This window comes from Sinohyriopsis cumingii, chromosome 14, assembly GCF_028554795.1.
Source record: "Sinohyriopsis cumingii isolate HCF-2022 chromosome 14, ASM2855479v2, whole genome shotgun sequence".
Lineage (NCBI taxonomy): Eukaryota > Metazoa > Mollusca > Bivalvia > Unionida > Unionidae > Sinohyriopsis > Sinohyriopsis cumingii.
The window spans coordinates 109,812,925-110,101,282 of record NC_142974.1 but is presented as its reverse complement, the minus strand read 5'-3'; the positions used below and the strand labels follow the sequence as shown (position 1 = coordinate 110,101,282).

At 35.9% G+C, this 288,358-nt stretch overlaps 1 protein-coding gene and 1 pseudogene across 1 annotated transcript; both read left to right on the top strand.

Moving 5' to 3' along the window:
- Positions 1–32,404: 32,404 nt before the first annotated feature.
- Positions 32,405–33,404, top strand: LOC149784592 (U6 snRNA-associated Sm-like protein LSm6 pseudogene; annotated as a pseudogene).
- Positions 33,405–128,923: 95,519 nt separating this feature from the next.
- LOC149784591 (uncharacterized) lies at positions 128,924–223,364 on the top strand. The gene is made up of 10 exons (XM_089932655.1): positions 128,924–129,180; positions 154,378–154,926; positions 156,888–156,994; positions 187,483–187,734; positions 190,430–190,551; positions 194,068–194,267; positions 200,691–200,812; positions 210,209–210,721; positions 215,462–216,078; positions 219,156–223,364. Exons 1-9 carry the CDS (start codon positions 128,943–128,945, stop codon positions 216,041–216,043), a joined length of 2,685 nt encoding a protein of 894 aa, XP_089788781.1. The 5' UTR covers positions 128,924–128,942; the 3' UTR covers positions 216,044–216,078; positions 219,156–223,364.
- The last annotated feature ends 64,994 nt before the right edge of the window (positions 223,365–288,358 follow it).

Below are 288,358 nucleotides of genomic sequence, written 5' to 3'. Positions count from 1 at the left end.
AGGATTTTATATCATAAAGTAATGGCATTTCTATACGTTTTGCCTTTCATCGCAATGTATTATTAAATATATAATAAAATTAGCATGCCTAGTTCACATTTCCTCTTTCTATTTGCATGACATGGGCTCAAAAAATCAAAGTTGAATCTAGTTGGCCTGTAGCTGCTGCCCAAACAGTCACCAGACCACACCACTATTGACACAACTGAATCTTTGGGTAGGACCTCTCAACTTTCGTTGTATTCGCACAAGGACAACATTTCTTGGTAATTATTTATTGCATGGAAGTTCTTTGGACGTGTATCTGCACTTACATTCAGCTGTTTTGGCTATTGGAGAATTTTGCCCTTAAACATAGAGTAGTATTTTACTCTACAGGGTTATTTTAGGTAGAGGTTGGATGCTCAGCATGTCCTTCTCTTTCTAACTATTTTCCTAACATTAATTTAATTGAGTACTGTGTTTGATGGAGAAAGGAAATGTCATAGTAAATTATGTACTTAACCTATAACATTATGGGAGGTAATCTATAAGAGTTAGTTTCCTTTGTCTATACAACGTATATACAGATTGTTCAATCTATGTGAGGGACGGACTCTGACGGTAGCAGCAATAATTCACAAATGTTACTGTGATTGGGTAAGGTTTTTTGAGAGATATTGTGCTATACAGTTTCATATTTATCGGCACCAAAATAATCCTTGATGTATGGTATTTGTGGTGTCAGATTTATATAGTAGACTTATTTATATTTGTATAATCAAAACAGCATCCTTCAGTCATGAAAGACAAAGTAGTTGTGCTCTGAAGTAGTTAGATGTTTAGTTGATGAACATGCTGGCTGTGTTGTGGCTGAAGAGTCCCACTTTGGAGTGACGATCTTGGTTGCATCTTTTGTACTTGAAGCTGGTGTCTTGGGTTTCCATGTCTTGTTTCATCCCATGCTTTCTGTGGGTTCTTTTCTGCTTTACTAATTGCAACTATTGCCTCTCACTTGTCTTAAGTCTTTGGTTGAGCTCATGCCTCCAACTACTTAGGTCCTCGCCAGTGCTTTCCAACTGTTCACATCAATGTCCAAAGCACTGAGGTTTGTTTTGCACACATCTATCAACCACAGGTGTTGGCAACCTGGCTGCCTTTTTCCAGAAGCCAATTCACCGTAGATGATGTATCATAGGTATACACCCATTTTCCCATTCGGTGTACATGTTGAAGCCATTATAGGCAATGCTGTCATAGCAGTGTGACCATGCGTGGATGTGTACATGTTCTAGGGCCTCTATGTTGGATACTCCATGAAATGCTGAGGATGAGTCGGTGGCAGTGTAGTGTGGCTGTTTTGCCTCTTTTCTTGGTGCAAGTATAGTCACCATGACTTGCTGCCATATAAGAGCATGCTAATCATGCAGGCTTGGTACGTGTGGTCAGTTATCTTGTTGAGTGAAGTGTAGACTTCACAAGCTTTTTGTCGAGAAGTAGACTTCGTAATAATAAATTTCAATGCTCTCCTGTTCACTTCAAAGTTTAAGTAATTTTTCCAAAATGGTGAAAATATTGATCAAACGGTTTTCTTTTAAATAGGGGTATTAGTCTAATTTTTATAGTAACATCAAAACTTGAACTTGTGTGTGAAAGGGAAAAATGCTTCCCGCCTGCCAGTTCTATTCCCTTTGAATCTACATTCCATTTCCTTTCTTTTTCCTTTCTCTCTGCATCTGTATTTTTCTCTTTTGTTCTGCTCTTTACATATGTATTTACCCTTTCTTCCTTTCCATTTTGGATTTCCATCATTTCATTCTGAATCTGAAGTGTTCTTAACTCGATTTCCATTTGTCTATCAACCGGAGTTCTTTCAATTTTATATGCGAACCCGACATAAACCTACTGCTATAGAAGAATGTACTTTATTTCAAAATATTATATAGATCTTGTTGCGCTAAAAAAAAAAAACTTCGCTTCAGGAAGATCGAATATCTTGCAAGCTCAAGCAACGCGTCCTTTATTAAATATTCTAATCCTTGCTGGGTAGGATTTAAATAAAAGTCACCACTTCAGATGACATTTTGAAAATGTGTTGGTTTTGCTAAAGATTTCACAAAGTTGTAAAATTAAATACCAGGGACGAAAAACAGTTCCGAAAAAAATGAAGCTAAATATCTAAAGCAATTTTAATTTCTCTTAAATATTGTAATGGAAAGAACGTTTAGTCTGGTAATACTTTATACAAAATTAAATTAAGTTCGTTAATTGCAAATCTCTGGGTGGTAAAGCAGACGTCGTAGACGGACTATGACAAAGAAGCTAGGCACGTGGATTGTTGTCAACATTTACGGTCAATCTTAACCTATTTAGTAGTACCTATAAATATCCTATAACAAACTAAGGCTAGTATATTTTTGTTCGCATGTACAATGATCATACATCTTCCTTTTATCTCTTTATATTTATCACATTTTGCCATGAATCCACGTATAACCCTCTTATGTATCGGCCTCGTTTCTAGTTTAGGCACATTTGGAATACTTCCGTTCTTAACTCGCTTAATGGTCACATTTTAAGCTAAACATTTTTGTGTTAGGTAAATTTTGACCATCTAGACATATTCTTTGTGTGAACTCTTAGCTAGTACGCTTAGGAATCTAAGTTTCAATCTCAGTTATTAAGGTGTAGTTTTGTTGCGTTCGGTAGCAAATAACAGTTTGCCCTTGCATGCGCCCGCTTACAGAATTTTCGATGTGGTTGCTATCCAGACAAGGGCAGAATGTTTTCTGCCAGGCGCACAATCCTGTAGAATTCTGCATGAAGCAAAGGAGGGTTTGTCAGAGCCTGTCCTAGGAAATGATCGGGTTTCCGAGATTCGTGTTAAGAGTTCCGTTGGTTGAGACAGTGCGTGAGAAAATTATTCTATTTTACTACGAACTCCACTCAAAGTCACAGCACAAAATTTCTAACTCATTTGTTTATTATTTTTCCTCGAATCAGCAGTTTACACAATGTCCTGATCAATAATTGCTGGTCAGAACTAACGCTTTTTCTAAGCAAATTTTAGACAGTTCTAAAATTCAGATTTTAAATATCTCTATTATAAGATAAACCTTTATTTAAATTTATTCATTCGTTTGTGTATTTTAAATCAGGAATTTTAGCTCACATGTTTGCTTAATAATTCCAATCATACTCCAACAATAATTTTTTAATGATCTTGTGAGGTTATGTGTTTCTTGGAGATCATATCAAAGTACTTATTTCAGTTGAACATAAATAAGAAATTAGAGATTAATAATAAGAAGAAGAAGGAAAAGAAGAAGAAAAAAAAAAGAACAAGAAGAAAGCGAAGAAGTAGTAGAAAAAGAAGAACAACAGATAATAATAATAATAATAATAATAATAATTTGATATTTTACGCCATTTCTCTGAACATGATAGGCTGTACATGACGATCCGTATAACTGATTGAGGAAAAAGACCAGGGAAAAAAAATCGAAAAAACACAGATCAACTGGAAGCTACTGGCAAGCTTTCTCACATAACCTCGCTTGCCGAGCCCGAGATTCGAACTCAGGCGGACAGAGGTGAATTAGTAAATGTGAGCGCGTCATAACACTCAGCCACTCGGGTCCCCAGTGATGATGATGATGATGATGAGAACGTATGATAATGAAGCCCCTGGGTGTTTCTGAAGGTTCTATTCAGAAGTTATTGGTTATTTTCTGCAGCTATTGTGTGTTTCTCAAGGCTTTGTACATAGGTTGTTGTTTATTATTTTGATAGCTATAGAATTATTATTTTATAGCTACTGAGTATTTCTTAGCCCTGTTGGTTTTTGAAGTTAACCCACATGAATTTAATTTTATGTTAGCAAATGTTTCTAAGTCAATCAATAACCATATTTTTAATATCAAATCTCAACAAAAAACTATGTCATTTGTAAATGTTAACTTATTTCATAATAAACGGTGACTTTTAAACATGTTTGTCCAAATGCACACTACCACTGTAATGCGAAGAAATGCTGTATCATTTAGAAGTAATGCACCTGTTGTTTGTGTCTTGATTATTATCCCGCCATATGAGTTTGTGATTGTTAATAAATTAGATGAAACTTGAATTTGAGTCTGCGTTTCATACCTAGTCCCCATCTTGCAGCACAAATTGCCCACTTCATCAGAAAATCACAGAGACCTCTTGGAGTAATGTTTAAGTTTAACTTGGCCTTTATTCTAAAGAGAGTTTATCGGCCACAAAGATCATAGTGAGCCACTGACGCGTGTGTATGTGTGTGTTTTGGATTTTTAACGTTTTAACAACTGCTCAGTCATATCGCTACCATGTGTGCAGTGTGGCAGTTTATAGTGATGTCTAGCACTGGGGCATCATGTCACAGACATGTAGCATGGTGTCCCACTCAGTCACATTATCCTTACACCAGGCCGACCAGACCTAACAGTAACCTCTTAATGCTGAGCGCCTAGCGAGGCCGCTGTTAGTACAATTTTTATTTTATAAGTCTTTCGTATGATTGATCCGGGGTGCCAACCCACGACCTCCCATATCCGAGGCGGACGCTCTTACCACTAGGTCACCGGAGCGGTCGCCTGATGTGCTAACAGTCTTGACGAATCACAGTGATGTAGTTAAATGAGGGCACAATAATCCGTAAATAGTTATCTAATCGAAAAGTACAAGTGACCATTTTGTAATTCCAATGAATAATGAAAATAAACAAATCCTCTCAATTTTTAGCGACCTAAATTCTCTTAATCGTCGACCTATATCTGACCCGCATTCTCTTACTATATGGCTTGTCTCTGACATTCTCTTAATCTACGACATGTCTCCGACACACATTTTATTAATCAACAGTCTATCTCTGACTCATTCTTCAAATCTACGGCCTTTCTGTAACACGCATTTGCTTAATCTACTCCCTATGTCTGACAGCAAGTGTTTTATGCTACTGCCGGTTTATTATACATTCTTTTAATCCAAAACTTATCTCTGACATTTTCTCTTAATCTAAAGTATTTCTCAGACATACACTTTCTTAATCAATGACCTGGACGCATATACGTTCTCTTAAGAATACGATGTATGTTTTGCTGCCAATTCAAGGGACGGCAGATCTGGGTCTAGGGTGATTGGGGCTCATATTATAAACGGAGAAATATGGTAACCATCTAATATTAACTAAGAGATAATGGAATATGTTATCACACATTTTTATAAACATATATATATATATATATATATATATATATATATATATATATATATATATATATATATATATATATCAAACATTTCAAATGCGAAATATTCATGAAATTATTCCATTAGGTCGTGATACATTAAGCTATGTACCCTATACGTAAACATATATCTTTACCAAAGTTATGCCCTGACTTCAACACACAGCCCCTATTATATCTATAACGTTTTTCATTCTCAGTATTTTCCGTAGATATTGAAACGAACTTAATAAAAACATACCTAATTCTCTCCTGGCAGAATGGTGCAATATTCGGTAATAGTGTTGTATCCATTTGTGAATTATGTTCAATAAAATCGACAAAATTTATCACAGCTTAAAAGATACGCCTGTTCGCTTTGAATGACTCACAGGAAATTAGAATGGTCACCTCGGACGTTGCCTTTAGATACGTCGTGACGATTTATGTTTGTAACGTTAATCATCCCAATCGTAACGTATTGTTTGTTACTGTTGTTGCTAGAACTTGTACTTGGGATCTCATTTGAAATAATTAACTGTATTATTTTAATCTTGATGATCATGTTTAAAGCGACTATTCTTTGTATCACTCGTACTTAACACAGTTATGTGTGGTTTTCTGTCATTCGTACTTAACACAGTTACGTGTGGTATTCTGTCACTCATATTTAACAGAGTTATGTGTGATTTACTGTCACTCATACTTAACACACTTATGTGTGGTTTTCTGTCACTCATACTTAACACAGTTATGTGTGGTATTCTGTCACACTCATATTTAGCACGGTTATGTGTGATTTTCTGTCACTCATACTTAACACAGTTATGTGTGATTTACTGTCACTCATACTTAACACACTTATGTGTGGTTTTCTGTCACTCATGCTTAACACAGTTATGTGTGGTATTCTGTCACTCATATTTAACACGGTTATGTGTGATTTTCTGTCACTCATACTTAACACAATTACGTGTGGTTTACATTCTTAATGAGTATGATATAAAGAAGGACAAATATGTTTTTTTAACCCTGAATAGATATTAATAATACTAATTGAACTCAGATGAAGGATATATATATATATATATATATATATATATATATATATATATATATATCACAATATTGGATCTAATACACGTTATTATGTAGGTGTTGTGCATCTATCTGGGTCACACCTTCACCCATTTATAATATCCTCACACCACCGCCAGTAGGTCGACTTTGTTTGGAAACCCAAGGCGACAATCAGATTAGAAATTGTCAATGGATGAAATGAGCAAGTTTTGTGCATTTTTATATTCTTGATGCTTTTCGTTTTTAAGATCGATCGGAATGGGAAAACAAACTTGAGTGTGTGCAAATACTATTGTACTTTTATCGTCGGAGGTTTGTAATATGTGTACCTTATGCTACTGTACGAACATTGGTATCGTTATCTGATTTGAATGCACTTTCGTGTAGTGTCGTGTCTAGTTTTCTGATTTGTCTGCACCTTCGTCGTATAGTATCGTGCCTAGGTATCTGATTTGAATGCACCTTCGTCGTGTAGTATCGTGCCTAGGTATCTGATTTGAATGCACCTTCGTCGTGTAGTATCGTGTCTAGTTATCTTATATGACTGCACCTTCGTCGTGTAGTATCGTGAATAGTAATTTGATTTGACTGCACCTTCGTCGTGTAGTGTCGTGCATTGTTATCTGATTTGACTGCACCTTCGTCATGTAGTATCGTGCATTTTTAGTACTTTCTATCTTCATTCACAATATACAGTGTATTTTCGTGTGGCAAACTTGTTGCACCTTCACTTGTGTATCTCCTATTTGCACCTTCTTCCACGGTCATCGGCAGTGTTTAGGCAGTGCACCTTTTATATTATTTATGATGCATTTGATAAACTCATATCCCATTCTCCAAATAAAACACTTTTCAATTGAAGTCATAAGAAATATAACGTCGTTTACATTAGCCTTAAAATAGTAAGGTTTAAAGTTCTCCACTTCATAAATCATTCAATTCTTCCTTTGTAATTTTCTTTACAGTTATAGCGTTACTTTGAATTGTGATTAAATATATTTAGTTAGAAAACTGAGTCATATCTGTGCATATTAGCAACTGAGAGCCGCTATAATAAACTTATTTTTGTGTTGACAGTTTATGTTTTCGCTGTCTCTTCTAGTAGGATACCTTTGTAATACGACAACCTCAGACATTACAGTCACTCTGTTAAAATCACATTATGAAATAAGCTATATCATAAGTATGGCATAGTTAGACTTTTGTATGCAATAAGTTGTATCATAAGCATGACATAGTTAGACTTTTGTATGCAATAAGTTGTATCATAAGTATGACATAGTTAGACTTTTGTATGTAACAAGCTGTATCATAAGTATGACATAGTTAGACTTTTGTATGTAATAAGCTGTATCATAAGTATGACATAGTTAGACTTTTGTATGCAATAAGCTGTATCATAAGTATGACATAGTTAGACTTTTGTATGCAATAAGCTGTATCATAAGTATGACATAGTTAGACTTTTGTATCCAATAAGCTGTATCATAAGTATGACATTGTTAGACTTTTGTATGCAATAAGTTGTATCATAAGTATGACATTGTTAGACTTTTGTATGCAATAAGCTGTATCATAAGTATGACATAGTTAGACTTTTGTATGCAATAAGCTGTGTTATAAGTATGACATAGTCAGACTTTTGTATCCAATAAGCTGTATCATGAGTATGACATAGACTTTTGTTTGCAATAAGCTGTATCATAAGTATGACATAGTTAGACTTTTGTATGTAATAAGCTGTATCATAAGTATGACATAGTTAGACTTTTGTATGCAATAAGCTGTGTTATAAGTATGACATTGTTAGACTTTTGTATGCAATAAGCTGTATCATAAGTATGACATAGTTAGACTTTTGTATGCAATAAGCTGTATCATAAGTATGACATAGTTAGACTTTTGTATGTAACAAGCTATATCATAAGTATGACATAGTTAGACTTTTGTATGCAATAAGCTGTATCATAAGTATGACATAGTTAGACTTTTGTATGCAATAAGCTGTATCATAAGTATGACATAGTTATACTTTTGTATCCAATAAGCTGTATCATAAGTATGACATTGTTAGACTTTTGTATGCAATAAGTTGTATCATAAGTATGACATTGTTAGACTTTTGTATGCAATAAGCTGTATCATAAGTATGACATAGTTAGACTTTTGTATGCAATAAGCTGTATCATAAGTATGACATAGTTAGACTGTTGCATGCATACTTTACATAATTAAGATACAAAATTAAAACAAATACAGCCATAAATCGAATAATCAGCAATTATCTAGATTCAAAAGAAAACTTATGGGTGGTGCAGATGTAAACTTAACATCGTATCTGACATTTCGGGTATTTGTCTTGTACGGTCGATTTTTATACTTGACTGCATTCGCCGATGTTAAAAATATCACCAACTGTTGTATATTTGAGACTTCCGTAATACTTTGTTGATCTTTTCTTCCTAGAGTGCATGTTGTTGTTTTGGATTTAACGCCTTTTCTCATCTCATGGGTGGCTATACATGGCTGCCAGTATGATTGGTAGAGGAAGAGTCTTGGGACGATGACGACTTTAGTACTTGAAATTCTTGATGAAAATTAAGATGAGTTACTTGGATTTTAATAAATAAGGGAGACAAACTGTGCTGCTATTATTACCAGCATAGGACAGAATTGTGTCCCTTGAACGGCTTTCTAGGCAATTACTACTTTAAGTCAGTCTGGTCTGGTATGTTGAGAAAAGGCATGTTCGCTTGACGAACACACAGAAGTTCATCAATTTAAGGAAGATTGATATTTGTGGAGAAATATATGCATTCAGTGATGACACATACATTCAACGAATCGAATAGGTGTGTTATAGGTTTGTATCAGTAAAAACGTGGTATGTGAAGTGATAACTAACCCGTTCCATGACCACACACAATTAGTATTAGTAAAATCGTTATATGTGGAGCGAAAAAAAATAGACTCATCCAATGATCACATACACAAATTAATAAGAAAGAGGTGATATGTGGCGCTAAAATGTCAACAATGACGTCACCCGACCCAAACAAAGCTGTATAAATGCAATGTATCCCGACGCCAAGGCGAGCTCATTTACATTTATAGAACTGGGAGTTGCCAACAAATCTTAATAGAGGGCAATAACTAAATGTTGAATATGTAAATATTTCCAACTCACGAAAATGGATCTGTTATGAAATATAAAAGTAAATAAATTACCAACGTTAGAATAATACTACAAAACGATTTCTACATTTAAGTAATGAAGTTAGAGTCCATATTTACTGTATATATCTGAAAACTCGTTAATTAGTGCTATGAATTTATGTTCCAGACGCTCTTTAGTCTCATGGCGGGATTCCAATTCGAACTTTCCCTGGCCTTAAATACCGTATAGTTGGAATTTAACTGGAATATTGGCTAAATTCGGAAGACTGGTAGAAACGTGATTGCTATGGAAAACTTGAAAAATTATTGGAAAACCCTAACTCGTCTTGCCACTAGAAAATGTAACATGTTTATTTACAACTAAGCATATATATTTCTTTACATTGTCACCAGGGGGAATAATTTATTGAAAAGTTGCTTTGAAATTCGTTGCTGAATTGGAATTTGGCAGCTCATATCGACCGCAATTCGGGTGTAAAAATTTCTGGACTTATCCTGTGCATTTTCAGCGAGCCATAAACAGCAATAGCAGCGAACTACAAAGGTCAAACACTGTCATTTATCAAAAGAAATCCATTATTTTGTATTAGAATCGGTGACCTCTATTCAATACCATCTTAGGTAATTAAATGTTCTCTCCGCAATCGTCTCCAATCTATAGAACTTTACCTTATCATGCCAAGCTGGCAAAAGAGTCCTTCCAAAACATTAGTAGGTCACCATATGGTCACCATATCAGCTGATATTTCTGGCAACCTTGACAATTAACATTTCTCTTATTATTCTAAAAATATTCATACAACAAAAAAACATCATTTGTGTAACAGTGTAATTGTAGTATATATATTTATGTGTGTGTGTGTGTGTGTGTGTTAGATTAGTGTTTGACAAACAGACATCATTTGCTGTACAGAATGATCAGAAGGAGAGAAAAAAAGAAAAAAAAGTATTTTACAATAACATGGTCGATCAAACTTTCAAACATTTTCCCAGGACAAGAGGTTTCAGAAAATTCACTTGTCTCACCCATTATTTTCTCTTGTACCAGAATTTAACTTTTATCGCCAATGTTGGACGAGATGTAGACAGTTTCATACAGATACAAACAAAAGAAACAATATATAACATCTGTTTATTCAAAGGGATTAAATGTTATGGCTTTGTTATTGTCAAGGTATCCGATATACGCCATTTCTTGCTTTCTCATAATATTGTTTTGACCTTTTCTTATTGATCTTCTAGTAAGTCATACCACATGCTGGGTTTGCTTTGTACTGTCTTGAGATGAAAATAGGATAGGAATATGCAAGTGATGTTGATGATGACATTTTTGTATAATGAAGTCTAGAAAGGCTGGAGATAATAAAGAGAAGAAAGAAATATATGCTAGTTATGATGTTATAAATAAACGAAGAATACATTTTTATTTCCTTTTTATTGTGTTCTCTCTTCTTTTAATTTTATTTTCATATTCACAACTTAATATATCTACAGTGATACCGATTTGAATTCACTGCCATATTACAAAACTTAAGAATTTCACAATTTCACATGTGCTTAAAAATAACATTATTATAGCTATTTCGAGAGGATTTAAAGATACACAATCTTTAAACAATATATACAGAATTCATATGTTCTAAATTAAATTTAATAAAAAAATAGTATTGCTTGTATTATCACAGCGCAAACGATTATGGGGAGAAATGTTATGCATACTAACATGGACACTCTAAAGTAGTTTTAAGTGCTTCTAAAATCTGGTTTCTTAAGAAACAATAAAATCCTGTCAAAATTTTATAAATGTTTTCAATGAAATAACTTTTATCTACTTTTCAACATTTATCGATATTATTTCTAAGAATTATTTTGCTAAATTAGTATCTATCGAAGTCAAAATATGGACAAATCAAAAATTCTTGACAAAACCCAGATCTGGAATTATGATGTTTATAGTATTATATAAATGTGAAAAAGTTAGAAATAATTGAGCAATACTGTAATACAGTAATATACCTACTACGATTGAATGTAAATTGTCAGACATCCGGCATTAGACAATTTCCTGGCCAAAAACAAATTTACCAATTAGCACGTATTATGTCACTGAAATGGAGTACCACTAGTACTATTTGTATTACCACTACGGATAATAAAACGAATACCACTGAAACTAGATTTATTAAAACCGACAAGTAATAAAACGAGCACCCTTTCTATGATTGCTATTACAAAAACGAATAATAATAATGATCATAATAAAATAAAAATAACGCTATAAATGCTAAGATAAACAACGTTCATAATAAGTATAATAATAATAAGAATGACTATTATTATTACAATTGTTATAACTATTACTAACATTAATTAATTATTAATAACATTAAATAATAATAATACTAATAATAATAATAATAATAATAATAAAATTTGTTATTATTATTATTATTATCCAAAGAATTTCTTTCACACGTTATATGTACCCATTTAAATAAATAATTCTAGATATGTCCACAGATGTATGGACTCGTACACGTAAATGTATCTTTACCAACTGCTCCGTATTGATCTGTGTGTTGACAAAGTTTGATATATAAGCGACTAGTCCGAGTTTCCTTCACCCCTTTTTTGACATTTGGACATTTCTGTTGGCGTGTAGGGCCAGTGTCTACTGTCTGTCAAAAAGTTGCAAGTCGCCGATACCTTTTGGTGTCGTCATAGGGTAGCCGCTTTCTAACCGGCCTAGAAAATTTGAACGATCTTTCATCGCGATATAGCTGGATGAAATCGATAGGAATATGATTTATTTTCACAGAATCCAGGTCATATGTCAGTAACAATGTACTTCTGTCTCGTCTGTCAGTCGTGTCATCAGATTAAAGACATGCGGAATGTTATGCTCAAGAGTTTAGAGACAATAAATCATATTCTTATCAATTTCATGCAGGTACGTGTCGATGAAAATTCGTTCAAGTTTGCTAGACCGGCTAGAAAGTGGCTACCCTATGTCGACACCAAATAGTGTCGGCGAATTCCAACATTTCAATAGGAAATGGGGTCTGACCATACACCCAAGCATACACAGCCGTATATCAAAAATGGGGCGTCAAGGGTCAGAGGGAAGTCGGAATAGTAAGAGAAGAGATTACCTCAGAAACAAACCATTAGAACAACAATCTTACTCAAAACTTCTCAATCATAAACATTTCACATTCATATGCTCTTTAAGAATAAAAATTCTTTTAACACACTTCACAGATTCAAGCTGGATGGGAATCAAAATATTTTACCACACTTCATAACAATATACGCACATCAAAAATTTCACGATCATAAACGCAGATGGAATTAACTCCTTGGCCACACTGTTGAATCATAAAGCACTTATCACATGAAATATCGTTGGCCACACATCACACCCATAGCGAATCTTGAATAGCAAAACTTGGCCACAATTTTGAATGACGAACGACGGCCAGTGAAGCTTGACAACATTTAGCCACAAATCCTAATCCTAGAAGCACTTCACAAATTTCACTTTCCATTAGAGCTAGAATATCAAAGGCCAGACTGAATCATAAAGCACTGCTGGAACTACTATGGCAGGCACCGCTTTCAAATTACCTGTACATATTAAATAAGTCTTGGACGCACTTCCCAATCATCAGGAACAGGAGAAATAACACTATTTGACGATGCTTCACATCACAGGAGCACCTGTAATCAAAATTTTCTCGACCAGACTTCACATTGGTAAAACATCACGCAAACAAAAAACATCTGGAATAACAATCGCTGAGCATACATCACATTTAGAATCGTTGACCGCATTTCCGAATCACAAAGCACAGCTGGAATTATTCTTTTACACTTCACTTCACAATGAGATAGATGTAGAACACATGGTTATTCTCAATGATGATCCTTGAATGATTGGTGAAAGTCCAAGCAACACGAATCCAAGAATATTCCTTGAATGACACTCACTGAAACACATGATTCAGAATGAAAACTGGTGTGGAAAAGAACATTGATCACACTTGTCTGCAGAAAGACAATTTTCCATTTACACCAAAAACTGAAAAATGGGAAGCGGATTAGTGATTTAGCAATACTGTAATACAGTAATATACCTATTACGATTAAATGTACATTGTTAGAAATTCGCGATTAGACAATTTCCTGGCAAAAAAGAAATTTACCAATTAGCACGTATTATGTCATTGAAAAGGAGTACCACTAGTACTATTTGTATTACCACTACGGGTAATAAAACAAATACCACTGATACTAGTTTTCTTAATAACTACAAGTAATAAAACGAGTACCCTTAATACTATTATTATTACAAACACAAATAATAATAATGACAATATTATTATAATAATAACGTTATTAATGCTAAGAGCAATGTAACGAACCGAAGGCAGAATTTTGTAGAATCAGAGCATGTTGGCCGGACGTCTTACTAGGAGTTACATAATTTTGGATCTCTAAATTGGCTTCAAAGGTATTTAATCCTTGTGCAAGAGGGGCTTCTGTCGAAGAGCATATTCGGGCCCGATACCCCGTAGCGTGCCAAGATGGTGTGAATAAACCTGGACCCAGGCGGAAAGAATATCAAACGGTAGGCGTGTCGACTAATTGGGGATGAGAGAAGTGAGATCTTCCGCTGGGAGGGGCTAATACTTTGGGCGGGAATATGCTTCCGTCTTAGTCATACACGCGCAGAGACCCGTCAGTGAGCTGCAAATTCTCGGGGAAGAGAGACGTATTGTCTAGTAAAGCAGGAAGCTTTCTTATACTCCTTCTTGAGAAGTACAGTCCGTTGTTTTATCGTCCGAGAATGGCAAGGACAAAGCAAATGGATTGTATATAGCAGAGAGAGGTAGAAAGGGTTTTTGATACTAATATCTTTGTAATTTTTCATTTAGTAATTGTAACACTTTAACTTATTCCGTCCTGCCGCATAAGATTAATCCCGGCTGGGATTAAGGTACATCAGAACAGAGTGAGCTGTACTTAACATATATATAGATAGTAGCAAACGTTGTTTTTGCCTGTTTATACTTTTGTATCACAGTAAATTAGGATATTCTATAAAACCATTATATATTTTGAGAGCATTGTTCGGCTCCAAAGCCTTAAAAACCAAATTTAAGATTAGGTATAGTAGCATTAGTAGTGTGCGACCCACTTTCGGTTGTACAAATTCAAAACAGAATGGAAATGGATCGGGAGGAGGGACAAGCGAGCCCAGGTGGATCCAAGATCAAACAGTACTTCCGGACCACCATAGAAGAATCCAGAATGATTGTGAACCACCCGGCCGTGTGTCAGACAATAGATTTTGAAGGGGCAACGAATATACCAAGACAAAGTGAGGTACTGATGGCTCTGCACACCGCGGGTGTTGACATTGGGAAGATCGAATCATTGCAGAACGGGGGCCTAAACAAATATGTATTATATCCTAAAGGAAATGAAGCGTTGCTAGAAGGGGAGGAAATAACCATAAAAGGGATGGTGGCGAAAGTATCCAGAACCGCGCCATTAATCAGAAATGTAGAACCACGAGCAACGGAGGTTCATGTGATGGGCCTGCCACTGGAAGTCAGCAGCCAAGATCTGATTGCAAAGCTACAGACAAAATGGGGGTAAAAATCATCACACACAAAATGGCAACCATATGGGGATTTGCCCCAATCAAGTCTGGAAACCGACTTATTTATGTTAGCAGAGAGGACGCTAGGAAAATACTCATATTTTTCTACGTCCTAGGGTTCAGACTAAAAACCTGGTACAGAGGGAGCGAAGAGGAAAGACTGTGCCACCAGACCGGTCACGGACCCAGGGACTGCCCAAGGAGAAATGAACCAATAAGACCACAAGCTGCAACCTATGCAAGTAAAACAGCGGGCCATGCAACCCCGCAAGGGACACAGCAACAACAACAACAACAACAAAAACTTGCTGAGGAGATATTGAACCTCATCAAACAGGTTAAGGAGGGGAAAGAAGAAGAAGCAACACAGACCCTCCCAGAACTTGATATCACGAAGATCGAGGGTCATAGGACCCTGGAATGGGAGGGGTACTTAAGCCCCAACAAAACCGGCAGAGCAGAGACACAAACAGAAGAAGGCATACCCATGAGAAATCGCTTTGAAATTTTAGAGTAGGAGGAAAAGGAAAACGGAAGCAATTTCACTCCAGGAGAGATCGACATCAAGAAGAAAGCAGAACAAAGAGAGAACAAATATGGAAATAGAGTCTCGTGAAGAAGGAACAGACCCAGGCAGCCAAAGTGAGGATGAAGAAAAGGGGCCAATGGATTCAGAGAATGGACAAGAAACGGAATATGACACTGGAACGGAGGATGAAACAGAGACAAATAAAGAGACAACAGAATCTATCCCGTCATGTATTACGGAATCCAACAGCACAATACAAACAACAGTAACAAGCACAGCTGAAAGTGAAAACACAATAATTTCATCTGATGGGGGTGGGGAAACAAGTGCCCCCCCCCCCCCGACAACTCATTACTTAGTATATAAGTATAAAATTATCTAATAACAATCTGTAAAGTAAATATAAACAAAAAAAAGCAACATCCTGGTAAGAGACAGGAATGGAGGGAAAAAACTTGCAGCTCCTGTCTATAAATGTAAATGGGATAAATAGGGAAAAACATTTTAAATTTCCAAAGGACCTAATATATGACGTTATCTTTATACAAGAAACACATAATGGTTTTAAAAATGGTATGAAAGCCACTTTTGAAAGTTACTTAGACGGAATTTTATTAATAAGTAATTATGAACGTACAGATATAAAGGGGGGTGGGTAGCAACACTAATTAGAAATAAACGGGGATTAATGTGGGAAAGAGTAGAAGAAGACTCCTTCTTTAAAGGTAGGATGTTACACATTATAATCGAAGAAATACATCTAATCAACATATATATGCCAGCAAATAGAGAACAAAAGAAAGATTTTTTAGAACATTTAACTAAATACATGGAAAAATATGCTACAGAGAATGTAATTATAGGGGATGATTTTAATTGGGTGGGAGAAAATATAGATAGGGAGGGAAATTTGGCACCAAATGATATTAGAATAAAACCTGAAATGGATTTTGTTATTAAAAAGTACAAACTAACAGATATATATAGAGTACAAAATTTGCTAAGAAAACAGCATACCTATGACTATAAAATAAATAAAGGAAGTCGCCTGGATAAAATTTATTGTACCAATTATAATGCAAATATGCACAAGGAAACAAACATAACTGATTTTAAAATACCTGACCATAAGCTTATAAATATGACTGTAAAAATTAAATGCAGGATTAAATGGGGGCAAGGAAGATGGATGCTGAATAATTCTATTTTAAAAGATGTAAATTTTATACAGGGTGTTAAATAGGAGATAGAAAATTTTAAAAGTAGTGAAAATATAGATGTAATGATGGAATGGGAAAAAACTAAAAGTTAAATTTAAAGAAATAGCTATAAAACACTAACTTAAAAAGTAAGAAACTAATAATGGAAAGGGAAGCAATTAGACACCAACTTCAAAAACCAAATACTAATGATCTAGAAACCAAATTAAAAAACAGATTGGAGGAGATACATAAAACAGAAAGTAGGGGAAGGGAAATTAGGGCAGGAAAATTCACGGGGATATATAACAAGCAGAGGGGTTGTATAAAAGAGAGGAGAGAAGGATGGGGGGGGGAGATAAAACTTTAGACAAACTAAAAATAGCGGACACAATATTAACAGAAAAAGGGAAATTATGGAACACATTAAAGATTACTATGTACAACTCTATAAATCTCAAAATATAGCAGGGAATAAAATACATGAGTACCTAGATAAAATTCCCTGTGATAAAATTAACAATGATTTTAAAAAACTTTGCGATGATTTTATAACACAGGACGAAATTTTAGAAAGTATACAGAATATGAATAAAGGAAAATCACTGGGAGGAGATGGACTCTCTGCCCATCTATTTAAAGATACCGTTAAAGCACTAGGAGCATGCTTTGGGAAAAACGAAGAGAAAGATAACTGTAAAAAAAATGGAAAGCGAAATAAAACGGAATGTTGATATCTGGGCACTTAATCCGTTATGTCTAATGGAACGAGCCCAAGTGGCTAAAACATACATGTACGTAAACCTTAATTATATAATGAAATCTATAAATATAAGTAATATAACACTCAATAATATAGACAAATTAATAATTAAATATATATGGGACTTTAAACTACACTATGTTACAAAGGAAACACTATACAAATCAAAACAAATGGGGGGGGATAGGGATACCGAGTCCCATAATTTAAAAAATAAAGAATATTTTAAAAAGATTTAAACGGCTAAATGACGACCCTAAATTACCGTAGGAAGGGATATATATATATATATATATATATATATATATTGGTTTGGTTTCGTTCTACGAAACAGGGTGGGGATTTATAAAAATAACAAACTTATGAAATTATTAGAAACGCCAAAGAAATTTAAAAGTATTAAGGACTTATTATTTAAGTATAGGGATAAAAAAGAATTTTGGGACATGGACGAGAAACTATCGTATAAATGGATTCGGAATGATATTACCAAAAATATACAATATAAAGTAGAAGAGGAAAATTTATATGTCAAATGGAAAAGAGCATGGGGGCACTGGTCCCAATTAGGTTCTCTCAAAATACAAAGCCTCGCCTTCAAATACATGCAGGATGCGTGGTTGACAGGAGAGGCAGCAGCGAGACGGCAAATGGTCAGAGTACCGCCAAAATGTCCGCTTTGTAAAATAGCCCCATACACAAAAAAGCATGTTATTTTAAATTGTAGGGAAACTTTTGATATTAGAAAAATTTTAATGGATGAAATAAATCTAAGCGACAATTTTAAACCTCAATGTCTTTTATACCTGGATGGTAACTTTAACAAGCAAACGTTGTATAAAATATCAAACTATATAGTGAATACGATAAAAATATGTGGGCCTATTAATTATGACAAATAACAGCCCTCAAGAGGGAAAGTACGGATAATGACGTCATGGGACTATGTCACATGGCGCTACGCGAAGTGAACAGGCCCATGGAAGAGTCTGGAAAAGAAACCTCTTGAGACAGTATAAAATTTAAAATATATATTGAATGTCTATTCTCTTATACTAACAATTTTTACAACAAAAAAAATTGAATTTAAAGATTTTTTGAAAATTTTTAATTTTTTAATTGTTTCCAAAACAAATCATTTTTCAACCATCACTAACGTGATGACTTTTGAATCATTTATAATTAAAAGATAGACCTGCTCCATGGGGAGACATACAAAATTTTTTTTTTAAAAAAGTGTGAACCCCTCCTGAAGCTCAGTCTCATCTTATAAATAGAGAGGTGATTTTTAATACACAACAAAAGAACCATTAAGGTTCTAAAAATTAAAGGGAATATCACCAATCTTCGAAATTCAAAATTGATATAAATTCCGTTGTAATATAAACACGGAATTAGATAGGAAAACTGATACACGACAAGAATTTGATAGGAAATGCTGTCCCAACAAGTACACAATTATAGCAAACATAACATATAGCACAAACATATAGCAAACACGGGAGTTAGGGGACCCTAGCAAGGTCACCAAAATACTAGGGGAAGTAACCCGAGAGGAAAATTAAAATCACTCTCGGAGATACACCTCTATAGATACACTAGGGATGATACAAATACCCAAATCCTATTTTCGTTACAAAAAAAAACTATTCAATAATACAATACAACGCATCTGGGGGAAAACAAATACACATAAAATAATTTATTAAAAAATTAGGAGGGGGGGTATCTGTTTGGTGCCCCCCCCCCCCCAAAAAAAAGAAGCTTATGTTGAAACAAGAAGTCTCTTTGATAATACTAACCTCATTCACGGTACAGCTCCCGGACTGTACAGTATATCCCCTTAGTGGGAAATTAAACAATTTTGGAAATTCATTTGGCAATAATACAATAAATAAATATAGGCAGCCAAACTCGAGCAGGGAGAAGTACATTAAACAAAGAAAGTATGGACCCCACTCGAACACAGCTGACCTAATCTAACAACTATGCTTGCGAAGAACGACACGTAAAATAGCAAGCACTAAACATTAGGAAACTTTTTTCTTAAAAAATCATTATCGCACCGTTGCTTCGCCAAAATTCAAAAATAATAAAATATATATCTAATCAAAATAAATTAAATTTGAATCAAATCAAATTAAAGTAAATTTGATCCAAATAATATGGATCATAATACAACTGAGAATGAATTTGATATAGACGGCTATCCCCACATGAATGCAATATATAGCACTCACAACATATAGCATACACATAAATATCACACATGGGATATAGGCGACCTCAAGCCAAGGTCAAAGGAGAAAGAAAAAGAAAAGAACTCCGAGTTAGGTGATAAAAACCTACATGGATGAACAATCCTATATATAACACTAGGGACTTTAAATACCCCTCAAACATTCAAATGAAAATTTTTAATCGAAATTCTGTTTGTCAAGTTTCAAACAAATAACATATCTGGGTGACAATAATACACAAAAACACTTTAATTTTTTTGGTTAAGTGGGGGAACTGGTTGCCCCCCCACCGAAGCTTATGTTGAGGAGGGAATTTTAGCTAAAAGCCACTCTTGAGACTTAACTCGTAAAAAGAAGGGAATTGAAGTGGGTAAACAATCTTCTCAAAGGAAGCTCCCAGGGTGCCGTGATCGTCCTAGCTGAGATATTCCAGGGTATACGAAGTGACGACACCGAGGAAATAAGATGGAAGCCCTGGAGACTTCCATTGTGTACAAGAGGCACATTGTATAGAAGGAGGAAGATGAAGGAAGGAGGAAAGAAGAGAAATTAGATGAGTAATTTGGAAGACTCACTGAACAGAGACTCTCTCACAATAGGACAGTAATTTCTATCTGACGAAGTAAAGAGGAAAGGGCATTTGGTCAACCCGGCCATTATTGTATTATGATATATTGAGCTGAAGATTTATGTCCATGAAATTCTTACATTCGTATATTTGATAAAATTGATTTGTTATATGTATTTAGAGAGTCGGAACTGCTGACTGGGGGGCTCGTGAGTCATTAAATTTTAATGTACACCTTATGCAGTATTAGTTATAATACCGTGGATCAGTATTACTTATGATACAGTAGCGGGGTTGTGACAAACAACAACGCTAAAAATAACTACAATTAAAATGAAAATAATAATGATAACACTACTACTACTAATAGCAATAATAATAATAATAAAATAGTATTATTACTATTAATATTGTTATTAATAACACTAATTATTAATAACATTAAATAGTAATAATAATAAATATTGTAATTATTTATCATTGTTGTTATCAAATTTATTATTAGTATTATTATCATTATTATTATTATCTAAAAATTTCTTTAACAAATTGTATGCACTTCGTTAAAAAAATAATCATATCTATGTAGACAGATGTATGGACTCTATATAGGTACGTTTATCTTTACCAACTGCTCCGTATTGCTTCTGTGTTGACAAAGTTTGCTATATAAGCGACAAGTCCGAAATTCCACTGACCCTTGCCAACCCATATTTTTGACATTTTTGTTGGCGTGTAGGGTCAGAGTCTACTGCCTGTCAAATAAATGCAATTCGCCGGAACCATCTGGTGTCGGCATAGGGTAGCCGCTTTCTAGCCGACCTAGATCACTTGAACGATCTTTCATCGCAATATACCCGGATAAAATCAATAATAATATGATTTATTTTCCGCGATATATCTGGATGAAATCGATAGGAATATGATTTATTTTTTTACAGAATCCAGGTCATATGTCAGCAGTGATGTACTTCCATCTCGTCTGTCAGCCGTGAGAACGGATTAAAGACATGTTTAATGCTATGCTATGCTCGCGAGTTTTGAGATAATAAATACAAATTCTTATCGATTTCATGTAGCTACGTCTCGATAAAGATTCGTCTAAGTTTGCTAGACCGGCTAGGAAGTGGATACCCTATGTCGACACCAAATAGTGTTGGCGAATTCCAACCTTTCGATAGGAAATGGGTTCTGACCCTACGCCCAAAATAAATATCCGAACAGCACAAATGGGGTCCCAGGGGTCAGAAGTTAGTCGGAATAGTAAGGGACGAAATTACGTCAGAAATAATTGTTGACTCTACTATTCTACGATTAAAATAACGATCTTGCTCAAAATTTCTCAGTCATGCACACTTCACATGCTCTTCAAGAATAAAAATTATTTTAACACACTTCACAAATATACGCTGGATGGGAATCAAAATATTTTACCACGCTTATATATTCAAACATTTCACGATCAGAAGCGCAGATGGAATTAACTTCTTGGCCACGCTATTGAATCATAAAGCACTTTTCACATGAAATATCGTTAGCCACACATCACATCCATAGCGAATCTTGACCACAATTCTGAATGACGAACGACGGCCAGAGAAGCTTGACAAAATTAGGCCGCACATCCTAATCCTAGAAGCACTTCATAAGCTTCACTTTACAGTAGAGTTGGAATATCAAAGGCGACAATGAATCATAAAGCACTGCTGGAATTACTATGGTAGGCAGCGCTTCCCACTTATCTGTACATATTAAATACAAATCTTGGACGCACTTACCAACCATAAAGAACTGATGTAATAACACTATGCGACGATGCTTCACATCAGAGGATCACTTGGAATCAAACTTTTCTCGACCACATTTCACACTGGAAAAAGATCTCCCAAATATAAAACATCTGGAATAACAATCGCTGAGTACAGCTTAAATTTATCAAGCACTGCAGGAATACGAATCGTTGTTCACACTTCTGAATCACAAAGCACTGATGGAATTATACTTTTGCACTTCACTTCACAATGAGTGTGAAGTTCTATGTGACCCACTGTTATGCGTTGGGGTGGGATGCTCCCAATATTTATTTGAATTACTGTGAAATTCCCACCCTGGCTCGTTTATGCAGGAAGTGAAATTAGTGATAGAGACAGGTAAAGCTCCGAGCCCCCACTCAGCAATAAAGACAATTAAATTATTAAGAACACAAAGGTGAAATTCAAAAGAATAACAATTTAATACAAATTAAGCGATATTAATTTCTCAACCAATCTTCATCCTCTCGACCATGTAACAACCTGATTATAGTGTGAGATGGCTTTCCCCTGTACTTGGTTTCTACTCATCTGTGTTTACTCCGCCAATTCCTTTCCTCCTTCCGGCGTTCTCCGTGCTACATTTTTCCTGTACGCTTCACCTTCTTGTTCCCCTCTCTCTCTCTCTCTCTCTCTCTCTCTCTAGCAACTAGGCTTGTTCTCTGCCTACTGCCTTGCTCTATCCTGTCTCCCTCTCTGAGAATCGGGACTTAGTTCTGTCCCCAAAAGCTTCCTGCGAAAAACACAAGGACGTTAGCATTTGTGTTAGCCATCTTGCCTCACACTACATGAACAATCAATCATCAGATAAAGGCTATCTATATCTTCGGTCACGCATTCGTGCACATCGAAAAACCCACACGTTCTTATAGAAACAACGTTGCAATAAAGAGCGGTATCCTACTTATCATACAGAAATCACAAAATTGCGTCACATCAATATATATATCAAATACAAAGAATATATATATTCTTAATCTCATTATTCTCAACTTTATCACAATAATTAGACGCATTTCTGTACATTACACTCCCACAAGTGTACACAAATATTCAAATATCCATATTATTTAATTTTACACACTGCAACCATTTCTAAAGTTAGAATTCAATTCAACAGTTGCAAAATCAAGAATATCACATGAATAAATACACTAGTTAACCACAAAGTAACTAAATAGCGAATTACAATATTAATTCTGACGAGCGAGCAATCTACATAATCATAGCTCATTTCTCAAGTACGCATGTAAAGTAAACAATACAAAGGTAATTCTACGTACTAACGATTCTAGTAAGTAAATATACATACTGCACATAATTACATTTAGAATGCCGTAACATTCTACAACAATCGAGCAAATAACTCACTGACCTTTACGAAGGTTTCTGTCCTTTATATTTTTTTTTTTTATTTAATTACTGTTGATATGGGTAAGTTAGAGTCTATTACTGCTGTGTTTGTATCGTATCCTTGGTGATTTCTTAATTTGAATGCTCTATTTATTGGGGTTCCACCTTCCTTGATTTGAGCTGTTATTTGCTCGTTATTGAGTTTTTGTAGATTTCTGGTTAATTTTAAGACTGCTTTAAAGATTGTTTGTTGTGGTTCTGATTTTTTCTGTGTTGGACTGTTTGTTTTATCTGAATTTTTTGTGTTTGTTTCTTGTCTGCTATTTAATATTTGTGCGTTAATTTGAGTGGGTTTTGAGGTTTTGTGGTGTTTCTCTATCTGGACTGGTATCGTTTTGATATTATTGATTTCCAGTTATTTAGCCATTTGCCTTTGAGTGCTGCAGTGCAGTATTATGTATCCTGTGTTCGGTCTTATTATTTTGAAATGCCCTGAGTGGTTCCTTTGAAGGGCTACTACAATGCTATTTGTTGTCATGTTGATAAATCTGGGGTTCCTACTTTTAATGTAAATTGTTAGTTCAATTGGGTGATATTCCATTTTTGGTGTTTGTTTTTCCTGATTTGTTTGTTTTCTGCAGTTAATTGGGGGTTAGGTGGTTTTTCTAGTTTGCTAGGTTCTTTTATTTGGGGTTTTTGGGTTGCTAACGGCTTGCTCGTATTAATTTTGTTTGTCTGATTCGAGTTCTGTTTTAATTTACTTTTTTGGGGGGAGGCACCAGACAGATGCCCCTCCACCCCTACTTAATCAAAGAGAAAGTAGTTTTATGTGTTTATGTAACCCCCAATGATTTATTGTATCTGTTGTTTTTATTAAAAGAATTTTACAAAGCAAGTTTTATTTAGAATTTTGTCGGGGTATTCCAAATGACCCTAGTGTGTCTAAAGGGTTGTTTTCCGAAATAGATCTCCATCACCTAATTTCGGTTTTGCTTCCCTTTGTTCTTTTGGTGACCTTGCTAGTGGTCTCTTACGTCCCGTGTGTGTTATATGTTGGTACTATTTGTTGTGTTTGCTATATATTGTTTCTCTGTAGGGACTTCAGCCGTGTTCAAATCTCAGCCCAGTTGTCCTATCACCTCTCTCGGAGGCTATATAATTTTGATTTTGGACGAGATAGCGTTGCGTTGTTGTGAAATTAAAACCCTAGTGGTTTACATGTTTGCTATATGGTGTCGCTCTCGTATTTTTCAATTAAGACAACTGTGCTCGAGGTGGGTTCCGTATTTTATTTATTTATTGCACTTCTCCCCTCTTGAGCAGGTTGTCTTCTAGTTATTTATTTCCAAAATTTCTAAAGTTTATTTTTGTTCTAAATTTTGTATAGAAATAGAAGAGTGAGAATAGTAGGCAAGGAAAAAAAAAGTAAGACTAAATGTTAAGAGTCAGTTTTTGTGTTATGTTGTATTTATTGTAGTTACCTTTATGGGCTTTTTCCATTCTCTTCCACAGACCTGCTCACTTCGCGTGGCGCCTTGTGATATAGCCCTGTGGTTCATTGATAGTACTTTCTCCATAAAGGGCCTGTCCCTCCCCTACTTCCCCTAAATGGGAGGTTTGCGATTTGCAGAGGGTTGTTCGTCAGTCTCTTCCAATTTTTATAATTTGTCCACATTTCATCATGGTGTCTACTATGTAATTTGTCACTGTGTACAAGGTTTTCTTGTCAAAATTACCGTCGAGATATAGTAGATTCTTCGTCTTGTATGTAGTCTTCTCTTTAATTTCATCAATTATCTTATGTCTTAGAGTCTGTCTTGTTTCACATTGTATTATAGTATGTATTTTATTAAAATTGTATTTTTTGCACAGTGGGCATTTCGGCGATACTCTGATCTGTCCTTTAGAATGTATTAAGTGTATTCCCGCCAAATCACGAGTGGCTCCTGGAGTGAGTATATTTCTGCTTGACCAGTACGATGGCTTACAATCACTAATTCGTTCTCAGCCCAAATTACTGTTAAATTCTGGTTCGAATTGATTGCCCCACCCTTTCTCAGTTCTGATTGGATATCAATTCTACCCCAGTCGGTCCAACTTAAGAGACGAGCCTCAGGCCATCTGTCAACGAGGAAATATTTACAACAGCAACAAGGGTCCTTTGTTCTAGCACAAAGCTTCCAACGTCTACATGCGAGTTTTGACACCTAACGGAGCGGCTCTTGTACAAACACGAATCGCCACGACAGTGCAGGGTCGACATACTCATGGCGCGAACCCATTCCTTTGTTCCTGACTTACGTAATCGCAGGCAGGCAAACGTGACAATGAGATAGATGTAGAACATATGGTTATTCTCAGTGATGATCCTTGAATGATTGGTGAAAGTCCAAGCTACAAATATCTAAGAATATTCATTGAATGACACTCACTGAAACACATGATTCAGAATGAAAACTGATGTGGCTAAGAACATTGATCAAACTTGTCTGAGGAAAGACAATTTTCCATTTACACAAAAAATCAAATCTGGGAAGCGGATAGGTGATTTAGCAATAATGTAATACAGTAATATACCTACTACGATTAAAAACTGCAAGTAATAAAGCTAGTACCCTTAATACCATTATTATTACAAACATAACGAATAATAAAAAAGGCAATAATATTATAATAATAACGTTATTAATGCTATGAAAAACAACGCTAATAATAACTACACTTAAAATGAAAATAATTATGAAACTATTTATAGCAATAATAATAATAGTAAAAATAATGATAATAATTACCATTATTAGTACATTTTTATTGCCATTAATACCATCAATTAATTATTAATAACATTGATTATTAATAATAATATTAACTAAATAGTAATAGTAATGACAATAAATATTTCAATTATTGTTATTATTATTATCATTATTATTATTAATATCATTATTGCTATTTATAACATTAATTAATTATTAATAACTAATTAATGATTAATAAAATTAATTAAGTAGTAATAAAAATATTATAATTATTTATTATTGTTGTTATTAGATTTAATACTATTATTGTTATTATTATTATTTGTATTATTATCTAAAGAATTTCTTTAACAAACTTTATGCACCCCATTACATAAATAATCATAAATATGTCGACAGATGTATGGACGTTTATCATTACCAACTTCTCCGTATTGCTTGTGTATTGATATAACTGGATGAATTCGATAGGAATATGATTTATTTTCACTTCAATCCAGGGCATATGTCAGCAGCGATGTGCTTCCTTCTCGTCTGCCAGCCGTGCCAGCGGATTAAAGACATGCTGAATGCTATGCTCAAGAGTTTTGAGACAATAAATCATATTCTTATCGATTTCATGCAGGTACGTCTTGATGAAAAGTCGTTCAAGATTGCCGGCTAGAAAGTGGATACACTATGCAGACACCAAATATTGTCGGCGAATTCCAACTCTTCAATACGACTTATAGTGTGACCCTACACCCAAACATAGATATCCATATATGAAAATTGGGGTGTTAGAGGGAAGTCGGAATAGTAAGGGACGAGATTACATTAGAAATAATTGTTGACTCTACGATTAGAATAACGATCTTACTCATCACTTCTCAACTGTAAACACTTCACATTCATATACTCTTTAAGAATAAAAATTATTTTAACACACTTCATTCATAACCATATACGCACCTCAAAAGTTTCACGATCATAAGCGCAGATTCAATTAACTCCTTTGCCACACTGTTGAATCATAAAGCAATTATCACATGAAATATTGTTGGCCACACATCACATTCATAGCGAATCTTGAATAGCATAAACTGACCACACTACTGAATGACGTACGACGGTCCGAGAAGCTTGACCAAATGTAGCCGCACATCCTAATGCTAAAAGCACTTCACAAATTTCACTTTCCATGAAAGCTGGAATATCAAAAGCCTCACTGAATCATAAAGCACTGCTGGAACTTCTATGGCAGGCACCACTTCCCACTTATCTGTACATATTAAATAACAATCTTGGACGTACTTCCCAATCATAAAGAACTGATGAAGTAACACTAGTTGATGATGATTCACATCACAGGAGCACATGAAATCAAACTTTTCTCGACCACACTTCACATTGTTAAACATCTCCCAAATATAAAACATCTGGAATTACAATCGCTGAGCACACTTCACATTTATCAAGCACTGTAGTAATACGAATCGTTGACCACACTTGCGAATCACAAAGCACAGCTGGAATTATACTTTTTGCACTTCACTTCACAATGAGATAGATGTACAACATATGGTTGTCCTCAATGATGATCCTTGAATGATTGTTGAAAGTCCAAGCGACACGAGTCCAATAATATTCCTTGAATGAAACTCACTGAAACACATGATTCAGAATGAAAACTGATGTGGAAAAGAACATTGATCACACTTGTTTGCGGAAAGAAATTTTCCATTTACACAAAAAACAAATCTGGGAAGCGGATAGGTGATTTAGCAATACAGTAATACAGTAATATACCTACTACGGTTCAATATACATTGTGAGACATCCGGCGTTTTTGGTATTTCTATTACCACTACGGATAATAAAATGAATACCACTGATACTAGTTTTATTAACAACTACAAGTAATGAAACGAGTACCCTTAATACTATTATTATCACAAACACAAAAAATAATAAAAATGCCAATATTATTATAATAATAACGTTATTAATGCTATGAAAAACAACGCTAATGTTAACTACAATTAAAATGAAAATAATTATGAAACTACTTATAGCAATAATAATAATAATAATAGTAAAATTAATGGTAATAATTGCCATTATTAGTACATTATTGCCATTATTAACATCAATTAATTTTAATAACATTAATTATTAATAATAACATTAACTAAATATTAATAGTAATCATAAATATTGCAATTATTTATTATTGTCATTATTATGTTTATTATTATTATTATTATTATTATTATCTAAAGAATTGCTTTAACAAATTGCATGCCCCTTATTAAATAAATAAGCATAACTATGTCGACAGATATATGGACTCATATAGGTACGTTTATCTTTACCAGCTGCTCCGTATTGATTGTGTGTTGACATAGTTTGCAATGTAAGCGAGAAGTCCGAGTTTCCTCTAACCCTTGTCACGCCATTTTTTACATTTAGACATATCTGTTGGCTTGTAGTGTCAGAGCATACTGTCTGTCAAAAAGTTGCAATTCGCCGATACCATTTGGTGTCGGCATAAGGTAGCCACTTTCTAGCCGGCCTAGAAAACTTGAACGTGTTTTTATCGCGATATGCCTGCATGATATCGATAGGAATATGAATTATTTTATCAGAAATTGCGAGCATAGCTATCTTGATAAATGTATGTTGCGAGATTTGTATAGTCATGTGTCTCGGGATGCAAATGGTGAGATCCAGGTCAAATTTCAGCAGGGATGTCCTTCTGTCTCGTCTTTCAGCAGTGTTATCGGAGTAAAGATATTCTGAATGCTATGCGCACAAGTTTTGAGACAACAAATCATATTCTTATTGATTTCATACTGGTAAATCTTGATGAAAATGCGATCAAGTTTGCTAGACCTGCTAGAATATGGCCACCCTATGCCGACGTTGGCGTGTAGGGTCAGAGTCCACTGCCTGTCAAAAAAGTTTGAATTCGCCGATACCATTTGGTGTCGGCATAGGTTAGCTTCTTTCTAGCCGCCGTATGTGGCTAAGGACATCGATCACTCTTGTTTGAGGAAAGACTGCTGGAATGATACTTTCACACTTCACTTCACAACGAGATAGATGTAGAACACAGGATTATTCTCAAAGACGACCTTTGAATGATTGGTGAAAGTCCAAGCTACCCGAATCCAAGAATATTTCTTGAATGACACTCACTGAAACACATGCTTCAGAATGAAAACTGGCTAAGAACATTGATCACACTTGCCTGAGGATAGTCCACTTTGCATTTACACCAAAAACTGGAAAATGGTAAGCGGATAGGTGATTTAGCATTACTGTAATACAGTAACATACCTACTACGATTAAATGTATATTGTTAGACATATGGATTTGATAGGATTATCGCCTGGTAAAATATTAAAGATAAAGATAATGAATGCAGTCATTAAGACCATATGATTCAATCACTATCAAATGGAATGAGAACTAAAGAAGCAGCAATATATACTGTATTATTTTTCAATGGGGCCTGTTGAAGCCAAAGTGGATACAAATGTATTATTTATTTAGGAAAGCTGAACTGAGGTGGTGACGAGATAGTGTATAGCTAGGCAGTTTTCAATTGGGTCAATTTGTTGAGTAGAAACTGTTTCTGCTCTAACAATCAGTCATATTAAACAAAATGGGTTGATTGAATTCCATATTCAAGAAATACGAAGTTTTTTTTTTTTGGTAGGTACCTCGATTGGATAGGATTATCGCCTGATAAAATATTAATTAGAGATAATGAATACAGCAATTAAGACCATTTTCTTTTCAACTTTGCCAGGCGCAGATCAAAGAATTCCGTGTGTTGGTGTTATTATTTTCTACCAAAATGTTAAAAATACGATCGGTTTTATTCTCCGGGTGGTATCATGTTTAGAAGGATGTCATGTTTACCCCGACCCAGAGTAGCCCAGTTGAAACATATATAATCAAGGTAATTCGGACAGGCCATTATTTGATGTCAAACATTGCCGAAGGCTAGCACTAATCCGTTACGTTAGATTGCCGTAGCTAGACGGGGAAAGCCAGTCATCGGAGTTGCGAAGTCACGATAGCCAATTATCACCTAGGTGTCGAAATGTTTTCCAAGATCAAAAGAAGTTGCCTGAAGAAGTGGGAGTGTCTTAACTTCTTTCCCTGCAAACAGACAGACAGGTTGAACTGGCCGCTAAGACGATTGGACAGGGGCACAGCGCCACCCAATCAGAATCGAGATAGGGGGAGACCTTGATTTGGGTAGAATGATATCCCCGCGTTTTCCGGCAAAAGTTAGTTCGCTGAGAGAAATTACCCAGAGAAGAGGTTAGCGTAACTCCGTATAGCCATTCGTTATTGGCGGGAAAAATCTTAGAGCAGGAAATTCTAAGTAGAAAGCTTCAAATAAGGAAGCTTTGAGGGACAGACCAGTTAAAGTTTGGTCCCTTAGTCTCGGATAGAGAGACGGAGGAAAGGAGAAGAAAGGAGAAGAAGGTGAAGTTGAAGTCTGGGAGTGAAATTGGAGGAGATAATAGAGAGGGAAAGGAGAAGAAAGGAGAAGTTGAAGTCTGGGAGCGAAGTTGAAGGAGGAGATAGTAGAGAGGGAAACAGAGACAAAGGAGGAGTTAGAGGAACGGAAAGAAGGAAGAATCAGCGGGAAGAAATAGATGAGTAGATGCAAGGACAGGGGGAAAATCGAACTCACACTGTAAATCACGGGATGAATTAGGCTGTCACTTGGTCGAGGGAAAGACGAGTGATTGGAAGTTATCATTTTAAATTATCACATTTATTAAATTCTTATTGATTTAATTTCATCTTCGTGTTATCTATAATTTAACCGTCGGCATTGCTGACTGGGGGCTCACAGCTGTAAATCTATCTCGTCACTAATTTAACTTTCTAACCTAACGAGCCAGGGTGGAACTTTCATCATAATTTAATTAAATTATATTGGAAGAACCCCACCCCAATACGTGCAAACGTCACAAAGGAGAATGATATAGTATCTCGTGCTGCAAGAAGGAATCTTTAATTAAAATGTATGTCAACGTGGATATCTATGTGTATTTGCACAGTTTAAATTAAATATTAATTGTTCTTCTAACTGTTCTGTAAGAAAACGCCTTGAAAGTTGTGTAATCAAATTGTAAAAATTTACCCGATTTGCGAACTAATCGGTACTGACAATCTAAATGACCTGTACAGAATAACTAAATGACATGTACTACTTGTCCTTTAACTAAATAATAAAATACAAACATACCAAGATTTAAAAAAAAATATTAATTATTATGCCTGCAAAACGTACCTAATGGAAATATAAATTTCAAGAGTTAGCACTGAGTTTCCTGTTGAATCTGCCATAGCCATAGCTGGGATACAGGTCCATAAATAAAGCAGTATAATTGCTGGAATCAAGTGTTCAGTCAACCAGATGAAATGATCAGTTTAGTTGGGAGCCTACGTTTATATACCAAATATTTTTGGAAAATATGCTAATTTTAGCTAACCAATGCTTGCAAATGTTACGGTTCATTGACTTTGGCGTCTGCGGTTGGCATTTCTTGAGTATGTTAAGTAAGCTACCTTCATCTGATTGCTGCTATTATTGTGACACGTCACTAATTGGAGATCTGAATTCTTAAAAAAAAAAATGATATTTTCCTAATTGAATAGCTTCAGCTCTTTGTTCGATGTTTTGATTTAAGTTTCAAAACTGTATCTGAGATAAGCTCTAAATGTTTTTAATCCTTTGTTCCAAACAGGAAATACAATAATGGAACGTAATTATAGCCCAAAGCAATGTGCTATTGCCGTTTGTGCATTTACGCCAAATATAAATTCACAGATTATTTGTGTTTGCATGTCAAAGTGGTCACTACACATGTGAACCGATTTAAGAACCCATAGGTCACGTCGGTATGTTAAGATGAACAAAATAGTTCCAAACACTTAGCTTCATATTTGTTGATTGTTATTTAAGCTTATTTCATTTCTTCGTAAACAAAAGAAATGTGTTACCGTGTCCTTTTATATAACATAAAATTGACTGTTTGTTAGAACATTTGTTTTGTCACGTTTTCAATTTCTGTAGAACACAGTTTTGCACGTTGCTCATCTTCAATTTTGGAGTTAATTATATTTTGCATATAGTTCTCAATCCCATGATGCCTAAAGAGAAGTGATCGGGTTTCGAAGAACACCGGAACGTAAAGAGGAAATAACAAAATAGACCCAAGTGACCATGAGCAGAAAACAGACTCCCAGTGAGTTCTTGAAGCAGATCATTGGCAGACCTGTGGTGGTAAAACTCAACTCTGGTGTACTTGCCACTTTGGATAACTACATGAACATAGCACTGGAACAGACTGAGGAGTATGTAAATGGACAATTGAAGAACAAATATGGAGATGCATTTATTAGAGGAAATAATGTATTATATATCAGCACACAGAAGAGGAGACTATGATACAGTTAAAAATAAACCTTGTTGGAGAAGACCAAGCATAATATCAGTAAGTCAGTATGCAGTCCGAAAGTCAGTTCCTACCGTATGAAGCATGAGTGACCAAAATGATCTATCACTTGGGAAATGAGAAATTACAGGACAAATACAACATCTTTGAGAATGGGTTGCTTTTACGTGCCATTCCTTCGTTTTCCATATATAAATATGGAGTTGAAACATGTTTCTGTATATATTTTAGATATCAGAGGGAGAATTTTCCATTTGGACTGTAAATTGTGATACTCAGTATTGTGTAAAACATTTGTACAAAGTTTTTAACATTTTCTCTTACCAGCTTTCATGTAAACGATACTTTTCAACAACAGAAGATAGGCTATTGTGAATACATACCACCATTAACACCTTTTGTGACTGAAGGGACAGATGTACATCAATATAATATGTTTTAGTTTTGTAAATTATAATTTGCATATTATTCTTTCAGTAAAATTATGCATATATAAAATTACAACACAATGTTTGTGGTGATTCACCAATTAAATAAGTGAATAAAAAATTGTTCAAAAAAAAAAAAAAAGATTTGATAATATACATAAGATTATTACAGTAGAATATTACGTGTATGAAAACGTTCATATGTAGGATAAATTCTTTTTATATTAATCTTATTCTACGTCGATTTCTAGTGGTACCGCAATTCACTTTTATCAATGTGCGACTTCGTATCTAAAGAATACGAAGGTATCTTTCCAGTATAGAAGTGCAATTTCCATAGACTAAGAGATCTATTGAGCAATTATTCCACACACACACACACACACACACACACACACACACACATTTAGTGTATGAATGAACATAACAAATTTCACGATTATGTTGCACGCACGACTGGATCTTTGGTAAATAGAGAACTCATTTGTTGTGTTTGATGCAATAAAAGTTTTGATATGAAGTTGTCTTTTCATAAGCTAAATCTAATTCACAAATAATATTTACAAAGTCCTCTGTCTGTCTGTCTGTCTGTCTCTCTAGTACGTTATATGCCGATACTTGTAGGCCGGGTTCCTTATGGACTGACTATGTGATGGGTCGAGTAGTCCTGGAATCCTTCAGCATACTTAGTAGTTTATAAGCATTTATACGCACATAACAATACAACTCTAATGCCAGTGTGTAATGACATGATTACTGATAAACAGAAAAGGATGTATTATATATTATGACGCACACAAATACAAAAAGTTATTAAATAGCGAAATCAGTTAAGCTGATTCAATAGCAGATTTAAAATTGATTACGGACCTACTCGGCCCATAGCAGAGTTGGCCCATTAACGAACTCGGCCTAATCAAATCAGGCCATTATATGCTTGGTTAGCCTATTGGTCCAAAATTTATATAATACTAATGTGTATGTAATGTTCTTTTTGTTCAATGGCTATTTCATATTTCGCATTCCTTGTATCTTTCTTTCAACGGTCGTTTATGGTGCAACAGAAATACAGTGGAGAAAAAATCATAATCCCAGATTAATTAAATTCGATACTGCATAATCAACATTTTGAAACTGTCCTTGTCCTGCCGCTGTTAATTATTAATTGAATTTTACGATAGCAATGATCTCGTCTACTATATGTATTAGTAAACATGTGTTGACATGTGTGAATCTAATTACTTCCCATGAATATACCGTAAATTTTGTACCAACAGTAAATATTTTCCATCATACTAAGTTTGTCCTTCTAAGGCCGTAATGTTAAATGACTTAAATATATATTATTTTTAAAAAAAGATAACCATACAGATAAAGCTATCATGTAAAATTCATATACAATTATTTTTCTAGTATGAACTTTTGTAGCTGCCAGTCTTTGCCCTGTCGTATTCCTTATCGCGACATGAACAGTAATTAAATGTAGTGTTTATATTTATTTATGATCAGCAGTGAATATTCGATGTCATCTTGTCTTGACACATTTGAGTACCCAAAAAGTCCATAGGATGCATCATTTTCCTCTGGACTTTTTTGATGTCATTTAAGGTGCCGAACATATAACAATCAGGATTAGATTGATTTGATTAAGAATATTAATATTTATATGTAAAACAACAAGTTAATATTTAATTTAATCTGAGCATATCAGCCTGCATGACTACAATGATGTATACTTTAAGGTCCGTACGCATAAATCGGTTGACTATTTACAAAAGAATGTATCTCCTCACGGTTAATCAATCCTCAAAGCTTGCATACTAGCAATGCTTGCATTAATTTTAACTAATTAGTTAGCAAATAATAAATAACATGTTTTGATTGCATATTTCTTATCTGATAGCAGCAGGTGTGACAAACCTTACAAGATCTCCAGAAAGATAAACTTTGGTCCAAAACTAACGGTATTGTCTATTGTTCAATAACAACATGTTTTATGAAGCTATACAAGGTCAAGGGTCAGGCTGACTTTGTTGTGTGCCGACTCTATAATGGACCGAGTATGTTATGGGGACATTTCTTAATTAACTTTGCATGGGCCGAATCTGTAATGGACCGACTTTGTTCTGGGAAGACTCCGTTATAGCCCGACATCGTTATGGGTCGAGATCTCCTGCGATCGTTTAAACTATATTTCAGTTGCAAACTACATTGCCACATGATCAGTATAACGCTGATAGGTACAGATTAGTATTAACAAATATTAATAACTAAGTATGAAGTACTTTTATTGGTCTGAGTGCAAAACAGATTGTTGGTATGTACGGGGAGACTTATCGTTTTAATATGGTATACGTTTATCTCTCTAACTCATGCTTCTATCTCATATTATCGTGCCAATAAGTATTTCACGAGATGTAGAAGATTTTAGGATTAAATCACTATCAATATATAAGCTGCACAATCTTTATGGGGAAAGCAGACTTCAAGTGGGGGCGAGTTTAAGCCAAAGCGGGGGCAAGTTAGCAAAAATGCATTATTTGTATGAGGCAAGCTGAATGGAAGTGGGGACGAGTTAACAAGAAAGTGGGGAAGAGTTGGTGTAAAGTGGTGAAAGCTGGTGGGGGGCGAGTTGACTAGAAACAGTTGCAGGTATATAAATGCAAGTAAGAATGTATTATGCGTGATAAAAATATTACAAAGCAATTAAATTATGTAAATTGGACTTACCAATGCCACGATTCGGAATTTATTTATATCAATAAGTGACACAAATATTATAAAGCCATTACCGCATGCAAATTGGACTTACCAATGCCACGAATCTGACTTTGTCTATATCAATGCGCATCGCTAATAATTGTAAAAAATCATCCCTGAATGACTTCACAATGTTCAGATACACAAATCTAAGAAACCTTTTCAATTCAGTATGGCTAGAACATTTATACACAACAAACTTAGTTAAATATTGAAGTCTAACTTCATAACGCATATAACTATTCTCCATGACGATCCTTGAATTGTTTGCAAATTTTCAACTGCATACATCCAAGAATGACTACTGAATGATAAACGTTTGAATATAGAACTGAAAAGTGAAGTGCCTTTTAAAGAACTTTTAAGTCACCCTTGCACTTCCTTTCAAACAAAAGTTACCAATGGGGAGCGAGTGCATTCCAAATACTAATGATCACTCAATATTGTCCAAGGTGTATCTCGTAATAATCCCACTACATTGTTAGACATCCGGCAAAACCTGGCAGACTCCAAATTGGTCAAATAACATGTGCAAAATTATAAAACCATTAAAAATTAAAACTAGCACAATTACTACTATTACAACTACTACTGCTAATACTACTACCACTAATAATGTATGTATCTATGCATGTATGTATGTCTGTTTGTATGTATGTATGCATGCATGCATGCATGTATGTATGTATGTATGTATGCATGTATGCATGTATGTATGTATGTATGCATGTATGTATGTATGTATGTGTATGTATATGTGTATGTGTATGCATGTGTGTATGTATGTGTATGCATGTGTGTAGGTGTCTGTATGTATGAGTATGTGTCTGTATATATGTATGTGTGAGTATGTGTCTGTATGTATGCGTGTGAGTATGTGTCTGTATGTATGCATGTGTGTGTGCATCTGTATGTGTGCATGTATGTATGCGTCTGTATGTATATAAATATGTATGTATGTATGTATGCATGTGCGTGCGTGGGTGCGTGCGTGTATGTATGATGCGCATTAGAATCCAAGGTGCAATTGGACCATATTAATTTCTACTCACCACCATAAAGAAACGCAAACTAAGATAGCATGGTCACTTCTCACGCTCAGCTGGTCTGTCAAAGACAATCATACAGGGCGCAGTGAGAGGAAAGAGAAAACGAGGCAAACATAAGAAGAGATGTGAATTAAACATCAAAGAGTGGACAGGCAAGGACTTGGCAATGTCCCAAAAGAGTAGTGTAGACCAGGGCAAAATGGATGGAGGTTGTCGAAAAGTCTTACGACCAGTCAGGTTACAGGAGAAATGAAAAACAAAAAGAAAAAATGAATGTATTACTGCGTGTGTTTGTATGTATGTATGTATGTATGTATGTATGTATGTATGTATGTGTATGTATGTGTGTATGTGTATGCATGTGTGTATGTAAGTGTATGCATGTGTGTAGGTGTCTGTATGTATGAGTATGTGTCTGTATATATGTATGTGTGAGTATGTGTCTGTATGTATGCGTGTGAGTATGTGTCTGTATGTATGCATGTTTGTATGCGTCTGTATGTGTGCATGTATGTATGCGTCTATATGAGCAGCAGAGAGGGCGATCAGACCACTTATGGGGTTGGTCACCCTTGTGTTTGGACCAAAAAAAAATAGTGACCCTTCATAGAGGTCAATACCACGTCTACGATTATTGTTTGTCCTAAACAGAATTGTAGACGCCCCCTCTCTCCTGCTATTCACGTTGTAAAAGAAAATTTTACCACCATATCAAGTTTGATGAATATTTTTCTTTTCATCTGAATCATGGGAATCTTCGGAATCTTCATCTGAATCATGGGAATTTGTTCTATGTTTCATGTAATATTCAAGTACTGATGGTGGTTTTTCTATTTTTGGATTTATGTTCTTTCTGTGTTTATAATATATCATCAAACTTCTGTATCGATCTCCACCGCAATTTTTGCAAATCTGATATAATCCTCTAACGCCGTTGTTACATCTAACACAACTTCGTGGACCAGCATAAGGATTTTTCTTTATAAGATAATTATGTTTTTTACAATATTCTCCACGGCATTTTTTATCACATTTGTTAGTGGTTCCTTGACGCAGCCACGCACAGTTGTTCATTATATGAATGATATCTTTTTAATTAAATTTACACCCCTTCTGCTGATATTAATTAAATCATTATGTTATAATAAAATGGTACATTCGGAATCTGATACTGCAAGAATAGCTCGAGAACGATTAGAAGCAATTAAAAAATTTCTTCCTGTCAGAGACTCATTCAGAAAAAAATCTGCAAGCGCAGCAAGAAGCACAAGTTGAGTATGAAGAAGAAACTAAAAAACTGTTTAAGCCCGTCACTGCAGCTACTGAGAAAGTTACAACTGTCATCAAAGAAGATCTTCTTCCGGTATCAAAACAAACTGCGGCACAAACTAAAAAAATAGCAAGAAGAACTAGACAGACAAGGAAGATTTTACAAGATCTTCCAACTGATATAGCTGCAGCTCAACCTCCACCTGTTGGTGAGGAAATACTTGAAGAAATTGGAAAACTTTGTACTGATCTCGCCGACGTTCAAAAAGAACATGTATCTAAACCCAAACCAGCAGGAGAAAACTTAGAATTAATTGCAAGATTTAACGAAGGAGTTGTTGATGTTATTAGAAATACTGAAAGAGAAAAATTACCTGAGATGATATTAAATAATATATTTGATAAATCTAGTATTTTAAAACCCCGTCATGAGAAAATAAATGATGATAATTTCATTAAAGGGATATATCGCGTATATTACAACAAAAAACAAGCTAGAGGTCTAGAATACGAAAGTCTTGATAGAGAAGTAAAAAGACTTTATAGAGAGAGAGATTGAGACAACTAGAACAAGAAGAATCCTTCCAGTATCAGCTTCCTCCACCTCTGCAACAAATAGAACAACAGGAATCTTCTTCGCCGCAGCAAAGGTTGAAGTCGGAACTTAAAAGGTCTGAAGAGCTACTTAAAAAATCAGCAGAAAAAAGACCACCCTTAAGACTATTTAAGAAAACAACAGAAAAAGAGAACAGATGTTGGCAGAAAGGGATGATGATGATGATCCTCCGAGCGCTGTTGGAAGTGGTTTTCTGACTACATCGGAAGAAAACAATTTTGTTTGTCCTGATAATATTATCAATGACGTGTCACGGTTAGAAGTTCTCATATGAGGAAAACGTGCCGGAAATAATTCACCAGAAATAATTAATGAAGCAGCTGATATTTGCCAGCGATTATTTCGCGGCGGCATCATGGATATCGGAGTTTACCGAGAACTTATCGATGAACTTGTTGATGACTAGTTGTTAGATAAATGGTAAATAAAAATAAGATGATAATACATAATAATCATCGCAAACCTGTACAGGTCAGAGCGGTAAACTCACGATTACCAATCTATAGAGCTACTTACGGAGATGGACTTGGTGATGTTATTCAGGGATTATTTACAAGGATAGCTCCAAAAGTAGCACCTGTTGCAAAACAATTATCGATGAAGGCCATTGATATTGTTCGTGATAAAGCTCCTGGTGCAATTGTCAATGTTGCTGGTAAGGCGTTCTCGGCGATCAAAGAAAGACTAGCACGATTATTGCGACGAAAACGACAACCACCAGTAAAATTACCAAGTACTGAGGTGATGCCTGCAGATGTCAGTAAAATAATAAATCAAGCTGCAAATCAAAAACTAGCAGCGTTAGCAGACCAAGGACTCGGTGAATCTGGAAATAATATCTCAAGTTTGATATCCGGAAGTGGAATTTCCCGAACGCGGTAATCAACGTGTTAGACGAAAATAATTATAATAAAATGTTCAAGCGCGTATCCGACACAGCATTTGACATGGAAGCACCCGTCCTTAAGGATGAATCGGTACGTGATTATCAGTTTTATTCTTATGACGCACGAGAACCAGATCGACGTGGAAGAATTGATTACAAGTTCATGACACAAGTAGATACTTTTTACCCGCTGATGCTTTTCTTGAGGTAGAAGGTACAATTGTAAAAACGGATGATACTAATTACTTAAATCCAGTAAAAATTGGTTTTGTCAACAACGGGATCATGGCATTATTTAGTAGCCTCCACATATATGATCGATGGAAAAAATATCGAATCGATTGAGAAAGATGTAGACGTTGCTACAACAATAATAGGGTTGGCAAGATATTCTGATGATTATACAAGATCAGCAGGTCCCACAATGATGTTTGTGAAAGATAACTCCAATCACCCTGAAAGCGATCTGTATAATATAAGACGACCAAGAAACGATTCCGATACCGCTGATGCTGCTGTGTGGCCGGTGGTTCATGGTTCTAATGAAAATTTCAACTTGGGATTTGCAGCGCGTAGAAATATGTTGCTAGAAGGCAATAGAGGTTTTTCATGTACAATTCCACTATCGCATATTTTTGGATTTTGCAGGAATGTTAAAAAGGTTATTTTTGGAGCTAGACACACGGTTGTTCTTGTAAGAAAGAATGATGATAATGATGCTCTGTGGAGACCCGCTGGTGATGCTGGTAAAGTAATATTATCGAAACTTTCACTGTGGATGCCGGTAATGACTCCAACGATCGCAGAAGAACAAAAATTTGATTTCTTTCATGGATGCAGGTGGTAAATCATTGTTGTCATGGTTAACAACAAGCACGGATAGCATGCAAACTAACGTTAACGGTCAGTTTACATGGCATATAGCATCACAACAGGGTGTTTCTGCACCACGACATATTTTTATTGCTTTTCAGGAAACTAATCGTTTAAACTCACAAACTCACTCTGATATGATATTTGACCAACTAGGTCTCACAAATATTTCCTTACGGATAAACGGACAACAGGAACCAACAGAGAATATACAACTAAATTATGCACAAAACCATATAGGACGTGCATATCATCGTTTAATGTCATTTATGGGACGTGATCAAAATGTTGATACTGGGTTGCAAATATTACAATATGATTTCAAAAAATTATATCCGATTTATTATTTTTCATTAGAACATCTTGATCTATCAAAACAATCTGTCGTTGATATACATCTCAAAGCAACATTAAATCAGGTGGTGTTGATTACAGAGCAATCGCGGTCATACTTAGCGATAAAGCCATGTTACTTGAAGGTGGTAGTGGTCGAATGAGAATCGTTGATGCACCAGTGGAAAATCTTTAATTATTCAGAAAAAATATTATTTACATAAAAATGTCGTATAGTCATGTTAATGTTACTCTGACTCCTGGTCAGGTAAAAACCGCCAACAAATGCGGAACTAAAATATCACTAAAACGAGATCAGATTAGTGGTGGTCCAAACAAATTATCGTTGACAAATAATCAGATTAAACATTTCAATAAAGCCCTGGAATCAAAAACTGGAGTTCAATTTCATCTTTCTCCGAGCGCCATCAAAGACATGGTTAAAATAGGTGGTATATTTCCACTTCTTGCGGCTATTCCAGCGTTAATAGCTGCTGCTGCTCCAGCCGTAGCAAAAGCAGCCGCGTTAGGTGCTGTTGGAACAGCTGCTGGAATGGCACTAAAGAAAGCAACAGGAAATGGATACAAAAAAGGGACGCGGCTTAAGATTACCGGGATCTCGTTGGGGGATAGGCCTAAGGCTTCCACGTTAGACGTTCCAGCATCAAATTTTGATTTACTTGATGCTGCTAAAAAATTAAAAATAAAAGCCTTTAGAGGTGTTTTTATGCGAGATCAATTACCGAAACAACCAAACAAACTCGAAATAGGTATTATTAATCTCGACGAACGTTCCGGACCCGGTACTCATTGGGTATCATACGCGGTTGATCCACGTGGAATCGTTTATTTTGATTCGTACGGGTTAGCTCCACCCGTTGAATTTATCAAGTATGTCGCACCACTTCACGCAAGAACCAGAGTTTGGTATTCAACGCTACCCACACAAACAATGACAGATCCGCCAATATGTGGCCGTGAAGTAATTAATGTACTCGACGCTATATCAAAATCATCCAAACCACCACATAAAGTTGTGCATGATTACACAAGTAACCGATTCGTTGCGCGTAAAGCGTTTTAAAAAACAGGTCTTATTATAATGGTTGATATTTACGGAAGATCTTCTACCAGTAAGAAAATAAAATCCGACGTTGATCTGTCGAAGTATGCGACTAAAGATGACCTCGCTGATATCATGAACTTGGCTGGAGTTGACCCAGATGAAGTTGTTATTTTTCAAGATCGATATGGTAAACTAAAAACGAGCAATATCAAATGGAATGATATAGTTCGACGAGTACTCGGTGCGGTCACGGATAATATTCCCGTGTTTACTGACAGCGGCAAAATCAGAGATTCAAGTATATCATTTGCAACAATTAGAAATGAAATTGCAAGAAGCGTTGCTAATCGCGTGAGAAACACCGGCAACATAATGACGGGTGAACTCAGCATGAACGGAAATAAAATAGTAGTTTTAAGAGATCCAACATCTGACGAAGACGCAGCAACAAAAAAATACATCGACAACGTGGATGGAAAACTATCCACGCTGCGGGCCGAGTATGATGTTCACGTGGGCGCTTTTGCAAGATTTCGAAGAAATTTTCAAAAAACTGCAGAAGAATTCTTCGGCACTCCGCACACCATTGATATAAAACTCGTTGATATCAAAAGTAACCTAGACACGATCAAACAAACACAGCAAAACATCGTAGCGGGAATTCCTGAGATTGTCAATAAAACCAATTTGATTAAAATTCCAGCTGGAATAACTCCCGGACATATCACAAACATCGTATACACGGTATCATCGGGTTTTGCCACATGGTCACAGCAAAATAAAACTATCAAATATACCGCAACAGTCACTGGCGTGTACAGGCTGTCTGTGTTCAGTGCTGCAAAATTTGAAATATTTACAAGGTTTCCATGGCGTCATTCCACCGACAGGTTTTCCGGGGTTGTATCTGTTATATTAAATAGCGGAACCGAAGAAATATTTATTCTGGAAGCAGCTGATGAGAAATTAACCGCAACATCTTACTGGTGGTGTTTGGAATTTGTGGCTGAAACACCTCAATTGGTTACTGCATAAAAATATATGGACGGTGCACAATACAGGTACAATCAAGCGCGTGAATGGCAGGCGGCGCTAAAAGATCAAGTCGATCAATATACAGTAAAAGTAAAAAAAATATCGACGACGATTAGTTATCGTTGACGTGATTGTTTATTCAGTATCCACTGTTGTTGCTGGAACCGGTGTCATATTATCAGCGTTGACAATGATGGCACCAGCAGCTCTAACTATTTGTATTTCAGCAGCAACAACTATTGCAGGTGTGCTTAATATCATCGCAAAAAAAATATGTACTTGCACGAACGAAAAATTATCCGATTACATAATAAAATTACACACAGCGACGGTAGCATACTCGAAATTATCCTCGTTGTTATCAGCGAGTCTTAGTGATGGAATTATATCTGATTTCGAGTTTTCAATGATGACTAAAATATACGACGAGGGTATCGGTATTAAAGATACAAGTATTAATAATGACAGAACTACTCCAGCAGATCGTGACCAACACAACTCCGCCAAAGATAACGATGATCTCGGTAAGTTCGTCTAATCCTGAATTTAGTGTCAACTTTCCTACTGCAATTCCAGTAAAAGAAATAGCACTAGCGCAATTACGGGTATATTACAGCTGGCCAAATATCAGATCAAAATAATTTCATGGTACACCAGCAAATAATTCGCTTGTATTTGCTAGTAAAAATAAACCCGATGGAACACCTGACTGGGTTGTTGTTGGAATACCAACTGGCAGTTATGACATCGAACAAATCAATGAGGAATTTCAGCGTAGAATAAAATCAATAACCGGAAAAGAAGCAAAATTATCAATTAATGTTCATGAACCGACCCTGTCCTCGACGGTTGAAATACATTCTCCCGATTACGTCATTGATATTTATCAATCTTCAATCAGATACGTACTAGGTTGGCCTGAAATTCCCCCGGTGTATGAAGGACCACCAGAACCAACGAGGGGTGATTTTACGTCAAAGAACAGTCTTCGTCATGATATTAAAATGAATTCAGATTGGTTAGATTACATAGAAGAAAAACCAGATTGGTTAGATTACATAGAAAAAAAAAAAACAGAATGGAGGGGGAGGATACCTGTATATGATCCTAGAGCTCCTTTTTATAATCTTAATAAACGTATTATTGCTTTGAATATTGATTCTATATTTGCTTCAATAAACTCAGACCATGAAATACAGGTAAATAATTTACGTGATAGTTTTCAAGAGTATTTATCTGATTTGACATCTGCGCGCGATAATATTATTAGGTACATAGAAGTTTTAAATTGTATAGTTAATTCTTCTGAAGTTATCTATAATAGAATTAGAGATACGGTTCTTAAGTCATCAAGCGATTATAAAAAATCCTTCGCAGCCAAATACAAAATACCCGAAGCTGACATTGCAACGTTAAAGTTTCCTGATTATAATCCAGATAAATTAAGAAAATCTGTCAATGATGTCATTGATGAGTTTTTTCCTAAAATACTCGATGCGTGGAAAAAACTAGCACCACCTCCAACTGTTCTTAGATATGATAATCATCCACATGGCGGCGGAAGACACGTATCTCCGGGAATCGTTAATATAACGTCGACGGTCGCGGTTAATCTAGTTTGTGACGTAATCGATGGCAGCTATCAAATAGATCTCGGAAGATCAAATCAGGCTCAACAAGGATACATCCTATACACATTTACACCACAAGTTCCCCCCCTGAAGTTTAATCGTGCAAGAACCAACTAATCCTGTGTATCTACGGTGTCACAATAATATGTTAACACGAATAAATTTTAAGCTCACAGACCACCTTAATCGCTTAATTGACATACGTGGAGAAGAACTTGTGATAAATCTGCATGTGAAATCTTAAATATTATGTAATGGAGTGTTTTTATACACTAAACACGGACACGAGGATTTCTTAACAGTTAGAAGAACATTTGTAACAGAGATCAGACTTACTGCTGTATTAAATTCGATCAACTTAAAAAAAAATAATATTTCAAAATAAATAAAAATATTTTTTTTATTACTGATATGGTGATTGGTACAAATTAATCAGATTGTGTGTTTCATACAAATTAATCAGCCTTGCAAAAAAAAATATTCAGAAATATGTTTTTATTTATTTTTTCTGCAAATTTGATCATTTTACATAATTCTAGCCCATCAAAGATCTGCACGTGGTTAGCGTTGACAAGGACCCCAGTTACCAAAACTTTCATTTTCATTATTACTTTGGATCGTTTCACCAGTAACGTGGTTACTTTGGATCGTTTCACGATCTGACATAATTTTTCTTAATTGTCTTATACGAGTACTAATCGTTTTCTTTGCCTCGTACTTCTGGGATAACAGCGATCTAATTCTTTCTACGGCGGCAGAGAGAGGAACGAATTCCTTCACCTGATTATCTTCTATGGTAGCTAGCGACTGAAACATTGCCGCCTGAATCCGTTTCATGAGCTTGTATTCAGATGATAGTGTGTGTGTTCCCTGGTTTTTACGTTCTTGTAAAATCTAAAAATCAGAAACTATTATTTCAGGATTTAGTTCATCGGATATATTAATTCCATCTTTTTTCAATTTTTTAATAGCAACAATTACATCATTGATATTTTCATGGTTCATTAAGTAATATATAAATCTTTAAAATAAAAAAAAATTATCCCTATAGAACCCCTATCGAGTCTTTAGCGAGTTCGTCGGGATGTTTCAAGGACAGCACAACATATACAATGAATGAAGAGCCCCTATCGAGTGTATTAGCGAGCTCAGATTATGCATTGGACGGCACAAACATATAACTTAATTAAGGAAATGTATATATACAATGAAATGGATATATACAATGAATATATGCAAGGACAGTACAAACATACACGCTCAGCAAAATCCCACCCACAATAATTAATCCCGTGGGTGATACGAAAATATGTATCAACCACCGGTCAATATGATGGTTGAATTTTGCTGAGCGGGGGGTTTTGCGGTTCCCCCATTATTATAAAAATCGCAATTATGCGCACCACCGACAAATTGTCAGCCATGGGGATTCGATCCTGGACCGCGAGCGTCACAGTCCAATACCATACTGATTGAGCCATCGAACCTTGTTACAAACATATGTTTCGGAAGTTAATATATAGCTAAGGAACCAATACTTACACTAAAACAGCGGTTTCTGAATAATAACTACTTCTGCATTAAAATAACGGTTTCTGTATTATAACAACAGTTTCTGAATATATAAACAGCGTTTTTCCTAAGCAGACTGCAAATACAACCTGCGAATCAATAACAGCGGTCCTAAGCGGCATGAATACACCTGCAGATCGATTTATACCATAACAACGGTTTCTGTTCTGTGCCTATATTACAGCTTCCTTGCGGATCAATAATAACGGTTGTACATTGTCCTGATTTCTCGTAATGTTGTATGATGGGAAAATATTTAAAAACCATAAATATACTTCTACGAGTAATTAATTACGACGTAATTAGTTAAACTGACTAATTACGATCATGAAAAATAAAAAATCTACGAAGAAAACTATATATTACAAAGTAATCTCCCTTTTATATAATCAAAAATTCAGTAGTATACGATCAGACAGTACTGGGTCCCCTCAAATAATAAATGGTTTTGATAGTTTATCTCGTTAACAATATTGAAAGGTGATTTTCTGTTTATATTTTTTCGAGAAAGCGGTTTTATATATATTTTTTGCCACTTTTTGTACTGAAGACGGGTGAATATCAAAATATTTAGCAGCAGAATATATCGAACGAAATATTATTTCTTCACCAGTTTCTATATTTGTAGCCTTGATCACCCTTCTAGAAACTGTCTTACATCTTCCTGTATTACCACATGGAGAGTTCACGCTTTGCGTGACAACACGAAGGTTGGATAAATTATTGTTTTGAGGATTCCCATCAATATGATCAATAACAAGACCGTCATTGATCATCCCATTATGACATTCATACGTGAATCTATGACACAAATAATGTTTTCTTCCCCAACAGTAAACATTAGATAACCAGCATTAGTAATATAACCAACTGTTTTTTTTTTAACCTGCAGTGTCTGATGATACCATTAATATTTGATTCATAGTTTGTTATGGCAGGATGTGGGACAAATTTATTTTGCTCTATTATAATAATATTATTTGTTTAAATCATTGTTTGTCTGAAATGTTGATATATAATCCTCCACGGATTTTATAGCGTTTTCACCATTATTATTTTTTTTGTCATAATATCTTTTAAGTTCTCTGAACCGTTTTCCACCGCACTTTCCACATAATCCTGTTTTTCCTCGCACTCCAATACCACACCGCAGACATGGTATTGGTCCTAGACTTCCTCGTCGTATGTTTTGTGAGTGCATCCAACAAAATTCCTTTCTGCAGGATTTGTTGCATCGATTTACTGAGCCGATCATCAACCATTTGCATTGAGACATTGTATATATATAATTTTCTTTATTTAAATATTTGTTTTAATTATATGAATGAGTTTGAGAGATTATCCCAAACTAGGCCTGTTAAATATAAATTCAACCTCGACAGATTATGTCCAGACTTGCCAGTGCAAGATTTGGTTGATCCGAAAAATAAAAGTCTGATCTCGAAAATTCACGACGCCAAGAAAGAATTTTACACGGATGGTGCATCTCATGCATTGTCAACGTTCAAGATTATACGCCTTGACTCCGTCAAGGAAGCTGTCACGGACGCTACAATGAATGACAAGCGAGCGGCAACTATCATTAACTACATCGCTGAATACGAGGGCAATCAAAAATATTTCTTCAGAGTAAAATTTATTGTATTAACAGAAACAAGTAGTTGGATTATCCGTGACAAATATGATCCTGTCCTTGGTAATAATAAAACTGTCATATTAAGTAAAAATTCCAGACCGGGTCTACTGACGGGTATTGACAAACCGTATTATGAGCGAGCGTCTCCTGTAACAGCGGTTATTTATGGAATCTATGAGATAAATAAAAAACCCAACGTTGATAAACTAGCGCCGATGAAATTTTCAAGGTTAAATTGTGTAGCCGAACGAGTAATAGAACACTTTACAAACGCGATGCGTGGAAATGGATTAACTGATTTAAGGCGTGAAAAAATAAACTCGTGAGCTGATTCAGTTAAGGATACCGGTGCTACAATAAAAGATGTTGCTGAACTAGGAAAACTATTAAAATTTCCAATAACCGTAGCGACAATAACGGGAGAGGTACTGTACGAATCGAAATATAAATCGAAAGGAGCTCCAATAAATATTATTGACCATAACGCGCACGCATGGACTAGCGAGGTAACAATATTTCCACGTGATCGAACTGTTAGATTTTACCCCCCAGATAATTCTGGGGCAGATATGAGTATGTCTGACTTTATTAACGAAATAAGTAAAAACGATCCTGTATCGGTATGGTTATTTGAAAGTAATGAGGAAGGTGAATTTGATCAGTTTGTCAGACCAAATGGTGAAATATATCGAACAGAATCCCTCCATGACGAGATGAAAAATCTCGCGGAGAAGTTTTTAGAGTGCAAGCACGCGGAAAATACTGACAAATTACTAACTAATTTTTTTACCGTTCCATCTGTTGCGGCTCATTTCGCGAGAGAAAAAAATTCATGGAAACCAACACGATTTGATTTACTCGAGGACGTACGCGCAAGTTGCGTCGAATACGGACACGGCGGATTATGGAATACCAAATACAATTACAATGATGTTATTTCGGTTGATATGGTTGCATGTTATCCGGGAAGTTTTCTAGGATACGGAGATTGTTCTGTATACTTTAAAAGATTTGGTCACCCTACAAACGAGATGACGCGAGTGGCAATTAATGGACCATTACCTGATTTTGATCTGACTGGATTCGCCTGTATTGAATCATTCGAGTTTAACGAAAATCTTCACAAGATTTGTTATGTTTGGTTTGGTAGACATTTTTGTGAAAAACGTTGGGCACCTATAGTTTTATTACGATATATGCTAGATTGTGCGATACTGACATCGTTGGTGGTCAGTGAGGCGATTATATCATATCATGCACAGACGAAAGTTTGGTTGCCCATGTCAGATTCTGAAGTTATTAGCGAGTGTAAGAAAAAATATCCTGATGTTTCCGAAGATGATATTCCTAAAATTCTCGAGAATAAACTCAAAACCGCAAAAGATCTCGGTAGAAAAATTATAGGTAAATTTACTCAAGGTGGTGCATATGATCATAAAAGACATCACGCACGATTAATTTTAGATGATGCCGAGTACGATTTTATAATCGCTGATACAACAGCGAGAAATATATTTGTAAATCGAGAAAGTGTTTATTTATCCGACGGAACAAAATTGGGTACGATCGTTAGTTACATAAATGACGTCTCCCCACAGTATGCTCATCTAAGATCTTCCATGTTGGCTTATGTTTCTATAAGTTTATTATCGATGATTAATAGATTTCCTGAGACCGCAGTCAGAGTCGCAACAGATTCGTTTTATATTTCAAGTAAATATTTAGAATCTGTTATGAAATTTACAAGTAATAATGAACGATGGGGTTCGTGGAGAATAAAAAAGGAACAATTACACAATTATACAGAATCAGCAGATGTTCCAATGAGAGATTTTTATCGTAAGGGTAATAAAATATCAGAAATGTCGAAAGCGCCATCATTGAGTGATCCAATAACTAGATATAAGACAGTATATCTCAATGGACCTGGTGGATGCGGCAAAACGACTCGAGCGATTAATGTTTTTAGAAATTCAGATATGATCGTGCTGACACCCACACATAGACTTGCACGCGAGATAAAACAGCGGCAAGTACAATAGTGCACGTATCATAGTTTCTTTCGATGGCGCGGGGATACATGGACTCCTGAACGAATGGGAGAAAAATATATACCTAGAATAATTATTTGGGACGAGATATGTACGGTGTCATTGGATACATTAAAAACGTTTCTTGATTGGTTGTTGACGAAAAATACCGCTATAACAATGTGTGGCGATCATGGTCAACCGCTGCCTTTTGTTGGACCATCTCCACATGATTGGTTAAAAAATTTCGTTGATTATTACGAGGAAATAGATGATGATCATAGAGCTCTCGATGCAAATTTAAAGGAGTTTAAAAAATTAATCAGATTACAATCAAACAAAATTCAGTGTGAAATAATACGTGGAGTGATCTCAGAGACCTCAATGAGTGATTTTTTAAATTTATGGAGACCCACCGATTTGATCGTAGCAAGCAGAAAAATAATCAGAGACGATTTACAACAGCAGTTATTTCAACTACATAAAGAAAAATACTCAGAATTACCCATACCATTGTGTTATAGACCATCAGATACACGAAAACAGAATATTAATGTTGATATTCCAGGACAGACTGAAAAACAGAATCTCGTATTAAATGATATTGTCGCCGTTGATATCAGTGTGGTCGAAGATGCATTACGCGCTGACAAATCTCCATGGGTGTTGGGATACGCTATGACGATCCACTCGTCTCAGGGATTAACTATTTCTGACACACGAGTCTGGATTGAAGACGATCGCATCGAGTGGTCAAATTTAGTTTATTTAGCGGTATCGAGGGTCAGAAAAATATCTCAATTACGTAGAATTATAATTCCTGAAATCGTTGATAAATTTAACATCATCGATGATGATATAATAAGAAAAAAATTAATCGGATACAAACAATCTGATAAAAAAAATAAACGTGACTTTGATCTTGATGTTGAATTTATTATTGAGTTAAAACATCAGCAGAATAATCATTGCACAAGTTGTAATTGTATAATGCTGTGGAAGTATTCGAGTAATGATTCAAGACAATTTACCGTAGATAGAAAAGATAATAGTCGCGGTCATACACAAGAAAATACCATGTTGACCTGTCTTGAGTGTAATCGACGTCGCGGCGCTAGTGCTAGTTAAGTGATCGCGGTGGTAGTTGTGTATCCGCGGAGATTATTTGTAGTTATTCACGTGTAAATCCACGTTGAGGAGCAGCCGAATCTAATCTGTAGATTGCAGGTCTACCTGAGGATCTTGTCACTGTGGATATTTTGTGTGTGGTAACATTCCAAATAGGATCAGTCGCTCTCGCTTTACCATCTTCAAGTTCACCAGGCTCATATAAATATCTAACTGTAACATCACCCAATATTTTTTGTTTTTCAACATCTTTTCGTTGTGTTGGTATATTTTTTTTTGTAATTGCATTAATGGGTTTCATGTTGGTTGTTCGTGTAATCTCATTATTTAATGCAGCTATCACGCTTGGTAATCTTGCAACCCACTCGCGAGATCTTTTATCCTGAATAAATTACCTGGCGTATTGATATCCAAATAACCGCTCAGCGAGTGTTCGATTAAATCGCTCAACAATTGCCTGATCACGGTGAATTGCAGTATGACCTCGTCGTATTTTGGTATTATGTTGTTTCATCAACGATGATACTGGACCAAGAAATTCATTACCAGGATCAACCTGTAGTAGCTGTGGCCATCGTAATGGTCCTCGTTGATAAATTCGTTCAAACGCATCGGCTACTTCAGATGATGTTTTCGCTGATAGCGGCTCTGCTTCTTTATATCTACTTGCAACATCAACTACGGTTAACGCGTATTTGTACGTTTTTCTACGCACAGTATCATGCGGTAAAAACAGAATATCAGCTTGATGAACTTCATTAAGAACACTGACATCGAAATACGCGTACTGAATTCGTTTCGGTGGTGGTAGATAAATTTCCATATTGCTTGTTTGGATAACCACGTTTTAGCAGTAGAATGTTTAACCGCTGCTGCATCAGCAAGTTTACCAATTGCTGCTTTGCCCCTCCAGTATCCTCTTGGTGAATAATAAATCGATTCCATTATTAATTACCAGCCCCAAGCGCTAATTTACCTTTCATCAAGGATCTTACTAACCAATTAGCTAATGATTCTCTAATATTTTTATTTTTTATAGAATTTAATGCATGAATTAATTTCACATCTGCAATATGTCTATCTTGTAGATTTTTACTTTTATAAGCTACATCATGAGCGTAACAAGCTCGATCAATAGCGTTTATTGGTTCCTCGCCTAGTTTTGGTTGATCTTGATTATCGAGCCTGATATCAAGTCTGGTACCAGGACCGCAATAATTATATCCTGGTAGATGTTTTTCTCCGCTGTATTTAGCCCATGGAGCACCTGGAAACTTTGACATCAAATTAGCAACATCACCATCCCGCTTATTAGGTAAAAACGAAAATTTCTTTCTACCGCATACAGAACATGTTCCACCATACGCTATTTTTTTATTTTTGTTGTAACCGTAGCTAAATCAGTAGTTGGAGTTTTAACTCTACAACGTAAGCAATATAAATTCATGACATAATATATATATGGATATAATTGATTTCTCAGCAACAAGAAAACGAGAGCCAGTTAAACACCACCCTGCGTTACCAAATTCCATCAGAATGATTATCATAGGACCATCTGGATCGGGTAATACGCAGTTATTACTTAATCTGATAATGAGATGGTTGAAATGGGATAAATTGTATTTAGTAGCACCATCCGCTGATGATCAACGATGTTATGATGTACTTAAAGATTTCAATGAAAACGCGCGATTACTGGATGAGGGTAATGATGTTATAGAGTTTATAACCGATATTGATGAAGCACCATCCGTAGATTCCATAGACGGATTTATTAATAATTTAGTTGTATGCGACGATGTGATGCTAGATAAACAATCAAATCCAGCCAGAATATTTTCCCGAGGTAGACATAAAAATACAGACGTGATCTATGTTACTCAACGATATACACAAATTCCGAAGGTGATTAGAGACAACTGCAACATTTTAGTTGTGTTTAATGGCGTAGACACACACACACTTAGAAATATTCATCAAACTTGGTGTGGTGGTGACATGGATATAATTAAATTAAAAAATTTCTTCTCACGAGCGCAAGCTACTCCACATGGATTTATAACAATAAATTTGCATGATCCAAGAACAAGATATCGTGTGGGTCTTGATAAAATATTTGGATAATAAAATTAAATTTAATTAAAAAGATATCATTCATATAATGAACAATTGTGCGTGGCTGCGTCAAGGAACCACTAACAAATGTGATAAAAAATGCCGTGGAGAATATTGTAAAAAACATAATTATCTTATAGAGAAAAATCCTCATGCTGGTCCACGAAGTTGTGTTGGATGTAACAACGGCGTTAGAGGATTATATCAGATTTGCAAAAATTGCGGTGGAGATCGATACAGAAGTTTAATGATATATTATAAACACAGAAAGAACATAAATCCAAAAATAGAAAAACCACCATCAGAACTTGAATATTACATGAAACATAGAACAAATTCCCATGATTCAGATGAAGATTCCGAAGATTCCCATGATTCAGATGAAAAGAAAAATATTCATCAGACTTGATATGGTGGTAAAATTTTCTTTTACAACATGAATAGCAGCAGAGAGGGGGCGTCTACAATTCTGTTTAGGACAAACAATAATCGTAGACGTGGTATTGACCTCTATGAAGGGTCACTACTTTTTTTTGGTCCAAACACAAGGGTGACCACTCCCTTAAGTGGTCTGATCGGCCTCTCTGCTGCTGTATGTATATAAATATGTATGTATGTATGCATGTATGTATGTATGTATGTATGTATGTATGTATGTATGTATGTATGTATGTATGTATGCATGTATGTATGCATGTGCGTGCGTGGGTGCGTGCGTGTATGTATGATGCGCATTAGAATCCAAGGTGCAATTGGACCATATTAAGTTCTACTCACCACCATAAAGAAACGCAAACTAAGATAGCATGGTCACTTCTCACGCTCAGCTGGTCTGTCAAAGACAATCATACAGGGCGCAGTAAGAGGAAAGAGAAAACGAGGCAAACATAAGAAGAGATGTGAATTAAACATCAAAGAGTGGACAGGCAAGGACTTGGCAATGTCCCAAAAGAGTAGTGTAGACCAGGGCAAAATGGATGGAGGTTGTCGAAAAGTCTTACGACCAGCCAGGTTACAGGAGAAATGAAAAACAAAAAGAAAAAATGAATGTATTTCTGCGTGTGTTTGTGTATGTATGTATGTATGTATGTATGTATGTATGTATGTGTGTGTGTATGTGTGTGTGTGTGTGTGTGCGTGCGTGCGTGCGTGCGTGCGTATGTATGTCGCTTATACGAGTACATCTCATCTCATCACAACCATACTTTTGTAACTTCAAAGTCAGGGTTGTACGTTCAAAGCAGAAAGAAAATCGTAGAGTCTCTCACCTCTCGAGTCAGTAATTTGTCAAAAAAACCAAGAACAAGACGGAATGATACAACGGCATTGTATACAACACCTTGTCCCCAGTGAAGGTTAATATGAGCAGAACAAGACAGTGGTCTTTTTGTTTGAATCCATTTGGCTCATCATACTTTTGTTGACCCAACACATATACATAAATAAATACATCATGCATTTGGAACGATCACAAAAACTAACAGACCGCTAACAATTACTATTATGTACTAGATGCGAGTGGTAATGCAGTCTCTACCACACTTGAAGATTACAGATCATTAAGGTCTGAAAACGCTGACACATCGAAGTACATTCTAATCAACAACTATGATGATTTAAATAATACTACATCAGATCTGAACCAAATTATATACAATTATATGAAGCGATCATGACATCCCAATACAAAATATGTTTGCTAAGATGCAGATGAAGATGTCTCCACTCTTTTGATTGGTAGTGGTCGAGAACAGATCAAGCTATCCACTCTATTTATATGATATTGCTGAAACATAGCCGAGGATATCTCCAGAATGAGTATAGGTTAGTGCTTGAGAACAGGTGGAACTATCTTCACACTGGTGATAATTCGGTCCTGGTGAATATAAGGTGAATATATTATCATGTTAGGATAGTATTGGTTACTATATGGATTTCCACTCTGATAATGGTTTAGCATTCCAGAATAGGTGAAAATATTTACGTTTTGATATGTTAATGCTGAATAGGCACTGTTTCTTAGTTCTGATGGTAAATCAGTGCAGGAGAATAGGTCAAGGCATACCCACTCCGATGGTAAATCAGCGCAGGAGAATAGATGAAGGCATAGCCACTCTCATGGTACATAAATGCAGGAGAATATGTGAAGGTATACCCATTCTGATGGTAAGTCAGTGCAGGAGAATAGCACCATGTATACCCACTCTGATGGTAAATCAATGCAGGAGAATAGATGAAGGCATACCCACTCTGGTGGTAAGTCAGTGCAGGAGAACAGGACCATGTATACCCACTCTGATGGTAAATCAGTGAAGGATAATATATTTAGGCATACCCACCCTGATGGTAAATCAGTGAAGGAGAATATATGAAGGGTATACCCACTCGGATGGTAAATCAGTACAGGAGAATAGGTGAAGGCATACCCAGTCTGATGGTAAGTCAGTGCAGGAGAAATGGACCATGTATACCCACTCTCATGGTAAATCAGTGAAGGAGAATATATATAGGCATACCCACTCTGATGGTAAATCAGTGCAGGAGAATAGTGAAGGCATACCCAATCTGATAGCTGGTCAGTGCATCAGAATATTACCATGTATACACACTCTGATGGTAAATCAGTGCAGGAGAATAGGTGATTGCATACCCACTCTGATGGTAAAACAGTACAGGAGAATAGATGAAGGCATACCCACTCTGATGGTAAGTCAGTGCAGGAGAAAAGGACTATTTATACTCACTCTGATGGTAAATCAGTGAAGGAGAATATATTTAAGTATACCCACTCTGATCGTAAAACAGTGCAGGAGAATATATGAAGGTATACCCACTCTGATGGTAAGTCAGTGCAGGAGAATAGGACCATGTATACCCACTCTGATGGTAAGTCTGTGCAGGAGAATAGGCTAAGTTATCCTCAGGAAAGCTTTGGTTAGCATTGAATAATATGTCAAGCTATCTCCAGTCTGATGATAAGCAGGTGCTTGTTTGATAGATGAAGCTACCTCCACTCTAATGACAGTTGGTGCTGAAGAATAGGTCAAGCTATCTCCTCTCTGTTGATTGGTTAGTGCAGGAGAATATAAGGTGAAAATAGTTCCACTCCGATGTTAGGTATGTACGGAAGAATAAGTGAACATCCACATCTTTCAGATATGGGAAGTATTAGTCCCAAACCCTTCTAACCTGTTATATTGTACTATATTTAGAGACAGGATATACTTTAGTTCCAGACTCGACGTCTTATACTTTGCTATATTTAATTGTACTGTATTTAGAGATAGGATTTACTTCAGTTCCAGACTCGACGTGTCATATTGTACAACATTTAATTGTACTGTATTTAGAGATAGGATTTACTTTAGTTCCAGACTCAACGTGTCATATTGTACTATATTTAACTGTACTATATTTAAAGATAGGATTAACTTTAGTTCAGTTCCAGACTAGACGTGTATTATTGTACTATATTTAATTGTACTATATCTAGAGATTTACTTTAGTTCAGTTCCAGATTCGACGTGTCATATTGTATTATATTTAACTGTACTATATTTAGAGATAATATTTCCTTTAGCTCAGTTCCAGACTGTCATGTTTACCCCGACCCAGAGTAGCCCAGTTTGAAACATGTATAATCAAGGTAATTCTGACGGGTCATTGTTTGATGTCGAACATTGCCGAAGGCTAGCACTAATCCGTTACGTAAGATTGTTGTGGCTAGAATCGAAGGACCGGACATCGGAGTTGCGAAGTCACAGACAGCCAATTATCACCTAGGTGTCGAAATGTTCCCACATCAAAAGAAATTGCATGAAGAAGTGGGAGTGTCCAAACTTCTTTCCCCTGCAAACAGACAGACAGGTTGAACTGGCCGCTAAGACGATTGGACAGGGGCACAGCGCCACCCAATCAGAATCGAGATGGGGGGAGGGGAGACATTGATTTGGGTAGAATGATATCCCCGCGTTTTCCGGCAAAAGTTAGTTCGCTGAGAGAAATTACCCAGAGAAGAGGTTAGCGTAACTCCGAATAGCCATTCGTTATTGGCGGGAAAATCTTAGAGCGGGAAATTCTAAGTACAGAAAGCTTCAAAAGGTCAGTAGATATTTGTTCGGTCTTTGTGGAATGCGACTGCATTTTAATTGTAGGTCGTATGTATACTTTATTAGTACTAGAATCGTAGTACGAATAATTACTTTGTTTTGTTAATATGTTTGCATATTTTGAAGAAATGAGTTGATATTTGTAAAGAATTATATAGCTTGCCAGCCGTCGTAAGAGTTAATATTGTAATTTACTATGTGGGTATTTTATAGTAGACTAACACATATGTTCATATGATTATAGATTTTGCCATTGTTGAATATTTGTAATGTACAGACATGCGTCTGATTTTGTCAGATTGTAGTACGATGAGATTAAATATATATGTGTATATACTGACGTGACGCAATGGATTGATGTCTGTATAACAATTCGCTGATACTGTGTTATTACGCCATTGTTTACCCTGCAAGAAGTGTGTGGGAATTTCGATGTGTATGCATGCGTGGCCGAAACAGTGACAGCTATCTGATGGTTAATTGTCGTTATAGTGTGAGGTGAGGTTCGATAAAACATTTGTTAACGCCTTGTGGTTTTTCACAGGAAGCTTTGAGGGACAGACCAGTTAAAGTTTGGTCCCGTTGTCTCGGATAGAGAGACGGAGGAAAGGAGGGAAGGAGAAGAAGGTGGAGTGAAGTCTGGGAGCGGAATTGGAGGAGATAATAGAGAGGGAAAGGAGAAGAAAGAAGTTGAAGTCTGGAGCGAAGTTGGAGGAGGAGATAGTAGAGAGAGAAACAGAGACAAAGAAGGAGTTAGAGGAACGGAAAGAAGGAAGAATCAGCGGGAAGAAATAGATGAGTAGATGCAAGGACAGGGGGAAAATCGAACTCACACTGTAAATCACGGGATGAATTAGGCTGTCACTTGGTCGAGGGAAAGACGAGTAATTGGAAGTTATCGTTTTAAATTATCACATTTATTAAATTGTTATTGATTGAATTTCATCTTCGTGTTCTCTATAATTTAACCGTCGGCATTGCTGACTGGGGGCTCAGAGCTGTAAATCTACATCATCACTAATTTAACTTTCTAACCTAACGAGCCAGGGTGGAACTTTCAATTTAATTTAATTAAATTATATTGGGAGAACCCCACCCCAATACGACAGAACGTCACACAGACTCGACGTGTCATATTGTACCATATTTAATTGTACTATATTTAGAGATAGGATTTACTTTAGTTCAGTTCCAGATTCGACGTGTCATATTGTACGATATTTAAATGCACTATATGTAGAGATATGATTTACTTTAGTTCAGTTCCAGACACGACGTGTCATATTGTACTATATTTAATTGTACTATATTTAGAGATAGGATTAACTTTAGTTCAGTACCAGGCTCGACGTGTCATATTGTACTATATTTAATTGTACTATATTTAGAGATAGGATTAACTTTAGTTCAGTTCCAGATTCGACGTGTCATATTGTGCATATTTAGAGATAGAGTTTACTTCAGCTCAGTTCCAGACTTGACGTGTCATATTGTGCTATACTTAGAGACAGGGTATACTTCAGTTCAGTTCCCGACTCAACGGGTCATATTGTGCTATATTTAGAGATAGGATATACTTCATTCCAGTTCCAGACTCAACGTGTCATATTGTGCTATATTTAGAGATAGGATTTACTTTAGTTCAGTTTCAGACTTGACGTGTCATATTGTACTATATTTAATTGTACCATATTTAGAGATAGGATTTACTTTACTTCAGTTCCAGACTCGACGTGTCATATAGTATTATATTTAATTGTACTATATTTAGAGATAGGGTATACTTTAGTTTAGTTCCAGACTCGACGTATCATATTGTGCTATATTTATAGATAGGGTATACTTCAGTTCAGTTCCAGACTCGTGGTGTGATATTGTGCTATATTTAGCGATAGGGCGTACTTCAGTTCATTTCCAGACTCAACGTGCCATATTGTGCTTAGAGATAGGATATACGTCAGTTCTTTTCCAGACTCAAACTGTCATATTGTACTATATTTAGAGAAAGGATTTACTTTAGTTTAGTTCCAGACTCGACGTGTCATATTGTACTATATATAATTGTACTATATTTAGAGATAGGATTTACTTTAGTTCAGTTCCTGACTCGACGTGTCATATTGTACTATATTTAATTGTACTATATTTAGAGATAAGATTTACTTTAGTTCAGTACCAGTATCGACGTGTCATATTGTACTATATTTAATCGTACTATATTTAGAGAAAAAATTTACTTTAGTTCATTTCCAGACTGGACGTACCATATTGTACTATATTTAATTGTACTATATTTAGAGATAGGGTATACTTTAGTTCAGTTCCAGTCTCGACTTGTCATATTGTACTATATTTAAGTGTACTATATTTAGAGATAGGGTATAGTTTAGTTCAGTTCCAGACTCGACGTGTCATATTGTGCTACATTTAGAGATAGGATATACTTCAGTTCAGTTCCAGACTCAACGTGTCGTTTTGTACTACATTTAGTTAAAGGATATACTTCAGTTCAGTTTCATACTCACCGTATCATATTGTGCTACATTTAGAGATAGGATATACTTCGGTTCAGTTCCAGACTCAACGTGTCATACTGTACTACATTTAGAGATAGGATATACTTCAGTTCAGTTCCAGACTCAACGTTTCATATTGTACTACATTTAGAGATAGGATATACTTCAGTTCAGTTCCAGACTCAATGTGTCATACTGTACTACATTTAAAGATAGGATATACTTCAGTTCAGTTCCAGACTCAACGTGTCATATTGTGCTACATTTAGATATAGGATATACTTCAGTTCAGATCCAGACTCAACGTGTCATATTGTACTACATTTAGAGATAGGATATACTTCAGTTCAGTTCCAGACTCAACGTGTCATACTGTACTACATTTAGAAATATCATATTATACCTTAGTTCAGTTGCAGACTCAACGTGTCATATTTTACTATAATCAGATATAGGATATACTCGAGTCTCAGACTCCTGTAACATGGCATATTGTACTATAATTTTGTTTTTTTTCGTTGCTGGTGCAAATGCAGATTTGCATTAAGTACATACAAAAATCAGATAACAACCTATTGTGCAGTTTTCAGACTTTCGTACAAAATATTCATTAAAATGCAAGGAAAGAGATAATTATAAACTTCTTTTATATTTAATGGATAAAGGTTTCTAGAGCCTCTATCTAAATTTGAAATATTTGAAACTTATTATTTTTTCTTGCTCAAGTTATTTTATCTTGATATTTGCTATCATCGTCAATGTTTCCTGCTTAAAATAATCGTCTTCCTATTTAAAAGATGTTCCTTAAAGAGGCCTAGGGATTGGGGGTACTGTGAGCGTGTGTACAGCTGCGGAGAGAATAATCCTCAACATTAAGAACAATTTGATTAGATTTTTATTAAAGTGTCCTTACGATTTTAAAGGTACGATTTTCGTCTGTCACGGGTTTGTGCGTGCGCGCATGTGTTTGCCGACTATTTTCGAACATAAATGGGCATTTCAAGTTCTTCTAGTCAGAGTCTAATTCAGTTATTCTTACAAACTCTGGAGCTGATATAAATCTTCAATTTTTGGCTTAAAAAACGTGCCAGAGATATTGAGCAAGAGGATCGTGAGCGGGATACAGAAAAATGCTAAACGTTGTTTTGGAAAAACAATGGAGTCCAAGACAGAGTACAGACTTTGGGTTTGGCCATCATCGCCTGTGTAAAATATGTGCCTGTCGTAGGATTCGTTATTCTTTGCTAACCTTCCGGCATTAAAATACGCTTAAAAAAAACCGTCAATGATGCACAAAACTATTTACTGTTTCCGTTTTTGTTCATCTGTACAATGGCACTTAACGTCTAAGCGTAAGCAGACTTGGTTCCAGGCTTTGGTCCTACGTCTCGATCACTTAATTCGTTCCCTCCAGCGGACGCCTGACATACGGATATCTTTCTTGCTTTTTGTGATTTGTTTATGTCGTACTTGCGGAACTGGAGCGGACATTGGATTTTAGAGTTGATCTTGCCTTCGACGGATCTTTGGATGGGGCGTGCATGATAGAGGTTGAAGTCAGAGGGTACAACGGTACTGAAACTTCCTACCGAAGTGACTTTCTCAGACTCTACTTCATCAAACACCAGTGACTGCAGATTTGCATATCAGTACCCCATCACAATTTTAAGGTTGTATGAACCCCAGTTAACGGCTGTATTTGCTATAATTCATACAGGTGGGAAACAGTTCAGGCCGCTTTGAAGTCCAAAATAACACTTCATGAATTCCATTATATCTGTCCAAGGAAAATGCCCCATGTTAAACAATGAGTGATAATTAATTGAACATTCCTTATTCTAGTTTAAATTGCGACACATTGGTTTCTCCCCCTCTAACAACATGCCCGAACATTCGGTACATAAACACCATCACAGTTTGCGCAGGTGAAAGATCTAAACAACAGCATGCTGTCGCGCAACCTTTCCACGATGATTTCATCCTTCTGTAAAAAAGAGCTGACCATAAATCCAAGAAAGTTTGAGAACCTAAGTGCTCGACAAAACGTCCTAGATGCGTGCTTCTAATCGTCCGTCTCTAGTACGCCTATATCTTCTGTCGCTTATTTTAGGAATGGTCATTTAAAATATGCACATCCATGCAGCACATTAGCCATGTTATGCACGTGCTTATCCGTGTTTCGTTTAGAACTATGTGCTAGTGTTACGAGTCTATGCTCTTAAAAATAGCAGAAAAGAGTGAAGACAACAAGCTTTATAAAATTTAACGAAATTTTTATTTCCCTGACTACACAGAAACAAAGATAAGAAAAAAGAACTTACAGTATTTTGAATTAAATCCAAATTGTAATCCAAGAATTAAAACGCAAGTCCTATCAATGAAAATTGAATCACACTACAAATCCTGAAGAAAATCCAAAATGGAGGGCGATGACGTATGCAATAGTCAGCGTTGTTCTTACGTGTCAACAGTCTCCTGTTGAATCACAAAAAATATTATTCCAGTTTTTATATTCCGTATAAATTCCGGTAAATATCTTTGTCCAATAATTAATTTAGAGCACTTTTGTATTTCCAGGGAAAACAGTTACTTGAAGCATTTGAATTTCAATAATTTGAAGAAAATAAAAATTCAGCCCCAAACTGGATACAACATAAAACAAAATGATTTCTCAAGCAATAAGGCACGACTTATAGAATTCTTATCATAACATCAGCTATAAGACTAACTAAAACGCAAAACTGATTCAATTTTCTGGAAATAAAAGAAGCTTTTTTTTTACGAATTAAGACGCGCCTCAGGTCACGTGGTCCAGATGTAACCTTGAATCAACTTACTGATTCTTGCCCCGAGACAGATACAAACAAACAAAAAGAGTTGTTTACCACAACTGTCACTGATTGTGAATGTCAGCAACTAGATACAATGTTTCTATTATTATGTATTTACATCAACGAAATAAATTTAAAAAAAAATAAATCAAGTCAGACAGAACTGAACATCATTTTGACAAAAATCCATAAACAATATTACATTACAATAACATGTAAGTGAATATTTTTTTTAAAAAAATCTAACAAACAAACAATTGAATTAAATAAACATAACACTATATCTAGTGGTTTACCTATAATACACATTTTAAAACTCCTAGTGTTGACAACCTCCAAGTGTGGACAACCTCCAACGCGCGAAAATACGGATATGAAATCCTCGTATTCGATGACCCACTGACTAAACCCTTTTTGCGATAAAACCTCCAATTTTAGTAAGAAAAACCTCCCTAACCCCCCCCCCCCCAAAAAAAAGAAACCATAAGTAGTAGCCAGATTTAATCCGCCTCTATTAATATTGTAATGAGACAAACCACGGACAGTAATTTTATTTTTGTATAAGGTAATTTTCCTTTCGTTAAAGTTTATGTTTGATTTTAAATGTTAGCAAGCTTTGTAGCACGGTCTAGGGTCTTAGTTTTTGGGTCATGTGATTCCACCTGGGTATATATACGTGCCAAGAGTGGTTGCAATGGTGGTGTGTTAGGATGTCCCCTTGCAAGCAGTATAACCACCCGCCGGAGCAATCACATTTGGGCGTAGTTCGCCAGACAGGAAAGGGCCAGGCCGGGGAATTTAGAAAGTGAAGGGACAAGGCCTTTCGTCAATAAGGATATAGGCGCTACAAGGCTCGTCCAAGAAACGCGGAAATCACATTTTAATTCTGAAGATATTTCTTCTCTCATCATATCGCACTGTTGGTCTCTGCCTGTGTCTGTCTGTCTGTCTCTCGATAGGGATGCGCGACCAGAACCTTGTCGGCGACACAGTCGACAACTCTGCGACCCAGTCGGCGACTATGGCCAAGTGTACGACCCAGTCGGCGACTCTGCGACACCGTCAGCAATATAGTCGACGAATCTGCGACACCTTCAGCGACACAGTCGGCGATTCTGCGACCAATTCTAAGACCCAGTCGGGGACTCTATGACCAAGTCAGCGACACAGTCGACGATTTTGGGACCCACTCGGCGACTGCGTCTCAGTCGGCGTCTTTGCGACCAAGTCGGCGACTCAGCGACCCAGTCGGCGACCCGCCAACCCTGACGACGATCATGTCAATGACCCAGCAACACAGTCGACGAAACAGTCGGCGACCACAGGACACCCAGTCGTCGACTAAACGATCCAGCGACTAAGTCGGCGACAAGAAGCCTCGAATAAGACGGTATCTCGCTGGGGTAGAAATCTGTCGCACTCTGGAGCGCCAGTCCTCAGACAGATTCAGCGGGATATCATTCCAGCTACAAAAGACCTATCAAAGAGCCCGAGTTAGCGAGACTCGGGATAGTTTAGCCAATTTAGTTTTCGCTACAATATATACCTATTTTTATTTTTACTTATTCTTACTTATTCTTATTTTTAGAACTTTACCACAAAAATACCAAGCCTAATTTGTATAGAGACTGTTCCTCAAAGAAACCCTTTTCCGGGAACATCTGTGCGGAATATAAGTTTGTCTGTACAGAGAGAATGTTCTATATATGTAATCGCTATATTTTCCCCGTGTGATATTTAACTTCTCTCTATATATCTACTAAATATACCCCTCCTTTTCTAATACTGTTACAACTCTATGGTCTTAAAATATATAACCGAAAGGAGCCAAAACAAACAAGTTGTGAAATTCAACGAATGATTTATTTCCCTACAGTACAAAGAGAAAATTTAAAAACTTACATTATTGTGAATTAAATCGCAAATAGTCCTAAACGTTCTATCACGAGTCTAAGTGTATTAAATTCTAATTGAATCACTGTTGTATTCCAAATAAATTCTAATACTGGATGTGCTAATGTGATGTAGTATCACATGTCTTCGTGTGCAAATGGCCTGGAATGTGGAGCAAGGTCAATTTCAAAAGTATAAAACCCACACAAAGGTAAGATATAATCATGGATAAAAGACAAACAATACAAATTAAATATACGAAATATAAATATTACTATCTTACAAACTCCCCGAATAAACCCCTTTCCTGTGAAAATCTTGCATTTTAGTGGACTGATGTTCGTTCTAACAGAAGGTTCTATATAGGTAATCGCTCCCAATTTATTCCTCCTCTGAATATGGCTGCCACTTTCTTCCAGGCTTAATGTTAGGACCTTCATCACACAAGATAACAACCTTCATATTTTATCTGGACTGTCCCCCAAAGAAATCCATTCCCCGGGGAAAAACCTTCCCTTTGTGTGCGCTTTGAAATCAGTATATGCAAAACGAACGTTCTATATAAGTGGTCGCTAATTTTCCCTAAGGTGAGATATTTAGCGACTACCCATATAAACGTCAAAATTAGCCCGCCTTTTTCAATACCCTTATTGCTTTCTTCCAATCTCTTACTTTTAGAACCTCACGTCCACTTTCTTGTTCAACCATTAGGATTAATCCGTTTGTATTTACGAGAAATGTATGATATTTTATTAACTTGACAGTATGACCTTTAAATCATTATTATGTACTTTAATGTAAAATAAAAATATTTAAAAAATAGTAAAAAGAAATTTACTAATTATAACCTATGCTTATTTACTTCGTATTTATCAAAGTTATTATGAAATATAAATAAATTTCAATTTGATGGAATAAACCTCGTTGGCATAATCATATAACTTATTCCGTAAATAGTAAATAAAACCACTGGGTTCTTTCAAAAAAAACCCACATGTATGAAATGGAAATCCCATCTTGGAAGGAATAACGTACACTATTATCCAGGATGGGCATATACTATTTGAGCTTTATTCCGTATAAGAAGACATGTTTTGATTAATCGCAATAATTTCCATGGATATTTGTACAAATTCTACTGACTATACAAGAATGTTCTTAAAATAATGAGACGTATTCCGTATAAGTAAAGCTTTCTTATACATCGCAATGTTGTCTATTTTAATATTTATACTACTCGTATGTATTCGGTCTTAGAAAAACTACAGTGATTCCTTGCAATCATTTCCACTTGTAAATTACGGTGGAGGGGATAAACGTAATTATTATGGAGAAAATCATGAGGTGTATTATGTTAAGGAAAACTACTTTTCCGTTGCATACATATGGAGATACATTTATTTTATTGCGTTCGACGTAAATACTTTATACCGCCTTCAGAGTGATTTATTTTCAGAACGTGTATGTGACTCGAAATCATGACGGACCTTTCCGGTATCCTAGTGGTTACTGCGTCCGAGTCATACCGAAGACTTACAAAAATGGTACTAACAGCTGCCTCGCATGGCGCTCAGCATTAAGAGGTTAATGTTAGGACTGGCCGGCCTGGTGTCAGGATAATGTGACTGGGTGGGACATCATGCTACATATCTGCGGCATGATGCCCCAGTGTTGGACATCACTATAAACTGCCACACTGCAGACATAGTAGCGATATGACTGAAAAATTGTTAAAGCTACGTTAAAATCCTAATCACAAACACACACACGAATCATGACGGAGATAATTTAAATAAGGGGACGGGTGTCGTAAATGAATGATCTTTTCTTTCAAGAACTGTTTTATGACAACTTTAATGCTTCATTCACCGGCTTAGTGTAAAAATATCATGAAAAATAAAATACACAGGTGAGGTCATAAAAGTCCATATTTTTAATAGCTGTATTAAAACAAAGCATAAAATAGTATGTACTTGGCCAGAGACGTAAATGTCAGTTCATAGCAAAATAAGTTTATACACCCCACCCAAACATTTATACTGGCAATTTTCACGTCCGAAGGTCACTTTTGCACCATGTGATGCTCACAGTGCAAACACAAGGCATTATCCTAGGTGATAATTCTACAAAACAGTGTACTGATGTAAGTAAAAATAGCTGCCATCCAAGCCATTTTGAGATATTCTACTTGCCCCGAACCCACGTGTTTACTGCTATTGGGGGGAGGGGGCTAGCTTTTCTTCATAGCTGGCTATTGGTATTTCACTATCTACATACTGCAGAGTAACTATGGGAGGTGTACATGCGTCACATCAATTTCAAGAATAACACAAGCCCGAAACACCTTATTCACAAGTATATCCATATCTTTAAATAGTAAACAATAATAGCTGCAAAAGTCACAGCATAGTCTCAAATTAAGAAATTTCACAGGGGTCAACCTGCCACCTCAATGTGTGCGACCATTTGGCCATATACATGTACTAGCTGAGTCGGAATGTGGCCACCACTCAGCATGATTTTACCCATATTGTAGGAGTATTAAAAAGATCGGGGATTCGCCGTGTCTTGTGTTTTTGGTCCTCGTATTTATACACAGATATAAGTGTAAATTGCTTGATTTTGATTGGTCAATAATTCTGTCTTGCCCGATGAACGCAGGCACAAAATTCCGACTTTCTAAAAATAGATTAAAAGGCGGTAAGAGTTCAGGACAGCAGTCGCTCTCTAGTCTTTCGTTGTTCCGAAATGGTTCAAGGGGCGTTCAACACTTAATAGTACTTTTGAGAGAGTGACGTATGTAAGGTGAAGTAGTTCGCATTTAAAACATGCACAGTGGAGAGAATGTTGGCATACCTCTATGCTACATTAATGTAATGTGGATGATATTTCTTTGGATATTGTCCTTTTGGAAATTTTACATGATTTAAGCACACTGCTAACTAAAATGACTGCTCTCTTGTGTTAAAAAATCAGCCTGAATTAGTCTAAAGTACACTATACATAGCAGCTATTAAAATAGGGAAAATGAATTTTGCCAGACTAGACAATACCAGCTACTGAACGTGCAATGAATGAGTTACCTAATATATAAAATGTAAAAAAAAGTTATCGGCTCTTTTTTATACAATTAACCTCTGAAGTTCAGGAAGTGAAAATGACCAAGTGGAGCTAGCACTTTTTTGAAAGGAGCACATCTGGAGTAAGGCCAAGCTGTATATTATTTAACCCATCAATCATACACCAAAATAAAATGAATTCAAGGTTCTTTGCATTATACCTAAGATATACAAGGTCTTGTTTAAATAGCCAGTATAACCAGTGAGGAAAGCCGGGGAAATACGTTTTCTTTAAAATCCTAACCCTTATGCAAAATACGTAACTGTAGAGCGCCACATTAAAGCAGTTTCACGAACAATTTATACAAACTGAAACGATGATCTGTCTGGTCACATGATTAAGGTTCCAATAATAGAAATCCTCACTACCAAATGATGCATATGTATGTCTGTATGTATGTATAGGTAGGTACGTACGTACGCATGCACGCACGCACGTATGTACTGTCTGTTGTGTATGTATGTATGTATGCATGTATGTATGTATGTATGTATGTATGCATGTTACTGATATTGTTTACAATACCTACTTAATCGTTCTCCCCTCCTTCCAGCATTCCCATAACCCTACTTATTCATCAGCACATGCGTGCATAATTACCCCTGTGTGTGTATTTTTATAAATGTGTGTGTGGGGTGGGGTGGTGGTGGGTGGGGGTGGTGGTGTGTGCTTAAATGCTTCTAACTACATGCTCACACAAATATACGAAGATGGGTTGACGGGACAACATAATTCCGCATAATACATGATGTAACTCCTTTCAAATCCTTCAGCAAAAAGACGAATTTTTAACACATACTTTTATTGTGTTTTATCAATGCGACAGGTAAAAACCCATACCCTTTCAAAAGGTCTGTCTGTCTGTTGTTTTGGTGGAATAACAATACCTGCTGTTTACCCATATTAAATAAAAGTCTGTGAATAATACATACTCCTGCATACTATGAACTCAGTGTGTGTGTGTGTGTGTGTGTGTGTGTGTGTGTGTGTGTGTGTGATTTGGATTTTTAATGTAGCTCTAACAATGTTTCAGTCATATATCTCTACGATGTCTGCAATGTGCCAGTTTATAGTGGTGTCTAGCGCAGGGGCATCATGCCGCAGACATGTAGCATGATGTCCCACCCATTCACATTATCCTCACGCTAGGCCGACCAGTCCTAAAACTAACTTCTTAATGATGAGCGCCAAGCGAGGCAGCTGTTAGTACCATATTTATGGTACTTTGGAATGACTCGACCTGGGTTTGAATCCACCACCACACGCATCCGAGGCGGACGCTCTAACCACTAGGCCACCGGATGTAGTATGTGTATATAGGTAATTATAATTCACGTAAACCAAACGTCATCATAACATTATATTATAACACAGCCCACCAAGTGATGTGTATGTATTGTCATGGATACCTAGTGGTCTAAGACCCAGGGTGCCTGAGTGGATAACAACGGGTGCCTTAGTGGTCTAAGGCCCAGGGTGGCCGAGTGGTCTAAGGCCCAGGGTGGCCGAGTAGTCTAAGGTCCAGGGTGCCTGAGTGGTTAATAACGGGTGCCTTAGTGGTCTACGGCCCAGGGTGGCCGATTGGTCTACGTACCAGGGTGAAAGAGTGGTCTAAGGCCCAGGGTGCCCAAGTAGTCTAATGCCCCAAGTGGCAGAGCGGTTAAACAACGGGTGCCTTGGTGGTCTAAGGCCCAGGGTGCCTTAGTGGTTTAACTTCTATTGGTATTATGAATTGATCTAACGGGTGGGTGTATATGGTATGGTCAAATAGCACGTACAGTACGTAACGTGTTCAAGGTTATGTATTATTAACTTAAAAAGTGTTCTTTAGATGTTCATGAGCAATATGTTTTTATAGGAAAAGTATTTATATGAGCTAAACTAGACAATTTAACATTGTTTTTACGCTGAATAAATCACGGCATTGAGATAGTATTGGGCTATTACATTGTAAAGATCTTATTGCATCAAGACAAAACAATCGTTTTACATGTATATCGGGTCTTACATAAAATGCACGTGGGGAACATCACGATGCCAGGTAATGGGGGATGCCATATTGGTCTTCTTCCAGTCAACCCGGTCTGACGTAGAGTCATATTATACCCATGCCTGTAACCCGAAGGCTGTCAAATTTTTCAATATGAAAGTATAGTTGTGGTCGGTACTAAAACAGCACAGAGAATTACAAAACATTCATGAAATACATACTATAAAATGACTTATTTACTTGTTTAGATTTTACTTCTTTTCATCTCAACTTTCACCTCATGTACCGCCAAAGTCTATAACTTGGGGTATCATAAGTCGTTCGTTCTTAAAACACGTATACAAATGATGATAAGGACTTGTCGTTAGCTACTTATACAAAATATACGTTACATGAATGCATACAAAAATATACCAAAGTCGCATACTTTACAAGATGGTACCTCGTACATGTAGATGTCACGATTGTCACTAATCCATATATGTGCTACGATTAATGATTTCCAGGCGTCTCCTTAGAAGGTTTCAATTTCTGCATGTTACTTTTGACAAAACACCGTGATTAAAGAGAGAGAGAGAGAGAGAGAGAGAGAGAGAGAGAGAGCTTGCTGTTATTGTGTGTTTAACGCTCATTTTAAACACAAGATAGCCTGTACATCGTGGCCAGTATAGCGGGTGAAGGAAGAACCTGGGAAAACCCGGAAAGAATCACAAGCTTTTTTACCAACCCACATAGGCCGAGCCCAAGACTCGAACCCAAGCTGACAGAAGTCACACTAGAGATGAAGAGAGATTGCATGTTTTGTGTAATGATTTATGTTAGCTTCGTAACCTGATAAATGGCTCACCGTTCACTAAGATAGATAGATAGATAGATAGATAGATAGATAGATAGATAGATAGATGTGTAATGATTTATATTTCATAGTGTCGAGAGAGAGAGAGAGAGAGAGAGAGAGAGAGAGTTGTTGTTATTGGTATAACGCAATTTGTTTTATTGTTTCGTGTTTAACGTCATTTTTTAGCACACAACAGGCTATACATGGCCGCACGTATAAATGGTGGTGGAAGAACCCGGAAACCTCCAGTATAAACCGCCAACCCATGGGAATCTACAGGCAAGCTATCTCACATGCAAACGTAGGCCGAGTTCGAGACTCGAATACGCGCGGACAGAGGTGAGATCAGAAAAGGATAGATAGTATGTTCTGTGTAATAATTTATGCTAACTCCATAACTTGATAAACGGCTTCCCGTTGACTGAGAGATACACAAAGAGCGAAATAAATAGCTAGTAGTGCTGTGTAATGATTTACTCTTACTTCATAACTCAGTAAATAGTATACTACTGTTAGCTGTTTTTAACGAGAGACAAAGAGGAATATTACATGTTATAATGTGTAATGATTAATGATTTATGCTGACACTGCATAACTTGAGAAAGGGCTCATCGTCATAACTTAATAAATGGCTTACTACTGACTAGGAGATATTCCTTTGTCCTCTGGTCATTGTAGCCATTTATTCACTTTAGGATCAGGATGTCATTAAGTGGTCAGATTATATCTGCATACTTCATTACTTTGTCTAAACTTTTAACGTTACACATTGACTATATTTATTGTAAATAGATTCTAAAATGGACACAACATTGTTGAATTTTTAAGTTTATTTATTTATTTATCTTGCACTTAAAATTAACTTTTTAATCCTTTTTTTTGGAGGGAACTAAGTTTCTTTCCTATTTTCCCAACTTTCTGTCAGACTCGATTTCATTTAAAATAACTCGGATTTCAGCTATTGCCTCACTTTTTGTCCGAATTGTTTCAGAACATGTACAAGTATTTGTGATGCCCTAAAGCGGAATATTCCTTAGATGCACATGTCTTGTTCTTTTTATTATTATTATTATTATTATTATCTCAGTCGAATCATAACCACATAAAATAAGTTTATTTTATTAAGTTAGAAATTGTTTCAAAGATAGTGAACGTTAACATAATTATAACAAACAGTTTTATCACAGTTACTCCCTTCGTACACCACACATGAATCGTGCAAGTGTTTTCTGTGCGCGCATGTGTGTCCCTGGATTTGTAACGTAACTCAGGTTGAGTCATATTGCTACGATATATGCAGTGTGGCAGTTTATAGCAATATCTAGCACTGGCTCATCATACCTCAAACAAGTGGCATCATTTCCCACCTAGTCACATTATCCGGACGGCGGAACCTCTAACGACATGATGTATGCACAGGCAGTCGACCATGCACTTTGCATCTTGCTGGCATAACTAATAAATATATCAATATAATGAGGAAGAGTTATTATTATTATTATTATTATTACTATAGGAATTAAAATGAATTATATTCTGCAAGCAGCACATGCATCTGAGAAGTGTACAATGTACGACTCTGTACATATAACCACACTTCGATTTTAATGTTGTACATTCAAACACCAGAATTATGTCATGAAATGCACAATTTCCCTTAAAGAAATCGTTAGCAAAACTAGTGTTCTTTATATATCTCACTCCATGTCTATAACTTTATTTCAATTTTGCAAGTGCTTTATCTATCTATCTATCTATCTATCTATCTATCTATCTATTGATTTATATATCGATAAATATGTCCGTGGAACACTATATGCCTGTATGTATATCTGTACACATATCTCTCTGGTATATATCATAATAGGTACATCGTCAGTTAACGTTCGAGATGTATTCATAAACAGGATGCTTGTATCACTACAATATAGGGAAAGCAAGCCTAACGTTCCACGAAATCGTGAATCCCAAATTGTACAATGTTTTAATTTTTGGAAATTCTTGGCTGAATACCGAACATCTGCTTGTAAGATTTTTACATTGCGAACTGCTCGTGGTGAACAGTATTTCGCTTTAGTTCGTTCATAACAGGGTGAGATCAATTATATTTGTATGTACTTATAACTGTTGCATAAAATTTTTTCGACGCGAAACTGTTAGCTGTTTGGATTTGCCTAATATTCTCAGCATAAATGCAGATGTACACAAACACACACACACACACACACACACACACACACACAGATACATACATACATACATACATACATACATACATACATTTTTCAAGACGAGTAAAGGTTTTCAAAAAATTGCCTATGTTCTCTAATGTCCAACACTTTTCCGACAGTAAACCAACGTTCAACGGTTTTTCAGCTAGACGTTCAACGGTTTTTCAGCTAAATTCTAACTATACGGTATTTTAGGAAAGGAAAAGCTGTAACCGGAATCCAACAAGCCGGACCACAAGAAAGAGACAACAGAGCGTCTTTAACCAAGATTCTTTGGGTATGTAAAACATCATGTAACAAGTAAGGTTTAACATCATCTAGAATTCCTTTTCATGAGTTTGAAATACTTATTTATTCGACATTAGCTCCTGTCATCTGAGAAGATTTGTCTGCAATTCTCAGTTGTATAAATGTAAATGAGTTGGCCTAGACGTCAGGATACACTGTAGTTAAACAATTTCGTTTGGGGTGGGTGACCATTGCTGACGAATTCTCACTACATATCGCATCTTTCTTATTAATTTGTGTTTGTGATCATTGAATGAGTTTATTTTCTCTTCTCGTACCATGATTTTACTAATAATTGTGTGTGGTCATTGGATGAGAATAATTCTCTCCTTATGTCATACCTATTCCATTTTATAAAGTATGTGTAATCATTTGCCTTCAAATAAAACACGTACTTAGACTCGAACTCTCAGTCTGATGAATTGGGCGAACATAATTTTCTTCCTGATTCCACACCAAACTTCAAGTAATAATGATTCAGGACGCCGTTCAAGGGAGACAACTCTTTTCCGGATTGAAAACAATCACGGTTTTTCTTCCCTGATAAATGTTAACCCTAGCTACAGTTACTGTTATCTGCTATAATTTTAACTGATAAAGTAGTTTGCTGCCCTATATTGCCCAATACCGTCAATTATAGGAATACAGAGAATCTTATCAATAGTATCACCCCTATCCAAGTATTCAGAGAAGAATGATAAATTGAGTATTACCCAAGTCGCACAGATACGGAAAGATGGTGATATTTTCCACTGAACATCAGTGATTGCAAACAAATATAAAAATAGACCGTACAAGAAAATATTCTATTGTCCGACCCGAAGTCATAGTTCACATCTTTTGTTGCTGTATATGTTATTTTAAGTTTACATCCTGAACAAATGTACATAGTAGGAATAAACTGAATGTGCATAGTATGCATACATAGAATGTACATAGTATGCATACATAGAATGTACATAGTATGCATACATATAATGTGCATAGTATGCACACATAGAATGTGCGTAATATACATACATAGAATGTACATAGTATGCATACATACAATGTACATAGTATGCATACATATAATGTGCACAGTATGCATACATATAATGTGCGTAGTCTGCATATATTGAATGTGCGTAGTATGCATACATAGAATGTGCATAGTATGCAAACTTAGAATGTGCGTAGTGTTCATACATAGAATGTGCGTAGTATGTATACATAGGTCGGACTCGCATACTTTTGATCCAGTCCATTGCATAAGGTATCTTTAACAAAGAAAGTGGCAGTAGTGCTTTGCTCTGTTGTATTAAAAGGTGTGAAATAAATAAAGTACCATATTGAACAAAGAAAAACGATCAACCTAGCTATAAAATAGTTGAATTTAATGGATCGACTTAAGGGATAGTGGAAATTCTTCAATGACAAAATAGTTGATTTAAAATGGAAGAATAGTATCACCTCACAAAGTTTCAAAGGTCGGAAAATTAATATAGGCTTAAAAGAGAATAACCGCATTTTATGAACTTTAAATGTGAAAGAGGTGAAAAATCTTTAATTTTGATTGATTACATGGACATTTATTACAGCAAAAACTTTTTGATACGATTTTATTCGCCTCCTCTCTTGCTACTTTTGCAAGGTACCAATGCTATTCTTGTAACGGTATGGCGGCTTTCTGGATTCATGTGACCTCTATTATCACGTCATGACGTCACGTCGTCATTGCCTCACTCTGCTGGCGTGTTTTCATGCAGTGTTTTCTCAGCTACTCCATGTTACTCGCGTAAAGTTGTTTTCTTCACAAATATGGCTAGTAACTCTTGATCTGGAATCAGAGACGAATAAGTCAAGGGAACAAATGTTCTGCTAATATCAGAACTTCTTTTTTCTCAGGGAATGAGGTTAATTATACCATACGTTCAAATCAAAATTCGTTCCACACATCATCGGGGATTTTATTGCATCTGTAACTAAGTAAATTTTCCTGTCAGCGTCATTAAATTATTCTTGTAAAATGAATTAGCAACTATACGTTATATTTAATGACACTGACCAAAAAAGTGTCTGAGTTGAATATAAGATAACATTCACCATGTTATGTGGTACGAGCTATAGTCAGTATCTAAATATGAGATCGCTATGTTTTTATTTATAATGTCCATTTTACGAACATATCTACATATCAAGATTAATATGACAGACTGAAATCTGAGTTTGACTTCAGATAAATCAAACTTTTAAAAAAAGTCCATACCTACATTTTAAGAACATCAGTGCAATTATGGTCTCTGGGTTGCTCATTTCTGGATAAAAACAGAAACTCCATACGTTTACATATTTTAACGTGAAAAAAGTGAAAAATTACAGGAATAGAAAACACAGTAACATACGACTTAACTCGCGTCCTTTCTTGGTACTTGTCCATAGTACCAATGCTATTCTTATAACAATACGAGTTCAGAATCTGGATGTGTATTTAAATATGACTTGAATCAGACCAGTTGAATGCCTTAAGCCTAGTCTTAACCACGAAGACGAACGTCCAATTGGATGTAGTAAGCCCAATCATAACTGTGCGATATTGGCACTAATTATAGACTTGACACAGTTTGGGAAATATAAAGATAGGACACAGTTTGAAAAGGTCACTGTTTGCTGAACAAAGCGTTGAATACGAAGGTGATTTCCTTTAGTTGTACTCTCCCGTTTTATCTGAATTTCAATACCTCCAGCGCATGACGTCTTTTTTTCAGCTTCAGATTTGCTGTGAAATCTTCAAAATATTGGGTGCTGAGTGTTTAACCATTCACGGTACAGTAACAAAAGTAGATTATTTAGTACACAGACAATTGGAGTAAAGAGGCCTGGCCCAAGGATACACCACGGTAGCTGAAACGACCTGTTTCAATTGTGTCATTCGAACATTCTTCCCTTAAGTAGCGAGTTTGTCACACTAACCAATGAAGTACCATGATTCCTGCCTCTATGAATCGCGTCTTACGACATGCATTTGCCGTCTACAGGACTATTCTACATCTAAAAACTCGGAAGGATTTGCAAAAAAAGTTAAAATATTCTTGCCCCATGTTGCAAAATTCAATTATTAATTATTTTTTAATATTTCTGAATTCCGAAAATTTGTTTAACCAAAGGTTCTACCTGAAGATTGCATTCCATCGTTTACATTTTCACTTTATGGGACAAGTACAACTACATTTACTGAATCAGTAGTTAGGCTATCGCTACCAAATTACCCATGTAACATATTTCTATGACAACGGTGTTCCTGTTTCCACCTCCTTGTAGTATCATTGATATTATTAAAGTCACTTACGTTTTGCAATTGCATAAGGACCATACAATTGCATAAGGACCATACAATTTAGCCCGAAGATAACTTTGGGGTAGGGACAGGAGAGCCAGACAGAAAACTTGTTTGTATCTGTCATACCTTTATTTCAGTTTTGACTAAGTAAAATGAAGACAAGTTCCTGATACTGTACAAGCTCTTGACAACTTATATCTGAAATCGGAGACATAGTCAAGAAAACTAATCTTGAAATTTTCATTGATATAAATTTCTTTTCTTTTAATAACTTCAAATGGCTACGTTGTAGTTCCAAATGTCTACAACTCACATTATCTTGAACTGAATAAGTAACAGCAAACATCAGCTAATGAACACCTTCGTCCCCATCATTTCATGTACCAAAGCAATATGATCAAATCATATTATTCAAAGTTTGACAAAATCTTACCAAAGCCTTTTGACTTTCAGGGCGATATACAGATTTAAACTGCTAGATCCATAACATGCTGGAAAATTCCAGATATAAAATTTGATCCTTGCTCAGAGTGGGTAGTTTTGGGAACGCCAAAATGTTATATAAAAAGTAAACCTTTTTCTATGGTTTTAGTTTTAATATTCGTCATGGAAGTTACTTTTGGAAATATTGTGGACTCATACAGGATGATTAAAACGTACTGGTTGCCTTGTATGGTCTTGTGTAAGAGACTGACACAGGCTACCATTATCCTGTTAAATGGTTCATCAAATGTAGGAATAGGTTACCGATGAGCCTTAGGTATCTTTTAATTAGGTTTTCCTACCATTTGACAAGTGTGACAAGACTTACGGTATTTAGAATCATCAATTTGAATTTTGGTTCAAACAAAATTGATTCAAAATCTTGTGACCTATCCTACTGACTCTTAAATAACAAGCCAAAGGAGTTCCATCGACTAGACTAAGAATTTGCTGTTGATATGAATTCGAAACAACAATTTCATGCTTTTGTTCCAGTAGTTGTGGCTAACTCATGTGGCCTCCATTTACTCATAAGGACGACATTTTGCACAAAATAACAAAGTGGAATTTCTGTTGCTTCAACTAATAACTCTTGGAAACAAACAAGAGATCTCAAGATCTTGTTTCTTGTCTTCAATGAGTGATTGTCTTTTTTTCACCACGATTAGAATAGAGAGTATAATCGTGAAAAACTCAATAACAGATGCGTCACCTAAAGGAATAATTTCCAGATCAACTTCATTCTCAGCATCTCTTTTTGCCATGGTTGTGGTAACTGCACTAGCAGGATATAAATCATGGATTACATTCTCAATATGATCAACTTTCTAATCCGAACATTAGTTACAAGCTGATTAACCACAACCTTATGTCCAGCTAGGTAATTGCCTAGTAATAAATGAATAACCACAATAGGTAAAGAATTCACTGTTCTATAGTCATGGGTCCTGAGACCAAGTCTGACGCCAGATTGACACATTGGAGAGGATCATTAACAGAGTCGCACTCTACTTCCTGAATAAGAACACTTTCTCTAGAAGAAGACTTCTCAGACAAAGGCAAAACACCTGATAATTAAAGACTAGGAGAGGTTCATGTGTCCCTTAATATATTAATAGGGATAGAATTGGCAGAATCACCAACAAGTAACATGGAAACTTTCGACATAAATAGTTGAGTTTTCTCCATAACAAAATTAGACCGGATTACTTTTGACGCAATGAATGTATTGTTTTCATTACAAAACCGCGATCTTGACATGTTAGAAATAAGACCATTTGGAATAGCTATGTATGACTCCTCTTGCTGATTTTTCAATCTATTGCAACCATAAGTAACGTGCCCTTTCATTTTACAATAAGTGCACGTAGGAAGAGATAAGGATTTTCGGATCAGTCTTATCACAGTCTGAGATCTAAATGTTGTGCCAGATTGAGTTTTGGAACAACTCGTATGAGACTGAGATGATTTTTTCTCACCCAAACCTGCTTATAGGAAGACATACCTATAAGTGAAACGTTGTGAGTCATGGAATAATCATCATCTGTTTGAGAAGTATTTGCCAAAGTTTCTACCTCTGGCTCATAACTATTCAACTCCTGTACTAATATAAGCTGTCAGAGATTATCGTTGTTTCCATCAGTAGTCTTAAGCTGAACACAGTTCAAACACTGTTTCTTTATTCCATAGCAAATTCGACATGGGTTTGTCAGGTTTCTTTTCTACAACTCATAGACGTTTATCGATATGCCTCAGGTAACAACTCATAGCTCTTCTAGATATATTCTGTAACAAAATACTATTCAGCGCTTTGTTGTGTCGACAGTGTGAAACGTCGATATCTGGAAATTTCCCAATAAGTACACTTTGTAACAAAAAAGTCCAGTGCTCTCTTGGTCATTTCAAGGTTTCAGTAATTTTCTCAAAGTCAAGAAAAAATTCAGTAACATTCTTCTTCTTGAAAAGGAGGTACTAACTTGACATTCTGATACTATGTAAACTTGAACTTGTGTGTAGGTGGTGGAGAGTGTGCTCCATTTGAGAGTTCGAATAAATTTAATCTATATTGTTCTCTCTCTCTCTCTCTCTGCAATTGTAATGTCATCTCCTGCTGTTCTCTCTGGCTCTCTCATTCCTCTCTCTGTGTTTACATTTATTTCTCTTCTCTCTGCATATGCCTCTATAATCTCTGAGTTTGTATTTCTCTTTCTCTCTCTCCTCTCTCTCTCTCTCTCTCTCTCTCTCTCTCTCTCTCTCTCTCTCTCTCGCTCTCTCTCTCACTCACTTTGCATTTTCATTTATTTTGCTTTCTTAAGTCTTCTGCGTTTGCATTTCCATCTTATCTGAAGGTTTCTTAATTCCAATTCTGTCTGGGTCTTTAAACTGCAATTCTTTTAATTTTCAATGAAAACAAGATACATACTTTCTAAATGAACCCTAAACACCTTAATTCAAATGATTGTTTTCTACCAAATGCTGAACGAAACTATTGTCCCCGTGTTTGTTTTTAATAAAAGATCCTTGGCTTCCGATAATAATAAATCCTGGCAAGCTCAATCAACAAGTCCTTTGTCAAAGTCTCTAACCTTTAGGATTTAAACAATGTTCTCCACTTTTGATGACATTGTGAACGCTTGTTGCTTTCACTAAATATTTCAGAAATATGTTAAATTAGAACCTTTCCAGGGTCAAAGAGATTTCTGAAGCGATGTCGAATTATATTTAAACAAAAAATTTTAACTTAACTTCAATTTTTATTAGAAAATACCCCAGATGACCCTCTTTTTCTGCTACTACTCTGCAGTTTTGAACTAAGTAACAGAAATAATAAAAACCAACAAGCTTAGTAAAATCAAGGAACAAAACTAAATCTCTAAGTTATAAAGCGAAACGTTTTGTTAATTAAATATCAAAATAATCATAAAAGTTCTGACACAAGTCAAAAAGTAATGTTCCGAATGAACTCCAATATTGAATGATTTGATTGTCAATAGCCTTGACTGAGCTGATGTGCCAACAGTCTTGATGTATCACGCTCATCCCGAATCAGATATTTTGTTCCAAATGTTAGTGAGCACTTTGTAATTCCAAGGAATATGTTTTTAAACAATCAGATATATCACACTCATCCCAAATCAGAGATTTTGTTCACAATGTTAGTGAGCACTTTGTAATTCCAAGAAATATGTTTTTAAACAATGATTCCTCTCATATCTTATTTGACACAATCCTATATGAATCCAGAAACCGAACGTAAAGAAGGAATGAAATAATCATGTGTATTAGAACATTATTAAACAATCTAAGATGCAATAAAATGACTAGGATGTTGGTCACATGTTCGCTTCCAAAACGATAAATTTCTAAAAACAAAGATTAGAATTTGAACTCAAACATGAATACACCTCCTATTTGTAACTTTGAAACAAGAGAAAATAAAACAAGTACAAAATAGTAATGGACATATGTCGAGCACAAAAAACAAATTTATAACAGGAGATTGTCCCAACTTATGACTAAATAGTTTGCGACTTACTCAACACTGGAAACGAAAACAAATTTTGTAAGATAACACAAGAACAACAATAAACAAAATAATTAATTCTTCTTAAACTGTGCCTGACAAATTTTGACAGAAAGCATCGTAGCATAAATATCTAAGGATTTCATGCAAACGTTGCCGACCCATCATAAATATGGAACTTATTACAAAATTGGAAAGTCCTTATTGCTAAAAAATGAAAGAAACAATCTTTTCATAGGACAAATATGTCCGGGTTTTCTCTAAACATATCACTTTTATTTTGGAATTATGGGATTGCGGACTACATGCAAGATTTTGTTACATTCAAAATTTAAGCGCTTGATTTGCCAAAACTGAAGATTTGGCAGCGGAGGTGTTTTGGCAAACATATCTTAACACATTTCTCAAATTGAAAAACATATAAATGCCTTTTTCTCAAAACCGTTCAACAGAGTTTGACAAAACATGACAGGAGCATTATGGCAATAAGGGAATTTTTTTATACGCAACTCTTGCTCACCGGTCATGACTTTATTATTTACTCGATCTCAACTCCGTAATAATTGGTATTTATGTTACCTTTTATTATCACTTTTTAACATTACTGAATTTAAATGAAAATGCACAAAGGAAAGGTGGGATTGCATCTTCTAAATGATATTGAAATTTGTTTGCTTAGAAACTTTCCCAACCCACTATATTTTAAGGATTTTATTATATGGACCTGTATTGTTTATTTGATATACCCTTTAAATAATTTTGATCTTTTTAACTATTTGCTTCTTATCTTGTTTACATGTTCACATTGTTTACGGGTTTCCATTTACATGGAAGTGTGGTTTTCCAAAATGTATATAACTATTCTTTATCTATGCCTCTTTAACATAAACATTAATCTTTATATATGCCCCTTTAACAGAAACATTATCCGTTACTATATACCCAGCACTGTGATGGCGTATGAACCCTCAACAAAGTTGCAAACCCTTAACAACGCTATATCTTGTACATTCTACCGTTCCTCCATTATAGTAAGCTAGTTTAATATGATAATTTGTCTTTCTTTGTAATTCTGAAAATTGCTTACAAAAGAAATTGAAACAAGAGTCAAAATCTTATACAATTATCTCCCAGCAGCGTGGTGTAATATTAGGTAACAAAACTGTATCCATTTATGAAGTATGTTCAATTAGGTCTGCAAAATTTATCAGAGCTAAAGATGCACATTTGATTGCTGGGAATGATATAGGAAATGATAACAGTAAGAATCCGACCTCACTTAAAAATATATTTCCACTAGCAGTTGGGCACTCTTGACATGTCCTGGGGGATCTGAGTACTCAGCAAGGGTATCCCTCTAGCTTTAAAATAACAACCTGTAAAACATAAATAACCCACCCAAATACTCTCAAAACCAGATTAATATACATAGACAGACGCGCGCTTTTGATACGCCCTAGGGACTTGAATACTCGGCAAAGGTTTCTGGTCTTCTTAAGTCCCAAATATATCCTTAAAAAGCAACAAAAAATATTTTCAAAAATCTTCATCTCTGGTCTCCTTCTAGCCCTACCATGAAATACAGCAAAGGTAATACTGCGGCCTACTTCTGTGACACAGACCATACTGACACTAAAGCAGCAGAGTTTTCCATCCAATGCAACCTAGCTCATCTTTAGAAAAGTTTCAGACACAAGAACCGAAACTCAAAATTCGTGAAGTACATCCATTTAGACCAGTACCCTGGAATGAGCAGACTCCTGCCTGCAGATGGTCGCCTGCCTTCCTGGTCACTACCTCCCTTGCCTCAGTCGGACACACATAAGCGTGAAAACCGAGCATGAAACACCTAACATACATGAAAGCAAATATAAATGAATAGTGAGTGGCACTATGGTGTCATAATCCTTACACAATTCTATCTAGACGCCTACAAGAACTACCCAGTCCAGCAGCTAGTAGAAGCAGTTAACTACATATTTACGCTATCACCTGAGATGAAAATAGACTGCGGAGAAATGTAAAGAATCAGAAGAAAAACGGGAAACTTCTGCTTAAAAAGACCTTCTAAGGGCTACCAATATTGCCTCTTATCCAGAGAACCGTTTTGGCTTGGTATCCCATTTAGATAAAAATAGTATGTACACTAACTTGATCCTTCAATCCACCGGTTCAAAATTCAAACCTCTGATGACCTAACAGTGACCAAACGTTTTATATGTCGCTCAGACATTTTAGTTTTATTAACATTTGTGGGCATCTACAACGTACACTATCTACTAAAATTGTTAAGATTGTTAGGACGTAGGAAAATTTTACTTGTTTTTTATTTGACCTAATTGCACAGGTGGCTAAGACATTATTGGCATTTTTTATTGTCCATTATTACAACTAGACTAAATTTGACTAAGTACGGGCTGGCGTTCTTGGTAGTGCACGACATCCATGGCTGGCTTGCCGAGTTCCTTGCCCTCGTGCCTCTCTGGGACATCGTGTAACGGAGGAGATGTGGAGCAATTTTCACCAACCTAAAGCTACGTGTCCAGATGTGACGTCATCGTTGCGACCAGTTGCAATGGGCGTTACATGCTGCTTGGGTCTACACTAGTACGGTCAATAACGGACTGAAATCAACTCTTTGTTAACATGAGTATGTGTTGGGCCCATTCCCACTCATGAAAACCCTTCATTCAGGTCGTTAGAGACAAATAGTCCTACGACCTGACAGCTAAATTAGCAGTGCTCCTTCAGCACATAAACGCCTGGGGGATGTGGCACTAATTCTTTCCCTCCAGGAACATTTAGCATCCCCCTGTACGGAAATATACCCGTCGCACATGCCCTTCTGGGCGCACGCGACGTAAATCCAAGTAATCAATCAATCAAAAACTAGAGACGCCATTCTCATCAACGTCATTACGTCTGATGTTTATGACGTTGATCATTCTCATGGTAATGTAAAGAGTTAATGTTCCTTATATCAAGGCATTCAACACAGTTACCCCTTGTCTCAATTCTTAATGATGAGTATTTACAAAGGAAGAGACCAAACAGGAAATTATATGCATATGGATTCCTCGGCAGCATTTACAACAAAATATATGCAGCAACGGCAAAACAAAACGAAGATAAGATTCTGCTCCAGATATTATCACCACTACTAATATGATTGGCATCACTACACATATAATTATCAACAACAGCTCTACCATTATCATCAATATTATACAACAACAAAAACCAATAATAATAATAATAATAATAATAATAATCTATGATTATGTGGATAATATCTAAGACTATCCTTGTTTTCGAGTAATGGCAAAATAAAGTTATCAATCATAATTATGGGCGTTCGCCACGACACAAACTCATTTAAACTCGAATGTTTGTAGTTAGCTTCTCTACTTGAGCCCCCACTCCCCCAAATAAAAAAAAAAATAAGAAAAAGATCAAACATAAAATGAAAGTAAAATCTGTGTACGATGGCGAAGAGAAGATCCAGAGAACAATTTTAGTTGCATATCTGAATTCGTCTTTTCCTAATTAGCAAGAATCTATAATGTTGATGGATGCGTATTCAACTGTTCGTGTGCTATATTCAGGCCCTGAGAGGGTCTAGGGTATATCTACGTTGTGACTCTTGGACTACAGCTGTGCCAAAGGGCATTACTTAGGGTTATTAATCGATCCACTATCCCCACCACTATGTGACATATATTGAAACGAGCGTCGTTAGTCACATTTACCAACTCGTAGACATGTAAGATCATACACCTAAAACAAGCAAGAAATCGAACCTTCTTGACTTTATCAAGAATGAAATTGTTGCGGAAGGGATAAACAGTTTTCATCTTCGTTAGATACAAGATTTTTCACTTCTGTATGATTATTATTTACAAGTGTCTTGATGCAGGTTTCGTATTCAAAATTCAAGTTACGCTGATCTTGCCATCAAACAGAATAAATGTCCAAATAATAAAATCCCTAAAATATGGGAGGTTGGTAAAGTTTCTAATCATACAAATTTCATTATCATTTAGAAGACGCAATCCCACCACTCCTTTGTGCATTTTCATTTAAATTATGTAACGTTCAAAGGAGAAGATGTTAAAACAATCCTCCAAAGTCGTTGAAAAAATGTGTTTATATTTCAAAGAAAGCATACTAGGACGAGGTACAATCAAGATTTTGTAAAATAAGCTAGTTTGCCTTCAAATACAACTGTGATTGCTAAAAATGGTGAAACACTGAAACAAAGTCTTCTCAACAACAACGACTGCTCCGGTGGCCTAGTGGTTAGATCATCTGCTCGGATGCGGGAGGTCGCAGGTTCTAACCCCGGCTGAGTCATACCGGACTGATACAAACTGGTACGAACAGCTACCTCGCTAGGCGCTCAGCGTTAAGAAGTTTAGTGTTAGGACAGGTTGGCCTGGTGTCGGGATAATATGAATAGGTGGACATGATGCCACATGTCTGCAGCATGATGCCCCAGTGCTAGACATCACTATAAACTGCCACACTGCAGACATCGTAGTGATATGACTGACAAATTGTTAAAGTTACGTTAAAAAATACAAATAACGCGGACAAAAACATGTTCAACAACAGCTGAATAGAATTTGATACAACATTACAGAAAACATATCGTTAAGTCTTTTTAGAACGTATGCAAAAGCTATGTATTCCTATTTTAAGTTTTAGTCTATGGAACCATTTACTGTTGTGTTCAGATATAATTTTATAGGAAGTTGTGTTCACATACATATAAATCTAGTGGAATCGATTATTTACATTAGTCGCTGAAAATCTAAACTGCTCGTTGACGGTTTGGACTGAAATACTAGTTTGAGTTTATTGTGAATTCATTCAAAGATATTCTAGATTATATCATTGTGATACATCAAAACTATTGGTACATTTGCATTATCAATACTATTGGTACAACAGCACATTTAATATTGGAATTAGTTCGGAACATTCTAAAAGTTTGGGGTTGTAAAAGAACATTTCGGATGATTTGGGATTTAATTCATAATGCTCTCATTTCCTCATAAAGTTTCTCTTTGTGCTTTAGAGAAATACATTTTTGTTAATTTTAATAACTTGTTCGTTAAGCTTTTTAAAGGTTAGAATAGATAACAATTTCTTAATCAATTTATATTCATCAAGAATTTGCGTGGTATCACTGAAAAACTGAACACAAACGGTGTGAGACTAAAATCATACAAATAATCATTGATGTTGGACTTCGACTGTTAAAGTCTCCCATTCATAATACCTATTTTTTCAAAGTCTACTTGCTAGTAATATCGGTGGGGAACATGTCAATTTCATCTTTATTTAAAAAAATTGAATCTGATGGAGCAGCATAAAGGACCCAAAATAAACGTTGTCATCAGTTTGAAAACGAGTTATAAACGTTGTCATCAGTTTGAAAACGAGTTATAAAGGTTGTCATCAGTTTGAAAACGAGTTATAAAAGTTTTCATCAGTTTGAAAACGAGTTATAAACGTTGTTATCAGTTTGAAAACGAGTTATAAACGTTGTCATCAGTTTGAAAACGAGTTATAAACGTTGTCATCAGTTTGGAAACGAGTTACAAACGTTGTCATCAGTTTGAAAACGAGTTATAAACGTTGTCATCATTTTGAAAACGAGTTAGAAACGTTGTCATCGGCTTGAAAACGAATTATAAACGTTGTCATCAGTTTGAAAACGAGTTATAAACGTTGTCATCAGTTTGAAAACGAGTTATAAACGTTGTCATCAGTTTGACAATGAGTTATAAACGTTGTCGTCAGTTTGAAAACGAATTATCTCAACTTTAAACTAAAGTAGGTAATCTGAATCAGATTGTATGTTGCTTATAAAAGGAAAAATGCAATTCTTTACAAAAACTCCCAACCCGCTGATATTGCGGTAACATCTCTGCTTTCGATCTTTAGACCAATAAGTATATCGACGTAATTCAGTTGCATCAAAATGTATACTCTTAAAGAGAGTTTAGTAATTCAATTGCATCAAAATGTATACCCAAAGACAGCGATTCATACTCTTAGAGTGATTTTAGTAATTCAATTGTATCAAAATGTATAATCTTAAAGAGAGATATTAGCAATTCAATTGCATCAAAATGTATACCCAAAGACAGCGATTCATACTCTTAGAGTGATTTTAATAATTCAATTGTATCATAATGTATACTCTTAAAGAGAGATATTAGTAATTATATTGTATCAAAATGTATACTCATGCAGAGATATTTTAGTAATTCTATTGTATCAAAACGTATACTCATACAGAGATATTTTAGCAATTCTATTGTATCAAAATGTATACTCTTAAGGAATGACTTTAGCAATTCGGGCAAAATAGTTAACTTTAACCCATGCACTGACTGCTTCAGTTTGCTATGATATTAAAAGTAGAAAATATAAAAAAAACAACAGAAGAAAATGAAAACGAGAAGACTAATTGTTGAATGAAAAATGAATACACAAAATAATATTCGAGAGGACAGGATTATTTTCCTTCACATGTTTTATCAACACGTCAATCGAACTACACTTCCCTCCGTCAATCAGTGAAGGAATTTTGATTTGTTCAAGCCGATACGTACTTCGTTACTTTGGTAAGTCTGTTTGTCTGTCCGTCTCAAGAAGATTTTTGCAGCAGTGAGCAAGAACGTGTAACGTATACAAATACATCTTTTCTATCATTTTATTATGCATAAGTATATGACCTGAGTTGATTTGCAGGTCAGATTAATATAGCGTTCACAACCATAAGAGCGATATATCATCCTTATTATTGCAGTTAAAATAGTCTTAATGATTAAAAGAACGAGTTATCGCCCTTATTAATGTAGTTAGATTAGTGTTAAGGTGGCAGGATCCAGTTTCGTAAATTGGTCTCTGCAAATTTTCTTTACTTAAGACTATGGCGTGACTTCATCAGCTATTATTGTTTACTATTTAAAGATATGGATATATTTGTGAACTATGTGTTCTGGGCTTGTGTTGTTCTTAAAATTGATCTCAGGCATGTACACCTTCCATAGCTGCTCTGCAGTATGTTGATAGTGAATTACCAATTGTCGGCTAGGAAGAAGAGCTAGCTTCCCATAGCAGAAACACATGCGTTTGTGGCAAGTAGAACATCTCGAAAACGGCACGGATGACAACTATTTTCAATTGCATCAGCCTGTTTAGTACACACTGTTTTGCAGAATTGTCATCAAGGAAAAGAGCTTGTGTTTGCATTGTGAGCACCACATTGTGTCAAAAATGACATTCGGACGTGAAAATTGAACGTATAATTTGGTTTTCAGGTGCATAAACTTCTCTTATGAACGGCCATTTACTTCTATGGTGAAGTAGATAATATTCTTATGCTTTAATTTAATATAGGTATTTAAAAATATGGACCTTTTTGACTCACTTGTATATTTGATTTTTCATGATATTTTAAACTAGGTCACTGTATTGTTGCCTCTTAGTCAGAGGGGTGGTTAATAGAATTTGGCTGGCGTTATCTAAACGACGACCTCCCTCGATATTATAGCCCGGCAGGAGTGAAAGAATAATGGAATTTCACAGAGAACTGAGCGAGAATACTCGAGAGAAATAAAACAATACGAGCCTCCTTTTAACAATAAAATTACACATTTAATCAGAACAAATTCATAACGACAATTATAATTTAAGTTAGACTATATCAACATAATTTAACAGGTGTGTCTAATTCGGCTTTATTTCATCATCATAAGGAGAGGTGAAAAGAGCGCAATGTACACGACTGATTGCATTACCTTCCCTCCCTCTGATCGTATATCAACATCTCCCAGTTCATCCTTCCTAAACTTTATGCTTTTCCCCATCATGGACTTCCTGGTCCTTTTTTCTAACCTCGTCCTTCTTTCTTTCCCCGGACTTCTGTCTTCAGACTGTCTCGTTTTCTCTCAGAAAGCTGTTCCTTAAAGGACACAATTACCTCATAATTATGTATACCCCACTCTCTAGAGGTACATACAATTCACTTACGTTATTCAGAGTATGTTGCTATCTACATCCGCGTAAATTCTGACTTAGCACGGTAGAACATTGACCTTGCTTCCAACGGCAAGTCTTAAATTACCACGTGAACGTCTACCAAATATTACCGTATTATTTTACATATGCTACTACATGTTCGATTACAACTGCATGAAATTCACAAAATGTAACTCACGTCAATCAGTACCATACAAGATAATCCAAGCATTACAAAATCAGTTACAATTAGGTAATTATCGTTAACTCATGATGATCCGTATCGTCCTAACAAACAAAGGAAGCTATTTCATATAACCATATCAAATCTTACACATATGAACATCTGGATCGCATACAATTAATTCTACCAATGAACTAGTAACTGTATAATTAAAAGGGTAAATTGCATAACAGTTCTGGCATCAACACTTTCCATGAAATTGAATAAATTGCATAATAACTCTAGCAAACACATTTACCTAAAACAAACAAACGAATAATAGAATATTACGTGAAACTAAACTTGCGTACCTTATTGCTGTTATCTTTCAGAACATGTCCGTCCTAGCACTAAAACTTGTCTTTCTCTTTACACGACGACCAGCTGGTCCCTTTCTTGTTTCCCGAGGAAGGCACTAATTTCTTTATACTTTCAACGGAGAAGAGACTAAGTTTCCTCTTCCAGGAAATTTTCAGACTAAATGATTTCGACTAATGTTGTCACTTTAAAGCCTGATTGCTTACGCGCCAATTTATTCTGCCCAATCATAGGCAGCGGTCCCGAATTTTTTCCAACTAAATAATTCCTTTCATCATGCTTATACAGCTCACAATCTGTAAACGACAGTGCGTGACAATTTCCCTTTGAAAAATGATAAGTGGACACTTGTTACTGCCAAGCGGTTAAGGTTGGTATCTCAAATGTTTACTTTTTTAGGACCGTTTTAAGATACCCCGGTCAATTTCACTCAGTCGGAATTCTGTCCCTTTTGAAGTTTACACTGACATGGGGGATATGAATGAAAAAAGGTCGAAGCGGCCTTTCACAAAAACGTTTCTGGCTTAAATGTGATAAACGTTTAATGCTCAATGCATCCAACTTTAAAGTTCGACACTTCACAGTCGCTGATTGAGGCTTTAAATTTGTACATAAAAACTGGGCCCTGGCCCCGTAATTATAATAAGAGAAAGTTATCCCCTTATTAATGCAGTTAGATTAGTGTTAATGACTATACGAGTGATTTATATTCCTCACTAATGCCGTTGAATTAGTTTTCATAATTAAAAGAGTGATTTATAATTTTTACTAATGCAATCAAAATAGTGTTCATGATTGTTTCCAGCGATTTATAATCCTTATTACTGCAGTTATAATAGTGTTCATGAATGTTAGAGCGATTGTAGTCCTTACTAATGCCGTTAAAACAATGTTCATGATAAAGCTAACGATTGAGAATGATTGACACTACATTGGAGGTATATATTAAAGGGAATTAATAGCTGCGGTAATATATCTAACTTAATTTACTATTTCAAAATATACATACACAGCTTAAGCTACGACAAGACATCTGATTATTTTACTATTTCACAATATTCTTTTTTTGGGAAGACAGATATCTTTCAGTTAAGTGAATTGAAGCATACAAAAAAGCTTAAGAGAAATATATAGAAAGTAAAATTTAAAACATTATTGCATTTTTATTATTTTGCATATGTTATACCATATACGGTTTGTCGTTCATCTACATCCCAACTCTGAATAAATTCCTATTACATTATCTTTATCGTCCCGGGGTTTGCATTCCAGCTACCGCGACAGAAAAAGCTGACAAAGCAATGATAACCCAGATAGTAGTTATACCAGGTTCATTTATATCACAACTTAACCTACACGATATGGACTTCCACCTATACATTGTATGTTACCTTGATGCGAGTACCTGTAATGGGGCTCCACGTGTACATTTTATGTTCTTATGATGCGAGTACAAGATCGTACGTTTCTGATCCTGCGTATTTTTTGTTTATATTTGCTTTAACAAAATATTTTACAAGGAACCCCAAACTGAGAAAAGTATAACTGATTTATGAGCGTTCTATATACATATTTATTAATGGTACAATTGTCTACCAACATATGCTTGGAAGTTGGGTTCCATTGCGATGGTTACACTTGTGTAACTTTTTCCATATTTTCTTTAACGTTTGACTATGCTGGAGAAAGGAAGGTTTACCAAAGTGGCATACTTTTCAACTTTCTGACGGCACTTCTCAAGTAAGTGACGACCTGACCTTCCACTAGGGATCCATCGTAGCTCAGTTGATAGAGCGTTGGACTTGTAATCCAAGAGTCGTATGTCTGGTGCTCCCCCAGCCCAGCCTATGTGGATGTTTCGGCGTGTTCTGAACAATGCATTTAACTCTCCTTTCCTTGGCACGATATAGACACGCATCACATTCTAAAACACCGTTGAAACCAACAAACAGTCTGTTGTGTGAAGTAGAGGGAGTAGAATTGCGGATTGCATGTGAAAACTCTGTTGAAAATGTGGGCGTGAACATCGAAACGCACTTCTTTTGAGAGTGGCGTTAATTTTACGTGATACAGAATTAGAAACACTGGTATTTTATCTAGCAACAGTCACTAGCACAATTAAATATCAAACCAATAATCACTAGTAGTCCTCGAGAGCCAGTACACCAAGGGTTGTTAAATACATACAAAGTCACGTTATAACTCGAGTATCTGCTCCATCAGATCACGTCCTACAATTCCACCTCTATACACGACCTATCCATTTAAACTATGATAAATTATATCTCTATAAACACGACCTATCCATTTGAACTATGATAAATGATTTAGCAAGAACTTGAAATAACGTTTATCAGTTTACATGTCTGCATTAGTCTGTATCGACTGTGTAAATAGACGTAGGACAGCTAATATATCCATCACTTTGTGTGAACTTTGTAGATAGTGTTACGACTCCATAGTTTTAAACTAAGTAACAGAAAAAAGCAAAGCCAACAGGTTTAGTACAATTCAACAAATAATGTGTTTCCTTTGAATTCAATGTGATAATATAGAAGAAAGTTGCAGTGTTTTGAATTAAATCCCAAATAATTCTGGAAGTTCTATCACAACTCCAAACGTATAGAGTGTGTTCAGAATGAATTACAGTATGGAATGTGCTGATGTGTCAATAGTCTTGGCTGAGTTAAGGTACCAACAGTTTTGATTTATCACAATGATATAAGCCAGAATATCGTAGACTGAATTCACAATAATGGGAAAATAGTGATATAGTTAAACATGTCAATGAGCACTTTGTAATTGCTATGAATAATCTCTAAACAAAGTATAGATGAACACAACTAACAATAATTTTAGAGGCTGAACTTAAATTATGAATGAACAATTGTTTTCATTGTTTTCCTTAGACTATCAACTAACTTATGACACAAAATGTACTGGACATGGGTCACTTCCAATGGAAATTTTCATCAAAGTCGTAATCAAGGTGAGGCCTGTTTTCTTACATTTTAGCAAAACACCTGACAGCACTCGGTTAGATCATGTTTTTGTTCTAAGGGGAAAACCAGTTTCCTGGAATCAAGTCCAAGTAAACATGTTATATACAAAAAATTCATTATCTTAAAGTATAATTTACAGTCATGGATAAATGATAGCTATGTAAAATATTGTTTACAAATAACCCTTACAAAATACAATCCAATGTTTAATACAAATGTACATATTTAAAGTAATATATAACAACGTTATATAAAAATTACATTTATAAAGTAATACATGCTAATTTTATATACAAATGTACATATATAAAGTAAAACATACCAATGCTATATACAAATGTACATATGTAATTTAATACAAACCAATGTTATACACAAATGTACATATGTAATACATACCAATGTAATACACGAATGTACATATGCAATGTAATGCATACCAATGTTATATACAAATGTACATATGTAATGGAATACAAACCAATGTTATACACAAATATACATTTGTAATGGAATACAAACCAATGTTATATACAAATATACATATGTAATACATACCAGTGTAATACACGAATGTACATATTTAATGCAATACATACCAATGTTATGTACAAATGTACATATGTAATACATACCAATGTAATACACGAATGTACATATTTAATGCAATACATACCAATGTTATGTACAAATGTACATATGTAATGTAATAAATACCAATGTTATATAACAATGTGCATATATAATGTAACACAAACTAAAGTGTATATAGAAAGTAAATGCATACGAATGTATGTCTAAAAAATAAATACATATCAATGTTTTGTACACGCATGCTAATTGTATTTAACTAAATATGATAATTCTATAGAAATCTAGAATTTCCATTCATATTCCAATATACATCTTCATATTGCGATCCTAAAGAGGTGGAGTAAGAAAAAAATAAATGTAGACTACTGTCAAAATGATGCCAAAATGTTATTTTTATTATTTCATTTGATGTGAGACAGTTCTATGCTGGGTTGACATTGATATGACTACAAAACCATATTTAGGACAGAATAATTATTTATAAGCATAGCGCGAGAAAGAAATACTGGGTATGCTCCTTCATCGATATTTGGACTCGCAAAATTATTTATATTCGCGCAAGCGTTTTATACCCCCGTAGGATACTTTTTTATTTTCATTATTGGAATTAGTAGCATTATGTGCGATATTTATTATTCGACGTATTCAACAACTTTCTGAAATTTGTTTTAAATGCAGAATCTATTCAGGTCTTTATCTTTATCTGACGCATGTTTGACTACAAATTAACTAGCGCATCGGTGAATTAAACGTGACTCAGGATTGACTACAAATTAACTAGCGGATCGGTGGGTTAAACGTGACGCAGGTTTGACTACAAATTAACTAGCGAATCGGTGAGTTAAACGTGAGGAGACATGGACATATTTTATTTATTACACTTCTACTATGGACAATATTTTTAGGAGAACTACTTCGCTGTATAGTTATCATACGAAATCAAAACGACCTCGCAAATAGACAGCAAGTGGTTGCTGACCTACGCCTTTATCTGCATATAGATAGCCCATTTGGTTACAGTAGATTTAAATCAACACACGTGACGCTCTCACCATTCGTCTCGCCTGTTTATGAAGCTAAGAACACTTTGATACATTGCAGTCAGCAATTTACGTCATTCTCTTCCATTGCTGATCAGTTTGTAAGGTAAGATCTTAAATGTTGACGATAACCTTTCCTTTAATCATGCAACAAGTTTGTATCTTTTGTGTTTTGTAAAGCATTATTCCAGATATACGAAATACGAAAACAATATCGTGGAGTTGTGTCGGGTAAGTGCTACTACTACATCATCGTAACGTATGCGTTTAATTTTATAAATAGTAATGTATGGCACACTACGTTAAATTTTAGAGACAGTATTGCATGGCAGACCACGAGAAGTCTTACAGACTGTAATGTATGGCAGATAGTGCCAGATTAGGCCTAAGCTAAACAAACTTCAGCTTAGGGCCTCACAGTCTGAACTCACAGTCTGAACTTACAGTCTGAAGGGGCCTCTCAAATTTATTTCATATCAAATAGGGCTTCTATAGCTTCCTATAGCTTATGGCCTCACTATATCTAAATACGGCTCTGACTGTAATGTATGGCAGACCACGAGAAGACTTAGAGACAGTAATATATGGTAGACTGTGCGTAGTCATAGAGTATTGAATGGCAGAATACGCGAGGTCTTAGAGACAGTAATGTATGGCAGACAATGCGTAGTGTTAGGGCGATATTGTTTGGCAGACTACCTGTAGTCTTAGAGATAGTAATGTATGTCAGACTACGCGTAGTCTTAGAGACGAAATTGTATGACAGACTATGTGTACCGGTAGTCATACAGACAGTAATGTATAGCATACTGTGCATAGTCATTGAGATATTAATGTATTGCAGACTACGCATAGTCTTAGAGATAGTAATGTATCGCAGACCACGAGTAGTCTTCGAGACAGTAATGTATGGCAGACTACACGTAGTCATAGAGACGGTAATGCATGGTAAACCAAGAGAAGTCTTAGAGACAGTAATGTATGGCAGACTGCATGTAGTCATAGAGACAGCATTGCATGGCAAAATACGCGTAGTCTTAAAGACAGTAATGTATGGCAGACTATGTGCAGTCTTAGAGACGATAATTGTATAACAGACTAAGTGTAGTGTCATAGAGAGAGTAATGTATAGCATACTATGCGTAGTCTTTGAGACGATAGTGTATAGCAGACTACGAGTAGTCTTAGAGACACTGTTGTATGGCAGTCTTAGAGACGACAATTGTATAACAGACTACGTGTAGTCATAGAGAGAGTAATGTATAGCATACTATGCGTAGTCTTTGAGACGATAGTGTATAGCAGACTACGAGTAGTCTTAGAGACACTATTGTATGGCAGACTACGCGTAGTCTTAGATATACTGTTGTATGGCATATTACGCGTAGTCTTAGAGACACTGTTGTATGGCAGACTACGCGTAGTCTTAGAGACACTATTGTATGGCAGATTACGCGTAGTCCTAGAGACAGTATTGCATGGCAATATACGCGTAGTCTTAGAGACAGTATTGTATGGCAGTCTACATGTAGTCGTAGAGATAGTCTTATCTGGTGGCTGTACTTGTATTTCGTCTTATCCACTTTCCGTGCATCCCCTCAAAGTAACCCCCATACTCAATAAGGCACATTCTCAGTCCAATTATCTAGTTACTATATATTCTATTTTGTGTCCACGTCTGATATTTTGTGAACACACCAGGAAACTGGAATTATACCACATGAACGTATAAAGAACTGATAAGGAACTTTGTCTTACAGCGCTATAATATGTATGTATGTAGTTATGTATGTAGTTATGTATGTATGTATGTATGGATGGATGGATGGATGGATGGATGTAAATATGTATGTATGCATGTACGCATGTACATACGTATGTATGTATGTATGTATGTATGTATGAAGATACATCTGGCTATTGTCATTGCTTTCTTTAGTTCCCAAACACTACTTGCACACTTATTAATATTTATTCTTTTATTTATTTATCTTTTATTCATGAATTTATTTATTGTATCTTGTACTATATTAAATGAAGGGTCACTGGCATTAGAAGATTGTCCAAATTCAACAACGACAACAGCAGGAAAAAAAAAATCAAATTTACGAATGAACATTGAAAGAACTTTTTATTAAAGCCCTTTACTGCACATGTATTTTGGAGTCTAAATATGATGCCATCTAATTACTCCCACACCCATCCCATCTATAGGTCTATATTGAGTACTCCTTTAATCTTTAGTAATGTCCCAGTTGAATTGATACACTTAAACAATCTCGTGTGTGGGTGTGTGTGTGTGTGTGTACAAAATCGAAAAGAAGACATGTACAATAATAGCAAGCATACATTACACTAGGAACTAATTATCCAAGCTGCGCACATATCTGCATTGACTTTCTACATGTATATACGATAATGGGAATATGCGATGAATGACGTTATACAACTGCAATCTTTTCCTGATACTAGAGCTAGAAATAAACGTATTTTGTTCATACTGTGTATTTAAACAAATTCCATGTCAGCATAGTAGACAGCATATTGCTGATAAAATAGCTGTGATGGGGCGGATCCAGAATACAGCTTAGGGAGAGCTGTAGACGCGTAGGCGGTTGGTCAGAGGAACGGAACAACCAATGAGAGCTCTGCGGAGAAAGACCCCATAACGCTCCTGCGTTTTTATTGTTTTCAGAATATAATTATATTTATGTAACTGCAAACAAAAATTTACATTACAAAATGTTGCTTGTTTCGCGTCTGTTTTAATGGTGTGGTGTGTTCGTTGGATCTTTCGTCGCTGTACTATGATAAACGCAGCATAAGTTTAAAAGAAGAAAGAAAGAAAGGAAAGAAAACAAATCAACGCCAACATCAAACTTGTTTTTTATCATTTTTTATCCTCAGCCTTTGAGATTAAATGAACACCTTCATGTAGTTTTTGTTCATGGCTTTAGAAAACTATCTTGGTTCTTACTCAGAAATACGGTACACAAATCCTATAAATTTATAAACGTTTTATATCTAGCAAGACCTTTGCTTTAAAAATTAAATGTAAGAAATCATTACAGATCTGTTAACTAAGTGTCATGGGCAGTCTGTTTCTGTCCAAATTGTTTCCCAGCAACAAGGACTTCAATAAAATGATAAATACTATTTTGTTTAAAAATAGGCACTTGAATAAAGAATGTGAGGTGATCAGTGCCGACTGTCGAAAATTACTTTTAATAGATACCTTTGAAATGAGCCTCGTCCTAATAAATGACTATGGCAGAACATGTACGAATATCAATGCCAAACTTTCAAAGGACAAAGACCTCATTCATGGAAATTGGTGATGTATAAAGTATAAAGTGGACAGGTTTTGAGTGTTGGGTTATACTTTCATGTAGATTTTAAAATATTACTCGGCATTAGATTAACGCTCTATATATACAAAATGGTAGAAAATGCGGAGTAGTAGTACCTTTATTAATGCAGTTGTCGTCATAATCATCTCCATTATCATCACCATAACACATTACCACTACTACCATCGTTTGGAAAGGTACAAGTCTACAACGCTGTTATGGTACGTTAACAAAGGCACAGTTGCATAAGTAGTGGTGATTATACTGTTTGATAATATGCTGAGAGGTGATTTGATTATAGCAGCAGCAGGAGTGGTATCAGTAGCAGTTGTTTCTATGCTATGGTGTTGAACAAGAAATGTCAGAAAGAGGACCTCAACTCAAAATAGATGTATCTGCTGAAATGGCCAAATAGAGAGCAAGCAAAGACAGATGCAAGTTCTGGGCTTACTGATCTGAAATAGATGACTGAACGGCATGTATGCAAACTTAAGAGTTTTGCGGTGATAATTGGACCTTTATTAATTCTTTCCAGTTTTTCTCTTTCCTGTACATTATATACCTGCAAATGTTTGAACAAAACACATGAAAGAAGTAAAGAGGTGTGCATATTGCAATTTAAAAATACATTAGTCGGGTAAGGAAATATGTTCATGACCTAGCTTGCTTCTGTATACTTATGACATTGTCTGCAGTGTTTGGTTGGTTTATAACAATGAGATTTTGCACAGAAGTATAAACGAAACACATGGTGTAAACTCACGAAGCTTAGAATTTGAAGGATTTATGTAAATTTTGTAAGCATCTGTCTTCTTCATATGATTAAAAAATTGCACAAAGACACATTTATATTACCTGTGTTGACCAAGGGGGACTACTATCTAGTCAATGTTTTTTTGCTGTTATCAGTCTAACGAAACACATTCACATTCACATCACCTGTGTTCACATTTGCGGGAATTCATATCTAGTCAGTTTATGAAATCCTATGGAATTACATTATTGTCGAAGGCATTTATTTTCCGGTAATGATACAGATGGATAGCATGGTCAAGTTCAGGTAATGATAGGGATGCATGGCATGGTGAAGTTCCGTTAATGATACAGATGCATAGCATGATTAACTTCCGGTAATTATATAGATGCATAGCATGGTTGAGGTCCGGTAATGATACAGATGCATGGCATGGTTGAGTTCTGGTAATGATACAGATGCATGGCATGGTTGAGGTCCGGTAATGATACAGATGCATGGCATGGTTGAGGTCCGGTAATGATACAGATGCATGGCATGATTGAATTCCGGCAATGATACAGATGCATGGCATGGTTGAGGTCCGGTAATGATACAGATGCATGGCATGGTTGAGTTCTGGTAATGATACAGATGTATGAAATGATTGAGTTCCGGTAATGATACAGATGAATGGCATGGTTGAGTTCCGGTAATGATACAGATGAATGGCATGGTTGAGTTCCGGTAATGATACAGATGAATGGCATGGTTGAGTTCCGATAATGATACAGATGCATGGCATGATTGAATTCCGGCAATGATACAGATGCATGGCATGGTTGAGGTCCGGTAATGATACAGATGCATGGCATGGTTGAGTTCTGGTAATGATACAGATGTATGAAATGATTGAGTTCCGGTAATGATACAGATGAATGGCATGGGTGAGTTCCGGTAATGATTCAGATGCATAGCATGGTTGAGGTCCGGTATTATACAGATGCATGGCATGGTTGAGTCCTGGTAATGATACAGGTGCATGAGATGGTTGAGTTCCGGTAATGATACAGATAAATGGCATGGTGGAGTTCCGGTAATGATACAGATGCATGACATGGTTGAGTTCCGGTACTAATACAAATGCATAGCATGGTTGAGTTCCGGTAATACTCTTTTCTATTTTATATGCAAAGCAATACTACTATGTGTTTTTATTCGTACGTGTACTATGCATATATTGTAGACTTAGTTTGGATGTTGTTGGCTTGAGGTTTAATGCTATTACTCAGGGCTAGATAGGCTACCCACGGCGGCCAGTACATCGGGTGGTCGAATAGTCAGACTAGTGGCGGAAAAACTCCGGAAAACCCCGTTAAGACCTGCCGACCTATTGGCAACTTTCTCACATACCCAAATTGGATAGATAAAGGCTGGATACAACGCGGACATAGGTGAGAGGGTGGTCATCTGTAAAGACTATTGCTTTTGACCATCGGCCACTCGGGCCTAAAACAATTGTAGTATTTTATATAAGTATATATTTATTTGACATTGTTCTTTTGCACACAAGTGATATTCCTTGAATAATTGCGAAATTCAAAAGTAGTTAAATACATAGATTTCGGCTGGACATTTGCTCTCTACCTTTTGCAGCCCAGGCCTAACACGCCAATGTATGAGTTTGACAACCCACTTTGTCTTAGAGTCAACACCTTTGTATCCACAATTCATTGAAAAGACACGATGGCCACTGCAAGTTCACAAGAGGCTATTTGCAGAATAGTCAAAGATGGGACTCTGATATTAAAACCGGAAGGTATGTAATAGATAAGTCATATATAACAACCATGATGGGTTGCTTTTATTCTTCTAACACATCGATACGTATGCATGGTGTTTCGTAATGTCCTAAACACTATTAGTGGAAATTATATACAGTCGTGAACATTTCAATGAGTCTAAATCTAGATGACATATTTATATTTGCTTTGTTACTGAAGATCTAATATACTTAATGAAATCTTACAGAAAATTTCCACAAGGCCCACATCATAGCATTACCAATATAAACTCAAAGAGTGCGTGGGAGATCAACAGCCGTTCACAACAGTGGTCCGACTGTGTGAATGGATGTAAAGTGATACATATGTTCAGCATAACGACAGTATATATCTAATTATTGTTTTAGCTGTTTTATATTAAATGTCATTATTGAAAATTGCTACGCAAATTGTAATACCATTTGCCAATGAAAAATAATAAAAACACTGCCCTTTACTATGTCGGATTTTCATCATTAGTATTATTGTCAGTTTTTCCCTCTTATGATCATAACGTTACGGTATTGGTATGTTCTTTTAATGTACTGCATTAGTTATATAAAAATAAGATGCATTTTCAGTGATTATACTTTTGTTAAGGAATACATTATGACAATTTCTACATTGTCGATGAAGTCAATGGCAGAGTTCCATTTGCATAAGCAAACTCGGAAAGAAAAAGACTATATTTGTGTCGGAATTTTGCTTTCATCCGGTTAGCATCACCAGAAAGTTAAAACCGGACGGATATTTGCTTTATTTCAGCTCTCAAAAACCGAATACAGTGTCCTAGTCCCATCATGTCCTTGTCTGTTCAATCACGCAACGTGTCAATGGGGTTTGTTTGCTTGACATGATATGCCAATGTTCTATTGGCCGCTGATGCATGTTTTCATGGAAAACGTGTGTACCCTTGTAAAAATTCAGTCATTTTGCATAGCTGTTATGGGATAAGATGACAGTTAAAGTGGACGATATATCCACAGTGGAAATTACATTACAGAACCCCTGGAACGATATAGCCTCAAGATTTATAGCCTCACGTAGACTTCTATGTTGAAAAAGGTCTCGGCACTATAACCTCAAGGGAAATTGTACACGGGGAATATTGGGTCGGTTTACGGACAAAGTAAAGTGGAGTCTGTATAGCGTCTGACGTCTCGGTATGGGAGATTGGTAACAATGTTGCAACCATGTGAGGTGACGTCACAGTACTGAGCAAAGAGCGAGTGCACATTTGTGCACCGGACTGACCTCCATCGGGAAGAAAGACGGGAATTTAAATTTATATAACATATACAATAGACAACATACAACAGACAAACACTTATACAAATGACTATAAACCAAATTGAGGCAGGGAAACAAATCTTTTTGAGGCATATGAGTGGCCCTAAAAAGGGCCTTTTGGGTTTATGTTAACATTATTACGTTAACAGAGAGGGCATCGCATAGGTTTCCTTCTCTTCCTCAAATTTCTTCTCACTTCTGGTCCGTAGATAAGAACCTTTTTCAAACAACATTGTCTCTCCACATAAATTCTTCTTTTCCAAACGCTTGTATCATGATCCTGATAATTGTCCATGATGATTTCACATACAAGTCTGTACGGAACAGCATTGTCGATACGAGGGTAGATTATTCTACGTTGGTCCACATCTTGTGACGAGAACACGTGAAGGGAATGAACTGTACAGGTTATTTATAGGGGAAAGGAGGATCGAAACGGATTGAGTTAATTCACCAATCCAAACACGCGTTACAGAATTTTGTCGATTTTCTTTCTTCTTCGCAAGAATTTGTTCCGGTACCAGTACCTTCGCCACCTTCTCCTTCTTTACCACACGTGGATAATTTTAAACAGAGACAGAAAGAAGAATTGGAGAAACTTTTACAGCAGCAAAAGGAAGCAGAACAAGCTTTTCTTCGTCAACAACAGTGAGAAGAAGAAAAGGCAAGCAGGAAACGACATGAAAAAGAAGCAGAGAAGAAACAAGGTCTAAGAGAGAAGGACAGTGAAACTCAAACGGTCACGGTACTCTATGACATTTTAACAGAGTTAAGGAGTCTGAAACAAATGTATCAGACTTCTTTATTACGACCGAAGAGAAAAAGACCTTCCCGAGCTAAACAACCCAACCCTGTTACTACGCCTGCCATACCACCCCTAGTGATTTCTACCAAAGCATCATTGACATGAGGCAGTCCAGGAGTAGCCTTGGCCGTGGCCAAGGCTTAAGGCAGTTAAAGATGATTACGTCCCGTTCCTGAGTTTGTTTTTTAAAAAAAAATAACCAAAGGTCCTATTCAGGGCCACTCACTTCTCTCGAAGAGAGATAGTATTTCAATTGCCAAAATCAATTAAAACTCAAACAGCACTTTTTACCCATATTGTAGTTGTGTGAGTGCGTGAGTGTAGGTTCTTATTCTAACCATCAATACCAAGAGACACTTACGTGTTAAGCCTGGTCTATTCTGGTACAAATTTTACAATCCAATTCACAACACAACATAACACTTTAAAAGGTTAACATTCTTCTTCTGTGTCTTCTATGTCTGTGTTCACTCTCTCTGTTTCTTAAATTTCGTCACTTTCACAGGTGTTTCTTCCACTTCTTCCTCACTTTCTCCTCGTCTTCTTTTCTTCTCATGTTTGTCTTTTTGAACGTGTCTGGGTTCTTCCTTTGGGGTGAGTACCTCTTCTCCTTCCTTTTCTGAACCCCTTTCTTCTTCTTGCTCACGTTGTTTTTTAGGGCAATTTGAAGACCAATGTCCTTTTTCTTGACAATGATGCCAAGTATCTTGACTTTTGTCTCTTCTATCATCTGTTTTGCTTTTTTGACGGTCTGAACACTCTGAACACCAATGCCCTTTCTTCTTACAGATATAGCAAGTATCTTGACTTTTACCTCTAAAGAGTCCGTCGGCTTGTCTGAAGAAAATTTTCTTATGACACTTCGCAAAGCTCTTATCAAAAGTTCGATCTCTGTGGGCTCTTCCATCGTTCTGCTTGGTTTGAGAGTGAAATTAATATTGGAAGGGAAGTCACACACCCTTTGTATATACTGGTCTGACATGGATATAAAGTGACCAATGTTGTTTAAAATGTAGTCATTTTACTTTTTGCAGTCAAGATGAAACGATAGCATAAATTAGTGAAGAAAGGAGAAGAATGTAAGAGGCAGAAACGTGATTTATCGGCTCGTACAGTAGCTGAAGTCTTGGCACAAATTCAAGTCAGTGATTTTGAAGATGAGACGAGTGAACCCGAATCCAGACTCAGAGAATCTACACACAGTCAAAGTTCACCACCCATAGTAAACCCTGAACATTACTATCACATTCGAGGGACGGAAAAGCGCTCCTTTAGAAAATTTAGAACTGCGGCTTACACCTACACGGTGAAGTTTAAAGATTTCAAGTCCAACGTACCACTGGCGAAAGCAGAGGGCTTAATCACCGAGGTCTGGGATTCTTTGTTAACCACTCTGAAACGCCAATGTCAAGCCAAAGACGACGATCGCTTGAGACTTTCCATTCATCGCGACAGTCTGAAATCCCCCGTTTGGATTGAGATTAGCAGCCCAGCAGAATTGACACCTTCCAAAGTCATCGACAAGATACAACATGTGCAACAATCCAAGGACACATTTCACATCACCGATGAAAAAAACCACACTGTTCATGACCCACGTCTCTCTCCCCAAGGGGACTGGACAAAGAAGAAAGGTGTTATTGGTGGAAGACCTTCGTAGCATCAAGCGTAGCCTCATCCAAATTAGCAATCCTCAAGACCAGATGTGTTTAGCCAGGGCTATCGTAGTGGGACGAAAGTATGCCAACAAGAACGACACGGTATAATGGAAAAGAGCCTGGACAATCGGACCAAGCCAAACAACGAAGTTAAGCAGACCTCCTGTTACAGCAAGCAGGGCTGTCCAAAGACACACACTGTGGGATTCCTGAAATGCAAAAACTACAAGATAGTCTAGCTCCACGCTAAGCGTTGAAAGTGCACCCTCAAGAAGTGCGTAGACCTCTGTTGTTTCGAGGCAAAGATTTCCAAGACGGAAAGTACATTCATGTCTATCATCACAATAAGCATTTCGATGCCATTACCAGTACCACCGCATCCTTGGGATACGGTTATTACTGCGAGAAATGTGACTATGGCTATAACAATCGAGAGAAACACAAGCAGTGTGGATCGAAATGCTCAGGATGTTTAGCCTGTCTACCCTGTCTGGACGAAGGACAAGAAGGAGTGCATTTCCCTGCTTGTCAGCGCACTTTTGTCAGTCCAACCTGTTACCAACAACATCTAAAGGCAAAGGGTTCAGAACAGAAAAGTGCTTGTCAACTGCTGCGATTGTGTCCTACGTGTGGACAAGGCATACGTACCAATAGTGCCAAGTTACACGTATGTTCAGGAAAGAAATGACGTCACATTTGTCAACAAATCATGGACTACATTCAAAAATACAAACCACAACAAGAGGAAGATAACCAGAAGAAAGAGAATTTCATCTTTTTCAATTTCTAATGTATGCAAGAGACTGGCATTGACATTGCTAATTTATGTGTGGCTTATCGAGCATGCAACAAATGCATCCAAATACCTATTTTTAGTCATTGCCTTCACTGCAGCAAGATTTTTGGAGGACGCTGGCCCATTTCGCCCAATGGATCTTAGATCCCATCGAGGAGACGTGAAGCCAAGATGACATCGAACGTTACGGAGTTTGTCATCGCCATGCCACAGTGACGGTTCACAATTTCTCTGGATACGATGGACAGTTTCTTTTGTGATAATATACGGAACAAGGCACCGAACGTCCTAAAATCACTTTGAACGGGGCCAAAATCATTTCCATGCAAGTGGAGTACAGCTTAAAGATTCAATTATTTACTTCTACATGCCTTTGAGCCGAATGGCTAAAACATTTGGAATGACAGAAATGGCCAAATGTTATTGTCCGCACTTTTTCAATACCAAAGTCAATCAACACGCCGTTCTACCCCATTCGCCTGAGGCTCACGATTACAACCCAGACAACATGCGTACAGAACAACGAGAAGCTTTCTACGCTTGGTACCAGGTACATGCCTCCCACCTCTTCGACTTTCAGGAAGAAATGTTAAAATATTGTCGTTCCGACATGGACATTTTACGGCGTTGCTGTGGAAAATTTCGAGAACAGTTCATGGAACACGGAGGGGTCGATGCTTCGAAAGAAGCCTAGACCATTGACAAAGCATGTTCCTTTGTGTATCGTGAAAGATTCATGCCCGAAAACACCCTTGCTGTTATCAGTCTTCAAATGACCAACTGTGTCAAACGTCAATACTCGGTTAAAGCCCTACTCTGGTTACATTACTTGTGCGACAAGGAAGACAAACGGATTCTGCACGACCGCAACGGAGGAGGCGAAAATACCATCGGAACGTATTCAGTGGATGGCTGGGACTTAGAAAACCCCAAGATTGTGTACAAGTTTAACGGTTGCTTATTCCACGGATGTCCCCTCTGCTACCCTGAACGTAACACTAAAAATCAGTTTTTGCAACGAACCATGGAATAGGCCACTTGTCAGAGGCGCTTGAAGTTATAACAGCAAGGATACCAAGTGGTGGAATGTGACAACACGGGTACGATCACCGAGTGAAAACCCATCCTGAGTTTACACACATCGTGAAAAGTTAAAAGTTGATGGACGCAATGAACCTGATGGACAGTTTGTACAGAGGAAGGACAAATGCCACTTCCTTGTTGTACCAAGATGACGAGGAGAAAGGATAAGAAAGCAAATACTTGGACGTGTGTTTACTGTATCCCTACGTGTGCAAATATTGTCACTTTCGTGTAGGGCACCCACAACTGTTGACGGAACACATCAATCTGGACAACATTTGACAATACAAAAGATTGATCAAGTGCAAAGTTGCGCATCACACAGACTTGTACCATCTCGTGTTACCTCACCATTGCCAATTAAAACTAATGTTTCCTTTGTGTCGTTCTTGTGCCGAAACGTGTAACCAAGACCAACCTTGTCAGCACACCCAGGAAGAACGTGCATTGATGGGAACGTGGGTCAGCGTGGAATTGTTCAAAGCTATGGACATGGGATACGAAATGTTACAAGTGTACGAAATTTACCACTTTCCCAAGACACAAAAATACCACAAGGCGACGAGACTCAGAAAATCATTTTCGCAGACTACGTTGATGCCTTTCTGAAACTAAAACAAGAAGCTAGGGGCTATCCTTCCTGGTGCCAGACTCCCGAAGACCAAAACAAATTCAAAGACAAATAATGAGAGCAGGAAGGCATCACTTTAGACCACATCGAGAAAAACAAAGGCTGGCGATCGGTTGCCAAAGTGATGTTAAATTGTTTGTGGGGCAAAATGGTACAACGACCGAGTTTCGCCAAGACGGAGTATTTGACAGAACCTTCCCGCTACTTTCAGATAATTCACGACAAAACCAAATACATGAAACACGTGGACGTCGTTCGTGATGATTTGACCTTAGTCAATTACGAAGAAGATCTGGACTTTGTACAAACCGACTAATTTGGAAATGTCATAATTGTGGCTTACTTGGTAACCCATGCTCGCTTAAAATTTACAAAGCTTTAGAACTGTTATGCGATCGCGTCCTGTACTGTGACACGGACAGTTGTATGTACATCGATCGCCCGGGTCAGCAACATTCTGACATTGAAGAAGACCGTTTAAGAGCCTGGACGGACGAACACCCCAAAGAGAAGATTCTAAGTTTTGCTTGTGGCGGTCCTTAACATTACGGCTACGAATACCGGGACAAACAAGGAGAAATGCACATCGAGTGTAAAGAAAAAGGATTGACTCTCAATTATCGCACCGGTCGAGTAGTAAACTTTGGGGTATTGAAAGAAGTCTTGTAGTCTGGAGAGGATGAAAGTTTTAAGGTGACCACCTACGAACAGCACAAGATTGTACGTTTACCCACTCACCAAATCTTCAGTCGACCCTTGGAAAAGCTGTATCAAATCGTGTACCAGAAGCGATTGCGGTTTCCCAACCACTTCATTTGCCGTACGGTCACGTCAATATTGGTCAGCATATAGAAAGGGATAATATGAAAGATTGATAGTTCATTATGACTACCAAGACCAAGCGAGAAAGATGAATCCGTTTAAACAGACATCATTCAAGTTCGGTGATTCGCAAGTGGAGTGCGATGCTGTGCCTTGCGATGAGAGCTATGCCGTAAAGCATCATGGGAACTATGTTACCACTACTATTACCACTACACCTACCATATAAAGTGATTTGTGCGTGTCACCCCTGATGGATGCGAAAGCAGTCCCACTCGTTATCGTTGACTTTTACTGGTTTGCATTGTCAATGTCAACTTTCATGTAAGGCCATGCGTCTACCACCTACGGATGTCATCCAACACTGAGCAAACTCCTGTTGATGTCACCCTGCCTTCATGAACTCGAACCTGTGAAATACGAATATTCGTTCCCTGTGCGTTTGCCTGAATACTGTGACTCTGAAAATTGTCTTCAAACCTTCCAAGCAAAATGGCCTAAATGTCTGGGTGGACCGACCCCCGAAGAAGTAGCCAGAGCCGGATACTTCTACTTGGGCGAAGGAGATAAAGTCAAGAGCTTAAGTTGTGGTGTGTCACTTCACTAGTGGGAACAAGAAGATTCGGCAAATCTGGAACATGCTCGATGGTCCCCAAATTGTCACTACCTACCCTTAGTGGAACCGAGATATTCGAGTGACATACCATGTCCTTTAAGAAACCAGACTGGCTAGGAGTCAAACGTTGGACACCACAGAGACCAGTATTTAAACACTATTTAAAAGATAATATTCAAGCATTACCAAGCGAACTACAAGAGAAGATCCACAAGGAAGTTTGGCAGGGACTTGCCAGAGCAAAATCTTAATGGGTAACTGTAGAACTTTTGTGTCGAGAAATTCACAAGTGGAAAGTGAAAGAAATCAACAAACGGATTAGATTTTTCTGGATCAAGTGTGCGTTCACCCTATAATTCTGCTTTAGGCCTTTAACATTATAATATTGTATTCTTGACCGTTACTCAGAATAGCAGTAGTCAGAAATTACTCACTATGTTCATTACCTTCGCTCTAGGAGAGGATTTTAAATAAACTAGTACTGCATGACATGATCATGGATACTTTACAAGATAACCTTTGGGGCTTGCTTGTGGAGTTGAGAGAACGCATTTACCAAGAACTGGTCAAAATTCAAGTGAAATGCAAAGAACAATTGCATCCGTTACGTCACCGATGTTTAAACCACTGGTACCTGAATGCTATAAAAGGACTGATTCAGATGAAAGTATTCCAGTGGTCAGAGCTTGTTAAACAGTTCAAGAACGAGAAGGATCGGTATGTTAATCATTTTTTAATACGAATTACACATACTAAAACGAACTCCAGAAGAAGAGTTGGAGGATTACCGAAAACTTGTACACATCATGAACTTAGTTGAAGAGGAAGCTTCTGGACGAAGTGTGATATGTATGTAAGTGACTAAACCATTTAGAGTCAATATTGGAGTACGATTATCTCTGTACAGAAAGCATACGATTATCTCTGTACAGAAAGCACATTTATTGCTTCCGAGAAAAAGAGGGTATAAAAAGGCTACCATGCCACAACCTTTATCAGAAGCGATACTACAGATTCCGTGGAAGGAAATCAATGACACTATTCAAACAGTAGAAGGATACCAACACTTATAACGATAAATGTATTCATTCAATTGGGGACGATGTGTAACGTGTCTAAGTGACTTGTTTTCTGGGATTTCGTTAACCAGCCGATTCCTTGTGGACTCTTTACGAAAAGCAATTGCCACGCAATAAAACATGAAAGTGGTTCCTTTAACTGTCCAAGAGAGACTCATTTTGCTCAGAGCCTTGCATTTTCATCTGGATACTTCTCGACCTCAACGGGAAAAACAAGATTCGACAACATTAGTTCCCGCATATGTGTATGACGATGTGTGTGTAGCATGTGACTTACACCCTCATAGGACAGATGTACATGGCTGGAAAAATTAGGGTTTGGAGGCTTGCACCCACGAAGTGGCCCATTATGCTCGAGAGTTGTGATCCTCCATTCAAACGTCCTAGGAAAAAAGTTTTTTGACAACCACTTCCTTCAGGACAGGACTGTCATGGACATTCCCGAAAGACCATTCCGGGAGGACACTTGTGTGACATTACCCCATGTAGAGTCTGTAAGAACATTACACACTGTCCCTAGGACATCTTGTCTACCAAAAACATGTTGTACAGAGACTTGTTTCTATTCTACTTCGATCGTTTTGATGCGTATTGTATCGTTGTAGTTAACCTTTTGGCTTTTATGTCTTTTTGTCTTTCGTGTTTTTTTATATAAAAAATTCAGTAAACGTGTCCTGAAAAAATTATAAAAACTCTTGTCTTGTCTGACTTCGTGTCAGAAGTGACATTCCTTGCACTATGGCACCTCTGCTGTCTCTGCTCCCTCTTCCTATATTTTCAAAATCATCGACAATCACTTAAATCATGTCAGTTGGGAGGCCTTGTATTGCTGGGCCTAATGGTTCAGGCAAATCCGAATTTATCAAACGATTGATCGAACATAAACATCATTTGATCGTTCGTCCACCTCAACGAATCGTGTAGTGTTACAAAGATTGGCAATCGGCATACATTCTCTTGCGAGAAAGTCAAGGCGTTTCCATCGTGTTTATGGAAGGTATTCCTAACGAAGACGACGGAATCGTATCTGACGCCAGTCAAACCCATCAGGTCATTGTCAACGACTTGTTAGGAGAAGAAGAAAAAGTAATTAATCTGCGGTTTACGCGCAAAGGGCATCATTGTAATGCCAGTGTCATTTACATTACTCAAAATTTGTTTCAACAAAGTAAAGCCCATCGCACCATCCGTCTGAGTGATCATTACGTGGTCTTATTTAAAAGCCCTAGAGATAAATCGCATGTGCAAGTCTTAGCCAAACAGTTGGGAATACCTTGACTGACTCATGCGTACGACGATGCCACTCAAGCCCCACACGCCTATCTACTCGTAAATTTGAAAAGCTTATTTGTTTACCACTGGTATCAAGACGGAAGGCCTCTCCTTTACATGTCTCCGTCGTCGAATTAAACAAAAATCTATAAACACCACGGACACTTTTCGTCTCACACATCGTCAACATGACGTCCCTTCAGTCTCGTCTTCCTGTCAAACTGATTCGTGCCTTGTATGGCATCAGTCGCGAAAAAAATCCACAAAAACGTGCTTGTTTCATAGAAGCCAGTCTCATCAAAGAAGTCTTACGATGGTTTACGGTAAAATCACGTCAATTACTGCAAGGCATCATTTATATTCCTCATTAAATCTACGCTTTTTGACAGAAACAAAGTAGCCATTGACGCAACTGGCCGATCCCCGTATCGACACTCAAACCAAAAAGCAACTCATTTTGAAACCTGGAGGGAGCGGTTCTTTACGAGGTGTCTTCATTCGTTCCCTCTTAAAATTGGATCATGATGCTCCCAAAGATCTACCCAAGAAAAAAGCCACTTCCAAAAACGCCAAAGGAAGCCCAAAAAGGAGAAACGGTGTCAAGACTAGGTCACTACCCTAGCAAAAGAAAAGCCCCAGAAAAAAAGAAAAAAGTCCTCAGAAAAAGAAAAGCCCACAGAAAACAGCTTCTACCCGCAAGAGAGACACATCGGCCAGGATGCAACCTTACATTCGCAAACCACGACCTGCAATAACAGTATTCGCGTCTCCGGTAGCCTCAGGTTCTTCCACTTCTCCGTTGCAGGTGATGCTTGCCCAACAAAATTCGACACCCCTTCTTCCTCAGTTGATGAAACCATGGAAACCCGCGTCTCCAAAAACTTATCCTTCAGCGGTGACACCCTCCTCCTCTTTAGCTACACTGGCAGCTGCTCACAAAGTACCTGCTCCCAAATCAAAGTTCCAAGAGATCGGATACGCAAAAGAGTTTACTGGATTTGTCCAAGCAAGAACTGTCTCGATTTAGTCCGTTGTGAACCCTTCCCCAACGCGTGATGCCTGTCATCAAGTTGATACGACGAAAAGACAATCACTGGCAACGCGTTGCAGTATGAAAAAGGCCTGAGACAAAGCATAGCTATCGGTGCTTTTGTTCTCCTGAAGACCGAAAGATGTCACCCCCAGAAAACGAGGAGGCAGTCCTTTCCTTTTCTTTCCTTTGGGTATAAAAATTAGTTAAAATTCCAGTTACCGAATTTAATTTACATAATAGATTATGTTATACACATAAAAAACACCAAACTATCTAAAATGCTAGAGGATCGAATTACTGTGCTAAAATTCACAGTTTATATTTTTAGCAATAGACTGACACGGAAATTTATGCAGACTTGTAACTGAATTTCGTAACCGTGGATTAGGGTATATATAAGTACAGTAAGGGTTTGTAATCAAATATTTATGTTCGATGCAAATACACGAAAACTAATACACATTCAAAGAAACCTTGAAGACACCTTTTTTTACATGACCGATCATTCTCACCATTAATTCAAATGCTAGACAATCTGACATATAACCTATTTATTTTTTATTTGAATTTCCTGATACCATACATAGTATTGATTTTATTGTTACAGTGTATTATATCTCAAATCCAATTTCATGATATCACAAAGAGTTTTGAATTTATATCATACATCAATTCAAGTGAAAATATAGCAATCGGATGACAGACATGGCCGCACTAGATGCCATTTTAAAATTATTGATATCAGTATTCCGCCGAATGGATGGCAATATTAACAAGGGGTTTTCACTAGAAGACTTCTAATGTCTAGTCGGTCCTAAATAAAGATGATACTGGTTTGATGTTCAACATGTCTTTTGATTGCCACTTGATCTCTGTTAAGAAAACTTTGTACTGTCTTGCTGGTCCTGAACGCAAACGGTTTCGGTTGCACACAGAATGGCCATCACAGTAGCCATCTTAATAATATTGATATTGCTAGTCCTTCTTAACATGGCCCATGGTGGCCGATTGGTAGCATTAAACTGTAGATGAAATAGCATCGTACACTCTAGCATTCATTTTAAATGCAATCGCCTGGTACACTGCATTATTCAACTCAGATGCAATAGCCCGGTACACTGCAGTATTCAACTCAGATACCATAACATCGTACACAGCAGCATTAAACTCAGATGCAATAGCATCGTACGCTTTAGCATTAAACTCAGACGCAATAGAATGGTACACTGTAACATTTATCGCAGACGCATTAACATCGTACACTGCAGTATTCAACTCAATTGTAATAGCATCGTACACTGAAGCATCAAACTTATACGTAATATCATCGCACATTACAGCAATCAACTGAGATGCAATAGCACTGTATACTGTATCATTCAAATGAGATGCCTTAGCATGAGACACTGTAGCATTCAGCTGATATGCAATAGTACGGTACACAGCATCATTCAACTGAGATGCATTAGCATGACACTTTAGCATTCAACTGAGACGCAATAGCATGGCACGCAATAGCATTTAACTGAGAACAGTTAACAATCTTGTTATCAGGGTTGACACTGCTTATTTAATGCAATCCCGCTATTAGGGATGGCGCTGCTTATTTCAATGCAATATCGTAATCAGGGTTGACGATGCTTATTTCAATTTTAGCAATCTTTATTCAGGGTTTATTCTGCTTATTTCAATATTAACAATCGTGCTATCAGGGTTTATACTGTTCTTTTCAATATTAGCAATCTTACTATCAGGGTTGACGTCGCTTATTTCAATATTAGCTATCTGATGCTGCTTATTTCAATGCAATCTCACTGTAATAGTTGCAGCTGCTTATTTGATTGCCAAAATCATGCTATCAGGGTTGATGCTTATTTCAATGTTAGCAATCATTTTTCAGCTTGACTCTGCTAATTTCAATACTAACAATCGTGCTATAAGTGTTAACATTTTTTTCAATATTTGCAATCTCACTTTCAGGGTTGACGCTGCTTATTTCAATGTTAGCAATCTTGCTACTAGGTAGGTTTACGCTGCTTATTTCAATGTTAACAATTTTGCTATCAAGATTGACACTGCTTATTACAGTGTTAACAATCTTGCTATCAGGACTGCGATTGCTTATTTCAGTGTTAACAAACTTTCTATCCGGGTTTGACGCTATTATTTTCAATATCAGCAATCTTGGTATGGGGCTGACGCAGCTGATTTCAATGTTACCAATCTTACTATTGGGCTTGACGCAGCTTATTTCAACGTTACAAATCTTGCTATCAGGGTTGACGCAGATTATTTCAACGTTAACGATCTTGCTATTAGGGTTGACGCAGCTTATTTCAATGTTAACAATCTTGCTATTAGGGTTGACGCAGCTTATTTCAACATTAACAATCTTGTTATCGGGGTTGACGCAGCTTCTTTCAACGTTAACGATCTTGCTATTAGGGTTGACGCAGCTTATTTTAACGTTAACAATCTTGCTATTAGGGTTGACGCAGCATATTTCAATGTTAACAATCTTGCTATTAGGGTTGACGCAGCTTATTTCAACATTAACAATCTTTTTATCGGGGTTGACGCAGCTTATTTTAACGTTAACGATCTTGCTATTAGGGTTGACGCAGCTTATTTTAACGTTAACAATCTTGCTATTAGGGTTGAAGCAGATTTTTTTAACGTTAACAATCTTGCTATTAGGGTTGACGCAGCTTATTTCAATGTTAACAATCTTGCTATTAGGGTTGATGCAGCTTATTTCAATGTTAACAATCTGGCTATTAGGGTTGACGCAGGGTATTTCAATGTTAACAATCTTGCTATTAGGGTTGACGCAACTTATTTCAACGTTAACAATCTTGCTATTAGGGTTGACGCAGCTTATTTTAACGTTAACAATCTTGCTATCAGGGTTGAAGCAGATTGTTTCAACGTTAACAATCTTGCTATTGGGTTGACGCAGCTTATTTCAATGTTAACAATCTTGCTATCAGGGTTGACGCAACTTATTTCAATGTTAACAATCTTGCTACTCTGGTTGACGCAGCTTATTTCAACGTTAACAATCTTGCTAGCGGGATTGACGCAGCTTATTTTAACTTAACGATCGTGCTATTAGGGTTGACGCAGCTTATTTTAACGTTAACAATCTTGCTATCGGGGTTGACGCAGCTAATTTCCACGTTAGCAATCTTGTTATTAGGGTTGACGCAGCTTATTTCAGTGTTAACAATTTTACTATTAGGGTTGACACAGCTTATTTCAACATTAAAACAATCTTACTATCGGGGTTGACGCAGCTTATTTCAACGTTAAAATCTTGCTTTAGGCGTTTACGCAGATTGTTTCAACGTTAACAATCTTGACATTAGGGTTGACGCAGCTTATCTCAATGTTAACAATCTTGCTATCATAATTGATGCTGTTCATTTTATTATTAGAAATTTTGCTATCAGGGCAGATCCCTCAAATAAGGGAGATAAGTCTTGCAGGTGTTCCTCAATCAATCCCATCCAATCTTGTTAACACAAGTAGCCTTGACCAAACTCATATCCCATCAATCTTATAACACAACTAGCCTTGACCAAACTTTTATCCCATCCAAACTCTTGTAACACAGGTAGCTCTGACCAAACTCTCATCCCATCCAAACTCTCGTAACATATGTAACTTTGACCAAACTCTTATCCCATCCAAACTCTTGTAACACCGGTAGCTTTGACCAAACTCTTATCCCATCCAAACTCTCGTAACACAGGTAGCTTTGACCAAACTCTTATCCCATCAAAACTCTTGTAACACAGGTAGCTCTGACCAAACTCTTATCCCATCCAAACTCTCGTAACATATGTAGCTTTGACCAAACTCTTATCCCATCCAAACTCTTGTAACACCGGTAGCTTTGACCAAACTCTTATCCCATCCAAACTCTCGTAACACAGGTAGCTTTGACCAAACTCTTATCCCATTCAAACTTGCAAGCAAATACGCAGTATCACTTTCTAAATTTGAATATATGACAATATAGTTTGCAGTAATTATTATAATGCGCGTGATATTTCACGCTGTTTATTACATAAGCAAAATGATTGCTATTTTTGGCGTCTAGGAACTATAGTGTCTTGTTGTAAAAAGGAATTATCGCTATGGTCACGTGACATAGTATGGATATATGGTTTCGTTTTTGTCTTGTTTTTGAAAATTATGTGATTCAGAAATTACCCTGATACTGAAGGGAGTTCCACAACTTTTAAAAATGTTAAGTTCTCTAGAAAATCGTGTCTTTTCTTTCACAAAGGAGTGCTCCAGGGTTCGAGCCTATTTTGAGTAGAGGATTTCTAGACACTACATCAACGCATTTGAAATTTACCTATGGATTAAATCTCGCGTCAAGAGACAAACACAACAAGCAAAAAAGAAAGCCCGCATTATTTATTATTCTAAAATCTTAAACGGACAATCAATTTGCACATATTACATTCTACTCCATGCTTAATATCCGGCGGAACTCTGGATGACGACAAAGATTTAGATGAATATATTTTGGGAACTGAGGTTCCACGTTCCATCCATTCAATATCCAAACAAATATTAGGTAGTTTAGCACCTTTAAATCCAAGGAACAGGTCAATATGTTCTTCATGTCAAAACAACTATGGTTACACATGTTAGCAATTTAATCGGCGTACCTATAATTTCTAGGTTAGGTGTAACTATCAAATGTCATTATTAGTAAAAAATATTTTATATCAAATAATGCTGAATGTAAGAAAAATAAAAATTCCAATGTGTGGAATCATTAATAGTTTTCAATTTGTGATAATAAAAATTAAAATTTACATGCATATGTGATGACTGGTAAATGAAAGTAAATGGCAGATAAACTGTAACTAGCACAACGAAATGACAAAAAACGTTTCCATTATTTGTAACGTCACCATATATTTTATTAATTAAGGAGAAGATTATAATATCTTGTTTTTAAGTTAAGATAGAAGGAAAAAAGAAACATTACATTCTGTTGGAAAGAAACAAAATGAGAAAAAGTGTACTCGGCAGAAATATCGTCAATTATGGAATGTTAAGAACGTGTATGGCGTATCAGTTGTACGATATGATGTAATGAGTTCTGAAGCCACATACATTAGGCAAGTTTACGCAAAAAATGTTGGCAAGTTTAAAGCTTAAGAAAACCTTTCGCGTTCCAAAAACATATCTTTTAAAATTTCGTACGTTTGAGAAAAAGAATTTGCGTAAGCTACTCTATCGTCTGGAGACTATGGAAATAAGTATACGCACGGAACAGTTTTATTTTTCTTTTCTTTCTTCTGTACCTCAGATTATCCCACCACATTCAATTACAATATATCTGATAGTTCCTGGGAAAGACACGCTGCTCAAGGTGTCTGAGGATTAAATAACCACAATCGGTAGGTGTATTTGGACTTTACATTACATACCCGCACTCCCACCCCCATCCTCTCTTGCCTATTTCATGAATTTAGGTTACAATAACAAGCGACTGACGTAGAGACGAAGATCAATCACAATACATCCGATGGTTTCTTTATTTATAACTGCAGGGCCGTATAGCTATATAACACAAAATAAACCTAAACCATGTATTTAGCAAAATGTACAGACGGTTTTGTAAACAGAAAGAGTACTGACATTTAATTCGCTACATAATGTCATTTTCTAGAGACAAACAAATATGCTTAATATAATAAAGAAGAATGAGAGGAACATTGCTTTTCACACACATTTTTATATTAAAAACAATGGAAATCACGAATCATGCCCTCTGCTCACAAGACATACCTGAAAACACTTTCCAGCTGCATAATAAATACAGTCTCAGTCAATAGAAAAAGCCCTCTCCCTTCCCGAAAGTAAAAAGGAAAGACAGGAAGGATACGACTAACCGTAACAACAACAAAAACATCTGCAAGAAACAACAACTGGAACTATCGTTCACATCATCACAACAGCAACATTACGAAAATAACAGAACTAATGATCATCGTACATGACTGAGATAACAACGACGACGACGATGTTGATAATCAGTCGGTGTTAATGACCATATGTCGTGCCGTTTATTACGATTATGCTGATGAATATCTTGATGATGATGAAAACGACGATGATGCTGCCATTTATTTAAAAGGATCCTCCACTATTATTTCGATACCCACACGTAAATCTAAAATTCCAATTACTTGTTCTTGTTGGAATGTACAACCCATCCCATAAATAAACAGTCACTCTAAGTTACACCTGACCTTGGCCTTCGATCGTACAAAGAATAACACAGTAAAGCAGTAATATGCCACTAGACAAAATCACACATTTGATAAATGCAACAAACTTAATTTAGAACTTTAGAGTGCGTTTGGTTCATACCGTGGCGTATTTTGCATAAACGGAAGATTTTACACCATATGCTACTTGAAAAAAAAACACGAATTATTTTCTTGCGGCATTGGAACACGGGCCTTTAGATGTTATAAGGTTGAACGCTCACACGTCACTATATACCGATGACGTCACAATGCAGCCAAACCATAGAATGGTCCCCTGTCGTACATCTACAAACGCAACGAAAATGTGACCTTTCCTAATTCAAGCGGTCACATATACTGTAACTAATGTAAACAAAATGGCCGATGAGCGCAATTCTATCGCATTTTCTATGTACATACTGATTTAAATAAAAATAAAAAAGTTATTGTAAAAATAATAGAGAGACTTTAAATGTAATATTGCACACTTCAATGTTTTAACTGTTTTCCTTAGGGAATGTGTTTTAAAAGGCATGTAGCTTTGGAACACTAAAGAAATGACGTTTGGGTTGGAAATAAATGGTTAGGTGATAATTATCTAATGACAATAGTTTGTTAACACATTGGAAGTGCCACGTTTATACTGTTATGTACTGTAGCAGACAAAATGTTTTACCTAATAACTTCCTTTTGTTTCATCCAACTACCCACCCCAAATCTGCAAGAAACGAACATGTGCAATGACTGTTACGAAGAGACACGTATAAATTTCAAAAAGCGCCTGGAGTCACAAGATCAAGGGAAAAAGAATGGGTACTTTACACATTTTGATGCTGTTGTGTATAGTAGATAATATTCCAAAATTGCTCTGACACAGTTTTCATTTACAAAATGAAATTTAAGTGTAAAATTCCATATTGCCTTTGCTATGTTTAGCTATGCAAACAGACATTGCTAATAATTTGTATGAATTATTCTGAGATAGATTTCAAGATGAAGGCTTAATCACTTTATTTATTAAATCATTTGCAAAATTTGACTAATAAATAAATGCAAGCTTTAAATAATCACAAATTATGAAAAGTAGCTCCAAGTGTTTAACTTGTTTTTATTGACCGTAAGCAGACATCGGACCAACTTAATGAGATACAGCTAGCACCAAAAGATAGACAAACATGGCACATGGTTATATTACCTGTGAAGGGGAAAGCATACCACATTATAAAAGTGCTCTGTTTAAACATAGGTGTATTCTCTTTGGAGGGGTTGGGGTGGGTTGCATACTACAGTGTAACAGGTCTCTATTCAAACACAATTATATTCACACTGAATGGGGGAGGGCAAACTACAGTCTAACATTGCTCTATTCAAACTGTCACATTTATGTTACCTGTGAAGGCGGTTGGAGTACATACTACAGTGTAACAGGACTCTATTCAAACAAAATCACAGAGTTATATTCCCTGTCCAGGGGAAAATATACTACAGTGGAACAGCACTCTGTTCAAACACAGTCACATCGTTATTTTCCTGTCAAGGGGAAAATATACTACAGTGGAACAGCACTCTGTTCAAACACAGTCACTGAGGCATGAGAAGTCAATCCATGTTTCATTTTAAGAAACATAGACCATAGTGATGGTACAATTGTATTCCCTGGGAAGGTGGAGCACATTACAATAAATCAACACTCTATACAAATTTTGGAAAATCACTTGGGCATTAAAATTCAATGTAAGGTAAAATTAATATAAACAGGGTTTTGGTCAAAATATTCAAGTTATATTTTGAAAAATGGAACACATTGCTATAATGGCCTTTAATTCTAACCTGATCCTCTATATATTACAAATAAGTCTACTAAATTTAAATTGTCTACTTCCAGTGAGTTTAGCTTAATCTTCATTACTAGGTTTATGTCAAACAATTCCAGATACCAAATGTTTACAAATATGATAACGAAAACTTACCAACAGGACATGAAAGTCTAACCAGGTTATTTTAAATATAATAATAATATGCCTATCAAATTCCATTTGCCAGTCTGAAGTGATTTTCTTCATGTTGCTTGCAAGGTTTTAGGAAGAATGAGACAAAATAGTAAAAACTCATGTACAAATAAGTCAAAAATAAGGTCAGTTACCTGAAGCAAATATAACCTTTGAAATTATGTGTTCATTTTAAGGGAAGAATAAAAGCAAACAACTAGCATTGTTAAAAAAGTATATATATTCCTCAATGTCAATGTATCAAAATAGGAACACAAGTTATCCCCCTTAAATTATAATTATTTTTAACAAGCAAGTTACATATTTCCTGGAATGGGAAGGTGATGATTGTAGTTATAGTATGTTAAACAAATTTCTTTGTTTTTGACAAAGTGGGAAAAACATTTTATTGACTAGTCTAAGAATAAAATAAGAAAAATTCATTTATGAAAGGTGTATGTTTTTATATTTAGATTAAAGCTGGCCATGAAAATATATTGAACATGTGATATCTGGAACTCTATGATACTTTTAAAACAGTATGGACATGGGGTGGGGGTCTTCAGAATGTGCCCTTCTTTGATAAAATATGTGGAAATTTAGTCCAATATGGTAAACAAAACAGCGGACACATCCATAAATTCCTTCATTGAAATGTTGATGTGGATTTAACAACAGGAATATTAAAATACTGTAAGTGCTTTCATTCTAACAAGACTGGATAATTCCTCTGGAACACAATCTAACAAATTCACAGTATAATATTGGCAACGGTTGTAAAAAGACAACATTTAACACAGGGGCTCATACAATTATCAGAAAATAGCACATGGCTTGAAGATATTGCCACAGTTGTGCTCATCCTAGTCACTATATTGCTAAAGGCATTTAATACATGCAAAAATGTCCAATGGTTATATAAATCTAAGCCCATCTATGCAGTAAACAAATGTAAAATTACTGACAAATGAAACAATGTTATCACATATGATGCTGCCCACTTTACACTGATCTGCTGATATAAGCATTCTAAATGTATACTTCTATGCATATTATTTTGTCATTTTTTGACTATTTCCATCTCAAGAAACATGAGAAGAAATATTTTTTTCTAGATGGTGCATTTTCAAGATTCAAGAGTTATATTTTTGTTCAAAAAGAAATTCCACAAAACAAAAAAAAACAATGTTTGAAAATCATTCTTAAATTTACTCTTTATTATGTAAAGCTATGTTCAGAATATCCCTTAATTTTTCTTCTGCCATGGAGAAGTGTCTTTTCCTGCATCTAAGATAAGGGATACTCCATTTTCCCCCCAATTCTTTTTTTCAGCCTTGGCCCAATGGATGGATTTCTTAATATATGACTCCACTGTCAAACAGTTGCTAGATTTGTATAACCAGAGGTAAATCTGTAAATATTCAAGTTATATTTTGAAAAATGGAACACATTGCTATAATGGCCTGAATTATAATCTGATCCTCTAATTTCAATTGTCTACTTCAAGTGATTTTAGCTTAATCTTCATTACTAGGTTTATGTAAAACAATTCCAGATCCCAAATGTTTAGAAATGTGAAAACAATGAAAACTTCCCAAAAGGACATGAAAGTCTAACCAGGTTATTTCAATATAATAATAATATGCCTATCAAATTCCATTTGTAAGTTTGAAGTGATTTTCTTCATCTTACTTGCAAGGTTTTAGCAAAAATGAGACAAAATAGTAAAGTTCATATACAAATAAGTCAAAAATAAGGTCAGTCACCTGAACCAAATATAATCTTTGAAATTAAGTGTTCCTTTTATGGGAAGAATAAAAGCAGACAGCTAGCATTGTTAAAAAGTATATAAGTTCCTCAATGTCAATGTATCAAAATAGGAACACAAGTTATCCCCCTTCAATTATAATTATTTTTAACAAGGATGTTATATATTTCCTGGAATGGGAAGGTGATGATTGTAATTACAGTATCTTAAACAAATTTCTTTGTTTTGGACAAAGGGAAGTGGGAAAAACATTTTAATGACTAGTCTAAGAATAAAATAAGAAAAATTCATTTATGAAATGAGCATGTTCCTATATTTAGATTAAAGCTGGCAATGAAACTGTATTAAACGTGTGTTATCTGAACTGTATGATACTTTTAAAACAATATGGACATTGGGTGGGAGTCTTTAGAATGTGCCTTTTTTTACTAAAATATATAAAATGCCTTGATTGAAATGTTCCTCTGGAACACAATCTAACACATTCACAGTATAATATTGGCAAGGGTTGTAAAAAGGCACCATTTAACATGGGACTTGCACAATAATCATAACATAGCACATGGCTTAAAGATATTGCCACAGTTGTGCTCATCCTAGTCACTGAATTGCTAAAGCATTTTTTGTCATTTTTCGACTATTTCCATATGAATAACATGAGAAGAAAGTTTTTTTCTAGATGGTGCAGTTTCAAGATTCAAGAGTCATATTTTTGTTCAAAGACATTCCACAAAATAAATAAAACAATGTTTGAAAATCATTTTTAAATATACTCTTTCTTATATATAGCTATGTTCAGAATATCCCCATAATGTTTCTTCTGCCATGGAGAAGTGGTGTCTTTTCTTGCATCTAAATAAGGAATACTCCATTCCCTCCAACCTCCCCATCCCGATTCTTTTTTTTCAACCTTGGCCCATTGGATGGGTTTCTTAATATATGACTCCACTGTCAGACAGTTGCTAGAATTTTATTACCAGAGGTAAATCTGTAACCACTCAATGCCTTTCACCAAATTGTTGGCCATGCTCAACACTACTTCCTTGTCCTCAAAATATGCAAATTTCACTATTATTGGCTTTGGTCCTTGTTTCTAGCAGGGTATTCTATCAGCAAGTACAAAACACGTATTTTCAATGTATTCATACTCTAAATAGATTGATTCCAAAGAGACAAACTGAAAAACTTTGTAAATAAATATATTCTCAGAGCCCCAGGGAGTTCCTTCATAAAACAAAATATTCACCTTTTTGCTTTCTTAATTTCAGTAGCCTCTCTTAAGTTTTTGTTTCGTCTGAGACTTGCATTTCTTCTACTTGATTTATTATTTGCTCTCCATGTGAATCTAAAACAGATACATACTTTCTAGCTGGTATGGTATGTGAATCTAAAACAGATATATACTTTCTAGCTGGTGTATGGTTTCACAATGAAACTACATGATATACCTCATTAATTCCACTTTTTCATGCCATCAATACTGGAAGTTACTTTGACATCCTGGCCGAGTGGTCTAAAGCGTTATCCGTTACGGATCACTGCCATCTCACCTCTGTCTGCGTGGGTTCGAGTCCAGGATTCGGCAAATGTGGATATGTGAGAAAGCATGCCAGTAGCTTCTCATGGGTCGGTGGTTCTTCCCGGGGTTTTGCCGGGTTCTTCCTCCACCATTAATACTGGCTGCCATGCATAGCCTATCGTGTGCTGAAAAATGGCGTTAAACTCCACAACAACAACAACAACAACTTTGACATCCTCTAGTTCATCTTTTACGTCAGCAATCAGATTCAGGAATTTTTTGGTCTATCCTATCTAACTTCCCATTCAGTGATACTTTAAAATGTTGATTTTTTTTTATTTGATTTGGGGGTGGGGTCAATGTCAACAAGCATTTTTTTTTTCTTCTCTTATGTCAAGATTGATTTCTTATTCCCCATTGGTGACCTCCGAAGTCTCGCTATCGGTTGACCCACTTACCGTGGAAGGATCTGTATTATTATGACCACTTTCACTAAGGCGTGTACGCGAGTCGTACACAACTGGCCATTATTCTATTGCCTCTGCTAGACAGTACTAATCACCCATCGGTCAGCTGATCAGCACAGAGCGAAAGGGCCAGAACATTTTCACTAGCCAACAGTAAAATGGTATCACACTATATCCGTATGAATAGTTATCTTGTAATCTGCTAGATTTGGCATGTCTACCCTTTTCAACTGCATTTATTATCACTTTCAAACCGAAGACACTGGATGTATAATAACGTTTTGCTATCCCAATAGAGCACCTTCGGACAAAACGGAAGTAAAATAGTCTGGTTCTTGGTTATTGATCTTATTGAACAGAAGGTCTCAAGGTTACAATTGAATGTGGGTGTGTGTATTAATGCGCCAACACTCTCTAGTGTATTCCGAATGAGTCTGAATAACTTGTAACCGGCGTTTCATTCAGTAGCAGACGACAAAAACTGGAGAGTGCAGAAGTTTACATGGAGACAGGACTTTCATTGAAATCATCAGGGTAGTGCGTACGTGTGATTTTGAATATCAGATGCAAACTATTGAATGATGATATATCTCTTTATCGTTTATTTTTTTTATATATTTATTTTTAAATGTCAAAGGTACAGAAAGCATGCTTGTTTCCGTTAGTGAAATGAAAAACTTGGCAACATCCACTGCACTTCTAATTTTTACAGAGTACAAATTCTGTATTAATTTTAGAAGGAGAGGGGATGTTTTCAATAATCGTCATTTTACTGAGAGAACTGAGTGCTGGTACCGAATACTGATTGTGTAGACTTTATTTTCTATCGTTTTCTCCATCCATGTTTGTGTCACCAATGTAATGTAACTTAATCATTAATATTTTCAAAAGTAAACGTTCACGATTTTTTTTATTCAAAGAATTAGAAAACGAATTTACATTTAATGTCTTACCATGTGTATCATCTGATTTTATTATTTTTACTTGAATTATGTGTCTGATTATTTTTGCTTCATTTATGTGTATGTAAAACATCTATCTCCGTGTCTTCTTGTTTTGACTGAACACTGGAATTTGAGCCTAATTTGGGTAGGTACCGGTCCTGTCTATAAGGACTGTCTTAGAGGCAAAAATCAGCTGTCATATGTTCATTTATCTTTTTTATTGTCACCTAGCAATTATGTCAGAAGTACGTAGTTAAAGGGAACGGAAATCGATCGTTTTCAATGAATGACTCACGAGCTTGATCCATTTGGGTTAAAATTGAACCCCAGAGCCTATTTCGACTGCATATATAAATTTGTCTTTTCATGCACAGTAGGCATTTATGTGGTTATATGGCTGGGATCTCAATGATTTCCGAGTTAGTAAGCAGGGTCCAAAAAGTTCATTGGAGTTGGGGTGGTTTCTTTGGTGATAATAAGCTGCATACATTAATTAATTTGTCTTTTCGGGCCAACAATTGTTATATGGTTATTGAGTGTTAATCTCAAAAGTTTCAGAATTGTGATACAGGGGTAGGGATTGAATACCTTGCAAGTGTCACTTGTATATGTAAATTCGTCTTTGCATGTCGAAAAGGTATGTTGTATGGTTGTTAGTTGGTGATCTCAATAATTTCTATAATATGACCCAGGGGATAAGTATTTTGAGGGTAGGGATATACATCGGTGTATTACCTCACGTGGTTTGTATTACTATTTGGTCCACATATGACATTTCTCGTGAGTTACTTGAAATTTATGTAAAATCACCACTGCCCCATTAGCCCTACTTTACTCTGAGCAATTTAGTTTTATTAAATTTTGTATACGTATTAGTTGGCAGTAACAGTAATAGTTGCAAAAGAGTAAAAAGTAGCATTTACACCATACAAGAAAATATTATTATTTTAATACTATTTTATATTATTTTTCTTTGTAGTAGTTACAAAATATTATGAAATAGCAACTGTACTAAGAGTAATAATAATAAAAATAATTACGACCATGCTGTCGGTGGCTACATTTTGACAGTGGACTATTGTTTTTGGTCAGAAAGTGATGCATAGAAGTTTTGAATTGTTTAGTAGAAGTATATATGTCTGTATTTTGTTTATTCGTATCCTGATGTGTATCAATTTTTTATCCACAGCTGGCCGTAAACCCGACTACAATGGCGTTGTGGTCATCGAAGACATGTTGCTGGTCATACACAGGAATGCGAGGAATCTCCAGCTTTTCAGTCGCCATGATGGCAAAATTCTGTCTAAACACGAACTGGAGTCCGAACCCAGTGATGTCTGTCTTATTAGCAAGACGGAAGTAGCTGTGTGTCTGGAGTACAGTAAGATTGTAATCCTGTCATTGAAATCTGTAGATGACGTAAAACTGATCAAAACATTAAATGTAAGGACAGGATTTAAACGGTGTCATTCAGTGGCAAAATGGAATTCAGACAAACTCGTTGTCAGCGGTAGGAAATACGACATGTTGTGTTGGGGCGTTGTATCGATTACAGATGGACGTCTGGACTCAACTCACAACATCTGTAAAGGGTATGATACACACATGGCCATTATAGACAACACAGTCTACATCTCGTGTTTGACTTTAGACTCCACTACTGAAGGTGTGTATGCATATGATATTTTTAATCCACACAAACACAAGTTTCTGTATCAACACCAGGAATTAAGACCGTGGTCGATAATGGCTGACAGGGATTATGTGTACGTGTGTGACTCTAACAGAATTCATCAGCTGACAGACAGCGGTCAACTAGTGACCATACACACAGTGTCATCAAGTCTGGATAAAATATTCTATGATGACCAGCATGGAGTTCTTTACACCACAGAGAGTGGAAGTAATGTGATTACTGTCTACAGACTGGAGTATTCACATCAATCAGGTAATTCCATTTTATTTTACACTTTGACATCACACGACAAAATAAAACTACATACTTCATTTATTTACATTTCCTAATTCACGTTTATGCTCCAAAATATGATTTATGAATATTACAGTCATAACTTTATTGTATACATGTATAATAGATGTAAAATAAAATAAAAGTGGAATCAATATATTTTTTATTATCCTGAGTGTACGTAAATGTCGTCATTGTCATCGTGCATGGACATATTTATTAATTTTAACTTTAAATAAAATAGTTTTGGTGTTTCAAAATTCAATACAAATATTCCTGTAACTATTTCTATTCATTACTGATTGATAAATCATCTGTACGTTGATTGTCACTACACAATTTTCATATAAAAATGTTAAATCTCTATGGACTATCACAATGGCGGCAGGCTACAAAATTCGCATCATTACCAGTTCAGGGAAATACACATATTTTCCAGAAGGTGGCGCTTTCATTGATAAATCTTTGCACACGACAAGGCACTCACGCGACTTGCACGCGACCGGATCTCATTGGGCTAGCAGCGTCTAAAATTCCCACGGTGTTTGTATACATCCCATTCACGTTTATGGAGCGGTTCTTTGTTGTTATTGCAGTGTGGATTTATCAACGAACAAAAAAACTAATCAGATAACAAGATATTAACGGTAATTAGCTTGACAAATAAGATTGGTATTTTTTAAATACCATATTGGATATTCTACGATATGTTGTTATTCAATGCGCGCCATATTTACTGCGGTCAGTTTACGTTTCCATTGAAGCAAAGGAGTTTGACGTTTTATCGATAAAGTAGGATGAAGTCTCTGACAACACGAAATCATCATATCGGTATTATAATGGTGATTTTGTGTTGTCAGATATTTCTTTGTACTTTATTGATAAAACGCTAGACTCCTGTGATTGAAGGATGAAATGTCCTTATATGGCCAATTGAAAAGACGAGATTGTAAATGGAGATAGATTTTGTATGAACGAATTCGGCGGAAGATTATAGAAATAATATTGTGAAGTAATATTGTAAAATAAGGCAAATATTGTTAATATAATTTTAAAATTAAGAAGTTAGATGTTGAAATAATAGCAGTTACTGATATTCTTTGTCACACATTTCCATGTATACATGGCAATTATTTACATTGATTTGAAATACATTAATAATGACTACATTACATATTCATTGTTAAATTGCTGGCATGAAATAGGTCATGGAAATATGAGTTCATGAGTTTTGTTATTTTTGTGGTGAAGACACGTCTGTACTTGATATAAAGAAACAGTTCAGAACCCTGCTCACAAAGCAGGGGCACTGCCATAAGGGTTCATCTAGTTGCTTAAAATTTGTCCATAAATTATAGATGTACTGTATAATGATATTACAGCATAATAGTAATATATATTTTGTGATTTATAGGTAAATTGTAATCAACAATATGAACCCCTGTGGTATCTGGATAGAACTAATTTCATAAATTTTTCATTGAGATTTAATTGTATATCAGTTTGGGACACAGAGTTAGAATAATTGGAGAGTATCCATACTCTTAAGCTTTATGTAACAATTGATTTCTCCAAACTATAATTTTTTCTAGGACATGATATACTCAGACCTAATTTGACAGTCTTGATATCTCTGTACTTTAGCTGGGATATTGCTGTTGCAGTCAATAGTCTGCATGTCTGTCCATCCTTCTGTGACAAATCTAGTCATTATTTATCATACACAAAACTTGAAGAATTTAAATGAATCATTTTATATGTGAAGGGTAGATATGTGCTTCTTGTTGATCTGAGGCTACGTTTAACATGGGGACTGACTCCAGGATAATTTAATTTTATGAGGAGGGCCTACAAATTAATCCTACCCCCAATAAATGATCAACTTTTATTTCCTTTTGACCTTTTGGGAGGAAATGTATGGAAAATAAAATGAAGATAAGATGTATCACATTTTTTTTAATTGATCTGCAGAGGACATTATTAGATTTCATGTTTCAGATGTGAAACAGTGATTTTGTAGGTTTGCATGCCAAATTTTGTTTAGCCTATTATGAACAGCATGTTACAGGTATAGGGATATGCATGCATGTGACTGTATTTGAAAGAAATATTTTATATATTATACATTTTTATATATCGTTGATTTGTTTCACATACTTAAGAAAGAAATTTAAAGGTTTTGTAATCTCTGCAAACTGAGTAAAATTGTACTTGGTTACTTTAGCTCATTGTTGCATCTATAGTTTTATGCATCTGACAGACATTGATATGAGGCCATGTTCTGTTTCATTTTTAATTAACAAATCAGCACTTTCAAAACTATGGGACAGAAAAAGTTAATTTGGAATTGTAACATAAATTTATGTTATATAGAATGCATTGCTTATTCTGATAGTTTACTATGAACTGTTGGGAGAGACCTGTATATCCTAAATGTTGGCAGGCCAGGAACATTTATTGGTGCCTGTCTGGTCTATAGGTTACTAAAACCACAATGGACCAAGAATTCCAAAACTTGGGCAGAAACAGGAATATTCAGGTTTGACTCTTCAGTTTTGTAATGTGTATAGAGTTTGATTGTTAAAGAAAATGGTACCCTAGCTATTACAAAAGACATTGTATATTGTAGGAATTATTTAGTTCAACTTTAAATTATTTAAATAAATTTTAATTTCCTTTATTTTGATCTGTGAGTCATGGGTATAATTTGTGATGGACAAGATACAGATTGGCTGTGCTTGCTCTGCTTTATCATGTTCACTTCCTAGACAGCAAAGGTAATTTGGAAATTAATTTAAAGAAAACATGAATTTCTTTTTAAAAAAAAAAAAATATATATATATATATATATATATATATATATATATATATATATATATATATATATATATCCCTATTTTAAAACTAGTCAAGTAAAATGCACTTTGGTCTGCTGTTGCCTGAATTTCAGTATTACCATGTGTAAATAAAATATAGCCACAGGAAAGTAGCATAAAGGTATGCCAACATTTCTCACCATTATGCATGTTGCAGATGCAAATAATTTCACTTTAATACCTGCCCCTTTTTCAGAAGCACATCGTAACTGTAGAGTAGAAATCTTATTAGTGCCTGTTGAGTCTACTACAGTGTACATATCAGCAGGTCTCTATTTTATTGAGATTGTAGATTTAACATTTGTGTTTTATTTTCTGGGTTTTTTTGTGCACAATTGAACACGAATAAATTGCATATGGTGAGTTTTATTTGCAAAGTTTTTTAAATGTATTGAGTCCATATTTTTAAATCTACTTTATTGTTGACTTATATATATATATATATATATATATATATATATATATATATATATATATATATATAGGTGTTCCAATAGAAATTCTGAAAATGGATGACAGATCCATCCAACTTTTTGAAGAGGCTCTAAAGGATGGAAAGGAAACTGTACACAGCATACGTATCATGGTTGTCGGACATATGGGTGTAGGCAAAACAACCCTGGTCAAGCGTCTTCTAGGAGAGGAGGTAAACATTTCCCAGAGACGTAGTACGGAAGGCATAGATGTCTATGTCAATTGCTGTGATGTTTCTTTGTCAACCCATGAATGGACAAAGCGAACAAAAGGTATGTGGGCATAAATAACAATAATCATACAAGATTTACCTCTCGTTATTTATACAAATGCCATAAAATGAAAAGTATCATGTTATACTGTTATCTGTTTGTCCATCTCTATTTCACTTCTTCACAACGACAAAGGATACCACACTTTCTAAATATTGTGCATTTGGGGTAAGGAACAGACCTATATGTATCAGTTTCTGGCTTAAAAGGTCTAGCATCAGGTTCAAGGTCACTGTGGCTAATGGAGGAAAACTTCACACACAATTAGCAATAACAGATTTTCAAAATATTGTGTACTTGAAGTAACTGTTCTTTTTCATCAACTGCTTTTAGATATACACAGACAAGGGGGAGTGTTTAAGTCATGATATTTACCTTTTTACTACAGGTATTTAGTACTGAATGTTAGTACATTGCCTCTATTGTGTGTATAATTATTATACTGTTAAAATTTGCATTTTCCTTCTACATTATTTGTGTGAATGTATATGCTGCTGTATATGCACCTTTTGGCTTTTAGTCACCCTCTGTTGCATGCTAACCTGCTTTGTAACATAGCTACACGGTGAGTGATATCTGTACTAACACCATATAAGCCATTAACCAGGCAGTCTTGGTAGAAGTGCCTGGGGGTTCAGGTTAGAAGAATGACTATTCCACAGCATAGAAATGCAACAATTTGACCATAAAAATGTGTGTGTGTGTGTGTGTGTGTGTGTGTGTGCCAGTGATGGATTGATGATTAGCACACATAATATTTTGAATAGCATCAAGGAACGTGTGAATTTTTAAGCAGCACTCACACCCATATAGAAAATTGGTAATCAAGCTTACTGCATTTTAATTTTGCTTATGTATATATGTTTATTCTGGTTATGCAAGGAATCACACACTCTATATAATATTGTAAGAATCACAGAGGCTTGTATCATTGCTTAAAATTGAATTATCTGTTATACAGGTAGATATAATAATATTTATTATAATAGTACAAGTATGACATGTATACTGTAAGCAACAATATGAGCCCCTGTGTATGAATACAATTTAGTATTACAAAATGGCAATGGTCAGCATGCCATCACAGGGGCTCATATCGTTGTTTACAATTTAACTATCAATCATACATATGTTATAAAATAATGCAAAGGAGGATGCTTGTCTCCTTTTTTGTATGACCTGTTTAAGAATCAATGCTGGTATTTCAAGCTTCATTTTGCATAGCGTAATTTGGTACTGATGTTTAGCTCAGACATTTGACTCCAAGTTTTGGCCCAATTTCATATCTTTAAGAAATGCCAGACCATTTCTGCATGCTATTGCTTGACATGGCCATGATTGTGCCCGCTTAATATGCAAGTGATATGCTGTTAAATAGAATAATGTCATCTTATTGGTTAAAAGAAAATTATATCCTGCATTTATTTATAACTTATTTTCGATTGGTCAATGAGAAGACACATAACAGGCATTTGATAGTTCTGCAAGTTCATTGTAAAGTGAAAGTTTATGGATATGAGATGTTGTTTTCTTTTTAAATACTTGGAGAAATCTTGTGTTTCGGCATTTTGATATGAATAAAGGCATTTATCAAATACCCTTAATTATTACTCTATAAGCAATACAATGTGAGCAATGTAATAACAATTGAACAATAGAAAAATTTAAAGGTCAACCTATTTTTATTAAAAGACTTGAAAGCCATTATTGACTGCCACGGATCCCTCTATTACTTATAACACCTCATAAAACATCCCACATTTGGCCTTAAAATGTCCAGGTTACAACACCAAGGTAATCAATTGGCAACTTGCTGCATATAATTGTCTGCATTTGTACCCCTATTACCACTTATCATGGCACTGGTATTATATTTCCTGTCTCTTTTGGACTGGTTTCAATTGGTTACTTTAAGCTTGTCATAATGCTCACAGATATACAATTGTTTTTGTCTTTAAAAACAAAAACAACAAAAAGCTCTTTTTATTTTTCAAAAGCCATAGATTCCAACCATAAAATCATGTTTGTAGTAGAATACCTTTTAATTGTAATTTTATCCTACCATGGAATCGAAGAAACTCCAATATTTGATTTAAAAATTGATCCACTCAAGGCATAATTCATTCCCTCTTTCTCTGTCTTAAAGGAGACCAGAAACCAATGTAAATATTGGATAATAATAAAGGTACTATAGCAGTAAACCTTATTCTGAAGTATCATCTGCGACCGAAATGCCAATATTAAAATATTGGCCTATCTTCTAGGAGCTGAATTTCCGTGACCTCGTATGCAAAATTTCCGCGCCTATTCGGTTACTTTCGGGATGTGACGTCATAGTAGCGACTCCAGCAGCCCAAGTGGGAGTTGCCAGAGTAAAAGACAATACCGTTTTGCGTTGCTTACGGGTGTAATAAAACATTAAGAAAAGCCAGTGGACAACATTTTTTTTTTCTTTTCCGAAAGATAAAGGCATACTGAAAGAATGGATACATTATTACAGACGAGTCGATTTCAAAGCAACACCATACAGCCCTATGTGCTCGTTACATTTCTCAAAGAACTGTTACGACAGGGATTCTGAAAAAATGGCAGCTCAAGGATACGCAAATGCTAGGCTTAGACAAAAGGTTGGCTCTGTTCCAGACATAACGTTGAATATTTTAAATTCTGGGAAAAGTGTTGAACGTGCGAGTTACGAAAATAGGCAGAAGGCCGAGTAAGTGACCACAAAATGCAACAATCAATTCACAGATCTTTTATCTACACCAGCAGTGCAAAAAATAAATCGGATAGCCCGACACCCTGGGTCCCTCTGGTTTTAGTTCCGGCCCATCCTGTATTCAAAATGAGGTGCTCGTCAGGCTTGTCGAAACAAAAATTGTTTGCCTGAGGAAACTTTGATCGCGCTGGTGAAATTAGTAAATGTATTTTCAAGATGTTGACATGCATGCCTTAACACGGCACAATCTAAATCAAATCAATACTGTCCAAGGTGAAATTTAGATTTGATTTTAATCAAATGGAGGCTTTGCCAAAAATAATATTCTAAACCTGTCGTGTTTCGAGAAAACACAATTTTCAGTAATCTTATAAAAATTACAAATTTAAAAAAAAAATCATTGTATACATGTAGTATGTATAAACGGTAATCTGTAATGATTGGAACTGATATAAAATTATTCCTTGGGCAGTTTAAATAACAGCGATTAAAAGAAAAGAGGTCAAAGTTTCACATTAAATGGCTGACAATAGAAACTGGGGGGGGGGGACTATTGGCACAACCCCTTGCCCCAATGTGCGAGCGCCCATGGGACGTACCTTTTCTCCATGTGATACGCCTTATTATTCTCCCAGGACAAGCCCATTTTGCATATTCTGGTCAGCTCTGGCTAAATTGCAAAATAGCTAAAGTTTTGATTTAAGTACGCAAACAATAAAGCCGATGTGACCGTTCCGGTGGCCTAGTGGTTAGAGCGTCCGCCTCGGATGCGGGAGGTCGTGGGTTCGATCCCCGGCCGAGTCATACGAAAGACTTTTAAAATGGTACTAACAGCTGCCTCGCTTGGCGTTCAGCATTAAGAGGTTAGTGTTAGGACTGGTCGGCCTGGTGTCAGGATAATGTGACTGGGTGGGACATCATGCTACATGTCTGCGGCATGATGCCCCAGTGCTAGACATCACTATAAACTGCCACATTGCAGACATCGTAGCGATATGACTGAAAAATTGTTAAAGCTACGTTAAAAATCAAAATCACATCACATCACAATAAAGCCGATGTGACTGATGAACATATTCCATCCTTGCATTGATCTTGTGAAAAGGACTGCCCTTCGGACATACTTCAAAGAAACCCTGTTCGACAGTGTGTGTGCGTGTGTGTAAGCACCAGCAATTGATTGCCAAAATAAACGATGCCTATTTTGTTGTTACTTACGATGCCATGGACTTCAGATTTAAGTCTTAATGCATGTAACACTGTTTGCTGAACAAAATATTTATTCAGAATTAGTTCTTTAGGGCCACATATACTGCATGGTATATTTTGTTTATTCCTTTTAATTTAATTATGGTAATTAAACTTTACATATACGGTCGAGGAATGTCAGGTGTTAACTGGCCGAGTTTCTTTGGCGGAAATGGAGATGCGATTTTTGTTTGCAGAGAAAATTTCACAGTGATCATTCATTTAAGCTAATTGGTGACAATTGTATTCTTTTAATTTTGTTATACTATAGTACTGTTGTAGTTGTTTAAAAACATCTGAAATTTACTTGAATAATGTTTAATTTTCACGTTCTATTTACTGAAGAAGAAAAAAAAGGAAAAAAAATGTTGTGTGATATTAATTATTTCGTCCAGTGCCGGATTTAGACGTGTGTGCGTGTGATTTGAATTTTTAACGTAGCTTTAACAATTTTTCAGTCATATCACTACGATGTCTGCAGTGTGGCAGCTTAGACTGTGGATTGCATACGTTATATCTATTTATAAACGGTTTGGGGTTGGTTTTTTCTTCATCCGACAAATGAAAATTGACAGACATAATGTAATCATCGGGACTTCGCTGCGAAAAATTTAGAGATATTACGAGATCGAGATGTAGATGAGGAAATACCCCCAAAATCAGGAGGTTTTTCTCCCGGCTTGAGAGTTGACAGGTATGAACTGTCCGGGCTTGTGGAATTTCAGTCAGGGCTTGAGTTTATTTAAGTCACCTGCCCGGGGCCTGTGCCTAAAAAAATTCTTTTAACACTGACCAGTACAGTACATAAACTATTATATCAGACTGCAGATTCAAGTTTTGAATGTGCAACCCAAATGTGGTCTCCTTCCGTCTGCCTCGCTCGCCAATGTTTATGTTTGTATTCGAGGACTGGCTAGTATTGCGTCACGGTACCACGTGATCTGTCGTCTCATTAAAACTCGGAAAAACTCGGCAATTTACGGAATCGTGGTATCTTCCATGCAATAAAATCACTACCCACTTACGATATTTAATTTATAAACATGTCAGTCGAATTAAAATCTGTAGAGAATTACATACGTAGAAGGAAAATTTTGATTTCTAGTCTCCTTTAAACACCAAAAATAATCTCAAAACCTGATGGATGTTGCAGATAGTAGAAAGCCCACATAGATCTGGTAAAGTCATGGATTTGAGTCCTTGTATAAAAAAACCCATGTATACTCTATCATCCTTGGGTAGCATGTGTATATGTGACTGTTAACATTGTGGATGTATGTAGTTTACCTGTGATTGTATTGTAAACAAATGAATGTATGTATGCATATTTATCTTAAAATTAACTGAATAACCAAACTCTGAGTTTACATTCCTCAGTTTATTGCAAGAATAATTTCATCAAACTCAACAATAACATGTAAATATTTAGCTAAAGAATAAACATAAGAATTAAAATAATTTAAGCTATCATAGTATTTAATGATACTGACACAGTCGTTAACATCACAATAAAATACACAAAATAAAACTTGGGTTGATGACTAAAATCTCATTGACAACAGTTAAAATGAATATTGGAATAGAATTATAATGACAATTTCTGATCACCAATCCTTATAAAAATTAAACAGTATGCTTATAATGTTAAAGAAATAATTTATGTGCAATCATTTTACTTATTATTTCTCCCTCCCTTATCTGAAATAGACCATAATCAAATCAGCTTTATTTAAGTACAAGTTGAAATATTAATTTATTTAATATATGTACCTATAATGTTGATTTCTGACCTAAAATGAAATGGATCCTTAAGATAAACTTTTGACCATTCCTCCCGATTCCGACAGGCTTCTGTTTTTTTTTTTTTTTTTTTTTTATTTTTTTTTTATTTTTTTTTTTATACCCTGCGAAATCCGGTAAGACGTACTGAATTCTATGGAAAACCACTGCAGAAAATCTTACTCCCACTACGGAATATATTCAAGAAAATTAGAATATTCAATGAAAAATAACTAATTTTTACAGTATCTTGATAAACATTCAATTAAATAATAAATATCTCAAACAGAACACAATTACTTTGTGAAGAAATATAAAATCAAAATTTTCGACAAAACTTCTGAAATTTTTCAAGCGCGAATCAAAACTAGTGATGACCCGGAAGTGAGCCCTAACAAGGTCACTGCAATGAGGTCAAACACCGTGTTAGACTGAGAAGTAACAGCAACGAAAACAATTGAAAACCGCAGGCTTAAAACAATAAACGGGAAGAAAATTATATAAGAGATACAGGTATTTATAACATAAGAGTTGGTTGCATTCACTGCCAACCATTTTCATTGCTGATTGTTCTTAAAAACATGCTTATCAGACATTGACGTGACGCACCGCCCCCCCCCCCCCCATATACACTACTGTAAACAAGCTAAATCTCACATTACCCTCTGCTTAATGTGAAGTATCTTCACAAACGTGAAAGAATTACAATATGAGATATTTGGCCTGATTAGAAAAATGAACCTTTTTAACAAATATATAATTGATTCCTGCATATTCAATAAAAAATAACAACAAAAACAACATATTGTCAGTCTGCAATAAATAAAACATACTATAAAATATCCCCAGTAACAGTTAAGCATATTGAATGTGTCTTGAGAACTCAAATCATGCATAAAATATAACCGTAGTGTAGCCGTGTAAAAATGTACAGAACACTTTATACAACTACCATGTAAATATTTAAGAGTTTAACGTTATTTTTTCTGAGTTCATCGTGGTATAAACTGTCAGTTGCCGACTCACACGGCAAATAACGCCCGAAGGGCGTTATGTAAGCTGTGTGAGTCGGCAACTGACAGTTTATACCACGATGAACTCAGAAAAAACAACGTTAAACTCTTATAATTGAAATTTTAATTATTTTTTATGTTATTTTGTTTGCATCATTAAAAAATATAAATCTTAATTGAGCGTAGTAATACATGTTTGGGGTTTTTCTGTTACGTAGCTATTTATAGCAGTTAGGCTTGTCCTGCTTGATCGTAACAAGGTCATCATAATACCAGTCCTTCAACCAACGATAGCCCATGTAAGGAATTATAACAATGCTGCCATGATTTTTATATTTTGCCTTAATGGACACGTTTATTCAAAGTGAGAGCTCAATATTTAAAGTCACGATGTCATGGCTGTAAGAATGTATGCATTCGTAGACTGACTGAATGTGATTTGGCAGATTCATCACTGTTCTGGCACATGAGTGATCTAATTTCGCTATTCAAAACCTATTTTCGTGTTTATGAACAAGATAGACTAATACATTCATGTGTATGATGTTAGGTTATATAAAGTCTGTGATCAGTTTTGTTAGTTCAGACATACACACACACACATATCTAATATAACTGAGTATTTATTTTATCCCTTAAGTTATTATTATGATTTGATTAGTGACAATGGTTTATAACCTGATCCCTCTCATCAAATGTGTGACATCATTGTTGAAAATAGACACACAAAAGGACAGATGCAAACTGAGGCAAATGCTGATATAGAATGCTCCTTGTGGAAGAAGCTATGACTTTTTAACTCAGGGGTTCAAAACAGCAAGACAATTTAATTTGTTGAATTTTGTGTTTATTGTTTACACACTTTTCTAAGTATAGTGTAACAATAATTGCAATACAGCAATATCACTATAAAAATGAAAAATTGTATGACACATTCATGTATTTACTACTTTGATATTTGTACTTGTATCTAACTATTTGTTATGCATTTTCTTAATTTGTCTATAATTATTCATTGAAAATTGCCATATAATAAAAACCAGGAGTTGTACATGATGTTTTGTAAATTATTATTCTAGCCTTGATAGTTGAGATGGGGCACTTAACTTGAAAATGATGTATTTCCTTAACTTGTTTGCACTTACTCGTTTTAGTTGGAACTAAACTGGAATGTGCAGTTATTGAAATGACAGGTTGATTGTGTAATGAAACCTGTCATAGAGTTCATTGTACTATGTGACAGTGCTTGTAGGTGATTTTGAGCAGATTCAGTGCTAACATTTACTTGATTTGTACTGCTAGAGTTTGTAGTGGTCATTTTAACATTTGCTTGCTTAGTACCGCTTGAGTTTGTAGGGGTCATTTGAACATTTACATTTGCATGAGATAGCATTGCTGAAGAGTCTTGAGCAGACAATGCTACATTTGAACATACATTGGAAAGAATGTTGCTCATTTGTTGTTTATGTTGAGTGCTGGGCCTTGTGTATGGTTTCAATGATAGTTCATTGGAGTGGTCAGACAAAGACATAATGTGCCTAGCTGGAAGGTTGGCATCTGTCATTGCATTCAAAGCTGTGGCACGAAGAGAGTGAGCAGTATATCTTGCAGATATATGGGCATTTTTGCATATGTCAGGCATAAAACAGCTAAATTGTCTCTTTCCAACACATCTTGTTGTGTACCATATTTGACACAATTTGGGATTTTCAAAAGCATTTTTATCAGTGTGACAAAATAATGATTCAGCTTTTGGATTAATGCATGTGAGGTAGTATTTTACTGACCTGACTGGGCAGTTTTGACCACCAGTTGCATACATTCTCTTGTCAGAATTTTCCTCCTTAGCATTTAAGTCTCCCTGATGATTTTTTTGTATAGTTTGATGGGTCAGAATGACATATTCAGCCCCTGTTTCATCACACCTGATTTCAAGACTGTTGGGTGTTAATTGACTGTGAAAGTCTAATCCACGAGTAACATAGTGGATGGACAGATATAACCAAATCCTGTATCTGAGTGTGATAGGGTTATCTTGCATCAGGTACTTATTGATTGCATACCTGTCTGATGGAGGAATAATGGGTTTGTGTTGAGTTGATCTTGATAAACCATTCTTTGTGTTAAACTTTAATTTTCCATTTAACATGTCATTTGCTTTTCTAAACTCAGGGTCTGTAACAATATTGATTTGACGACCACATTCAACCTGCATGTAGCGATTAATAGCAGCACGGACATTTTTTAATGTGTTTTTATGGTATTCCTCAGCTTGGGCTTCAGGGAGCATCCTCTTTCTTGTTTCGGTGACCTTGGGGGCTGCTTCGGCATAAAATATGGCTAACATTTGGGCCAAATGTGAAGACTCAGCTGACTTCCGATCAATCCCAATATTCTTTTCTTTGCACCATTCTGAAATTCATGTTTTTCAGCTTGGTAGTATCTAATTTTTTAACATTTAAAATAATTGCAATGCCAGTAGCTGGTACAGGAAAGTAACATTTCCATTGGTCAGATTCTTACCACGTGATCAAAATGAATTGCGTTCATTTCTGTATGAACTGTAAGGAGAACTACTTTTCTAAGAATACCCACTTCTATAAATAGAGTCACGTGTATAGCATAATATAAATACTGCTAGTGAAGGCAGACACGAAGTAAGCAATAAAGGAAAAGAACATTCTTACAATTTAAACAAAAAGAATTAAATCTTAAAGACTAAAGCAACCGATATTTCTCATCTTTTATGAATAAAATCATTCTTTCTTTGGGGAAATTTGTTAAAAATATGGATAAAAATGTTTGAAAGTGCGCTAGGTCAAGGTCACCAGTATACGGTATTTATAGCTATCCAACGCTGAAACTGATATGTCAGAATTTGGAGATTTTTCGCTAACTTTGCCTTATCAGATAGATTATATGCAGGAAGATATTGAAAATTTTGACCCATCCATATTTGACGAGCCTTTTGAAGTGGAAGAATCACAAACTGAGTTACCATTTAGTTTGAATGAACCAACACCAGTCACGTTCCCATTTGATAACAAGGATGACCACAAACCAAAACGCTTCAAATCACTTAAAGAGGAAGATCTCTTAAACATATCTGAACAGCGGTACTCAAAGTCTACGAAGAAAAATACTCAATGGGGCTACAACACTTTCGCAGGTAGATTTATTCATTCATTTAATAATCATAATAAATTAACAACAACAACAATAATAATAATAATAATAATAATTAGTAGTATAATGGACTGTTCATCAATGTAAGCTTAAAGTAACGTTGCTTGATACTTAATTTGCTCTTATTTATTATTTTCTTAAATTATGTTATGAAAAGGCATTATTTTGTTAATTTTTATGCAAAAAGAAACAACAAAAAATAATTATAAATCATTCATGCCATTTTTTTTTATAAAAATGAGACTTAACTTTCTCTGCAGTGAATAAGGTGTACTTTATCTTTAAAGTAATACTTGTGACAGCCTAAAAATGTAACCAATCTTTTATATAATAGTAACTAATAATAAAAAAATGAAGAGAAGATATGCATGAATGATTCTTCCCAAAGATCTAAATATTTTAAATGTTAAAAAATTAGATACTACCAAGCTGAAAAACATGAATTTCAGAATGGTGCAAAGAAAAGAATATTGGGATTGATCGGAAGTCAGCTGAGTCTTCACATTTGGCCCAAATGTTAGCCATATTTTATGCCGAAGCAGCCCCCAAGGTCACCGAAACAAGAAAGAGGATGCTCCCTGAAGCCCAAGCTGAGGAATACCATAAAAACACATTAAAAAATGTCCGTGCTGCTATTAATCGCTACATGCAGGTTGAATGTGGTCGTCAAATCAATATTGTTACAGACCCTGAGTTTAGAAAAGCAAATGACATGTTAAATGGAAAATTAAAGTTTAACACAAAGAATGGTTTATCAAGATCAACTCAACACAAACCCATTATTCCTCCATCAGACAGGTATGCAATCAATAAGTACCTGATGCAAGATAACCCTATCACACTCAGATACAGGATTTGGTTATATCTGTCCATCCACTATGTTACTCGTGGATTAGACTTTCACAGTCAATTAACACCCAACAGTCTTGAAATCAGGTGTGATGAAACAGGGGCTGAATATGTCATTCTGACCCATCAAACTATACAAAAAAATCATCAGGGAGACTTAAATGCTAAGGAGGAAAATTCTGACAAGAGAATGTATGCAACTGGTGGTCAAAACTGCCCAGTCAGGTCAGTAAAATACTACCTCACATGCATTAATCCAAAAGCTGAATCATTATTTTGTCACACTGATAAAAATGCTTTTGAAAATCCCAAATTGTGTCAAATATGGTACACAACAAGATGTGTTGGAAAGAGACAATTTAGCTGTTTTATGCCTGACATATGCAAAAATGCCCATATATCTGCAAGATATACTGCTCACTCTCTTCGTGCCACAGCTTTGAATGCAATGACAGATGCCAACCTTCCAGCTAGGCACATTATGTCTTTGTCTGACCACTCCAATGAACTATCATTGAAACCATACACAAGGCCCAGCACTCAACATAAACAACAAATGAGCAACATTCTTTCCAATGTATGTTCAAATGTAGCATTGTCTGCTCAAGACTCTTCAGCAATGCTATCTCATGCAAATGTAAATGTTCAAATGACCCCTACAAACTCAAGCGGTACTAAGCAAGCAAATGTTAAAATGACCACTACAAACTCTAGCAGTACAAATCAAGTAAATGTTAGCACTGAATCTGCTCAAAATCACCTACAAGCACTGTCACATAGTACAATGAACTCTATGACAGGTTTCATTACACAATCAACCTGTCATTTCAATAACTGCACATTCCAGTTTAGTTCCAACTAAAACGAGTAAGTGCAAACAAGTTAAGGAAATACATCATTTTCAAGTTAAGTGCCCCATCTCAACTATCAAGGCTAGAATAATAATTTACAAAACATCATGTACAACTCCTGGTTTTTATTATATGGCAATTTTCAATGAATAATTATAGACAAATTAAGAAAATGCATAACAAATAGTTAGATACAAGTACAAATATCAAAGTAGTAAATACATGAATGTGTCATACAATTTTTCATTTTTATAGTGATATTGCTGTATTGTAATTATTGTTACACTATACTTAGAAAAGTGTGTAAACAATAAACACAAAATTCAACAAATTAAATTGTCATGCTGTTTTGAACCCCTGAGTTAAAAAGTCATAGCTTCTTCCACAAGGAGCATTCTATATCAGCATTTGCCTCAGTTTGCATCTGTCCTTTTGTGTGTCTATTTTCAACAATGATGTCACACATTTGATGAGAGGGATCAGGTTATAAACCATTGTCACTAATCAAATCATAATAATAACTTAAGGGATAAAATAAATACTCAGTTATATTAGATATGTGTGTGTGTGTATGTCTGAACTAACAAAACTGATCACAGACTTTATATAACCTAACATCATACACATGAATGTATTAGTCTATCTTGTTTATAAACACGAAAATAGGTTTTGAATAGCGAAATTAGATCACTCATGTGCCAGAACAGTGATGAATCTGCCAAATCACATTCAGTCAGTCTACGAATGCATACATTCTTACAGCCATGACATCGTGACTTTAAATATTGAGCTCTCACTTTGAATAAACGTGTCCATTAAGGCAAAATATAAAAATCATGGCAGCATTGTTATAATTCCTTACATGGGCTATCGTTGGTTGAAGGACTGGTATTATGATGACCTTGTTACGATCAAGCAGGACAAGCCTAACTGCTATAAATAGCTTCGTAACAGAAAAACCCCAAACATGTATTACTACGCTCAATTAAGATTTATATTTTTTAATGATGCAAACAAAATAACATAAAAAATAATTAAAATTTCAATTATAAGAGTTTAACGTTGTTTTTTCTGAGTTCATCGTGGTATAAACTGTCAGTTGCCGACTCACACAGCTTACATAACGCCCTTCGGGCGTTATTTGCCGTGTGAGTCGGCAACTGACAGTTTATACCACGATGAACTCAGAAAAAACAACGTTAAACTCTTAAATATTTAGATCTTTGGGAAGAATCATTCATGCATATCTTCTCTTCATTTTTTTATTATTAGTTACTATTATATAAAAGATTGGTTACATTTTTAGGCTGTCACAAGTATTACTTTAAAGATAAAGTACACCTTATTCACTGCAGAGAAAGTTAAGTCTCATTTTTACAAAAAAAAATGGCATGAATGATTTATAATTATTTTTTGTTGTTTCTTTTTGCATAAAAATTAACAAAATAATGCCTTTTCATAACATAATTTAAGAAAATAATAAATAAGAGCAAATTAAGTATCAAGCAACGTTACTTTAAGCTTACATTGATGAACAGTCCATTATACTACTAATTATTATTATTATTATTATTATTGTTGTTGTTGTTGTTGTTAATTTATTATGATTATTAAATGAATGAATAAATCTACCTGCGAAAGTGTTGTAGCCCCATTGAGTATTTTTCTTCGTAGACTTTGAGTACCGCTGTTCAGATATGTTTAAGAGATCTTCCTCTTTAAGTGATTTGAAGCGTTTTGGTTTGTGGTCATCCTTGTTATCAAATGGGAACGTGACTGGTGTTGGTTCATTCAAACTAAATGGTAACTCAGTTTGTGATTCTTCCACTTCAAAAGGCTCGTCAAATATGGATGGGTCAAAATTTTCAATATCTTCCTGCATATAATCTATCTGATAAGGCAAAGTTAGCGAAAAATCTCCAAATTCTGACATATCAGTTTCAGCGTTGGATAGCTATAAATACCGTATACTGGTGACCTTGACCTAGCGCACTTTCAAACATTTTTATCCATATTTTTAACAAATTTCCCCAAAGAAAGAATGATTTTATTCATAAAAGATGAGAAATATCGGTTGCTTTAGTCTTTAAGATTTAATTCTTTTTGTTTAAATTGTAAGAATGTTCTTTTCCTTTATTGCTTACTTCGTGTCTGCCTTCACTAGCAGTGTTTATATTATGCTGTACACGTGACTCTATTTATAGAAGTGGGTATTCTTAGAAAAGTAGTTCTCCTTACAGTTCATACAGAAATGAACGCAATTCATTTTGATCACGTGGTAAGAATCTGACCAATGGAAATGTTACTTTCCAGTACCAGCTACTGGCATTGCAATTATACCATAATAACAACAACACAAACTGTCAATTTGCTAACATAGCAGATAAATGAAACAGTCAGTATAAATCATCTACACATAAGATGAAATGACTGTAGATGAAAGTAAGAGTGACTTTGTAACTCATATATGACATACATATAATTTAAATGTTATAAATAGAAACTGAACATATAACTCATAACACTTATTACATAAACTGGACCTGTGTACAACATGAACACCATAACTATTCCATAAATCAATTAAATTTGAACTTGACATTGAATATCGTCATCCAAAATGCATAGATAATTAAAATATTACTTTTTTCTGGAAAAACTTTTGCACATTAATTAAAACATTTTAAGCAAAGTATTTTTAAAAAATTCATTGTCATGGAATATATTGCTTGAGAATAAATACTTAATTCAGTTAGACAGCAAAGGCACTAAATTCAAATTCTTTAAAGTTTATTTATATACAAATTTCTATATCTCCAAGATAAAATCATTGATATTGTTATTTTTAATATGGACCAAATTAATAAGTCAAATACTTAAAATGTAACTGAATTTTATCTTAAGATCAAGCTAATAGAACAAAAACAAATTGCTCTTCCTCAGTTTATATGTAGCAATATTGCTATGTTGCTTTAATATTTATGATGTCGCCTTTCATTTATCCTCTTTGAATCTCTCTCATCTTCTCTTTCTCCTCTCCTCTCCTCTCTTCCTTGCTTCTTGATCTCTTCCCCACCAGGTACTTCCTGTCTACCAGTCCATCACTCTCACATGGTTTCCACTTGATGATTTGTAACACCGCTTGTATGGCTTGCCTTCAATTTATTGAACATTTTTGTTTTCTCCCTTTGAACTTTTCCCACTTACAATGTCCTGGCTGAATTTTGTAGCTCATCTCTTAATGCATATAAACTATATGCAAACTATAACTGATTTGCTTGTCAGACCTACATCAAGCACCCTATGTGCCAGCCTTATCTCAGATCTCTAAGATGCTGATTCAGCAGTGGGAAAGTCCATATTACCATACAGCACTGCTTTTAGAACACTAAATCTAGGTCCTTCCATGTGTAACAGTCCTAGGAGGGTGTCTTCATTAGGCTTTTCTAACAGTCAGGTTGCATACATGGCCTCATCCAGCACATCATCTGGAAAATTGATTTTAATGGGTCTTGCCTTTGAGTGTTCACTCTTCCTTGCCCATGAATAGAATAAACTCTGTCTCTCCACTTTTTTCATCCTCTTCATATCTCTGGCTATTATCACATATGGGTGTGGGTTTTGGAGTAGGATGGCCATTTACAATCTCACCCAAGCTTCTAATTCCCGTATCTTTGCTTGATGCTTTGGATAGTGCTGAACATGATGTTCCAGGTCACTTTGTTTTGAACAGGTAAACATAAAAATATTAAGAAATAAAATGGTACTGAATCCAGAGCAAATATATTTACTATAAATGTGTTCAATAATTCTGATGCTTTCTCCTATTTGATTTTGACATCTCAGACACTGGTAGTCCCTTCCCTACCTCAGTCTATTTGGCAGCCATGCTATAACTGTATTAAAAGAAAAATTTAAAGCATTTTGTAATAAATGGATATTTTGCTTTACTCTTACACCACTGTACCAGTCAATAGGACTTTTGACAGCTACAATGGAGAGAGAGAGAACTGTTTACTGAAAATCTAACACATCTTTGACCCATTCAAGAGGGTAGTTTCCTCTATATGGTTTCATTTTGTCATGAGGAATGACCTCTTTGCCATGAACATCAAACTGGATCAGGTAATCTTCATCACTCATTTTCTTATTGACCAAAAATGGTCCATCATATGATTTCTGTAACTTTGGACAAACTGCTTCACTTCTTGTTGTGGAGATACCACACCAAATCACCATGCTGGTAAACTTGGAGTGCTTGTTTCACAACATAATTGTCTTTCTGTCGCTTGTCTGCAACCTGAAGGTGTTCATGAGCTAGGCTGTGACCTCTCTGCATCTTCTCCTTCAGCAGTTCCATATAGACTACATAGGAAGATAGAGTTTCATTGAAACGGTTGCGCAACTCTCAAATACGATTTCTGCAGGTAATCTTACTTCACGGTTCAACATAAAAAAATTAGGAGTCATTCTAGTACTCCCTTGTGGGGATGCTGTATATGCACCAGAAATGCAACCTAGGTTAAAATCCCATTCATTTTGCTCTTTGGATAGATATGCCCTTATCATCTGGACTAGCATCTTGTTAAATTGCTCCACTTGACCATTGCCATGGGGATTTCTTGGTGTTGTCTTGGTCTTCTGAAAGTTAACAAAGTTTTGCAAAAGACTTACTTTACTAATTTGGACCCTGGTCACTGAGCAGATCAGCAGGACAGCCATAACGACATATAACTTCGTTCAGGATAACTTGGGTTGTAGTCCCAGCTGTTTGATCAGGCACAGGAAATATCTCCACCCATTTGAATAAAATGGTCTGTGACAACTAATATGAATTTGTTTCGTCTTGGTGTTCTCGGAAATGGTCCAATAATTTTCATCATCATATTATAGGGCTAAATTTAGTTATTTCAGGTGGTATGGTATTTATATAAGTTTTGGAAGAGAAGATATATTTGTGTATAAATGTTCTAAATTTTCTCCATAAATTTAATAACAGTATGTCTATGATAGAGGAGTAACTCTACAGTCTGCTGTTGGATTTAGAGGCAGAGATTTGGGGTCAATGCTATGGTGTCAAGTTACAGTCTTGAGATATTGAAACAATGGACAGTTGGATTATGTGTTTGTAAAACTAATTAAAATCAATTATAGCAAGTTTGCCTTAATACGTAAACATTAAAATTAGTGACCATTTGAAGGGAAATTTGAATCTCTTTTATTAGGTATAAAGTGCTTAAAATAGTATTGGGTAGTTATAGTTTAATTTTGAATTAATTTGCTCAAAGAGGATAAAGTTGCAAGTAATTTCCTACTCAAAAATATATTTTTGGAAATTCTAACATACAGTATGAGTGGGAAAAACGTGTGTATGGAGAGTACATATATGGCTTTATTTTGGATTCTGTGCATTTTGATATGTAGATTAGAGTTAGCTAAAGGGTCTGCACCTAACACAATCAGACTAGAAGTTTAGTTTTAGAATAGGTCTTAAGGGAATGTTCTCTCTGAAGTCTGCTAGGATTGTTTAAAAAGCCGGGTCAAACATAGTGCAGGGAGTCAGCATGAAGAACTAGAGGTAACAGAATTCCATTAAATGTAAAAAAGAAGAAACCATCTTGCTTGTGACTAATTCCCCATAGCGCAGTTACATCAGAAAGGTGCTACTACAATCAGCCTATCCATAGGTACACCTACCATCATTAACCCTAATGGTGCTCTTGGACTAATGGTTGGAGGTTTATTTGCTCCACAAGCCTTGCACTGTGAAACCCAATTGTCTACATCTTCTCTCACTCCATACCAATATTACCTCTGTAGATTCTTCTCTTTAGTTTTCCTTCTCCAAAAATGCCCAATGTGTAACCCATTATGCATCTGGTACTTCACTTCTCTCTGCAAAGAGCTAGGACTGAGTAATTCAGGATATGAAACTGAGCCATCCCTTTTATCAAACTTTATGATTCAGACAATACCTTGTTTCAAAATAAGGTCATTCCACTGGAGTACGTAATGGCATATAGCTGGACTTGATGTGGCAAGCTCTTGTGCACATTGTCTTTTGTCCTCTTGAAGCAATTTTAAAACTGGAACCATGTGTGAGTCTTCTTGCTGTAATTGCTTCATATGAAATGCAGTGAACATTTTTGACCATGGAACATAAGATCCAATTAAGCTAGTATCACTGTGAGTAGCTACTCTACTACATCCATGTATGATCCACATACAGTTAAACCTAAAGCAACAAAGGACATGCTTGTTATTTTCTTGTATTTTCTCTTCAGCTTTTGAAGCCCATCTTCAGTCACAGCAGATTAGACAACTTCATAACTCTGACGGCCGGAATGTCCTGTAGTTTTGATCTAAACATATGAATCTTTTGCCTTGTTTCACAGGAATTACACTTTGACGTTTGTTGCGGTTGATTGACTTGTAGGTCTTTTCTCATCTGGCCAGCCTGTAACCCTGGTCTCAACTGACCAGCTCTTAACTTCAGCTGTATCTGGCTGACCTTTAACCCTGGTCTCTCCTGACCAGCTCTTAACCTCAGCTGTATCTGGCTGACCTTTAACCCTGGTCTCACCTGACCAGTCCATATTCCTAACCTAACTTGGCTGCCTTTTAAACTTGGTCTCACCTGACCAGTATGCCTCAGATGATAATTGTGATATGATTCCTGTCTGACCCTGACATGGAAAACATCGAAGATTTTCCAAGTTGAGAACTGTCATGATCAGTACTAGAACTTGACTGAAGAGTTGACAAAAATGTTGTATTCTGATAGGTACTTTATCCACAACTCTGTTCCATATTTGATCATTCAGGTCAATTATTTCACTCTACAAGTGCTTGCTGCAGATGATAATGGGCCACTCTGCATATCTTTTACCCTCACCCGACATTTCTTACATGGTCCACATTTCATATATTCTTTTGTGTCTGCATCAGAGCAACTGCTTTCCCTTTGATTACAGTAGTGGGATAAGTCATCTGTATTCCCATTTCTGGAACTTGGTTTATATTGTAATTCTGTGTCAAGGATGAAGGTTCAATCAACTCTTGGAAAATCCATTACTTCCATACCAGATAGAGCCCCTTTGAAAGTTGCTTGCCACTCTTTTGTCCATTCCAATGTGCTGTCCTACTTGGTTAAGTCAAACAATGGCTTGGCTATCTTTGAAAGGTCTCAAATAAAGCATATTTAGTAACGGGTATAATCCAGGAATTGACGGAGTTCAGTCACATTTTCTGGATCCTTCCATTGGAGTATTTCTGCAACAATATTTGGATCAGGGATAACTCCATTCTCTGAGACTCTATAGCCTAGGAAGCCAACTTCATCCTTTAAAAGTTCGCACATGCCTAGTCTCAGCTTCAAATTGGCCATCTGTATACATTGCATCATAACTTTGAGTCCTTGCATATATTCACAGAATGTAGTTTCACACACTATGATATCATCTGTATAGATGCTACAGGAAAAATAATGCAATCCTTCAATGCAAGTTCATCCACTCATTGAAAAAGTGTGGGATTGTTGGTAAACCCTGTGGCATTACTGTAAACTCAAATATATCATGCTTAGTCATAAATGCAGACTTTGAGATGTCTACATTCCTAACTGGGACTTGAATGTATCCTGATGTAAGTTATCATGTACAGAAAACTTTTGCATCTGCAACTGTATCAAGGTATTCATTGACTCTTGGTTATAGGAAAAACATCCACTTTTGCAAAGTATTCAATTTTCTATAATTTATATGTGGACTGTCAGTACCATATTTCTTTCTGGCCAACACAGTTGGAGATGCCCATCATCAGGAGAGTTGGGTTCTCTAATTACACTTTGTGCTTTCAGTTTATGTATACTTCTTTTTTCTTAATTAGCAAAATGCCATCAGTACTCTTCTGAAGAGCTGCTTTTTGGGTTTTGTATTCCCTGTGTCAGTCATGTGTTCTGCAAGATTCATAAGTCCTTAATCATTCTCATCTTGAGAGAAAATATCTTGGAAATCAGTGAGTAGTTTGGCTAATTCTTTCTGTTGCTGAAACTTCTTCTTATTTGATGATTCTCTAAAAAGGGCTTTTAAATGTTCAGGTATATCTAGGTTTTTCTTTTGTGTACTTCCTTGAGCTTGCTTTGCTTTCCTGGTTAGAAATTTCCCTTCTTGACAAGTATTTTTTATATAGTCTGGAAGCTTGCTTGGAGTGGGATTTGTTGTTTCTCTCCATTATCTTGATACATCTGGTGGCAGTGTCATTCCCTTTCTCACTTCCATCGTCCTATAGAATTTACATCTTTATGACTGATCCAGGTGTAACTTTCTCAGCAGTACCTATTACAGCTCCTTGTTTCAGTGAGACTGATGATAGGAAAGGATTCATGACCCTCACCTTTATTGTTGTGATAGCATTAATATCAGCAAGACTGGAAGCCATAACAACGGGATAACTTTCTTTATATTGCAGTGTTGGGTAAATCAAAACATCATATGCACCTTCCTGAACATCATTATTATGGTGACCATCAAACACATCTACAGTCTGTTCACTCAAACCAGACATGTGTAATTATAACTAAACAAACTCTTCTGGTTTGATTGTTAACAACTTATCTCTTTGCCATCATGGATGATTTTATTCTTAATGAAAATAATGTATACTAGCTTCCCATCAAATCCTTTCAATGCAATGGTACCAAGCAAAACTTCATCTTCGATTTCAGCAACAATGACTTCTTCATGCATCTTGACAGTGCATAGTTCTAAACTGACTTGACATTTCCCATAATCCAGAAGTGGTTCTCCTCCTGCATGCACAAAACATACTCTGATCCTTAATTCTGGTTTTTCAGACTCCTCTACTTTCTTGTATACATGTTCAGCTAGAACATTTTTATCAGCACCAGTATCTACTACAAAGGTAACCAGGACTCCCTATACAGAACCCTTAAAATACATGCACTTTTACTTTGGTATACCTCTTTGAACAGGTATATTAACGATAGTTTGTTCATTGGACAATTGCTGAATTTCATCACTAATGAGACCATTTTCCTTTAAAACCTGGATTGACTCACATGGCGAATGAAGTCAGTCCCCATTAGTTTAAACATTTTTCTGTGCTGGATGCCCTTAATTCGGAGCTGTTTTCTAAGGTTTTCTCTGTTGTGGGCTTTCTATCATATCTGCTCTGGTTTCTTGAACATTCACATTTGAAATGAGAAGGATCACCACAAATAGAACAGGCCTTATTGAATGACTGGTAACTCTGCCTTTCACCATGTGACCCATCTTGGTAACTTAGTTTACCTTTGTGGACATTATCAAACCTGCTCTAAGTTGGTTTCCATGAGTTTGGTTGAGAACACGGTGTTCAATTAGTGGTCTGTTTCTTTATCTCTTCTTGTATAACCTCTCTCAGCTGATCCAAATCAATTGAATCTGTCTTTGAATCTTTCTTCTACAGTTGCTTTTGTCAACTCTTGCAGATTCCTGCACTTGTTTATGAAAGATTTTACTCTTATTCTTTCCTGGTGCTGCCCTTGCTATCTTTTCTCATTAGACTGATTTTCATGTTCAGTCACTAGGCCATCATCTTCATCAGTGTCTGAACAAATATATTTTTTGACTGCTTGTGTTTCACTCTTCTTCTTTATTCTTACATGTTTCTTGGAAGTTCACTACTTGAAAGACAGCATCGTATATTTCTTTCAGTTCTTTAACACTCAACCTGAAAGTGAGCTTTAATATGTTCTTGTCTTGTCTCTTCATCACACTAGTATACACCTTGTAATATAACCTCTTTAATTCAGATGTATACTCTTCAAGTCTCACCATATTTTTGGTCTTTGTGACTAAACTGAGTGCCTTATGTTTTTGCAGTTTCAATAATCCTAAATCAACTGGCCAATTCATAATTTGCATGTACTCTATGAGACAATTGTCCATACACAAATTTACCTGCAGCACCTTGTAACCTCTAATCTGATTTCTCATCCAATGTCCACCCTGACGATTGGTAACTTCTTCAAGTCTATTGAACCACATCTTCCAGCTCTCTTTTCCAATAAAGGGTGGTAACGTGGGGATTGCTGCTTTGATAAATTGCACTGGGTGTACAGACTGATTCACTATCGTTCTCTGATGACAGACTTCCCATTTGCATATTTCTTTGGACAGATCCTGACATTTTAGTCCTTTTCTGTGAGGATTGAATTGCATCCCTTGTTTCAGGGAGATTGCTGTCATCACCTTTTCCAATATTCTCAACAGTTCTGTTATCATTTGTAGTGTTCTGATCTCCTTGAACTTTACTTCCATCAGCATTAATTTTCTGCAAGCTGCTTGCAGTTTATCTGCAATGCCCATAAGTGTTTTCTAATTTATGTATCTTTTCCATTGCTTTCATAGTTTTGGATAGGTCCACATCCTGTGTAGATTGGTTCCACATATTATCAGTAATGGCCTTAGCAAATGTGTGACCCGATTTGGATCATTTAGTATGGCCCTCTGGATGTATGCATGGTGCCCTCTGTGAGCACAGCATTTGTAAATAAGCTTTTAAACAAGCTTTATATGATATTGAACTTAACATTTTCTTTCCATTGCTTTAAAATTACTTTCTCTCTATAGATATATATTTTTTAAATTTCTGATGCACAGGGCCCCTTATTTCCTTATTTAAAACCTATTGTTATGAGTCTATGCTCTTAAATTAAGTAACATAAAAGAGTGAAAGACAACTAGCTTTGTAAAATTTTACAAATATATTTATTTCCCTAGAATACAAAGTGAAAATGAGAAAACAACAACTTATGGTAATGCGAATTAAATCCCAAAATAATCCAAGAATTACTGGCACAAGTTCTAGTAATTTAAAGTCCTGAATAAAATTCAGTAAAAGTCCAGAAAAAGGAGCCTAAAACTAAAGTTGATGACATGTCTGTGATAGCTATTGAAGTGTTGATAAGTCAACAGTATTTTGTCGAATCACAGAAATATAATTCCAGGTTTGAATATACTTTAAATTCCAATGAATGTTGCTATCCAACAATTGTATAAAATCAATTTTATATTTCCAGAGAAAATAATCACTTGAATTCAATAATTTAAACAAAACAGATTCCATCCCAAAACAAATAAAAATACTGCTCACAACATATAATACAACTTTAAAGTGTAGTATGTTAAAGCATGAATGACCAAGTCCTCACAATCACAAGTTATATAGTTCTCTACTTGACCTCAGGTCACAATTAGCATTTGCAAAAAAAAAAAACAACAAAACATTACCTAATGGAAAATAATTTCTTAAATGATTCTGATGTATAGAAAATAAAAACTGTAACCTGTAAAATTCACATAGGAAATTCCAAAACCCTGATCCAAATAAACATATTTACTTCTTCTATTAATAATGATCCTGATAGTAAGCCCATAAACATAGAGAATAAATTAGCATTGTATTCATTGTTTACATAAAATATTAAATTTAAACAAAAGTTAATCAGGTCAAGCAGAAATGAACTCAATTGAGGACAAGGTCAGGTCCTGCATACATTACAATAGCATGTGTTGAAAAAACCTAACTGACAATTAAGTTAAATATACAGTGTACATAACACTTTATATGTGTTAACCTATCCTACCATAGACCCAGTTTTATTCTAATGCTAAACCTTGGAGACATAAATAATATCATTGGTTTTGAATCAAAGTGACAAATCCTGCAGGTGCCACACAAACAATGTCACATCCTGCAGTAGTGTGTGTATAAGTGACTGTCAACATTGTGGATGCTTGTAGTTATCTGTAATTGTACTGCAAACAAATTACTTGCATGTGTGCATTTGTATCTTAAATTTAATGAAAAACCAAACTCTGAGTTTAGGTTCCTCAGTTTATTGCAAAAATAATTTCATCAAACTCAACAAGAACGTAAATATTTAGCTAAAGAATAAACTTAAGAATTAAAATAATTTAAAGCTATCATCTTATTTCATGATACTGGCACAGTGGTGAATATCACAGTCAAAATACACAAAATAAAACATGGGTTGATGGCTAAAATCTCGATTACAACAGTTAAAATGAATAATGAAATGGAATTATAATGAAAATTTCAGATCACTAAACCTCATAAAAATTAAAGCTTTATGCTTATAATGTCAAAGAAATAATTTATGTGTAATGATTTTACTTATTACTCCTCCCCTCTTTTATCTGAAATAGACCCTAATCGAATCAGCTTTATTTAGTACAAGTTGACATGCTAGTAAATTTAATATATGTATCTATAATTGCTATTTCTGGCCTAAAATGGGATGGTTCCCTAAGATAAACGTTTGACCATTTCTTCCGATTCCGTCTGGCTTCTGGATTTTATACCCTACGAAATCTCGGCATATGGAATTCAGCGGAAAACCACCGCAGAAAATCTTAAACACAATACAAAATATATTCAAGAAAATAAGACCAGTCAATGAAAAACAACATACTTTTACAGGAACTTGATAAATATTCATTAAATAATCATTACCTTACACGGAACACAATTTCTTAGCGGACAAATATGATAAGAAAGTTTTCTACAAAACTTCTGAACTGTTCCAAGCGCGTTATCAAAGCTAGCAATGACCCGGAAGTGAACCCTGGCGAGGTCACCGCTGTAAGGTCAAACACTGGATTTGACTGAGAAGTAACAGGGACGAAAACAATTGAGAGCCGCCGGCTCAAAACAATAAACAGTAAGAAAATTATGTAACAGATACAGTTATTTATAACATTAGAGTTGGTTGCATTAACTGCCAATCAATTTCATGGCTGATTGTTCTTAAAAACATGCTTATCACACATCGATGAGATGACCCCCCCCCCCATGTAAAACTGCTGTTTTCATATAAAATCCACCATACAAAATTTCCAGAGCTGGAATGGCACCCGTGTCCTGCATTTCTATCAAAACCCATATGGAAATCTACATGTACCTTCTTGAGAGTGTTTCCTTGATTTTTTCTATCACTTTATGTTTACTTTTATTCTCTTTTTGGGACTTTTGATACAGGATCACCTATTTTCCATTTGCCTACCAAACTTCACCCTGGCTAAATCCAAAGAAAAGTCTTACCTGATTAGTATAATTTTGTTAAAGTCTGTGTAACACTTCAGAATGAGGTGTTGGTGAGTCATTATATCTATGAGACAGTAAAGCTTACTGCAATGGCCAATAAGAAATACATGTGGTTTCAGTAACCCATTCTACCCAATTTGGATTGTACTGACCCTATAAACGCTTTCTATCTATACACAAAATAATCAGCACTGGTCATGACCTGTGTTTCACATACAGACGGGTAACTTTATACTGGAAACTGTGATGTGAAATATAATCTGGATAAATGAGTAATAAAGACCTTACTGTACTCTAGTTTTCACACCATTACCATAACCATATAGTTTTGTAATTTAGCCTAATTTAAATTTTCAGTGAAATTTTGATTGGTGAATGCAAATCAGGACTAATTTGTATGTCCTGCTTTATGTGTTTGCAGATTCAGGACAGGATTATCGACTGCAGCGCATTGCCAATGTCTTGAAGGAGCAACAATCTGTGAAGGGCAAGGTTGCTGATAAACAGGTCTTAATCCCACCTGAAGGAGACATAACTGAGAGTCTAGAAGAGAATAATGTTGCTGTTGAAGACCAGGATGCAGAAGTACTGTACCACCATTCTTCAGGACAAGACATTGGCCAAGATCTTTCATCTACCACTAGTCAGCAAGAAGAATCCCCTGCTCATCAGAAAGAAGAATATCATTCACCTTTAGCTCAGAGGAACCCAACTCAGTCTGAAACAAACACGATAGCCATGTTAAAATTGTTGACAGAAAATGTTAATAAATTAGATGGTACTGGCGAAAACTCGCTTCTGACAATATGGGACTTTGCAGGCCAGTATGCATACTACACGACACATCAGACATTCCTGACAAGACGAGCCATATATCTGTTGGTTTCTGATGTTAGTGGACAGGTTACTGATCTTGTGGCTGATGAGTGTTATTTTGATAGTGAAGGAATAATGAAGTGCAATGTTCATGGTAAGTTTTGATATACTACTTCACTGCCAAAATGAAATAAATGAACTCATTGTTCATGGTTACTTTATACAGTAATACACAGTCAGAGCACAGAATTTATTCCACACTGGAAGAAAGAGATAATAAAAATAAAAAGAACACTTAGAAACACTTGATCATGTCCATACTGACTGAACCTTGACAGAAAAATTGCATTGAGCGTGGCATCCAGATGGATGCATGAATGCCCTTCCAGATCTGAGATTAACCTATAGTCAGTTTTCTTTTTTTACATTTTTAATTCAGTATCATTTTTTGAATGTGGAATGTGGCTTCATTTTGCATCTATCTTTATGTACATAAATAAATGACCTCATTATCAAAACTGAGATGTGCAGGTCATGGTCAAGAAAGAAATATGTCATTATTTTATCTTTTATGTAGGCCATGATCTTCTCCATGCTGGAAGAAAGAAATATTTCTTTATTGTCTCCTTGTTGCAAGAAAAAAGTATTATTTTTGTATCTTGGATGCAGGTTTGACGTAATGGCCATGGCCAAGACAGAAATGTATCAGGCTTGAATTCTTGATATGTAATGATTTACAAAGATTTTCTAAATGCACAATAGCCAAGAAATATCCGTAATTATTGTGTCTCTGAGACAGGCTTGATATGTAGGCCAAAGGCAAGAAAGAAATGTCAGTATTGCATTTCTGAGGCAGCTTGCCATATAGGCCATAGTCAGGAGAGAAATCTTATCATTAATACATCTCAGATGCAGGCATGTCATACAAGCCATGGCCAGCTTCTTGTTATTAGAAGAAATATATGTTGTATAAGTATGAACATAAATAAGATACCTGCAGTGATTTCTAAAGAATAGGATGTAGATGAGCTATACTGTCTTTTTGTATCATTACTTTTTACATTATCATGTTTAAAATTACTGAAATATCGTATTGAAACATTTCAAAGTCATATGTTGTGTTGAAATAGCAGTCACCTATTTGGCATTATGGAAATGTTAAAACATCAAATAACCCAAACATTTACATCCCAACCTTAAACCATAAGGTGGAGTCTATTTCATTATCATGCTATCCATCTTTCTGACAATCTTTCTGCGAACAGTTTGGTTTCCACACATTAACTCTAGTTCTTGATCATTTTGTTTTTACCTAGCTTTGCAGATGGCTTGCATTTTGGGTAAGGAAGAAATATGTTGATTTGTGGCTTGCCAGTCAGTGTCACTAGGACTGAAAAAATAAATATGATTTCCATACAGTAACTTGAGTTTCCAGAATCTACTGTTACCAGACTTTGGGGATACCTTACAAGCGGGATAGGAAATAAAGCTATTGATTTTGAGGCCAAGGTCAATGTGATTGAAAGAACAAAGAACGTGTACTCATGATAACTTGCATTCTTCATCATATGTGGTTAGTAATACCCAGACTTGCTGATGGCTTGTACTTGATGCAAGGAAGAACTGTCCTGATTTTAAACTCAAGAGGTTAAAGGTCAAGGTAAGTAGCTGAAAGTGATTTAAAGTCAAAAGGTCAAAGCTACTGTGATTGGTGGAATAAAAATGGTTTCTGAACAATGACATCAATTCATGTTTACATTCCTCAAACTTTGTGCACAGCTTATATTTACGATAAGGAAGTCCCCTGTTGATTTTGAAGTCAAAAGGTCAAAGGTTGCAGTCATTGTCACAAAGAAGAAAATGGTTTCCAAATAGCAGCATTCATTCTATAAAACAGACTTAGACTAAACTTTGTGGATGGTTTCCAATTAAGATAAGGAAAAAGTCTTAACACTATTAGGGTTACAAAAAAACAATCAAAGGTAAAGGTGGCTGTTACTGAAAGAAATAAAAATGTTTTTGAACATATATGTCATTTACTTTAACATAAAGTTATTAATTAAGAGGCAGGCATATAATGTGCCATTCACACTACTCTTGTATGATTTATTTCAGAGCTAACTGAAGTTTGGTTAAACTCGATACATTCATGTGCACCATCTCCTGAAGCCGGCAGCCCCCCTGTGATTTTAGTGGGAACACACTTGGATAAAGTTTCACAGGTACAAATTAAGGCCAATAATGGCAGTGTTACAATTTATTTCTTTTAGGCCTCTTTAGCTCTGCTGGTTGTAGACCAGAATGGCTTTAATGGGATGGCCTGACACTAGTCCATATTCTATCTGGCAATTGGCATGAGTTTGTTATCGTTATTGTTCCTGAACTAATTGTAGGTTTGCTATGAAAAATTACACATATATTCATCTCATGGACTAGTTGCTCCTGAATGAAAGTAGCACTGCTCAGACACCCACTATGGCGGCCACATTGGCCATCTTGAAAATCTTGTTATTGCTATATCTCCTGATTTGGATTCTCATATCAACATAGTGTTGCAACTAAAAGATTTGATTTCCAATATGGCTGCTATGATAGCCATATCTTAAATTCTGTTATCTGTACCCCTTCTGAATGGAAAGTGATATCAATATGGAGTTTCCACCATAATTCTTTTCAAGATGGCTAGTTGGTCCTAATTGAAATAGTACTGCTCTGATATACAATATGGCTTCTATGGCATCCATCTTGAAAATGTTATTTCTACTCCTCCTCAACAGTCCTGTTATTGTTATTCTTCATAAATGGAAGGCCGTTATTGACTTAGGGTTTTTACTAGAAGACATGGGGTGTAGTTGGACCTAAACAAAAATGATGATGATCTGACATCCAATATGACCATGATGATAGGCATGTTGAAAAAGTGAACCTGGGTAATTGTGCCCACATATAAGCCTTAAATATTTTTTTAGGAAACATGCATATTCTTTATGAATTTTCATGCCACTAGAATTAAATCATATTACTTGGTGTATTAATCTTTCCAGAGTGTAATGCAAGCCCACAGGACCAATAATCTCAAAAAGATACTGGTCCTATCCATTGTCAAGGAATTGTGTATGAGTTATATCAATATGTATATGTTGTCAAAAATGTGCTCGGGTTTCGTTGCCGTTTACAGCGTCACCCGAGGGTGGTATATTTTTTCGGCTCTAGTCAATACTGTCCAACATTACTTCAAATTCACATGCTGCTTTGCAAATGAACAAAGAAACGCTACCAACTTCTGTTCATTTTAACAATGTCTCAGTTATATGGATCATCCACATTACTTTATGTATTAATCTTTCCAGAGTATAATGAAAGCCCACAGGACCAAAAATCTCAAAAAGATACTGATCCTATCCATAAACAGCTGTTCCTACATTTCCTGACACAATAATACAAAAGTTAGTCAGAGACTTTATGGTGAATGCAGGTAGACATGAACATCAAACCATAATAAAGTTATCTATGTTATGAATTAGGCTCCCCCCCAAAAAAAAAAAAAAGTTTTTTATCACAGTGTTATGGCATTAGTTTGCATCCTATTTGACGTATATTCAGTCTTCATTTGCTTTATTTGACAACGTCAGGCTCACACATGGTACTACTGGCTTATAGAAACATGACTAGACATTTTAAACATCATGCATCCAAGGAGGGATCATAGTTGGTTATCTTCCCAATAAGTGGAGTTACAGAAAGACAATGTCCTCTTTGGTCACTCCTGATGTTATCATTCACCAGAATAAATTATAGATCTTCCCTAAGAATGCATAATTTATAATAGATAAGTTAATGAAAACAGATATTGTTTTGTTTTATTTTGAGGGGAATCAAAATATATACTACTGTAGCAGTGGAAGATGCTAAATGGCCATTTGACTTCCTTTTTTGAACAGTATCTCTTAACAAATTTTGACTTTGTTCAAAGCATTACAGTAGAACCTGTCTTGAAAGACCACCTTTTTTGACAAAAAAGTATGGTCTCTCAAGACAGGTGGTCTCTCATAACAGGTCACAGTGCTATATAATCAGTAAATTTGTGCATTGAGAATGTGGTTTCTCAAAACAGGTGGTCTCACATAGCAGTGGTCTTTCAAGACAGGTTTTACTGTAGTACCTGTCTAGTATATATCAAGTTGTGCCTCATGTCTCATGTAACAATATAAACTTCAAAAACAGGTAAAGAGATTTATGGACCAAGTATACCTCTTTTGTTTGCTTTAAAGTCCTGATGAAATTGCTCATTCTTATCTAAAATTAATTGTATATTGATTAATATAATATTTACACAATCACGACTTCATTTGAATATTTAGTAAATAGCAATGTGAAGTTCTATATGACTCCCTGTTAGTCGTTGGGGTGGGATGCTCCCAATATTTATTTGAATTACTGAGGAATTCCCACCCTGGCTCGTTTTTGTAGGAAGTGAAATTAGTGATAGAGAGAGGTAAAGCTCCAAGCCCCCCAGTCAGCAATACCGACAATTAAATTATTAAGAACACAAGGGTGAAATCCAGAAGAATAACAATTTAATACATAATACAAATTAAACAATATTAATTCTCAACCAATCTGCTTCCTCTCGACCATGTGACAACCTATTTCGTCACGCGATTTTAGTGTGAGATGGCTTTCCCCTGTACATGGTTTCTACTCATCTGAGTTTACTACGCCAATTGCTTTCCTCCTTCCAGCGTCCTCCCATTCTTCCTGTCCTCCTCCCCTTTTGTCTTCCTTTCTCCTCCTCCTTTTCTTTCTCTCTTTCCTTCAACGAGGCTTGTTCCCCGCCTAATTCTATTCTCTATTTCTCCTTCCGGCGTTCTCCGCCTATTTCTATCCTGTCTCTCTGAGACTCGGGACTTAACTACTCTGTCCCCAAAAGCTTCCTTTATGAAGCTTTCTGTCCTTAGAATGTACTAAGAGTTTTCCCGCCAAATCACGAGTGGCTCCCTCGGAGTGAGTATATTCTGCTTTACCAGTATGACAGCTTACAAATCACTAATTCATTATCAGTTCAAATGACTGTTAAGTTCTGATTCGAATTGATGGCCCCACCCTTCCTCAGTTCTAATTGGATATCAATACTACCCCCAGTCGGTCCAGATTAACAGACGTGCCTCAGGCCATGTGTCAAAGTGGGTAGATTTACAATAGCGTTGAGGGTCCTTTGTTCTTAGAACAAAGCTTTTAACATCCATATGCTAGTGTTAACACCTAACGAAGGGTTCTTGTACAAACAAAATCGCCATAACAGTGCAGGGTCGACATACTCATTGCGCTAACCCATTCCTTTGTTCCTGACTTATGTAATCGCAGGCAGGCAAACATGACAAGCAAATGGTCACTTTTATCAGTGTTTGTATACAACTGTGCTTGATGCATTAGAACTAAAGAAACCTATGAAAATAAGAATGACATTTAAAATGAACAAGCTCCTGAAAAGTATGGCAGGTTTATCTGAAGAATTCTTCAAACCAAATAATTGAATGGCATGTAGATATATAATCTTTTGAAAATGCAGCTGTTAAAAGAAGTAATTATAGAAAAGAATCACAAAGGTAGTTAATGGAAAATAACACATTCTTTTTTATGTAGATGCGTGAATGTGAGATCTCCGTTTTTGAGAATGATTACGTTTAATATTCTCTTACTGATTGATTAAATCCTTCTTTTGCCCAGATAACATATTCACCAGATCTTTTTTAAAAGAATACCTCTCTGATTGATGATAATGTGTATGATCCATGTAACTGAGACATTGTTAAAATGAACAGAAGTTGGTAGCGTTTCTTTGTTCATTTGCAAAGCAGCATGTAAACTTGAAGTAATGTTGGACAGTATCGTTTCAGTTGTTATTTTTATCATTTGGTTGGTTTGGTGCTTTGCAGCACAGTAACACAAGTAGGTTATTTAGTGCCAATGCAGATAGAGTAAAGTACCTTTACCAAGGACACAACACAGTTCCTGGCCCAGACTGGTTCGATAGTAGGATTTGAACCTGCACCATTTTGGTTGTGAGTCCAGTAAGCTGAGCACTTAGCCATCTCGGCTGCTGCATTATTCCATGTTGCGACCTATCAAATACAAGAAACACAGCTGGGACATGTCCTGGTCGATCTAGCAACAGATCTGCCCATGAAGATTCCAGCCATGTTGATCTGCTTGGCTCTTCTTCAGACGGTCTTGTGAGAGAATGAATTTAAATGTTTGATTGTGGAAAATGTTTTTGTAAGCAAGAAGTCCCTCCAGTTAGAGGGCTTCTGAAAGAAAGTGGTGGGTTTTCAGGGACTACTGCCAATCACCCCATTGAGTGCCTAAGTGCCTCAACTGGGAAACTCTTTTCTGTGAATCTATGAGGATAAACTGTAGGCTGCAATTACCATCAAAGGCTACTGCTCCATGATATCTGACACATCCATCATGTTAGATGGGATATCACTAGTAATGTCAGAATACATGGTTTATCCCTTTTTGGTTCCTGATACTCATTACAGCCTCTATCCCGCAAGATCTGGCAATCAAGCTATATACTATGTGCAACCCATGGATGCTGTTGTGTATATTTAATTTCCATTGTTTGTTAGTTTATTTTAATTTTTTATATTTCATTATGTGCTACTGATAATGTAACATTGTGTGTTGGACTTGACCTTGTCCAAAATCAAGTTCATCTTTTAATTTTTACAACCAAAAACGTGAGTTTTATTTCACGATGAACTTGGATATCTTAGTGATGTTATCTCAGATATGTTGCTCTGCATTAGTTATTTATTCTTGTATGTAACATTGATGGTCTATCAGAGTCCTTCTGTTAATAATACAATCACACAGGTGGCAGTACTATTCCATGACAGGCAGACCCTGCCAAGGCTTATCATATCCAGGTGCAATGCGCTCATGCACCTTTAGCCAGTTGAGCTTTTTCACTGGTACAATTGTCATACAATTATAAAACAAATCTCTCTCTCCAGAATATTTAAATAGCTGGTGATTGTGAGTTTTGGTGGTCTGGCACCCTTTTCATTTGAAAACACACTAATTAGGTGTGCACCTTTTTGCATCTAACAATCATCTTTGCCCATTAACTGTTACCCAAACAAGTGCATTTTTGTTGAATAATAAAGGATATATTTCTTTACTCAACTGAGTCAATGGTGGTGTGAAATATTTGTCAGTGAATGTAGGCTTGGTGGACCCAATAGTTACTTCACCATTTTAAGAAAACAATTTGCTCTAGGTGTTATGGTCAATGCTTGAGAGTTTCACATGCTAATGCTATAACACCTAGCTGACCTCGAGTTGGTATTGGCACGTTAGGGTGGTTCCATCTATCTATTTGGTGCATAACAAGATTATGTTTGGGTGTATACAAGGGTCTGGTACACACTATGATACAGATATTCATCAACAAGTGGGACAAAATCATCATCAGTTTTAGCATCCGTTGTCAGCTGGTCTAACATTTCGTCAGTAAATTCCACAAATTTCACTGTGGTCAGAATCCATCACATATATACAATGATAAATCTAATCTTAAACAGAAATGCCAAAGGCGGTTAAGTAGCTGGCTGGATAAATATTCATTGCTTTGAACTGAATTCCATCTTTAGCTAACAACCACATTGCTGTTGTATATATGAAAGATTTAGTACCATTTATATGTTTGTTTCATATTTCTCATTCCCCTGGCTTATTGTTGAGTAATGCCGTTATTTGACTCCATCCTCTATAATACCCAGATATAATAAATAAATAATATTCAAACTTGTGAGTCATTAGGATACAAGATTTAGGTATATGAAAACCATTCACATTATCAAAAACAATTCGACCACTTCCTATTTTAAATTTCAATTGTTTCCTCATGTTTGCTGGTCAGCAGTTTTATGTCTATTGTAAATGAACCTACTACACGTGGTTTTTGCAGTCACATCTGCGATCTGTTCATCCATGTATTGTTTCATCCCACCATTGGTTGCATCAACATAGTCTTTGATAAATGTAACCAACACACCGCTGTCTCTGATTCCACTATTTTCTGTGATATCAGCCAGATTCTTCAAGACAATGCCTCTGGGCTTGATAACAATGTCTTGAATCTCATCATTAGATATTTTAAATTTCCCATTTTGATTTTCAAACCTCGCAAGCTCACATGGGTCAGTACCAACAACAAAACTAGTAAACTCAGTGAAATCTGCTTTGGTGGCAAATTCATAGTACCTTGTCATTGGGATGAGTAATGACCATAAATGTTAATAGACATTTGTTTAAAATTAAATTTGCTTAACGTGAAATCAATAAATGGTTGCGTTGTTGGTGAATGCTTAAATATTGGTGGTGCTCAAGTCACTAGTCATTGTTGTTGACCTCAAAATGATCAAATCACTCACTGGTGATCCCATGTTCTTTAATCATTTCACAGCAGCACTTCTGATACTATCCGTGACTCAATTTGCAACTTGTTTAGCAATTGGTGCAGCAGTTGAGGTCAGAGCCCCAAGAACCTTTGGTACACCCATGAATAATTCACCAACGTCACCGAGGTCAGTTCCATAATATGTAACTTAAATGGTTTTCTCGCGTTAACAACGTGCATGGGGTTCACATGTCCACGCATGACCATCGATATTATATTTAAATGTCAGGTTGATTGCTATTGTACAGTTGTATTGTCAATGTTTTACCATGCAGATCTAAAATGTGCTTGTCTTGATCTGTAATAAAAAAAGAAATGTGTCAACTGAAGACAGACAGGTGATGTAGGTGTAATCGATATCAAATCACCTGTTTCCATGGTTGGTGAGAACCCAGACAGTAACATGTTATTTCATAACGTCCACTTATAGCATCACAGGTTAAACTGATCTTGATCGTTGAGGTGATTGTTGATCTCGGTCGTTAAAGGTAATCCTCACAATATCGGGTGTAATATGATATCCCATATGTAAAAATTCTTTATCATCTGAGATGTTGTTATGCCAACCAAAACCCGATCTTATTGATAACCATGCAATGTCATCCACATATGTTTGAGATTCTGTTGCAGTGGCGGAACTGACTGTGGGCTCATGAAAATTTGAGAGTCTCTGGTGGTTAATAATTTGATTTTTCTTTCAATTGTATCATTGATCGTCTCTCTTGTCATCTGCACCTGCAGGGAGCTCTGTATTATATTCCAGATGGTGCCATGATCTACTAAAGATATAGATATGTTGTTCATAGGCAGACCACTGATCTGTTGTGATTGGACATTAGGCCAACTGTAATAAACTTGCAATGGCACAAGTGTTATCTCAATTGTGCATGATTCACCAGTGGTACCGTGCAGAAAAAGCCACACAGTGAATTGTGGTTTCATTGATGAGAGGTAATGCTCTGGGTTGTGTTTACACCAACTTGTTGCATCACAGTGTGGATATCACTTAAAACATGAAGTGTTTCCCTGTACAGCATCTCAGTCGCTTCAGTGCTCTTCATCATTGTTGTACAAATGAAGTTTGTTGTATACATCATGGGTGTGTTGAACAAGTTCATGCATCAGTGCATATGTATTTTTGTTCATTATGTCATTATGGAAGAAGAACTGACATATCGATATGACTCCTGGTGCGTTATTGCCTGCACAAACTGATCCCATGAGTTTCAAATCAATCAGTAAGATAGTTAGGGTCACACAGTACACCAGGGTTGCTTCCTTTCTTTTCTTCTTCCTTGTTGGACATATATTTTGGTAACTGTTGCTTTGCCAGCCTTTTGACTTGTTTGTCTGTCCATTCTGATTCCAATGTACAAGATTCAGATGCAGGCCATTTCTATTTCTTTCTGTGTGGATGTATATGTTGATGTTACTGGTTTGCTTGATCTGAGTATTATTCTGCCACAATTTCAAGAGTAAATACTGGTCAGTATTAGCTACATGATCTGTCTGTTTTGAGGGTTGCTTGATATTATCCTGTCAAATGCAGGAGTCTCATAAAATTATTAATCTCTTTCATTGCTTCATTACCTTTTCAACTTTAGCCAAAGCAAGTACTTTATTTTAAGACTCAAACACCTTCCCAGAATCTTTTTTCATATCCTGTGAATGTCCCCAGTCAGCAATGCCAAGGGTCTTGGTATAAAAATAGCTCAAAGTGAAAAGTATAACATTTTAATAAAGTATAACAAATGTATTCAGTAATGTTATTGACAAATTTCTCAATCGCAATTTCTTTTCAGCTGATACAATTAATGACCTATTAACAGTTTCCAATTATTATTTCATCACATGAACCTTTAGGTCATAGTGAGAGTGTTTCCTTTAGTGTTGTTTATGTTACTCATCTGTCAGTCACTGTATTCCTTCTTGTTTGTCTTTGGTACTTCCAGTACTCTTGACAGCGTGCTCTCCTGGCACTTCCGGATCCATTCCTCCGACACTTCTGGTGCTTCATGTCACACGTTCCTTCCGGCACAGCACCCACACACAGAGTGCTGACATCACTATGAGCGACTACCACATGCTCTTTGCATCTCTTTCCTCTTCTCTGATCTTTTTGTGTCGAACCTCTAACACCCACACAGAAAGTTTCCTCAAGAAGCCATTATTCACATATCCAACCTAGAATTCCAACTAGAACTTACTTCCCTCCTTTAATGAGTGCTCAACTTTATGTTACCCAGAATTCAGTATAATGGCTCTTAAATTCCTTATGATCCATCGTCGGCAAGGTTCACACATGTACTGATTAAAAAGTTTGTACATAAGCGGCTTGCTTGTTTAGAATCTACCCTAAATTTGAATCTCTCAGTTTTGATGGGATTCAGTCTGGTCTCTTTGAAAACTGCCTTGATTAATTTAACTCTTATGTGTGACTCTCTACTTCTCATTTTCCCAAAGCCTGAAATTGCTTTCATGTTGTGACATCTATGATGGATGACGAAACAAGCATTTTAGTCTCTGCTTTGTTGTCCTTGGTTATAGAATGCCCTTGGCACTTATACCAACGGGCGATTGTCTAATGGTTAAACAAGTCAGGCAGTTTCTTTTTTTTACCAGAATCAGGTATATAGTTACAATTTGACATAATACCTATTGACATTATCCGAGCTGCATGCATTTGTTGTTGTAGGATTTAACACCATTTTTCAGCACAAGATAGGCTATACATAGCATCCAGTGTAAATGGTGGAGGAACCCAGAAAGAAACTCTGACCCACGAGAAGCTTTTGGCAAGCTTTCTCGCATACCCACATTGGCGGAATCTGGGACTCGAACCCATGCAGACAGAGGTAAAATGGCAGTGATCCATAATGGTGAGCGCTTTCAGACACTTGTGGCTCCTGTGCATGTGTTTTTAACTACAATATGACAGAGACTTGGACAAATTAATTATAAGAATATATATATATATATATATATATATATATATATATATATATATATATATATATATATATACATACATGAGGCACCTGCAAATTTTCCCACAACAGATGAGAAATGTTTGAATAAATCTGTCCTGGATTTTTAATCTTTCTGTATTGTTGTTTTATCTCTATTGCTAAAGTCAGATGAACCCTTGTAGCTTCAAGGTCTGAAAACAAAGGCTAAAATCCTGAGTAATTGTCCAGACCCATGAGGTTACAATATATATATATATATATATATATATATATATATATATATATATATATAGATACATACATACATACATACATACATACATGAGGCACCTGCAAATTTTCCCACAACGAGACAACGGGATACAAAATTGTTTTTATGTTGATTACAAATTTAGATGGAAATACCAAAATCAATTTTTAAAAAATAGTATATTTGTGTTTATACATGCTTAATCTACTTCTATGCGTGCAGCTAATATTCAGTCATTGCTAATGTCGAAATTTGTATGCATTCCTAATTCAATTTAAACACTGTATACGAACAGTTTTACATCATGGCTAGCGGAAAGTAGACATCACTAACACAGACTTGTCGAAGAATTTTCATGTTTTTAGTTGATTGAAAGAACTCTAAAGTAGCTTGTTAACTGTTGCAACAAGAGAGAGGCATAGCTTTCTCTTCAGTGACATACATTTGCCCAATTGTTACAAAAGTTCACATTGATATTTTTTACAGTTCTCATAATGTCAAAACTGCCTGCACCCACTTGTTTTGCCTCAACTTTATTTGTTCTCTAGTGTTAGTCATTTCCCTGCCAATCGCTCCTTCTATGTTATTCTGCAGGACTATCTTTAGCAACTGCTCACAACATACAATCCCTCTCTCTATGTTGTGACATAAACTTAAGGGCTTGCTCTAATTATATGGATACATGTATAACTTAGAACATTTTTGCCAACAGTGGGACATTAGTATTGACGCGTCTGCTTCAGATAAACAAGCTTTTGAAGAGTGCCTTTTTTTACCAAGACATGCTTGTGAAAAGAAGCACACTTTTACCAAGAAATGCTTGGGAAGAGAACCATTATTACCAAGACATGCTTTCAAAGTGAACCACATTTTTAACAAGACATCCTTATAAAGAGAACCACATTTTTACCAAGACATCCTTATAAAGAGAACCACATTTACATTTAAGCTTAAATGTATCAGTATCTACAAATACAATAAATTGTTTATTTACTTGCCAAACATCTTATTTTCCTAGTATGGTTTGATCAGAGGTGTGGACAAAGCAATATGTAATATTCAAGGTCATTTAAAAAGTAAATGTAACAGCTCCAAAAACCAGAAAACAAATGAAATTATTGGTTGTTTACTTCATGGTTAAGACTGTATTTTGATGTTTCAAAACTGATGTGTCCTCTGAATGTCCTAGTATCATATAGCAGGGCATACAGTAGAGACAATATCACCAGCCCTCTTCTTTACATAATTTTTACCAACTTTGTATTTTTTGTCTTCTTCAAGTAGTTAACATACTGTCACATATCATTGGTTAGCCTTTGCCCCTTTTTCTTATCTCAGTATTGATGGTGAAATATGTAATCCAAGTTGATACAAGTCACTGGGTTTCTGTAAATTGTTGTTGCATTCTGTAATGCTATCCATTTTTACAACCATGTCACTGTGTAACAAGAAGGTGCCGTCACCATAGGCTGCATAAACCAATTTCGCTTTTGAATTTATTAATTATCAATGGTTTAACCTCAAAATACCATTACATGTAAAGCCATTCATTCGTGTTAAAATTTCTCTTTCATAGTTTAACATTTAATTTTGAAATATCAAACTCATTTTCTATGAATATTTCAGTCTGCTAGAAAATACTTTCAGGAACCATTTTTACTTTATCAGCAGAAATTTGGATTCTTCATTGTTTGATATTTTCCCTTATCTCCAGTCACTATGTGGTGGAAATCAAACACTGTTGCAGATTGTTTCATATTAATGCTATAAGTATTTGAATTAAATATATATTCGTTAGGTAAATGTAGCTTCCATTCTGATCTGGAATAAGCATAAAATTTGACTGGTTCTGGTATGTGATGTGTATGAAATGCATTAGCAGATCCTACAACTAACTATTGCTTCTTCTGTGTATGTTGTATGACATGTGCTAAAGAAATCCTACAATGAACTGTTGCCATCTAATATTTATTGTATATGATATGTATTAAGGAAATCCTACAACGAGATGTTGCCATCCAGTATGCTTTGTGTACTGAATGCATTAAGGAAATCTTACAAGTAGATGTTGCCATCTGATATGTACAGTATCATGTATGAAACGTATTATGGAAATCCTACAACTAGATGTTGCTATCCATACTGCCCAGTTTAGTTGCACATATATTTTCATAGTTTTATCACTGTCAAGTTGTTAAGTGTACTGCACATGTCAAAAGACTTTAACTGGTTCTGTGTGGAAATTGTGTTTCTGTGTTGTAAATTTTAATCACGTCTTAACCAGTGTATTACTTTAAAATAAGTATTGAGACAATGTTATGTAGTGGTTAGCTGTTTCAAGCTTAATATTATAGCTTGAAACAGCTAACCACTACATAACATTGTCTCCTGGCTTCTTTCTTTTGACGAATCGTTCAATTTGATTGGAGGAGTCCATCAGCTTTGGCAATCAAAATGTTCATTACACTAATTCACTCTACGTAGAAAGTGCGCGAAAGTATTACGCTCGAGGATTCAAAATTTGTTCAGTCGATTTACATCTTCAGTGTTTAAAAATGCCAGGTCTTTGCTCTTTCAACGATATCTGGCTTGAACAAGATTCTTACACTCCTTGTTGAGAAGTACAGTCAGCGATAGCAATGGCGCGAACAAAGCAAGCGGATTGTATATAGCAGAGACAGGTAGAAAGTTTTTTTTAATACTAATATCTTTGTAATTGTAATTTTTCATTTAGTGATTGTAACACTTTAACTTATTCCTTCCTGCTGCATAAGATTAATCCCGGCTGGGATTAAGGTGCAGCAGAACAGAGTGAGCTGTACTTAACATATATATAGACAGTAGCAAACATTGTTTTTGCCTGTTTATACTTTTGTATCACAGTTAATTAGGATATTCTATAAAACTAATATATATTTTGAGAGCATTGTCCGGCTCCTAAGCCTTAAAAACCAAATTTAAGATTAGGTATAGTAGCATTAGTAGTGTGCGACCCACTTTCGGTTGTACACATACAAAACAGAATGGAAATGAATCGGGAGGAGGGACAAGCTGGCCCACGTGGATCTAAGATCAAACAGTACTTCCGGACCACCATGGAAGAAACCAGAATGATAGTGAACCACCCGGCCGGGTGTCAGACCATAGATTTTGAGGGGGCAGCAAATATACCAAGGCAAAGTGAAGTGCTGATGGCTCTGCATACCGCTGGTGTTGACATTGGGAAGATCGAAGCATTGCAGAATGGGGGACTAAACAAATATGTGCTATACCCTAAAGGAAATTAAGCGTTGCTAGAAGGGGATGAAATAACCATAAAAGTGATGGTGGCAAAAGTATACAGAACCGCGCCTTTCATCAGAAACATAGAACCACGAGCAACGGAGGTTCATGTGATGGGCCTGCCACTGGAGGTCAGCAGCCAAGAGTTGATTGAAAAGCTACGGAAAAAAATGGGGGTAGCAACCATCACACACAAAATGGCAACCGTATGGGGATTTGCCCCAATCAAGTCTGGCAACCGACTTATTTATGTGAGCAGAGAGGACGCTAGGAAAATACCCGTATTTTTCTACGTCCTAGGGTTCAGACTAAAAACCTGGTACAGGGGGAGCGAGCAGGACAGATTATACCCCCTGTACCACCAGACTGGCCACGGACCCAGGGACTGCCCAGGGGGAAATGAACCAATAAGACCACAAGCCCCTACCTATGCGAGATATAAAGGAAAAGGGGATAGAGAGAATTTTAAAAAACTGGAGGCCCATCTCCCTCCTTAATATAGATTATAAAATATTGAGTAGAATTTTAAGTAATAGGTTAAAAAAGGGAATATGGAATATAATTAACATAAATCAAACTTCTGGGCCAAAAAATAGGGATATACAAAGTAATATACTAAACATAAGTACAATAATAAATTATCTACAGAACAAAGGACAAAAAGCTGCTATGGTACTTTTTGATCAGGAAAAAGCCTTTGATAGAAATGAACACAACTATATACAGAAAGTCCTAGAGAAACTTGGATTCGGAGAAACTTTCCGAAAATGGACCAAAATACTATATACTAATATAACATCTAGAGTACAAAATAACGGAGCAATGACAGAAAAATTTGATATAAAAAGATCAGTGCAGCAAGGGTGTCCACTATCTACGCTATTATACGTATGAGCAATCGAAATGCTAAGCATTTTTTTTTTCTTCTTTCCAAAATAAATCATTATTGAATTATAACTATCTCTATCATGATGAACTTTTGAATCATTTATAATTAAAAGGTAGACATGCTCCATGGTGGAGACGCATCGGGGGGAAAACAAATACACATAAAATAATTTATTAAAATTAGGAGGGGGGGGGGGCATCTGTCTGGTGCCCCAAAAAAAGAGAACAAGAGAAATACAAGGAATGACTGCAAAAGGATAAATTATGTAAACGAAAGGCGTTTTGTACATTGTGTTAAAAGATGATCAACTTGGCTTCAATGGGAGAAGGAGCCCTTACAAGTTATGCCAAAGGTAAGTTGCAAATTAGTAACTATATTGTGACGTTCTGTCGTGTTGGGGTGGGGTTCTCCCAATATAATTTAATTAAATTAAATTAAAAGCTCCACCCTGGCTCGTTAGGTTAGAAAGTTAAATTAGTGATGATGTAGATTTACAGCTCTGAGCCCCCAGTCAGCAATGCCGACGGTTAAATTATAGAGAACACAAAGATGAAATTCAATCAATAACAATTTAATAAATGTGATAATTTAAAAACGATAACTTCCAATCACTCGTCTTTCCCTCGACCAAGTGACAGCCTAATTCATCCCGTGATTTACAGTGAGTTCGATTTTCCCCCTGTCCTTGCATCTACTCATCTATTTCTTCCCGCTGATTCCTTCCTTCTTTCCGTTCCTCTAACTCCTTCTTTGTCTCTGTTCCCTCTCTACTATCTCCTCCAGCTTCGCTCCAGACTTCAACTTCTCCTTTCCCTCTCTATTATCTCCTCCTCCAATTCCGCTCCCAGACTTCAACTTCTCCTTCTTCTTCCCTCCTTTCCTCCGTCTCTCTATCCGAGACAACGGGACCAAACTTTAACTGATCTGTCCCTCAAAGCTTCCTTTTGAAGCTTTCTGTACTTAGACCTTCCCGCTCTAAGAATTTCCCGCCAATAACGAATGGCTATTCGGAGTTACGCTAACCTCTTCTCTGGGTAATTTCTCTCAGCGAACTAACTTTTGCCGGAAAACGCAGGGATATCATTCTACCCAAATCAAGGTCTCTCCCCCTATCTCGATTCTGATTGGGTGGCGCTGTGCCCCTGTCCAATCGTCTTAGCGGCCAGTTCAACCTGTCTGTCTGTTTGCAGGGGAAAGAAGTTAGGACACTCCCACTTCTTCAGGCAATTTCTTTTGATCTTGGAAACATTTCGACACCTAGGTGATAATTGGCTGTCTGTGACTTCGCAACTCCAATGTCCGGTCCCTCGATTCTAGCCACAACAATCTTACGTAACGGATTAGTGCTAGCCTTCGGCAGTGTTCGACATCAAACAATGACCCGTCAGAATTGCCTTGATTATACATGTTTCAAACTGGGCTACTCTGGGTCGGGGTAAACATGACACCCCCCCACGCTTGAGAATAACATCGGGATTTTATTCCCTCAAAATTACTTCAAATGCAATGGCATTAATATACGAAATAAAGAACAAAATTATCGCGACACTACAAACTGAGTATGAACATGAATATATACATATATATATATATATATATATATATATATATATATATATATATATATATATATATATATATATATATATATATGTACAGCGATCTATACCATTCCAGCGCTCCTGCTCATGAAATCGGCGCCTACGTTCTCAGTTCCTTTCACGTATCTGATCTGCATCTGGTATTGTTGTAAGAACAGCGACCATCGCATCAATCGTCCATTCGACAATTTCGCCTGCGCGAGATACGCGAGTGGTTGGTGGTCGGTCTCCAAGATGAACTTCCGCCCGTATAAGTACCGCTCGAACCGTGATATACCGAACACAATTCCGAGGCATTCTCTCTCCGATACGGAGTAGCTCTTCTCGGCAGCTGACAACTTCCGACTGCCGTACGCGACAGGAAAAAGCGTCCCATCGTATTCCTGTAGTAGTACTGCTCCCAGTCCCGTGTCACATGCGTCGGTGCGAAGAACGAAGTCTTTTACCAGATCCGGTAGACGGACAACTGCGTCGGATGTAAGTCTATCCTTCAGCGTTTGGAAAGCATGCTCACACGCATCTGTCCAAATAACCTTAGTCGGGGCACGTTTCTTGGTTAGGTCAGACAACGGTCCTGCAATTGCGCTGAAATTGGCCACATACCTCCGGTAATACGCGGCCAATCCCAGCAATGACCTCACCTCAGTTTTCGTGGTGGGCCGTGCGGCGTTTCTCAGCTGCTCCACCTTCGACTTCTCTGGGGATAGCGTACCTTGGCTCAGAGTATGTCCCCAATAGTCCAATGTCCGGAACCCTAGGTGACATTTGGAAGGGCGAGCTGTCAATCCCGCCTGACGCAGCCGCTCCAAAACGTCAGCTAACAGAGTGAGGTGTTCACCCCACGTCGCTGTGGCTAACAAGAGGTCATCCATGAAGTTGTGGACACCCCTATCGTGCAAGGGTTCCAACAACTTCCGCATCATCCTAGTAAAGACGCTGGGCGCGTTCTGTACCCCGAACGGCATGACCAACCATTGGTAGGTCCCGTCGGGAGTAGCAAAAGCTAGCTTTGCCCTATCCTCCTCCCTTACCGGAATTTGCCAATAGCCCTTGGACGAGTCCAGCTTGGAGAAATATTTCGCTTTCGAGACAGAAGCGAAAATATGTTCCGGGTCAGGTAGCATTTCGACTTGAAATTCTGTCAAATGATTTAGCTTTCGGTAGTCAACACAAAACCGATGGGTGCCGTCCTTCTTCTGCACTAGGACTACCGGAGAGCTGTACGGAGAGTCGGCGGGTTCGATCACTCCCAGAGCAATCATCTGCTCGATCTCCTCCCTTACGACTTGTCGTTTTGCGTGGGGCAAGGGGTAGGGTTTCCGCTGGACTGGCCGGTTATCCACCAGCTTTAACCCGAACTCGACAAGCGACGTTCTCCCGGGTATTTCCGTAAGCACATCGGAATACCCGGCCAGCAACGTATCAATGTCTTCCCGCTGTATCGCAGTCAACATGGGGTCGCACTCCACGTCCGAGGGTGTATCAGCCCTCGTTAACGGACAGCTCGGAACAGTGTTGGCACCTTGCGTATCGCCTTCGGCGTCCTCGGTGACTATCGTGGCGATAACAAAATCGCTGACGGTCTCTCTTTCCCGGTATCTCTTAAGGAGATTGGCATGGTACAATTTCTCCTTCGTTGGTAGCCGTATCCGATATGTTTGACCTCCGACCTTCTCGGTGACAACGTATGGACCCCTCCAGGAAACTTGCAACTTGTTGTGTTCTTTGGGCAGCAGTAACAACACCTTGTCCCATACTTCAAACTGGCGTGGTTTTGCGCGCTTGTTGTAATTCTTCGCCTGACGCGCCTTCGCTCGCTTGAGGTTCTCCTGTGCGAGGGAACAAACTTCCTCCAGTTTGTTGCGCAAGTCCGCAACGTATTGGTAGGTGGTGCGTACCTCTTCCACAGCGTGATCGTCCGTCCACAATTGTCTCAGTATGGCGATTGGGCCGCGTACGGTCCTCCCGTACAGGAGTTCAAAGGGAGAGAACCCTAAACTCGCTTGAGGTACTTCCCGGTAGGCGAAAAGCATGGCAGGAATATAACGATCCCAATCCTTGGGGCGGCCTTCGCACAGGTTCTTGAGCGTGTTCTTTAGGGTCCCGTTAAACCGTTCGACCAGTCCGTTACATTGAGGGTGATACGGTGTAGTCGTGAGGTGCTTAATTGACATCAGTCGGTTTACCTCTACCATCACACGACTCATGAATTGTGTCCCTTGGTCGGTCAGGATCTCGTCGGGCACTCCAACTCTTGACCAAATCTCAAACAGCGCTTCCGCGACGATTTCCGAATCAATATTACGCAGCGCAACGGCCTCCGGATAGCGTGTAGCGTAATCTACGACCGTTAAGATATACCGATTTCCGTGCGACGACGCGGGTTTTATCGGTTCGATCAAGTCCATCGCGACGCGTCTAAACGTTTCATCGATAAGGGGTGTACTCCCCAAGGGGACGGGTCGATGATCCGTTTTCGGTGCCATTCTCTGACACTTGTCACAGGAGAGACAGAACCGTTTGACGTCTCCCTGGACCCCTGGCCAGTAGAATCCTTTGACAAGACGGTCACGCGTCTTGGCAATTCCCTTGTGTCCACCCATGAGACTCTCGTGCGCGAGTTTCAACACTTCCCCTCGCTTCTCTTCTGGTACGACGACTTGCTTAAAGTGTTCGTTACCATTCCTGGCTTTGCGATACAAGATCCCCTTCTTGTATGCGAACTTCACCCCGCCATTCGGAATTTCTCTCTCCGTCCCTGCTGCAGCGTGTTGGTGCAACTGCGCCAGAGTTGCGTCTTCCTGTTGCAGCTTCCTCAGCTCGGCCGGAAGGACGTTACCCACCGGTGTCGATGTAACTTCCATCGGCTTCGCTTTCGTCTGTCGACTCTTGGACCTGGTTTCCATAGCACTCACTGGCATCGGTGTGCAGGTTTCGGGGTTCGGTTGTGGCAACACATAACGACATCCCAGTATGACGTCATGTGATAAGCCATCCAAGCATGCAGCTTCAATTTTCCCCTTCACGTACGGTGAATCGAGGTCAATGACAGCCACTGGCAATGAGTCACGCGCGCTGTTCGCGTACTGAACTTCGATTACCTCCCCTGTGTAATCCTCGGGCTTAACGTACTTCTTGTCGACAAGGGCTGGGACGCTACACCCAGTGTCATACAAGATGGTGGCACCTTCTCCGTTGACAGTAGCAGACGCGAGGTTGGCTGGGTTACAGCTTGCCTCCGGCTCGCGCTCCTTCCTAGCGACGGCATTCACCTGGGTCTGCCTGCCCTTGGGACAGTCCCTGGTAATATGCCCCGGGCGCTTGCAGTTGTAACACGTCGGCGGCCCTCGCCGACCTGCAAGTCCCGCTTTCTTGGGTGAGGCCTGTCCAGGTCTATGGTTGGCATCCTTACCTATAGATCCCCCTCCGACCCTCCCGTCGCCCTGACGATTACGGACAGCCGGCTCTACCTCAACCACCCGGCGTGACTCAGTGGGTCGGGGTCGGTCCGCACCCCCGGAACCTCCACTTTTCGAGTATGCCTGTTTGTATCGCTCCGCCATGCTAGCGATCTCTTCGAGCGTCCGGTGCTCTCTCTCTGCTAGAAAGACTGTCAACTCGCGACGGTAAGTACTCAGGACATGTTCCTTGAGTATAACCTCGGGTAGTCCATCGTACGATCGTTCGACTTCGGCCATCTTCATCCACTTCTCAAATAACCCTCGAACACGGGTGTGGAATTGAGAGTGGGTCTCCGTTGCCTTTTTCGCCGAGTCCCGAAAAAGTTTACGATATGTTTCGGCGGTCAGCCGATAATGGCAGAGAAGGGCCTTTTTGAGCGCATTGTAGTCGTCAGCATCATCTGCAGCTAAGCCGTGGTAGACTTCACGAGCTGCACCTTGCAAAAAAGCTGAGACATTAATCGCCCAATGTTGTTCAGGAATTTTATGAGCGTGAGCGAGTTTCTCAAACTGAACAAGAAAATCGTCGATAGATTCCTCCTTATCGCTGAACCGCGGCATACTTATCTGGACCATTCGGTGGTCGATGAAAGGTCGTCCAGTCCCTATAGAACTTGTGCTAGCGTCGTCCCGATCTATGTCCCTAGCCGCTAACCTGACCTTTTCCATTTCGACAGTGTGAGCCAGTCTGCCCAGCTCTAGCTCTCTGTCCGCTGCTATCTTAGCCAGCTCTTGCTCTCGGTCCGCTGCTATCTTGGCCAGCTCTTGTTCCCGGTCCGCTGCTATCTTGGCCAACGCCTTCTCCGCTGCTTTTTCTGCCTTCCATTCCTTGATTCTTTCTTCAATAAATGCTGCCAGGCGATCTCCCTCGTAGCCGAGATCTTCCGAACCCATTGCACGGTACTCCATTATCATTTGCCTTTCTGTAGCCATATTGTTATACTAATAGGAAGTGATACCTTGTCTCGACCTTACTAACAATGGATAGATATTACAAGTTCCCAGCCAAATACTTACCTGTCTACAGCAACTAATTTCGTTCAGGTAAGATATTTGTTCGATATTTGCTTCACAATTACTGCCAGTAATTAAAGATCTACCAAACATGCAAATATCAAATATAACAAACACAAGATGAGAAAATCATAAAAATTCAAAATACACAGGATGGAAAATATCTCACACTGTTCACTAATACTTCCTAACAAATAAACTTTTAGATCGTAAAATAATATTCATGTCTAATTCAAATCCCGGACAGAGCGCCCACTGTGACGTTCTGTCGTATTGGGGTGGGGTTCTCCCAATATAATTTAATTAAATTAAATTGAAAGCTCCACCCTGGCTCGTTAGGTTAGAAAGTTAAATTAGTGATGATGTAGATTTACAGCTCTGAGCCCCCAGTCAGCAATGCCGACGGTTAAATTATAGAGAACACGAAGATGAAATTCAATCAATAACAATTTAATAAATGTGATAATTTAAAAACGATAACTTCCAATCACTCGTCTTTCCCTCGACCAAGTGACAGCCTAATTCATCCCGTGATTTACAGTGAGTTCGATTTTCCCCCTGTCCTTGCATCTACTCATCTATTTCTTCCCGCTGATTCCTTCCTTCTTTCCGTTCCTCTAACTCCTTCTTTGTCTCTGTTCCCTCTCTACTATCTCCTCCAGCTTCGCTCCAGACTTCAACTTCTCCTTTCCCTCTCTATTATCTCCTCCTCCAATTCCGCTCCCAGACTTCAACTTCTCCTTCTTCTTCCCTCCTTTCCTCCGTCTCTCTATCCGAGACAACGGGACCAAACTTTAACTGATCTGTCCCTCAAAGCTTCCTTTTGAAGCTTTCTGTACTTAGACCTTCGCGCTCTAAGAATTTCCCGCCAATAACGAATGGCTATTCGGAGTTACGCTAACCTCTTCTCTGGGTAATTTCTCTCAGCGAACTAACTTTTGCCGGAAAACGCAGGGATATCATTCTACCCAAATCAAGGTCTCTCCCCCATCTCGATTCTGATTGGGTGGCGCTGTGCCCCTGTCCAATTATCTTAGCGGCCAGTTCAACCTGTCTGTCTGTTTGCAGGGGAAAGAAGTTAGGACACTCCCACTTCTTCAGGCAATTTCTTTTGATCTTGGAAACATTTCGACACCTAGGTGATAATTGGCTGTCTGTGACTTCGCAACTCCAATGTCCGGTCCCTCGATTCTAGCCACAACAATCTTACGTAACGGATTAGTGCTAGCCTTCGGCAGTGTTCGACATCAAACAATGACCCGTCAGAATTGCCTTGATTATACATGTTTCAAACTGGGCTACTCTGGGTCGGGGTAAACATGACATACATACCGTTCATTTAGTGGAACAAAGATGCAGAAGTATAAGCTATTGGTAGTTTTGGGTAAAATAATGGTAACTCATTACTTTTCGGGTATAAAATAAGATATTGTTTAGTTTGATGATTTGGCAGATATGGCAAAAGAGGGCCCATTTAAATTTACTTATACTGTCGGTTTATTTAACACGTTTGGCGGACAAAAATCATTTTCGAAAATTTTATTCTACATAATAATGTTCCTTGGTTTAATATAGAAACATCCATTGTAATAAATTCAATTCACGGATAAACAGTTTCAAAGTGCGCATGCGTACACTATAGTAGAGTTAAGCAAGAGTTGTTGTTCTTGAATTGCGAGCAAAAAAAAATAATGGCGTTAACATGTGCTGTGAAGCGTTAACTGTAGGAAGTCAAGTCATTTGATAGGCAAATAAAAAAAAATGAAAAAATGTGTTTCTAGTTGACGGAATGTCCCCGTTTCTCATTGCCGACCCTCGACCTTTTTCCCCAGCGGTATAATTTTTTTTTTGTTTTAAAAATTACATTGCCGAAATTGATTTGTGTATCTATAGTCTGACTATACATTCCCATTTTTTGTACCCCTATATTTTATTTCACTTTTTCAGAGGCCATTTTTTAAATGGTAATTTGTGTCTAAATAGCGTTTCTTACTAGTATGTAAAACCAAATTAAAAATTACTTTCATACATAAGTACCATGCCTATCTGGATAAGAAGAAAGCAGAGGAGAAGGATGAGAAGAAAAACCAAAAAGGAAAGAAATGGGAGTTAGCCTTGGATGAAGTGGAAGAACTTAAAGCCAAAAAGCTGCGTCTTGAAGCTGACATTGCCAGCCTACATGCTTCCTCTGTACAGAAAGCAGAAGAGGCAGAGTTAAAAGGACTCGTTGTGCTTGTCACAGAGTCAAATGCACTTAGGAGAAGAGCAGAGGAAAAGATGACAGTGGTGGCATCTCTTTCCAAAATGATTGAAGAGAAAGCAAAGCAAATATAATAATGCATTTAAAGCAGTGCTAATGTCAGTTAAGAGAAAAATTTATTTTGTATTAAATCTGACACGTATGTTACATATTTCTGAAAAAATAACAAATGTTAACCTATCTTCCAGATCATTATAATGCTATTTTAGGAAATTAATTATAGTTTGACTTTAATCAGTAAACAATATTGTAGTATTTGGCATTCGTTGTTTTCTCATATAACCTGTATACACAATGTTAGCAAAAATAGGTCTTGGAAATCTCTGTTTGTGATCTTTGAAAGTTTGGGAGAAGTCTTTGAATTTACCTTGTTATTCATGCTCCATCTAATGGAAGGTCATATCAACATAAAGTTTTCACTAAAAGACTTCTGATATCAAATTGGTGGTAAATGAAAATGATAGCAATCTTACATCCAAAATATTATCACTCCTCCTTCTGCATGGATGGTCATATCAGCATGGGGTTTTCAATAAAATACATCTTAAGATGTCTTCCTGCTCCCAATAAACATAGTGCTGATCGGACAAGTATGAACACCATGGCAGCCAGCTTGACAACCTTGTTATCACTAATACTCATTCATGGATGGACATATCATCATGGGGTTTTCAATAAAATATATCTTTAGATGATTTCCTGCTTCCAGATAAAAATAGTGCCGATCTGACAATCAGTATGGACCCAGGGCAGCCAGGTTGAAAACCTTGTTATCCCATATCCACCTGAACTGAAAGTTGTTTTGAAATGGGGTATTCACCGAAAGACTTATTTTGATGTCCAGTTGAATGTAAATCAAACTTTTACCAATCTGATCCCCAATATGGCAGCCAGACAGCAGCCATCTTCACACTCTTGTAATTCCTCCTCCTGAATGGATATTCATATCAACATGAGACCACTCCAGTGGCCTAGTGATTAGACCATCCACCTTGGATGTGGGAGGTTGCAGGTTTAAATCCCGGCAGAGTCATACCAAACACTTATAAAAATGGTTCTAACAGTTGCCTGGCTAGACTCTCAGCATTAAGAGGTTAGTGTCAGGACTGGTCAGACTGGTGTCAGGATAATGTGACTAGGTGGGACATCATGCTACATGTATGTGGCATGATGCCCCAGTGCTAGACATCACTACAGATTGCCACACTGTAGACATCATAGTGATATGACTGAAAAATGATTAAAGTTATATTAAAAATCAAAATCACAAACACATACCAACGTGCGGTTTTCACTAAAATACTGTTTGCATTGTCAAGTTGGTCCTAAATATTAAACTGTGCTGATATGGTCTCTAACATGGCTGGCATAGTGACCACCTTGAAATTGTGTTATCACTGCTACTGAATCAAAGATTATATCAGCATGGGGTTTTCACTAAATGATGTTTGATCATGTTTCATTGATTATAAATTAAAATGGTAGTGATCTGGTGTCAAATATGTGGATATCTGGAAAATCTTGTTTTTGCTGCTGTCAAATTGAAAGTCATTTGAAATAGAGATTTCATCCGAAAAAATTCTTCTGGTGTCTTGTTGGCCCTTATTGAAAATGACTAACACTCAATATAGTCACCGTTGTGAACTTAATACAAATATGGTTATTTATTAAAAGGGATGAATATATCAAGGTAAGGGCTTCTCCAGTAGACTGTGTATGATACTTTCATAGTTTTAAAAGAAAATGGTGCCATCCATACAATCAATATGGTTGCCATGATGAATATCTCACCAATCTTGTCTCTATCACCCCTCTGCATGGATGACCATTGTGACACATTGTTTTCACCAAAAGACTTCTATTGATATATGCTTTGTCCTGAATAGAGATGGCGCCAAGCTGAAATCGAATATGTTCACCAAAGTAGATAATTTGAAAATCTTGTTGTTGTTGTTGCTGTTGTAGGGTTCAACGCCATTTTTCAGCACACGAAAGGCTATACATGGCGGCCAGTATTAATGGTGGAGGAAGAACCCGGGAAAACCCCAGAAAGAACCACCGACCCATGAGAAGCTACTGGCAAGCTTTCTCACATACTGAAAATCTTGTTATCACTGAAGAAGAATAGAGATGGTTTCAACACTCAATGGTTAAAAGGAAAAAATGGTCGTATCTTGAATTCCTGGTAATTATATTCACCCAGTACAGTATCATCAGTCCAAATGAGGGGCTCTTGTCTCTGTTACATTTGTAACACTTCACATCTTTTACACTGTTAAGTTTATCACATTGTAGCCTTTGTGCATTCATTTATGTTGTGTAATATGTTTCAAATTAGTTTTGCATGTTTTCAAACTTTAAGCCTAATTGACTGGTCCTCCAGGCACTCGAGTGAGTTTAATTTTCACTCATTAGTATGAAAAGCAATTACCGATTATATTGTTTTGTTTTCTTGCACATTTTAATAGCACTGTATCATTACAAAAACAATGATCCAGGATATTTGAGTTTCTCAGAGGGAGATAAGCTCAGTTTGATTGCAAAATCATATCCAGGGTGGTGGCATGCCAGAAACAGTATGGGTGAAGTGGGATTAGTTCCCTATAATTACATGCAGATGCAGGTGAGTTTGAAAATGTTAGGAACTGTTATTCCAGCCCACATTCTGAAACCACACATGGTTTATCCCATATGTCAAATTTAATTATTATATGTTATGGTTTGTGTGCGAAACATTTATCTTTCAGTGTACTCAGGTTTGATCTCATTAAATGCACTTTTATGTTGACTTTGTGAAGATAAGTTAACTGGCATCATGATTGTTAACTGTTTAAATCTTTAATACATTTCTTTATGATAAAGTTCTAGCTTTACTTATGTTTAACAAGATCTATGGAGGGCTTTTGTCTGTCAGTTTTTATAAGGGCCAGCATCCATTGCAATGTGATGGCTATTGCTCTGTCTAGATAGGGCTTGTTTTCATATGGGACAGCATCCATAGCAGTGTGTTTTGATATTGATATGTCTCAATACACCTCTTGTCTGTCAGTTTTCATAAAGGCCAGCATCCATATCAGTGGATTTTATATACTATGTTTACATCAGGCTTTTTGTCAGTTTTCATAAGGCCAGCATCTATAGCAGTGTTTGCTATTGCTATCTTTAAATAAATATTAATTGTTGATTTAACATATTCATTTTGCCACATTTACTCATCTTTTATTAAATATTAATTATTGATTTAACATGGTGATGTTGGCACATTTACTCATCTTTAATATTGATTGTTGATTTAACATGATCATGTTGGCACATTTACTCATCCTTAATTAAATATCAATTGTTGATTTAACACAGTCATGTTGGCACATTTACTCATCTTTAATTAAATATTTGTTGATTTAACATGGTCTTGTTGGCACATTTGCTCGTTTTAATTAGATATTAATTGTTGTTCTGCACTGTAAAATCATCATTTTGGCACAGTTCTACATCTTTAATTAAATATTAATTGTTGCTCTGGTCAATTCAATCTTGATTTTTGAACGATTGTTGAATGCTTTGCATCTTAACTGTCATCAAAATTTCCAGATGTAAATTTTGATCATTGTACGCTTTTAGTGGTGGCCAATAATGAAACTAGGTCAAGAAAAGAAGATGTCGGTTCTAATTATAAAACATAAGAAGGTGGTATGAATATTTTTGATTCTCACTGTGACATCACAGCATATGACATTCAATCCAGTCTGTACTGGATCACACCTTTGGTTGAATATCCCAAGATATCCACAGCCTTTAACATTGACTTTGATGTATTTCTTTAGGATTTTATGTAAGTACCTTCCAAGAAATGTTGACACTTTAGGATTGAAAATAGTGAATAATTAGCATTCAGAGATATATGTATGAAATTCAAAAACGTGACACTCATTTCTGGGATTGTTGGTACTAAACGCCTACATGATCTGTATAACCAGTGTTTAAATTTTAATTTAAATGAAAAGTATGCCGCTTGGGTTGTTTAATGTGACCAATAACATAGCCTCCATGGCCTCAATGCAGTCAGGTGTTATTTTGACTGATTTCAAAATACCTCCATTTGATAATAATAATAATGATACTAATAATAATAATAATAATAATTCTTTATTTTAGGATGGTGCCTCATTTAGTATTTAATTAATCTTTCTTGAGGCCCACAAAACATAAACACAATCTACAGGAAACATGTAACATCAAAGATCAAATACAACATATAAACATTAAAGATCAAATACAAAATATAATTAGTATTCCCCACACTTTTTTGATGAATAAATGGCTTGAAGAAACTAGTGTTAATTTAGTATGGTATTATTAGGTGCATACAAAATGGCATGAAGAAACTAGTGTCAATTTAGCATGGTATTAATAGATGCAAACAAATGGCACATGATTAAATGAGGAGCTGTTGGAAGAAGTTACAGTCATTCATATGGTTGTATTATTATCATGAAAATTGCTTCTTACATTACATAACGATATGCAGCTATTTTGTTTTTGAAGTTCACTTTATCTCTAGATTTATAGAAAATGTAGTCCTGTCAATTACAAACTTGTATAAATTGGGATAGATTTTTAGTATTATATCTGACAATGATTTATTTCATGATAATACCCCACTATCCATGGACAATACCGGACAGAGCAAGAATGATTTGCATTCGGAGTATCCCTCACTTTCCCTCCACAACAGTGGATACAGTGAGAAGAGGCTCTTAGTAGATCATATCCAGTATAATGCAAGGTGCCTGCATGCTGGCAAATAAATATTAACATACAAATAAATAAAAACCAACCAATCGGCATAAGATGAATGGCTTTGCAGGGTATGAGCAAGACCCAACCAAATGGACACAAACCAAGTGGCTATAATGGGTATGAGTGAGACCAAACCAAATGGACACAAACCAAGTGGCTGTACTGGGTATGAGTGAGGCCCAACCAAATCGACACAAACCTATAACATAGTCTGTACTGGGTATGAGATAGATCCAGCCAAATGGCTTTACATGGTATGAGTTAGACCCAACAAAATGGACACAAACCAAGTGGCTATACTGGGTATGAGTGAGACCCAACCAAATGGACAAAAACCTGTACTGTAGTCTATACTGGGTATGGGTAAGATCCAGCCAAATGGCTTTACAGGGTATGAGTTAGACCCAAAAGAATGGACACAAACCAAGCGTCTATACTGGGTATGGGTAAGATCCAGCCAAATAGATTTACAGGGTATGAGTTAGACCCAACAACATGGACACAAACCAAGTGTCTATACTGGGTGGCAAGTAAGACCAAGCCAAATGGCTTTACAAGGTATGAGTTAGACCCAACAACATGGACACAAACCATGTGTCTATACTGGTTGGCGAGTAAGACTCAGCCAAATGGCTTTACAAGGTATGAGTTAGACCCAACAAAATAGACACAAACCAAGTGTCTATACTGGGTGGCGAGTAAGACTCAGCCAAATGGCTTTAGAAGGTATGAGTAAGACCCAACCAAATGGATTTACAGGGCATGAGTAAGACCCAACAAAATGGACACAAACCAAGTGGCTATACTGGGTATGAGACAGAACCAAATGGACACAAACCAAGTGGCTATACTGGATATGAGTGAGACTCAGCCAAATGGACACAAACCAAGTGGCTATACTGGGTATGAGTGAGACCCAACCAAATGGCTTTACATGGTCTGAGTTTGACCCAACCAAGTGACACAAGCCAAGTGGTTATACTGGGTATGAGTGAGACTCAACTAAATGGACAAAGTCCAAGTGGCTATACTGGGTACGAGTTAGACCCAACCAAATGACACAAACCAAGTTTCAATACTGGGTATGAGTAAGACACAGCCAAATGGACACAGACCAAGTGGCTATACTGGGTATGAGTGAGACCCAACCAAATAGATACAGACCAAGTGGATATACTGGGTATGAGTGAGACACAACCAAATGGATACAGACCAAGTGGCCATACTGGGCAAGAGTAAGACCCAACCAAATGGCTTTACAGGGTCTGAGTTAGACCCAACCAAATGACACAAGCCAAATAGCAGTAATGTACCACTTTCTTTAAGATCACATATAGTTAATAGTAACTTCTTTTGACATTTGATTTGATTCTGAAACTGCATTTCCTGAATTGAAATATATTTCTAAATATATGTAGCTTTTGCTGACTAAACATTTAGTCTTCTGCTACATTACTATTATATATAATAATAAATTCCTATATTTTATATTTAATAATATATTTTTATATTTTATATCTAACAATAAATGCCTATATTTTATCTATAATGAATGTTATAGTTTGGTAATTGAAAACGTTTATTTATTCTCATTCTCCTACCTTGTATTATGTCACCAGCTCTAAACCTAGTATTTATAATGCCAATCATGTACCCCCAGTAACTTAACTGTGTGAAAGAACTAAAGCATTCTTTATAATACCAAGCATGTTCCCACACTAATTCAACTGTGTTACATAACTAGATCAGTCATTATAATACCAATCATGTGCCCAAGTAACCCAACAGTGTGACAGGACTATATTCATTCATTATAATACCCAATCATGCATCCCCAGTAATTCAAGTTTGTGACAGGACTATATCAGTCATTATAATACCAAGCATGTGCCCCAAGTAACCCAACTGTGACAGGACTTGATTCAGTCATCATAATACCCAATCATGTGTCACCAGTAACTCATCTGTGTGACAGGACTATATCACTCATTATAATACCCAATCATGTATCCCCAGTAACTCAACATGTGTCTCCAGTAACTCAACTGTGTGAAAAGACTTGATTCAGTTATTATAATAACACTCACGTGACCTCTTTAACTCAGCTGTGTGGCAGGACTAGGTTCAGATATAAAACTAATCAGCATCCATCCCCAATAACTAAAATGTGTGATGCAACTAGACTCAGTCATTATAACACAAATCATATGCCACCAGTAACTCAACTGTGTGACAGGACTAGATTCAGTCAGACTAAAGCAGTTTTGAATTTTCAGTTCCATACGCTTGCAAAGGAGAAGTTATACTAATACATTTGCAACTTGATTATGCACAAGAATGTTTGTGAGAGAATACAGATTTGAGATGATTGCACACAGGACATTTAAATTAGACTTATTTTAATAAAATAGAGATCCAAGTGAGTATTATAATTTTATTTGAATATTGATACAGAAAACCATTGAGGAAAGGGAAGCTTCTCTTGTCTGTATAGGTTTTACTTATTAGTTCATTTGTCAGATTAGCTTATGGCATGACTTTCCATGTATCATCAATCAATAAAGTCATATTAGCTTAGGGTATGGCTGTCCATTGGTCATCCAGTAATAAGGTAAGGCTATATATGATATGGCTCTCCATTGGTCATCCATTGGTCTGTCAGCAGTTGCTAGTGACTGTTCTTGGGGCCATACTTCAAATCTGATTACGTTAAAACTTGGAGTATGGACTTATATCAATGTGCTCTTAGACAGGTTTGATAACTAGTAACAAGCATGCAAATTAATATATTTATCTTGCATCAGAATAATGGAATTTGTTAAACTCTGAAGGACATGCACAAATATGATTCACCATAGCAAATGGAATTGTAACATCAGGCTGTCACAAGAGTCTGATAATGAATAGGATCAATGAGTATTAATGAGGTGATATTACATCTGTCTGGTTCATCTTGTACAATACAAATGAAACCAAACCGGATGGAATGGTTTTACTGCATTCAATTCGCTGAATGTTTCAGCAACTTAAAGTTGATCTAATTAACTGTTAGCACTTTGTACATCAATATAAATGACTTTTTTGTGTATATTTATTATGTGTCTGCGCACTGAGATGTATACAAAATGATTGATTACAATTTTTTTAAAATCCGCACAAAGAGATGAAAACTTCAAGGTATTGATTGCAATTTAAAGCAAAATAGAATAAACCCCTAAAGAGAAATTTTATTTTTGAAAGAGAATAATAACAATAGCATTTTATTTTGTTGTATAGGTATGTATATTTGATTGTCATTATAATAGCCATCATATAACCAAAACATTTAGGTAGTTGGCATGTAGATAGGATATTATTATTAAAATGTCCTTCAAAACATATAGCTAGTTGGCATGAAAACAAATATACAGAGAAATCAGTCAAATGAGTTGTATTGTTAAAATATTTAAGCTAGAATGTTTTAACATTTGATCAGATTACATTTAAGATGCTCAAAATGAATTTAATAAAATTTACAAAAATATAAATTTTAAAGAGATAGTTTGCAAAATCCTGTTTCCTGCCTGACACATAAACCAAAGACAGTTAAAATTGTCATGCTGAAATCACAAAACATCTGATGAATAAACATGTAAAAATTATATAAATACTTCAGACTGTGATAAAACAGGCACATTTGCCAATATGCACCATTTGGCAATCTACTTTTCATTTTAGGGCAATCATCATGAGATCTGTAAGAGATACTTTAGACAGGTCCGCTCTTATCTAAAAGACAAACCTACCAGGTTTCACTTGATAGGTGAGGACTTTGCCATTGACAACACTATTGTTGACAGTAAATTGGAGGATTTGAAGAGGAAAATTGTAGAGGTGGCATCACAGCAGCCATACTGGGGTGAGGTGATGCCTGCACGGTGGCTCCTCCTCGAACAGGAGCTGATGAGGCGTAAGGCTGCTGGAGTGAAGGTACACATTGCCCACACACAATTTAAAACATCTATGACTTGGATTTGAATAAATATTATCACAACTGGTACCCAGTAAGTAAAGTGGATTCGCAATTAAAGTTTAGTATGATGCATTTAAAAACATTTATTCCTATATATATTTTGCAGGGTCTAAATACAAGTTATGCCAGATTAATAAATTTTTTTAGTTCAGGCGTTGACATTGGCTTTATATGTACTACTTTATATGTAGACTTTTGAACTCAACCATGGTTATTGTTTACCTAATCTTGCTTGTAATCTTGCATACCATTATGACCAAAGGGATTGTTGTTCAAGAAAGAGGTTAATGATGTGAAAGACTGAATTTTCAAGAATTAACAGAATTCATAATTACCATTGTCAGGTTACAAATTAGGAGCAAGTGGGGAGAAGTAAATCAGAAAACATTCAGTATCGACATCATCAGGGACAGTTGAAAGATAAATTTGTGAGATTCAGGAAATCAATGCAGAATCTGGGTAACTGGGTCATATGCTTCTAATATATTGTTTCAGCATAATTTAGTTATGGTAGGACTGTGGAGTTTGTCCTTCATTTAATAAGGTTTAGCCAAAATTATTTTGTATGTAAGGAAGGTGTGATTTGATATATGTTCCGAATTTTCTCTATCCATGTTGTTAAATTACCAAATGGATAGCAGTGTGAGAAGTTAAGGATGTGTAAGGTTGAATAGGCAGAAAATAACAGAAGTAACAATTACCAATTTCGGTTTCAAATTAGCAACATATAGGGAGAAGGAATTTGGATGAGATATCAACATCAGGGCTAGTTTAAAAGGTAGGTTTGTAGGATTCCGTTGCCTAAGTGGTAAGAGCATCTGCCTCAGATGTGGGAGCTTACAGGTTCGAACCCTGGCCAAGTCATATCAAAGAGTTGTATAAATGGTAGTATCAGCTGAGCTATAAACTGCCACACTAGACACACAACGATACGACTCAGATTGTTTAAAGCTATCTTACAAATCCCAAAACACAAAAAAATACTGTTGTGACCTCATACCAGCTCAAGATTTAGTCCTATTTTCTTGCAATTCCTTCCTTATAAGAGACAAACCACTCAACAGATAATTCCTTCACTAGGTTTTCTCAATGCAGCAGTGGATGTCTTAGTTCTAGGGCACAAAATTGAAAATTTGTTGCTTTCAAAGCCGCTCCGTGACATATGGGCTATATTCTCCAGTCAGGTTATCAAAAAGCTGTCTCGTGTACTTTATGGGACCAGAGAAGGTCTCTCCAGTGCAAGGGGATGTATCTCCTTCCACCTCTTACTTTTTCTCCAAAGATAGTAGGAACATTTCAGCCGTGGAACCCTGGATTTCGTAAATAAAAATTGTACCATTATGACATCAAAAAGGACATGAGCTTATTCAAAATTTTGTTATCGTTGAGGAATGTAAGTGCTGGATTCAAAACTATCATTTGAATGTAAATAAAACAAGAAAGAGCAGGACTGTCTTTAAAGGCAAATATTGTCATTATTAAGGACTTTACACTTATCAGGCTCACTTATGGTCACTGTAATATTGTCCAGTATAGCAACTTTATATTTTCATGAGTGTAGCCTGTTAAGTACATGTTAAGTTGTTGGTAGATGCAGTATTTAAATGTGACTGAGGTTGTGGAGCCAAGCCATAAGCTTTCATGGATATTGGCAAGGTTAACACCTTGTCCTGTAATATACACATCCAGTTGTTGACAGATGCAGGATGTATGACATTAATGTGGTCTTTAAACAAAGCTTTAAAATCATGTGAATATGAACAGTGCTGTACCTTATACATCCATTTTGTTGATAGATCATGCATGGCATATCCTGTATATTATACATCCAGTTTGTTGATGCATCATGCATGGCATATCCTGTACCTTATACATCCAGTTTGTTGATAGATCATGCATGGCATATCCAGTATGTTATACATCCAGTTTGTTGATGCATCATGCATGGCATATCCTGTACCTTATACATCCAAGTTGTTGATAGATACATCATGCATGGCATATCCAGTACCTTATACATCCAGTTTGTTGATAGATCATGCATGGCATTTCCTGTACCTTATACATCCAGTTTGATGATAGATCAGGCATGGCATATCCTGTACCTTATACATCCAATTTGTTGATAGATACATCATGCATGGCATATCCTTTACCTTATACATCCAGTTTGATGATAGATCATGCATGGCATATCCTGTACCTTATACATCCAGTTTTTTGCTAGATACATCATGCATGGCATATCCTGTACCTTATACATCCAGTTTGTTGATAGATCATGCATGGCATATCCTGTACCTGATCGATACATGATGCATGGCATATCCTGTACATTATACATCCAGTTTGTTGACAGATAATGCATGGCATATCCTGTACCTTATACATCCAATTTGTTGCTAGATACATCATGCATGGCACATCAATTAATGTGGTCTAAATATTAATATAACGAGATTTTGTGCATATGTGCATGTTGATATATATATATATATATATATATATATATATATATATATATATATATATATATATATATATATATATATATAATGGTGAAATTAAAAAGACAGTTTGAAGCACATAAATATTATTTTACAATTTCAGCAAATCACTCCAACTAAATTCTTTGTCAACTTTCAATTGCAGGTAATTTCTCGTGAAGATGTGGAAGAAATAAACAAGCAAGGAACTGTCAAAATAGAAAGCAGCGAAGAACTGGATCTGTTTCTTCGATATTTGCATGAAACAGGCACAATCATCTACTTCAAGTAAGAGTATATGATGCATGTTATCACTGTTTCCAGTTCGATCCCCGGCTGAGTCATACCAAAGACTTGCAAAAATGGTGCTAACAGCTGCCTCGCTTGGCGCTCAGCATTAAGAGGTTAGTGTTAGGACTGGTCGGCCCAGTGTCAGGATAATGTGACTGGGTGGGACATCATGCTACATGTCTGCGGCATGATGCCCCAGTGCTAGACATCACTATAAACTGCTACATTGCAGACATCGTAGCGATATGACTGAAAAATTCTTAAAGCTATGTTAAAAATCAAAATCACATCACATCACTCTTTCCAAGAGTACTGGTTTCTTGTAGCTTTGCTCCTATGTGATGGTGTCTTTATATGCCTGGTGATATCGTATCTTCCTCTATATATTGTATTAAAATCCACTTTGTATGAAAGACACAATACAAATGCAGAACATTTATTACTTGACGGTACACAATTAAACTCTAATATCCAAGCATTGTTGAATTTGTTGTAACACTTTTTAGCCAGTGTCTTCTCTGCATCGGGAGATAGAGGATATTTCGGTATTTTGACATTAACAGAAAGTGTACAAGCTTATCTGCCTTCGAATATTAACACCATTGATTAAAATAAGTTAAACCACCTATAAATCAGCCACCTATAAATTATGCTGTCATGTTTTCTTAAAGAATTGTGCCAGATTTGATAGAAAGTGTCACGGAATGAAGATCATTGCAACATTCACACAAACGATGTTAAATATGGTTGCTCTTACCTAAAATAAAAAATAAAATTATTTGACTTTTGAAAAATTATAGAACAACATTTGATCATATATGACATAACACATCATGAGATAAATACTTTTAAATTGCTAATTATCAATCAGATATGAACACCATTATAAAAGATGATATGACTACCTTTGAAATTAAATGTTTTAAATGCTGATAATCCATCAGAGATGGCCATGATTGCAACAGGTATAAAATCGTTTATAAAACATGTCGTCAAAGCTGTTGAATTGCATTTGACCAAACATTATAAAAAGCATATGGTATTTTCCAGTTTTCCTGTCAAAGAAATTTTCAATAAAGCAAGTAGATTAGCAATATAATGCATCTTAGGAATTCATTCCAATAATCTCTGATTTAAAGTTGAAGAAAAATACAAGGCAACATAAAATATAGCAACATATTACAACATGACTAACACTTATCAGATAAAATAAATTTTTGATAGATTTAGTTTGGAAAGCAATTAGCTTGTGCAGTCTTTTAAATTTAACTTAGGAACTGAATTCCCATTGTGGTGCTGTGATGTACACAAATACTTTTATTGCCCAACACAAATTGACCAAGGTCACTGAACACCTTATAATAATGTTAACATATGCCTGAATCATAATTTGTTGTTATTTGTGATGGGGCTGGGGTTATTACAAGTGTATGCATACTGTGGCATTTCATATATGCCAGTGGCCACTATCATGATTAATTCATATTCAATATTTATAGCTTTTAGAAAACCATACATAAAGTTACTGGCATGAAACAAGTGAGTGACTTCCAGACTTTCTGAATGTTTTAACCAGATCGCTTTTGATCTCATACATATTAGAACAGTAAATAATATCACTGTCATTAAGATGCTTACCCTTTGTTATGATAGTATAAGCACCTAATAGACAGACCAGTAAGGCAAGATTTAGTGTTTGCTAATTGTAGTCAGTTCAAATTTACATTATTATTTAGCATTCAACTGCACATTTTTTATGTAATTATATGGAAGCTGTGTAAAATATCATGACCAAGAACACATGCTGTATAAATTAATGTTATACAAAGAGAGTGATTATCTTTATATGTAGTCATGGATGGGAGATTAATATCATTACAGTAATACAGAGAACATTGCAACAAGGTGCTGTAAGATTTCATTTTACCTGTACAGTTTTAATACATTAGATAATTTAAATTGCCCAGATAAGTGATAACAGATGCGCATGGGTTCCTGCTGGGTTTATTAAGACAGTACTTGGAAAGAATGCACATAAACATGTCCATTTCACCAAAGTCTTAAAGTGTACTCATATTGTCTGATGTTAAGGTGATACTACATGACGTTACAGTAATTCTAAAACAATTAGATCATGATACAAATTTTGATTTCAAGATCTTACAAACAGCCTTTCATGGATAAAAGCTGATGCTGTCATTTGCAATTTATTTACATGATACTTCGATTGCATTTAAAGTATGTTTTATTCCACTGACAGTTTAAGTTTTATAATTTATGGCCCTTGCATTGGCTTATTTGCGTATGGGCATTTATCTAATAAATAAATAAAAGCAATAAACATTTTAGTGTGACACCAATATTGATTGTTATTTTGCTTCCACACAAAAAACTAAATTGCTCATCATTCTTCAGTTTCCAAACGTATTGGATTGTATGCACTTGGGACAATAAATAAGTTGCAACTTTTTCAAAATTGCAAAGGTGAAGGTCACTGGGTGAAAGAACATACATGGTTTCCATGTAGTTGTCAGAGATGATGCGAATGGATTTTACATGGGAAAAGATAGATGCTTCTCATTTGTGACATCAGTGATTAAATGATCATTAACTAAAGGAAGAAAATTGGGTTTTGCAGAATAAATTGAATTCTTAACTTATACAAGTACCAAACTTGTGGATGTCTTGTTGCACTTGGGGTGAGAAAGAAGCCTATCAATTTTGGCTTGAAAAGATCAAATGTCAAGGCCACTGTCAATGAAAGAAAATGCATAGTTATTACATAGCAACTACATCTCTCCATCATCTGGAGTTACCAAAGTTCGCACTTACTTTAAGGAAGAAGACTATTGCTTTTGAGGTCAAAAGGTTAGTGTGGTTAAAGGAATAGAAATGGTGTCTGAACAATAAAAGTTTCTCACCTGAACCAAATTTAATGGATGGCTTGCACTTTGTATAAAGGACAAGTATGTCAATTTGGGGCCAAAGTTCAAGGTTAATGACACTGAGTAGAACTCTCTTTAGCACATAAATATCAGTTATGTATATAAAAGACTTTTAAACATGGGGCAGGTGCATGATGTTCTATTCATTGTGCTATTAATTTTGTATCGACTGAAATTCAGTACTATGTGGAATGAAACGTTTGGACGCATCTGTCAATTGAAATTCTTTTCTCAGATTATAATTTTGTAAAATCCCATGAACTATTGATTATTTTATTCATATTTTTCAAAAACACTATGAAGTTAACAGATTTATTTAATGCTCCAGAATTAATATAGAGAGAGGATGACAGCTGTGAAGTTTAGCCTAAGTATGTATGTATACAGTATGCATAATATATGAATGTATATAGCGATCGTTTGCTTCTGATATGTCTGAACGATGCATAGTAAAAACAAAAGGTCAAAAATAAAACCAGCTCGGGTGACATAAGCATGAATCTTTGATCATGCAACATCAAGCAGTCATTACTTATTTAAAATCCATTGAAATACTGCTACTTTTCAGCATTGAAGTATTGAGAGAGAACATAGTGTTGGATCCAACATGGTTGATTGATGCCCTGAAGTCCCTGATCAATGCTCAGCCTGGACAGCCAAAAATCTCTGCTGACAATGGTGCTCAGTTAAGCAGCCCTCCTGAGAGTGTTGTCACACAGAAATGGTCTGACTTCAGGGGGAAAGGAATCCTTAGTTCAGAACTTATTGGTTTGTACATTTTTAATTTGTGTTGCCTGTTTTCAAAGTATGATTTTGTCCCTCACCAACAAAGTTTGGAGGGATATAGCTTTTTGATAGTACATTTCTTTCTTTTTTCTTAATATATCATCAATAACTTCAGCTTATGTTACCTACATTAAAGAAAATTTGTATCGGGATGCATCTTAATAAAAGTAACTTAACCAAAATAAAACATTATATTTGTGGCCATAATTTACATACTTGAGTGAATTGTGTTTTCAGTTTCACTTCTTATACCCTAAATATCTCGAACGATGTTACACCAACACAACTGACAAATTGATGGTGCTCAGTAAGTCAGCCCTGCTGACAGCAGCAACAAACTGACTTCAATGAGAAAGGAATCCTTACTATTAAACTTTGTCGGTTTATTTCTTTATTTTTGATGCCAGTTTTCAAGATGTGTGTCTCCTCATCATCCCATCACCAACAAAGTGTGGACGGGATATTGCATTTTTTTCCCATTGATTTCTTTGTTCATTTGTTATTACGCATTCAGTACCTTGGCTCTTATTTCACTTACGACTTCCAAATATTAGTATGTGAGTGGAATCTCAGTCAAATAATATAATTAGGCCACTGTGGCCTAATTGCACTCTTGAGTGATGTTTGCATGTTCTGTTGTTCATTTTAACCTAAATGTATATGGCCCTATTTCACTGACACTCAGAAAAATTTGTAATTTGAAAAGTAACTCAGATATTTTAGGTTTCTATGGTCAAGGTAAAATTTTAGGTTTTTTCAAGGTTTCTGAGGCACACTTCTAACCCTGTACAAATGCAGAAAGAGAAAAGGATGAATTAAATAAAAGGTTGTGAAATAAAATTCATACCAAAAGGTGATCATTGCAACCTAATTTGCATACTTGAGTAACATATTTTAAACCGTTTGTTTGCTATACCCTCAATATGTCACTGACACAATTCAAATTGGTACACAGATACATCTGTAGAAAAGTAAATCAGAAACGCCAGGACAATATGCAACCAAGGTTTTATGAATGAGTGTCTAATATATTTTCTCTTGCTCATTCAACCCTTGATATATAGGACTCTACTTCGTCTAAACAAATGAATGTTGGTATGTGGATAGATCTTGATGAAAACAACTCAGCCATACTAGAACTAGGTCACTGTTAAGTTATTAGCATAATTGGGTGACTTGCATATTTTTGACTATATGACTGTTACACCCGCAATATCATTTATGCTATTTCATCAAGATTGATGAAAATTGGTAAGTGGATGCATTTCATCAGTGTAAACTCAACTATACCAATACCAGATCAATGTGACCCAGGTTTCATGATTGAGGCTCTTTCATTAGCGATATGTTCCTTACTTCCTGTATATCTAAGACTTAATTTTTGCGAATAATGTATAAAGTAAACAGGATCAAAGTGTATATGTGTATCTGCGTATATGTGTATTTCACAGAAAGCAATTTGATCATACTAAAACTGGGTCAGTGTGACCTATGTTCCATGCATGAATGCCAGGAGTCCATATTTGGTCCATGTACTCAACAGGGCAGTTCTTTTCTTACTCTCCAATGCCAATGAACTACCATAAGGTCATCTTCAGATTGCACCCCTATCTCGTAACCTTTCACAGACTGAATGACCCAACCTTGATTCACAAATACTGCAAGAGAAGTATGAAGGATTTCTCATTACAGATGGTGTACTCCTGAGTCCTCCTTCAAAAGCTTTCTCTTCCACGAGGGCCCAGTTCTCAGAGCGTGTGATGACAATACATGAGGAGAGATGTTCTGGTTGAGGTCCCTTTTCTCTCCTGAACAACCTATATTCAAATAATAACACCATATTCATACTGCCCTTTCGTGACATCTAGTAGAAGGAGAGGCTTCACCTTTAACTGGTAGAGTCATACCTGACAGTCTTATGTCTTGCAAAATTGTCCCAGAGAATCTTCCTATCACATCCCTCAAACCCCTCCCACAACACTGGTCTACAGCCAAAATGCCTCCAAAATAAATGTAGTTAAACATTAATAATTCTGGGTCACTGAGAATGAAAATGATGCTTAAAATTGTTGATTGTCTCTAGATTTAAAGATATGATACTGGGTCAATATATATGGCTTAGGAATGGCGGAGAATAAACGAATTATAAAAGAAAGGGATCTCAGTTTAAACCAGAAATGACTAAAATGCATCTTTGACTGGATCTATAAATAAATCTATGACTGGGTTTGGGCAATATTTGCTTTTTAGGAAAAACAATGAACCTTGCAATCTGAAGCATCATACATGGTATGAATGCATCATGTTATTCCTACAAGTCATGGAGGATGCAATCAGAACTATGCTTACATCACTCTGCTGAACAAATAGCCCTATATTAGCTCTAGAAATCATACAGCGTTGTGTACTGTTATTTGTCAGTCTTTGAGTTTGCAAAGGGACAGATATCTGTTTAACCAAAGAGAGCAGTACTTGTGTGAACAATGCAGATAACTTCTGCTATGTTTGTGGTAAAGTGACCTTTGTATCACAAAAGCGCAGTATAAACAATATGGTCAAAAAAACATATCACCTTTATTTTGGCTGCAAAATTGGAGATCATGACAAGAGGTGGGTTCCACGCATATGCTGCAACACTTAGTGCAACAAATCATCAGCACTGTTTGAACAGGGAAAGGAAATGTATGCATTTTACAGTGCCAATGATTTGGGTATAGTCAACAGATCATATCGGCCATTGTTACTTCTGCATGGAACCTACATTAGTGATAGGGGTGTCAAAGAAAAAAAGTGGACTGTGTATTATCCAAACATTCCATCAGCTATACGCCCAGTACCCCACAGAGAAGGATTGCTAGTTCCTGATGCACCAGAGTTATTCTCACTTGAGTGAGATGAGGAGGATGAAACTTCTAGACTTGAACCATCAATGTCAAATGACCTATATTTTCTCCCATCTTCCTCCTTTGAAGCACAAGGTAAACTGAATGATATTGTCAGGGATTTCGATCTATCCAACAGCAAGGCAGAGCTGTTGGGCTTCAAACTACATCAGTGGAATCTCCTGGCAGGTGACATTAGAGTTTCTATGTTCTGTGACCTTCAAAAGGATCTTGTCCCGTTTTTCTTCATGGTAGGTGATCTTGAACCCTGCAATGCCATCGATGGTACGATGGCAGCCCTCAGCATTGTTCATGATCCGGATGAGTGGAGACTGTTAATTGATTTGAAGATGAGTCTTAAATCTGTGTTGCTGCATAATGGCAATGATTTGCTATCAGTTCTAGTTGGTCACGCAGTCCATATGAAGGAAACCTATGAAAACATGAAACAACTTTTGAGGTGCATAAACTATGACCTACATCAGTGGCAGCCTTGTGGTGATTTGGAGGTTCTTGCTCTCTTGCTTTGTTTGCAGACTGGTTACACAAAGTACTGCTGTTTTCTCTGCGAATGGGATAGTTGTGCGAGAGAATCGCACTACATCAAAAGAGATTGGCTACTCCAAGAGTCACTGGAGCCAGAGAGGAAAAATATTCAGCATCCATCATTTGTTGAATCAAGGAAGATGTTGTTACCACCCTTGCACGTCAAGCTTGGTCTGGTGAAGACCTTTGTCAAGGCCATGGACAAAAGCTGCTTTCTAGTATCTTTGTGGAATTTTTCAAGGTTAGGTGAAGCTAAGATAAAGGAAGGTGTTTTTGTTGATCCTCAGATTCATGAACTTCTTTGAGATGATGCATTTGACCGTGCACTGTGTGGCAAGGAAAATACTGCATGGAAAGCCCCCCAGTTAGTAGCAAAATATTTTCTTGGAAAGAACAAGGCAAAAAAATTACAGGGAACTGATGGAAAACATACTCAAGGCATACAAAAGCCTTGGTTGCAACATGTCACTAAATATACATTTTTGCACTCTCATATAGATTTATTCCCACCAAACTGCTGAGCAGTGAGCGATGAGCATGGCGAGTGATTTCACCAGGACATTGCAACAATGGAGAAACACTATTAGGGCAAACTGAGCCCATCGTTGCTTGCAGACTATTGCTGGACATTAACAAGAGATGATACATTTATAGAATACAAGAGATGAGCCAAGAAGCGCCAATTAGACACTGAATAAGGACGAAACTGTGTACTTATATAGGCATAATAGTTTTCTGCCTTTTGTTTCATGATGAATTTTATTTATATAACCCTTTTTCTTTTTTTTAAAGTGTTTTTAAAGTGTCACATAAACATGACAGGTAAAATATTATCATGTAAAGCAAACATAAACACATTAAAAGATCGTATTATTAAAACTTTACTATCTACACAATATACATATATATATATATATATATATATATATATATATATATATATATATATATATATATATATATATATATATATATATATATATAAACTTAAATATATTGGAAACAGTAGCCAGTGAATTGTTTTAATTGTTATATTTGAATTCATTACGTCAAAATCCATAACAAATATCACATTTTATCTCTGAAGCAAACTACTTCTAAACAAATGTAGACCAGTGACAAGAGGTTCCCATTTTTACAGATGTTGCTAAAGACCCATAAAAGAAACACACCTAGTTCAGAGTTCAGTTCTGAACACCCTTCAGGAAGGAGATTTTGTTTTGCAAAATTAACTTCCAGAAAGCTATCATTATATTTCTATTCATTTAATATTCCCATAAATTATTCAGGTTATCTCCATTGATAGGTCTTCTCATAAATTAATGAGGTTATCTCCATTCATTGGTCTTTCGATGAATTAATAAGGTTATTTCCATTAACAGGTCTTCTTATAAATATATAAGGTTCAGTGTTTGAACCTCAGTCCCAAGGATTCAGTTTGAATTGTATATAGAGTCATATCTCACTTCAACTTAAACTGTATACAGTCATATCTCAGTTCAGCTTGAATTGTATATAGTTTTAGCTCTACCTTTAATTGTATACAGTCATATCTCACTTCAACTTGCATTGTCTGCAGAATCATATCTCGCTTCAACTTAAGTTGCAGACACAGACATATCTCACTTCAGCTTGAATTGCAGACAGTCTTTTTTCAACTTTAGGTATAGATAGTCATATCTCGCATCAAATTCAATTGTATATAGCATTTCTCTCGTCAACTTGAATTGGAAACATAGTTATATCTTGCATGAACTTGAATTGTGTAAATTTCTCACTTCAACTTGAATTGTGGACAGAGTCGTATTTCACTTTACAACCCAAATTCTTGACATTGAACTACGCAGACAGATGTTCAGAATTGCAAGGTAAGTTGTTTATTGTACCAAGATATACAATCACTTGTTTAGCTCTAATTTTGCCTCAGATTTGTTGTCAACAAAGATAAATCCAGTCCTATCCAATCATAGTACTTGATTCATGGGAGCATAGAGACCAAAGTCTCTTTTAATCAAGTTTGTCTCCTTCAGAAACATTCCTTTGGAATCATATTGATGGTGTATTACATCCAGTGGAAGAGACACGTTTAACCTTGGAATATTTCATCTATCATATCTTGTATTCTTTTCTGGATAGATTGTTTGTAAGACCACTACAGATGGCCATTTTATCTCACTGGCAGCCACAATGTTTCCTAATAGACCAAATAAGCAACGTTCATGACTATATCTGGACCCATATCAGCGAACTGGATGACCTTTCTTGGGTTATGCCTAGCATCCCTTAGCAGGAACAATCACAGATTATAACATTATGTGTAGGTGCTAGAATGTATTGCTTAGATGCCCTTCTCCAGTGCTCATTTCATTAAATGATCATAGTTTTTTCACTTCAGGAGTGCTCATGCGCATCAATCTTCCCAAAATTATAGCCATTGCAGTTTCCTTTCAAACAAGGCAGGAGACAGAACATGGAAACAGCATCCTGATACTTTCCTTGAACTCAATTGTATTTGGTTACCTCAAAAAGCAAAAGGGAACCAATCACTCATTTGTCTTCCTTCTCATTTAGGATTTTCTCAAGTGGTGTCCTCATGAATAAATCTGCATTGAAGTTTGCTACATCCTGTTGTGCAAGCTGAATCAGCTCCACCACATAATGGTAGATTCTTCGCTCAATGTTGAGTCAAATCTGAAATTGCTGTGGTCAGTTTCATGGGGACCTATTTACAATGAGGTGGAAGGCCAAGCTTCCAGCTTTCATCTTGTCAGTTTCAGATTGTAAAGTCTGAGCAGCTTTTCGTGCCATTTCTATTAGGTTAAATGGTCCTGATGCGTACACCTTTGCTCCAACTCCACTGATTCTCTTGGTCTTGAGATACATTCTTTGCCTGATTGAGTGAGGAATGGTGTGGGACAATGATCTAGGATGTAGCAAACATCAATGTAGATTAAAATAAGTTCCTTTTCTTTAACAGATGCAGTCTGGACAAAGGAGACGTATCCAGAACTACATTCCCACAAAGATCACATGTTGCTGATAATGGAGCAGCTAAACATCATTGCCAAGCCGAGGGCGTTCAGTGAGATTGGGGAGAAGGTCAGTTGTTATGAATATTGCAGTTATCTTCTTTTATTTTATTTTCAAAATTTGTATTTTCTCAGAAACTTAAATGTTAAATAACGAAAGACACATGTGCATGTAAAAAGACAGATTTTAATATAAACAGACATATTTGAATGTAAAAGTCATACTTGAATGCAAATATACATTTGAATGTAGAAAGACATAATTATCTGAATCTATAAACCCACATTTGAATGTAAAAATCCACATTTGAATGTAATAAGACACATTTGAACGTATAAGCCCACATTTGAGTGTAATAAGACACATTTGAACGTATAAACCCACATTTGAGTGTAATAAGACACATTTGAATGTATAAGCCCACATTTGAGTGTAATAAGACACATTTGAACGTATAAACCCACATTTGAGTGTAATAAGACACATTTGAACGTATAAACCCACATTTGAGTGTAATAAGACACATTTGAACGTATAAGCCCACATCTGAGTTTAATAAGACACATTTGAATGTATAAACCCACATTTGAGTGTAATAAGACACATTTGAACGTATAAACCCACATTTGAGTGTAATAAGACACATTCGAACGTATAAGCCCACATTTGAATGTAAAACGACAGATTTGAATTTAGAAGGTCTAGAGGCATATTGGAATGTAAACAAACAAGAAAACACAAAGAAACGTCAATGTAAAAAGACATGTGAATATAACAGTCTCATGTGAATGTATAAAGACATGTGAATATAACAGACTCATGTGAATGTATAAAGACATGTGAATATAACAGACTCATGTGAATGTATAAAGACACATTTGAATGTGAAAAGTGACATTTTTAATGTTTAAAGGCAGATTTAAGTATGGAAAAGCACATTTGAACTTAAAATGACACATTTTAATGTAAAATAGACACATTTGAATGTAAACATTCCTAAATATGTTTTTAAAACTTAACTCAAAATCGATAAGCATCAGAATGAACCCTTAAATGAATTACTTGAAAAATATATTTTTACAATATATACAGAGCATATGCATGCACTCATATGTCTACATGTCTTGGAAAATGCACCATTTTTCAAGGCCCCAGATGACCAAGTGGTATCAAGCTCTCACCTTTACCAATCACTGCCATCACACCTCTTTCTGCACGAGTTCAAGTTTCTGACTCAGCTAGTGTGGGTATGTGAGAAAACTTTTTAGTAGCTTCCTCTGAGTCAGGGGTTCTTACCAGGTTTTTCTTCTAACTCTTCCACTACTTATACTGGCAGCCACATATAGCTTATTATGTCAGACTGCCAACCTTTATGATTTTGCCATAAGTCTTATGGAAATTACCTTTAAAATACGGGCTTACAGCAGCAAAACACAGGTTTCTGAAAAATGATCATTGCCAAGGAATTCGGATAATTTATTCATCTGTACTTGATTTGGATCCGGGTTTCATATTAGAATTAGTGAAATTAGTCAGGGAACAAGACTAATTTTACAGCAACACCTCAGATGCTTTAAACTGCACCTATTTGTGTTCATGCAAAGTGTTTGCATGATCAAACTTTTTAATTATATGATTTGTTTTTAAATGGTGTCAAGCAAGCGATGCATGTTTAAGACAAAAAGGAAATAAACCTCTTTAAATCAATACAGAAGAATAAAACGGAATATTCAAATTCTTGTGAATAAAAGCTGGAAGGACACAATTACATTTATTGGACATCGCGCACCAGTTTAAGTATATCTCCTGGTGGGAGATATGACTGACGTCATCATGTGAAATGGAAAAAGAATTTCCAAGAATTACATAGAGTTGAGAGATAGCACAAATCCATTGAGCTGCATAGGGTTTGGAACTGAAGTTCGTGCAGCTGTACTAGTGGTAAATACAGTCTACTTGTACTTTATAAACTTTTCAGTTGAACTTAGTGTTTATCGTCGCTGCATGTTTCGAATACCGAACTTCTAATTACGTTTTCCAGCTTTACAATAGCAGTATATATTTTGTTACGCCTTACTGAAAGCTGGTCAAACTTAGGAAAAAATCAACTGCCTTACTGAGACTGGTTCATCAGGGTTGGCAGATATGTAATGTGCTAGCAGTGGTGTTCAACGCATAACAGCAACAACATGTTCCGATTTATTTCTGTTTTTTATTATGGGAATTTAGTGTCTCAGGGTGTTGGTCATGGTAGCTATTGTCTGTTTGAGAATAGTTTGGATTTCTAGGAGTAAGACCTTTATTTAGCTCCTGTCCATTTTATCTTGAATCATCAGTCAAGATATCTAAAGGGACATAACTCACATTCAGATTCAGTGAGTGCATTATTAGAGCAACACCTCCATTTATATGATTTGTAGCACTTTGACCATACTGAATCATTTCAGCAGAAGATGCTCATTAAAAGTTATTGGTTAAATATTTTCTCAAAATATTTTATGCATTTTGAAGTTCATGATTTAGAAAGGGACCTTACTATCAATATCATCCATGTTATTTTCATCACTTTGATCCTGTTTATTTTATACATACAACATTACCATCCAGACAAACTGTATTTTCAATATTTGTAATTGGTAAAGTAATTAAGTTTGGTAGAATTTTTTTATATTTATGAAAAATACATGTTTATGGGTGTATTCTATTATTTCTTCCATTCAGTATTATAGTACTGATATTTTAGTAAAGAAAAGAATACACCTCCATCAAATGTGTCTGTCAAAAAGTGACAAACACCTGTTAACAGCCACTTAAGTATTTGAACTGAAAATACCTTGGCAAAAGGGTCTTTCATCCAGGCAGATTAACAACGTAATACGGTTATCATAGAGTCGTCTTAAAAAAGCACATCACAGAATGTCCTCAAATTCAACAGAACCCTGTCATAACGGACATTTTACGAAAGATATGCCAATCTGACATTAGATATGACTCACCATTTATAATTGTATTTTGAAAATCTTTAAACATCTCAACAATTGCTTCATAGACTTTACCACATTTGATAAATAGAATGCCAACAGGATTTTTATTATTTAGTTTACCATGCCATAAGGCCATACAAATTTGTGTTATGGCCCAACAACCATTGTCAGTGGTGTGTAATCTGTCAACAGTTGCTCTCCAAAATGTCTTATCAAAAACCATATATTACTTATCGCCATCCAATATAGTTGCCATTCTGATAGAGAGAGCTTTCAGTTTTGTACAAAGGATGCCAACTCGTCAAAGGTATTCATTGTCGCTAAAACTAGAGAAGCAGTTGAACAGTTTCTACTGAAAACCAGAATTTTCCACACTTTGTAGAGACATCATGATATAGAATGCTCTTAGATGGTATTAATCATGCCAATTCACCATCAAACTTTGTAGAGACATCATGATATAGAATGCTCTCAGATGATATTAATCATGGCAATTCACCATCAAACTTTGTAGAGACATCGTTATATAGAATGCTCTCAGATAGTATTAATCATGACAATTTGCCATCAAACATTGGCTGCCATTACTTCAAATAAAATACTATACTATATAGCATGGGGGAAAATATTGTTGTGTCCTGCTGACCGAGATGAGCAATCTCGGGTCCACTTGGGACTATTTGTTACAAAGTATGCCTTTCTTGTATCAACTCTAGCTGGTTGTAATAGATAAATCTTAGAAACATTCAACAAACCAAAAAAGAAGGAATTTGATAAAACATTCAGGCAGGAAGGGTTTTCAAATTTATATATTATAATACTGATCTTTCATCAAATATGGATGCTGTATGAAAAAGATTTAAACAAACCCTTTTCAGAAATCACAGATTTGGACTAAATGGAAATCATGCATAAAGGGCTTTCAAAATGTATACAGCTGATGTAAGTATGCCATCAAATATGGCTACTATTGCTAAAATATAAAAACAGCTTCACTGTCAATTTATCTTTAAAATCCACTTAGAAAAATGTAAGCAGATTTCAGAAAAAGCATCCTAGTTTAAAAGTCACCTTAGTAATGGACAAGTCTGCAGATGTATCATTATATACTATCATGATACAAAATAGAGGAACCTTGAAACTACTGATTTCATAAATCAAAACAGTACTGAAATAAATGTTTATGTAACACATCCTACTGACCCAGATAACTTGCTCAACTCCTTTTTCATTTCTTAATTATGATGATGTCATGGAACTATGAAATTTTCGGACTTCTTGAACATGCCATGTAACTAAGCAATTTTCAAGACTCCTTTATCAATGTCATTTAACTTTGCAATTTCCAAACTCTTGGGCCTGGTTTTTATATTGTTTCAGATTGTTTTTGCATGAAAATGACTATAATATTTACCAAGACACTTAAATTTGTACAGCTGACACTCCTGTGTTAAATTCATTTTCAGCTAAGCACACACACACACTCTTAGAAATCTGAACATAGTTGTAATTGATCAAATATTGCAGCATCCCATATGCAGATAATTTGCACTTAGCTTAAAGGCACCTTATATCCATCATTGATAAGTGACATAAATTAAGATGTCTGATTTTATATGCAAATGAGGTACTTCACTTATAAACAGCATTACACCTAGAATCCCAATGTCAGAGGACACTGTCTCTCACTCTCCATTATCCCAAGTGGAAGGGACACTGCCCCTTACTCTCCAGTATTCCAATGACAGGGAACACTGTCCCCAACTCTACAACTCTGTTGGATACAACATTATAATGGGACAGAGGAAAATGTAGTAAATAATGCACTAATATTGCAACAGAAATCAGATAATGTTACTTGCATATGACAGGTAAGCCACCATGAATGTGTTATTGGCACTGTACAGTTATATTCATTTTGTATTGGACAGTTGCATTATTGGAATAAACGTTTGATCTCTTGCTCAGGTAACTCATGAAAACGTTGACATGTTTGAATATATTGTGTACCTGAAATGAGCTGCACCATCTAATCAATGCATTCCAATTTCAAGCATACGTCAAGGCAGAATCCATCATCATCATGTAGGCCCCAACAAGTGAATTTAAAAGCAGGTTTCAGCACACCAGCGAATGTGTACTCTTGCCATTTTTCAAAATCCAATGGCCAATCAGTGATGGCTGACAAATGAATCCTGCCTGATTTCAATCATGGATATATCGCATTATGCTGAAAAGCATACCCCCCCCCCCAAAAAAAAAAAAAAAAAAAAAACTGCCATGGGTAACAATTTGGTGTAACATAATTCTCTAGATATTGACTGCCATAGTTTATACATGCGAAATGTAGAGAAAGTGTGGCCATGTCTGAGTTATGATAGTGCTACCCCTGGAATCTTTCGTGTCCTATATTGAACCATTCAAACATCTTCCCATAGTGAAATCATTTTCCGTAAGTGAAAGTACAGAATACAATTTAGTGCTTGATACTTAACAAGCCTTTGTTGTAAAATGAAGCTGTAGATGTGTATATCCATGATTGATAATGAACAAGTCTTTGTTATAAGATATAACCATAGACGTGTATACCCTTGCTTGATACTGAACAAGCCTTTGTTTTAAGATGTAACCATTGATGTGTATACCCATGCTTGACACTGAACAAGTCTTTGTTGTAAGATGTAACCATTGATGTGTATACCCATGCTTGACACTGAACAAGTCTTTGTTATAAGATGTAACCATTGATGTGTATACCCATGCTTGACACTGAACAAGTCTTTGTTGTAAGATGTAACCATTGATGTGTATACCCATGCTTGACACTGAATAAGTCTTTGTTGTAAGATGTAACCATTGATGTGTATACCCATGCTTGACACTGAACAAGTCTTTGTTGTAAGATGTAACCATTGATGTGTATACCCATGCTTGACACTGAACAAGTCTTTGTTATAAGATGTAACCATTGATGTGTATACCCATGCTTGACACTGAACAAGTCTTTGTTATAAGATGTAACCGTAGATGTGTATACCCATGCTGTGTATACCCATGCTTGACACTGAACAAGTCTTTGTTACAAGATGTAATTATATATGTGTATACCCGTGCTTGATGCTGAACAAGTCTTTGTTTTAAGATGCAACCATAGACGTGTATACTGATGTATATGCTCATTTTGCCATGCTTGATACTGAACAAGTCTTTGTTGTAAGATGTAATCGTATGTGTGTATACTTGTTTATGTACTCATTTTGCCATGCTTGATACAGAACGAGTCTTTGTTGTAAGATGCAACCATAGATGTGTATACCCATGTTTGATACTGAACAAGTTTTTGTTGTAAGATGTAATCGTATATGTGTATACTCGTTTATGTACTCATTTTGCCATGCTTGATACGGAACAGGTCTTTGTTAAAAGATGTAACCGTAGATGTGTATGATCATTCTTGATACTGAAAAAGTCTTTATGGTAAGATGTAACCTAGATGTGTATACTCATGTATGTACTCATTTTGCCATGCTTGATACTGAAAAAGTATTTGTTTTAAGATGTAACCGTAGATTTGTGTACCATGCACACATTTTGCTTTATTCCAGTGTTTACACTTAAAGATATATCAAAGCTGGAAATGTTGTGTAAAAGTGTTTTCTTTTCTTTTGTTCATTGGGGTGGGGTATTACATCTTTAATCATGCTCAATAAAACATGATGAAATAATTTATATGCGAATGTCAGTCTTGCTGATAAATTGACAAGAAGTTGTTAATATTTGCAATATGAAATTCATGGTACATTTGTGTGGACTTGGATTGTATTTTGCAGTAGACCTTGGACTTCAAATTGTTAATTAAACATGATCGTGATATTACAAGACTTAAAATCAACTGATAAAGAACTATACTGTCTATAAATGACTTGTATCATTTGTAAGTGACATGTATGTTTAGCATGGAATAATATTGTTTTAACTTACTCTCTGCTTTTTTAATTTTGCAATACTTGAATAGATTAATATTTAACTTGTTTTTCATTATGCATGGTATAAGTAATTTCAAAGGGACTTACAAGTCACATATAAGTCAGAATAATTATCTTCTCTAAGGGATATGCTATCATAATGTGGCAACTGGTTGAGAAGCTTAGGTTGTTTTAATTCTACTGGTACAAGCAAGTGGAGGTGACATGATTCTTATTGATTCCAAAAACATGCATCTAACATTATAAGGTAACACTAAAGCATCACCATATAAGTGTTTTATGTGCAGTCAAAAATATAATGTAGTTTACTTAAAACAATTCTGGACTGGAATTGAATACACTGCTGATCAGTATGATCTTCATTTGTACAAAGATTATCTGGATGGCAAAGAAAATAATTGTTTGGTGTTGGAAGAACTGCATCAGTAATGGAGGGGGCAGGTGACTAAAAAAGTTTGAAATCCTATTACTTGAACTAGAGGAAGTTAACTTCAGGAGGTAACATAAGCATGAAACTTACCAAGGAATCATTACTACTTATTACATGGCAATAACAAATACTGATTTATAACTTGGTAATTTAGATAAGTTGATGACTCCAACACTTAGGTATTATGTTTCTTGAGAGACCGCTCCGGTGGCCTAGTGGTTAGAGCGTCCGCCTCGGATGCGGGAGGTCGTGGGTTAGATCCCCGGCCGAGTCATACCAAAGACATACAAAAACGGCACTAACAACTGCCTCGCTTGGCGCTCAGCATTAAGAGGTTAGTGTTAGGACTGGTTGGCCCGGTGTCAGGATAATGTGACTGGGTGGGACATCATGCTACATGTCTGCGGCAGGATGCCCCAGTGCCAGACATCGCTATGAACTGCCACATTGGAGACATCGTAGCGATATGACTGAAAATTTTTTAAAAAGCTACATTAAAGATACAAATCACATGTTTCTTGAGTTTTTTTCATCACACATGTAACTTAAGCTCTAAGATAGATCATTAATACTTTGGTTGGCTAAATTATCTAATATTTTTTCCATTGTATGTTACTTTCATCCTTTAAAGATTTGAGCTGTGTTTAGAAGAGAAAATTCTGAGAACATCACAATTATGGAAAATTAATTACATGTAATTTTAAGGAAATGGCTGGTAGGTTTTTTTCAGGTAGTGCAAAATCCATCTGGGTCCAGGTGGCTCATGCATTGCTATATTGGAAATGGATGGCTAAGAGAATTTTGCCATATATGGGTACCCAGCAATGCTGGATATTTCCGGATATTGCAAAACCAAGCTGGGTCTAGGTGGCCGGGCCAAGTGCCTGTCCTTACTTAATAATTGCTATTCATAATGTAATACATTGTATTGACCCATGTCATTAATTTGGATATTTGGATACTCTTAGGTTGAGTATTGTTTTCTGCTTGATATCCTGAAATATGTGGCTTCCCATCACCATATTTATATATTTTTTAATTTATGATAAAATAATATGATGGCGCATTGGCAGTATCAGATGATAAATCTATAAAAGGTGCTTTCCATACTAATTTTCATCTGATTCCTGTTTCATCATAACTAAGTAATCGGTAAAATAAAATAAAGTAAAAAGCAAATTAAATAACAGCTGATCATGAAGAATCAATTATTGTTTAATAACAGTTATTAATGTTAAATTATGGCATGTAAAGTTAAGTACAATTTACTTATAGGTGGGTTTCCCAACATTATCACATTAGCACATACTGATATTATTTAAGAAAAAACCTTGTATAGGTCATACATGAAATAAAAATGCAAGCCATGGTTGTAAGCAATATACACATGTATAACATATATGCACAGAAAATGAACAAGTAATAAAATTATATATATATATATATATATATATATATATATATATATATATATATATATATATATATATATATAATAGAATACTTAATGGCTTGATAACAGTTATTAATTTTAAATTATGGCAGTAAAGTCAAGTAAAATCTACTTACAGGTGGGTTTCACAATATTAGCATATACTGATATTAAAAAGACCTCTTGTACAGGGGCTCCGAGTGGCCGAGTGGTCTAAAGCACTCTCCCTTACGGATCACTGCCATCTCACCTCTGTCTGCGTGGGTTCGAGTCTCCAATTCAGCCAGTGTGGGTATGTGAGAAGGCTTGCCAGTAGCTTCTCATGGGTCGGTGGTTCTTTCCGGGGGTTTTCAAGGGTTCTTCCTCCACCATTAATACAGGCCGCTATGTATAGCCTATCATGTGCTGAAAAATGGCATTAAACCCTACAACAACAACAACAACAATAACAACCTCTTGTGTAAGTCATACATGATATAAAAATGCAAGCCATCGTTACAGGCAATATACGCACATATGGTATAACGCATGCACAGAAAATTGACAAGTACAGTATTGAGATGATGTATATATATATATATATATATATATATATATATATATATATATATATATATATATTTCTTTTTACAGGTTGAGAACTATTTTCTTACTCCTTGTATGCTTCGTCAAGAATCTCCCAGAGACGCTTTATCTGCTGAGAAAGATTCCGGGACTGAGAGCACATCAGTACTGTGCTTTGTCTTTAGAGGGAAGTTTCTTCCCCCTCCCATATTCCACAGGCTGATTGCTGCCTGTGTAGCTCGCTGGCCAGTCGCCAAGAAGAAGGATACATCAGAAAATCTTATTTTCTGTGGCTGTTGCATTTTTGACCTAGACCTTTTTCACAGATTGACCTTGCACTGTAGAAACCATATTGTATCTGCAAGAATAGCTAGGATGGTGATTGATGAAGTCAATACCCTGGATGCAAAGTTGTGTACCAGAGTTAGAAAGTTCATAAATCTGAACCTCTCCAAGATTACCTCTTACCTTGGCCAGAACTTACGATACGAGTTGCGTATACAGACCGCACCAACTCAGAGTGTCTCAGAAGATGGCATGGTTGGTTTGTCACCACCATTTGAGATGTGGTTTGCAGATGAGGTGAGTTGTTGTCCAACTTTACTTTAAGGAAGGGAAATACAATAATATTAATGACTTCCCTGAAGTACTGTTCTACTGTGATGTTGTCTGGTTTTGTAAACAGGTGTCCAAGTCATATATGAGGTTACCACACCAGATAACACTGTAGGAGAAGCAGTTCACATTGCTGTTGTCTGGTTGTGTATTCAGGTATCAGTGTCATACATGATATGACCACACCAGATAACAGTGTAGGAGAAGGAAATAGTAGATTTAATGCATCATGTAGTCTTATCTGCCATAATGTGATGTTGGCAGAAACAGGTGTAATGACTGTTTCTGGATATCGATCCCATAGTCAGGGGAAGTATGTAATGTCATGAAATACATTATTGCTGTTCCATAATCTGAACATTAAAAATGATAATTTGATCTCTTTAACGTACCCAGTCCTAACCTATTTTCCAGTAGCAAGGCCACCTGAAATCTAGACTTTATCAAATGGCCCACTGAATGACTGTATTTACTTAAAATAAATGTATGTAATTAGGCCATATTATCTTTACTTTGTATTGACTTTATCATGTTCCACTTCATGACTGTATTGACCTAAACTAAATTCCTGTTTTTTAATATTTTATATGTATATTCATTTAAAATAAATTCCTATAGTTTTGCTGAACATGGAATGTATCATGCAATAATTCGAGACAATTCAATCACCACAATTTTAACATGATTTGCAGTAAAGCTGTTATATATTACATAATTTTATAGGACCAGATATGAAAAATATAATTTTATTTTTATTTTTGTTAACAGTAAAATGAACATTTGAATAAACTATTGGTATATATATCCATTCACACACTGTATTCATTCAAGATACAGGTGACATTTACACTATGTTCCCATTTAAATAATAAACTTTGAATGAAATAAACCATTTTTCATTTAACCATAGCTAGCTTATGACAAAATGATCGGTGTTTCTCTACAATTTTTCTTCAAAGACTGAAGTACATATACTTTCATTAATTTTTCTATCTCTAAGTTCATTAATAATTTTGCCCTACTAGGATTTGTGACATTGATTTTTCATTAATCCGAAAAAGGTAAAAGGTCCACAATATAGCGTTTCTGGTTATATTAACTTCTTAAGACTGAATAACACAATTTAGAATCATGACGTAGCACCCTTCTTCCTTGGGCTGTGACATCTTCCAGTTTATGATAGAATCAAATGGGTGTTATTAGAAAGAAAAGTATGCACCATTACACTGACTCGAGTGTTGTAGACATTCTATAGACATTTAAAAAAAAGTAAATAGGCAGCTTTGAGACCAGATTTTCTTTATTACAACAATTGGCAGTTCAAAGATCAAAGGTTTTTTATGATTTGGGGACTTCCTCTTCTTATATCTAAAGCACACCTGACCAGATTTGACATGGATGGATAAACCTTCACACAAATTGTGAGATTTGGGTTTGGGGTAAAAAAGAACAAGCAGGCAAAATCCATGGATCCAATAAGAAGAAGAAAAGCATATAATTTTCGTTCATTTATACATGTGTGAAATTGCCAAAGCAAAACTACATTTCATCAAAGCACCTATCAATACAAAATTCCTTCTGAATCAGATATGTTTGAATTCCATTGGAAATAACAAAAACACGTTCTCGTCTGATGCCATCGTAAGTGAAAATGAAAATAAGCTCCTGGCCTTAATGAATTAGAAAGCATACATTTTACTAAATATTATTCATTTATTTTATTTGAATATAATAAATAAGCAACCTTAATTTATGACCTCATTTGTTCTCAAACATAAAATAATATGTAAATGTCTGCAGTTAATTGTGCATTCCTGTTTTTTATATCAAACATGGTGTCGTTAATTTTTATGTGATATGTAGATTGTTTACCTGCCTTGCTTGTCTGTCATAACACCAAGAAACCTTATGCTATGACTGTGATTCTGTCATTGGTGCATCTATCAGTGACTGCTCGCAACTTTGATAGGGCCATATTTCTGATTATTTTTATTAGCCTTTGAATAACAAGATTATCCACGCATTTGATAATAAGTTAATATATTAATATGATTAATTAGCAACTGATTCATGGTTTTTTTTTGTTTTCTTTTTGTTACAGCTGTTGACTTCTTCAGTTTAAAATATGAAGCACAATTATTGTCTCTTTGTTCAAATTGTTTCCTCTTTTCCTCCTCATCTGTTTAGTGGATTCCAGTGATATTTTAGCAACTATTTAATCCCAAAATCTAGCTGGTAGTAAATGAAAATGGTACTGGTTGTACAGTCACTATGGATTGCATGCATACATCTTGAACATCTTGCTATAAAAGCTGAACAGTCGGTAGAGATGATATCTTGGAAATCATGTTATGACAGCTCCAGACTGTATACATATAATGATATGGAGACAGACTGAATAAATAGAATGATATGGAGACAGACCGAATAAATAGAATGATATGGAGACAGACTGAACAAATATAATGATATGGAGACAGACTGAATATATATAAAGATATGGAGGCCGAATACATATCATGATATGGAAACAGACTGAATAAATATAATGATATAGAGACTGAATAACTATCACGATATGGAGACTGAATAAATATCATGATATGCAGACAGGCTCAGTAAATATGATATGGAGACAGACTGAATAAATATCATGGTATGGAGACAGTCTGAATAAATATAATGATATGAAGTCAGACTGAATAAATATAATGAGATGGAGACAGACTGAATAAATATAATGATATGAAGTCAGACTAAATAAATATAATGATATGGAAACAGACTGAATAAATATAATGACATTAAGACAGACTGAATAAACATAAAAATATGGAGATAGACTGAATAAATATCATGATATGGAGAAAAACTGAATGAATACAATGCTATGAAGGCAGACTGAACAAAGATAATGATATGGAGACAGACTGAATACATAGAATGATACGGTGACAAACTGAATAAATAGAATGATTAGGAGACAGACTGAATAAATATAATGATATTGAGACATACTGAATAAATATATTGATATGGAGACAGAATGAACAAATATAATGATATGGAGACTGAATAAATATCATAATATGGAGACAGACTGAATAAATATAATGATATGGAGACAGACCGAATAAATATTATATGGAGACAGACTGAATACATATCATGATATGGAGACACTGAACAAATATAATGATATGGAGACAGACTGAATAAATATAATGATATGGAGAGAGACTGAATAAATATTACGATATGGAGATAGACCAAAATAAATAGAATGATGTGGAGTCAGACAGAAAAAATCAAATGATGTGGAGACAGACCCAATAAATAGAATGATATGGAGATAGAATGAATTAATATAACAATGTGGAGACAGGCTGAATATATATCACGATATGGAGTTTAACTACAATACTTGTGATGCATGGTTGGTCGAAAATAAATAGTATGCTGATGTAACATCAAATGGCAACCATATTATCACAACTTCTCCTGAATGAAAATGATACCAATCTAACCTTTTAGAACTTGAAAAATCACTTAACAGCTACTTCTCTTTGAATTGATCAAAACAACATACATAATTTGTTTTGTAATACCTAGTTATTCCCGTGTGAGAATGATGTTGATACAACCTTTTGAATAGCCTTAATATTTTGCTTCATGATTTAAGATTTTTAATATATTTTACTTATAACCATTTAAATATAAATCGGTGTTCTCCCGCTATTGCTGAATGTAAATGACATAATCATTAAATAAATTAGATATATGTGTTATCTCTCTCATGTTGATTGTATATGACATAATCATTAAATCCTTTAAATATATGTTGGTGTTATCTACTCTTGAATGTCAATAACATGAACACCAGATTTAATTTTGTTGACTGTTTCTGGAAATATTGACATAACACTTATTTTATGACATTGAATTATGTTCCATTTATTTGGCAAAATATGTTGAATGGAAACTCCACAAAGTCATCATTTTAGAGTGGCATCTACAATATAAAAAGTTTTTGTTGCAATGTTTTTCTTCTTTAAATTTTTTTTAACTTAGCTTTTAATTGGTACTTCATAGTCAGAAATGTCATGACTTTTTTGGAATGGATAGTTGCACTGACATGTGATTTTTGCTAAAACATATCTTGTTAAATGCCTAGCCAAGATTGAAAACAGTACAAATAGTCTTCTTCGTGATTTTTAAACTATATTAGGTGTTCAGGTACTAGTCTTTCAGCTAAATTGGGTACAGTTATGCTACGTGTGTGTTTGTGTGGGTGTGTATTTACTAAGACACTGTATTGGTACCACTGGCTGGAACCTATTAATAAAAATAAAACTAATGGAGCAGATTATCTTCTGGAATATGTCATTTCTGTCAAAGTAATGCCTGGTATTTTTCATTTTGCCTAGACAGCATTTTCTTTAGATTTTAGCACTGAGAGTCCAAATGCTACTGACTCAGCACTGCTGAATAATATTGAATTTCAGCCTGTTATGCACACATTTCTTTGACTCAGATGCACTTGTATTTTTTGTTCTCCAGTGTCAATAAAATTGAAGAATATAGCCCCTTTTGCACTTGTTTACATTTGTATATTGATATCTGAATTATAATTTTATCCTTGCCCTTTATGTTATGTTACGATGCTAAAAGGACGTCATAGTAATTTTAATATTCTTCTTTCTTTAGGGACAGGACTCTGAGTCCTCCATAACTCAAGATCACATGAACTATGCTCGCCTTTGCATTGCTCTTACAACTGTCTGTGGAAATGCCATGAGGGACATCCTCCTCACCAATGTTCCTAAAAATTACAGAAACATTTATGAGGCAATCTTGGACAATGAACCCGACTTGATCAGTAGGAGACGAGGCAGACCAACTCTTAACCAGGAACAAATTAATGTGGTTTTCCCAGATCCCCTGTGTCGGTATGTGGGAACGGTGGACCAGTTTGACATTTCCTTATTGTATATTCTGATCAGAAGTGTCAGCACTGTTCCTGCTCCAGCATTAGGCTGGGGTATTGATCCAGTAGCTCAACCAAATGACAGATCTCTAGGAGCTAGTGTGGAGCGAATCCGTTCATATAGGAATCTTATCAGTGGACATTCCAAAGATGGAAAGATTAACCAGCAAGATTTTGAGGATTACTGGAATAAGATTAGAGCTGTCCTTGTTGACATTGAAGCTGTAATTAATGGACAGGAATATAGCTTAGAGTTAGACAAGCAAAGGAGACGAGTGATATCAATCTATGAAGCCTGTTAGCTAATACCAAATAAATCATGAAGCATGAACAGAAGGTACAATGGAAATGAATACCATGTGGATATAATATGATAGAACTTATCATGACACGAATGGCTGTATACAAAATAAATAAATACCAGATGTACACAGTATGATAAAATTTATCATGACAAAGACTTGTGGAGGTTGTTTAAGCCTTAATTTGTCCTTGCAGCATCAGAATCTTGGTTTGGTCATGTGCGTCCATACATCCATCCATTCTGAGAAACTTGTTAGCAACATTGTGCAGAAAACAGTCAACATTAATGAATGAAATTTTGCTAGCATGTTTATATTCATATGTAGACAACTTGACTAGATTTTCAGGCCATGACAACTTTTTTGGTCAAATGGCCTGAATGACGACTTAGCTTATGCTGTGGAGGTAGGGCATTGTCCGACTGTCAACAATTGATTGTTTCCGCTGTGTAATCCGTCTTTTGAATCTGTTTGAATTAGACTTTGAAATATGGGCTTATATCATCAACTTTCATACAGGTTTAATAATGATAACGATCCATGCATTCTAATACGGTCATTTTGCATCTGATTGGCTAAGTTTGTTACCACTCTTTGGAGACAGTGATTAATGTAAAGTTCTTTTTTGTATCGGTAGATCAACATCTCTTCTATTGACCTTAAGCAAAGCCAAAATGTTGGCCACTAAGGTTTTTCAGTTGATGTTCATGTTCTTAGTGTCTGCATTACCTTGATATCTGGGAAGTGAACATTTTATTAAATGTTACTGTGACATCTTTATGTGAATTTTTAATATATTTACTTTGGTGGGAGATTTTGGATTTGAGTACTTAAATGATATACATTATATTATAGTTTAAGCTGCTTTGTTGTAAATGTAACCCCTCTCTCACTCCCATTCAACCTTTAGATACAAGATCTGAAGTATCAATTATCATATAAATTTGTATTCTGTAACATATGATAAATCCCAGACGAGCTTGCTAAAGATACAGTAAAATCTGTTTTGAAAGACCACCACTTCTGCCTAAAAATAATGTTCTCTCAAGACAGGTGGTCTCTCATAAACAGGTCATATCAGTATATAATCAATAAATCTGTGCATGGATATTCTGGTCTGTTAAAACGGGTGGTCTCGTAGCAGTATAGTCTCCAAACAAGTTTGTCTGTACACTGAAGGTTGTGTACTATTTTTCACATGCCCATCTTGATGGAATATTGTTGTCAAGCCAATCTTCAGTTGGTGGCAACTCCTTGTCAAACCATCCTTGGTTGATGCTAGTTGTCAAGTCCACCTTCATGGATGTCTGTTGGTCGATGTTTGTTGCATACCTGCCAGACAGTGTTGGAGGGTTTGAAGACTCAAAAAGTGTTTCGAGTTCCCAAGAGAGATCTCGATTCATGGCCCAAAACTTCATGTTGTCCAGTTGAGAATAAGTTATCTTTTCATATCAACTTTTTTATAGAAAATTACTGGAAATTAAAATCTGATAAAAAGGAACATAATTGTTTTCTTTGAAGAATTCAATTAGCTTACAAACAAAACATAGTTGGTAGATTTTGTATGGTCCAATACCGTCACCATATATATTCACACACATGGCAATACTCGCACAATCACTACCATTCAGATTTTAAATAAATATATGCCAAGTTTCTCTCTTTAAAATCCATTGGACTGTAGAATATTGTCTTAATAAGACCATTTTTGCCATTTTAATAGTTAAGTGGGATTGTGATTATCTTGTTGAATATTTCTTTGCAAGTTAAACATTTTTTCTGTATTTGCATTGCTGAAAGGTGGTATTCAATATGCTGTGTCAACAGATGTTGTACACTCTAAAATAAATGATGTCACCATAGAGTTTTGCTCGCTTTGCAGATGGCTCATCATTTATTGGATCACATCTACATTTCACATTTACCTTCAGAAATGAATCAAACTTGTAAATAATTTTGACTATTTAAATAATCGTGCTTTGCATCGTATATGCGGAGCAAAATCAGTTCAAAAGAAACATTGCCACTAAAATAGAACTTGAGATTATTATTTAGTGATGATGGCTTTAATATTCTCATTCAGGATAATACTGTCTAATAACATTTGATCTTCAACACATCTCTTTGATTTACACTGAACTTCAGATGGATTTGATTTTTCCACTTTAACTATGCAAGTCAGCCTAATGGGCCTTCCCACAGCAGTATTAGTATAATTCGATATCACTTCATCCTCGCTATTCTCATCTTATTACATAACTGTGAAATGGAGGCTTCTTGTGTGTGAATACCTTACCTTGTAATTGCTTCCATGATAATCTACTGTATAAACTGCTCATATGATAGTTTTACATCCTCTATATGCATGACTGTTTACATTAAATGCTAGGGAAATATATAGAGGTGGTCCAAAAATATATCTCTGTCTCTCTGGGGTTTTATTTTTTCTTTCTAATACTACCAATAATCACATTTTGTTGCAAAACGACCAGAAGGGAGCAGTAAATTAACAAATTCATATTTTTTGCACGATACATTATGTTATGGTAGGTATATTATCAAGCACACCTTTATGAATGTTTATTGTCAAGCCCACTATAGTGGATATTTGTTAAACCGACCTAGGTAGATGCTTGTTCTCATGCTCACCTTGGTGTGTGTTTGTTGTTGAGCCCACTTGAGTGGAAATGTATCAAGCCCACCTGGTGTAAACCTGCTTTCAAGCCCCTTTAGGTGGATGTTTGTCGTCAAACAAACATGATTGATAGTTATTGCCAGATCCACCTTGGTTGAACCTCAACACAAGTAATGACTTTAGTATATTTGTGTACATTCACCTCTGCTCATCCACACCCTATATCAAGGTCAATGCTAATGTCTTTTGATTAAGCTCAGTTTAATGGGTTCTATTTTCTAGCTAATAAAAGCTGTGGCCAATGGAATGTGAACATCTTGTTTAAAATAATACAAATTTTTAGATGAGATCATAAATAAATTCATTGTTTATATGTCTTTTTAGCAGATAACTTAATATTAAACAATCTAGTTGGAAGTTACATATAAGAAGTGTATATATCTTAATTCTACAAAAAATAACATTTCTTTTTCACAGATCATGCACAGAACTTCTTTGATGGTGGATCCCAGGTCTCATGATGTCTTATTCTTCATTACTCATACCTGATGTCTCAGTCTCGACACGCAAACTCCAGAAACACCAGTAATATTGGAATTGTCAGTGAAAGAAAATGACAAACCAATATTAAATGGACACCAGTAATATTGAAATTGTTTGTGAAAGAAATAACAGATTAGTATTTGATGGATATTTCGATATCACCAAAGGAAGAACAGTCGAGGAATTTGACATAAATACAGTGAGAATTATGACATCATTAAATATGAAGACAATAGCATGATTAAATGTGAAGACTATAGCATCATTAAATGTGAAGACGATGTCATCATTAAAGATGAAAACGATGGCATAATTGAATGTGAGGATTATAATATCATTAAATGTGAAGGCTGACATCATTCAACATGAAGTCTATGGCATCATTAATTGTGAATACTGGCATCATTAAAAGATGATTTCATCATTAAATGTGAAGACTATGACATCATTAAATGTGTCTCTCAGAACTGTTCATTAAATATGTCTCTCAGAACTGTTTTTTGGTATGAAACATTATTGATGTCTACCAGAAAGTTGAGGACTATGACATCATTAAATTTGAAGACTATGGCATAATTAAATGTCAAGACTAAGTAAGGCATCATTAAATATCAAGACTATGGCATAATTAAATGTCAAGACTAAGTAAGGCATCATTAAATATCAAGACTATGGCATAATTAAATGTGAAGACTAAGTAAGGCATCATTAAATGTCAAGACTATGGCATCATCAAAATATCAAGACTGACATCATTACACGTCAAGACTATGGCATCATTAAAATGTCACGACTATGGTATCATTAAATATCAATACAGTAGCATCAATATATGTCAAGAATACGGCATCATTATAGTCAAACTGGTATCATTATAGTCAAGACTGGCATCATTTAATGTCAAGACTGGCATCATTAAAATGCCACGACTATGGTATCAAAAAATGTCAAGACAATGGCATCACTAAAATGTCAAGACTATGGCACCATTAAATGGCCAGACTATAGCATCATTAAAATGTTACGGTTATGGTATCATTAAATGTCAAGACAATGGCATCATTAAATGTCAAGACTATGGCACCTTTAACATGTCAAGACTATGGTCTCAATACATTTCAAAACATTGGCATCGTTATATGTCAAGACTATGGCATCATTAAAATGTCAAGACTATGGCATCATTAAATGTCAAGACTATGTCATCATTAAAATGTCAAGACTATGGTATCATTAAATCTCAGGACTATGGCATCATTAAATTTCAAGATGATGTCATCACTGAAGATGAAAATTATGACATAATTGAATATGAGGATTATAACATTAAATGTGATTACTGTGGCAACATTAAATGTGAAGACCCATCATTAAATGTGAAGACTATGGCATCATTACTTTTGAAGACTGATATCATTAAATTTTAAAATAATGTCATCATTAAAGATGAAGATTATGGCATCATTAAATGTAAAGATGATGCCAACTTTAAATGTGAAGACTATGACATCATTACATGTGAAGACTATGGCATAATTAATTGTGAAGAACATGACATCATTCAACGTGTCTCTCAGAACTGTTTGTTCATATGAAACAGTATTGAAGCCTACCAGAAAGTTGACTGGACAGTGTTTGTGTATGAACAATACAAATATAATTATTTCAGACACTCTGGCTTCCAAAATATTTAAACACAATCAGTTCCATGTCAGTTCATATTTGCATACTGTTCTGAGAAAATGAAATGGAATATGAAGTATTTCAGATGATCAATGCATTGGGTGTCTTAAGAGCAAACCATACACAAATTACTCCCGAGATTTGTTTTCAAGTAGTAGTACGCAGTTGATACAACATTGAAAATTCATAAAACATAGAGACAGAAGTGGAGACAAGTGAAGTACAAGAATGATAGATTATGTTGTCAAAATTCAAATATGTGAACCAACAATCATGAAACAGGACAAATGTGCTTGCCTGACACCGGTACAATCTCAAATTCAGCTTAGCAAAAATCAGGTCCAAACAATTCAGAGAGAGAGAGAGTCTGATGTATGTTTTCTGAACCCAGTACACTGTAATATATTAGCAGCTGTCTCTAGGATTTATATGTGCCACAGACTACTGCTACAAAAATGTCCCAAGTTCAATTCTTTATTTGATGATATGCTGTGAGGAGTATATTTAGGATGCATGATGGGAATTTCTGATATGAATCATGGACCACTTTATTTCCAGAATGTGACAGTTGCCCATTTAGCACCAGTATTGTTGCTGTTTTGTAGTAAATACATCATGAATAAAGCAACTGGACTGTGAGCTGTGTAATAATGTTAATATGTGCTGCTACCTATATGTGATGAATGGGAATGATTGAAGTAGACAATATTAATAGTAATTCCAGAGTGTCATGCATGATGTTCATCTGTATGCTAACTGACTATTCCATTTAAACTTTCTAATAACAAGCATTTACTGGATGTGTTATTAAAGATTTAAAAAATTTTTTTGTACTTTCATGTGACAATAAAATTCAGACATTCATTGCTGTTTCAAAACTCAAAGAGGTTTGTATGAGTGATCTGTTGTTTCCTTTATACAGGAAAGTGTAATGGAACTGCAAACATGTTCAAAATATGAGATGAAACAAGAAAATATGGATTTTTTGCTTCATAAATAACTTGGACTTGGGCGTTTATAAATATTGCAAGAATTACATTTGCAGGAGAATTTTGATTTGGGTCCATATTATAAATATTACAAATGTTACATTTACAAGGAGACTTAGATTTTGGTGCATATGATTAATATTATAAATATTACATTTACAAGAAGACTTGGACATGGGCACTTATAAATACTACAAATATTACATTTACAAGAAGATAGATTTGGGTGCATATGATTAATATTATAAATATTACATTTACAAAAGGACTTGGACTTGGGCAAGAATTATAAATACTACAAATATTACATTTACAAGGTGACTTAGACTTGGGTGCATATGATTAATATTCTAAATATTACGTTTACAAGAGAACTTGGATTTGGGTCCATATTATAAATATTACAAATATTATATTTACAAGGGACTTAGATTTGGGTGCATATGATTAATATTATAAATATTACAAATATTACATTTACAAGGTGACTTAGACTTGGGTGCATATGATTAATATTATAAATATTACATTTACAAGAGAACTTGGATTTGGGTCCATATTATAAATATTACAAATATTATATTTAAAAGGGGACTTAGATTTGGGTGCATATGATTAACATTATAAATATTACAAATATTATATTTACAAGAGAACTTGGATTTGGGTCTATATTACAAATATTACATTTACAAGGAGATTTAGATAGGGTGCATATGATTAATGTTATAAATATTACAATTACAAGAGGACTTGGACTAGAGCACTATTATGATTATTACAGATATTATATTTACAAGCAGGCTTGGACTTGGGCACTTTTATAAATATTACAAATATTACATTTACAAGAGAACTTGGATTTGGGTCCATATTACAAATATTACATTTACAAGGAGATTTAGATTGGGTGCATATTTTAATATTATAAGTATTACATTTACAAGAGGACTTGGACTTGAGCAGTATTATGATTATTACAAATATTACATTTACAAGCGGACTTGGACGTGGGCACTTTTATAAATATTACAAATATTACATTTACAAGGGGACTTAGACTTGGTTGCTTCCCAAAGTAATGATAAATTCAGCCATGCAAAAAATGATTGTATTGTACAATTGCTGGTACTTGAATGTAATTTTTCAGTGGAGAGGGATTAGAACTAATTAATATAATTGCTTAATTTATTTTCCACACAGTATGTTCGGAAATTATTTTTACAGTGATATAGTATCATATTAAGTTTGATTAAATATGAAAGAATGTCCAATAGTAATGGAGACTGAATGGAAACTATTTGATGAAATATGTATAGCACATATCAAAGACATTTATCATGGTTATTTTTTCACAATATGAAAGACTTCTTCGATGGCTCATCACAAATTCATGTTTTCATATCTTGCCTTTGTATTTTCTGATTTGTGTAGGAAAATGGAAGATATTAAATTGGGAATTTTCATCCTATTTCGTCTCTTTTCCTGATAATCTAAAAGTGGTGAAGGGGAGCACTATGGCGTGTTTATTGTGAATGTTCAGCAGGTTGTGCTGTATCTCTGTGTGGGGTGCCCAAGTGGCCGAGTGGTGTAAAGCGCTGTCCGTTACGGATCACTGCCATCTCACCTCTGTCTGCGTGGGTTCGAGTCTCAGATTCGGCCAATGTGGGTATGTGAGAAAGCCTGCCAGTAGCTTCTCGTGGGTCAGTGGTTCTTTCCGGGGGTTTCCCAGATTCTTCCTCCACCATTAATACTGGCCGCCATGTATAGCCTATCATGTACTGAAAAATGGCGTTAAACCCCACAACAACAACAACAACAAATCTCTGTGTGAAGTTATCTGCACACCACCCGCTCTGTACTGCATGTTTATATTGTATATGGTAGAGGAAAGAGATGGGCTAAGATTTGGAAAATTTGGGTGGGGTTCTTCGGAGGTGGGTGTGAGTCTAATTACTATGAGCCTTATGGGAAGTTGATGTTATGGGTATCACTATGGTGTGCATTGAATTTAATATTGCAGACTCCAGTAGTACAGAGATAGAGAGTTCTAGATCAACGCCTTAAATAATGACTAACTTATTAAAATTTCAAATGTGGCCTAGTAAAAGCAGGGCGTTTACAAAACTTTGAAAGATATTTGAGCAGATTTCATGCTTTGCATGAATATGACAAGCTGACAAAACAATTAATGAAGATATAGGGAGTAATTTACAACCTGACATGTTTATCGTAGAAACTTTCTCATTTCGGATATTGTGTGTGGCTAGTAACGCTATTGTACACCCACACATGTTCACATTCCAGATAGGTGTGGCATAATGAGTTTCAAGTATTGCTACCATCGTTACTTATATTCCAGATACAGTTGGTGGCCAGTCATTGTCTAAGTACTCCTGTGCGATTTATCTACATTGCATGTTTCTTTGTATGGTGATCAAGTCTTGAAATCCAAACATTCTTTAGCATCATCTTGCATAACACTTTGAAATATGTATGAATTGCTGCGTGATATAGTCGTTGATATATGTTGACGTGACTTCAATTTCAAATCTTCATATGCATTTTTCATAATGGTTTTTCACAGCTCATCAGTTTGTTTTCTATTACTTTTGTCTCTAAATTCATGACATCATCTTATATAGCTCTTCTTCTAACTTATTATCATGTATCCCATCTGAAGTAACCAACTCAATCACGTTTCTAACTTTTTGCCAAAAAAAATGTTTATATCTAATCAAAAAAACCTTTGAAGGTCATAAATGATTCATCTCAATCTATATCTCAACAGAACTAAAAATGATTTTATAGATCAACTTAAACCATGAATTCAGATTTTTATTTGCTTCAAAACCTTATATAAAAAGACATAGTAAGATGACCAGGATGTGAGTAATTTTCTGATCAAACTTGTAAATACCTTCTTGACAAGAACAATATAATACTAGGCCTTGAACTTAAATATCAGTAAACAACTCGTTTTTAATTTATAAAGCAAGCAGAAAACAGGAACGCATGCTGGAACTGTCTGAGGTCAAAGACCACGTCAACATCTTTACATTATCTTGAAGTATGATTGAAAATCATGGCCAAACATTGCCTACTTAATATGGTGTTTTGCAAATGAAACTTGCAATCTAAAATCATTGGTAAAACTGTACTGCTGATACAAATCCTGAAAATTCATCCAGTGAAATTTTAAAAATATCAATATGTAAAATGATACGAGTTAAAATGTCATGATGTCGTCTAAAAGCATTGTTTTGAAATGTTAGATGATTTATTTAAATATTTATTTGATTAGAGAGATAAACTCAAGGATGAATTGGAAGATAGGACACAGCAATTGAAACACCTTATGAATTATGTTCCAATCATTGTTCAGCAAGAAAGGAAAACTTTTGAACCACCTAAAAGACAGCCAAAAAAGATCTTATGATACAACAAGCAGTATGTTGCAGCAAAAGAGATATGTATAATTTATGTTGGGGTTTTGGCCGAGACACGGAAATCTTAGTCGCAGGGTTATATTTTATGTCTCCACATGAGGCAAGCCTCCTGGGGAGACATAAAATGTAACCCCGCGACTGATATTTCCTTGTCTCAGTCTAAACCCAAACATCGATTATTTTTCTCACCCAATATTTTCCATTAAAAGTAAAAATAACTCTTCACTAGTGTAATATTGTGTGTGTGTGTGTGTGTGTGTGTGTGTGTGATTAGGCTTTATCCGTTTGTAATTGCCTTAAATGAAGGTCATTTCATTAATGCGAAACTATAAATGAGTTTCACGTGTTCAGTATATATGTACTTAAATGTAATATTTAAAAATAGTAACAAAAATGTAAAACAAATTACAAATATATTTATGTCGTATCTTTCAAAGATTTTGATGAAATAGAAATACATTTGGAAGGTAGAAACATCATTAGCATTATTAATGGTGTAATTTATTCCTTAAATAAGCTACAGGAAAATTAAAAAATTGGACTTTATTGAAACAACATGCGTGAAATGGAAATCCAATCTCTTTAATATCCAGGACTGTGTATATAAAAATTAGCTTTATTCCGTGTGGGAAGAACTGTTTTGATTAATTGCAATGATTTCCAATGAGGTTTCAACGACATCTCAATAATCTGCAGGAATGTGCTGAGATTTCTTCCATATAAGTAAAGTTTTCTATATGTAATATAGGTGTCTGTTTTAATGCTTATTCATCAGGTGTTATGAAAACTATTGTGAGTAATTGCAATCATTTTCACTAATATAATATGTTATAAACTCGAATGGAGTAATGGCCTGATAATCGGGGGGGGGGGGGTCTCTATATGTTAGAAAAGTGTTTTATTCTCTGCATACATTTGATGGTATATTTTTTTATTGTGTTAGACATTAACACTTTCTATTATTTTTTCTTTTCTTATTTCCAGGATCGCTCCGGTGGCCTAGTGGCTAAAGTGTCCGCCTCGGATGCAAGAGGTCGCAGATTTGAACCCCTTCCGAGTCATACCAAAGACTTACAAAAATGGTATTAACAGCTGCCTCACTCATCATAAAGGGGTTAGTGTTAGAACTGGTCAGTCTGGTGTCAGGATAATGTGACCGGGTGGGACACAATGTTGCATGTCTGCAGCATGATGCCCTATAAACTATCAAACTGCAGACATCATAGTGATAGACTGGAAAATTGTTAAACCTACATTAAAATTCCAAGTCACAGACATGTACACACTCTTATTTCCAGTACGGATTTCAGCGTACCATATAATCCAAGCGTTTATGAGATCGATATAATGACCGTATGTATGTATGTATGGATAGATGTATGTATGTATGTATGTATGTATGTATGTATGTATTATTAGCGTAAACATACCAATATCATTTGCCTTATATATGCTCAAGAACTTTGTCATTAGCCAAGTTTCCTTAAAACGTGTCTATTTAGGACGTAGATTTTAACTCGGGTCATCTATTTGTCTTTGACAATACTTTTATTTGCTCCACTGCAAGGTATATGATCATTTCGTAGCATGTCAAGGCTTTGACATCGTAGCTAGTGGTGCATTGCTAGAGTGCATTGAGCGCGGTTGCTAAAAGAGACGTATTGTAAACCGAGTGCACAGTTGCATCATTCGACTGGTCTACTTACGTCTTAAGTGTATGATGTCTTGTATATTTAACATTTTATTCGTAGTCATTCTTCTGAAAATCTGTAAGATTAATTCTATAGAGTATGTCGTGTATTTTATCCTCGTATTTAGATACTGTCGTCAGTCTCAGCTAGAAAGTTTATTAGTTGATTTTGATTAGACAATAGTTCTTTTTAATAACTCTTTTTCCCCATGATAACGGGCGCTAAATTTTGATTGGATAAAAACAATAGTACAAAAGGAGTTCAACGCTTACGTCCTTTGTTCCTTTGTACATGGCTAACTGGCTGCACACGACATCAATCCAAATCATCATCATCATCACGACTTTTGTCACTCTCTAATCTTTGTCAAAGGCTCATAATTCGAATTCTGAAACTCATTCTTGAGAAGTAAGGTCTATCAAATATTGATCAGCCGTGGCACGAACGAAACAAGCTTCACGTAAGTCCACAGGATTGTGAATACTGGAGTATGACTACAATTTTGGAAACGTTTGAGCAGCCATGCGGTGAATAATTGAAGGAAAAAATACATGTAACTATAACTAATACATAAACAAAATAATGTAAAGAAGTGAAATGTGCTCACGAGCAACACGAAGAGAAAGGAAGCAAAAGTGGCGGCTGCGCAAAAAGAAATTACAGAGTTAGAGAATATTCAAGACTAAGAGAATAGAAACAGATAAAGGGTCCTTTCTTGAATGTGTCTACAAGGAAGGCACACAAGAAACAAACATGTCAGAACTACCACTGGAAAGAAGACTGGGAATGACTACAGTTTTGACATCGCTACAGGTAAAGAATACAGAGTTTGTAAGCCTGAATAAATCTCTCAGCAGAAAAGGATATCAAGGCTACATAGTAAGACATAAAGGGAATCAGCCAATATTGTCACTAGGAGAATTAATCGTTGGAGGGGAAAAAGTTAACATTAAGGAACCGGCACCAATATTGAGAAAATTCAAAAATCAGACAGGAGAACTACACTTAGTAGATATACCACTACAAGCAACAATTTAAAGATTTGAAAGAAAACTTAACATAAAAGTAACCAAAACAATAATTAGCACCCGTCCATTAAGCTCAGTTCTAAATAGAATAAGAATACTAGAGATTGAGAAGACAAAACTCCGGTAAATGAAGCCAGCCTTTTATATATACAGATTCTTAACAAAATTCTGGTACAAAGACTGTATCCATCACATGAAATGCAACAGATTTGGAAATACTGGGCACCCTCCACACAAATGGCCAAGGAACCAAAAATAGACACAAGAAGAGATTTAAGAATAGACCAATAGGAGACTCAAGAAGAAAATTAACAACAGTCAGAGATGACAATCTTCCAAAAAAGGCAAAGAGAAAACCAGGAAAAAGAGAACAACAATAACAACAAATAGTGCAGAAGACCAAACCAGGAGAAAAGCAACAAGAACAACAAGATAAACAGAAGCAGAAACAACAGCAAAATACTCAACAGGGACAAAAACAACAAGAACAAAGACAACACAGACACCAAAAGAAACAGAAGCAACAGAAAATGAATACCCAACAGAAAACAACGGAATCAAGGCAAAGTACCAAACCAATAGAGCAACAACAGCAATAAGATCAACAAAATAATAAACCGGAGATGCAAATACAAAAACAACAACAAAAGGAGCAACAATATGAGGACGCAATCCAGCAACAAGGCGTAGAGAAGACATCACAAGAAGAAACAAGACGAAATGAACAAAAATGAGGGCGAGAAGAAAAATGGAAGTCAGCAAAAAATATTATCAACTAAATTTTGATGACGAACTGGACTTTGATTAACCATATATGCTCTGAATATCTAATATATATATATATATATATATATATATATATATATATATATATATATATATATATATATATAATTAAAAAAATAAATAATTGACACAATAATGCTGGAAATAAAAAATATACCAATAGCAACAACATATAACATTAGACAACTATAACAGTAGGGTGGGGGCCTCCCTTAACTTTTCTGAAAAGATCAAACAAGGGAGAGTACCCAAAAAAGCACAAATTTCAAATTTTTACTCGTTTTTTGTTCTGTCAATTCTTTATCAATTTTAAAGTCATATTTGGTCATTGTAAAATTGATAGTTTCCTGCTCTAAAGGAGGTCTTGTGTGATGTTTGGAAACAAACTTGATTTGGATTCCTTTCTCCTGGGAGAATAGCTTACAACTTCAAGTGACAACTCTATCTATATTTAATGCTCGCATACTTTATTACATTATATTGTCACTAAAATTATTTCAATACTTTACTTATTTTATAGACTTCATACTTTTCGCATAATATTATTGAGAACTCTGTATTATAATTAGGAGCAAACCATTCCAACAAGATGGATGCATCAAAGAAGCTGTGAACAAGACATGGTGCATTAGAACCACTGTACACAAACCATAAGCTTTGCGAACCAGAACCTTTATCACCAAGACTATATTTCACCAGGACAAATAAGCCCTAAAACCCAGAATAGGTTCCTTTCTTTGCATAGATAATAAATGAATAAATGAAAACATATTATGAACACCCATAACATGCATGATCCAATACCAACCAGTACTACTATCAATACTAACTAAAGATTAGCATCCTCTTGTTAGTTAGTTGCTTGACACACACGACATCCTTCCTCGTGCACTTGTATGCGTCAGCTCTGTGCATCTCTATGATATATTTAGACGTACTTAACGTTTCAACAGCATATGTAATTCTTTACTGCTTGCCATTAGTCAGGGCTTTGACTTACCTCCATTTATGACTAAAACCTGATGCAAGTAACTGAGGCTGTTTGTCCTAATAGTGATTTGGATGATAATGTATTTCATATCAATATATAGTACCTTATATGTATAACATAAAGTGATATCCGCAGATTGTAGAATGCTTGATAATACTAACAGACTTATTATAAATACGAATACATAATAATATTATACATGATAGAGGATTAAATATTCGTACTCTACGACGATTTCAAACCTGGGTCAGCCGGTAAATAGCATACATCGCCTTGCCAGTAAGCACCAAAACCTATACATTCTCGACCATCCACACATCAACAACAAATGATGTTATAGAGTTGGTGGTAAAGGTATTGTAACCTGTACGTATATGCTGCCATCCATTTTGTTAAAATGGATATATCCCCAACATCTACCTCCAGATTAATTATATAGTCGTTTGATTTATGTCCGGATAATTATTGTTTCCCAAATAATATGAAGATAATATTGTGCTTTTTTGTTGTAAACAAGAGTGAGAATTTCTTAAGCTATTGACATGCTGGAATTAAACAAAAAACGTTTCAAGCTCCTGCCCCAGAACATTGAATTGTTGGTCCTACTATAATAGTGGTATATCGTGGTATGCATCGCGGTAGCTTCAGAGTTACTACGGTATGCCAAATACAAAAATTGTAATGGTCCCGTGCTCTAGTAATAAACTGTCCACGGTTAGCATTTTTTTCTCTCTAAATTGATTGTTCTATTTAATGTATGTTTCCCCATTTGTATGTAAACCCGTGACATTTATCCCCTGCTTTATTATTTATATAAATTGTATTCCTCCTGACAGAGTGACCCTCCATGGCATGAAATCAACAATTATATTATAGTACCCATAGCATACCATACGTCGCTATATAAGATGGTATTCGCTATTTGTACTTTATTAACTATGTTTAAATTAAAAGGCAATCAATTATCAATAATACATTATTTTTTGTACATTAACACTTTAAAATTCGCTTGGAATGCATTCATTACAGTGTAGAGTCCTAGAGATTTCATAAATGTATTTTACAAAATGTGCAGGCAGTCCTAAGTGGTTTCATCCTCCAGTTACCAATCAATATTATTTCTGGCTTTTTATTATTTACATATTTGATTTTGTAACCTTGGTGACATCTGATGAAAGTTTAGTACATCTGCATATTGCAGCATTTCTTCTAGGACGAGTTTATATATATATATATATATATATATATATATATATATATATTGTACAAATTGTTGTGGAGACAAGGGCTTGTGTCACTGTTACCTTATTCAGAAAAGGTTTACAGATCTGCTAGGTCTTATAAAAGTGCATGTTCATTTGTTGAAAACTACAGAAGATTCAGACTCGATACATTTTGTACTGACGCACTATCTCAGCTTGGTAATAAATGTAACAATATTTCAGATGATAATGTAACGACAATCTAGTTTTTGCCCTCTGCTGATTAAGCAAGATGAGATGGATGAAAATATGTTGATCTCTCCGTCCATCAAAGATGACTGTATGGGTGCAACAGGAATTTGGCATTTGCATGTAAGTGTGCTAATTGAATATGAAAGTATCGTGGCATTTCCTGTTAGTGGTCATAATTGTTTTCTTTCTTTCTTGAATTCTTGAAGAGGGTACAGAAATGTCACATGGTACACAGAGGAATGGTGTTGAATGTAAGGATTGACTAACCAATACCCACACATAGTGACCTATACTAACAAATACTGACCAGCATACGTGCCTACAGATCAGTGTCTACACTAGGTCCCAAATGTAAAAGATGGAGCAGGGCTGAAATAGATATCTAACCCATATAAGCAGAATTCAAGTCGTACCACCCGTATAACCATATAACTACTAACCATTCACCTTACAAACAGAACTAACCAATTCCCTGCTACCTATATAACCACTGTAACCATAGAGAGCTGAAGTGAGGTGTAAGGAAAGAAAAGGGCAGGAATGTGTTTATAAATAAACATACCGTCCCACAGACGCACGTATCTAAAGATGAAATAACAGGGAAAAGATTTGTAATGTTTACACGCAAACATACTACAACTAACACGTACCTATTCAAATATCAAATGAAAGCGGAAAATGGTATGAATGTTCACACATGCTTAAAGAAACGTATGTTTTTGATGTAACGAAAGAAAAGAGTATAAATGTTTATACTTTCACACAAACATAAAACGCGTATTTATCATCTGTCACGTGTGGGTTGTATTATTCACATAAACCTTTTGTCACAGAGACACCTATCCAAAGACGGAGTGAAAGGGAAATTGGTAAGTGTGGTGTCAGAGCTGACAGATATACAACTCATACTTGTACATTATTATGCATGGTGTGTAAGGAGTGTTCACACAAGCATGCTATTATACTTGCATACCATTCAACGCTAAGAAGGAATAAAGCAAAATTAGCCAGAGTGCATTATTTTCATTTTTACAGAGTTTATTACATAATGTTGCAGCCCCATCTTTAAACCAGTCTATAAAAACAGAATATTGATGGAATATTTCAAGTTCTAAAGCTATACACTAAATATATAACCATATGTATGAATCTGGTTGTACAGGGTAACCTGGAAGTTTCATACGTTTTGGCAGAGCCTACAAAGTATGTTTGTCATTAAGTCAATTTGTCAGTGTTCCATTCCTTTTAAAATTCAAATGCAGGACAATACCACTGCATCATAATGTTACATTCGTGTGCAGGAACATAATGTTCCAACATAATGTTACATTCCTGTGCAGGAACATAGTGTTCCAACATAATGTTACATTCCTGTGCAGGAACATAAGTGTTCCAACATAATGTTACATTCCTATGCAAGAACATACTGTTCCAACATGTTACATTCCTGTGCAGGAACATACTGTTCCAACATAATGTTACATTCCTGTGCAGGAAGATAGTGTTCCAGCATAATGTTGACTTCCTAAATTGCCATACGATCCCTATTGTGTAATGGGGTCTATGGGAAACGCAATCCAAAACAGTTACACCTACAGATTTACATAAAGATTTATTGACCAACTTCCACATGTACTGATCAACACACAGTGTTAGATGAAATGGGATGTAAAGTAGGAGGTACAGTAAGTAGAGTAATCTGTATAACAAACATTATACGTCTCGCAAACATACATACATACATACATACATACTCATTTACTCATACATACATACATACATACATACATGCTCATTTACTCATACATACATACATACATATCCAAAATGGAGAGAAAGGGATAAAATTGTATGGATGCTCAAACACTACCTAACAAACAGGCTTTGATCGGTTTTCTGGTTTCTATATTCATTATGTCTTCAAGTTGTAATGTCGAGCCAGAGCAATAAGGACATTTGTACATGTTTTATTATTCAAATACCTAGCATACAAATAAAACGATCCCCAATAGATAACTTGCTTCCAAAAAAGATTCAAAAACATAATTTATAGTAGTAGAAATATTCAAATAAATCATTTTTTATGGCATTTACATTCTCTATATAAAATATGCAGAGTGAATTAGTAACGAGAAAATAAAATTAAGTAAGATGCACATAAAGTAAAAATGAAAAGGAAACCTCTCTGTGACAAGCTGTAGAATACATTGTTTGCTCTACCATGTTTATCTTCTGTCTTGTAGGTGATTTATTTCTTAACTTAGGATACAAGTTTGTGTCTTGCGATCTTTTATCATTTTTATTAATTTTAATAACTTATCCGCTCTCTCTCTCTCTTTCTCTCTCTCTCACACACACAAACACAGAATAACAAGCTGGGTTATATATATATATATATATATATATATATATATATATATATATATATATATATATATATATATATATATAATATGCAAAATTTTGTCTCTTTCTCTCCCTCATGCACACATCAACACATATTTGGTCAAGTTATATTGGGCAGCTTTAATAGGAGGTTGCTTAAGTTTGTATATATTTAGTACTAGTGTCCAAATTTGATGGATTATTGTCATTTTTGCATATATTCCTGATGTTTTTTATGATACGATGTTTTCTGCTGGAATTCATTTAATTCTATTCAGTGTTTGTAGAGAAGACGTTTCAATGTTTCTTCTTTTTCGCAATTATAGCTGTATTTGAAAAGCGAACCAACATGAAAAACAAAAACTTGAGACGTTTTCCTGCCAGGATGCTTTCTGTCAAAAATAATAAAATGATGTTGAATAGTTTTGGCGAAGATATATCCATTCAAAATACAGTAACGTACTAACACATAACTCTCAGACAGCCATCGCATAAATATAATCCGGCGAATTAACCTTTATTTTCACAATTACGGTCACAATTTTTTTTCTACAGGACTACATCAGGCAGAAGTAGCCGTTTCTGAATAACTCTTTGAAAGTAATTTCACAAAATAAAATGTTTAACTTGCCTTTTATTTCAGATTGTATCATATTATATTTTTATACAAATTTCCTGAACAGAAATATTTTGCTACTGTTAGGATAGTAGAAATGACGGTTGATGACGTCATCCCACTTCCAATATTAAAGCCGAGACGGATGCTGGATTTGGTAGTATTAAACGATAACACAGACTCTGCTCCGTGATCGGTACGAGTATTAGACCCTAATACTTTTTTTCTTGCAGGGTAAAATCTTGTGAAAAAGGCTATATCCGGCTGATGGTGGCCTGTAGAAAGACTTTATGACCGTAATGGTGAAAACAAAGGTTAATTCGCCGGATTAGATTGATGCGATGTCGTCCGAGAGTTATGCTTTGGTTCGTTACTGTGTTGAATGGATATGTGTAGCTTTTCAGTCTTTTGGCGATTATGAAGCGATAGAAGACAACTGACAAAAGTCGAATCTAGCGGATGGTTGGGGTCATACTTGCACTCCTTGTGTTAATTTATAGCACCGGTGAGTTAATTTCGTGTTGTCAGAGATTTCATCGTACTTTGTTGACAAAACGTCAGACTCATGTGCCTAAATACAAACAATATAAACTGTGTAGCTAAGGCTACAATCTTTATAAGATGAAGGTTTATTGACGATCTGTAGATACACGGCAGATTAGATGTGGTCATTATATGCCTTTTATTTTATCAATCTACGAATAAGTACATGGTTTGATAGTCGACAGTGGCTATTGCTGTCTCCGTTTGTAATTGTAATGTAGAGACTCAGCCAACGACACTATCAAGAAAGTAACGTACTTCGGTCTTTAGAAACTGTTGTCATTACATTATTTTTGTCATCATTATTGACCTCATTGATGCATCATCATAGTCACAATGAACCTTTTCGTAGTCCTCTTCGCAACAATAACAACAAAACAACTACTACTACTACAATTATTAATAATATTGGTACTAATTTTGCGTTTTCCGAGTAAATATTTAGAGTGCGTATGTTTTGCCAGGCTATTTTTTCCAAACAGTTTACGGACATATTGTTTGCATTTTCATACGTGTCGGAGCTAAGCCATGGATTATGTGAATGCGTGTCAGTGATAGGTCGTAGATTAATAGAATTTTTGTCAGAGCAAGGCCGTGGATTAAGAGAATACGTGTCAGAGCTAGGCCATGGATTATGAGAATGCGTGTAAGTGATAGGTCGTAGATTAATAGAATGTTTGTCGGAGCTAGGCCGTGGATTAAAATAATACGTGTCAGAGCTAGGCCATGGATTATGAGAATGCGTATCAGTGATAGGTGGTAGTTTAAGAGAATAAGTGTCGGAGCTAAGCCATGGATTATGAGAATGCGTGTCAGTGATAGGTCGTGGATTAATAGAATGTTTGTCGGAGCTAGGCCATGGATTATGAGAATGCGTGTCAGTGATAGGTCGTAGTTTAAGAGACTACGTGTCAGAGCTAAGCCATGGATTATGTGAATGCTTGTCAGTGATAAGTCGTAGTTTAATAGAATGTTTGTCGGAGCTAGGCCGTGGATTAAGAGAATACGTGTCAGAGCTAGGCCATGGATTATGAGAATGCGTGTCAGTGATAGGTATATATAGTGTTTATCGGAGCTAGGCCATGGATTAAAATAATTGGTATCAGAAATTGAACTTAGATTAAGATAATGCGTGTAAGAGATAGTCCGAAGATTAAGAGAATGTATCAGAGGCAAACCTTATATTAAGAGGGAATGTGTCATAAATAAGCTTTGGATTAAGCAAATATGTTTCAGAGGAGGTGGGTCGTAGATTAAGATATTTATTACTACTATAGGACTTAATGTATGTGACAGAAGGAAAATGAAACCAAAACGTTTAGTAAAAATAGGAAAGAATTTATTTATGTAAGCTACAAAGTGAAACTTTAAGAGACACAGTAGTGTTAATTAAGTCCCAAATAATCCTTAGTTTTATATCACAGGTCCAAAAGTATATAATGAATTCCATTAATCTCGAATGTCCTGATATGGGGCACTCACCAGTTATTATGTACTTTTGAGAGAGTAACGTATGTGAGGTGATGTTGTTTGCATTTAAACCATGCACATTGGAGAGAATATGGGCATACCTCTCTGCTACTTTAATGTAATGTGGCTGACATTTCTTTGAATGTTGTACTTTTGGAAATTGTACATGATTTAAGTACTCTGCTAACTAAAATGACCGCTCCATTGTGCTAAAAAAATCAGCCCGAATTAGTCTAAAGTACACTATACGTAGCAGATATTCAAATATGGAAAATAAATTTTGCCAGACTAGACAGTACCAGCTTATAAAAGTGCAATGAATGAATTACCAAGTATATCAAATATAAAAATGTTATCAGCTCTTTTTTATACAATTTGCATCTGAAGTTCAGGAAGTGAAAATGACCAAGTGGAGGTAGGACGTTTTTGAATGGTACACATCTGTGTTAAGGAAAAGCTGTGTACTCTATAACCCATATTACACCCGTCACTCATACACCAAAATAAAGGAAATTAAAGGTTCATTGAGCTTTATCTAAGAAATACAAGGTCTATTTTAAAAAGCCAGTAAAACCAGTAAGGACACCCGTGGAAATTCTTGTTCTTTAAAATTCTAACCCAATGCAAAATATAAAACTATAGAGCGCCCCCAAACAGATAGTGTTTAACGTCTTAATATTCCAATAGTCTTGAATGTATTGACGTATCACATTGATACAATTCAATATTGTCTAATGAATGATTTAAATAAATAATTCATTAAATTATATTTGAACACATCTGTAAATTCCACAGACTGAAATTATAAACACGTATGAATAAATGCTATCAGACATATTATTTGTACATATTTCACATATTTAAAATGTTCTGTAATTCCAAGGGAAAATTCAACTAAATTTTGACCAAGGTTAGATCTTGACCTCGAATTTTAGTAGCACCTTATTAGTTACTTACGACCATGAATAAAGTCAGAGATAGTGAAATTCCATATATAACCTTCAATGACGGATAAAATTAAGCTATAGATATACACCTCCCCTCAAGAACAAAAAGTACGATTTATATAATACGGCTTTGTTTTACATATTAGTCAAAATGATATGATAATAATTTAATTTACATAGGAAGATGTCTCATGAATGACACTGTACACATAATTAAGTAATACAGTCCTTTCATGAACATGAGTTTCCGTCTGCAATCACATCATCCTTTCCTCTGATGTGTATAATTTTAATGTTTTATTCCCAAAGCATCTAACTCCATCTCAACAATCCCTTATTTATTTAATTTTATTAATAAAAATAAATGGGTTCTAATCACTAAATACAACAAGAAGGATCTGAACAAATCTACACTTTAAAATATTACAAATCAGTCTCAATGCCAAACATCCATCTCGATTGTGGAATAGTTCTTATGATGCTTCTTTATGTTTTTTTAAAAAAAAATAACACGCTGGATGATCCAATCTATTTTTATCTTTCTTCTTAAATAAATACTCTTTGAACTCAAACACAGTTTGCATCAACAGACATTTTAAATAATTGACTACAGTTTGGAGCTGAAAGAACTGGTGTACTTTAAAGGACGACATGTGATTTTTCAAAAGATCCCCGACACTTATCAGACAAGAAAACTATAATTTCTTACCCAACAAATTGATCAAAGGTTCGGCAATTGTGGTAAAATTTGTGTAAAAGTTCCGATAATATTCAACTATACACAAACATGTCATTAGTTGATTTTTATTGATAGGCACTAAGAATTCAGAGATAACCTGGATCTAAACTTCTTCGGGTGTAACTTGACGTTATCCAACATTATGTCCTAAGAACGTGGCACAAGTACGGCAATACTCGCGTTTACCTACACTAAATTCAGATTATACCACTGAATTTGGCAAAGAATGGTTTCCAAGTGATTTTTCAAGGTAACGTTGTCGACGAAGACGTGATCTATGCAGACATAACAATTATCTACACCAGATGTTACCATGTAAATTAAACGCTAAGACACAAGAATACATGGAGAACTCCATTTGCTCTTACTTTGTTCTATTAAATAATTCTCCAGTAAATACTGAATTATTTCTTTTAAATAGTTATGCTTCAGATGATTCATCCGGTAATAACGCCGCTTCGCAGCTGTTGTATCTACACTCTCAAAATCATAATAGGTTATATTTGTTATTGTTGGAACATCAGGAAACAAGTGCTCATAATCTCATATTTGCTGATTTATTTCACACTTTTCTTGTGGTTGCATTCCGAATACTGACTAAACCAGAGTCAGTACTGTCAGATTTCATCACATCATTTACACTCTCACTGCTTAGGGCAGGTACAACTACATTAACTGTATGATTAGCTGGGTTATCTCCATCAAAATACTCCGTTAATATATTTATATAGCAACGTTGATTGTTTCTTCCTCCAAGGAGTGTTAATGATATAATTTAAATCCTTTATTTTCTTTTCAATTATAATGACCATACATGTTCCCCGGAAGAGGGTTTTGATGTATGGGTAAGACAGTCAGAACTTTACCACCAGTTTGAAGAATAATCCCTTTTATATTTATCATGTCATACCTTAATTTCATTTTGACTTAGTGGAGTGAAGATTGGTTCTTGCTACTTCACAAGCCTTTGACAACTTATGTTTGAAATCACAGAAGATTAATCTTTGTTTCTTTATATGAAAGAAAGTTCTCTTTAACTAACTTCACTGGGCAAAGGACAGTTTGTTCAAATACTAATCCAAAATGACTAAAACCCGCTGATTCTCGAACGGATTCCCTAACACCACATCCGAATCATTTCCAGTATCAAAGCAATATGATCGAATATTTTTCTTCGAAGTCTGGTGAAATCTTAGCAAAGTAACTTGATTTTCAGTGTTATATGCAGCAGATTTAAACAGTTGGGTGCCTAATATATGCATAATGTGTTGGAAAACTCGACACATAGCATCTGAAGCTCGCTTCTATCACAATTTCTTATCCAAAGTTTAAATTAAAGAATGTTTCCAATTAATTCCAATAGTCTTGATTGACCCGACTTACCGCAATGATGCAACCCAGAAAATGTCTTTGAATGAGTTCGCAATATTTCCAAATAATCCAAAGTCGATTAAGATTTAATAATTCTAACGAGTATGTAAATAAATAATTCTTTTAGAATTATATCTGAACACAGCTGTAATTTGTTTATAACAAATGGATCTTGAAGACAGGAAGGAATTATTTGTCTATCAAGTATTCACTTGACCTAGATCCATCATATTGTAAACAAGTCTGTTTCTAAAATATTCTGAACTAAAAGATACGTCAATATCTTATTAGCGTCTTATTATAATGGACAAAAGTTGGCTATGTAAACATGTTTATAAATGACCATTATCTTAAAACACAATCTACAATCATGGACAATAGTTAAGCACACAATACTGATATACATAGTAGCAATATGTTGCAATTCTTTTTGTTCACTCTTGTCAAATTCGCAATTTGTGGCTTTCAAATACATGCTAAAGTTATCAAAACTAAAGTGAATGTAATAATAGATACTAACTTTTGTCGCATATTTCCGTAGTTTACTTCTGTTATTAATGGATCTCTCTCTCTCTCTCTCTCTCTCTGTGCAGAGTACATTGCATGGCATGATGTAATACATACATGTTGTGATTATTTCCCAAAAGTCAAAGATGTATAATTAATAATATGAACGAGAAATAGTTCTGAAACAAAATGAAGTTAAATACATTGTAATTTTCAGGATGACCAGCCTGGACGTACTTTATAAAAAATTAAATTAAGTTCGTTAATCGTAAAGGTCTCGGTCGTTAAGCATACATTGTAGACTGGCTGCGACATCGAAGTCAGGCTCTTTGGTTGTTAACACTTATGGTCAATAATACCCTATTCATTAGCACTTTCAAATATCCTGTAACAAAATATAGTTGGTATGATTCCCTGGTATATATTATATTCACGTGTAACGTGATCATAAATCATTCCCTGAACTCTTTAAATTCATAATGTTAAGTCCAGAATCGACGTATAACTTTCCGTCATGTCCAGCTCGGGCACATTTGGAACACTCCTGTCGTTACCTAACTTAATAGTCAGATTTTAAATTTTAACAATTTTTTGTGCATTGTAACATTGTACCATTTAGACATATATTCGCTGTATGGGCCCTTATGTATACTCTAACTGATCTACATTTTAATCTCAGTTATTAAGTAGTAATGTTGTTGTTATTGGTAGCAAATAATGGTCGTGCCTAAACGCGCCTGCTTGCAGAATTTTTGCTCTGGCTGTAACCCAGCCAACAACAGAATTTGCCTTACAATTCCACTTGAAACATACAAATGTTTGTCAGCGACTTTGCTCGGAAAGTGTCAAGAGTTCTGTGTGTTGAGACAGTGTATGGGAACATTGTTTTACTCTTTTATTACGAAGTCCATACAAGTCAGTGCGAGTTGTTTTAACTGATTTGTTTATTGTTTTTCCTCAAATCAGCAGTCTACATTTATTCCACCATTCATAAATAATTGTAAGTTTTGAAATCTATCTATCATAATGCAAATATTTCATGGTATTTGTTCATTCATTTAGATCAGCAATTTTAGCTCAAACGGTTGCTTAATCGGTTAGATCATGATCCGACAATAATATTATTATTTTTTTTTTGTGGGGGGAGGGGCTCTTTTGAGGTCACTTGTTTCAGTTTAACAGAAATAGGAAATCACAGAAAGAGAATACGAAGAGAAAAAGAAGACAAAAAGAAGAAGAATCCAAACTAATGAATGATTTTCAAGCTTCTATTAATAAATTATTGCTTATTTTCTAAAACTATTGAGTGTTTCTCAAGGTTATATTTATAAGTTATTGGTTATTTTCTACAGCTCAAGGCTTTGTATGTGTTGTTGTTGTTGTAGGATTTAACGCCCTTTCTCAGCACACGATAGGTTATGCATGACGGCCAGTATTAATGGTGGAGGAAGAACCACCGACCCACGAGAAGCTACTGGCAAGCTTTCTCACATACCCACATTAGTCAAATCCAAGACTCGAACCCACGCAGACAGAGGTTAGATGGCAGTGGTCTGTAAGGGAGAACGCTTTAGACCACTCGGCCACTCGGGGCCCAATGGCTTTGTATATAAATTATTTCTTATTATTTTCATAGCCATTGATTTATTATTTAAAGCCATTGAGTGTTCCTAAAGAGTCCTTTTTCGAAGTGACCCACGTGCATTTAATTATATGTTAGCCAGTGTTTCTAAGTCTATCATTAAACAATAGTTTCAGTATCAAATCTGAACATAAAATTTTGATATTTGTTTATGTCAACTTCTACCATAATAAAATGTTCTTTAACTTAAGCATGTTTGTCAGAATTCACACTACAACTGTGATGTCAAATAAAAAAGAGTTATTATTTAGAAGTGACGCAGCTGATATTTGGGTCTAGATATTTGTTACTGCCATATGATTTTGTGACTGTTAATAAATCAGATGAATCTTAAATTTGAGTCTGCTTTTAATACCCAGTCCCCCTCTTGCAGTAAAGATTGCACACTTCATCAGAAAATAACAGAGACCTTTTAGATTTATGTGTAAGTTAAAGAGAGTATATTAGCCACAAAGATCATTGTGTGTCACAGAATGCTCACCAAGCTAACGGCCAGAACTATCCCGTAACAATATTTTAAAGAAGTTCGTATCCAGGACGAGTGACCCCAATTTTCTAAGGTCTTAAACTAAGTTTCTGAAAAGAGCAAACACTATGAATTGTAGTAAATTGCAACAAATAATTCATTTCCGTGGAATACAAAGCCAAAATTTAAAAAGAACTTACAGTATTCTGAATTAAATCCAAAATAGTCCCAAAATTTATATCACAAGTCCAAAAGTATAACGTATATGTAGCCTGGATTGGTCTGATGTGTTAACAAACTTGATGAAACACAATTATATAATCCAGAATGTCCTTAAATGAATTCACAATAATCCCAAAATACTGATTTAATCCTAAACTATAAATGATCACGTTGTAATTCAAATGAATAATGTAAATAAATAAACTCTCAAATTTTAACTGAATACGATTTTTAAAAAATGGTCCACTACACTACAGATGTTAAAGTAGGAATAAGTAAATTCTAATGTAAACAACCTTACTACACCAACTTAAAGCACAATAATGCTATGTAATATATATTTTAAAAAATTACCCTTACAGTCGTTAATCATGGACATAAGTCAAACACAATATTGATATACACAACACTTAATCTAAGGCAGTCTATGATACACAGGTCAAACTCGTTGGCCTATGTCTAACAACATTCTATTAATCCCTGACACAAATTATCTTAGTTCAAAGCCTGTCTCTGATATATTATGATAATCCACGGCCTATTTCTTACATAACATTTCTTAATCTATGGTGTATCTCTAAGGCATGTTATCTTAATCTACGGCTTATCTCTGACATTTTCTGTTAATCTGAGGGCTATCTCTGATACACAATCTCTTATCTACGGCCAATCTCTGACACTCATTTTCTTAATCCACAACCTATATGAGACATAAATTCTCTAAATCATCTGTCCATCTATGACCCGCATTCTCTTAATCTATGGCTTGTCTCTGACACATTCTTTTAATCCACGGCTTATTTCTCACATGCATTCTCTTTATCTACGGCATGTTTAAGACATACATTTTATTAATCCACGGCATATCTCAGAAAACATTTCTATCACTCTAAGATATATCTTAAACACGCATTCTCTTAATCCACGGCATGTCTCTGACTTAAGTTTTATTAAACAACAGCCGATCTCTGACACATTCTCTACATCTACGGCATATATCTGACACATTCCCTTAATCCACACTTTATCTCTGACAGGCATTACCTTAATACACGGCCTATCTCTCACAGGCATTCTCTTAATCTACGGCCTGTCTCTGACAGGCATTCTCGTAATACACGGCCTGTCTCTGACAGGCATTCTCTTGATCTACGGCCTGTCTCGCACACCTTATTTAAATCCACGACATATCTCTGACATATTCTGTAAATCGAATTCATATCTCAGACATATACTCACTTAATCAATAGACTGATCACAGACACGTTCTCTAAAGAAGATGAGGTTTATTTTGCTGCCAATTCATTGAACAACAGATCTGGGTCTATGGTGCTTTATAGGATCGCAAGTTAAAAACGGGGAAATATGATAATCATTTCATTCTGTCTCAGTGATAATAGATTATCTTATCACATATTTTTATAAATACATGTATACACATGCCAAATATTTCAAATAAGAAATATTCATGAAATGCTTTAATTAGGTCGTGATTAATTAAGATATGCACCCTATACTTGGATATATAACTTTATCAAAGTTATCACCTGACTTCGCACACAACCCCTATTACGATACATTAGTATACCTACAACATTTTTCATTTTCAATATTTGAGTTGTTATTGAAACCAACATAATAAAACATACCTAATTCTCTGGCAGACTGGTGCAATATTCGGTAACAGAAACAAAACATCCATTTTGTGAAGTATGTTCAATAGAATCGATAACATTTATCAGAGCTTAAAAGATACGACTGTTCGCAGTGAATAACAAATAGGAAAATGCAACGGTAACCTGGAACGTCGCCTTTAGCAACCTCGTGACGATTGATATTTGTGACGTTCATTATCTCAATCGACGCGTATTGTTTAGTGTTACAGTTGTTGTTATCACTCGTACTTGGGAACTATCACCTGTGTATCTCCTGTTTGCACCTTCCACCACGGTATTCGCCAGCATTTCGGCGGTGCACCTTGTATATTATTTATGATGCAGATCATAAACTCATATCCCGTTCTCTGTAGAAAATACCTTCTATTTGAAGTAATTTGAAATGTAGCGTCTTTTGCACCGGCCTTAAAATACTCCATTTAATACATTATTAAATTATTGCTGTGTAATTTTCTTTTCATTTATATCGTTATTTTTAATTGTGATAAAATATATTCAGTTGGAAAAATGAATCATATTTATGCATATTAGCAGCTGAGAGCCGCCATAATAAACTTATATTTCTGTTGACAGTTCATGTTTTTGCTGTCTCTTCTCGTACGACACCTTGTAATACAACAATCCCAGACATTACTGTCACTCTGTTAAAATCACATTATGTAATAAGCTGTATCATAAGTATGACAGACTTTATATGCATACTTTACATATTTAATCAAGACGAAAAATTAAAACAAACACAGCCATAAATCCAAAAATCAGCATTCATCTAGATTCACCAGGATATTTCAGGAGCTGCAGATGTAAACATTTTCTTTTCTTTTTACGAGTATGTGTTCTTGTTTTGGTTTTAACGCCTTTTTTCATCTTATGGGAGGCTATACATGGCGGCCAGTTTGACTGTTAGAGGAAGAGTCTTTGGACGATGACAACTTTAGTATTTGAAATTCCTGCTGAAAATAAAGACACTGAGAGTTACTAAGATTTTAATAAACAAGGGAGACAAACAGCCGTGATTATTTAAAGTATATGACTGAATTGTGTCCCTTGAACAGCTTCCTAAGCAATTACTACTTGAAGTCGGTATAGTATCATGTGAAAAGGCATGGTCGCCTGGCGAACACACAAACGTTCATCAGCTTTAAAAAAAAGATTGATATTTGAAGAGAAATATGTGCATTCAGTGATCACACATCATACATACATTCATAGAATGAAATAAGTGTGTTATAGGGAAAGAAATATTCTTATCCAATGACCACACGATCTGTATTAGCAAGAACGTGGGATGTGAAGTGCTAACGACCCGTTCAATGACCACACACAATTAATATTATTAAAATCGTTATTTGAAAAGCGAAAAATAGACTCATCCAATGATGAACAAACCATTAGAGATAAGCTTGACACCACAATTTCAACTGACTCGTCATCACCATACAGTTGGGATACAGAATTTGAGCGGCAACCATTAGCAGCATTTGAACCTATCTCTATGGATTTTGTACGTACAATCCAGAGGAAGTGTGCACCAAATTCATGTCAACTTGATCGAATTACAACATCAGTGCTGCTTGAGTGCTTAGATCCACTATTGCCTTCACTAACTGATGTTATTAATACGTGTCTCTCATCCGGGGAATTCCCATCATTTTCAAAACTGTCATTGTAAAGCCTCTGCTGAAGAAACCAACACTAGACCATAACGATTTAAAGAGCTAACACCCAGTCTCTAATGTCCCATTCATGTCAAAAATCTTAGAAAAGGTTGTTCTACCCCAGCTTGTATCTCATCTGAATTGAAACAGTTTTTTTAGCAATGTGCAATCTGCATATTGCCCTTGCCACAGTACTGAAACTGCTCTTCTAAAAGTAGTTAATGACATTCTCTCTGTGGTGGATAGCGGAAAGATTACAGTACTCATCCTCCTTGATTTGTCTGCAGCATTTGACACAATAGACCATGATATATTACTTCACCGTCACCAGCATGTATTTGGTGTTCATGATACAGCCTTACTGTGCTTCAAGTCCTACTTGGTCAACATGACACAAATTGTATCTGCAAATGGAATGTACTCCAGCCCAGTTGATCTATGTTGTGGTGTTCCACAGCGGTCTCTTCTTGGACCTGTTCTCTTTATTCTATACACTCAGTCGCTCTCAAGTGTCATAGATCATCATCCAGTGTCTCACCAATTGTACGCTGATGACACCCAAATATACAAATCTAGCCATCCAACTGAAGTTGATGATACCATCCAAGGTGTAGAGAGGTGCATTTCTGATGTGATATCATGGATTACATGTAACAAGCTGCAGGTGAATGGCGATACAACTGAGGCTATTCTGATCACAAAGCAAAGACTTTCTCTTTCGCTTCCTTTACCTCAAACAATAAATATCAGCAACACTAACATTAAATTCACACAATCAGTACGAAACCTAGGTGTTACTCTGGACAGTACTCTCACATTACACCAACATGTCATGAACATATGCAAGGCTGCATATCTTGAGCTGAGACGCATCAGCTCAATTTGCAAATATCTTTCAGTTGATGCCACTAAAACTCTTGTGTGTTCATTAGCACTTTCAAGACTGGATAATTGTAAATCATTTCTGTCAGGTTCATCTCAATATCTGCTCCAGAAACTTCAAAAAGTTAAAAACACAGCTGCTTGTTTCATACTTAGAGTACCACTATCAGAGCTCACCTCCCCGCTGCTCCGTACCCTACACTGGCTATCCATTCGATCCAAAATCAAACACAAAATTTGTTCTCTGTGCTACATTTCACTGTCGGACTCTAGTCCAACATACCCATCCGACCTCACCCATGTGTACACACCAGCAATATACCTACGCTCCTCTTCTGACAATCGTATACTCATTATTCCCACTATAAAAACAAAGTCATATGGACAGCGTTCTTTTGCATACCAGGGCCCAGCAACGTGGAATGAATAGCTCACTGAATTTAGACACAAAGACACAGTGATCCCATTCAAGAGTGCTCTCAAAACTCACTTATTTCGACTGCAGGAGCAAACTTAAAGACCTAATAATGTTTCTTACCTTTAATACTCGCAGCATGTTTTTGTTATGTCTTCCAATTTCATGGTGTTTGTATTTGTAATCATATCATTATATGTTGTTTTTTTTTTTATCTTATATGTGTTGTATGTTGTAAAGCGCTTAGAGCTTCTAATATTAGGCTCTATACAAAGTCCTCATTATTATTATTATCATTATTATTATTATTATTATTATTATTATTATATAGAAAAAAATAATAAGAAAGAAGAGATATGTGGCGAGAAAACGTCACCAATGACGTCACCCAACCCAAACAAAGCTGTATAACTGCAATGTATCCCGACGCCAAAGCGAACTCATTTGCATTTATACAACTGAGAGTTGCCTACAAATCTTAGAAGACAATAACTAAATGTTGAATATGTAAATATTTTCAACTCACGAAAATGGATCTGTTATGAAATATAAAAGGAAATAAATTACCTATGTTAGAATAATACTTCAAACATTCGTTTTACATTTAAGTACTGAAGTTAGAGTCCAAATTCAATATATGTATCTAACGACTCTTTAAATAGAGTTTGGAATTTAGGTTCCAGACGCTCTGTATTCGCATTGCTTATGCACTGGCTTCCTGGATTTGATTCGAACTTTCCCAGGCCTTAAATACCGTATAGCTGGGATTTGCTGGAACATTGGCTAAAGTTGGAAGACTAATAGAAACGTGTCTGGTATGGAGAACTTTGAAAATTATTGGAAAACCCTAACTCGTCTTCCGATAAGAAGATGTAACACGTTTTACTATATATATATGTATCATTTACCTCTGTTGATTTCTTCCATTCTTCTATAGAATCCTCTGTCTGTAACACACACACACACACACACACACACACACATATATATATATATATATATATATATATATATATATATATATATATATATATATATATATATATATATACTGCTTTTTCTTTGCCGGTAGATTGTATTTAGACTTTATATATATTTCTTTTCTCATTCACTGTCTACGCTTCCTTTCATTGTCTTCGTTATTCGTTGTTCCTTGTTATATTACATACCCGTTTCGATATAACGTTTACTTTTGCTCCCTATCATTACTAATATTCGTGCTAATATATCTTTTCATTTCCTCCTAGTATTGATCATTCATACATACATACGTGCATTATCTACATAGATACATACATACATACATACATACATACATGCGTACGGACGTACCTACCTACCTACCAACATACCTATCTACATACCTACCTACCTACATATATACATCCGTACGCACGTCCGTACGTAAGTCCGTCCGTCCGTCCGTACGTACGTACCCACCTACCTTAATCTATACATGCATACCTACCTACCTACCTACCTACCTACGTGCATACATACGTACATACGTACCTACCGACCTACCTACCTACCTACCTACATACATACATCCGTACGTACGTATGTACATACTTACGTACCTACCTACCTACCTATCTACCTACCTACCTACCTACATACATACATACATATATGCATACGTACGGACGTACCTACCCACCTACCTACATACCTATCTACATACCTACCTACCTACATATATACATGTGTACGCACGTCGGTTCGTACGTCCGTCCGTCGGTACGTACGTACTTACCTACCTTAATACATACATACATACATGAGTACATACATACATACATACCTATCTACCTACCTAAGTACCTACATACATACGTGCATACATACGTACATACGTACCTACCTACCTACCTACCGACCGACCTACCTACCTACCTACCTACCTACCTACCTACCTGCATGCATACATACATACATACATAAATACATACATACATACATACATGCATACGTACGGACGTACCTACCTACCTACATACCTATCTACATACCTACCTACCTACATATATACATCCATACGCACGTCCGTACGTAAGTCCGTCCGTCCGTACGTACGTACCTACCTTAATACCTACCTACCTACCTACCTACCTACATATCTACCTACCTACCTAGCTACCTACCTATATACCTACATACATACATACATGCATACGTACAGATGTACCTACCTACCTACCTACATACCTATCTACATACCTACCTACCTACATATATACATCCGTACATACATGCATACGTACAGATGTACCTACCTACCTACCTACATACCTATCTACATACCTACCTACCTACATATATACATCCGTACGCACGTCCGTATGTAAGTCCGTCCGTCCGTACGTACGTACCTACCTACCTACCTTAATACATACATACATACATACATAGATACCGACCGACCGACCGACCTACCTACCTACCTACCTACCTATCTACCTACCTACATACATATATACATACGTACGGACGTACCTACCTACCTACCTATATACCTATCTACCTACCTACCTACATATATACATCCGTACGCACCTCCGTACGTAAGTGCTTCCGTACGTACGTACCTACCTACCTTAATACATACATACATACATACATACCTACCTACCTACCTACCTACCTACCTACATACATACATACATACATACGTGTCCCATTATGGCCCCTTAGTGGCCGAGTTGTCTAAAGCGCTCACCGCTCAGGATCACTGCCATCTCACCTGTTTCCGTGGGTTCCAGTCTCAGGCAGGGCTAACATGGGTAGGTGAAAAAGCTTGCCAATATTTTCTCGTGGGTCGTTGGTTCTTCGCGGGGTTTTCCAGGGTTATTCCCTCCTCCTTTTATACTGGGCGCCATGTACAGTGGATCTGGTGCTGAAAAATGGCGTTAAACCCTATAATAACAACATATCCTTTGTGACACTTAATTGACAAGTGAACAGAACTCACGTTCTACTCGAAGACGAAATATTTTCGTTTGAAGTTGAATTAAAGGTGGAATGTGAGTCTGTCTGTTTGTGTGTGCGTATGTGATTTGGATTTTAGCGTAGCTGTCACAATATTTTAGTCATATCGCTACGATGTCTGCAGTGTGATAGCTTAAAGCGATGTCTAGTACTAGGGCATGATGCCGCAGCCATGTAGGATGATGTCCCACCCAGTCACATCATCCTGACACCAGGCCGACCAGTCCTAACACTAACCTCTTAATGCTGAGCGCCTAGAGAGGCATCTGTTAGTACCATTTTATATGTTTTTGGTATGACTCGGCTGGTGTTCGAACCTGAGACCTCCCGCTTCCGATGTGATGTGATGTGATTTGGATTTTTAACGTAGCTTTAACAATTTTTCAGTCATATCGCTACGATGTCTGCAGTGTGGCAGTTTATAGTGATGTCTAGCACTGGGGCATCATGCCGCAGACATGTAGCATGATGTCCCACCCAGTCACATTATCCTGACACCAGGCCGACCAGTCCTAACACTAACCTCTTAATGCTGAGCGCCAAGCGAGGCAGCTGTTAGTACCATTTTTGTAAGTCTTTGGTATGACTCGGCCGGGGATCGAACCCACGACCTCCCGCATCCGAGGCGGACGCTCTAACCACTAGGCCACCGGAACGGTCTCCCGCTTTTGAGGTGGACGCTCTAACCACTTAGACCACCGGAGCAGTCTGTTGAATAATAACCAAAACAAGAATTTACATCAGTGGTTCATGAGTTTTTTCGGGCTATAAACTCATCCTCAATGCCCCCTACATTTCCCCGTAGAAATACATAATTCAGAATAGCGGCTTACACGACCCACTAAGGAAGATAATAACACAATACAATTTAAAACAGTAACAATTAATTAAAGTTATTCGTCTCCCTTGGAGGGGCCCATATTTTTTATAAGTCATTAGTATGACTCGGCCGGGGTTCGAACCCGCGACATCCCGCATCCGAGGAGGACGCTCTAACCACTAGGCCACAGGAGTGGTTGAATTGAAGGTGGATGACTTATTTCAAAAGATAGAAACTATTTATAGCAAATATTTCTATTTCTTATTTCAAAATGGTGTCACACAAACCCTTAGTGTTGCTCATAGCTAAAAATTGTTTGAGGCAAGACATTATTAAAAGGGTGAGATTAGTTACTTCAATTACAAGGTCTACCAGGCATGAAAGAAAGTGTCAATAACTCTGTGCACTAGCACAACCGCACAACCTCTCTTACCTTCAACAAGTAGAGGGGGTGGGTGTGGCGTGGGATATAGACGCCTATTTATTTTGTCACATATCATTGATCAGTATAATACACATAATATGTAACTAACTGTCACACATATGAAGTTACTAATTTACTTTTCTAACAAATGCTACATACAGTGGCGCATACACAGAACAATGCAATAATAACGATCAATAGCAAGGATCACTAACGGTTTTCAGAACATAGGGGTAATGCACGAATAGTGTAGTGCGAACCCATTTCAAAATACAATTTAGATCCAGGGAAGAAAGGATCTGCAACAGGTATCTAAACATTTACGTCCCTATCCAAAATCATGAACAAATGCATGGTTTTATTTCAATATACCCACAATGTAGGTCGTAAGGGGCCGCGTGTGCATATAATAGACTTTGACTTTCAGAAAGGAGTTGAGTAGAGGTGTTGGGAAACACCTGACTGGACCGCTAGTTAAGTCAGAACAGTCCCTCTCGCGTTTGTGACACAATATATAACAAGGGAATTTCCTTATACATGGAGGACTTGTATATACGTTTGAAATGAGGACACATTATTTGAACTAAAATTAATTCCTGTTCCTTTGTCATTTTATGCATCATTATATAACAATGTGTGTGCATGCGTGCGTGCGTGTGTGTGTTTAACAAAGAGTGTCGAAATGTATATCTTTCATTCCTGTATTAGATCCTAAGTTTAATAAAAGCCTCTACTTGGTTACATTTATTTTGCAATTTACAAATCGTATTGAGACTGCTTTTTGTGGCAAATAACAATTAGGAATGGACGCGTACTCGTGAATGCAACCACATCAAATTTAGCTTGCTAGCGCCACCAGAGACACCGGTTACCATCGATATTGCTTCGACAAAAATAGTGATTGGTACACCTACGATGGTTGTTGTGGCCATGATTACAGTCACTCCAAGACCAACAGTTGCTGCCGCAGTAAGACCACAAATTTCAGCTACGACCAAACACGCTCGTGTGTATTTTATTATCAGCGCGGTACTTTTGGTGATTTCATTTCGCAGCTGTTGCTCCGCTTCGATTATTTTTTACGTCGGTAAGACTGAGGGTCGGTCATATTTCTTATATTAATGATACAATCGTGTATTTTAATTGCACGACAGGCATACCTTGTCTGGTCTCATCATCATGCGTTGACGTAACACGGACACGCACTTCTAATCAATTATTCTTTTTACTAGTACAATTGACATGCAGTTATAATTTTTTTAAAATAACTCTACCTCGGAAATACTTGAATCTCCAGCGATAGTGCATCCTGGTCGTCTGGTACAACTCTCATTCAAAAAAAAAAAAAAAAAAAAAAAAAAAAAAATTATTGCACCTATGAATTTTTGATCCAACTATCGTCTTTGCCCAATGATCATTACCCGAACAAGTATATTCTTGTTCAATAACAGTCAAGACCTTTCTTTTCTCATTTGATTCGATGTTGTTTTAAAATATTTGATTGTGAATTTAACCCGGTTGGATACATATGTGAATGCAACTTCATCATTGTAGAAACATCTGCACGTGCGAAGATTCCATGCTGGTCTTGAGTTGGTTGGGGTACATCAGGGTGATTCCAAATGGCAATTTGTACTTGGTTTTGAACAAAATTATATGACAATTGATAACACCACTTTGACGAAGATATTCCTCGAGAAGAGGACCAACATTGTTATTTTGTTAACATCCGTTGCCAGCTGATGTAACAGGCCACCGGTAAATTCTGCAACCACAACACCATAGTCAGATTCCATTTCTTATATAATAATGACACAATCTAATCTTAAACACAAACGCCAAAGACGTTTAAGTACTCGTCAGAAATAAAAGTCGAGTTCCTCGAATTGAATTTCATTTCCGGTGACACATTATGCTGATCTTGCAACTGTGTAAAAAGGTATAGTTTCACTGTGTGGCTTTACAATAAGTGATATTAATTATTCAAAATCAATATAAGGAGACCGCTTATCATTTATCAACATTCCTACTCGAACGCACGTTTACATATAGTTACGATAAACAAGTATACTCTTGATTCGTATTCCGTTAAAATAAGACTTTTATCTTCAAATGATTTGAAAGCCTCTTCCTTTATACAGGACCGAGAGACGCTATGTGTCCACCAGCCGTTTTTCTTAGCGACATTCCTGTTGCAGTTCCGACAGCCCCTAACGGTGCAGCTTTTGCTATAAGGCAAGATTTCGCACAGTGAAGTATCTAAATCAGTGGTTCCCAAAGTGTGTGGTACCGTCCACTTGGGGGCAATTGGATTATCGAGGGGTTGCTAATAGGCAAGGGGAGGGTGAAGGGGGCACTGGTGAGCCCTCCAAGGGCGACGTTTAACTTTAAATAATTGTTACTCTTTTAAATTGTGTTATTATCTTCCTTAGTGGGTCATGTAAACCGCTTTTCTGAATAACGTAATTTTAGGGGGGAAGGTATGGGGCGCTGAGGATGAGTGCATTGCCCGAAACAGTTCCTGAACCACTGATCTAATTTCTCGTATTGGTTACAATTCACCAGACTGCTCCGGTGGTCTAAATGGTTAGAGCGTCCACCTTGGATGCGGGAGGTCGCTGGTTCGAACCCCGGCCGAGTCATACCAAAAACGTATAAAATGGTACTAACAACTAGTAATGCGTTCAGCATTAAGTGTTTAATTTTAGGATAATGTGTCAGGATAATGTGACTGGGTGGGACATGATGCTACATGCAGGTTGATGCTACACATCACTGTAAACTTCCACACTGCAGACATCGTAGCAACATGACTAAAAACTTTTTTAAAGCTACGTTAAAAATCCAAATAATATACACATACTATTCAACATATGTATAACATATGGGGTGTGTGTGAGGCCTGGGCCTAACGTGTCGCTCGCCAAAGAAAAGTGAAGGGTCTATCATAGCCTTTCCTTTCCAGGTGTAGTGATCGACCACTGTCTGGCTCTGCTGGGCAGGAGGTTAATTGCATATGGCCTCCGCTATACTATTTTGTCCACATGAACACATTCACGCGGGGCCCCCTGTTTACACAGAGCTTGTTGTGTGGCGCGACCGAGTGCCCGGCGGTATAACTGGGTGGGCAGACTGGGCTCATTAGCCTTGGCAGGCAGCCAGTCTAAGAGAAGGAAAACTCTGACTTCGTTGGAGCTGATAACTAGAGTTCAGTCACCAGTTGGGAGTCTTTTGACCGATATCTAGTTAGTTCGCCGCATTGTGCAGCGGGGCCTGGTGGATTGGGGTTTTGGACCACCTTTTAATTGTTTTAGTTTTAATTAGGGTCCTTACTTTTGTATTTTTCGAATCGTTGTCACTTTGTACGGCTGGGCCTGATGGCTTTGGGTTTTCAGCCACCTTATATGTGCTATTTTGATGGACAGTTTGATGAGTTGTAGTACATTTATAGTTCCTGCCACACTTCGTCTTGGTGGCAGAGTAGAGGATAGTAGAGGTATTATAGAATTTGTTAGTACTAACTAGGTGATTAATTATATTTATGGTGACTTGTTTCTATTGACATTGCTTAGACTAATGGCTTAGTAGTGTATATACAATTGGGTAGTTCTATTGCACTGCTGATTTATGGAACTTTGGAGCCTGTGTGTTTTAGGTTTCCAATTGGGTGGCTAGTCAGTCACATAAAGAGAGGAGGAACTAGCCCAGCAAGTGCTGGGTCTAAGTACGCGTACAGGCTTAACAAGCCCTATGCGACCTGAATTCCCTCGCCTTTTACAAATGGAACTGTTTCAACTGTGTTTGCACAAGGTCTGTTCCTCATGACATTTCCTACCTGATATTAACTGCATTGAATGGATATTGTTAACTAGTTGCATTGCTTGTGGAAACCTGTTTTGGGCGCTGGATGTTTTCGAAGCGTAATGATAAGGTAACGGTGTCTTCCTGCAACAAAATAGGTTATTATAATGGAGGGCGAAAAAAGCTACAGTTAGATTCAAGATTATAACTGGGTCATGGTTCATACATATAAAGACAAGAGGAACTAATCCCGCAAGTGTCGGGTCTAAGTACACCTACAGGAGCAACGAAGCCCTATGCGACATGAATTCCCTCGCCCTTCACAAGTGGGACTGTTCCATCTGTGTTTTCACAGTCTGTTCACCATGAAATTTCCTTCTTAATATAACTGTATTGTACTGAAATTGTTAACTAGTTGCATTGGTTCTGGCATCCTGTTAAGGGCATTACATGGTAGTAAATGGTAATGATAAAGCTAATGGGGTCTTCTAGCTAAAATGAAGGCTATTATAACGGAGTGCGAGAAAGCTGCAGTTAAATTTTCCCTGTTACCTATGGCTTTGAGAAAATACAAAATGTTTTTGTATGTCAAGTTTAGGCTGGGATTAGTCTATTCCCAAAAATTCGGGTATATTGATGGAGTGTCTATTGACTTTTATAGGGTTGTAAAAATTTCACGATGTGTCTGGTATGGATGGCACACTTTAAAGACGTGCTGTAAATTACCACGGGTCGTCAGTGAGGGCAATTGGTGCCCCGATCCCTGTTGATCGGTAGGTATTTTCCGAAACTGCTGGCTAATAGGGTTCTTCCGGTTCTAGTTATATTAATGCTTTTTTGATAGTATTTGTTATCCAGCTTTGGTGTTTTGACGTTCATTCAGACTACAGTATACGTCCCTTTGGGCAGTTGTTCCATTCGTTTTGCCATTTTCTATAATTTTCTTGCCTATGATGCTATAAATTTCATTGGTCTGTAGTTCAGCTTATTGTGTTCAATTTCTCTGAGTCAGAGTTTCGCTGCTAGATCCGCTTTCTCATTTCAAGGGATGTCGATGTGAGAGGGTACCCACTTAAATTCTATGATTTGGTTGTTTCGTTCCAAGTTCTTTAAGAGGAGTCAAGTATTTTTCATGAAATTGTCTCGGTTGTCAGTGTCCGGTTTCTGGTGATTTTAGAACGCTTAGTGAATCACTAATACTTATAGATTTGCCGTTATTGTTTGATTGAACCCATTTGAATGCTTCCATTATAACCCAATATCTGCTGTATAAATGGAGCAGTCGTCTGGGAGTATGTTACCCAGTTCTGTATATTTCTGGTATAACAACAGCGGCTGCTGTTTTATCAGGATTATTGGGTTTCAATCCGTCAGTGTAGATTTTGATGTAGTCACTGTAGGACATGTCAATATATGTTAATATCATTGATCCTATTTCTAGCGGATGGTTGTGTTTGGATCCAAATTGTATCATCTGTAAGTTGATTTTGGGTGTTTTACATGTCCATGGTAATGGATAGGGAAATTTAATTTGGTCTCCTGCATGTTTCCAATTTGTTATTACTTATGTTTCCTAATTTGGAAATGGGTAGTGTATTACTAATAATACCATTATCTTTGTTATGAAAATAACCTGTAGAGTAACCAGGGATTCTCGGTATGTGTCTTGTAGCACTTCTTATTTATGTTTCTTGTATGTATATAATATCTGGCTTGATATTTTCTTTATTTAAATTGATTTCTTATTCTGTGTTATTCTGTAATAACCCTCAAAAGTTCCATTACCAAATTGTTAAAGTCTTCTTTTCCTTTTTATTTATATTGGAATACTATATTTACTTAATACTAATTATATTTGTTGTGGTACTTATTTAGTAATAGATAGGTATTTTTTCAAGGAAATCGCTCAGTAGTTTAAAGATCGGCATACAAGGTGTTAGGTCATTTGTTGTGAGGGCTGTAATATCAGTAGATAATTCCCCTAGGCTTTGTAGCATAACGCTTAATGGAAAATATTCGAATTTGTTAATGTTAGTATCAGCTTTAACTAAGTTAGTATAGTCATTGCTTGTGGTGCTACTAGATGGTAAGGTTTGATATTTTGGGTTAGTTGTGGGTACCTGTTGTCTATTGTCATTGCAATTATTAGATTTTCCTCCTGAAATAGAAGTTTGGACATGTGTTCTATTTGAATTGATATTGTTTTTTGCTTGGGTAACCTGTTTTTTGTGGGCATTGTTGTTTTGGCAATTGGACCCACCTTAATTGTAAACTAGAGTTTTTTTTATTTTTTGGGTGGGGAGTTATATATAAGTTCGTCGGTAGTGGGAAAGAAGAAGAGGAGGTGGGTATTACTACAGCTTAATTTTAACCTGCAATGATACATTCGATTTTTCCAAGGTTCTTCTTGGTCTATGATTGTGATGTTTGACGACTGATGTGGCCCTGTGGTAAGGCAGTGGTCATTCTCTATTATGTGGAAAATATCGTCTTCGCTCTTGGTTTAGGTGCAGTCTCTTGATTTGGGATGATGTGATTCCCGACAGTTGGCACACATATGTCCTTGGAATGTGCATCTATGGATGTGTTGATACCACAAATGTCGCACCTATGTTTGTACTTGCATTTCATTGTGAAATGCCCCCATGCTTTGCAGTTGATGAAGTCTTCTAGATGGTAGAAGTGGTCCTTATCACCAAATCTGAATAGTATGGGTGGGATGACAGTAATTCCATCACAACTATTGTTGTTTTATATTCATACCTGTTTGTTAGTCTATAAGCTCTACTTATGTCGGCTCATTTCTTCAACAGTTCTTCCGTTATCTGTGTGCTTCCTTACGTACACTTTATACCTCTGGGGTGGTAGTGGAATGTATGGATATCAGATTGGAACAAATAAAATTGTTCCCAGCAGACACTGAATATGGTCATCACATTGAACATGCTGAAAATCTTTTGAATACTAGCAATAGTTTAAACATGCTGCATTTAAAAAAAAATGGTCTCATTTTGAACACCTGAAATTTTTTTTGATCACTAGAGCATCAGTCCCTTAGGGTGACTTTCGTTTTCTGAACTTTTAATCTTGTTATAATATATATGACGCTAAGGTGCTACATGAGTCACACACTATTTTCTATAGAAAGTTGAGCTTATGGCACCCAGTAGTATTATCATGGGACTTTGGCATTTTATTATTGAATTAAGTCAAAATCTAATATACCATGTACCTTAACCCTTGAGTCTTAAGCGAGTGCACCTTCTTGTTTTCAAGCGCTTAGGAGGCCGTAAAATAGAGTTACTAAGAGGCGCCCCTGCAAGAGGAAAGTCATGGAGGAATGACATAGGAAGCATTGTTGTATAAAAGCAAAGTCAAATTGGAACAGCTCAGATACACTGGAACATGGAATCCAAGGTGGGGTTTTCATGGTGAGTCGTTGCTATGTTTAGGCCAACAATCTGGTAGTCGATGGATTCGACCTCGCTGTGCCGAACAGTTGTATAGAGTATCTTGCACAGAAAACTTGTGTTTTGGGGCGGTGATGCAACCAATGCCCTTCGTCGAGTTTTAGTGGATCAGTAACTACACGCATGGATGTCAACAAATGGGTACATGAGCACAACAGCAACAGTGACCAATAAAAACTGATCTGATCAATTGTGGCTACGGCATTTGAGTCAGACAAAAATCTTCGATTGTTTCCGAGTTTGTTTAATGCAGTTGGTTGTATACATAATGGTGACAGTCTTCGGTCGAATCGTCTCGGCGGATTTTAACTCAATAGTACGTGTGGTTTTATTATTTGTACTTCAATGACTGATTTAAGTCGCGAAACGTCACTTTACGATTCATTACGAATTCATGTGCTTACTGTTTTCCGAATAATCGTTCCGTAAGTGTACACTTTAATCCACCATGGCCTCGTCGCGATGTAAGTTTTATTAAGAACCCATCAACGGCTCGGAGAAGTTCTTTTCCCAGGTACAACTTCAAGTTCGGTGGTTATGTTGATGATGAACGTGTGTAAATATGTTTACGCACATCTGCGATACTGAATGTTTTATACGCCAGTAGCTTCGTTTCCTACAGTGATTAATGAGCTCTTGTATGTGCTTCCACGCGCACAAACATACATGAGAAACAAAAGATCAGCCGAAAGAACTTTGTTGGGCATTTGCACATCAAACCATACACGATAAATCTTTCTTGACACTGCGAAACATTTGCTTTGCTCATCAGCTTTTCAATAGCAGGGTCACCCACCAATAACTGCGCGTACTGTCGCAAATCGGGTCCATGTTTGTTATATCAATATGCATTATAAGTAGGTTGAGGCACACGGATATCACTGGATGCTTTGTAAGCGAGATCATGATAGTATCATGTTGCTTTGCGTATAAAATTATTTTCAAAACACAAAGCTATACATGGCGGCCAGAACAACGGGTGGCGGTAGAACCCGGGAAAATACCGGTAAAAACCACCAACCCACAGAAAACTACTGGCAACTTACTCACAAACCTAAATTGGCTAAGTCAGAGACTTGAACCGACGCAGACAGGTGACATGACATTAATCGATAAGGACTAGACCCCAATTATGTCCCCAGTAGATATGGAAGGCTCAACACACGTAAACGTCTTTGCTCTCAATCAAACGGTTGGAAGTGGAATGTAACTTTTATAGTTGGCAATACAAGTATTAAATATGTGTCGTAGTTGCGAGAACCTGCACGACAAGATCCCAATGTGGGCTTTGAAGAAACGTCTGCATCTGTATTCAAAAGGATTTAAAGGAAAGAAACACGTTACTCAATTCTCCAATTACAAAATACCCCAATATAATTTGTTAAAGAAACTGGATTTTTATATTCCTCTGTACTGACATATATATATATATATATATATATATATATATATATATATATATATATATATATATATATATATATATATATATATATATATATATATATATATATATAGATAGATAGATAGATAGATAGATAGATAGATAGATAGATAGATTTTTGTGTGTGTTTCTGTGTGTGCAATCGTAGATACATTTAGATTCTGTAATGATTGGTGAAAGATACAATATTTCATGCATAATAAGCAAAAATCATTGTGAGTGAATATCGAACTTTCAAACAAAAAACTAAAAATTAATTAAAATGTTTACACCGATCAAGTGAAATGCTATGGTATTTTGATGGCATTTTTACCCCACTTGTATCCGACCTCGTTATGTGAATAATTAAAACCCTATTTTATTTAGAAAAATTGGCAATATCTATAGTGTTTATCGCAACCACCCTGTTCACTCCATCTGTTCGACATTTTTTTTTCAGTTCTCATAAAAATGTTTTAAAACGGAATTCTTGTAAAATTACACGTATTTGGTTGTTCTTTTTTGGTGACACAAAGATCATGTACTCATTGTAATTACAAACATATCTTCCCCACAATCTGCCAGCTTAGAAAAATAATATTTATTTTAACGTCTATCTCAGATAATGCCAACGCGTGAATGGAACCACATATTCATGCTCATAATCCATTAGTTTCATACCTTCGTTTTGGGCAGGTAAAGAGATTCGTCTTATAAAAGGTGATGATACATGAAAGAAGAGTAATTGCACATATAGTCCGCAAATATCATTGTGAGCGGATGTTTAACGTTTAATAGTAAATGAAAAGAATTGAAATTAATTAAAATATGTATGCCGACTAAATGCCTCTTTATTTACCACAAGCTATGGTAAAAATATGTGCCCTTGGTTTGGTTAAGATAGAACCCCAACTTGCTTGTCTATCAGATATTCGGGGTCTTTCGATGACATTTTGTATATGCAGCTAACTGTCGACCAAGGGAAATCGACATGCAAATTACTCATTACTTAAGTGTCTGTAGGACAAATGACAATCGATATAGTTTTTATATCAGCAGCCCTGTTCTCTCTTTCTGTTGGCTAGTTTGATTATCTGTAGACGGAATGCTTGAAACTAATTCGCATTTCTGTAAAATGATCTTTATCCGCGTTTTACTTTTGGGTGACCCAAAGATCATGTACTCACTACAGTCACGAACATATTTTCCCACAGTCTGACATTTTAGAAAAATAATATTTAGGTTAACATGTGTGCCAGATCACCGGATTGTAATGCAAACAAGTGAATGGAACCATATCATTATGTTCGGAATCGGTTAGTTTCATATTCTCGTCTTCGTCAGGTAATCTAATTGGCCGTAAATAATGGTTATTTATGGCGGCATGTGACTATGTAAAAACAGCTACCTGGATAAAATACATGAAATTTTCTTTTGTGCCTCTTAATAGTGCGTACTCTTACTAGAAAATATGTACTATTTTGCATAGTTTCTTTTGTCAAATTTTAAACTTTCACATAAATATAAATGATTATTTGTTACGGACATGATTAAAATCTAAATAATCCATTTTATCAACAATTCACAATCTCTGTGGCTGTAATTAAATTAACCCATTTTACTCTTTTTGTTGAAAAGCGTTTTATACACGGTATACAAAAAGCTATTTTACATTCCCGTTGAACTCTCCGTACGCGGAAAAATGTACCATATATAGCTCTCAACGATACCATCATCATCAACGCCACAGTTGCATTACCAGTAGCTGTGTAATATGCTACAACATGTTGGTAGGATCTGGCTAAATCGTGTGTTTGGAGGTGTGTGGTGGAAAGTAAATCTATATGTAGATTGGGGTGCATATAACCCAGAAACCAGCATGTTTACCCTGTCCATATTATCGACAACGTCAAAATTTACATCAATTGTTATTGAGAGATGATGCTGTAAAATATTATATGTATCTGAATTATGTGATGGAGGAGGCATATTTATTATATTTAACAGAAATTCAACAGCTTCCTGCAGTTGCAGTTAATGCATTGCCAAATAATACCTAAAGGTTAATATCGAAATAATTCATCTATGAATCTGATTTAGGAGAACTGAGGATTTATATCGTTCGTTTTTTGTCATATCAGCCCATTTTGCTCTATTTGTAGAATAGTTTTGTTTATTTATATACAGTTTTAATTGATGGTGTGATAGACGTAATGCTTATATGTGTCCTCTCTTTGATGGGATATATATCAGGTGCTCTTTTTAATAATGAATGTGTTTTCACAAAGTCTGACATTTTAGAACTTAGGTTTTCTTTTATGTGACTTTAAAACAGCTAAAACTTGGCCTCATTAGAATGCAGACAATATACTATATAGAATTACAACCGTATCATTGGTCTCCATTTATTTTTGTTTTTGCAGAGTCACTAGATAATGTAAGTTTCACTTAAAACATATCTCTTACTGCAAGCTGATACTGCTTAAAGGTCAGGAGCATGACCTTTCTTTGCTGCTGTTATGCCGTTTCCCACCTGAAAACACATATTAGTTTACTCATGGTGTCGAGTTTTCTTTTATCACTGGCTCAAACCACGAAATAATAGCTTTTGAAAGATAGTTAAACAGTACAACGCTGAAATGTATGTATGTATGTATGTATGTCAATTTCGAAGAGCCGAACATCACGAAGGCTCCGCGATCGGACTTTGTGCTCCATTAATTATGAATTTTATTAGTATCTATATATTTTGCTAAGTATCAATGTTTGTGCACAGATTCTAAACAAGATGAACTTCCTCTGGAGTCATTCAAATGTCCTGGGTCCATTCTGCATTCACATTACAACCTTATTTTGTGTTTTACACATATATTGCTAGCTTTATCTAATCGAGGAGCTTACATTTACATTTTGTCGTGTAGTCTACATGACCTGATTTTATGATGTGGAGACGTTCCATAATCAGTGTTGTGATTTTCCGTTATATATACAAAAATGTTAATATATGTTAATGGCAAAATATTTGACACATCATTTTGAAATCCAGCACAATATCAACGTACACCAGGGGTTTAAAGAACCTGCACTCTACAATTACCTGAATAATAGCATGGTAACATTCAACTAGAATAATGGTAAGACTAAATTATCGGAAATGAAAACAAACGTGTTGCATTTATTTGAGCAATAATTCAAAGCAAATGTCACGTAAAAGCAATTTATAGTGTGCAGTATATTTTGTACCAGTAGAGAGAATTGTCAGCGCGTATTGCACAACTATATCAAATAACTAAAAATAGCACATTACAACCTTGGTGTTGGCCCTTTCAAAACAATTAAATCTAATAGCTGAGTAACTCTGACTGGACTAGTAATTTTGGATGATTTTACTTCTTTCTTACTAGGCTAGTACACTTTCTTGATTTTCAAAACCCCATCAAGTTCAATTTTTATGTTGTTCATCCTGACCATGTTTTACCCATCGTTCTGGGCTAGTGAATATTCAGTTTATAAACTGTGTCGAGTATATTCCAAATGTATGAACGGCTTTTGTTCGAAAAGCAACGATATATTATTACCATCCATTGGGAAGCTACCACGATAACAATATGCACACCTTTGTGCGCTCTAAGTGTAGACATACATTTAGATCACACTAAATTATATTATTTTCTCTTTAAATATGTTTGATTGCTTCCTCTTTGTGAATGTCATTGAATAAATGCAAAGTATAATTTCTCAAATTATGTTAGTTGATTTGAAAGAGAACATAAATATATACCTTTTCGGGATTTTTATTTCCGCAGAATAACGTTTGAGATATATAATGTACGCACTATAAATTGTTAAAGCTACGTTAAAAATCCAAATCAATAATATAATAATAATAATGATAATAATAACAATTATTATTATTATTATTATTATTATTATTATCACAGATTGTAGCATGTTTGCGTTGCACATTATTATTATTATCACAGATTGTAGCATGTTTGCGTTGCACCTCTGTGGTCGTTGGTTCTTTCTCTGGCTCCAGCATGTGAGATGGTAAAGTAGTTTCCTAGGGATTCTACTGTTTCCTAAACAACAAAAGATCACATTACGTCAACAGCTGGACAATGGAAAATGTGTTTATCATAAGCAGTGAGAAGAAATCAATGTAAGATAAAATAAGTTATAAACTATAAATATTAATTACTTTGTATTGGCAATATGTTTTGTTAAGAAAGACAAATAGGAATGCAAAAATACATGTACACATTTAACGATGCGCTAATACAATCGCGTTGCCATGTACATACATATATATGATTAAAGCTGAATTTATGTATAATGTTAAAGACAAAAATAACCAAATAAATGTATCATCTAATCTGAACCTAGGCAAGATGTATAAAACAAGTAGTAGTATTCGCTATAGGTCTCATTCCGTGGGAATCAAATAAATGCCTGAAGTTCATTGTTTTTTTTCCCTATTTCCACGTAGCACACTATCAATAATTAACAACTAAATATTTGTTAAAGGTGCGAATACTGCAAGTAAATGTTCTTTAACCATCTAATGCCCGCTTATGTATGACTTGCATGGTTCATCTTGTTTCATATTTATATTACTTATAAGTAAACCTTTATAACGCGACAATTAAAACCTCAATTCATTCAATACAAAACATAACCTACACATTTATACAAATAATTATTACCATCTCAAATTACTAAACATGTATACATAAAAATATTCATGCAATTCACCATATTAAGCAACAAGGGGCGTTCCATTTTACGAAACTAATCGATGTTGTCATAAAATCCCTTGAATAGTTTACATTACGTCGTTCGCTCATAAAAGCTGTCAAATTACTGGGGTTGAGAAATATATTCCCAAAATAGACTTCCCATAATCAACAAATAATTACCAAAATCAAACATTCTTATAAATGAACAAATAAATACGAATATGTTTATTTCATTTTGCCTATATAATGTCTTAAACAAAGTTCCACAAAACTAAATGAATGATACATATGTGCATGTTTTTAAGTTTACACGTGCTGAAATTTGAATGAAGTGTAATTTTTTAAATCTGCCTTTTCACTTTAACAATATCCCACAAATTTGTGCAAATTAGCGCAGCATAAAAATTTAGATAAATTTAGATAGATGTAAATCCGTTCCGAAGTGTATATTTACACTAGTGTGCTAATAAATATGTAGTTGCATATATGCGTATATATTATATTAGCAGTATTTATAATAGTAGTAGTGGTGGTATCATTGTTTCTTTGACGTTGTGTTTTGCATACATCCATTCAGCATACTTTTCTTTCATTAACAATAAGAAATAACTAATTATAATAAACCAGGATGTAAATTTTGGTCGATTGGCATTTATGAATTAACATACAGCCATACCCCACTCAACACGTGCCAATACATATGGACCAACAAACAATAATATTGCTAGGAAAGGTGAGGACATCGTAGGTGTTACGAGCGCACTGGCACCTCAAGGGGCAGTCATGCCTAATGTCTGTCAATTGTTGCACTGTCAGTATATATCATACATAAATTTAACTCGTTATAACATACAACATGCTCAATCATTCTTCATGAATTTTTACAATGCACTAAGAAAACATTATTTCATACTGGTAAGTATGAAAATAGTTATGTGCTTAATTGTTTTCCTGATTGTAGGTTAGGTTGTACTTTAGATTAAGGTCACTTTTAAGAAAATATTTGAATGGTACTTTAGTTTAGTCAAGTCTTATTGACAATTAGACTTTTGTTTTATTTTGGGTTATACCTTGGATTGCAACATATCGTCTTATAATATAGGTCAAATGAAAATGAGTGTAAACATTCAATTGGTAAATAAATAGCTCATTCCAGTTTTAAATCAGTCTCTGAGAATCAATTCATCATCAAACTTCACAGCTGTGATCTTGAAATAAGATATAATTCGAGAGGAATTATTTATTTAAAACACAATGTAATTACTAAAGTGTTCATTGGCTTTTGGATTATTACGTTATTTTGGATCTTTATGAATTCGTTCAAAGACATTCTGGATTTTATCACTGTGTTATACCACGACATTTAAAACTATTGATTCATTCGGAACAATTCCATTGTTTTGAACTTTTGATAGAAGATTTCGACTGTGCGGAATTTAATTCACCACGCTATATGTTTCCCTTGAATTTTCACTTTGAGCTGTATTGAAATAAAGTACTTGTTTATTTTACTTAAATTGTTGGTCTTCCTTTCTGTTATATATGTTATGGTCTTGAGTCGTAACACATAACATAATTTGATTTTAGATGGCATTATATGATAATGTGCAAGGCTATTGTGAACTTTTGCTCTGGCATTTGGTCAAGCAGAAGTCTTTTAAATAATTTTCTATTGTCCACAACAGTAGCCATATTTGATAGCAGATTGACATATGTCACATAACACTGAAATATCTCTATGCCATTATTTTGTCGGTAAAATTCGTCAAATTATGTTGAGAGATTATGTGCAATAATTTAGAGATTTTATATTTTAGCAACGACAATGTTATTTGATAGATAAATATCGGTCGTTAGCACTTGAAAGTATTCTATTCCTGAACAGTATGTGACAGGTTTGGTCATATTCAGTCAATATTTGAAGTAGTGTGTTAATGGGAAATTTGGATTTGGAGTATGGCTCTTTGGCCTTAGCTCTTTAGTATTGATATTGGTCTCTGTCTTCTATCCTCCATGACTTGATGATTGCTACTGTCATAGTATTTTGACATAGTGTATGGATATCCCTGATCATGGCATTATTCTGCAAAATGATTGGAATCTAAGAAACAGGGTGTTAAAGGAAATATTAAATATGAGTTGTTCTAACGGTGGTTGTTGTGAAATCGTGTTATAATTGAAGTTAGGGTCTTCCAACAGTTCTCCGCAGAAGTACATCTACGGAGTTTTAATCTGAAAATACGTGTGGTTTCACTATTTAACTGCATGTTCAATTGAGGAAATTTTTATTACCGATTTGTGCGCTCACACAAACAGAGTGACAGCACTTCGAGGTTGCATTAATAATTTTCGTGCGTATTAATGACCAAATAATCGTTAGACAAAGGTGCAATCCAAACGTTCCACAAAGCACATGGTCACAATGCATAATGACATGGCAAACACGAACTGGTTCTTGATATGTTACTAATACTGATGCATGGGATCATATCAATTCTTCACGGAAGTCGATTTGTAATAATAGAGGCATGTTAATGGCCAACGTGCATAATATCCACTTATGTGTATCAGCGACATGTGCTGAAAGTTTTACCTTAATGATTCAGCTGCTGTATATTTACTTGCAACATTGACAATGTTTGACGCGTATTTGTCAAGTATTCCAAGCGCGCGATCATGTGAAAGAATTAAGAGATCGGCCTGATGAATCCCATTAGGTATTTGATCATCAAACCAACCACATGGCATTTTTAGTGGCACATACAGGCAATTTTACCATAGTGATTGTATGGTCAACAGGCTCGAACAACCCCACGAATGACGTTTGCATCGCTTCCTTATTTTTCAATAACAATTTCACATTTCCAATAACTGCGAGGACTGTAAACTATTTTAGATAGAATCCGATGAGAAACCATGTTTGTCTTGCCTTTTCTTTGTTTATTATATAAATATATTTACCTTCAGAGACTGCACTTTGTCCAACGCCTGAAACAATTTTAGCCTTTGTGCTTCCTTTGAACATCCATCTAGCGATTCTGTCTCTGAGTGTTGAATTAATTGCGTTCAAATCATTTATAAGATATGTATCGGCAGGTTGACGTATATATGATTATGTTGCTAGCATGCACTATTAAGTCAATTCATACGAGCTTCAGCAGACTTTGGCTGGTTGTTAGAAACAAGTCGTATAACAAGCTCTGTACCAGTTACACAACAATTGTATCTAGGTCATGGAGGGATCGATGTGACATTTCATTTCGACAATTTTGTGTTTGAACGCAACGTAGAGTTGCTTTACGTTTTTCCATGCGACATTGCACATAATATAAAGATATAATTGTATTATAACACCTAAACTGCTCAAGCACAGATCCGATGGAACCAGTTCCATCTTTGCAAACTCAATTAGCGCGTTAAATATTTGTCCTGCTGAATCATGAGAAATCTCATTTACTATTGAAAAAAATCTATGGCGGCTAACAGTGGATCACCTGTTTATGATTGCACCGTCGGCTGATGATCAACTGTGTTTTGATGTTCTCAGGGATTTAACGAATGTGCTGAGTGAAAAAGTTGAGACGATATTGTTGTCCACCATCGATTTCTTTTTCCACAATTGATGAAGCAAATGCTCTTGATAATTCCGATAAAAATACAAATAATGTTTGCGTGATGTGAAGCATGGAATACAAAACAGTCCCATAATAACATTTTCGTGATGTCGGTACATAATCACCAATGTGTGCAATGTTCAAGATATTACGTGGTGTTGACTCACATGGCCTTGCAAACATTCATTGGACTTGGTGTGCCGCCGTTTTTTCTTGGGACGAAATTCGTGACATATTTTCTGAGGTCAGCAAGAACCCATACAGCTTTTTCATTATTGATTTAACTTGTGGGTCAAAACAATTTTCAAAAGAGATAATTCCGCTTTCTGACGGTGACGTGTTAAAAAAAAAGTATTAAAAGAGATGCCGTAAAGACACTTGTGATAACCAGGAACCGATTCGAAGTGGTATAGAAGGCGGGTCAAATTTCAAAGATATGTTAAGATCAAGACAAATGGCACGATATGATCTAACAGCTGGTTTTGAGAAAAAGTCGCACCGCTGCATAAACCGACAAAAGAAATGGAGGCCAAGCCTGCAGCAACTATTCGACAAACATAGTCGCTGAAACCACTGCAGCGATGATGGGAACACAAGAAAGACCAGCTCTAACCGGATGTGTGCCATTGTAATTAGAATAAATTGAAAACCATTAAATGAAATACAAAATATAATGTTGGAGACGTGCTTATGGGTCTTTCATAACAACCATCTACATACAAATCAAAATGAAAAGTACCAACAAATAAAAGATGTCAGGAATCAGCACTGAAAAATATATAAATTATATACAGTTTGTCGGTTTAATACCTTATGATAGGCAATCATCCGAGGATATATTGTGACATAAACTACCAGCACATAGGAGTCATAACTACTTTAAAAAGAACTGGCCTGCATTTGTATATAAGGAGTGGACTGGACAAAATGGATTTAGCAATACAAATCCAACGTGGACTGAATTTGAGCCAAACGTAAAAAGTAGCAAACGTAGTGGTAGATGTTTTTAAATATGATTTTCAATTATGTTATAGCTCTAATCTGTAAGAGGTAGAGTGAAAAAGTAGTTGTACCTATTTAAGAAGAATCATCGGATGAAACACTCTAAGTTGCAATGGCGAAAGCAATAAAGAAAGAAAAGGCGTTGGTAGACTACATAAACTTAACGACGTCATAGATTGATTAAAAACACTTACTACGTATGTTCGTGCCAGTGATAACGAACCATAAGTCATTATTGGCACCGCATCAATTTATCAGCGATTACCAATGACATCGTGGTCCGAAGATGAGTTCTGATCAGTCACTTTGTGTTTTATATGAAATTAATGCAGCGATGCAACGTGGTTTTGTAAATACAACTCAAAGCATTACCTTGTTCATCAAAATCTCATCATTGAACCATACTTTAATGTGACTTTTTCTACACCTATTACCACTGGTGACTAGCGCACGCTTGAAATTGCATTATTATCATTACGAATTTACTACAGATGGCCTAATATTCGATTGCAACCATTTGGTGGTATTGGTGAAAATATATTTTCGTCAGTCAGTGGCTTACGTATGGAATAATATTGAACTCACTGCAGTTGCGTACGGCATAGAAACGATTAAATACTAGTCACTGTTATCTCCTGAAAATGAGAAGTTCTTTTCTAAGCTACTTTTTCATTGTTCTGTAGTTCAAGAACTATATTCTCCTATACTGACAGTACATATATATATATATATATATATATATATATATATATATATATATATATATATATATGTGTGTGTGTGTGTGTGTGTGTGTGCGTGTGTGTGTGTGTGTGTGTGTGTGTGTGTACATTTAGACTATATAATGATTTGTGAAAGCTACGAAATTTCATGCATAGTAAGCAAAAATCATTTTGAGTGAATCTTGTACTTTAAACTAAAAGACTAAAAATTAATTAAAATATGTATACTGATTAATTGCATTTCTAGGGTCTTTTGATGGCAGTTTTAGATGGAGCTAGTTGTTTACCCCAACTGTATCCGAATTCGTTATGGAAATAATTGAAACCCTATTTTATTCAGAACAATTGACAATATCTATATTGTTTATCTCAACCACCCTGTTCACTCCTTCTGTTGGACATTTTTATTATATTTTGACAGTTCTCATAAAGATGTTCTAAAGACTGAATTCGTGAAACTAACCTCAATTCCTGTAAAATTGCTCGTATTTGGTTGTTCTTTTTTGGTGACACAATGATCATGTACTCATTGTAATTACAAACTCATTTTCCCCATAATCTGCCAGTTTAGAAAAATAATATTTATTTTAACGTGCATGTCAGATCACCGCATTTTAATGCCAACAGTTGAATTGAGCCACATCTTCATGCTCATAATCCATTAGTTTCATACCTTCGTTTTGGGCAGGTAAAGAGATTCATCTTATAAAAGGTGATGATACCTGAAAGAGGAGTAATTGCACATATATCGTTGTGAGCGGATGTTTAACATTTAATAGTAAATGGGAAGAATGGAAATCAATTAAAATATGTATGCCGACTAAATGGCTCCTTATTTACCACATGATATCGTAAAAATGTGTACCCATGGTTTGGTAATGATAGAACGCCAACTGGTTTGTCTATCGGATATTCAGGGTCTTTCGATGACATCTTGTATATGCAACTAACTGTCGACCAAGGGAATCGGACCACGTTATGCAAATTACTCAAATGGTAAGTGTCTGTAGGGCAAATGACAATCGAGATAGCTTTTACCTCAGTAGCCCTGTTCTCTCTTTCAATTAACTACTTTTATAATCTGTAGACGGAATGCTTGAAACTAATTCGCATTTCTGTAAAATGATCACTGCCTGGGTGTCAGTGTTGGGTGACCCAAAGATCATGTACGTATTACAATCACGAAGATATTTTTGCACAGTCTGACATTTTAGAAGAAAAAAAATATTTCGGTTAAATTATGTGTCAGATCATCACATTATAATGCAAACAAGTGAATGAAACTACATCATTATTTTCGAAATCTGTTCGTTTCATATTCTCATCTTCGTCAGGTAATCTATTTGGCCGTAAATAATGGTTATTTATGGCGGTATGTGAATGTGTAGAAACAGCTACCTGGATAAAATGCATGACATTTTCATTGTGCCACTTAATAGCGTCTACTTTCACTAGACAATATGCACTATTTTGCAAAGTTTCTCCCGTCAAATGTGAAAATTGCACAAAAATATAAATAATCCATTTGTATCAACAATTCAGAATATCTATGGCTCTGATTAAATTAGCCCAATTTACTCTTTTTGTTGAAAAGCGTTTTATAAACAGTATGCAAAAAGCTATTTTGCATTCCTGTCGAAATCTCCGTATTCGGTTGTTTAGCGTATTTGAAAACTAATATATTGCGTATCTTTTGTATGACATTTCAAGAATGCTAGTCAGATCACAGCGTTGTAATGCAAACGGGTGAATACAATTAAATCATTATGCCCAGAATCAATTAGCTGCATATGTTCGTTTTCATTAAGCAATGCGATTTGTCTTAAACATCTGTCATTGTTTAGGTTTTTGTGGCTGCGCTTAAGCAAACCCCAAACAATATGCTTGTAGTGTTGTATCTACTCAATCTGTCATTTAATCAATGAGCTGTTAATTTGAAAGGTGAAGAATTATAAGCAAATAAGGGAATTTTTATAATGAATGTTAGTGTTTAATGAATGGCTTCTAAAGTTAAATAAGTTGACATTTGCCAGAGCAAGAAATAAATGAACTTAAAAAAGTTATTTATTTTATAAAATATAAGCACTTATTTCCAGATGCTCCTACAAGAACCAACAATTTCCATGACGTTGGAATTGTAAATTCCAAATCTGTGAAACCAAGCCCGTACAGGATGAATCCTCTCAAACAGGATTACTTAAAAAAAAGAAATTCAATATTTGCTGGAGAATGATTATATAGAGCCCAGTAAAAGTGAATGGAGTTCACCATGCATACTTGTTCCAAAACCAGATAAAACTTTCCGTATGTGTACTGATTATAGGAACGTGAATAGTGTGACTAAAACAGCTTCATTCTCATTACCGATAATCGATGGCTGTATTGATAAGATCGGGAATGCTAAGTATGTCTCCAAATGTGACCTTCTGAAAGGATTTTGGCAAATTCCACTAACGGAAAGAGCAAATAAAATTTCGGCATTCGTGACTCCAGATGGACTTTACCAATATAAAGTAATGCCGTTCGGGATGAAACGGTCGGCAAGTACATTTCAACGTCTCATGAATATGATTACCTCTGGTCTAGACAATTATGATGCTTACATCGATGAGGTCATCATCTACAACGACTCTTGTAAAGATAATTTATCAACAATTCGGAAATTCCTTGACAGACTCACAGATGCATGTTTGACAATTAATTTATATTTAAAGTGAGTTCTGCCATGCTGGTGTAACGTTTCTAGGACATATCATGGGACATGGACAAGTTAAACATATAATTGCTAAGGTCAAGGCTATCTCTGAATTCCCTGTGCCTGTAAATAAAAAGCAACTGATGCGATTTTTGGATATGGCCTGATACTATCGAAAATTTGTTCCGATTTTTCTATAATTGCAGTTGACGAGTTGAAAGCCATACTTAAAAGCGCGCCAGTTCTTAAAGCGCCAAATTTAAGCCAATCATTTAAATTGTCTGTTGATGCTAGTGATATTGGGTTTGGAGCAGTTTTGATTCAAGAAGATGAAAATGGTATTGATCATACAATGTGCTATTTTTGCAAGAAATTAAAAATGCACCAAAAAATTATTCGACAATCGAGGAGTGTTTGGCTTTGATACTGGCATTACAACATTTAGAAGTTTACCGTAATTCAGCTCCATCTCTGATTAATGTGCTTAGTGACCACAACCGCCTTACGTTCATCGGCAAGAAGAAAAGTAAAAATCAAAGACTACTAAGGTGACATTTTTTGTTACAGGAATATAATCTTGATATCAGGCACATCAAGGGAAAAGATAATTTAATAGCAGACGAACTTTCCCGTGTATAACAATGTATTATTTCAAGTACACTGTGTGTAATTTGTGAGTTCTTTTTAAGCTCATTTATAATTTGTATGTTATGAAAACTTGCAGTTCTTCATAAGCTGTTTAAAGGACTTCTTTTTGGTTTTTACCAATGATGGCCATATGTGATGGAAGATTAGTAGTGTATAACATTTAAGGCCCTTTAGACAAGGATACTTTGTCAGTTTTTATCATACTTCTACTGAGTAGTTTTTGTGAAGAAATCATGCAAAGGTTCACTCGTTTTATTACCAGTTGCTATATTGATCGTGGAGCAGTATAAGCTGTATAAACTTGAAATCACTAAGCAAAGTTTTGTCCAATGTGGCCAAAATATGTTCAGTAGATTTAAATAATCATTAAAAGGTTGATGGCAGAAAGGTTTAGTTTATAAAACTGAAATAAGTAAAGCAAAAAGAAACATTACACTTTTATGTGTGTGCATGTGTGAAAAATAGGCACAGCAGCCATTTTTACATTTAAAGACAACAAATTATTGATGTGCCAATAACAACACAACTTCATGTTTTTTTTCCGTTTCTGTCTGATAGTGAACATGATTTTGATCCAAGGCATGGATCTTTTGCAATAACAACAGGTCCATCTTCTTGCCTAGGCTCTTTGAGTATCCTGATGAAACAACCCAAGTGTTGGATCACAGCATTACTTTCTTTACTTTTATAAAGTTTTGCTGAGGTTAGATTTGATGCTGGTATGTCTCTTTGCTGATAGTGAAACCGGTATAGTGCTGGTACATATCATTCTAGATTCAACAACTGAAAACAAAATATATTTATTTCAGAGACAACAAAGAAATTATGTTGATACGACATAGGCAAAACGGTAAACAGAAGTCCACCAAAATGACTGATGCTTTACAAACCAAAACAAAAACAGCAATTAATATCCATTCCTTTACAATAGCTATCACAGAAACCATAATGATTTATGACATGCCACAAAAATAGCCGCCGGAATATGGCTTACAAAGGGTAATAAAGTCATTTAATCAGGTGCAAGATTACCTCAATAATATGCACGGATCTCGCTCATTACTTGACTTGTCTTAGACTCGGATGACATAAACCCATATTCCATATCTGATGGAAATCTGATCAGAATATGGACTCCACAGACGTGAAAAGCAATAGTTGACAGATGAACATTCACAGTACGACAGACAAAACAGACACAGTGTCACACTACAGACCCACTTTGCCTTATAGACTGAAGAACTAAAATTTTACCTACCACCAGTTTCAATTCTCCATTCGTTTGGACTCTTTTCTAATTCATTTAAGTCTTCTTGGAAGCTGGCCTTCGGGAGAACTTGGACCAACTTTGATTTATGCAAGACTGACAAGGGAAGTCACTAAAAGTCTTTATTTATGCTTATATCATTGTCCAGAAATCCAGCAAGCTGATATTGTATAATGTCAGCAATTTCCATAACCTGCGCGATGGTCGCTACATATTTTCCAAGTCCTGACCATGTTATTGCATCCGGATACTCAAGGTTACAGATTTTACACAGTTCTCGTAATACATCTGGACATTTGTAAGGGTAATGGGCATTGCCTGTCCTTGTAAACAAGTACCCAAAGTGGTCAACATTTGTTGCCTTTCTATATTTGAAAAGAATTCTTATTTTTTTAATCATGTTTGGTGTCAGAAGGATGGCAACTCTTATTTCAAATTTACCCATGACTTCAACTCTCATCAGACTATGACACAGTCATGGCCTCCTCATTAAGTGGTGTGCATGATACTTCACCTGCTGTTTCAAACTCGGAAACTTTCATTCTCTGCACTTGTCCTCCCCTTTCTATGTTAAAAAGATTAATTTCACATACGGTTACTTTGGTTAAATTAGCACACACACACATATGTATTGTCCTTGATTTCCTCTCTGAGGCCTGCACTAGTTTTCTTTACATGATCATAAAGTTCCTTCTTATCTCCATCAAGTGGGATGATTAAAGGATTATTAAATTGCTTGCTTTTCAGACTTTGACGAGCTGTACATTAAGCACGATCTCCCCAATCACTTTCATACAACTGGATAAATGTCTTTCCTTTTGCCACTTTTGGCTGATTTTTCTCTTTCAGCCCCTTACTTGGGATTCTATGGGCACGTTTCTTCAGAGAATATCCAAGCTTCAATGCAACACTAGGTTTCCTACGCATTAGTTTTTTCACTATATTCTGCCATTTTTTTATAATCTTCGTGACTGATTCAAATTGACTTGCATCAAAACATTCTTCTATGGTTATAAGACCTACCATTTTCTTCATTTCTTTCAAAAACCGACCAAGTTCTCGCATTTTGTTTGAAACAAAATTTGATATGTGCTCTTCAATATCATTGTTGTTCCAAAGGCGCTGGCCATAGTTAGTTATGAGAAGGTAATTTGTTTTACTGTTTTTCAAATTGCATCATTTTTCATACTGTTTACGACATAAGAAGCAAGAATTTCCCTTCCTTCACTGCACTTCTTTTCTTCTTTAAACTCACTGAAGATTTGGTAATGCTTTACTGTTTCTTATGTTCTACCAGTTTCTTTTCGCAATATCAACTTTTGCAAGAAGGGCAAGGAACGAACTAGGATGCATCACGTTTCTTGCCATGCAAAGCATAATTCCATGGTCTGTATTAGGAATCAACACCCCTTTACCTTTTTTATATACGTCTAAATTATGTTTAAAGTCACTTTAATTGCACAGCACTTTCCAACCTCGTCTATGCTCATGTCAATTATTTGGAAGTGAAAGTATACTTACAACCTCCATTTCATGTGAATAACATGCTGCATAATGACATGCAGTTTTTCCATACCAATTTACCACAGAAACTGCAAGAATGCTGTTTGTCCCATTTCTGCTTTTTTTATTCATTAGTATTTGTGGTCTGAATTACGATTCCAGGTAGGTTTGACAATCCCATACCACTGATTATGTTACTACAGTCATCCTATGAATTGTCATTAACCATCTCGTTGAGCATCTATTGGATATTTAAATGAGACTTTACCTAATATATATTTCTCACATATTCACTGGGATGGGGATAAAATAAATCTGAATGTGCTCCCTTATTCCCCCTGAACAAGGTCTTTCAATCTCCACAGTCATACCTAATCTCCTTATCAATATTTCCGGTTGCAAAGAGACAAAGCCTGTTACGACTCAATGGTGTTAAACTAAGTAATAAAAAAACAGTGAAACGCAACCAGTGTTTGTGTGTGATTTGAATTTTTAACGTAAGTTAACATTGTTTCAGTCATATTGCTACAATGTATATAGTGTGCAGTTTATAGTAATTAATAGCACTGGGGCATCATGCCCACAGCCATGAAGTATCATGTCCCTCCCAGTCACATTATCCTGACACCAGGCTGACCAGTCCTAACACCAATCTCTTAATGCTGAGCGCCTAGCGAATTTTAAAGCAACAAGTTTTGTCAAATTCAGCAAACAGTTTATTTCCTTAGAAATACAAAGTGAAAATATAAAACAAAAAAAGAAAAACCTTACAATATTGTGAATTAAATCCCAAACATTACCTAAAATTTATATCACAAATCCAAATATATGAAGTTCTATTTGAATTCCAGTGGTATTCGATATAAAGTCCAATACTGAATGTGCTGATGTGCCAAGTGAGATGACTGGCATTCTGTCTGTTTTTGTCCCTTCCATGTAAATTAAACTCAAATTCAACATCATTTTGAGGTTCAGTTGTAAATCCAAGGACGCTTCTCCATTTCCTCTAATCTGATATACTTCCAAATTTTGAAAATTACTGTCAACAGCCAGCTTTTCCCAAATGAAATCATCATATGAAGAAGCACGATGTCATGAATTTGCCATTTGCAGTTTTCTAGGTAGCCTTATTTAAACACGCATTTGTAAAACTTCTTCATGAACGCATGATCAAAACCATTGTGCAATCAAAACTACTTTTAAAACCATTTATGTCAAGCCAAGCATCCAGATGTGCAAACAGTTGCCTACCTGAACAAAGACTTGTGACATGACAAGAACCACAAGACTTCTGCTGGCAGCATGACTTATGTCATGACAAGCACTCTGTATAATGTGCAAAGTAAAGTTAAACTATCGTATATACTTGTGTCTAGCAGAATAATTTTGACAAAATAAAAGCCTGGAAGGAAGTGAGCGGTGGAGTCAGCTCAACCATGGGCCAAGGTATACATTCGAAAATGTGATGCTTTTTTTGCTGAGTAATGTAATGGCTGTAAATCGTAGGACATTAATTTTTTAATATTTTCTGCATCCCATGTCTTACATGCATGTACAAAATAAACAACATTTTCAGTGTTTCAACACTTGTAGATAGAAAAAATGTCATGGGAAATTGGTTGTGTTATTTCAATAACCACGTCAATTAACCGTTATATACTACGACGATTATTTCTGTTATTATTTTGCATATTCACATTTCCTGATTTATCCAACATGAAATTAAATGAAGGTAAATAAAAACTTCATAATTCTCGGGCTGGTTTGAGCTAAACCAGGAGACTGGGCTGTAGTATAATGGAAACATCCTTTACAGTGCAAATTGTGCTTAGCCACAATTAAATCCTTGTTTATTCCCAAACATATTGGATCCAGATTTTGCTTTATTGGTCCTACCCAAAAACATACCTCCATATACCATTTCAGCTTAATGTACATAGCTGTTGCATTTACCTTGATTTACATGCTCATGATTTACTCTTCTCCAGTGATATATGCGATCAAAAAATTGGAGATAATCTCTATACAAAAGTACACGTTTAATTGTACAAGACAAATTACTAAGGGTGAAACGATTCATCAATATATCAATGCATCGATCATTTTGCTGGAACGATACACACAGCGATACAAGAGAAGGAGAATCGATTAAAGACGAGATTTACCATATTAAAGTTATTGTAGACTTCAGCAGTTATGAATAATTAATATTAGTTCGCCTTCTTATTTTTTAAATATATAATTCAACTGAAACAGCAGTTGCTATCCTAGGCACTCATATATATTAGTAAAAATTAAAAGACTTTTGAGAATATTCGCTCGCCGTCTACAACTTCGAACAAAGTGACATGGTTCGTTGTCTGCCTCCACCCGAAATTCCATGCTAATTATCTTATCACAGCAGAAGGTTCAGCATAAAGAATGCATTTGAAATGTGTTCCACGTGCATACAAATTTTGATTGGTTTAACAGCTTGCATAATGAGAAAATGGCATGAAAACAACCAATGGTTTGTGCCGTTTTATCTCGTTGTGCAGGATACAGGCATATACTACTACTGTTGATTAGCACAATCCTTTTTCGTTTTACTTCCCAAAACAGTGACAGTGTGCTGAAATATTGTCCAAATCGAGTTGACCATGGGCAAGTAAATTAAACATTTATTTATCTGTATCAAAGACCTGCTTTTCCATATTTTCATAGGTAACCAAAAATGGTGGAAGTCAGTTAAAAGGTTTACTGTTATTAAGCTGTACCATTTAATAATCTTAAGACCATGCTGTTGAATGATTCAAATCTTAGGTTACTTGCCATTGGTGGAATTACATGACTGATGGTAATGCTGGCGCAGGCATTATGTTATTAATGGAGAATCCCAGTTCTATATATAGCTTTATCGAAGCCCTCAATAATTCATAAGCTTAAAGAAGGTTCTAAAACTTTAATAAAGCAAAATAATAATAAAATAAAGTTATAAACAATTGCAACTATCAGTTTGATGTTTTTTCCTGAGTTTATCATGGTATAAACCGTCAGTTGCTGAAACACAACAATTAATGTCCAAAGAGCCTGTAATAAAAATATCTAAAAATACCAGAAAAAAACATCTGTGTTCTCATACTGCCTCCAATCATAGCTTACAAGAAACATTAAAATGAAAAATGTCAACTTGCAGCCTTTCTACCACATGCTGAGTACCTCTGTCATTTTGATTCTGACAAAAAGAATTTTCCAGCATACGAGATTGTAGCATTTGTTATGTCAACTTGTGTAATGCATTCAAAAGTCTGAAGCTGAAATATCCACGTTTAATGGTATCTTTTGTTGCCCTTTATAACATCTGAGCAAAATGGGAATTCTCATCTTGCCCAGCACTCCTACAGCATACTATTAACATCAAGTGTGCGATGGACGTACGACAAAATGACAGCTTAAAACTTTACAACAACACTGATGGACTCAAAATTAAAAGATTCATCACGACCTCAAGTTTCTAACAATGGTTTATGGTCAATCCGTACCCAAGTCGTTTTGTACCTAGTAGAAATTGGTCGTTTCGTAACCAAGGTAAAGTCGGCTGTTACTACCTGGTACTCAAACTGTAGATCGCAGTATATTATGCGGACCTCCAAACCATTTCTCTTTAGACTGCAAAAACATACTTGTGCAAAACTTTTCTCACAGTTTCACCCATCACAAGAAGCTAAAAAGCTAGTGACACAACACACTTTGGCATATAAATTAACTGAAATTAGCGAGTGAAAATTTGATATCATTGTATTTGCATAATGTTACTTTTGTCCTCTTAAATATAATGCATATAATTACTCTCGCATATATATATATATATATATATATATATATATATATGGAGAGAGAGAGAGAGAGAGAGAGCTACCGGTCTCGGACGTTGTCCCTTTTTATATGCTGACCAATATCGACGTGTCCGCACAGCAAAGTGAAGTGGTTTGGAAGCCGCACTTGCTTCCGGTACATGATTTGATACACTTTTTCAAAAGGTCGACTGACAATTTGGTTATTGGGTAAATGTACAACCTTGTGTGGATCGTAGGTAGTTGCTTTAAAGTTTCCATCCTGTCTAGCCTGCAAGGCTTCTTTCAATACCCCAGAGTTCACCACTCGACTGGTGCGATAATTGAGAGTCAATCCTTTCACCTTACACTCTGTGTGCACTTCACCATGTATGTCCCGGTATTCGTAGCCGTAATGTTAAGGACCGCCACTAGCAAAATCTTTTTGTTGTGGTGCTCGTCCGTCCAGGCACCTAAACGGTCTCGTTCGGTGTCAGTCAGGGTGACGTTGACCCCGGCGATCGATGTAGATTAAACTGTATGTGTAAAAGTACAGGACGCATCGAACAGTTCTAAAGATTCGTACAATTTTAAGCGATGACTTCCAAATTCGTGGGCTTGTACAAAGTCCAGTACTTCTTCGTAATTGACTAAGATTAAGTTCTCACGAACAACGTCCACGTGTTTCTTGTATTTAGTTTTGTCGTGAATCATCTGTAAGTAATGGGAAGGTTCTGTCAAATATTCCGTCTTTGGTCGTTGTGCCATTTTATCCCGCAAGCAATTGAGCATCACTTTGGCAAACGATCGCCTTCTGTCATTTTTCTCCACGCGGTCTAAAGTGATGACTTTCTGCTCCCAGTATTTCGTTTTCAATCTATTTTGGTCTTCGGGAGTCTGGCAAGAGGAATTATAGCCACTGGCTTCTTGTTTCAGTTTCAAAAAGGCATCCACGTTTCTGAGACTCGTCGCTCTTGTACTATTGTTCTGTCTTGGGAAAGTAGTAAATATCGTACACTCATTACAATTGGTATCCCAGTTGCAGAGCTTTAAACAATTCCATACTAACCCATATTCCCGTCAAGTCCCGTTCTTCCTGGGTGTGCTGACAAGGCTGATCTTGATTGCACGTTTCGACCCAAGTACGGCACAAGGGTAACATCAGTTTTCCTTGGCAATGGTGAAATAAAACGGGATGGTACAATGAGTGGGAGGCAAGACTTTGCACTTGATCAAACCTTCGTAATGTCGAATGTTGTCCAGGTCGATGTGTTTCGTAAGCAAATGCCGTTTCCTACGGAAAAACGACAATATTTGCACAAGTATGGGTACAGCGAACACACGCCCAATTATCTGATTTCGTCTCCTTTTTCTTATTCATCGTGGTACAGCAAACATGGGGCATTTGTCCGTCCTCCGTACAAACTATCTCGCGGGTTCAATGGGTCCACCAACTTGTACCTTTCCATAATGCGTTTAAACTCGGGATCAGGTTTCAAACGGTGATCTTACTAGTGTTCCCACATTTCCACCACTTGGTATCCTTGCTGTTTTAACTTCAATCGCCGCTGACAAGTGGCCTGGTACAAGTATTCCATGGTCCGTTGTAAAAACTGATTTTTAGTGTCATGTTGAGGGTAGGAAATCGGACATCTGTGAAATAAGCATCCACTACATATCCACCAATATCACATATTTGCGTCCAGTCCCTTGGGGAAGAGAAACGTGGGTCATGAACAGTGTCGCTTTTCCATTGGTGATGTGAAACTTGTAAATGGATTGTTGCACGTGTTGAATCTTGTCGATGACTTTGGAAGGTGTTAATCCTGCTGGGTTGATCAACTCGATCAAAACAGGAGACTTCAAACTGTCGTTATGAATGGAAAGTCTCAAGCGATCGTCTTCTTTGGCATGACATTGCCGTTTTAGTGTGCTTAACAAAAATTCCACACCTCGGTAATGAAGCCCTCTGCTTTCTACAACGGTACTTCGGACTTGAAATCTTTAAACTTCACCGTGTAAGTGTAATCAGTCGCTCTAAATATGTGTTATATACGTTTCTGTCCCGCCAGTCCCTTTTCCCGCCATGCGTTCTAGGATTTTTGTTCTGTGACTTCACCTCACCTTTTCCTACCATTGTTGCCACATTGTTACCAATCTTCAGTACCGTGACGTCACCACAACTGTTCAATTCCTATTATCCTTATACAACAACCCGACTTTCCTTTGCCGCTATACAGACAAACTATTGCCCCTGTTCTACTCCCTTGAGGCTAGAGTGTCCCTGGGTGTGCTAAGAATCCTTTGAGGCTAGCGTATCCCAGGGTGTGCTAAAAACCATGAGGCTAGAGTGTCACAGGGTGTCCTATAAAAATAAAAAACTTGAATCTAGAGTGTCATGGGAGGGGAGTCTGTAATGCATTTTCCCATTGAAACAAGGGTATCCCACTTCACTACTTACACACCATTCGACAATTGATTTCGACACCACATACACCACAACAACACATCATTCGGTAATTGATTTCAACACCACATACACCACAACAACACATCTTTTGGCAATCGATTTCATCACCACATACAGCACAACAACACACCATTCGGCAATTTATTTCAACACTACATACACCATAGCCAAACACCATTCGGCAATTGATTTCAACACCACATACACTACAACAACTTCTCGTTCGGCAATTGATTTCAACACCACACACGTCACAACAACACATCATCCGGCACTTGATTTCATCACCACATACACCACATCAACACACCATTTGGCTATTGAATTCAACACCACATACACCATAACAAAACACCATTCGGCAATTGATTTCAACACTACAAACGCCACAACAACACATCATCCGGCGCTTGATTTCAACACCACATACATAACATGAGCACAACATTTGGCTATTGAATTCAATACCACATACACCACAAGAACTCACCATTCGGCACTTGATTTGACCCCCAAAAACACCACAACAACACGCCATTCGGCAACTGATTTCATCACCACATACAGCAAAACAACACACCATTCAGAATATACTAAAAATGAGTGGCATGCTTGCACGTAATCTACCATATTGGTCCTGGGGATGTGAAAATGTGAATTTATGATAGATGACAGAGGGTTTAATGCAGCCATTGCTTGCAATAACTAAACAATCATCTTTTCCGTCATATAGTTTTTGTAATTGAAATATGTTAAATTTTGCCTTAATATCGATTTGTGATTTAATTTGTATAATGAGTAATAAAACCTACATTTCGACCGGAGAAACTAACTTGTATGCGAATAGCACACCGTCTGATGACGCAACTATCACGAAATCAAAATGGAGACAACTGGGCATAGAACACAATTTTATTATATGTTCTCTACATTTGTTTCTCAGTACTGACCTTTCCACTGTGTGACAATCAATGGAAATCATATGTTAATCTAAACCACCTTCAAAGATGACTTCATGGTGACGTTGTTGTCAAAGGTTGACCTGCTCTTTTTTTGAGATGCTGGACTGTCAACATAGCAGCATGTAAACAGAACACATATTTCACTTCCGGATAATTAATCAGTTAGAGTATATATGATAACGTTTAAGGCAATGTTGGGGCGGTGAGGTTTAATCATTGGTGCAAACATCAGTACATACCAGTGTAAAGAAATGTCAAGTGACAATGTACTAAATTAGAATATATTACTATAAGCAATCTTATTCATGAAGGAAATAACAAATTTGGATATTCAAGTGAATACAGCCAAACGTGGTCACACAGATCAGCTATAGGTACAAATAAATCCTATATCATCAACTAAATGTGAAATTCTGATCCCCAAAACTTGTAAACAAGGATGGAAATTTGCATATATGGGACATGCACATTGTACTTGTTAAGATCAAATATGCAAACATAGTCCAAATAATCTGTTTGAACATCTATAATGTATTTTAAGAGTATTGGTTACCAATTATTAATCTTATTGATTCAATGGAATCAGATATCCGCTGATGCTTCAATACCGCATTCTGTCAAAGTACTAAATGGAAATATGTTGCCATACATAGGCATTTTGGGATATTTTCAATGCACACAGCCAGAAGTGTGCCTTACAGGTTCACTATGGGTACAATGTCAGCCTATATGGTGTACTGAATATGAACTTTGGATCCCAAACATTCTAAAATGGATGGATATGTGTTCATATGGGATATGTAACCATGTTAAGATCAGTTGTACAAAGTTAAATTCGAATAATCTGTTTGAATATTTCTTATGTAATATTTAGAGTGTCATTTAACAAATGGAGATGGATCATTAGAATTCTGATAACATCGTATAGGCCACAATGCCGCACTACACCAATCAATATCTTAACCAAATTGAACAATAAAATGGAATGCATTTTGTGTTGGACTTACATCATTTTGCTGTTTTCTTACATTCAATGGTAAATATATCTGGGGAAAGCATATTTTATCCCTTTGACCTGTATCAGATTCCCAGACAGGTTACACTGATTTAGTAGAGAATTTGAGTAGGTTCTAGTATATCACTAAATACCTTATAACTATGTTTGTAAACAATTACTGAAGGCTATACAAGCAGATGTGTGTTACTCAGGAAGTGACCCTATCATAAACACATAAAATAACTGCTTGGACCCCTAATAAATAGTCTCAATGGCCAATACAAATTATAATTTTGTCTTTGTGTATTTTAAATGAAGGTCTCATTATGACTTACAAAGATATTTTCTCTGACAAAATGTGACAAATATGCAACATTGGAGCTTGAATATGGTGTAGGAATATATACATGCTGATAACATTTAATATCATTCCATAATATATTATATATGTGCATTTTAGGGGGGAAATTTTTATATTTTTATTTTGTTTATAACAAAATAAAAAATTTAAAATAAATTTTTTTTTTTACTTTTAGTTTATTCTTATATTTTCAAAGTCAATATACATGACATATTCAAATTTCATGTGTCTATCATGAATAGTACAGATTTTATACTAATTTAAACTTTACTCCAATACTGCCCTGGCAAGACATAGAACACAGTTTAATTTTACAATATGTTCTCTACATTTGTTTCTCAGTACTGCCCTTTCCACTGTGTGACAGTCAATGCAAATCATGTTAATCTAAAATACCTTCAAAGATGACTTCACGGTGAAGTTCGTGTCAACGGTTGACCTGCTCTTTTTTGAGATGCTGGACTGTCAACATAGCAGCATGTAAACAGAACACAGATTTCACATCCGTATCATCACCAAGGCCTTATTACTCACTGTGCACTGTCGCCGAAATACATACAGACAACAACACCAAGAGCTCATATTATCAAGAATAAACAGTTACCTTTAAATCGCTACTAATAATGCATAAATAAAACTCTTCAATCACCACCAAAATGAGAGAGGAAGAATGTTCTAAAAATGACTAGAACTACATTCGTGGGTACTGAACTGGAAGTATTAATTGTAACCCGATTCCAACTAAAGCATGACCGAAGGTAGTCGAATATGAAAATTGACTATAGTCTGGTTCCCTGCTTCTTATGCGCCCTATGTTGCTCGCTACTATAGACCCATGATATGAGGTTAATGGCCGCATATAGATAAGGTTTAGTAATCAAATTTATTATTTTATTTTTCTGTTTGTTTACTATGTTCGGTTTTGATATATATCAGACGTTATCTTGTTCTCAAGCCTAGCCAGCATTCGGTTATATAATTGTTTTTTCGAAACTTTTACTAATAGTCGAAGATGAAGGAAAGAAGAGCACCGAACGCTGGTTTGTTAATAGTGTACATTAACCGCATAGAAACATATTATACAGCGGGTAAAGGAGGGGAGATGTGCCAGAGCTCGATTTCCCGTGATGATTGTGTGTGTGTGTGTGTGTGTGTGTGTGTGTGTGTAATATTACATTATGGTCATTTGTAACGGTTTCTATCTCTAGTTAAAAATCATCAGTTAATACCCGTTAGTGGCATCCTCTGTGAGATCGATACATTTGCAAGACGTCGACATGACAATGAAAACTCCATCTGGAAAAGAGAATATTATTTGAAGCAATCAGTATCCTGTTGAAGCTCTATATAAATACATAAACCAATAGACTGTTGATATTCTGTATAATACATAAATCAATAGACTGTTGATATTCTGTATAAGAACATAAATCAATGGACGTTTGATACTCTGTATAATAGATAAATCAATGGACCTTTCATACTCCATATATGTGAATAAATCAACAGACTGTTGATACTTTATATACGTACATAAATCAACAGACTATTGATACTCTGTATAAGTACATAAATCAATAGACTGTTGATACTCTGAATAAGTACATAAATCAATGGATCTTTGATACTTTATATACGTACATAGCACATAAATCAACATAATGTTGATACTTTCTATACGTACATAAATCAATAGACTGCTGATACTCTGTATAAGAACAAAAATCAATAGACTGTTGATACTCTGTAAAAGTACATAAATCAATAGACTCTTCATACTTTCTATACGTACATAAATCAATAGACTGTTGATACTCTATAAGAACAAAAATCAATAGACTGTTGATACTCTGTAAAAGTACATAAATCAATGGACCTTTGATACTCTATATAGGTACATATATCAATAGACTGTTGATACTCTGTATAAGTGCATAAGTCTATAGAAAGTTGATACTTTGTATTAAAACATAAGTTAATAGACTGTGTATACTCTGTATTAGTATATAAGTCAATAGACTGTTGATACTCGGTATTAGTACATAAATCAATAGACTGCTTATCCTCTGTATAAGTACATAAATCAATAGACCGTTGATACTGTATAAGTACATATAGTAATAGACTATGTACTCTCTGTAAGTATATACATCAAATTATTGTTATGTCGAATTAATAAATGTTGACAAAAACGTATTTACAAGAAAAACAAAAAAAGAAAGAAAGTAAAAAGTGTGTTAAAGCCTACCTGCTTCATCTATTCATCAGATCTGTTCATCGGGGTCTAGACGTAAATGGGAAAACACCCAAAGATTGTGAGAGATTCGACTAATCTACTAGATTAATAATTCTAAGAGTCTGTTAATTGTAATTTGATATTTCATCGGAAGAATTGTGAAAATTAAATAAGTTGTTTGAGTTAATAAATTAAAAAAGCCAAATGAAAATTGTAATATGTACAAATGTTTAGTTTATGCGGTAGGTAACTGATCAGCGTGCTGGACTGTCTACCAAAAGGGTGCGGGTTTGAATCCTACTACCGGACCACCCTAGGTCAGCTACCTTGTTGTGTCCCAGAGCAAGGCGCTTTACTCCAAAATAAAGACACTAAATAACCTAATTGTATTTCTGTGCTGTAAAGCACTAAACATCCTCATTTCTTCTAAAGCCGATTGACATAAATAGCCGGGAAGCGAGGGGCTATGTTGACTTACCTACGATAATCTATTACAATTCAGGCAATTATGAATTCGCATACAATTGCTGACTTCAGCAAACTGACGGAATACGGAAGATATCAGTTTACATAGAATGGCCGAATTCTATAAATATAAGAACATACAGGAATTATTATTGTTATTATTATTATTATTATTATTGTCGTTGAAAAGATGAGGTCTTTGCATAGTGTTTCTTCAAAGAAAATAACCATAGCTGAAATGGTATATTTCCTGCGTCAAATTTAATACAGGAGCTCCAAAAAGATTGTGAATCAATCTTTGCAAATGAAGTTTTTATTTCAGAATGATATTCAGCTATATATCATAGCATACATGTTTTGCATTCCTAGATTTTAAATTATATTTTTGTACCGGTTGAACCTTTATTGTTACCTGTCGTGTAATATCTCTTATGAGATTTCTTTGAATTTTTTAAGCCACCCTCCCCAAAAGATATAATATAATTTGAATGAGGATGGTAGATAAATTAGTATGGTAGATGAATGGGTACGGTAGGTAAATGACTATGGTACACAAATAAGTATGGTAAATACATGAGTATAGTGAATATGGTAGGTACATGAGTACGGTTGTCACGGAATTGTTTATATTTTTTGTTTACTTATGTTTGGAATAAAATGTACTCGGTTTCGTTTCTGTATACAGCATTGCCTGAGCGTGGTTTATCTATATCGTACACTACTTCTTTGTCGTGATTTCATATCACCTCATTTCTGCACGAGCAGAGTGCATTCCAAGGAAAAACCGATATACCTTGAGCGCACAGGCTATGCATTGCAATATAGCCAGTATACGCATAGGCTCATCGTAGAATCTAACTTAACATTAAGAAAAGTCTTGTCAGTGAGCGGGCCACTTTACGGCGCAATATTTCCAGCTGTAAAACTGAAAGGCGTGAAAGGCTGAAGGGGTGAAGGAGTGACGGAGTGACTTAATGATGCCGTATCTTTGTGTTTCCACCGAACTGATGGTGTCGTTTTAGCTGTGGTGCTAATTAGGTTTGATATATATCCGATGTGCTGTTGTCGTTGGTGACGTTGGGCCGGAAGAAGATGGATGCTCGTCGTG

Excerpts from the sequence above, each read along its gene's own strand:
- LOC149784591 (XM_089932655.1), top strand. The coding sequence starts at position 128,943 with ATGGATGACAGATCCATCCAACTTTTTGAAGAGGCTCTAAAGGATGGA. Across the intron at positions 154,927-156,887 it reads AATGAAGTGCAATGTTCATG|AGCTAACTGAAGTTTGGTTA; the intron begins GTAAGTTTTGAT and ends GATTTATTTCAG. Across the intron at positions 187,735-190,429 it reads GTAAGGCTGCTGGAGTGAAG|GTAATTTCTCGTGAAGATGT; the intron begins GTACACATTGCC and ends TTTCAATTGCAG.